This window comes from Capra hircus, chromosome 5 (assembly GCF_001704415.2).
Source record: "Capra hircus breed San Clemente chromosome 5, ASM170441v1, whole genome shotgun sequence".
Classification (NCBI taxonomy): Eukaryota; Metazoa; Chordata; class Mammalia; order Artiodactyla; family Bovidae; genus Capra; species Capra hircus.
The window spans coordinates 9,103,430-9,391,787 of NC_030812.1; the positions used below are offsets into that span (position 1 = coordinate 9,103,430).

The 288,358-nt window shown below is 38.1% G+C and overlaps 1 protein-coding gene across 5 annotated transcripts; it reads right to left on the bottom strand.

The window, feature by feature from the left end:
- On the bottom strand, nucleotides 2,992–172,813 carry PPP1R12A (protein phosphatase 1 regulatory subunit 12A). Of its 5 annotated transcripts, XM_018047598.1 has the most exons (26): nucleotides 172,376–172,813; nucleotides 109,363–109,493; nucleotides 87,082–87,200; nucleotides 77,754–77,913; nucleotides 72,935–73,079; nucleotides 71,542–71,616; nucleotides 70,426–70,514; nucleotides 70,103–70,260; nucleotides 63,412–63,539; nucleotides 56,542–56,757; nucleotides 55,233–55,327; nucleotides 52,635–52,739; nucleotides 51,599–51,766; nucleotides 51,024–51,200; nucleotides 34,353–34,443; nucleotides 33,097–33,291; nucleotides 32,687–32,855; nucleotides 30,807–30,928; nucleotides 27,702–27,767; nucleotides 20,506–20,522; nucleotides 19,148–19,283; nucleotides 16,739–16,843; nucleotides 10,964–11,011; nucleotides 8,833–8,863; nucleotides 8,043–8,093; nucleotides 2,992–5,406 (listed from the first exon to the last, which is right to left on the bottom strand). In XM_018047598.1, the coding sequence occupies exons 1-25, from the start codon at nucleotides 172,610–172,612 to the stop codon at nucleotides 8,062–8,064; spliced, it is 3,015 nt and encodes a 1,004-aa protein (XP_017903087.1). In that variant the 5' UTR covers nucleotides 172,613–172,813; the 3' UTR covers nucleotides 2,992–5,406; nucleotides 8,043–8,061. The 5 variants fall into 5 exon arrangements, with proteins under 5 accessions (XP_017903087.1, XP_017903085.1, XP_017903084.1 ...); XM_018047596.1 differs by lacking the exon at nucleotides 8,833–8,863 and having other exon boundaries at nucleotides 51,599–51,730; XM_018047595.1 differs by lacking the exon at nucleotides 8,833–8,863.

A 288,358-nucleotide genomic window follows, 5' to 3' on the forward strand; every position in this document is an offset into this window, starting at 1 on the left:
TCTACTAAGCTCAATGAACTGTTCAAGGCACTTTATACAGATATGTCATTTACCTGAAGAACGGGGCCTGAAAGGTGAATCTGACCAGTCACACAATTATAAAGTGGTGTAGCTGAGGTTTTAATCTAGATCTGACCAAATCCAAAGCTCCTTCCACAGTCAAGTTCTGCAAAAGCATTCTACAGATCCCACAAAATTTTGATTTATATCGTTTTCTAAAAATGCTTTCCTCATATTTAAAAAAACAATACACTTAGACACCGAGGGAATTGTAAAATACTGGAGAGAACTTACACACTAAGTTATATTGTCAAGTTATCTCATTTTTGTGTGGAGCTTCTTATGCTGTCTACTTGGTCTTGATTTTCTTAGCTCTGAACATATCCACATACACTAATGTATTGCTAGAACACTTTTTGCACATTTATTATAAAAGCAAGTGCAGGCAAGGTGTATCTGTTATACAGTAACCAGTTAGAGTCAGGCTGCTGCCACGCATATCTTATAGAGACCTGTTGTATGTTTTGAGTACAGGTGTCCTTCAGTGTCTGTGGGGGATTGGCTCCAGGATCACCATGGATACCAAAATCTGTGGATACTCAAGTTCCTCAAATAGTACATAGTACAGCTGGCCCTCTGAATCTTACAGATGCAGAGGGCCAACCGTACTTTCTTTCTGGGTGGGGTCATTTCTGAATTAATGTGAATACAAATTTTATCTGCTGTACATATTAGTATTCCACATTTACACTGAGGGAGAAAAATCTGCTGCTAAAACCATAGCACTACCAATGCTGCCTATCCAGAAAGATTCCAGATTTAAACTCCCATCACCAATTAAAAAATCTATTTTTTTAAGGCTACAAAAGATCTTTTGCACATATATGAAAATCTTTACAAATTTATGATGGTCTACTAGGCATAGTTAGAATTTGCACCAGGAAATCAACTAGTTGCTTAAGCACTGAAAGCATTAAACCTTTTAAGAATCTCAGTATAGAGCGAATAGTTTAGTAAAGTCCTAAGGAGAAAAAAATTTAATGGGTGTGTGATCAAGAATGTGGGATTAGAGAAAGAATGTAGAAGAAAAAAAAAACCAAGAAACACCATCTCAACATGTAAAACTATAAAACTAAGCAATACAGAGGGGAAAGTCCTAGATGAGAATTTGGGAAAAAACGGTAACCACCACTAAATTTAGGTAAGAGATTAGCTTTGTACTAGGCTTGGAATGTTGACCCAGTTAGTAATCTGTACATCTCAGCTTTCTCACCGATAGCCACCCAGCCTGTTGTTTAAAGATCAAACTAGATAGCCCATTGAAACAGACCTGTATCAAAACAAACCTATGAGAGTAATTTGAGTGTGGGGAAGGGAAGAGAAGGTAAATCTTTCTCTTTTCCACTTCCATTCTCATTAGACCTGTAAGACAAAACACAGGCCCTACAAACTGAATACTATCCAGGACACAATCTAAGACTGCTCGTTTCTTCTCACATTCCCCTTTATTTTCCTCATCAGCTTTTTAAAATTAATTAAAAGACAGTTAATGTCTGTAACCTGTATGTTTATTGAAATTTAAGCAATGACAAGCTGGGACAACCTGGCTCAAAAATGCCTATTTCTAATAAACTTTAGAAAACTTGTAATAAAGTTTTAAGTTGCAGTAGTAAGAATTATTTGTCATTTTATTATAGAATTTTAAACTTCTGGCTCCTATGTTTTTAAATTTATTACTTTGTAATCTGATCATCTGGTGGGCTTGGAACAGCAACATGACACCAGAGAAAGCACTCTGTTGTTTCACAGCACATAACCCCAGAGACCCTTTCTAAAATGAAAGTCAAGAAACTTACTTAGCTACTTAAAGATACTTAATAGGAAAATAAAGTACTTCATTCTACACCCAACCATTTTTGGACATTTCTCATACGCACTCCCTGACACAGAGACCACCCACAGTATAAAATATGGAACATCACAGAAAAGACTGCTTATCAGTCAGCTTTCATCTTTGCAACCAAAGGTTTTCTCTAGCAAGATATGACTAATGGATTGTTAAAAACTGGTCAGAGAGTTAGTTCTGTATTCTGCTTATAATGACAAAGTGGAGGACAACCTACAAGGCTGTTATTTCTTATGGGAAATACAATGTACTAGTCTGGAAACAATCTGACCTCTGGATATTTGATTCTTACACCACTCATTGAGTGCTGACACTGGGAGTCATGATTGTTTCAGATTTGCTGGGAAAGACTAAGTGGTAATAGGAGGAGAAGGGGACGACAGAGATGAGACGGTTGGATGGCATCACTGACTTGATGGACATGGGTTTGAGCAAGCTTCGGGAGTTGGTGACGGACAGGGAAGCCTGGTGTACTGCAGTCCATGGTGTCACAGAGTCGGACATGACTGAGCAACTGAGCTAATAAACCCTTAAGCAAAAGAATACAGCAGCCTACTGAATTAGTGAATTTCTACTTTACTTTTGATATGAATACTATCCTAGATAGTTCTATAGCCGTTTTGCTTTTGGTTTGACATATTTGCATGTGAAATTCTTTTCTGTATGCAGGAAAAACAACAGGAATATCTATCATTCTGTAAGCACGCACAGGGAAAATACTGGTTGTGGAAACGAGAATTCAAGTCTTGCTGTATTAATTTGTTAAACATAGGCTTTACCACTGCAAGTCTTCTACCAAAGTTCCCAGAGCAGAGATGTCTCTTATCTACTTACAGATGTATAGTTAGATTGGGGTTGAATTTAGGACAGTTCTAGTTTGGAGAATGATCTACTACTTTACATTTCACTGGAATATTATCTTTATCTGTATTCCCAAGTCTATCTCTGCAATTAAGAAAAAGCACAGGTTTAATTTAGAAGCCACAAAATACTTAGGTAAATGAAGTCTTATGCTTACAAAGCTACTATCTTGAAACTCACTTTTATCATTATTCTTTACCCACTTATAAAAAAACTAGTTCTCAGATTCTGCACACAGATAGCTTTATGTAAAATATATAAACATTTGTTCAAATTGATACACAGATTGCATAAATACGGCAATTAAGCTTAAATTTACAGATGTGCATGTACAATGTTGTGCAAGTTATCACAATATTACAATTTCAAAAATTATTCCAATGGAATCCAAGTAAAGCAGTTAGTGAAGATACCCATGCAGAATTTAAATATCAGAACAAAATTTTAAACGTCTTCAGTAAAAGTTCACACATTTAAAATAGTTTTATTCATTTTATTTGTATATGTCAAAATACATTTTTATTTCCAAAATAGTGGGTTTTGCAACTAGTTTCATGCAGAAACAAGGTCTGCTCAATACTACCAATAAAATCAATATAGCACAGTAGCTGTTCAGTTTTAGATACAAAGAATAAATAACCTAAATACAAAACACTAAAATATTAGAAACACGTATTTAATCATTCTTCACAGGCATCCAAACTTCACAAATATAATCCTTAGCATGCCTAACTGTTGTGCAACCAGAATATGTTGCAGTCACTCAAACTGATCAATTATCTGTATGTTTTACGTCCACATAAGACCATGGAAATTCTCTATATTCAGACCCACCATTCATACAGTTCAAATGTAACCAAAAATAAATTCCCACAACTATCCTTGTACCTTTAAAAATCAAGAATCCTGAGCTTGGTAGTAAGAGCATAACCTTATATCTTCATAAAACCAATCAAGAGAGGACTTAAAATCCTGCTTACCAAAACACCCTTTCCCAACCCCAACGTAATCTAAAATAGGCAGTAGAACACAATGACCTTTTAAAATGAAGGGGTACAAATTCACATTTAATATAGTATACAATACAATCAATAATACAATTAGCTACTATAAGCTTTACAATGTACAATTTATTCAAATGGCTGAACTGTTCAGTGGTTAAGGAGACAGTTATGTGCCAGAAAGATATAGTACTTTTTGCATGGTTTAATGAAAATATAAAAGCTATTTGTCCAAATAAATGCCATCTTCACTATTTACTTGGTTTTGCTTTTCTTTTTTAAAAAAGGCCACTGAAATGTATAAAATGGTCTGAACATGATGGTGGTATCAAAGTCAATGCCTCTTCACATGGCAATAACAGTGCATTTAACACGAACTCACGGGTTAAGTCTGCAAATGATTTCAGAGCATTACTTTGGCTAGCACAACAGTTTTAGACAGCACTCAGATAAATATAGGTACGTGAAATGTGAAGCAATTATCTTATGCAACTTTAATTATGGTTGAATACTATCAAATGAAAACTGCAAATAAAAGTAAAAGCATTTTACAGTAGAAAACTTTTGTAAAGATAGGGCTCCACATAATGTGTTAATTTAAGTCTTTATATCACTTTGTTAGTAAGTTTTGTTCTTAACACTATTATGGAGTAGCCTACTTTGCATTAACAGACATTTGAAATAATAGTCAAGCATGCCATGTGGTGGTCTAAAAATCAAACAATACACGTATTTATATATACAGCATCACTCAGTACCTGCTAAAATGAATGTGAAGATTACAGAACCTAACATCTTATACTACAATAATAAAAAACAAACAAAAACAAAAAAGTGACCAATGAAGGCAGAAAATAGGACTTAAAAGAATCTAATCTCAACTGACTTTAAAGCATCCATAAAAGGAATAAATGCATATTGCACAAACAGTGAAAGCAAACGTTCCACCAAGCAATTCATTTCCAGGCGGGGCAACAGCATTAGCCTAATGTATGACAATGACTGCAGAGGAGCAAGCGCTCCTTTCTGGAAGTGAGAAAGCTGTGAGACGACAGAAAGTCTGCCACATGAAGAGTTAGAAGGAAAAGATACAAACCCAAACTTAGATGTAAAGCAAAAAACAAAACAAAATAAAATAAAATTAAATATTGAAAAACTGGAAACTGTGGCACATCAAAAAAATGCTGAATAACTGTCTTCTGTGAGAGCTGAGTTTTTGTTGACACAAAAGTATTTATGTACAACTAAGGCTTACTGGTTAAATATCTGAGGCATATCTGGCCTTGAACACTTTCCTTATATGCTGGAGCTGTAAACAAGTTTTCTCAGTCATAAAAAAAATTCTTCTCAGCAGCTGCATTAACATGAAACAATGGTCTTGATACAAGAAAAAAAAAAAAACAGAAAATTAAACAAAACTCCTAGATAAGAGGGCATTTGGCAGGATATCCAAAAATGACAGTCTCCAAGGCTTCTTCCCAGGTCTCCAGTGACGGTCAATTATGGTCCACTGGGCTACTAACATGTGCAACTCCACTGCTTGCTGCTTTTTTATTTGGAAAGTTTGCTTATAACTCTGATCAAGGCCCCATTTTCATCTTTTAGCCTCTGGTTGTCCGCTTTCAGGTCTGGTAACATCTGTGAGAGGAAAAACAGAAGAAAACGTTTGAATTCAGTAAGAAGATTCAGTGTTCCTCTTTAAATGTTATGTTTGCCACAAGACACATGAACAAGCTTTGTCAGTTATAGATACTTCTAAGGACTAAAACATATATCAGGAAGAAAGAGGCCCCTCCCCACAATTTGTGAAGCTAATTAGTTTAATAAATGATGAAATGAAAGGTTTATTCTCTCGAAGTTATCAACTGAAATGTACTGAATCACTTGACATCATGACTCACAAGCATACCATATTAGAGCAGCCAAGGAAAGGAAGACTGTTTTTATGTTAGGATAGGCTCTTAAAGGGAATTCCTTTAAGAGTTTCTGTTAGCCTAAATTAAGGCCTTTTGCTTTGTTTCGTCAGACCTCAATCCACACTATTACTCCACAAGAAAACCTGATTATTTAGGGAAGTTTTGAGGGAGTCAGACTTGTTTTAAATTATTAAAATTCCTTAAATGATTTACCTTGTATTAAGTTTAAGTGTCTGGTACATAATGTTTGATCCAAGATAGGTGCTCAATTAAATGATAATAAAGCAGTTACTACTCTCATTAGACTAAAATAATTTACAAGCCAAAGTAATAAGTCTGAATTTCTTAAAATATCCAAGCATAGAAAATACTACTAGTGTTTGGAGTAAATAAAAAAACACACCCTTAGACCCTGAAAACGTATCAAATTTTTTTTATAGACAAAGTGAAGGAGGGGGTGGAAATACTGTAAGTTAATTGGGTTTTCTACTAAGAATGATTTAAATGACATGTGCTCTGCCAGATTTGATAGGAAACGGAATAGCTTATATTTTTGACATTAAAACATACTTTCCAAGATAATTAGGTATCTTTCCTCAGCTTTCAAAATGTACTAGGTTATCAATTTAGATAAAAGTAAAACTACTTGCAAAACTATCTTACGCAAAATCTTCACAAGTTTAATTTTATGTGGAACCAATCAATTCTTAACCTGTGCTCTGAATGTATGGATATAAAATATAATAAAATATATAAAAATATAATATTAGGATAAGCTTCAGATTACTATATTTTATGACACCTCTAGAATAGAGAACTGAGTAATATTAATTAGGATGGTTCTGACTGAAATGACATTATTTTGAAAAGCAGATTATACAATATAGTAATCTGAAGTTTATCTATTAGGATACCTCTAGAATAGAGAACTGAGTAATATTAATTAAGATGGTTCTGACTTAAATGACATTATTTTGAAAAGCAGATAATTTATGTTTAATCTTCAGCTTCTACATATATTAATTATATATAAAATACATGTTACATTGTTTGTGTTCCATTTTCTAGTAAAGAATTAAAGTCATATTTTTAAGTACTAAAACATTTTAAGAGCCAAAAATGTACACAAGCTTTGTAAAAGTACAGATAAGTCTTTTATCTAAATGCTGAGATCATTCCCTTAGTTTACTGCAGCTTATCAGTCACAATACACAATTAGTGACACTTTCTAACATTCTGAGAAGCCATGCACAATTAAACAGTTACATGACAAGTTCCAGACACAATGGCATTAATTTGTAAAAGTGAGCTCAAGACACGCTTACTAATACAAGAACACCTGCCTGGCTCTACTAAGAAGAAATGATGAAACTATAGATTATAGATTCACAGACTGCAGTTGCCTACAGAACCCTGAGCGCTTGGCTACCACTCTTGTCAAGGCCCTATTCTCAGTCAGCAGTCGCTCATTTAACTCTCTCAGAGTTTGAATTTGCTTTATTTGGTGCAGATTCTGCAGGAATCAGAACATAAAGAAATAGAAAATAAAAAATAAGAAAGTGGAAGAGTACAATGAAAATATAAGAATCATAGGCAACAAATATAAGAAGAAAAAATTAAGAGTCTTAAGAGAATATTCCATGAAATTTATATAAGTAAACAGCGCAGTTCTAGAATTCTTTAGCAAACGAAATACACAAACAAACAAAATCCAAAAACATTTTCTCCAAAGCTATTCAATAATGTTCCAATAAGGTGGTTTCTTATTTGGTTAATAATTCAATAGAAAAACATTTAAATCTTAAAATTCTAATTCTATGGGCATAATATCCTTTGCATTAGTTCATTAATTTATAATATTATTTTATACAAGCCAGTGTAATAAGAGCTAATCAATTAATTATATTATACTTTTCTACCTGCAAAGAATGTACCTTCCAATATTCAAAACCAGTCTATTTTCACAGGTGATGCAGAGTTCAATAAACTGTACCTCTGTCCACTACTCTAACGTCCTTCATTTTCAAAGAACATTTTTGCATGATCCCCATTTACCATCTTCCCCCCAGGGAACAGAATATTTGAAATGTAAAGAATAAATGATACATTCCAAATCTTAGTCAATATCATCTTATTTATTCTATACCTGAACATCAAAAGTGCCATAAAAACAGATTAACAAAAGAATTTGAGTTTTAAATACTTTTCTAGCTCACCTAAAACCTCACTTTAGGAAGAAATAGAAGCACAAGACATAGATAACTCACAAAGTGCATGAGCAACTCTGGGAACGATGCATGAACACAATGTCCATAGCACTGTGAAAGCTGAGTTTACATCGCAGCACTGTTTACTTACTTTCAGCTCTTCTTCCATTTCAGATATTCTTCTTTCTAGAGCTCTTCGTTCCTAGATGAATTTAAGGTATTAATGTTACTGATATAATTATTATACTCCTAAATTTTCTTCTAAATTGTGAAACAGTGACACTTTAGGATAAACAATCAAATCAGGAGCAGTGTAGAAAAAGATGTGATGCCAGTGATGTGTAAAGAGCTCTCCAAAATTTGAGAGAAATAAATATGAAGATCATTACTTTATTACTTCCTATAAGCTCTTTCTTTAAAGCTTTGACCTTCTGGTAAAATGCCACATAACATGTTCAAACTGTTTTTAGTTTACATAAAACTAGGGATAGAGTAAACTGCTACTCAAGACTGAAGATTGCACAGAAAAGGAAAAAAAAAAAAAACTCACACAGAGATGCAATTACTCTACAGTGATAAGAAGCAGAAAAAGCAAGAAGCAAACGTGACTCAAGTATGTGTATTTTAAAATTTCAGAACAGTCTAAAAGATGGTTATCCCTCCACCCACAATGTCTACTAGTCATCATTTGTCCAGTCGACTTTAGAGCTTTGTATTTAGTTTTATACTCTGTGTAGCATTAATGCAGTGAATCTAATAAAGAAGCAACTGTAGCATTTATTTTAAACCACTTCGTTTCAAAAAGTGACAGGCAAAGGCAACATACAGTATATTACTGCAGTGTGCACTTTTATCCTCCCTTAAATAGTAAGCATTCTAGGGTGTTATGCAAGAAGCAAGCAGCAGTAATTAATGTGCTTAAAACTTTGGTTAGGTCATACCGCCGAGAAGATACTGACTCTTGCCGGTCACCTTTCAGATACAAACCATTTAAATTTAGTTTAATCACATTGACACTATTTCCAAGACATTCTTTCCCAGATTAATAATCAATGCTGATACTTAGTAAAGCAGTACATTTACTGTAAATGTTAACATTTTTAGGGTATGTGATTTTAAAAAACAGATGGAATCCTATTCATAGGCTTATAAGTATCGTGTTTTTCTATTATATTAGCATGTTTAAACATTATTAGGAAGACAAAAATGTTATTTTTGATAAAAAGAACTTTCTCCTAGTTAACAGTACAGCCACAACTCATTCATAAAAACTACCGCACTTTTCAAAATACCAGGACATGTAATATTTGATCCTCATAACTTTGTGCAATATCCAGCTGCAGGGAACGCCCTCATCAGCCTTAATTTTATTATGCGTCTTCAAGATTTTAACTAATTAGTGGTAAAGCAAGACAAGAACACTATATTGAATTGTCAAACTGCCAACTGTAAAGTTGCAGGCAATTTCTTATATCTGAGAATGTTGTTACCATTTAAAAATATGGTTAAGAGAAAAAAATGCATATAAAGTGCTTAACTCAGTGCCTGCCTGGTATGTAAGACAATGCTAAATGAAAGTTAGCAGTTATTATCAGTACTATGACTACCAACGTCTGTTAAAACTGAGAGTAGACTGACTGCTTTGTAATTTATCTGCATTTGACAGGCAGAAAAAGGTCAGGTGGGAATGTCAGAATATGAACATGGGTATATTATTTAAATGCATAAGCCTAGATGAAAAATATCACTTATCTCTGCATGATAGGGAGATTTTACTTTCCTCTTTTGCTAAAATTTTCGTAATAAACACATTTTCACAAAAAATTAGATATTCTTTAAAAATGTGACTATCTCAGACACAAATAATATTTTAAGTATATGGTAATCCATGTCTTTCACCCCAACTATTAGTATGGATAAAGGAGAACTGAAAACATTTCTTCACTATTTCTACATATCTTGGATATAAAATTCCATAAGTTATACTGTGATGTATAACATTACATTTAATATAATCGATGCTAAAATTTAGCAATTACAAGTTAGATCAATAGGTTTTTAAAAAGCCTAGAACAATGATTTCTAAAACCTGATGAAATCATAATAAAACTAGTAGTTATTACACATTACAATTTAGTAAATGACATAGATAACTTTTTGTCTATGATTCTGCATTTATATCACTTTTCTCCTTTTTAGGGGGTTTAAAAAGGTAAGTTGGCTATTTTTGAAATGGAATGGAAGAAAATATACCAAGTACTCTTGACTCTCTTTGATCTAGAGATCACAGCTCCACAGTATGTAACTTCTTCTGTGGCTGAAACCTTGAAAATCTAGCCACTGCTCAGTAGTGTTACAGGTACTCTTTAAGCATTTTTCCATTTACTTTTGATCATTTATATACATCTTCAACTGTTCAGACTAAACTTGTGGAGTTATTCCTATGCCCACTGCCAGATCCCTGAGCAATAATAGTAATAATAAAGGGAGAAAAATACAAGTGAATATATCATAGCCAGACAAGAAATTGTAGAAAGACATAAAATGGTAAAAGGATTTTCTTATACTAATTTTTTGGTTTAAAAGAGCCTGCTTAAGTTAAATATCTAAACTCAAAATTAAATATTAAATTAACTTTAAAAAGAATTCAAAACTTTGGTCTCCATACCTTAAAAAACTTTAATAATGGAAGTATTTTATTTTTGCAAAGAATTAAACCAAATGTATATATGATTAATGTGTTTTAAGTATATCAACACAGACAATCAGAGAGAGATAAATGGTATTTAAAAAATATCAGATTCACTACCACAGTGTGTATGTTTCAGAATTAAGATATGTTTTTTGGTCCATTAAAAGAATAACACATTAAATTAAATTTTATTTAACAAGGTAATTTTACCCTGTAAAACTCTATAAAGAGGATAAGCTAGAAAACATTCATAGTCAAATTAATAAATATCAATTTAAACTAATTAAAACTACCGTCCATAAAAACAAAACTAAAGAAAACCTATTATTGCTTATACAAAAAATAAAGGGGGAAAATGATTCATTAAGATCAACACTTACCCTTTTTTCCATTTCTAACAGTGACCTATCAGCAAATCTTTCTTGTCTCTGTAAGGAGGTAAGAAACATAAAGAGATGTAAGTGCAATAAAGATGGGGAAGGGGAGAGGATCATAGTAACTGTGTCTCTGTGTGTGTGTGTGCATGTGTGTGTGTGCGGGTGTCTGACTCCTTATGCCCCCATGGACTGTAGCCTGCCATGCTCCTCTGCTCTTGTAATGCTATTCAGGAGGAGTAATAATACAGTGTGAGTAAAGAAAAGAGAAAACAAAATTTGTACCGAAATTAAAACAAATATTTATTAGAGGAATGCTTAGACATCCTCTATGTATCATTTTGCCTCGTCTTTACAGTTAAGCCGGGAGCAAGGATGGTTGACTACCGGGCACAAAGCCAAAAACACCCCCGTCTTCCCTCCCATGCACAAGTTCTCTGCCTACACACAGTGAAGAGAGGCTAGTCCGCAGGCTCAGATTCCAGGACCCTGACTGAAATGTAGATTGGATCAGACTGTGTGCCTTTGCACCCATGCAGTCTGACCTGTAAACTGGCCTCTTCCCCTTTCATGGCTCTCTTAGTCTTGCTAGCTCTTTCTCTAAAGTTTTCTTTTCTAATCATCCATGTTCCAAAATTGGTAAGAAGGATCATATCTCTTATAAGAAATCCCAGCTACATAGCTTTTCTTTTCCTGGCAAGCTCAGGTCTCATTTTTCTGTTTTCTGCTTCCTGTACTATACAGTCAACTACAGAGATCTCGAGATGAAAAGGACCTTTGGGGCTTTAAGCCACATGTTGCACTCAAAACCAGGGAGCTGTGCATGTGGGTACTGAGCACAGGGACAGTAAAAAAGCAAGTGCTTAGTTTTTATTTACAATGACCTCTGTTCATACATTTCCCTTGGGATTCCTGTTCAATTTACTGAAAATGAATTCATCAAAAGGTTCATTCCCCAGAAGCCAATGTATTGAATAACCAATTTTAAAAATTTACCAAGAACAGTTTTTGCTAACTACTAAACAAGAATGCTCTTTTATGGTCATTAACCACAAAACATCCTTTAAAAAACTATATATATACACACACACAAACAGTTCATCGTGATTAAGCACAACTTCATTAATTTGGCAATTCAAAAACATTTCTTGATATAATTTTCTCTTCTGTCAATCCTTTCAACATTCATATTTTTGTACCATCAGGGTTTGTAAAGCAGTTACTCTTTGATCCTTCTTGCAAGATTTCTTTTTTATAGTTATAGTATATAAATTAAGATCTAATCATGGCCATCTCCCCTTCATGGATCACAGCCTTCATGGTGAAGGGGCTTGTGTAACTCAAGCTATGAAGCTATGAACCATGCTGCGCAGTGCCATTCAAGATAGATGGGTCATAGTAAAGAGTTCTGACAAAACATGGTCCACTGGAGAAGGGAATGGCAAACCACGCCAGTATTCTTGCTGTGAGAATCTCACGAACAGTATGAAAAGAAAAAAGATGACACTGGAAGATAAGCCTCCATAGGCTGGAAGAGTGATTCCCGGGTGGCTCAGTGGTAAAGAATCCACTTGCCAGTGCAGGAGATGCTGGAGACATGGGTTTGACCCCTGGGTTGCGAAGATCTCCTGGAGAAGGAAACGGTAACCCACTCTGATATTCTTGCCTGGAGAATCACACGAACAGAGGAGCCTGGTGGGCTACAATCTGTGGGGTCGCAAAGAGTTGGACACGACTGAGCACTTACGTATGCACACAGGTCGGAAAATGTCCAATATGCTACTAGGGAAGAGCAGAGGGCAATTACTAATAGTTTAACTGACTATGTGAAAGCCTTTGACTGTGTGGATCACAAGCAGCTGTGGAAAATTCATTTAAAAAATGGGAATACCAGACTATCTTATCTGTCTCCCGAGAAACCAGAGAAGCCAGTCAAGCAACAGTTAGAACCAGACATGGAACAATGGATTGGCTGTAAATTGGGAATTTAAATGGTCACTTTGCTTATTTAACTTATATGCAGAGTACATCAAGCAAAATGCTGTGCTGGATGAGTAACAAGCTGGAATTAAGACTGCCACAAGAAATATCAACAATGTTAGATATGCAGATGATAGTACTCTAATGGCAGAAAGTGAAGAGGAACTAAAGAGCCCCTTGATGAGGGTGAAAGAAAAGAGTGAAAAAACAGCTTAAAACTCAACATTCAAAAAACTAAAACCATGGCATTTGGTCTCATCACTTCATGGCAAATAGATGAGGAAAGTTGGACAGTGACAGATTTTATTTTCTTGGGCTCCAAAATCACTGAGGGTGGTGACTGCAGCCATGAAATCAAAAGACATTTGCTCCTTGGAAGGAAAGCTAGGACAAATCTACACAGCGTATTAAAAAGCAGAGACATCACTTTGCCCACAAAGTCCATACAGTCAAAGCTACGGTTTTTATAGTGCTCACGTATGGAGTGAGACTTGGACCAGAAAGAAGGCTAAGTGCCAAAGAATTAATGCTTTTGTACTTGGTGTTGGAGAAGACTCCTCAGAGTCCCCTGGACAGCAAGATCAAACCAATCAATCATAAAGAAAACCAAGCCTGAATAATCACTGGAAGGACTGATGTTGAAGCTGAAGCTCCAACACTTTGGGCACCTGACCCCAAGAGCCAACTCACTGGTGAAGATACACACACAAGAAAGACTGAAGGCAAAGGAGAAGAGGGCAGCACAGGATGAGATAGTTAGATAGCATCACCGACTCAATGGACATGAATCTGAGCAAACTCTGGGAGAGAGGGAAGGACAGAGGAGCCTGGCGTGCTGCAGTCCATGGGGTCTAAAGGTCATGACTTAACGACTGAACAACAACAACAATCACGGTGATCCAATCTGTTGTTTTAGTTATTTTTATATATTTTAAATTTTAACTAAATAGACTTTTGGCTGCACCATGCAGCATGTGGTATTTTAGCTCTCTGACCAGGGGTTGAACCTGTGTCCACTGCAGTGGAAGAGCACAGTCCTAACCATTGGATTGACAGAGAAGTCCTCATGATTTTTAGCGGGGGAGGGACCAACACCGCCCAGCTTATGGGATCTTAAGTTCCTCAACCAGGGATCAAACGCAGGCCCTTGGTAATACAAGCGCAGAGTTCTAACCGCTGGACCTCCAGGGAATTCTTAGTTTGTTGTTTAAATGTTTTATGTTTTTTTTGTGCTTACTCTTTCTGGAAAAAGATAAGTTAGGTATTCCAGTTGCTTATTATTAAAAATCAAATTCAGAATTATAAATGAGACTGTTTCTGCCAATTCTGATATACTTATGATGTCTTTAAATTTATATTTTAATTGCTTAAATGCTAAAAAGATTGAAAAATGTTAAAAAGACATTAAACAACACTGAAAGAAATTAAAAATGGTTGGAACAATGTCAAATACATATAAATTAATAAAATGTTAAATGGAAAATTATCATTATATTTTTTTTCATATAGGGACAGTTCAGCAATTTTATGATTCATGTGCTAATTTTTTAGGTTAAAAAAAAAACACAACACTTTAGCAGGATTCAACGATTCTACAGTCCTTGGCAGAAAACTATGAAAGAGACCATCTTTTTTGGTCATGTGTGCAGCTTATAGGATCTTAGCTTCCCGACCAGTGATTGAACCTGGGCCCATAGCAGTGAAAGTGTGGAGGCTCAACCACTGGACCACTAGGGAATTTCCAATTCTGTTTTTCCCTAGCTTACTAAACATATCAGCCAATGATTGTTGAATTTTATAAAAAAAAATTTTGTCCACAATCTACTATGTCAAGATTAATTCTTAGTAAGATGACTGTTTTCCTTGGAAAAATTCCATGCAACTATCGAAACTTCCACTACTATATATATTCATAAATAGTTATCAAAGAAATGCTTAAAAAAATACACAGATTCACAGTAGACTTAAATAATCAGGGTAAATAACTCAATAAAGTCAAACAAAAAGTTAAACATTCTGTCACTTTTATTTTTACATGTACCCCTAAAGTTTTGAAATGACATTTACACAAGTTCCAACTAAGATATTAATTTTGAATATTTACTCAATATCTCATACTCTAATTCAGTGACTTATTTTTCTGACCACAGTCAATGGGAACAGAAATTGGTACTTGACCCAAAGGCAGCTTGCAAGAGTTGTCCAGTGTCCTGTGAAATGGACACAAACAGAACCATGGGCACTAACAAGACTGCTCCATGTTGATGGTAACTGGCTAATTCTATCAGTTCTCCTCTCTTGTAGAGTTTCAATGAGAAACTTATAGGAAGAATTAGGTGGCAACAGAGGAGGCAGAAAAGCAGAGAAACATACAGAGAAGGCAGTAAGCAGGGTCACCATAATGACGGAATACTACAGTAGGAACAATGGGCATTTTTATTTAGAAAATATTATGACCAGATGTCTAGAACTAAAGCTATTTTCAGGGAACTAGTTATGACATTTTGTGGCAGCTCACTAAGCTATCAATGCACCCTAGAATGATGACATTCCAGTTTACCATGAGACTTAAGTATAAGCCAGCAAGTTTAAACTTGTATGGCATTCCAAGTTTTCCTGACACCTCACTAGGAAATGTGCTCTTGTTCTGCAGTACTTCTCTGTGTATCTTCATAGTAAACCTTCATTACCTGAGTCTTTAGTCAAAGAAAGGAATGTCTCATTTATAGAGCTGAAGATGCCATTCTAGATGAGTGCTTTCAAACTAGATTCTAAAAGTTTACTGTATAAATGTGTTTATGCTAGAAAGTCTTATGTTTAACATGAAACAAGTTTACTTCCTTAAAATTTACAGGACTCCTTAGAGCCTTTAACATATAAATCAGCTCAGCTAAATCTGCAAGGTACTGGGTCACAAAGCTCTTTTCTGTTTTTGTTTTGAAGTGGAGCAGGAGAAGGAAGAGGAGGAAGAAGAGGAGACAGCACTTATTACTATTTCCCAGAACTAGTGCTTTATGGAAAAACAGCTTGGGAAACAATTCTTAGATCATACACATCCTAGACTGTATATACAACGCTAGGATGTGTATGATCTAAGGCCTAGTTCTGCTTGGCTATCCAAGTTTTCACTTCTGAAATTATCTCTGCCAGGTTGTTATCTTCTTTCAGAATTGTTATTAAATTAGTTTCTTTTTTTAACTAAACAGTAAACATTCTTAATGAATAAAAATCATTATAAAAAATTTGTATGGCCTTAAGAAGACTCTGTAGTTATTGCTGTTATTTGCTAAGTTGTGTCTGACTGTTTCTGTGATCCCATGGACTGTAGCCTGCCAGGGCTCCCCTGCCCACAGGACTTCCCAGGCAAGAATACTGGGGTGGGTTGCCATTTTCTTCTCCAGGGGATCTTCCTGACCCAGGGATTGAACCTGCTTCTCCTGCACTGACAGGTGGATTCTTTACCTCTGAGCCACCTGGGAAGCCCAAGATTCTGTATAGATGCCTTTACTGCTTTCCTACATCTGGTATGCTGGAAATAAGCATTTAAAATCCTTCATGTACTACAACATAGATATTAAAAGGCTTAAAAATACTTCAACGTTCCACCATAAAGCTATACTTCTATATTAGAAAAAATAAAAGTTACCAATAAGCTGTATTATCTTGATTCCTTATTAATAAATAAGCTATTATCAATAACCAAACTTACATCCAGAACACAAGAGAAAACTACAATGCAACTTTTAGATAGAATAAATGACAACCATTACTTTTAGAGTAACAAAGAGAAAAAATACAAACCTGGGTGGCTTTTTCCAATTGTAATTTAAGATCTGTCAGTTCCATATTTGTATCATGTAGCTGTGCTTTCAGCTTTTCATTTTCAGCTAGAATTTGTTCATAAAGCTATACAAATTAGGGGAGAAAAACAAATTACTTTTCTGCTTTCTTACTATTGTAAGATTTCCCAGTGATCACTTTGCAATATTAAAGCAGGAAGATTGATGTAACATATGAGCCATTAAATAAATACATTAAATATATTATATTTAAATGCTTTGTGGTCTCAAGGCAGGAACTTTTGGTCATGCAGGCGTGTTTGTCCCACATAAATGCTTCAAAAACTAGTTCCAGTATTTAAAACTTATGACTAAACTAAAAACCATGACTTTTCAGTTTCCATTAAAAAAAAACTCAGTTATCTGATAAACAGGACCACATATCTATGCAGCGACCACAGCTGAGGTCATAAAGAGCCGCTGTTATCTTTATTTGGGGTCTGTGAGCTTTTCTGCCTATCATTCCCTCTTTAATTTCTGACGCTGAGATAGAGCATCAGTGGCATTTATCATTATACTTGTATTATTTTTACTAAAGTTAAAAGGAAGGTGAACGATTTCTTGAATATTTTCTTAACACTTGAACCTACTAATTTTTCCTTCATCTCTAATATTATAACCACAGATGGCTACATTTATCTCTTACCTAGACATTTCCATTATTAGAATTGCTCTCTTGACCTCCCTAATACTTTATACAAAGCAGCAAGAGTTAAAATTTCAAAACAACAATCTCTACCAGCCACACCAAAAATTTAATTACTTCAACACATCATGTACCCTCCCACCATCATGCTGGTCTATGTGCTTGCAATTCCATCTGAAACATCTTTTCTCCCATTTTGCCAGTTGACTACTAATTGTCTTTCTGTTCTTGGCTGAAGTTTTACTTCTTTTGTTAAAAAAAATGTTTTTTTTTAATTGAAGGATAGTTTCTTATAGAAATGTGTTAGTTTTTACCAAATATCAACATGAATCAGCCATAGTTATAAATGTCCCCTCTCTTGAATTTCCCTCCCACATCCCTCCCCGTCCTACCCCTCTAGGTTGTCACAGAGCCCTGATTTGAGTTTCCTGAGCCACACAGCAAATTCCCGTTGGCTGTCAATTTTACATATGGTAATGTAAGCTTCCATGTTTCTCTCTCCCTGTGTCCCACCCTCTCCTTCCTGCCCCGCCACCGCCCCCCCGCCCGCTGAGTCCAGAAGTCTGTTCTCTGTGTCTGTGTCTCCATTGCTGCCCTGCAAATAATTTCATCAGTGCCATCTTTCTAGACCCCAAATATATAAATGCTTAATATGAAATAACTGTTTTTCTCTTTCTAACTTATTTCACTCTGTATAATCGGCTCTAGGTTCATCCACCTCATTAAAACAGACTCAAATGCATTCCCTTTTATGGCTGAGTAATATTCCATTATATGTATGTACCACACGAAATCTACCCTCAGACCGTCTCACTTCTTTGCTATACACTTTTATAAAATTGTCTTTACTTCAGAATTATGGTTTCAAATTTAGAAATTATCCATTGGTTTGTATGATTATATGATAAAGTTTGTCTGCCTACTCCATGGAAGGTACTCATCAGAGCAGGGACAGTATCTCCATCTCCACTGGCCGCAAGCAGAACTTCACTACTGAGTACACTTCAGCGTTCAGTTCTTTACTGAATGAATGACTGAATCTTATTCCTAACATAAACTGACCTCTATCTTCCTTCTGTTGACTTTACTTTCATGGGCAATTAAGATAGCTGCCAAGTATCACGGACAAGTACAATTACTACAAACCTTCCTTTTCTTCTAACTAACTTCATTAGGTTTATTCAAAGTTTGTAATATGAAGAATCTTGATCTTAAGAATTCTAGATTGCTTTGTTTCCAGGACTTATTTCTTAATTAGTTTCATCCTTAATAGCACTTGAACTATCCTAAGTTTTCAGTTACCTAGGAAATACTATATTCTCCTGGGAAAAGACATATTCTTTGTTTGGCTGCTTCCTGTTAACAAATAAAGAAAAGATAGCTCTCTCTCTCTCACACACACACACACACACACACACACACACACACACACACATGCACCCTATCCCCTCTACTCCAAATCTACTCAATGTCCCCTTTCAGCTCAACCACAGTACCGGCCTGAGAAACTTCAATGCTCAGGTAGTGCTGGTTACTTTCCCCTTTCCTTTAAAAAGGCAAACAAACAGATATTTATATTCTACTTACCATTAATTGCCAAAAACTGAAAAATTAAAGTCATTTAAGAAAGTGATTTAATTATGAGTTTCCAGGAATAATATCCAAACATAAAAATCTCAACAAAGAGATTATTTTTAATTAAACATAACTGAATAACCCAAGTACCTTTTTAAAGTCAGTTGAATCATCCTTTTCTAGCCTGCTACTGTAAGGTTTTCTTTCTTCTGAGTAACTGTATGATCCAGAGCGACCCAGCAAGGAATCATACCGATCACTAGCTGATGTAGAACTGACTTCATATCTTCAAAAGATGAGTTTGAGTCAAAATCTTTATTATAGGCTTTCACAACTTACATTAACATGCATCCTAGTATTTTAAGTAGATATCCCAAAATAGTAGATAATATTCTCCTTTATCGGTTATCTAATCAACTTTCATGATATGTAATAAATAAATGGGAAGTTATTTTTAATATTAACTTCCGTTGTTAGAGAAGGAAGTTCAAAAATCTCTATATCTGAAAGTCAAAACTGGTTTTACTTATTTCAACAACTGTAAATCATATATTTTTTCATATTTTAACATCTCTGAAATCAGAACAGGGCTTACAACTGATGTGTATGAAAGTTTAATTGGTAGTTCTTTTCCTGTAAGTGGCATATGAATGTATTTTAAAATTAGTAACATTGTAGATGATGAACTAACTAGAGTCTTTCCAGAGTAATAAACAGACAGTAATATACCATTTTATATAGGGGATTTGCACATCTGTGGATTCTGAAATCCATTGAGTTGGGTGGGTGGGGTAAATTCCTAGAACCAAATCCTCAGAGATACTGAGAGATAACAGAAATAGGTTTGTCCTAAAGAAGAAGAACATATCTCTTTTGAAGATGAGGATCTTAATATTATCTGGTTCTGAATTTGGTTTTTGTCTGATAAATGCTAATGCCTCCACATTTCAATTCAAAAGAATCATCAGAATATAAAAAAATGTCCTTGGTTTTACAAGGCTTTGGTTAACAATTATTGCTAAGAGAAGAGGAATAGAAATTAGATTCAAGTATTAATATATTGGTGGAGGTTCTCTGAAAAACTGAACAATTTGAGCTAGATGACACTTTTTAAAAGTGTCTTCATTGGCTTTTTCTTTTTTAATCTGAAGCAGGGATAAGGGAGAAGAGTCTGAGTCCCCGATGAAATAAATTCTGGTGGATTTCATTGGCTTCTAATGTGAATAATGAGATGGTCAATGTTGAAGTAACTTAGGAAGTTTAAGAAAACTATCACTGTTGCAAAGATTTGAAAAAAAAATCTTTCCCAGCAACTTACTGTGACAACTGAACCAGAAGTAAAGCCACTGATGAAGAAAGTTATCAACACTTATCAGGTCATCTGAATATCTATAGATTTTTTATTACTAAAATAATTCTATCAACTTAAAAAATTTATCAGTATCTAACAACATATTTTTAGAAAGGATGAAATGAGAAAAACATAAAAAAAAAAAGGTAAAACGTACCTAGAAATGGAATCCGTCTAAAAAGAGAAAAACATAAGGGTAATTAAATTTTTATGCTTTCATTTAAGTAACTCACTGATTAATCAAGAAAATTTAACTTCAATACTATTTTAATACTAATAAACTAATACATATTTAATCTATGCACTTTAACATCAATATGGTTGTTTTACAAATAAATTCTAGAACAGAGTCACCGTAAATTTCTACTTGTCCAATACTATACAATTACATTTCCCAATTTAAAGTCATATTATGTGAATTTCTACAAATGACACTATAATTAGGAGGCGAAAAAAAGAAAGACTAAGACACATACCCATTACTTACAATTCACTTAGCAGGAGAAAGTAACATATTTACATTACAAAATGCACGTTTATTATGTGACATCTCAAAGCAACTATCTTTCCCACCTTTCTGTTTTTGAGGTAATAACAGGACAGACCAACAAATGAATACTAAAGTATTTAACATACGACAGTATATACATATTTTGTTAACAATTCATTTCCTGGAAATCCAGCTATACATTCCTCCAAACTTTAGTAATGAGGGTATAAGAAATTATGATTAATTATCTCAAAGAAGTGGTATGCTATACTGATGTTCCAAAACTCTTCTTAATGTAAATGGTGAAATGATTAATAGGATAAAATAGTCTCATTGGAGTCAAAGACGTTTTTTGGGGATTAGCATCTTTAGCTCTTTCTATTGAAACATTAATCTATAATTTTCTATAAAGTAACTATTCAGAAATGGCTTGTTTAATTCCTGAATTTTAGATATTTGAATTTTCCCATTATATTTACCTTTAAATGTGCTGTGAAATCACGGGGTTCCTTTGGAACTGTTTGAACCTCATTCAGATTAAAAATGTCTCACAAAAGTCTATTTAAGTTTCCTTGGCAAAACCAATTTGGTACTGGTGCCCATATTTTATGTAATGCTTTACTTTTATAATAATTAACAGTTTTGAAGTTAAAAATCAATTTTCACAATTCAAATCCATAAGCAGCTGAAAGAACAGATTTTGAAAGTTCCTATCACAAGAAGTCAAGTGGGCCTTAGAAAGCATCACTACGAACAAAGCTAGTGGAGGTGATGGAATTCCAGTAGAGCTATTTCAAATCCAGAAAGATGATGCTTTCAAAGTGCTGCACTCAATATGCCAGCAAATTTGGAAAACTCAGCAGTGGCCACAGGACTGGAAAAGGTCAGTTTTCATTCCAATTCCAAAGAAAGGCAATGCCAAAGAATGCTCAAACTACCACACAAATGCATTCATCTCACACGCTAGTAAAGTAATGCTCAAAATTCTTCAAGCCAGGCTTCAGCAATACATGAACCGTGAACTTCCTGATGTTCAACCTGGTTTTAGAAAAGGCAGTGGAACCAGAGATCAAATTGCCAACATCTGCTGGATCATGGAAAAACCAAGAGAGTTCCAGAAAAACATCTATTTCTGCTTTATTGACTATGCCAAAGCCTTTGACTGTGTGGATCACAATAAACTGTGGAAAATTCTGAAAGAGATGGGAATACCAGACCACTCAACCTGCCTCCTGAGAAATCTGTAAGCAGGCCAGGAAGCAACAGTTAGAACTGGGCATGGAACAGCAGACTGGTTCTAAATAGGAAAAGGAGTACGTCAAGGTTGTATATTGTCACCATGCTTATTTAACTTCTATGCAGAGTACATCATGAGAAACGCTAGACTGGAAGAAACACAAGCTGGAATCAAGATTGCCAGGAGAAATATCAATAACCTCAGATATGCAGATGACCCCACCCTTATAGCAGAAAGTGAAGAGGAACTAAAAAGCCTCTTGATGAAAGTAAAAGAGGAGAGTGAAAAAGTTGGCTTAAAGCTCAACATTCAGAAAACGAAGATCATGGCATCCGGTCCCATCACTCCATGGGAAATAGATGGAGAAACAGTGGAAACAGTGTCAGACTTTATTTTGGGGGGCTCCAAAATCACTGCAGATGGTGACTGCAGCCATGAAATTAAAAGACGCTTACTCCTTGGAAGAAAAGTTATGACCAACCGAGACAGCATATTGAAAAGCAGAGACATTACTTTGCCGACTAAGGTCTGTCTAGTCAAGGTTATAGTTTCTCCAGTGGTCATGTATGGATGTGAGATTGGACTGTGAAGAAAGCTGAGCGCTGAAGAATTGATGCTTTTGAACTGTGGTGTTGGAGAAGACTCTTGAGAGTCCCTTGAACTCCAAGGAGATCCAACCAGTCCATTCTGAAGGAGATCAACCCTGGGATTTCTCTGGAAGGAATGATGCTAAAGCTGAAACTCCAGTACTTTGGCCACCTCATGCAAAGAGTTGACTCATTGGAAAAGACTCTGATGCTGGGAGGGATTGGCGGCAGGAGAAGAAGGGGACGACAGAGGATGAGATGGTTGGATGGCATCACGGACTCGATGAACACGAGTCTGAGTGAACTCTGGGAGTTGGTGATGGACAGGGAGGCTTGGCATGCTGCGATTCCATGGGGGTCGCAAAGAGTCAGACACGACTGAGCGACTGAACTGATCACACGAAGATAATTGTATCTATGTGTATATGTGTGGTAATTGATGTTTACTGTACTAAACATTTCACAATACACAAATACTGAATAATAACATGCACAATATTTTATATATCAATTATATCTCAAATAAAGAAAGCAGAAGCAAACATAAAGATACTATTTATTCAAATTCTGGAAAATATCCACATGTGAAATAAAATGTATACATATCAAACGAAAACATCACATCTCCCCTCAGTTTGAACTCTGGTTCACTGGTTTAACTTAATTTTAAGAATGAAAACTTCCAGTAGTCACAGAAATCACTCACATTCTGTTCTTTTGTCTTTAAAAGTCACGGTGCTATTACTGATTATGTTACATGTGTATCTGTTTTCGGCCATGCTGTGTGGCATGCAGGATCTGAGCTCCCCTGGCAGGGGTGGAACTCATGCCCCCTGCAGTGGCAGTTTGGAGTCCTAACCACTAGACTGCCAGGGAATTCCTGGTTGTATTTTATTTTTTTAAAATTTTAGTTAAAAGCACATAAAACAAAAAACTATCTAAGTCACTTTAAACAGTACAGTTCAGTAGCGCTAACTATATTCACACTGCTGCGTAACATAACAGCTCTCTACAACTTTTTTCATCTTGCAAAACTGTAATTTTATACCCACTAAACAAATCTCTGAAACTCCAATACTTTGGCCACCTCATGTGAAGAGCTGACTCACTGGAAAAGACCCTGATGATGGGAGGGACTGGGGGCAGGAGGAAAAGGGGACGACAGAGGATGAGATGGCTGGATGGCATCACCGACTCGATGCACATAAGTTTGGGTGAACTCCGGGAGTTGGTGATGGACAAGGAGGCCTTGCGTGCTGTGATTCATGGGGTTGCAAAGAGTCGGACATGACTGAGCGACCGAAATGAACTGAACTGAACTGAAACAAAAGTCTGTACCCTCCTACCCCCAGCTCCTGGCAACCACAATTCTACTCTGTTACACATGAGTTTGAATACTTTGGTGAGAGCACAAGCTTGACAGTTGTGCTGGACTCTTTTTGACCCCATCGGCTATAGCCCACCAGACTCTTCTGTACATGGAATTCTCCAGGCAAGAATGCTGGAGTGGGCTGCCATTCCCCTTTTCAGGGGATCTTCCCTATCCTAGGAGATCGAACCTGGTCTCCAGCATTGCAGGCAGATTCTTTACTGTCCAAGCCAACAGGGAAGCCTGTGGAATCACACCGAAGGCGCTTTTTGGTGACCTGTTTATGTCACTTAGCATAATGTCCTTGTGACTCCCTGTGTTTTAAAATTGTTTTTCTGAGGTAAAAATATCCTTTAAGTTTTTCTGATTACAATACCATAAGATCATATACCATACTATAACAAAGTTCCTCTATAATTCCCCATCTCTCAAATGCCCTAGATAACTACTGTTTATGTTTTCTGTATACATATCTATGTGAACACATAAATATCCATCCATACAAATACATTTTATTTAATCTATCCCCAACTAACAGACATTTTGAAAGTTTAATATTTTGCTTCAAAAGCCATGCTGCTATTAACACTTTAGACTTATTTTTGCATACGTAAGTCACTTCACTGGAAATAAATTTCTTGAAGTGGAATTCAAAAGCAAAGAGGCGTGAACTTTTTCTGAAGGCTTCAGATTTGTGTTGCTCAACTGATCTCTCAAGAAAATGAATTTATTATAGCCCCAAAGTGTTATATGAAAATGCCTATTTCAAAACTAATCATTCCAAACCTAAGCATTATTAACCTTTGTCAATTTCACTTTGGTATTTATTATGTCTTTGGTTCTTAGTGAAGAGTAAATGTATTTTAAGCTTATTGGCCATTTATATTTCTTCTTTTGTTATATTTATAAATTTCATGGATTCTGCTTCCAATTTTAACTGTGTCTTTTAAATAGTACAAATATTGATCTTTCAAATGCTATAAGAGGGCTACACTATTTAAAGTGAGCAAATGCGTCTCAATTTTAATAAAGATGTCTTTTTTGCAATTTTCTAACTTTTCCTGTTTAAACAATCAAATCTATTAATACTTTCTTCATAGTTTCTTGCCATGCATTCTTAAATTTTTGATTTACTACTAATGTTCTTCACATAGTAGAAGTTTTACCATCCTATTGTTTAATGAAAGCAAATCATAAAAGTCTAAGCAACAGAAGCCCCATTTATGGAATAATGAACCACACTATAATAAAGTAATTCAAGTTTTCTGGATCAAATTTTATCTTAATTTTTTAAAAATTTATATCCTGAAGTAGTTTCAAAGGCAATTCAAAAAATTTAACAACTTTCTGGTTAACTTAAAATTTACTTTTCTTTGAAGCAAAAAAGTATACGCTACAGAGTCATTTTTTTCAATTTGGTGAACTTGGATTCTATAAACTGAGTAAAAGTTTTGTTATAAAATACTTCTTAGGTAGTGATAACACTATTTCAAAAATGCACGGAATTGGGTTGATCATATTTTTTCACAGAAAAACAAGGGCTGACACTACAAATTTTCATAAGAGAGCAACTCTATTTGGTGGAAGCACTTTTCTAGTCTATTGTAGAAGACACTATAAGCTGCTGTCCTAACCTCCATTCTCCCTTTCTCTCATGGTACAGCAGTCACTAAGTTTAGGTGAGGTGGTATGCAGCCCATATTCACAGCAAAACAGCTGAACTATCTCAGTGGTGGGCCTTGTCTGGCCTAAACTAATGATTATAATTCCAGTCCTATGTTGTAAAGCAGCCTGAGGATGAAGCTGACATAGAGGGTTGTGTAATATAATTGACATACAATAAATTATCTTTGTTTAATCCAGTTCAAGCTGGGTTTGTGTTGCTTGGAACTGAAAAAATGCTAGCACAAAGCAAGATCTAAATAATGCTCTATTTGAAATGAACAAAAACTATTTAAATTGTTTGGAACTAAGAAATTATTTTCATAAAAACAATATTCTACTCAATGTATCTCATATATAATTTTAACAATAAAACTTAAATATAACATATATCAATATGCTTCAAAACCAGAAACTTGGAAGCTAGAACATCTTTCCCCTCCTACCCCAGCCTGGTGGGACCAGGGATCTGTGTGATAAGGTGGTAAGAAGAGTCAGCTGGAGATGGTTTACTAATTCCCTCACTCTTGCTTATCTGTCCACTGTTTCACCTTGAAAGATGAGAATTCATAGGTTATCACTGGGCAAGGAAGATGATGGACAAGTTTACAGAAAATAATAAACAAGAGACATAGGTGAATGGGGAAGTGCTGACAACTGATAGGCAAAGGGTTTGAAAATTACAAAACTTGGCCTGCAAAAAAATTCACCCTTGAAAGTAACTGATTCTTCAACTTGTCTGGCTACCTAAAGATAAAATAAAGGTACCTTCTGGGTCAAAATACACAAACTTGGCCCTAAGAGTAATGTCCACAGTCACCTAGCACAGGGAACCAACTTCTGGTCACTTTACATTATTGTCAATCCCGACAACTAAAAGTAATCTTAACAGCTTTATGGAGGAATGTCAAAATGAAGAAAATATGACCAGAATGCTGTTTCAGGCTGGACACTTGAATTTAAAACATTAAGACTAACTCATATTGTACAATCTACTCCTACGTAAACAAAGTTCTTCCGTGTATGTCAGCTTTGTGCAGAGGCAAACAATAGAGAACAGAAGGGGAAAAAACTAGTGGGAAGAAACTTTGGTCATTTGATAGCTACGCAATCGTGTCAATCAAACTTGCCTTAATTTCTTTAATCAGTACTGGGGTTGGAAGGCAGGGAGCCTTTTCCTGAAGATTAATGGAAAGATCAGCAGTGATAATGAATGTAAAAGTCGTTTAGAGACACGAAATTTCTAAACAAATGTAAAGAAAGTTAAAATGACCTATTGTCTTCTCCAGAATATAAATAACCCTGCCCTTTACAAAACTAAAATCTGGGTCTGGTAAGGTATGCACTACTTCTGGATAGCCTTTAGATACTTTTCTTTGGTCAAAGGTGTAACAGGTAGCCCTTGCTTAAAGGCAGAAAGTGAAACTAGCATTCAGCGTGTTTGGCAACAAGCCATTATCGAGGCAGAACACATTAAGGAGTGAGAGGGGCACCTCCAAGCTCCTTCCTGGGAACTACACTCAGTTTAAGCTGCCATAGCTTTTGACTGTGTGCACTGCAATTTATCTCAATTTACCTCATGCAACCGTTAGCAAGATGTGTCGTAAGGTAATTCCCTCTCTGCCTTATGTGGCTTACAAAAGATTACTGAACATTCTACTTTTGGATAGCAGTGGGACCTGTTTTCTCGTTTTTTTCTTTTCAACTTTGAAGGCTAACATACATATAATAAACTAGACCCACTTAGAGTATACAGTTTGATGAGTTTTGACGGTTGTGTATACCCCAAAAAACCCTCTACGATCAGGATCTAGAGCATTCCCTATGTCTCTGAAATACTCTTTGTGCCCCTTCCCCCACACCTGATTTCAGATAACCATTGATGGTCTATCCCCAGCGTGCAGGTACAGTGTACAGTAATTGTCTTACATGAATAAATACAAACAAACGTAAAAAGTAACCCTTAAAAATACAAATATTTCTAAATACAAAAAATAATGCTAATTACCTGAACTTCTTTCTTATTGGATCCCTCCTCTGTATCAGATTGTTGTTCTTGTTCATTTTCATCACTCTAAAATAGATTATCAATTTATTTTAGAAAAGTAAAGATAATTTTGAGACAGTTAATACTTAAACATATTAAGGCTTTTATAATTTAAAATAACTTGGGAAAACATAACAGGAAATGGATCAAAAAGAAAACTGGTTTTTAAGTGGGAATTTTTCTACCCCATTTACAGGAAGCCTGTTCTATCTGCACAGTACAATCTAATTAGGTTAGCATATATAGTGAAGAAAGACCATCTACCTAACATTCTGATTTAAGAAACACATTCATACTGGGAATGAGGATGCAGGAGGTTTAATGTGAAAGTATGATACTCAATTTTATATTGTGATGTTATTGCATGTACTTTAATAGTCAAAACAGATACTATTTAGCTGTTCAAATATAATGAGGCAGCAAAAATAGGAAATATTATCTTAAGTAAGAAAGGCTCTATTCTATAAGGTTGTTAAGATCTATATAACAATCCTATTATGTTTAGGTAGTTTAGCTATCTAGTAATTTCTTGGGAATTTACAGCACACCAAATAGAAAACACAAGGCTTGGCAGGCTAAAAGTCTAGACTCTCAGCCAATGGGAATATTCTATTAAAAGGCTTAAAAACTCAATAAACCTTAAACAACTGAAAGAAAAGGGAAATACACAATCAACGCATCTGGTTCAGGCTCACTAAAAAAAATACCACAGGCTTTAAGACTAAATCATCCAATTTCAGACTGGAACAGCTATTTTCAGCTCTGTGAGTTAGGGTAAATTTAATAAAGAAAATTCTGAGTCATAGTTACCTCATCCATACAGTGGGGATAAAAGCCTTACAGAATTGGCCTAAGGATTATAGAGGATCTTTATACAACCTATCATGTGGTTTCTAGCAAAAATGGTATTTGAAGTTACTAAGCAAACAGGAGCAATCCATGCTGCTACTACTAGCATTATTTATTAATATAAATGTATTAATTCTACAATATGAACTGGTTGTCTACACATTACTGTTTGACAGAAGAAAATAGGAACTGAAAATTTAAAAAATGGGGAGGCTCAGAGGTCTTGAAAAGTGGTAACTAAGACAAAAAAAAAAAAAAAAAAGGAAACCTAGTAATAACTTGCCTAACCATACACCACCCTTTCTTTGACAGAGCCAATTTTGTATACTGTTTGATAAAGGTTCAATCACGAGGCTATGGAAAGGAAAGGATATCTGTGCTGATGATTGATTAGAACACTATTCAATGCAAGGTCAAATTAAAAAGATGACTACTGCCTACACAGATTTCAGGAACAATCATTATAATGCTAGTTATGTGTATGACTAGAGTTTTGAAGGGAGAGCTGGTCCAAATAAACCTGGGGAAAAATAAATACTGTATAAAAAAGCTTTGCTTATTAAACACCTAATACATATAAGTTATTAAAAAGGTAAGAATTTTTAAGTAGTAAGAGTTACTAAGATGCTGAGATGATAGGCTTTAGTATTATTATTAAAATATTACTGAGCAATCAATTAAGATCAACCAGACATCACGTACTTCCTGATGAAGGAAAAAAACACCCTGCCAAGAGAATACTGAACCAGAATCTGATCATTTCTACACCGCAAATTACCAATTTATAGGAAACACAAAAAAACTACATGAATGTGTTAAACTATACTTCAGGAATATAACCCAGTTCATTAAAAAATAATTGTAAGAAAAAAAGAGATGGAAGGAGTAACTGATTTTTTAAAAGAGACTTGAAAGAAAAAACTAATAATTTATGGTCCTTATTTGGATGCTAATCAAATCAGCAAAAAATAAAATTACAACAGACCATTTATGGCAACAGGAGTCAAAGTGGAAGTGAAAGCGAAGTTGCTCAGTCCTGTCCGACTCTGCGACCTTGTGGACTGCAGCCCGCCAGCCTCCTCCATCCACGGGATTCTCCAGGTGAGAGTACTGGAGTGGGTTGCCATTTCCTTCTCCAGGGGATCTTCCCAACCCAGGGATCGAACCCTGAACCCCAGACTCCTTCATTGCAGGCAGATGCTTTAACCTCTGAGCCACCAGGGAAGCCTAATTGGTAAAGAATCTGTCTGCAATGAAGGAGTCTGGGGTTCAATCCCTGGGTTGGGAAGATCCCCTGGAGAAGGAAATGGCAACCCACCCCAGTATTCCTGCCTGGAGAATCCCATGAACAGAGGAGCCTGGCAGGCCACAGTCCATGGAGTCACAAGAGTTGGACACAACTTAGCGACTAAACCACCACCACAGGCCTATGTAAATGGACAGATGATATGCCCATGAGGGCAGGTGGACAATTAGGTCTTTCCAGGCAATATGGGTCAGGAGGACATTAAAACTGACTGCCTATTCGATATTAAGGATTTATTGTCAATTTATTTAAAATAAACATGATCATGGTATTATGATCACTCATTAAAAGATAATATTTATGGTTACTTTAAAAAAATAAAAATTTAATATTTTAAAAAGGAGTACTTATCTTTTGAAAATTCATACTGAAATTTTTACATATATAGTATTACTAAAATTTTCTTCAAATATAAATAATTGGGAGTTGGGAAAGTGGTAGAGATTTAACTTAACAATGAATATCTGGGGTGGGATGATATACTTCATGTTTAAACGTTTCTGCAAAAAAATAATCCCTGAAAACTAAATCAGTTTTGCCTTTCTGAGGTACATGTTGTATTGAAATAGGATAAATTTCACATTAACTGTGTTATTCCATAGTTCTTCTTTCTCCTGCAAATGAAAAGCAACATCAGGCAAATAGAGATGAAGAAGAAAAAATTAAAATTTATAAGATTGCAGCCATTATTTTTTTATTCCAATACTGAGACAGTACTCTTGCTTATAAGTAATGTCAGAAATCTGAGTAGTTGTTTATTCTTAAAAAGAAAAACTCTTTTCATTTAAATAACTAGCTCAAATAGTGGTGACCTGAAGAATACATAATCTGAGGCATATAAGAAATTATTATTGTACATTCCTAGAAAGATAAAGCATATATCAAGTAGGTATATTTTAACAGGTTCTCACATCTTGTGTCCAAAACGAAACTCCTGTAGATCTTCTCTTCTCTCTCGGTCGCCTTCGTTCTCTGATTGATTTAGGTTGGGATTTATCTTCCCCCTCTTTTTCTTCTTCTTTCTTTTCTCCCTCTGTTAAGGATTGAAATCAATCATATGGCAGCAATGCATCTTGAAAGTATTTGCAAAGTAAATATGAAAACAATTCTAAGTCAACCTCTGTGAAAGTTTCTAAAGTTCTCTAATCAGAAATAATTTTTGCCCCCTCGGTGCTCCTGTAACACCTGGTTTAAACATGTCTGTGTCTCCCACTGGATACACTCTTGAAAATCAAGAATTTTAATTACTTCATTTTTCTAGTGCTTAAAGCAAACATTTTGCTTAAAAGACACATTTAATAATATTTACTGAAGAGAAAATAAATGAATCCTATGAAGAGAATGGGGCCCTAGTTATTAGTGTCTGACAGGAAAACAGTTCTCATGCGCAAACAGTCTGTAACAGTGGAGCGGCTAGCGGCACACACACCCATCAGCTTCTACCTCTGCCATTCCCAGTCCTCATGCAGCAGCAGAGTCAATGCACCAGTCACTGCATTTTCTTTTAGTGACTCAGAGCAAACCTTTTTCCCACCTTGGGAAAAAATTATCTTTTATCAAAAACAAATCAATGTAAAGTCTTCAAATTTGTTCCCTTCCTGGGATAGTTAAAATATCCTCAGACTTACATACTAGGAGAATATTAGAACCTCTGAATATGCTTTAAAAAGCAGACATATGGAGCAAAGTAATGCTAAAAAAAAGACTCCTGTGTCATTAGAAGGCTCCTTGTCTCCTTCTGTGAAGAAAAAGCAGCAAAAGAAACTCCAAAATTCTAGTATTAAGAGGGGTTTAAGGTTTTTTAGAATTAGTTTAGTGCAAAGGCCTCAAACTCCAAAATCAACAGTAGTCATCCAGGTCATATAAGAGTTGGCGGGGCGGGGGCGGGGGGCGCGCTGCTATTTCTCAGCTCTAATCAATTGTTGATGTGAGAATTCAGATCCAGTGTTGTCATATCTTCCAACTTTTCAAAAGAAGACAGAAACTTGAACTTTTATGCAAATATCCCTAATTTAAATGTTGGCTCAAAATTTTTATAATCATTATACAGGCCCCACACTCAAGAGGTTTAAAGAACTGAAATATTTAATGAACAACAAAAGAAGAGCCAGCTTGCAGTTGAAAAAAATTTAATTTTCTGAAGCTTACTCCTATAGGACTACTGATATTATCATGATTAATACTATTTGACTTTCCTTTTAAAATATAAAATACCTACAATTGGAATACATTTAGCACCCATTTCTTAAAGTAGGAGTTAATTAGTTTATATAGGAAGTTTATATGCAATAAAAGGAAATGCTAATAGCATCAACATGCCAATATACAGCTGAAAAAGAAACCTATTTTTCAAGAAATAAGCATAGAAATAATTTTTTTGGCAAGGACTTTATATATATATGTTAAATCATTTTTGTTTAAAACAATTTCACAATAAACAGTTAAAAGATGTGACCTACATAATATGCAAGAAATGACTTGAAACATTAATAAACTGTTCTTAGAAATAATCACCCCACTAGTTTTTCTATACCAACTTTTCTATGTTGATCTACATAAAGATTTTTGAAGTCTTAGGCAATAAAGATACACGTATCAATGACAGATCACACAATTTTCTGTTTTTATTTTCGTACTTTTCTCATTCTCAACCATCATATTCTTTCTGGTTAGGCAGAATGAGTCCCAGTTTAGGATGTTGGTTCTTTTCTGTTAAACTATATTAATTAGGAAAGACCAACTCAAAGAATTATCTGAAGGAAACAAAGTGCTTTCAAATTTTCGTTCTTACCTCTTTCATTTTCCTTTGTTAATCCTCTGGAGTAAGCAGAAGTTATACCTACAAGACTGTTTGGCCTGTTTAACTGACTTGAAGCATAAAGTGAACTGCTCATTGTAGAAAGTAAAGAGGAGGGAGTGGTTGAACTTGAAGTTGATACTGGTCTGTAGCGTTGATAAGTCTGTGAAATGTGAGAATTAAGACCCATTTGAAATATTAAACACAGATAAAAACATAAAATATTTAAGTTCATTTTAAAGAAAAAGTAATGTTCTACTCATGTCAAGATAATTAAGACTTCCAGTTAAAATCCTTATGAGCAATTTGCATGTGGTTTGTTAATAAATAAACCTCTTGCATTTTGAGAATCACAAGAACTACCCATGCCACAGGACCTAGTTGTGTTGCTGGTATACTATTACCTCATCATATGTTCTGGAGTACTTTTGTTTATATTCATCTTCTCTAGATGTTTCTGATTCCTTCTTTTCTTCCTGCTTTTCTTTATCCTGTTTCTCTTTTTCCTCTTTTTCTTCATTTTCTTGTTCTCTGGTTCGGGTGGAACGACTCCTCCCTATTGTTTTTTCAGCTTCCTGAAGATCAGTCAATGTTACCCCCTGCACACGAAAAAAGATATATTAAGTATTAATTTAAAAATTAAATATATTAAATTAAATATGAATGTATTAGAAGTCAAATATGCATGTTTAGAACTGGTCTGCAAATTTAAACAGAATTTCTACTTAGCAAGTCATATTCACTCTATGAAGAATCATCATGAGCAAGCACAGTAGTATGTACTGGGAAAGAAATAAAACATATGCAAGAAATTGTCTATTAAAGAAATTAACAAAATAGCACAGGAACTGGTCTTATGAAATATTCGTAAGAAGTTGAAAGAAGGAAAAGCCAATATATACACTCTCTATATATTAAAGTTACATGTATTTATGAGTTTTTATATATGTAGATGCACAAAGAGAAGATTTCAGTAGGGTGGTAATTTTTGAAGGTTAAGTCCCCAAAAGGATAGATTGAATTTCAAGACGTAAAGGTACAAAGACAGAAAAAACATGTTAAGATCCTACAAAATACAGTTTAACTTGAAATGTAACTAATGGTAAGGATCAAATAGTTTAATCTGGACTTTGGAGCCCCTGTACTGCACAAAAGGGAAGATAGAGATATAAGAGACAGAGTCAGAACGGCAAGGAGGTAAGAAGATGATAATTAGCTGGAGTTGACATTTTTCTCATACTTGCCACATCAGCTTTTTGAAATACCTAACATAAAATGCTTATTTCCCACCCCTTCCCAATACGCAGAATTATCTAATAATTATAAGACATCATATATGACTCATTTTTAACACTAATCAAATACTCTGAATCAGACACTATATTAAGGAATAGAAACATAAATACTCAAAAGAGATATACAAAGGCATACAAAACATGCCTTAACAGTAGTAGCCATATGTAATATCAGATGAAATGTAATTAGATAAAATGTAATATTAACAGCACAGCCATATTTAAAAGGCTACAGGAGGATTACTAAAACAACTATTATACTTTAAGATTCATTCAAACTATAAACTGAGATCAAAATTTGCACAGAAATGTGAAAAGGGGAAACATAATTCTGAACTTTAATGTATTACACACATTAAATATACCTGTGTTGATCTTCTAGACTGCCTTGCTTGTCTAGATCTTGCTTTTCTTTGGGATTCAGACTCTTCATCTCTAACAGGAGTGAGGTATGATCTACAGTAATAAATAAAAATCGTCAGTTGGAAATACATTACCTATGAATGTAATCACACATGAATGTACATAAATGAAACATTTAAGTTTAGCATTTTAATGGATTTTAAGAAAGAGTTATCAGAAAATGGTTACACCCACTCTGAAATTCAACAATGCAGTTTGATAGTTTTTTAGACTGTAACTACTCATATTAACATATATATTTTAAAGGTTTTCCTATCCACAGTTTTGTTTTCTCAGACTTGTAATATTTTTCTCTTAGCCCCTTTCAACATCATCCTAGATAATATGTGAAGTTACATGGCTAAACTCTAGACTGTCAGTGTCTTTTTATGGTAACATCATTAGGACTGAATGCAGTTTGTTAGGACGGGAGATGACTAGTGAAGAAGCACGACTCCCTGCACTACTGTCATCCTGCATTGACTAAAAATATTATGGGCAGACATCACACTTTTGTTCATATTTAAAGCTCTCTAAAAATTCAAGTGTTGTCATATATGAACTCCTTTAAAATCAGCATCTTACTCTTGGGTCACTGATTTTCTGATACAGAAAATAACATTTGGTACTATCTTTAACTAGATTTTATATTTTAAATCTAAGCCTAGCAGCGGTGGCTGCGCGGTGCAGGAGTGGCTGAGAGGAGCTACCCCTCGTCCAAGGTCGAGGCGGTGGCCAAGAGGAGCTACCCCACGTCCAAGGTAAGGAGCAGCAACTGCTCTTTGCTGGAGAAGCCGTGAAGAGATACCCTGGTTCAAGGTAAGAGAAACCCAAGGAAGACAGCAGGTGCTGAGAGGACGTCAGAGGGCAGACGGACTGAAACCACAATCACAGACAACTAGCCAATCTGATCACATGGACCACAGCTTGTCTAACTCAATGAAACTAAGCCATGCGCTGTGGGGCCACCCAAGACGGACAGGTCACGGTGGAGAGTTCTGACAGAATGTGGTCCACGGGAGAAGGGAATGGCAAACCACTTTTCACTGTTCATGAGAACCCCATGAACAGTATGAAAAGGCAAAAAGATAGGACCCTGAAAGATGAACTCCCCAGGTCAGTAGGTGCCCAATATGATACTGGAGATCAGTGGAGAAATAACTCCAGAAAGAATGAAGGGATGGAGCCAAAGCAAAGACAACACCCAGTTGTGGATGTGCCTGGTGATAGAAGCAAGGTCTGATGCTGTAAAGAGCAATATTGCATGGGAACCTGGAATGTTAGGTCCATGTATCAAGGCAAATTGGAAGTGATCAAACAGGAGATGGCAAGAGTGAACATCGGCATTCTAGGAATCAGTGAACTAAGATGGACTGGAATGGGTGAATTTAACTCAGATGGCCGTTATATTTACTACTGTGGGCAGGAATGCCTTAGAAGAAATGGAGTAGCCATCATAGTCAACAAAGGAGTCTGAAATGCAGTACTTGGATGCAATCTCAAAAACGACAGAATGATCTCTGTTTGTTTCCAAGGCAAACCATTCAATATCACAGTAATCCAAGCCTATGCCCCAACCAGTAATGCTGAAGAAGCTGAAGTTGAATGGTTCTGTGAAGACCTACAAGACCTTTGAGAACTAACATCCCTAAAAGATGTCCTTTTCATATAGGGGACTGGAATACAAAAGTAGGAAGTCAAGAAACACCTGGAGTAAGTGGTAAATTTGGCCTTGGAGTACAGAATGAAGCAGGGCAAAGGCTAATAGAGTTTTGCCAAGAGAACACACCGGCCATAGCAAACACGCTCTTCCAACAACACAAGAGAAGACTCTACACATGGACATCACCAGATGGTCAACACTGAAATCAGACTGATTATATTCTTTGCAGCCAAAGATGGAGAAGCTCTTATACAGTCAGAAACAACAAGACTGGGAGCTGACTGTGGCTTAGATCATGAACACCTTATTGCCAAATTCAGACTTACAATGAAGAAAGTGGGGAAAATCATTACACCATTCTGGTATAACCTAAATCGAATCCCTTATGTTTATACAGTGGAGTCAAAAATAGACTTAAGGGGCTAGATCTGATAGACAGAGTGACTGATGAAATATGGACGGAGGTTCGTGACATTGTACAGGAGACAAGGATCAAGATCATCCCGAAGAAAAAGTAAAAAAAAAAAAAAAAGCAAAATGGCTCTGAGGAGGCTTTACACATAGCTGTGAAAAGAAGAGAAGTGAAAAGCAAAGGAGAAAAGGGAAGATATACCCATTTGAATGCAGAGTTCCAAAGAATGACAAGGAGAGATAAGAAAGCCTTCCCCAGCGATCAGTGCAAAGAAATAGAGGAAAACAACAGAATGGAAAAGACTAGAGATCTCTTCAAGAAAATGACAGCTATCAAGGGAACATGTCATGCAAAGACGGGAGCAATAAAAGACAGAAATGGTAGGGACCTAACAGAAGCAGCAGATATTAAGAAGAGGTGGCAAGAATACACAGAAAAACTATATAAAAAAGATCTTCAGGACCTAGATAATCCCGATGGTGTGATCACTCACCTAGAGCCAGACATCCTGGAATGTGAAGTCAAGTGGGCCTTAGGAAGCATCACTATGAACAAAGCTAGTGGAGGTGATGGAATTGAGCTATTTTAAATCCTGAAAGATGATGCTGTGAAAGTGTTGCACTCAATATGCTAGCAAATTTGGAAAACTCAGCAATGGCCACAGCACTGGAAAAGGACAGTTTTCATTCCAATCACAAAGGCAATGCCAAAGAATGCTCAAACTACAGCACAATTGCATTCATCTCACATGCTAGTAAAGTAATGCTCAAAATTCTCCAAGCCAGGCTTCAGCAATACATGAACAATGAACTTCCAGAAGTTCAAGCCAGTTTTAGAAAAGGCAGAGGAACCAGAGATTATACTGCCAACATCTGCTGGATCATTGAAAAAGCAAGGGAGTTCCAGAAAAACATCTAATTCTGCTTTATTGACTATGCCAAAGCCTTTGACTGTGTGGATCACAATAAACTGTGGAGAATTCTGAAAGAGATGGGAATATCAGACCAGCTGACCTGCCTTTTGAGAAATCTGTATACAGGTCAGGAAGCAACAGTTAGAACTGGACATGGAACAACAGACTGGTTCTAAATAGGAAAAAGAGCATGTCACGGTTGTATATTGTCACCCTGCTTATTTAACGTCCATGCAGAGTACATCATGAGAAACGCTGGGCTGGATGAATGAAACACAAGCTGGAATCAAGATTGCCAGGAGAAATATCAATAACCTCAGATATGCAGATGACCCCAACTTTATGGCAGAAAGTGAAGAAGAATGAAAGAGCCTCTTGATGGAAGTGAAAGAGGAGAGTGAAAAAGTTGGTTTAAAGCTGAACATAAAGAAAACGAAGATCATGGCATCTGGTCCCATCAGTTTATGGCAAATCGATGGGGAAACAGTGGAAATAGTGAGACTTTATTTTGGGGGGCTCCCAAATCACTGCAGATGGTGATTGCAGCCATGAAATTAAAAGGCGCCCACTCCTTGGAAGCAAAGTTATGACCAACCTAGATAACATATTCAAAAGTAGAGACATTACTTTGTCAACTAAGGTCCGTCTAGTCAAGGCTATGGTTTTTCCAGTGGTCATATATGGACGTGAGAGTTGACTATAAGAAAGCTGAGCACCAAAGAATTGATGCTTTTGAACTGTGGTGTTTGAGAAGACTCTTCAGAGTCTCTTGGACTGCAAGGAGATCCAACCAGTCCATTCTAAAGATCAGTCCTCGGTGTTCATTGGAAGGACTGATGTTGAAGCTGAAACGCCAATACTTTGGCCACCTGATGTGAAGCACTGACTCATTGGAGAAGCCCGTGATGCTCGGAAAGATTGAGGGCTGAAGGGGAAGGGGACGACAGAAGATGAGATGGTTGGATGGCATCACTGACTCAATGGACATGGGTTTGGGTAAACTCTGGGAGTTGGTGATGGACAGGGAGGCCTGGAGTGCTGCGGTTCTAGGGGTCACAAAGAGTCAGACACGACTAAGGGACTGGACTGAACTGAAGCCTACGTTCCATCTTGTCACAGGAACGCACAATTTCAAAAGCATGCTATCCATGCCAAAAGGTAAATAATGAACTGACGGGTTACATAAGCAAAGACAAGACAGAATCATTAAGTTTATCAATAACCTGTCATAATGCCTCTATCTCTAAAAGCTATTTTTAAAAAATCCTCCTGGGTTAACTTTAGTTTTTTTTGTCAATTTGTAATTCATTCTGGTCTTCAGCCTTCCTGACATTATTCACATATTCATGACAAACTTCAGAATTTTCTCTGTTTCAGGCCTTTAAAAAAAATCTGTTCTTTTAAAGCTCTAAGTTCAAAGAGCAGAACACATCATCAAACACCTTAATTACAATTTCTTCACAATTTTTTTTTCATACATATGAATGCATCTTTCTCACCATTCAAACTTGAATTTTTTGCAATTTGTCTCTCTAAAACTGGACTACAAGATTCATTATTCTTAGGATTCGTCTCCTTAGGTAACTAACCCTAAGATGACAAAGTCTCTTCTCACTCAACATCCTAGTTATTTCAGTTTCATCAATTAATTCTTACTTATTGTTAGTTACTTCTAGAGATCTGAATCTTTATGCTTCTACTCTAACTACAGAGAAGCTGTAGAGGGAAGTATGTCAAGCAATTTTCAAGGGGGTGTTTTACTTGAATGAGTCATCCAACTAACACAGAGAAGGATGAAAATCCCTTCTATATTTTGACCTAAATTGTTTTTCTCATCTGCTTTGAGAAAATAACACCCGTGTTCTCTATTCAGTTGAATAACTACTATACCGTATAGATATGTTTCCCCCCTCTTTAACTTCATATTTTCTATTGTATTTTACCTCTAGATTTCCAGAATATCCTGAATGATTATGTGTTTTTGCTATCATAGTAGTATACAGGACTACACTTATCAATAAGATTGTTGTTGTTCAGTCACGAAGCTGAGTCCTACTCTTTGCAACCCCATGGACTGCAGCACCTGAGGCTTCCCTGTCCTTCACTACCCCCTGGAATTTGCTCAAATTCATGTCCATTGAGTTGTTGATGCCATCCAACCATCTCATCCTTTGTTGTTCCCTTCTCCTGCCCTCAATCTTTCCCAGCAGTAGGGTCTTTTCCAACGAGTCGGCTCTTCGCATCAGGTGGCCAAAGTATTGGAGCTTCAGCTTCAGCATCAGTCCTTCCAATGAATATTCAAGGTTGATTTCCTTTAGGATTGACTGCTTTGATATCTTTGTGTCCAGGGGACTCTTGAGAGTCTTCTCCAGCACAATTCAAAAGCATCAATTCTTTGGCACTGAGCCTTCTTTATGTTCCAACCCTCACATCCGTACATGACTACTGGAAAAACCATAGCTCTGACAACATGGACCTTGGTGGGCAAAGTGATGTTTCTGCTTTTTAATATGCTGTCTAGATTTGTCATGCCTTTCCTTCTAAGGAACAAGCATCTTTTAATTTCATGGCTGCAATCACCAACCTCAGTGATGCTGGAGCCCAAGAAAATAAAATCTGCCATTGTTTCCACCTTCTCATCTATTTGCCATAAAGTGATAGGATTGAACACCATGATCTTAGGCCTTTTAATGTTGAGCTTTAAGTCAGTTTTTTCACTCTTCTTTTTCACCATCATCAAGAGGCTCTTTATTTCCTCTTCGCTTTCTGTCATATCTGAGGTTGTTGATATTTCTCCTGGAAATCCTGATTACAATGTGTGATTTATCCAGCCCAGTGTTTCTCATCATGTACTCTGCATATAAGTTAAATAAGCAGGGAGACAACATACAGCCTTGACAAACTCCTTTCTCAGTTTTGAACCAGCCCGTTGTTCCATGTCCAGTTCTAACTGTTGCTTCTTGACTGGCATACAGGTTTCTCAGGAAACAGGTATGGTGGTCTGGTATTCCCATCTTTTTTAAGAATTTTCCACAGTTTGTTGTGATCCACACAGTCAAAGGCTTTAGTGTAGTCAATGAAGCAGAAGTATACTTTTTTGGAATTCTCTTGCTTTCTCCATGATCCAGTGGATGTTGCCAATTTGATCTCTGGTTCCTCTGCCTTTTCTAAATCCAGCTTGTACATCTGTAAGTTCTTAGTTCACAAACTGCTAAAGCCTAGCTTGAAGGATTTGGAGCACTGAGCATTAGCTACCTAGCGTGTGAAATAAGCACAACTGCATGTTAGTTTGAACATTTCTTGGCATGGCCTTTCTTTGGAATTGGAATGAAAACTGACCTTTTCCAGTTCCGGGGCACTGCAGAGTTTTCCAAATTTGCTGGCATATTGAGTACAGCAATTTAATAGCATCATCTTTTAGGATCTGAAATAGCTCAGCTGGAATTCCATCACTCCCACTAGCTTTGTTTGTACTAATGCTTCCTAAGGCCCACTGGACTTTGCATTCCAGGATGTCTGGCTCTAGGTGAGTGACCACACCATCAATCGTCATGGTTATCTGGGTAATTAAGACCTGTTCTGTATAGTTCTTCTGTGTCTTTATTCTTGCCACCTCTTCTAAATCTATTCTGCTTCTTTTAAGTCCTTACTGTTTCTGTCCTTTGTGTGCACCCTTGCATGAAATGTTCTTTCGGTATCTCCAATTTTCCTGAGGAGATATCGAGTCTTTCCCATTCTATTGTTTTCCTCTATTTCTTTGCATTGTTCACATAAGGCCTTCTTATCTCCCCTGCTATTTTCTGAAGCTCTGCATTCAGTTGCATGTATCTTTCCCATCTCCTTTGCCTTTCTCTTTCTTTTCACAGTAGTTGTAAGGCCTCCTCAGCACTTGGCCTTTTTGCATTTCTTTTTCTTTGGGATGGTTTGGATCACTGCCTCCTGTACAGTTATGAACCTCCATCCGTAGTTATTCAGGTACTCTATCTATTAAGTCTAATCTCTTCAATCTATTTGTCTCCTCCACTGTATAATCATAAGGGATTTGATTTAGGTGATACCTAAATGCCTTAGTGGTTTCCCTACTTTCTTCAATTTAAGCCTGAATTTTGCAATAAGAGCTCATGATCTGAGCCACAGTCAGCTCCAGGTCTTATTTTTACTGATTGTACTAATCAATCTGATTTTGGTACTGACCATCTGGTAATGTCCACGTATAGAGTCATCTTTTGTGTTGTTGGAAGAGGGTGTTTGCTATGACCAATGCGTTTTCTTGGCAAAGCATGTTAGCCTTTGCCCTGCTTCTTTTTGTTCTGAAAGGCTAAAATTGTCAATTACTCCAGGTATCTCCTGACTTCATACTTTTGCATTTCAATCTCCTATTATGGAAGGACATCTCTATTTGGCGTTAGTCTTAGAAGGTCTTGTAGGTCTTCGTATAACTGGTCAACTTCAGCTCTTCAGCATCAGTGGTTTGGGGTATAGACTTGGATTACTGTGATGGTGAATGGTTTGCCTTGGAAATGAACTGAGACCATTTTGTTGTTTTTAAGCTACGAGCTGCTCTGATTCTTGCCCACAGTAGTAGGTATAATAGTCATTTGAGTTAAATTAGCCCATTCCTGACCATTTTATTTCAGATTCCTAAAATATTGAAGTTCACGCTTGCCATCTTCTGCTTGACCACATCCAATTTACCTTGATTCATGGACCTAACATTCCAGGTTCCTATGCAAATTTATTCTTTATAGCATCAGACTTTACTTTCACCACCAGACACATTCAAAACTATGCGCCATTTCAGCTTTGACCCAGTCCTCTTTCTGGAGCTATTTCTCTGCTCTTTCCCAGTAGCATATCAGACACCTTCTGACCTGGGGACTCATTTTCAGGTGTCATATCGTTTTGCCTTTTCATGCAGTTCATGAGGTTCTTGAAGCAAGAATATTGGAGTCATTTGCCATTTTCTTCTCCAAGGACCATGTTTTGTCCTTACCCAGGGATCGAACACAGGTCTCCTGTATTACACATATATTCTTAACTATCTGAGCCACCAGGGAAGCTCCATAAATTAGGTACAGTGCATCATATGGAAGCAATTCACTGAGGAGCTATCTTACCAAATCCAGTTTCTATGAAAATATTAGTACTGATTTAAGTTCACAGAATAAAATTTAAAAAAAAATTTTTTTAACTTAAAAAAAAAAAACTGTCCTTCTAAGAGTGGAAGGCAAGGGAATAGTCACTAAATAAAACATTTAGTTTATTACCATTTCCTTATTTAGACTTTCTCTTAGTTGAAATTTTATGTGGCTTCATCTGTACCAATGCACAAATACAGAAATGATTACAACTAGGAGACTACCTGCCCTCTCTCCCTTCTATGATGCACAAAAGCTTGATATTCCTCTTTCTCCCCCGTTTTATAATTTATATTCTGTCTTCATACTGCTTTAGAGTCTTAAGGTTTTTATTCAGTTATAACAGATACTTTTCTCATTTTTATAAAAACTCCAGTGATTTTCTGGGACAAGAATAGGATATCAAATAAATATTATTCGAGTTTAACAAATATTAATTCTGGAACATGATTTTTATATTGTTTGTTCTAGAATTGATTATATAAATGTACAAAATACTATACATGCTAACTCTTCTTTAAGAGAGGGGTAAGCAACATATTAAAAGGTCTGTAAGGTACTGGGGGAAGAAACCTATTTAACCATGTTTAATGCAGCATTACTCCAGATGATTTATACAGAAAAAACTTTTTTCTCAATTTTGAGGTGCATCTATTAAGGAGTAATGATCTGAGCCACAGTCAGCTCCCGGTCTTGTTTTGGCTGACTGTATAGAGCTTCTCCATCTTTGGCTACAAAAAATATAATCAATCTGATTTCAGTTTTGACCATCTGGTGATGTCCATGTGTAGAGTCTTCTCTTGTGTTGTTGGAAGAGGGTGTTTGCTATGGCCAGTGCATTCTCTTGGGAAAACCCTATTAGCCTTTGCCCTGCTTCATTCTGTACCTTAAAGCCAAATTTGCCTGCTACTCCAGGTGTTTCTTGACTTCCCACTCTTGCATTCCAGTCCCCTATAATGAAAAGGACATCTTTTTTGGGTATTAGTTCTAGAAGGTCTCGTAGGTTTTAACAAAACCATTAAACTTCAGCTTCTTCATTACTGTTCAGGACACAGACTTGGATTACTGTGATACTGAATGGTTTGCCGTGGAAATGAACAGAGATCATTCTGTCACTTTTGAGATAGCATCCAAGTACTGCATTTTGGATTTTTTTGTTGACTATGATGGCTACTGCATTTCTTCTACAGGATTCTTGCCCACAGTAGTAGACACAATGGTCATGTGAGTTAAATTCACCCATTCCAGTCCTTTTTAATTCACTGATTCCTAAAATGTTGTTCACTCTTGCCATCTCCTGTTTGACCACTTCCAATTTGCCTTGATTCATAGACCTAACATTCCAGGTCCCTATGCAATACTGTTCTTTACAGTATCAGATTTACTTCCATCACCAGTCACATCCACAACTGGGTATTATTTTTGCTTTGATTCTGTTTCTTCGTTCTTTCTGGAGTTATTCTCCACTGTTCTCCAGTAGCATATTGGGCACCTACTGACCTGGGGAGTTCATCTTTCAGCGTCCTATCTTTCTGCCTTTTCATACTGTTCATGGAGTTCTCAAGGCAAGAATACTTAAGTGGTTTGCCATTTCCTTCTCCAGTGGACCACGTTTAGTCAGAACTCTCCACCATGACCCGTCCATCTTGGGTGGCCCTACTGAGCATGGCTCATAATTTCATTGAGTTAGACAAGGCTGTAGTCCATGTGATCAGATTGGTGATCACCCTGGACAGAAATGATGTGGACCTAACAGAACCAGAAGATATTAAGAAGAGGTGGCAAGAATACACAGAAGAACTATACAAAAAAGATCTTCATGACCCAGATAAACACGATGGTGTGATCACCAATCTACAGCCAGACACCCTGGAATCTGAAGTCAAGTGTGCCATCACTACAAACAAAGCTAGTGGAGGTGATGGAATTCTAGTTGATCTATTTCAAATCCTAAAAGATGATGCGTGCAAGTGCTGCACTCATTATGCCAGCAAATTTGGAAAACTCAGCAATGGCTACAGGACTGGAACAGGTCAGTTTTCATTTCAATCCCACAGAAAGGCAACATCAAAGCATGCTCAAACTACTGCACAATGCCACTCATCTCACATGCTAGTAAAGTAATGCTCAAAATCTTCCAAACCAGACTTCAAAAGTACGTGAACCGTGAACTTCCAGATGTTCAATCTGGATTTAGAAAAGGCAGAGGAACCAGAGAACAAATTGCCAACATCTGGTGGATCATGGAAACAGCAAGAGAGTTCCAGAAAAACATCTACTTCTGCTTTGTTGACTACGCCAAAGCCTTTGACTTTGCACATCACAATAAACTGTGGAAAATTCTGAAAGAGATGGGAATACCAGAATACCTGACCTGCCTCTTGAGAAACCTGTATGCAGGTCAGGAAGCAACAGTTAGAACTGGACATGGAACAATAGACTGGTTCCAAATTGTACCAGCCCTGACTGGTACATCAAGGCTGTATATTGTCACCCTGCTATTTAACTTCTACGCAGAGTACATCATGAGAAATGCTGGGCTGGATGAAGCACAAGCTGGAATCAAGACTGCCAGGAGAAATATGAATAACCCCAGATTTTAAGATGACACCACCCTGATGGCGGGAAGTAAAGAAGAACTAAAGAGCCTCTTGATGAAAGAGAAAAAAGAGAGTGAAAACCGCTTAAAACTCAACATTCAGAAAACTAAGATCATGGCATCCAGTCCCATCACTTCATGGCAAATAGATGGGGAAACAGTGGAAACAGTGACAGCCTTTATTTTGGGGGGCTCAAAAAACACCACTGCAGATGGTGACTGCAGCCATGAAATTAAAAGACGCTTGCACTTTGGAAGAAAAGTTATGACCAACGTAGACAGCATATTAAAAAGCAGAGATATTATTGCTAACAAAGGGCCATCTAGTCAAAGCTATGGTTTTTCCAGTAGTCATGGATGGATGTGAGAGCTGGACTATAAAGAAAGCTGAGCATCAAAGAATTGATGCTTTTGAACTGTGGTGTTGGAGAAAACTCTCGAAAGTCCCTTGCACTGTAAGGAGATCCAACTAGCCCATCCTAAAGGAAATCAGTCCTGAATACTCATTGGAAGGACTGATGCTGAAGCTGAAACGCCATTATTTTGGCCACCTGATGTGAGGAACTGACTCACTGGAAAAGACCGTAATGCTGGGAAAGACTGAAGGCGGTAGGAGAAGGGGACAACAAAGGATGAGATGGTTGGATGGCATCGCTGACTCAAAGGACATGAGTTTGGGTAAACTCCAGGAGTTGGTGATGGACAGGGATGCCTGGTGTGCTAAAGTCCATGGGGTCACAAAGAGTCGGAAACAACTGAGTGAGTGAACTGACTGACATCTATTAAATGTATAAAAGTGCTCTATGAAATATTAGCCTATAATATATGGTTCAATGGCTATTTTTTTCATCCATTCAACTTATTCATGTACCTATTGGTCCTATGCAATTTATTGCTTTTTGTACTTCCACCAGATGAGGAGAAAAAGTAACAGAAAGAGATGAAACCTAAATGTGATAGCACATCTAGTTAAACAGAATTTACACCAGGCTAGACAGGTGTTTGTATTACTTCAGCATTTCATGAGCTGCTCTGAAAAGTCAAATGAACCTAAAAGGCTAAATTCTGATTTCTACTATATATGGTTAAAGTTTTTCATTTTTAGTTTAAAACAGGGAAATTTGCATGCCCTTTTACCCACACTGAAAACACTACTATCAACTATCACACTCTCTCACAAGAAGCCTAGATTCTTTTTCAATACTTTCAAGCTGCTGTGAAAGTTAATAAACCTATTTATCATATGCAGGTTAGGGGCATAAAAATTACTAGCTGCAAGATAGGTAAACTCTGTTCAGTTAAAATTTCCATACAAACATTTGCTCTAAATTAGCATAAAAACCTAGCCTATCAATTTGTAATGTGTAATATATTTCCTGGGCTGAGACGAGATACCCCATGCCTGAGGTCCAAATAGGAAAAGGAGTATGTCAAGGCTGTATATTGTCACCCTGTGTATTTAACTTCTATGCAGAGTACATCATGAGAAATGCTGGGCTGGAAGAAGCACAAGCTGGAATCAAAATTGCTGGGAGAAATATCAAGAACCTCAGATATGCAGATGACACCATCCTAATGGCAGAAAGTGAAGAAGAACTAAAAGGCTCTTGATGAAAGTGAAAAAGTTTGGCTTAAAGCTCAACGTTCAGAAAACTAAGATCATGGCATCTGGTCCCATCACTTCATGGCAAACAGATGGAGAAACAGTGGAAACAGTGTCAGACTATTTTTGGGGGCTCCAAAATCACTGCAGATGGTGACTGCAGCCATGAAATTAAAAGATGCTTACTCCTTGGAAGGCAAGTTATGACCAACCTAGATAGCATATTCAAAAGCAGAGACATTACTTTGCCAACAAAGGTCCGTCTAGTCAAGGCTATGTTTCTTCCAGTGGTTATGTACAGACGTGAGAGTTGGACTGTGAAGAAAGCTGAGCGCCAAAGAATTGATGCTTTTGACCTGTGGTGTTGGAGAAGACTCTTGAGAGTCCCTTGGACTGCAAGGAGATCCAAACAGTCCATTCTAAAGGAGATCAGCCCTGGGTGTTCATTGGAAGGACTGATGCTGAGGCTGAAACTCTAGTCCTTTGGCCACCTCATGTGAAGAGTTGACTCATTGGAAAAGACGCTGATGCTGGGAGGGATTGGGGGCAGGAGGAGAAGGGGACGACAGAGGATGAGATAGCTGGATGGCATCACCGAGTCGATGGAAATGAGTCTGAGTCATCTCCAGGAGTTGGTGATGGACAAGGGAGGCCTGGAGTGCTGCCATTTATGGGGTTGCGAAGAGTCAGACACAACTGAGCGACTGAACTGAACTGAATATGTTTCCTATACATCTGATAGTCCCCATCTGATGTTTAGTTCCTTTCTCCTTCCCTGAGCTGTCTATACAGAGCAGACCTCTACGAATAGAACACAGAGAAGATAGAAAGTTCATGTTTTGAGTATGTTTTTAATTCCAAAGAGCTAGTCATCAAAAAAGATGGAAGAATATACCAAATTTCATTGCTGCCTTAAACATTACTGTATCATACTGTCATACTGGATTTCTTCCTTGTAACTACATAGGGTATGTAACTTTACTTACTAGTCGTAGATTGCCTACTATTTTCTGAACAATCCAAAGGTTATTTCTAAATTAAGGACTTTCCCCCCAGTAAAGGCAATTATTCTGTATATTATTTCTTTCCCTAACATTTACTGGCTGAGACATTTGTATTTATTTACAATGGAAGATCCCCTGGAGAAGGGAATGGCTACCCATTCCAGTATTCTTGCCTGGAGAATTCCATGGACAGAAGGGTCATGGGGTTGCAGAGAGTCAGACACAACTGAGCAACTAACACTTTTTTTTTGTTTGTTTCAATAATATTTATATTTTTGTCCACCAAATTACATCTTTAAGAAGCAATACCAACCCTTGCTTCTCACTCAGCATTTTTCCTTCCAGAGGGAAGATAAATGGGAGCTGGCTGAGTCAAGGGAACATGGTAAAAATGAGTAGTTGTACGAAACCATGGGAATTCATACTACACATATGAAGTTATCGGTAAGGTAGTATTTTGCAGTTTGAAAAGGCTATGGAGAATTAGAAATACTTAAACAATGAAATAATTTTTCATCATGCCCCACCTGTCTGTCTATCTTGCTATTCCCCGAGGCTTGCGGGATCTCAGTTCCTCCATCAGAGACTGAATCCAGGCCATTAGTGAAAGTCAGGAATCCTAACCTCTAGGCCACTAGGGAACTCACCTATTTAAAGCGAGCTTCTCCTCTCTTCTCCCTGATGCCTTCCCCCTCCAATTAATCAACTGGAAATTTTATAAAAACAGAAAATTCTCACCTAAACCTGATCAATAAAACCAGGAAAACTCAAGAACACTGTGGAACTTAATAGTGTACACAGTAACTTTACATAGTATTTAAAAGTGCATATGTAAGGGTATATAAAAATGGCATAAATGTATTAACATCTTTTTAAGCCACAGAATATTCAGGGCTTCCCTGGTGGCTCAGACAAATCTGCCTGCAATGCAGAAGATTAGAGTTTAATTCCTGGTTGGGAAGATCCCCTAGAGAAGGGAATGGCAACCTCAAATCATCATATATATGATACAGGGGAAAATTTTCAACCATATACATTTTGAAATAATAATAACATTTAATTAAAACATAAAACAGAGGAATTCCCTGGAAGTCCAGTGGTGAGGACTCTGAGCTTTCACTGCTGAGGGCCCAGGGTTCAATCCCTGATCAGGGAACTAAGATCTTACAAGCTGAGTGGCCAAAAAAAAAAAAAAAAGAAGACAAACAGCAAGGTCAAAATTGCAAACAAGTATTTGACATCAAACAAAACACAAACATTAATATTACTGCAAACATCACTGAAACAAGACAAATTTTCTATAATATAGACTAGGAAAAATGTCAATAGACATTTTTTTCCTTACACTATAGGACCTGCTGTGTCTTAACAACATCACTAAATATTTAATTCTCAGTTTTTAAAATCTTAAAGGATTGGGGACTTTCCTGGTAGTCCAGTGGCTAAAACTCCCTGTTCCCAATCCGAGGGGCTGGGGTTCAAACCCTGGTCAGGGAACTAGATCCCACATGCTGCAACTGAAGATCCTGCATGCCATAACTAACACCTGGCACACTTAGATTAAAAAAAAAAATCTTACAGGATTAATTCTAAAAGGCTGAAACTCAATACTTTTCCACAACATAAAAAAAAAGGCAATCTGAGATTAAGAATCATAATTTACTAGTTCTGAAACAACTGATGATTTTGGGGAGATAGTCACTGGCTTTAATTGTCACTGGAAAAAAATTTTAAAGTATGGAATGCTAGACATAGAAAGGATTGTAGAAGTCAAAAATTGTGAATTAAAGACCTGATTTTACAGAAGAAATTCTGACCCGCAGAGAACTCTTGTTTTAGGATTAAGGCAGACAAGGAGTAAAAAAATCAAGAATTCTTAAACCTTTTCCCCTTTAACTACCTTTCAAAAAAAGCAAAGCCTTTAAATTTATTTTCACTAGAAGAGAATGAATGCCTATGATCCTCTAATTGACTAAGTGGTCTCACTGAAAACACCCCCAAACCTAAAACTTACTAATTTAGAGAAAAATCAAGCAAGCATAAAAATATGATATGACCTGTACTGGTATTCAAATCACAAAGTGCCTGTAGTGCTGTTGAAGTATCATTAAATTTCACCATAAAAACAGAATGAAATATTTTCATCTAAAAAAAATTTCAAAACATTTAATATTTTGTTACTTTCCATGTAATCACTACAAATTTACTTCAAAGATGCTACCACTTTTACAGTAAGCCATGCATTTTGCTAGGCATCAGAGACAAAAGATATATAAGACTGTCTATATATGAATACTATGTGTCAGAAATAAAACCAGATTAATCTGGTTAGTAATTTAGTTATGGAAAATATCAGTTATGTAGCTAATTCTGGAAGAATAAAATATTTAAAGAGGTTACATTAAGTTTCCTAAAATATTCTTTCCCAAGAGGTAAACCCAAATTCAAAGCTAGGGACAACGAGCAATATACCAGACAGAAAGAACCCTGCACAGATTCTCCTGTAATCTTGGGCCTAGCCTCAGCTCTCACACTAATCATATAAAAGTGGAAAAGTCACTTAATATCGTTGCGACTCAGTTTTCTTCTGTAAAGGATATTATAAAAGATAATAGTAAGTTCCTTTCCACATCTATGATTCCATACCAATTGGCTGCAACAGGAAGAAGAGAGTAGTGCTCTAAGTATGTTTTAGCACACAAAAAAAATTCACAGACTCTAAAAAACTTTACAAGTGTCTTCTATGTTCAAATACCAGAATGTATTAAACATATATAAAATCATTTGGCTTACACATATGCCTAAGAAGCCATTCTTCAACAAGGGAATTTAAAATGAAAATTTCAAATATAACAACAAAAAGGAACCTGTTAAGCATCAAATTTCTTAACAATGAAGTAGAAGGGGGAAACAATGATAAGAATAAAAACTTGTCTTTTTCATGTTATATCTATAATTTTCTATGAGTATGATTTGCTTGATATGTGTTTAGAGTACGTATTTAGATCTTCACTACAAAAATTTGAATTCTAACAACCATTAAAACAAAGATGGCTAAGTAAGATAACTGCCTGGCTCAGTGCCTTTAAACAAGAACTGTCAGAGGTGGATTATGAAGCCTAAATGCTAATAATTGCTAATTATATCAATTTACAGAGTTTTGAGCTGACATAGGTTATCTCATTGTATAAACCTACTGAAAAGATGGACATCAACTTTCCAAGATTAAAAAACAGAACAAAACAGACAATTTACATCATTGGGCAAGATATATCAGCAGTGCTATTATGACCTGTACACACCTGCGTCTCTCCCTGACCTCTGCAGTGGAGGAGACAGTGCCAGCAGTAGTTGTAGTCAGGGTTGTGGTAGAGGCTGCAGCATTAACAACAGTTGGAGCAACAGGAATGGTCACTGCCGTAGGAACACTGTCCTTTTCCTTTTCAGTACTATCCTCAGCCCACAAACGATTTGAGGTACTATAGCACCATAAGCAGCAACACAAAAAGAGAAAAGGAAAACAGCTAAACAATGAAAGCACTTTCTAGCAGCTGAAAACATGTGACTACAGGGATGGATTTTTTTTTTTAAAACACAACATGAGACATCTTTCAACCATGAACCAAAAAGTTCACCCAGAGCTGTCAAAGAGAAATTTACATTTTAAGAAGCTTAATTCAAGGAAAAGTTCTTAAGTCAGGAACTTAATTTTTTTTCCCCAGACATATAATTGCCTCTTTTGGAACCAATTTTTATTTGTAAATAATTTTAACCAGGTCATTGAAAAAATCCAGAGCCCCACAATCTTCTACACAAAAATGCATGCACATACATAAGCACACAGGAGGCCTGAACACAAAATGTATCTGTGACTCACCTGCTTTGTGTGCCTGCTGAGGAAGAACCCGTTGTAATCTTTGTAGTAGTGCTTGTGCTGGAAAGCAGGCTTTTCTGAAGCCCAGCTGCAGAGGTAACTGTTGGTGTTGATGTGGTGCTTGGAACACTAGAACTAATCAAATCATCTTGTCTTCTACCAAAGGAGCAACTAAAGGAAAGAGTCATATCTATATAGGATGTGTCTGTAGGTGTATTCTATAGTCAACGCCTATACATTATACAGATTCACAAGGCTAGGAAAAAAATCTTAAAAACTGTGTTCCTAAATACACCACCGGCTCCAGCACCAAGAGTTGCACCTACAACTTGCTAGAGTCTAGATGATTTCACTAATTTGGTAGTGTATCATTTTACTAAACCCCCACCCACCAACAAGATTTAAGGATGATCTGACGGCTTACGTTTCTGCAACTGCTCTATGGCATATGGACATGCCTGGAAAAACACTTTGGTTTACTCAGGGGAAGTTAGGACTAACATTTTTGGAAAAAAAAAAAAAAGTTTCAGCAATGGGTCACAGCCTTAGGAGTGACCCATGCCTGTATTATATCTGTTGATCTTTTAGTCTTTTTGATTGCTTTTAGCAGAAAAAAATAATGCATAGATCTTCTACTCCCTCTCCAATGATATTACCAACATTCCAATTTATGGCATTTCTACTATTCTAACACAAGTAAAAACTTTTCAAGTCACCAAATGAGATAAGTCAAGTTACTGACTATTTCAAATGCCAGCCAATTACATAACTGGCTTATATGTAATTATATAGAGTTCCTTTTCAATATAATCTAAAAGATACTTCAAAATATTTAATTTAAAAATACATATTAGGAAGGCATAAGTAGGAGCAAATTTTCAACCTGTTGTTAAATATATATTCTGTGTCTTTAAATGAAGTTTTATTTAACCAACAAAAAATATATAAAAGCACATTTTTAATATTAAATTGAGAGCTCCAAACAAACTGCCTCATATTTTAATAAAAGAATACATGAACGTTACTTAAGAATTATTACCTTTTGTGATAAGTTGATCCTTCATTAATTGAGCTATTCTTTTTAAGATCATCTTCCCATTTTCTTCTTGTATATGAACTACTTGTTCGCAAACTTGAAGAATCTCTGTGGAAAAAAAATCCTTCAGATTCTGGCAGATAATTTTAAAATAGAGTTAAAGAAGCTGCACATTAATAAACATGGTAGAAGTAGAAACTAGTAAAATCCCTTAGAAAAACACTTTGGAATATTTATTAAGAAATGAAAGTAATTCACTAAGATTCCAGTTCTAAGATTCTATACCTAAGGAATAATTCTACCTATGAGGGGAAATAGAAATGTCTATAGAAGTTTTCTTTATGATGACAAAATATTATATAATTTCAGTGTCCATAGTTTGGGCAGGGAGAATGGTGACTTTAATATCAGCAGATCTACTCTACAAATACTATGTATTGATGAAAAACAATGTTTGTTGAATTACACGCTAACATCAGTTCAGTTCAGTTGCTTAGTCGTGTCCAACTCTTGGAGACCCCACGGATTGCAGCACGCCAGGCTTCCCTATCCATCACCAACTCCTTTGCTCAAACTCATGTCCATGAATTGGTACTGTCATCCAATCTTCTCATTCTTTGTATCCCCTTCTCCTCCTGCCTTCTATCTTTCCCAGCATCAGGGTCTCTTCTAAGGAGTCAGTTCTTCACATCAGGTGGCCAAAGTATTGGAGCTTTCGCTTTAGCATCAGTCCTTCCAATGAATATTCAGGACTGACTTCCTTTAGGATTACTGACTGGATTGATCTTTGTGCAGTCCAAAGGACTCTCAAGCATCTTCTCCAGCACCACAATTTGAAAGCATCAATTTTCAGCATGCAGCCTTTTTTATTGTCCAACTCTCACAACCATAGATGACTACTGGAAAAACCATAGCTTTGACTGTATGGACCTTTATTGGCAGAGTGATGTCTCTGCTTTTTAATATGCTGTCTACGTTGGTCATAGCTTTTCTTCCAAGAAGCAAGCATCTTTTACTTTCATGGTTGTAGTCACCATCTGCAGTGATTTTGGAGCCCCAAAAATAAAGTCTGTCACTGTTTCCCCATCTATTTGCAATGAAATGATGGGACCAGATGCCATGATCTCAGTTTTTGAATGTTGAGCATTAAGCCAACTTTTTCCACTCTCCTCTTCTCTTTCACTTTCAACAAGAGGCTCTTTAGTTCCTCTTTGCTTTCGGCCATAAAGGTGGTGTCATCGGCATATCTGAGGTTATTGATATTTCTCCCAGCAATCTTGATTCCAGCTTGTGCTTCATCCAGCCTAGCGTTACAAATGATGTGCTCTGCATATAAGTTAAATAAATAAGCAGGGTGACAATACAGAGCCTTGACATACTCCTTTCCCAATCTGGAACCAGTCTGTTGTTTCATGTCTAGTTCTAACTGTTGCTTCTTGACCTGCATACAGCTTTCTCAGGAGGCAGGTCAGGTGGTTCTGGTATTCCCATCTCTTTAAGAATATCCCACAGTTTGTTGTGATCCACACAGTCTTTGGCATAGTCAATAAAGCAGAAGTAGTTGTTTTTCTGGAACTCTTGCTTTTTTGATTATCCAATGGATGCTGGCAGTTTGATCTCTGGTTCCTCTGCCTTTTCTAAATCCAGCTTGAACATCTGGAATTTCTCAGTTTACTACTATCGATGCCTGGTTTGGAGAATTCTGAGCATTTATTTGCTAACATGTGAGATGAGTGCAATTGTGCGGTAGTTTGAGCATTCTTTGGCATTGCCTTTCTTTGGGATTGGAATGAAAACTGATCTTTACAGTCCTGTAGCCACTGCTGAATTTTCCAAATTTTCTGACATAAGGAGTGCAACACTTTAACAGCATCATCTTTTAAGACTTGAAATGGCTCAGCTGGAATTCCATCACCTCTACTAGCTCTGTTCGTAGTGATGCTTCCTAAGGCCCACCTGACTTCAGACTCCAGGAGTGAACATCAACATTTTAGTAATCAGTGAACCAAAATGGACTGGAATGGGCGAATTTAATTCAGATGACCATTTTATCTACTAGTGTGGCCAAGAAACCCTTAGAAAACACGGAGTAGCCCTCATAGTCAACATGCTAACATGTAAGACTGCTTATGAGATCTCAGATGAAAGAAAAAGACACAAACTGAATACTATAACATGACTACAATCATTATTAAAAAGTTCTCATACTCTATATGTGCTGAAAAGTGAAGAAACAAACTAAAATGGTGTCAGTGATTAAGTAATGGCTTTTTCTCCCTTCCTTCTCCTTTTGCATTATGTTCCAAATATTTAGAAGCATATGCTAGTCAGTGACCTCATCTGCCACCACTGTCCTCTCCCTCTGATACAACCATAATGCCTTTATTTATACTGTTATTTCATGAACATACCAAATTCTGTGCCTCCTCAGATCCACGTACCTGGTGTTATTACTATTAGGAACACCCTCCATTTCTTCCTGAAATCTACATACCTTGTAATAACAACAACTCAACTCTCATATTTTAACTCTCATACTAGATAGTAAAGATTTCATAGTAAAAAAAAACAAACAAATAAAGCAAATGGCAATGAGCCCACCTGTTCTCTTTCTCTTCAATGTCAGATGTACTGGCGAGCCGTCTTGGTATTGTAGGCGCAACATATGCAAGCCTAGTTCCTTTACTATCTTTTTCCTACACAATGGCGAGAAAAAAAGAGAGAAAATAAATCAGTGCGATGATTACAGGTGCTGATAAAGTATGGAAAAAGTATGCAACAACGTATAATTACACAGTCATCACAGTTTATTTGATAATATTTCCATCATTCCTAGCTAAACTCTAAAACATGTCTATCAATACTCAAGGACTATAAGCACTAAATGACAGCCTGCTCAAATTAATTTTCTTTTTTCTCCCTTAATCAAGAATTAGATCATTTTAACATAAGAAAAATTCCTCCCCATTTTAATGACTGTTTCTAAAACTTCTGTAACATATTATTTACTGTAACATAGTATTATAAGACAAAACACCTTATTTCTTTCAGAGAGAAGAGTTCTCAAATATGATTCATTGTAAGTCTTAATTATTTACATTATATAAGCTATTCACTACTTTTATATTCTATGCTTTAAAAATACAACATTATACAAAACAAAAAATTATTTCAATTCTATTTATCCAAATCTAAGAGTGTAGATGCCATTTAATGGAATCTGTTATATTCTCATTATATGGTATCCGTCAAGTACTTGGAAGACAATAGGACAATAAATTTATACAAAATAAAAATCCTAAAATTACTTTATGAATAATTCATTTCTGAATTTCAATACATATAAATAAACATTCTTATACAGTACAAGAAAACTATATGGAAAAATATCTGAGTACTAAATATACAATGAAAAATAAATAATTCAATTATATAAGATAGCTTTGAATGAACTGTGGTACACTGTATTTAATGCTATTTAATAATGCCTTTCAAAATACAGCTATTAAAATTGCTCACTAGGACAAAGCTGGGATGTATCAGATGAAAAAGTAGGTAAAGAAATTGTAGATATTGGATAAATGCAACCTATGAGTATAATCATAGTCTAGAACAAATGCATTCCTAAATTTTGAAAACCTTTCTTAATAAATAAAATTAGCTTATCACTTGATAGATTTTACAGGATTCCTGTAATTGAGTAGTCTCATAATTTATGTTTTCGGTTAATACATCTGATCTCCCCAATAATTATACTTCACATATATATTGGCTGAAGGCAGGTACATTTGTATTTTCATATCATTCATTAAGTCACGTGAATTAAGTTGATATATAGGTATAATAACGATACACAGTAGAGAACCAATTGTTATAGTTCTTATAGAAACTAATTTGTGAAACAGATTACCTTTTCTTTATTATCCAAAGAGGAGGAAAGCCTGGGACTTGAAGCTGAGCGCATGACACCTGCAGTGTCTTTTTCCTTCTGAGCTTCTTTAGATGCTGTGATTTCTGCAAGTGCGCCGTAACTGCCCGTCTTTCTAAGTCCTAACCTCCAAGATGCAGGGGACTCATCTTTTCTCTCTTCTTCTTTGGGAGAAATTTTTGTAGCTGAAGTTGGAAACTGTTTTTATTTTATTTTTCAGGAAAAGGAAAAAAATTGTCAAGACCGATCAGTCCTTAAACTGGAAAGGAGAAGTTTACAGATTAAACGCTTTAAAATTACAGTTAATAGTTTCAGGAGAAACACTTACTAAGCAGGTTAATGTCTTAGTCAAAATGTAAAGATCTAAAACTGAAAAAAGAAATATTACCTGTCGAGATGTTAGGTTTAGGAACACACACTCCACACTTTGTATCACACAGAAAAATTATGATGCAAATACAGAGGAGAGAAATGAGCACACCATAATGACTTAAAACCATGCATCGTTGAAACCAATATTCACATTAAACTTGTTATGTTGTAACCTAATATAAATCCTTGCACATGGAAAAGCCTCACCATAGATTTTTCACCCTTACTGGGCACAAGAACAATGCCAGTTTTGCGCAAGCCCTGCCTCCACGATGCGGGATCTACTGATTCCACCACAGGCATGATAGGAGCAATGAAATCATACTAAAGCCAATTAAAATAAGACAAGCAAAGAGACACAGATTGAAAGTTTGAAAATATAAAAGGAAGTTATGAGCAAAACAGATTTTTCTCCCTTTTTAAAAGAATTTTATAATAAAGTAAAACCCCAATACTGGGTAACTCTCCAATCTTTAAGAGTCACTGGGAATAAGTTCCAGTTTTAGTATAAGAGCATCCGAAAAAAATCTAAACTTCTTAGGCAGTTAAAGGCACAGAGAGCTGGTAATATTCTAGTATGGATGAACTAACTACTGCACTTGAATTTTGTTTTTATTCACTTTGTACTAGGGTTAAGAAATTTTAAATACATCATCAACAAAATAATCATCAATATATATCTAATCATAATATTTAATTCATTAATATTTTAAATATCATAGCCTTAAAAGTACCATTGGATTTTTCTACCAAACATTAAACATGTCAACTAAAAACTATTTTTGTACAAATATTTATTTCATTTCAGTTTTCCAACAGCCTTAAAAATGAAACACCCATAATCTTTAAACTAGTTCACTTCATCAACTGCACTTACAGAGTTTAAATATTCAACCATAGTTAAATACAGACGGTTAACAGAGCAACTAACTAGTTACTACAAGCACAGGATATGGATAATTAAACAATTAAACAACCCAAAACAACCTTTCTTTCACATTTATAGCCCAGGTTTACCGTAACAGAAAGTTTAAAAGAACTTGTTAAAAGCACCATAATGTTGGAGGTCTACTTTCTAGACAAAAAAAAAATCTCTAGTATTTCCAGTAATTAATTCCTATCAATAGGGTTGAAAAGAGACTCAAGACATACAGCATTTCTCAATTTCCAAAATGTGCACTGAGGCATTCAAGATGCAAGAACAAAATCACAGGAGTGCTACGGAATGGTTTAAAATTTTAAGCGAAGTACAGTGACATCTGTTGGACACAGCACAAACTGCCATTACTATTTGTAGTAACTACTTAATAAATGAAATAAAGAAGTATTCCTTTGGGCCAAATGGCACTGTGAAAAAAAAATCAGTAAAACACTAAAGTCTCCCTTGGCTGAGAAAGTTCAGGAAGCTCTAATATTTTACTCAGTATGATAGGCACTGCGATGATTCCTTACTGATTTCAGAGTTTAATGTCACACTACTCGAGAACACAGGTTGGCAAACTTTTTTTCTATGAAAGGTCAAGTTGTAAACTTTAGGCTTTAACTACTCATCTATGCTGTTACAGTACAAACCCGCCATAAATAACACACAAGTGAATGAATATGGGTGTGTTACAATAAAACTTTATTTAGGGGCAGTGAAGTTAGAATCTGTGTGACAAAATACTCTTTTCCTTTTAATCTTCCCCTGCCTCTGCTAATCATTTAAAAATATTAAAAGCATTCTAATTTGCAGACGTTACAAAAAACAGGTAGTGGGCCAGGTCTGGCCCACAGACTATGGTTTGCTAATCCTTCTCTGCCCCTAGAAGCTTCCCCAAACTAGAAACAAGTGTTACTCTTCCATGATAAAATAGTAAATAATATTTGCTGAATGTTAGAACAGAAGCGAACAGTTAACAAATGTTCACTTGTGTCAGGCCTAAAAGAAGTGCTTCATATGGGTTATCTCATTTAGTCCTGCAACCACCCAATGAAATAGAACTTTACTATCATTTTAGAGTTGAGAAAAATGAGGCAGTATTATCAAGTTAGAAATTTTGTTGCACTGTTAAAACTGATATACTGCCTCTCTCTATAAATTTCAATTTAAGAACTGGTTATCTGTTTAAAGGCATCTTTCTATTTCTGGTATATAAATGAACCTCTTTGAGTAACTCAAGTATACCTATTCCCTGAGATTCTTCTTTTTGTTTTTATAACCAGGACACTATTTTGATTTTCCTATTCTTCTGACTACCCCCATTCTTGGTCTTCTTGTTGCTATTGTTGTAGCAGCTTTCCTTGTCATAGACCTGTAACATAAGCACTCCAACAGTCTGTTCTCATATATCCTATCTTCTCTTTGTATTTTCTTCTGAGTGTTGGGAGTAGGGTCTTCTTTATATCCTCATGCACTGTATTCAGCTTACTCTCAAATGTGCTATTCTGCAACTCAATCTCACTCCTAATGTCCTAGTCCTGAACTTCTATTCACCTGGAGAATGCACTGTAGATAAGGAAAACTGGAAACGGAAACAATATATAAAGTGTAACACCTTTATTTCCAAACCAACTCTTCCTTGGTTCCCTATTTCTGTTAAGGGCAGCAGTAATCTATCCAATCCCTAAAAAAAAAAAAAATTTTGGCCACATTATGCAGGCATGTGGGATCTGGGATTTTAGTTCCCTGATCAGGGTCAAATCCATGGTCCCTGCAGTGGAAGCAGGGAGTCTTAACCCCTGGACTGTGGAGGAAGCCCCAATCCCCTGCATTTGCAACTTGAAAGTCATGTTAGACCTCTTCTTTGTCATCTTCCTACAATTATAAATTAAGCGACAAGTCTCTAAACCTCCTCCTCTCCTTTATATAAGACCACTGCCCTCTTCTGATTTATATTCTTTATCATATTGGGAAACTTCAATGACTTTCTAATAAACCTTCTCTCAGTCAGTCTCTCACCTTCAAATACACCTGTACATTAGTGTCAGAATAATATTCTATAAAGAATAATTCTCTCATGGTCTTGTTCAAATATCTGTGATTCTTTATATCTATCAGATCACAAAAACGTTACCATAGGAATGAAAACATTTCAGAGTTTGGCTCTACTTTTCCTGTTTCACTTCATATATGTATCCTGTAAATTAATCAAACTTGACAACTCATTTTTCCTGAAAAAATACTCTATATTATACCTACTTTGATCACATCGTTTCTCTTCTCTTTCAACAAACTATACAAACTCTTCTCTGTTAGGCTGAAATACTACCTACACATTCTTTTAAGATCTATCACAAATGTTCTAACTCCACTATCTCAAATCAAAAATGATTTCTTCCATTTTAAAATCACTGTTTTACAATTAAACACTTTTATTGGTATACTTCATATACCCACAGCATACAGTCTTTTATTGTAGCAAGAACATGTAATCCAGAAAACTAAACTTTTACCATCTAGTAAAGACAATATAGTTTACATGTACTGGAATGTATGTGTAGACAGCAGAATAGATAATTTTTTTTAGAGATTCCAACAACATTTACTTTGACTACAGAGTTATATATATATAAACATTGTTAGTTAAACTTACTGTTAGTTAAAACATTAACTAACAATAAACTTACTGTTAAGATAAAATTTTAATATAATATAAAACATACATTATTTAACTTGTTAAGTTAAATAATGAAATAAACTTACTATTTAGTTAAATCATAAGATCAAACTAACGGTTTTACAGTTAATACATCCAAAAATTATAGGCTTGCTCTCACTGCTACAGAAATAGTTCTGCAATTTTAGCTGACAAGTTAACAACTGAAGAGAAGAACTTTAAAAGTGAATACATCTATGTTTCTCTATAGTTATCAGGAGTTATTACAGAATATAAGTGATATTTAATAGTTTTAGAGCTTTCAGGGTTGTCATGTGTATGTGTGTCTATTTATATAAGGTTTATGCACTGGTGGAAGAAGCTAGAGAACTTAAGACAACTTTGTCTAAAAACAGAAGTTGAGGAATGAGTGGCAACCTAAAAATAGAACTCTTAATTACAAAATCTTTTATGATACATTTATAAATTAAGAATTCATCTAAGGAAATTTGTTAGGTGTCTAAGTTACAGGGAAAATCTTAAAACGTTAACATTCTTTTGTACAAGGCTTTATTACTTGGAATAAAACTTGGCCATAAAACATTACGAACAAATACTGAAACAAGATAATCTTTAAAGTAATCTCTTAACTTGAGAATAAAATGCAGTTTCTAAATATACAAATTAGAGAAACAATTGTCATTAGGTCAACTTAATTAAGAATCAGAATCAATTCTGATTAATAATTGATAAGAATAAAATAAGAACTTTTATAGCAAAGAGATAATTGGCCCACTAATCTAACAGAGCTATTAAGTATCTGCTTTCAGTGAGAGCAGTTGGCATAAACTGAGAAGTAAACTGCCATAAATCTAGGGTTATGCTTGAGAAAAATATAATTGATAAGAAGCCTACTATAATTATTTGACTACAGTATGAAAGAGATTGCTTAGCTAAATACTCAAAAGACTAACAGCTGGCTTCTTGGCTAGCTATGCCAAGGGAATGGAGCTTATGGGAACGTTTTGATAAATTTGCAGTTCTAACAGATAATAAATCAAAAGAGTTAAAGTTCAGTATCCATTGAAGAAGTAAAATGGGATTCTATAATTAAATAAACCTTTAGTAAAAGCAGCTCATAGTAACTCCAGTTATGATAACTATCTTAAAAATTTTGCAGACAGACTGCTTCTAGAGAATTTCATTTTAAAGCATATATAAATTATGGCCATTTGAAGATAGTTTCTAACTGCATTTATGAAGCCCTCAGTTCTAGAATATAGAAGGTGAGATGATTTAGTCAGAGCCTCCTGATATTCTTTGCACAAGTGAAATTCATGTTATTTCTACCACTAAAAATTCACACTACCGCTTTCCTTTGGAAGAGTTTCAAGAGGATTATTAATAATAGTACGGACCTTTCTCTAGCTTATGATTTTAAAAGGCTCAAATTGTGGCCACTTGGTATCAAATCCAAAGACTAGCAAAACTGACAATATGATAGAACTACTGTGGGGATTTAAAATCAGTCCTCAAACCAATGCAAATCAAATAATGTCAGAGAAGCAACAAAACAAGTCCAAAGGCAGAGACACGATAAATGAATACAATGTGTAATTTGTGAGTGGACCCTTAATTTGAAAAATCAAAAAAATTTTGAAAAATTAAAAAAAAAAATCTGAAAAGCAAAAAAATCTAGATTTGAAAAATCTAGAAAGGTGTTACTAGGAGAACAATTGGGAAAATTCTGAGTATGGTTTGTATATTAGCATAAATAATGTTTTATATCAATGTCAAATTTTCTAAGTATATTGATTTCACTCTGGTAATGAAGGATAATGCATTTGTGCTTAAATACACACTCAAGTATTCAGGAATACTGTGTTACAGTGAAAGCAGTCAATTCTTAAAACAGTTCTGAGAAAAGAAAAAAAAAAAGGGTGAGTGCCTATGTGTGTGTGCATGCACAAACATGTGTATGTGAGAGTGTGTTACATAGAGAGGCAAATGAGGTTGCTCATAAAAGACAGGTAAGGGCTGGTAGGGAGAAGCCTTTAAAATAAGACCAGTAGATTAAAGAAACAAACAAACAAACAAAAAACCCACAGAAAAACCTTTAATCTTTAATTTGGGTTTAAAAAAGTATGGGTTCTGAAACATCAGGGAAAAGAAGTCTCGAACATCAACACACTAAGTTGGAAAGCACTGTTTGGTGGAGAAAGGAAAGTAGGAAGGGTAATAAATAAAAGGAGAATAAAATAAGGAAGAGGAAGAAATGAAACTAACATTTTGGGAGCACTTAGTCACTAGCCAAGCTCTTTCAATTACTACTTAACAATGATAACTTACTTTCTCTCTTTACTATCATTTTTGTTTTGTCCTTTTTAGGGAGAACACATAAGGAAGACAGTAACTCGCCTAGAGTCACAACAACTAACAAGAGGTGGGGTCAGCAGCTGACCTTTGGTTTGTTCAGACATACCTGGTGCTTTGAAAATGAACTAGAAAATCAAGATTCCAGTTCTCTTAGTGACCTGTGGCAGTTTTTTTCATGCTTAACTTATACACACATCAAATTACCAAAAAGTACCTTTACTCAATAGAAATAAAAGATACAAAACTCTTCTCAAAAGTCAAAGGAAATACAAAAACTACCATGCTCAGTAGTTTTTTATATGAAAAACTTTATTTTGGGGGCTCTTTATTTTTTTAACGATTAACTAATATCAACCGCAAAAAGTATTTGAAAAAAGAATGTAACAGGTTCAGCAGAAATCTCAGTAAAATAAAGAAAAAGTATTTTTATTCTAAAACCTTAAACTTAGAACTGTCTTCATGCTTTAACTCAAATGGTACTTACACAGAATACATTTATTTTTTAACAAACATAATTTTGTCTTACCTTTTTAATAGGTGATGTAGGTGTTGGCTGACCAGATGACACAGTAGGTGTTGTAACAGCTACAGGAGCTGCTTGTGTACTAGAAGTATTGGCATTAGTTACAGAAGCCATGGGTTTTGTTGTCTTATCTTTAGGAGGAAAAAAAGAAAAAGAACATTAAGAGTCATGATTCTAGATGAGCTCTGTTTCACAGGTATTGAAAATAGTATTTAATACTGCATTTTTGTTTAAGGTTTTGTTAATTTACTCTTTTCCCACTATCATCCCTTTTAACAAGAGAATTTTTCAAGCAGTTTCTAGAAATGTCTCAATATGTATGAGAGTTAAATAAGAACATGACACATAACCAGACTTTTAAGAATAAAAAGCAAAAATAAAATCTGACTTTCGTACTTCTAACACTATGGAAATTTTTTTAAAAAATTTAAATTAATTTTTAAAACCTGAACGCTTGAATACAACGTAACTTCAAAAAATTCAATATTGCTTATCTAAAACTTATAGCTCTTCTTTGTTCTAGGCATCTAAACTGGTCTTTGTTGGTGATTACATTCCTGTCAAACAGTTACATTTAAATGTCACAAAGAGCATTCCTTCTCACCCCTGAAAGGTATAAAGTTAAATGGGCACAACATCAGCTGAATTAGGTTAAATCTTTTCCCATGATGTATCAAGACAATTTCCAACTAATAATCACTTAGAAAAAGGTTTTTGAAATACTAGAAAAAAATCAATACGATGCTAGCAAAAATTGAAAGACTATTTGAACACAGAAATCAAACTAGCCTTTAGCACAAGTCACATATAAATTTAAACCTTTAAATTAACTATAATTTATAAATGAGCTAGAAAAGTTTACTTTTCAAATGGTCTAAAGTCAATTAACTGAGCTTTAAAGTATTCCTTTAGTTTCAAAATGGGATAGAACAGGTATCTTTCTATACTTTTGGGAAGAAATATACTGCTTTTAAAGCTCTATGAGATATTCATTTTTATTATACTATTTCTCTTCCTTATATTAATAGGGCTGAAAGCATAATCTCAAACTACATCAAAGGACAAGGCCAAATTGACACATTTAAAAATCACTATTACCATAGCTTTTCAAATAAACTGAATGAGCTAAACTCAGTCTAATAAGCTTTTTTTCTCATTGTTAAATCTCTTTCCATTCAACAGAAGCTAAGCCCACTCAGCATAATTAAGTACAAACCATGTATATTCTTAATTAAACCATCCTCCTGGGAAACAGTCCATCTAACTGAAGAGATTAATTCAGTGAATATTTACTAAGTGCCTAATACCTCAAGCATTGTCCTAGGCACTAGAGATTATCAGTCAATGAAAAGACAAAATAACTGCATAAAGCTTACAGTCTGGAAAGAGAAATGAAGTTCAGCATATTTTTTTGCATTTTCTTGTTTTGTCCTATTTTCTCTAGGTTTAAAATTTTGTTTTATGTTATTGAAATAAATACACCAAAGAATGTATATGCAGATATGCAAACATTTATGGCTGGTTTACGAGTAATAATGAAACCAACCCCAGGTATCCATCATTCAACTTAAGTAAACATTATCAATGTTATTGAAGCCCTTTATATTCATTTGACTTCAATGAAGAATAAAACTTCATGTCCTAAAGGAAAAAATAAAAAACAAAAAACTAAAAGCAAAACTATACTTTGCTTTCCTCATTCTCTCAACTACCTCTCAAAAATTTATAAATCATTTGGAAGGAAATTAAACTTTTTGTTGAGTCCCTATTTTCAATCTGATTTATATGAAACTGATTTAAAACTGGTTTTGTAAATATTTAACAAAAGAAAATCCAGCAAAATAGTTATTTAACATAAAATAGTTTCCCAAGGAAACAACCCTGCAAAAAGAAAAAAAGAAACAGTTTAGAAATTGTCAGGTCAAGCTGCAGCTCTACAGGGAAATGACTGCTTTCTCAAGCTTGCCAAATAAAGTATGATAAAGCCTTGTTGATATTAAAAGAGTGAGAGAGAAGGAACCACACAGCATTTACATGGGTTAATTCTTGAGACAGAGTCAAATTTTCCTGGCACAACTAGCTACTAGCAACAGGAAGAACAAAATTATCAAGTACAATACTTAAGAGAAACATTTAAAGTTAGCTTTCTGAGAAACTCAGCAGAGTGACTTAAACTTCAAATTGGAAACTAACATAATACAATTTGATAGTGAATAGTTCCATTCATATTTACAGAATAGAAGAGTTTAAAGAACTATCCAGATAACCTAGTCTAATTCTTTCCATTCTATAGACAACGAAATTTCAACCAAAAGGTCAGATTTGCTAGTTAGCAGTGCCTAATCCTCAGTTTGTATGTTGTTGCTGTTTAGTCGCATCCGACTCTGCGACCCTATGGCCTGTAGCCCGCCAGACTCCTCTGTCCCAGGGATTTTTCTGGCAATACTGGAGTGAGTTGCCATTTCCTTCTTCTGGGGATCTTCCTGACCCAGGGATTGAACCCATGTTTCCTGCTTGGCAAGTAGATTGTTATTATTATTTTTTTTTAATTCTATTTAGAAAGGCTGAACTGACTGTATGTTAATTTGAACAGGTAAGCTGTACAAGAAAATTTCATTTCATTTTTTATATCCTCCAAGCTGGATTCCATTGTATATGCTTTGTTCTTTCTTCAGACCTCTTTAACTTCAGACTGGAGTTGAGCAGAAATATGGCTTACTCCTTTCTCCTCAAATCATTCTCAGGCTTCTGACAAGGAGCTGGACCTCTGAGAAATCTTAACTGGCAGTGGTAGCTTTTAACTCTGGAGTTTCAGGACTATGTAAGACAAGGAACAAGCTGCTCCTCTCTCAGCTCTTTCCAGGAACCTGACCCCAAGCAGACTGAAAGGCACTGCAAGACAGATTAATCTACTGCCATCGAACAACGTGCATTCACCCTGGGAGGCAGGTGAATCCCTGGGGAATTGGTGCTGAATGCTGCAGCATCACCACAATCCACACCGGGATACGTCCTGTCCTGTCCTCCAGCTTGGAAGCTCCTTTGAATCAAACCACATTTTCATGACAGTTCTTTGTGACTCCTGAGCATTTGAAGTGCCTCCGAACCTGAAAGCTGTGGAAAAATGAGCTGGCAAGCGGATTCTTTACCACTGAGCTACCAGGGAAGCCCAGTGAATTGTATAGAAGGGATCAACTAAGAAAAAATTAGGTAACAAATCTTTGAGCTATCTGGACTTCCAGTTCTTGAATTCTTCTATATGAGCAAGGAGAGCTGGGTGCTAGTCTTGGTGCACATGTGCACGTAGTTTGACTGGTAATGACATATTTTACTAGAGGACAGAAGAGCCTAATATACTATACTCTATGAGGTCAAAAAGACACAGACATGACTTAGACTGAACAACAAGAAAATTTTACTAGAGACTAGGGGCCAAAGCATATCTCACAGAGAGGAGATTAACTACATAAAAATAACTTTCAGTTCAGTCCAGTCGCTCAGTCGTGTCCGACTCTTTGCGACCCCGTGAATTGTGGCACGCCAGGCCTCCCTGTCCATCACCAACTCCCGGAGTTCACTCAGACTCATGTCCATCGAGTCAGTGATGCCATCCAGCCATCTCATCCTCTGTCGTCCCCTTCTCCTCCTGCCCCCAATCCCTCCCAGCATCAGAGTCTTTTCCAATGAGTGAGCTCTTCACATGAAGTGGTCAAAGTACTGGAGTTTCAGCTTCAGCATCATTCCTTCCAAAGAAATCCCAGGGCTGATCTCCTTCAGAATGGACTGGTTGGATCTCCTTGCAATTCAAGGGACTCTCAAGAGTCTTTTCCAACACCACAGCTCAAAAGCATCAATTCTTCGGTGCTCAGCTTTCTTTACAGTCCAACTCTCACATCCATACATGACTACTGGAAGTAATGTCTCTGCTTTTGAATATGCTATCTAGGTTGGTCATAACTTTCCTTCCAAGGAGTAAGGCGTCTTTTAATTTCATGGCTGCAGTCACCATCTGCAGTGATTTTGGAGCCCAAAAGAATAAAGTCTGACAATGTTTCCACTGTTTCTCCATCTATTTGCCATGAAGTGATGGAACCAGATGCCATGATCTTCATTTTCTGAATGTTGAGCTTTAAGCCAACTTTTTCACTCTCCTCTCACTTTCATCAAGAGGCTCTTTAGTTCTTCCCTTTCTGCTACAGGGGTGTATCATCTGCATATCTGAGGTTATTGATATTTCTCCTGGCAACCTTGATTCCAGCTTGTGCTTCTTCCAGCCCACCGTTTCTCATGATATACTCTGCATAGAAGTTAAATAAGCAGGGTGACAATATACAGCCTTGACGGACTCCTTTTCCTATTTGGAACCAGTCTGTTGTTCCATGTCCAGTTCTAACTGTTGCTTCCTGGCCTGCATACAGATTTCTCAAGAGGCAGGTTAGGTGGTCTGGTATTCCCATCTCTTTCAGAACTTTCCACAGTTTATTGTGATCCACACAGTCAAAGGCTTTGGCATAGTCAAAAAAGCAGAAATAGATGTTTTTCTGGAACTTTACCTACTTGTATTTGAGTCAATTTAAATTTCAATGGTGTCTATCTTTCAAATGAACTGAACAAACTTAACTGAAGTGTTATTAGATAAACATGTACATTAATCATATTTGAGTACACTTTAATTTTACATAATATATGAAAATAAATATTTATTAGAGTAATTATTATATAATATCCATGTAAAGCAGGTATTATTACCCTGATTTCACAGAGAAATCAGATTAAATAACTTACATCCACAATTACATGCATGAATCAGTTCATGTTCTTGAACACTGTACATGCTGATTTTCATATAATTTGCTTTTATAATTAGAAATATTTTAATTAGTATGTTATACAAATAAATTTTAATATTCAATGACTACCTGTTGTTCTACTTCCAATTTTACTTACACTACTGTGTCATCAAGGCAAAACGATATGTTGACTTACCTGACCAGCAATGTGACAGCAATAAATAAATAATTATTAATAAATTCCTAGAGACTAAAATCTAGCCATTTATAGCCTCAAAAACTCTTTGTGTATTTCCAAAAAAAAATAATTTACTAGTAAGTTCAAGAAAATAAAGAAGTTCATAACAAAGCACCTGGCAACAAAGCTAGCCTGTGCCTATTTAGCAGTATCTTGCTTTTAATGGGAAACTGAGTTAACAATATGTTCCTTGACATGTTTATTTAGTAAACTTTAAATTCTCACATTTTCTTAGAGAAAATATTTTGCTGAGTGAGTAAAAATAGTCTGATTCAAAACTGCTGTTGTTGAGTCCAGAGGAAACAGGCGGAGTTCAAGGGGTTCTAGGGCGCTTTTGTGTTTACCACTTGATCAGCAAACTAGTCCTGAGATTATGATGCCAGTTTTGCATTGATAAAAATCTTAATGGAAATGAAATACTATTTCTGGTAAATATGTTAAAATGTCAAAATGCCAGGTTACACAACTCAAAGATGGCAATACTGGAATCTCAAACTCTTCAGAAGTTTTGAGTGATTAGGCAGTAAAGAATAAAAGCAATTCAGTCAACAAAATTTATAAAAATGTGAACCAGAGGAAAAAAATGCAGAAACTGTACCCTTGATAATAAAAAGGATTTAAATTGTTATAGTAAAACAATCTGGCAGCATCTGTGAAAAATGAAAATATGACTCAATGACCCAATTTTTCAGTATATCTATTAGAGAACCTCTTGGACATATACACAGGGAGATAATTATAAAATGACTGCTCCAGGACTATTTACAATAAAACATTGGGAATTAGGTTAATTTTTTATCAAAAAGGAAGTCAATGTATTTAATGAATATTATACAGCAACTGAAGGGATAGATAACATATAAAAAGATACAGATAGATAGAAACAAAACTTTTAAGTAAAAAAAACAAGCTGCATAACTATTTCTAGGGTAGAAAATAAAACACAAAGCAACCTTATAATTGCTATATATTATTTCTGAATGTAAGATAAGAGTATAACAATGGATTAGGAGATTCAGGAAAAAACTCATGATAGTGATTTGGGAAAGAAATGAAAGAGAAGTACACTAGGGTGATGATTAAAGAAGACAACAGTTTTAATTTTATTAAAAGAAAATTAGAAACAAATACAGGTAAAAGTCAATAGCTGCTTAGTTTTGGTAGTCTGAGTATGAATGTTTATTATATTTTTCTATATCTTTAAAATTTCTCAAAACAAAATAAATTTCCCCAAACGTCTACAGGAAAAATTCTAGGGACTCAGTCCGAACGTTCTATTACTCAGGAAATACTTGGGAACCAGCTTCCTGTACTTGGGTTTCAGAAAGCAGCAGGAGCATTCTTGAATTGCTGGGAACCCATCTAACCCTATCTGTACCACCCAAAGAAAGTCTTCAAGGCCTCTTCACCTTCTTCAAACTTAAAAATATAGGTCAGTGAAACACAGAGGTGATCAAGAGTATCCAGATAATTAGAGAACAATAAAATCACAACTATACCTAAAATTCTAACACTCCTGAAAGGTAATTTACAGGCTTGTTGCTGGCTTGGCAGGTATCTTAAATAGCATGTCAGTCTGAAAAGTTTCAAAATTAAAGTCTGACCTCATCTTACTTTACACTTCATCAAAATTTCACTAAAAATCCTTTTATCCTTCACATTTTACCTGTTTCAGCTTCTGATTCTGAGTCATCTTCCTCTTCTTCTTCACTAGAGCAACTAGATTCATCTTTCTTTCCTTCTTCTTCATCATCAACCTTTTCTTGTTCCAGAGATTCAATACGGGATGCATTTTTCTCAGGCTCAATAATCAATGTCTCTTTACTATAAAAGGAAAAAAAGCCTTAAAATATTTATAAAAACAAAAGGTCAAAATACAATATAAATGTATTAATTTTTCTCAGAACCACAAAATCTAATAGCCATATCTGTGGCTATAATGCCAACTCATTTAAAAAAATAACCAATCTACTTTAATATTTTACTTACTTTTTAAAGGTCTTCTGTGACTGATTATTATCCATATTAGCTGTTGATTCAATTAGTGGAGATTTCTTTTCCCGTTTTTCACTATGGAGCTTTATAAAAGTTATGCAAAGAAAAATAAGAATACTATTAAAATAATATCAATCAGCAAAATACAGAATTTAAAATAGTAACAAAGTAGCTTCCCAAACACTAAATGAAAACAAAACAGATAGAACAAAGATTTAAATTTTACCTAAAAGAAAAGGGCTTGGATAAAGAATAAAAAAGAACTAGACAGTTAACAATCTCCACAAAGGAGACTTCTCTGGTTGTCCTGTGGTTAAGATTCCACCCTTCTATACAGAAGGCACAGGTTCAATTCCTGGTCGAGGAACTAAGATATGCTACGCAGCCAAAAAAAGGGGGAGGGAGGTGCTCCAAAAGGATTGTTGGATTTTTTTTTTTAAAGATCCCTCCAATTTTAGTTTACTGAAAAAGCCAGAGTCCATTAGTCATTTAGGATGTCTGATAATACCTAAACAACTGCTTCCTAGTTATGTAACTGTTTGCTTTTCTAGGGTAAGCTATTTTTGAAATCTGAGATTTTATAGTCTCCACCTTCTAAGCAAACTTCCTTATGAAATCACAAAAACATTACTGAGAACATACACATTATAAAGGGCTTCCCTGGTGGCTCAGTAGGTAAAGAATCGACCTACAATGCAGGAGAAGGGGGTTCAATCCCTAGGTTGGAGAATTCCCCTGGAGGAGGGCATGGCAACCCACTCCAGTATTCTTGCCTGGAGAATCCCATGGACAAAGGAGCCTGGTGGGCTAAAGTCCACGGGGTCGCAGAATTGGACACAGATTAGCAACTGAGCTCACATGCACATACATTATCTAAGTATTCCTTTGGGAAGAGGAGGCTAGAGAATGGGGAAAGGGCCACACAAAAGGCTAAAAAAATACCACCACTACTCCTTTCTTCTTATTTACTGTCATTTAATTTGTTTACTGGGAATACCTTAAAACCAAACAGTACAAAATATAGTAAGAACACTTTTTCAACTGTCTGAAATTCAATGTTATAAGGGAATTCACTAATAGAGACAATTTTTAGATAGCCATCAAACGTACCAGATTTTGTTTCTTTTGTAACTCTTCTAAATATCCTAAAATGTCTTCATCTGCTACATCAAAGGCTGTCTGGCCCTACACAGAAAACAAAGGGTTGGTGATGATAAAAAGTTATCAATAAATTACGCCCTCAGTGATTCTCTATAAATCTACAGAAAGAATTAGGTAATTTTTTTTATAATAGGTACAAAACATAGTACAAATGATTTGAAGTAGATAAATAAAAAATCCATGTGAGGAAGAAGCAACTGATATACATCCCCTTACTTTTTTTGGTAACAGCTTTACTGATCTATAGTTCACATACAAGTCAACTATTTAAAGTATGCAATCCAATGGTTTTTAGTACATCCACGAGTATCACCACAACCAGTTTTAGAACATTTTCATCGTCCTCAAAATAAATGACACACCCACTGCAATCTTCTCACCATTCCTCCTTGCTCGCCCAGTCTAAGGCAACCACTAACGTACTCCCTGTTACTATAGATTCTTGTTACTATACCTATTTTGCACATTTCATATGAAAGGAATCATACAGTATATAGTCCTCTGTGACTGGCTTCCTTTACTTTACCTACTGTTTTCAAGGTTTTTCCATGTTGTAGTAAATATCTATTTCATTCTTTTTTTAATTGCTGAATATTATTTCACTGTATTGTACACCATAGTTTGATAATTTATTCACTGGCTGATGGACATCTGCATCTGCTTTTGCTTTTCTGGTATATAATGAATAACACTGCTATGGACATTTGTATATAAGTTTTTATGTGGACATCTGTTTCAATTTTTTGGGTATAATAGCTACAAGCAGAATTACTGGGTCATGTAGTAACTCCAAGTTTGCCTTTTTTGAAATCTTATTTCTATTTTACCACCATAAAAATTAATTACATTCTTACTAGAGTAATAGAATAAATATATGCATTTCAAATATACTTAAAAGTTCAGCTAGCCCCAGGTATGACTTAGTTTCAAAAATCAGTCCAGACAAACATCTGTCAGTCTGTTTTTATTCACAGTGGAAAAGACAATTTTAAAGAGCTGGTGGCAAAAAATAGTAAGGATTTTTCCTGTTGCCAGTTTAGTCCTTATAATAACCCTATTGGTACAAGTTTCCAGAACACCAGAAAGTTCACTGCTTAGAATATATTCTATCTTATACATTTGCAAAATTTTCTTAATTTATGAGTTTTTAAATATAATATCAATGGAAGAGCCTAAATCACCTCATAAGTAGCTGGAAAAGACTTAATAATAAAAATGAATAAACAATTGACAATTATGAAAAACTTAACATAATTATATAATTTATAGTCTCATAATATTTTAAAGACTAAAACTGTATTTTTAAAAGTTAAAATATTTAAGGTACATTTAAAAGGCCTACCACTTTGTTGACCATCTCCATATCACATAGATTGTCCACTAAAATCCGACATGCTTCTTCTTTACCCCAATGAGCTGCAGCATGAAGAGGTGTCCAGCCATCATAATCTTTAATATTAACATCATAGCCTGCCTGTATTAAAAGTCTAAACAAATTACAGTGAATTAGATAATCATTAAAATCTAGAAATGAGTGAACAGAATCAACAGCTCTATACCATGCACTTAAACAAAAATTTGCAATATATTTCTTTTCATATTTTGAAATTTCTCCTCCCCTCAACAAATTAACTAGGGCAAAAGAAAGTAATTCTCAGAAAACACTGGAATAGAGAATCTTGAGTTATTGCCATAATAATGAATTCAGTTTTAATCAATTCCTTATAATTATTCCTCTTAATGACGGCGTCTTATGGTTTGGTATGACACTGATTCTTACTAAGATGTTTCTAACTGAAACTTTGACAGGGAAGCTTATAATTTTTCAAAACTACTAGATCAATTTGTATGTTAAACTGATTTATTGTAGGAAATGGCTTCCATATGATATACCATCTCAGGCTAAACATGGTCTCAAAATATACTGGGATCAAACAGACATTTGTAGTGTTATCGTTGCTTTGCAGTTAAGGAACTGGTTTGTGAAAGCTTTCATGAACCTTTATGATCTACCAGTGGAAATTTTCACAGGAAAATGACAATCTGTTAGAAACAAAACAAAGCAAAACAAATACTTTGAGGGGTTGAGTCTATTTTCTGTAGCAGTAGAAAGCAGATATTCTAATCATCAACAAAGCTATAAAACAGGAATACATTTTAATACAATGCAAAAAGTTGCATAAATGTTAGTATGCCCTTCTAACTATATATTGACGTCAACTTTTATTTAGAAATTAAGCTCATAGAGATCAAAGAATGGGTCTATAAACTGCACACAGCACAGCCCCACACACAAAGGCGAACACTAAATACCTCATAACTCAAATCTGGTTAACCTTTACCTTACTTTCCAAGATGTTGACCTTGAGAAGGGCTTCTTTTTACCTACAGGAGGTGGTAGTGATAGCTAACATATAATCATTTATTTATGTTCAAGAACTGAGTTCCCTGTTTCCTAACAGTATCTAAAGAATGTGTTTATATTCTCCACCCCAGTTCCACTGAATTAATCAGTATTTTGGGAGATGGGCCCTGTCAATCTGTATTTTTAATAAGTCCTCCATATGACCTCACATCACTGCCTGTTATCTGATTGCAGATCAACATTTAAAAGCCATTGACCTAAAAAACAGGCTAGTAGATATAAGTCTGAAGCTTTAAGTTAAAAAAATATGGCCACTAGCACATACATCATCAGATAGGGAAAAATAAAAATATATTCACAATTAGGAAATATGAACTATAATAATGTTAAATACCCCGAGTGGTATTCTAAGTACTGGGGAGTCTATGTGAAGAGAAAGGTAAAAACATTCCCCCCTCCCTGCTCCCAAATATAAGGCTCTCTATATACCAGGCCATGCAAAGATACTCCAAAAATATAAGATGGTATTTATTATACTCAAGGAACTTCTAATGGAGGACAAAAGTCAAGTAAAACAACAATCAACCCTCACAGACAGGTTCTACGGTGAAGCTGCCTTAGAAGTACAGGGCTGAAAAGCCTAAGAGTCAGCTGAAAGGGGCTGTGTGTTTGCAGGGAGGGCATAAAGGGGGAGATGGTGACATCAAAAATGGATCTCTTCTATTTATTTTTGATTTCATATTTTCTTTCCTAAGTAATACACTCCCAAGTTTCAAAACTAAAAAAGAATAAATGACTATATAGGAAAGTCACTTTCCCATTGCTGACCTTTAGCCAACCAGCTTCCCCTCCCCACAGATAACCATACTACAATTTTTGATTAGATCCTTACAGAGAGATTTTAGGCATATATAAACAGATACAACTTAAATTTAAAAATAAATAAATAAACACAAATGAGGCATAGTTCTATTCTTGGGTTGACACTTAACACATCCTATTGTTCTTTTCATATATTAAGTAGTGTTTTAATCATTACAGAGTATTCTAGTGAAAGGATGTATCATAATCTAGGCAATCATTATCCTACTCCAATCATAAACAACACTGCTAGCACATACCTTATTTCCTAGGGGAGAGTAAGAATATCTGTAAAAAAAATTCCCAGAGGTAATGCTGCTAAACGAAAGGATAACTGTTACTTTGATAAAATTTGCTCAATAGTCATTTTTAGTTCTACCAATAACATAAGAGAGTGCCTTTTCCCAACTTTGCCAACACTGTGCCAAGCATTTTGATCTTTGCCGGTATGATAGATGGAAAATGATTCATTGCAGCTTTATCTGCAATTATTATGAATGAGGCTGAGCTTTTTTTCCCACAGACTGAAGAGCCTTGAACTGAGTCAAAGGATCAAAAGGAATTTACTTCCAAGTTGAAGAGCTGGTGAATGAAGGTACCTAGACAGAAGTAAGAGTATGCTTTAAGACATCATGACAGAACTTAAAGACGATATATGTAGTTGGACTCATGAATGCCTGAGGATCAGTGGTAACAGCTTAGCTTGACAGAGAAACCAATGGCCAGATGACTGATGGTCTTATGTGCTAGGTTGAAGAGTTTAAAATTCATCACAATTTCCAAGAATCTTAACGAAGGATGTTAAGAGCCTGTAAAACTGAATTACAAACACCACTTGGAAGCAGTCTAGAAATCCATTTAACAGGGCAATCTGTTACCCATATATACATTCACAGAAACAAGAATTTTAAGAAACAAAATTATCTTTACCATATCTAATACTCTGTGATATTTTAAATTCTTTTCTTTTAAATGCTGTTTGCTATTCACTAAGTGCATTTCATGACCCACACTAACGGGCCTTGAAAGTTTGGAAAAGTTTTGTACTAGAGAGAAACAGATGAGACAAGGAAACTAATTAAGAGTTAAATGTACCATTCTAGGAGAAGGCTTAAGTTCCTCAAGTGAGTAGAGACTGAAATAGGAGGAAATCTGGAATAACTGACCCACTTAAACTTCTTCACTGTTTTTACTGAAGAGATGGAATAAGGAGGACGGATTTCTATTAGAGGCCCAGGTGGAACAAACACAACATAAAGGGTGCAATAGATTTTGCTGAGGGCCAGTCTTATTAGCTTTCACATACATATAACAAAAGTTATGCAATGAATTCTTTTTTTTTCACATAGTTGCCAATACCTTTGCATTGCATAAGAAAAAGCAAAACACAAATTTATTGTGACATGAAAGAGCTTTTCCTAAGGATATTTGTTGGTCAATAAGTAAGTCCCCTATATACAAACCTTTAAGTTTCGAACTTTCAAAGATGTGAACATGTATTCACATGTCCAGTCACAGAAGCCGGTTCATGTGTCTGGGGTACACTGCCATGTGTGCGCACCCACTGCAAGCGGCTGTGCTCTTGAGTGCTTCTGCCATTCAATACTGTATACGGTACAGTAGTACAGTACCGTATTTCGAGCCGAGGATTCCAGAAGCAAGCGTGAAAGCAGCATTGAGGTACCTGGTACTGCCCAGAAGTACCAAGCAGTAACAATGGAACAAAAGCGACAGCAATTAAGAGAGCGGAGTGAGGTGAAAAGATGGAATCGGAGGCCCAGAGAAAGGATGAAGAGAGACAAGAGGAAGAAGTTAACTGAAGAACAGAAGCGATTCACGACACAGGAAACGGCAAGGGGAGTTTCTTCATCTGAGGAGGCACAGATAGCTTTTGAGTCACAGGACCCGAATGTAGAACAGGACAGGAAGGTTGCAGCAGCCTTTCAAAATGCCATCCAGGCTGCCGTGACATCTACAAGAAGAGAAAAAGAGCTACTACCCAGACCGCACTGGGTCATTTTTTCAAGAGGGCAGATAGAATTGAACCCAGCGAAGAACCAGAACCTGTGCCATCAACATCGAACACGAGTGGCACTGCAGCTTGTCCTCTGCCTCCTGTTGCTGACACCACTGGCAACTACCATCTCCCACCATCTCCCCCTCCTCCAGTCAGCAACTCTTTCTGTCTGCCCATTCAAGGCCCACACTGTATGCCAGCTACTGTGTTGTAGTACTATACTTTTCAAGGTATTGTACTATAAAATTAAACATGTTTTCTTTATTTCTTGCTCACCTTTATGTATTATTTGTGTGAAAAGTATCATGAATCTATTAAGCACAATACTATATAACCAGTTGTGTTAGTTGGGTACCTAGGCTAACTCTGTTGGACTTACAAATTGGTGTTACGAATGCACTCTTGGAACAGAACTTGTTCATATATAGGGGACTTACTGTATAGTCTAAGTTGCCTATGGTTTAATATTATGCTAATAGCTCTCTGAATTCCAGTGCTCACATAATGAAAATCTTAAAAAAAAGAAAAATCAGACAAATTACATGGAAGTAAATAATCAGTACGAATCACGGTCTCAGAATTTGACAGTATGTGTTATATACAACATTGTTCTTAGTTTCTGTATCCAGAGCTCACCTATCTGGGAACCTCAAAGTGACTCTAATAATTTACCAGACCAGAAGGTAACACATAATGGTTGTCTGATACAAATTTTACTTACCAGAAAACTGCAATGGAAAAAAACAACAGAATAATAAAAATTTGAGAATGAAAGAACTTCAGAAACAAAACAATAACATTCAACATTTAAGTCATTTTCAAAAACTGTTTCAAAATAACGTTAGCACGTATCTTAAAAAAGGAAAAATGAAACAAAGAAAATAAAGCAGAAAAACAACTGTGAGAAGCAATACTTACTTTAAAACTTCTGTATAGCCCTTGGCGGCTGCGACGTGAAGCGCTGTGCCTCCAGACTTTGCGTGCCGGACGTCACTTATATGGCCACTATTTAACCACTGTCGGGCATCTCGAAGCATTATTCGTTCCTCTTCTTTTCGAGCTGCTTCTATATCAACCCCTGATATAATAAAAATAACTTTTTATTTTTCCTCTATAGAAAATGCTTTTGTATGGAAATAAAATTACCTCAATCATTTTAAGTGAAAATTAAAAGTGATATTATATTTTTGAAAACTGGGCTGCTTAGAACATGCTGGTTAAAGAAATGCAGGAATACTGTAGATTTTTTTTTGCATTTTTAATTGACTATTTAATTTTTGTCCTTACAATTTTTTTTGGCTTTTTTTTTTTTTAACCTTTTCTGCTTATTCCTTTTGTTTTTGAATATTTGAACATTCCCCAAGGCATATCTTCCTTTGGTTTGAAAAACAGATTTTCTTAACACAATCTTATATATTTAAGTCTCAATTTTCTATCCACTTGCTTTGACTAGTTCTCTGAACTCTAGCCTAGTAGGCATAAATGTTTTTTAAAACACTTCAACTTGGAGGTCCTGTCTTCATGTAAAATTTAACAGGCCTTAAGACAGGTTATTTTCAAACCAACATGGTACACTGTTCATACTGTTAGTATCAGTTTTATAATTTTAATAATAAGTTATACAGATGTTTATTCATTTAAAAGCTTGAAGCATTGTGCTAGGTTGAGGTGATAAGAGGAGGGGAATTCAGAAGGGAACCTTCAAAGAGCTCAAATTCTAAGAAAAAAATTAAAAGAGCAAAGTTAATCCTGAAATTTTTCGGTAATCTCATGTTATCTTATGTTTTCAAATGCTGGCTATTTAAAAAACAGCACACACCACATCATTTACACGTTAGAAGATCATAAGTTTTAAGAGTTTTTAAAAAGGTGAAGATACTGCTTTTTTATCTTCTATCCCCATCATCTGGATGGGTACCTGATCTAAAGTAAAAAGGATCAGTAAATGTTTACTAAATGAATACTGTTTAGTTGGTAAGTCGTGTCCCACTCTTTTGCGACCTCAAGGACTGCAGTCTCCCAAGCTCCTCTGCCCGTGGGATCTTCCAGGCAAGAATACTGGAGTGGGTTGCCAGTTCCTTCTCCCGGGCATCTTCCTGATCCAGGTTTTGAACCGGAGTCTCCTGCACTGGCAGGAGGGTTCTTTATGCTGAGCCACCAGAAAAGCCTTAGGTTCCAACACTTGCCCAGAAACCTGGAGGTCATCCTTAATCCCTCCCTTTACCTTATCTCCAGCCCTCATCCAATAGTCGGCAGATTTTGAGTTGCCATCTCCTAGAATGTCTTTGTAATGGCTCCTTATGCTATTTTAATTCATGTCTTATGTCTCACACTTTGATGACTACACCTGGCCCTTAATTCACTCACCTCAGTCCCTTCTGAGTTATTCCCCACATGATCAGAAGACTGGTTTTTCTATATTAAAATATGATCATCTCACTTTTCTATAAAAACCTGTCAATGATTGCTAAGCTCCTATAAGACAAAGCTCAAGCTCTTAAGTGTAGCATACAAAGCCATTTATGATTTGGTCTCAAGGCATTTTTAATCTCTAGTATTTCTCCTCTATCATCACCCAGTGTTCCAACCATCTGGGATCTTCACATAGGTCAAGTACATCACTTGCCTGTGCTACTGTGCAAGCTGTTATCCTCTACCTGGAATGTATCCTTATCTTGCTTGCTTTATTTATTCAAGACACAACTGAATTGTTGAACTGAAGCTCAATCTTAAAAAAGTAGGCAAAAATGGTAAAGTATTTTTAAAATCCCAAGATTACAAAAGTACCAGCTAAAGTCATCTTGAAACTAGAGATATTACCACATATGAAAGAAACCTACAATAAGACTTTCCAAACTGACTTTATAAAACAATTATATATATAATATAGAACAAATAAAACCTATTATCTTTATTTACAAAGCATCACAATTTCTATAAAAAAGCAATTTTACATTATAAGTTTCCTATCAAAAGATAATCAGCCCATCTTATTGAAGATGTCTTCTAATGTTATTCATAAAAGAAATTATCAGGCTGCAACTGTAATACATTAAGAATAATCTTTCTACTAAAAGACTTTTCTCAGACTGATTTATTTTCTTATGCTTTTTTTTAACTATGTCTTTTAAAACATGAACCTATTTATTATCTTTATCCCTTTTCTCTTTACCATCTTGAACAGCCTGACTGTTACTATCTTTTATTATTCTAAATTTCCTCTGGACTTGAAATAAATAAAATATCTACTTCTTACTTCTGGATTTATCTAATTTCATGCTATCTTTACCTTATTACAAAGCAATTACCCTTTGTTGCCACCAAATTGTGCCTTTATATAAATTATATATAAACAAACAGCTCAAGTCTAAAATTTAAGTATATATGAAGGGAAATTTCTTATGTTTAAGTAAATTCAGTTACCAAAAAACCTAACAACACTTTTCTTCCTTTTAAAATCTTTTAAAAAATACCAATGATTACAGCAATGGACAATTACATTTTTTTAAAACCCTATCAGACAATATAAATATATATATAGAATATATATACAGAGAAATAAAATATATATAACAATATATATAGAGAGAACAATACTTGTTTTCTAATTCCAGTATTTTAACTAGGCTAGTAACCTTCAGACAGCCATAACTTCTCTCAATATTAGTATAATGAGTTAAGAACACAGATCTGAATCTACACTGCTTGGTTTCAACCCCTGATCTGCCTCTTACTAGCTCTATCATCTTGAGCAAGACACAATCCACACTAGCATTCAGTTTCTTTATTTGTAAGTTAGGAATAATCATGTTGTTCTGAGGATTAAATTAATTAATATATGTGAAGTATTTAGAAGAGGAATAAGCACTGAGGTGTAATTATCATGATCAGTTCTAAAAGTCTATGGTTCTGCTTCTCTTTTATTGCCTTATGGACTAATAGGGAAAAGAGCCTATAAAGCATTTTATTGGTCTTTAATTCACCTACTGGTCTTTAGTTTACCTATAATTGCAAAACTTTTAAACAATGAAAACAATGTATACTGAACTAAATGGGGTATGATAATAAAGTGACTAGACTATTTACCATCTGTCACTACTATTAAGAAATAGTAAATGTTAGCTTATAAGAAAATGTTAGTCAATTCTCTTAGGTAAGAAAACATAAAACTGAATTGGAATTTGGTTAGATAAGAGGTACAAAAATTGACTTGTATTCCAAGCTAAATAAAGAAAATTACTTTAAAACATAAATCAGAAATACTTCCATCTACTATTCAATTACTACTACTTTCAAAGGAAATTTACTTAAGCATGACTAGTTGTTAATCATGTACATTAGAACAAGAGCCAAAAGAATGATTAAAGAATTTAAAAATATTAAATAATAACTTTCATATCAGGATAAATAATTTGAGAAATCTTGTCATTACTAGTGATATATTTAGGAGGCTCCTTTTATAAATTGTTCAACTCTACTGATAGAGAGAGAGATGCCTCTATCTTTTTTTCTTTGGAATAAAGTTATGTTATATAAATCATGTATTCCCATTTATTATTCCCATGAACGAATGAACATTAGGAAATATTTCTAGGAGACATTCCTAATAGAATGTAGTATGGTACTGTGATGAAGAGTGTGGGGCTCAAGGTATCTGTTACACTGTTTGGGAATGAACTACATACAGCATCACTTTCTACCTGTTTGACCTTGGGCAAATCTCTGAACCTCCTTTTCTCATCTATAAAATGAAGAGACAGCACTATTAACCTTGTAGAACTGCTATAAGGATGAAATGAAATAATTTATGTAAAGTCTTCTGCTCAATAAGTAGTATTTAGATATTTAAAAGAGTTAGCTTTTATTTTTAGTATCAGTGCTTCAATTTCAGTTTCAGGGTCATATTATATATTATTTTCCAGAGTTTCTCACCTATTATTTTTCCAGATTTACATTTTCCATCCTGACCTTGCCTAGATTCCAACATGGCACTGACCAGTGCCATTCAGATGTGCTTTAGCAACCACAAATTCAATACATCTCAAAACAAACTCATGCACGTTCTAAATTTGTTCCTGCTTTGTTCCACCTTTTTGCGTGAATTCACCCAATAATCACTTCTTAAACTGGAAATCTCAGGAGGCAAATTAGCTGGCCTCAATTCTTCCTTCAACTCCATATTCAATTACTCACCAAGCTGTTTTAATTTTACCTTAATACTTTCTGAAAACAACCCTGGCTCTTTGCTCTCTTCCACCTTAAATATAATTACAATGGCCCTACTGGTCTCTCACCTGGATTAAATGAAGGGTCTTCCTCTGGGAAGGCATGCCACCATGTATTCCCCATTTGAGTTCATCCTCCAGATTACCACCAGCTTTATTACTAAACACTAAATCCAATCAGGTTAATTTCCTGCTGGGGATCTTTGTTGCATCTGTCTAATGCCTACAAAATAGATGTCCACCATCTGGCAGCTAGTCTAATCTTTTCAAGTCTCAATCTCATACTGATACCATCTTGATTTTCTTCCTCCCTTCCAATCCTAGTGAATTCTCTGCATTTGCTATGTTTCTGATCCTTTTTCTTTGCACTTGTTGATACCCCCTTCTGACATGCCTTTTTTGTCCACCATGCCTCTTCTCTGCCAAGCAAACTCCCTCTCAAATGTCCTCTTTCTCAGACCCTTCCTGACTGAGAGCAGTCAGTCAGTCTTTCCTGTTCTCCCGCATTGTTAGGGTCCCGCCTGTGTTAGCGCACAGCACTGTAAAGGTGTTTATGGAGCTGTCACTTTCACCACCCTGTGAGATCCTCAAGAGCAAAGTTTGTTCCATTTTTTGTTTAAATACCCAGCACTCAGAACAAATATGCTGGCACATTAATCAAAATCGAATGAATCATTACAACTACAATCAGTCTTGCTAACAGTTTCCTTTATATAGAAAGAAACTAAAGACAAGAAGTTTTCAGTACATCTCCGTCCCTTTCCCAGTTGCTATCTCAGTTAAGTTCAGTCGCTCAGTCGTGTCCAACTCTTTGCAACCCCATGAATCGCAGCACGCCAGGCCTCCCTGTCCATCACCAACTCCCAGAGTTCACACAAACTCACGTCCATCGAGTCAGTGATGCCATCCAGCTATCTCATCCTCGGTCGTCCCCTTCTCCTCCTGCCCCCAATCCCTCCCAGCATCAGAGTCTTTTCCAATGAGTCAACTCTTCCCATGAGGTAGCCAAAGTACTGGAGTTTCAGCTTCAGCATCATTCCTTCCAAATTCCAGGGCTGATCTCCTTCAGAATGGACTGGTTGGCTCTCCTTGCAGTCCAAGGGACTCTCAAGAGTCTTCTTCAACACCACAGTTCAAAAGCATCAATTTTTGGTGCTCAGCTTTCTTCACAGTCCAACTCTCACATCCATATATGACCACTGGAAAAACCATAGCCTTGACTAGATGGACCTTTGTTGGCAAAGTACTGTCTCTGCTTTTCAATACGCTATCTAGGTTGGTCATAACTTTTCTTCCAAGGAGTAAGCGTCTTTTAATTTCATGGCTGCAGTCACCATCTGCAGTGATTTGGGAGCCCCCCAAAATAAAGTCTGACACTGTTTCCACTGTTTCCCCATCTATTTCCCATGAAGTGATGGGACCAGATGCCATGATCTTCGTTTTCTGAATGTTGAGCTTTAATACAACTTTTTCACTCTCCTCTTTCACTTTCACCAAGAGGCTTTTTAGTTCCTCTTCATTTTCTGCCATAAGGGTGGTGTCATCTGCATATCTGAAGTTATTGATATTTCTCCTGGTTATCTTGATTCCAGCTTGTGCTTCTTCCAGCCCAGCATTTCTCATGATGAGAAACTTATCTGCATATAAGTTAAATAAGCAGGGTGACAATATACAGCCTTGACGTACTCCTTTTCCTATCTGGAACCAGTCTGTTGTTCCACGTCCAGTTCTAATTGTTGCTTCCTGACCTGCATATAGGTTTCTCAAGAGACAGGTCAGGTGCTCTGGTATTCCCATCTCTTTCAGAATTACTGAAAGAGGAACTCCCCAGGTCAGTGGGTGCCCAATATGCTACTGGAGATCAGTGGAGAAATAACTCCAGAAAGAATGAAGGGATGGAGCCAAAGCAAAAACAATACGCAGTTGTGGATGTGACTGGTGAGAGAAGCAAGGTCCGATGCTGTAAAGAGCTATATTGCATAGGAACCTGGAATGTCAGGTCCATGAATCAAAGCAAATTGGAAGTGGTCAACAGGAGACGGCAAGAGTGAACATCGACATTCTAGAAATCAGCAAACTGAAATGGACTGGAATGGGTGAATTTAACTCAGATGATCATTATATCTACTACTGTGGGCAGGAATCCCTCAGAAGACATGAAGTAGCCATCATGGTCAACAAAAGAGTCCAAAATGCAGTATTTGGATGCAATCTCAAAAATGACAGAATGATCTCTGTTCATTTCCAAGGTAAACCATTCAATATCACAGTAATCCAAGTCTACGCCCCAACCAGTAATGCTTAAGAAGCTGAAGTTGAACGGTTCTATGAAGACCTACAAGGCCTTTTAGAACTAACACCCAAAAAAGATGTCCTTTTCATTATAGGGGACTGGAATGCAAAAGTAGGAAGTCAAGAAACACCTGGAGTAACAGGCAAATTTGGCCTTGGAATACGGAATGAAGCAGGGCAAAGGCTAATAGAGTTTTGCCAAGAAAATGCACTGGTCATAGTTGCTATCTATCTGGGCACTAATCAGGACAAGATGGACAGATAGGGTACTCTTTCTTTCTAGGTTGTGGTGCTTTATATCCATTCTTCCAGTTTCTTCAAGGCTTGACTATCTCATTACTCCAAAATTGCGCGCTTAGGATAGAAGTGTTAGAAGCTCTTCTGCGGATTTCTCCAAGCTCTAGTTTATGACTACTGTTGTAACATGGAACTTGCTTCTTCTGGACTCCAGGTACCTTCAGCTACTTGTTACAATGCTTCAGCTCTATTTAAGCATTTAAATATTTCCTCAGTTTTTAGTGCCCAAGATTTGTTTTTTAAAGAGCCAGAAGTGTGTGTGTGTTGAGTCATGTTCAACTCTTTGTGACCCCATGGATGGTAGCCCACTAGGCTCCTCTGTCCATGGAATTTCCCAGGCAAGAATACTATTTCCTACTCCAGGGGATTCTCTACCACAGGACTGCACCCGAGTCTCTCATGTCCCCTGCATTGGCAGGTGGATTCTTTACCACTGCATCACCTGGGAAGCCCCAAAGCAACCAGGTAGTCCTTATGAATTTTCCCAATCCCAAGAAATAAAAATTTCTTTTCACTTAGCTTCTATTTCTTTACTTTTATTTAATGAACCACACTTCCACAAGACTCAGCCCTCTCTAAACAAATACTCCTTATCTTATACAACATAGTTCTCTTCTGATAATACTCATTCAATCACTGCCTAGACATAATACTACAGTGGAAATCACAATAATTTATATATACATTTTTAAAAACGGAAGTAAAATACACGTAATAAAATTTCCTATCTTAATAATCATTTTAAGTAGACAGTTCAACAATGTTAAGTATATTTATATTGTTGCTCAATCTTCAGAACACTTTTCATCTTGCAAAACTGAAACACTATGCCAATTAAACAGCAAATCCCCATTCCCACCTCCTCCCAACTCCTGACAACCATCATTCCACTTTCTCTATGATTTTCAGTACTTGAGGTACCTCATGTAAGTGGAATCAGACAGTAACTGTCTTTTTGTGACTGACTTATTTCGCATAGCATAATGCTCTCAAGGTTCAACCAGGCTACAGCATATGTCAGAATTTCCTTCATAATGCTGAACAGTATTTCACTGTAAGTATATATTATATATTGTTTATTCATCCACCCATTGATGAACATTTGGTTTTCTTCCATCTTTTAGTTATTGTGAATAAACATGGGTATATAAAAGTCTCTTTGAAACTTTCCTTTTAATTCTTTGGTTATGTGTCCAGAAGAGGAACTGCTTTATATTTATTGAGATATAATTCACACAATTTAAAGTAAACAATTTAGTGGTTTTTAGTAAATCTGCAGAGTTGTGTAACTATTACCACAATCAGTGTTGGAACACTCATCACTCCTAAAAGAAATTCTATCCATAAGCAATCATCTATCATCATAAATTGACATCTCCCAAATTCCTATCTCTAGCTTATACCTCTCTCTACTAACATATTCAACTGCCTGGATATCTAGCAGGCAAAACAAACTTAACAGGTCTAAAAAATGAACCCCTGAACCTTTTCCTATAAAACTTACTTCTTCCACAATATTCACATCTCTCGTAAAAACAGCACCCATCTAGTTGCTAAAACCAAAAAGCTTAGAATCCTCCCTGCCTCCTTCTTACACACCCTACTTTTAATCATGCAGTGGTCTTCTTGGTCAAATCTTCATAATGTATCTAAACCCACTCTTTTCTCCTCACTTTGTCTGCCGCCACCCACTTCTCCCCTCGCCGTTCTCCTACTGTTGCCCTTCCCTTGCACAGCAGCCCCACAGAACCTTTCTATAATAAGTCAGATCATGTCACTCCTCTAATCTCCGTCTCTCCACTGACCCCCAATCTCACTCAGATTAGAAGCTAAAATCCTTCCAATGGCCCACACGGGCTTGTGTGATGTGGTCCACTGCTCCTTCTGGGACCTCATGTCCTCCCAGCCTCTTCCACGTTCTGTCTGCTTCGGCCACACTAGGCTCGTTCACTGCTCCTCTGGAACATCAGGCACCCTCCCGTCCGCGGACTCACTGCTCTCACTGCATGCAGCGCTCTTTCCCCAGGCCTGCATGATTCACTCCACCGCCTGGAGAAGACCTTAGCTTAAATACATCCTTATCAGTGAGGACTTCTTGACCGTTCTATTTAAATTTGTCTTGTTCACCCCGTACACTTTCTGTCTTCTTTGTTTTACTTATCTCCAAAGCTTTTATTGATAGGTAACTTTATGCCTGATCTTATCACTTACAATATACTTCTTTCAACTTAAAAAATATTAAAAAGGTGTAGAGTTAATCATACATTTGTTCAAGTAGAACCTTACTCCACATATTACTAAGTAAACTGATTTTTTCAACTCAAATTATAACTGTCCTTCAATGTCAACAATTATTTATTGAAAAAGTCAAGTATCATACTTTACACAAGACAGTTTTAAACATGCTTTCCATTTAGGTTGGTTTCCATTACCTTGCCGATTAACTTCATTCTGAAGTAGCTCTTCCATTGCCTCCTCCTCAGCAATATCTAAAGGTGTGTCTCCTTCACTGTTGACAGCTCCTACATGTGCTCCCTGACCAATCAAAAACCTGCAGAATTAAAGGAAAGAGAGTTAAGCAATGATGGTATTGTTGAAATAAGACTAAATGAGTAGCTAATGAGGTAAACTTCTATGCAAGAGCAGTAATAAAAACACAAGAAAGCATAGGCATTATGTAAGCTTTAAGAAACTACCATAAAGCATGCTTTCTTTTCGTTTTACAATTTCGTATTTCCTAATTTTTCTGTAAGGAATACACTAATACAATACTAATACAAAAAACTCAGTCATGTCCAACTCTTTGTGACCCCATGGATTGCAGCCTAAGAGGCTCCTCTGTCCATGGGATTTTCCAGGCGAGAATACGGGAGTGGGTTGTCATTTCCTTCTCCAGGAGATCTTTCCGACCCGGGGATCAGACCCGGGTCTCCCACATTGTAGGCAGATGCTTTACCATCTGAGCCACCAGGGAAGTCACAATACTATATTAATACTGTACAAATACTAATACAAAAATGTCATTTAAAAATATTACAAGTATTTTAAAACAATTATGAAATCTTTCATAGGATTATTTCAGACTGTCTCCATTAAAATTTTTCATTATCTCCATATTGACTGGTTCCCTAACTGATCTTCACACTCCCAGTCTCATACCATAAGCAAAAGCTCCTAACCCAAGACTCATGGACATAATGCGCAAAGTCATTCAGCTGGTACAGATATCTTAAAATACTGTTCATGCTCATCAGTCTTTTTAATGTGTTACTGAAGAAGAATACACATACTTTGCACTATTTTATTTTATGCGTCTGAAATACAATACTAAGAAATACAATACTAAGAACAGATTCACAGGCGTCATTACACCTGCCAAAGGGATCAAGGGATCCAGATACAAAATGGTTATAAATCTCTTTCACTATACCAACTGCACATCTTCCAGAATCATCTATTTGATATGACTGGAGTCAATTCTCAATTTAAGATTCTCTGAATGGTTGTCCATGCTAGGAGAAAACACACATGACCCTTATTGATCTGGTTTTATCTTCTTTTCAGCCTCATACTCTTCTTTCCACATTTTAGATTCCAACAATATGGAACTATAGTTCCAGACTAAACCATGTTCTTTTGGCATCAGTGGTTTTACTTTTATGTAAAGAATGGTTCTTTTTTTCTCATATCCCTAAATCAATCTACTCTTATTCATTTATTTTTATAGGTTACATGACAATATATGCATTATAAAAACAGTGAATAAGAAAAAAAAGCCCACAGAGTTTTTAAAAAAGAAAAAAACTCTATACCTCTTTTATTGTCATGTTCCCTCTCAGAGATAAACACTATCAATAGCATGGCAAGAATCTTTCCAGTATCTTTGCTATAAATTTATATATTTGTATATAAACAAATATACATAGTTACTTTTGAGGTTCTTTTTGTAAAACAAAATTAATGGGATTACTTTAAATGCACTAGAATGCAACCTTTGCCTTCTAATAGCTGAAAAATATTTCATGATACGACTGGATCAATTTTTTTTAATACTATCTTGCTAATGGATGTGTTCTTAAATGGACATTTGACATTATCAATCTTTAAAATTTTTCTCAATGTGATGAGAATAAAGCACCTTATCATCATTTTATTTCCTGACTACACAGGAGGTTGAAAATATCTGGATACGTTTACTAGCATTTGTTATTTTCTCCTTTTGTGAACTTTCCATTTCCATTTACATCTTTCACTTTTATTTTTAATGTCTGCACTTATGGAATGTTATAGATTGAATGACTTTGTGTTCCTCCAAAATTCATGTTGAAACCCCAAACTACCAATGTCATGGTATTAGGAGGCAGGATTTGGGGAAGGTAATTTAGGTATAGATCAGATCATGAGGTTGGAGAATCCATGATGGGATTAATGTTTTTAAAGAAGAAAATAATAGAGCTCACTGTCTCTACATTGAGTACACAGCAAGATGGCAGCCACCTCCAAACCAGGAAAGGAGCCCTCCCAAGACACAGAATTGTGTGTCTTGAACTCTCTGGTCTCCAGAACTGTGAGAAACAAATGCCTGCTGTTCAAGCCTCCTAGTTTATAGCATTTTTCTTACAGCAGTCAAAGCTAAGACAAGTGCCTACTATGTATCGAGCAGTCTGTTACATGTGAGGAATATAGTAGCAAACAAAAACAGATGCAGAGCTTCCCCTCAATAATTTTATGATCTAGAAAGAGAGCTAGATTATTTATCTAAATTAATGTAAAACTTTGATGCCTTATGACAGAGACTTTTACCTCTATAAGCGAATTGACAGAATTTTGATTTAGTAAGGTCAGAAAAGGATTCCCTGAAGAATAAATACGTACTAGCAGCAAACGTAACGGAAGGAATGTATGTGCCAGAACCAAAACCCTGTGACAGCAAACGTGTATGACTAGACAAGTGCTTGTGTCCATGCTAAGTGGCTTCAGTAGTGTTTGACTCTACGACCCTATGGACTATGGCTAGACAAGGGCCTGGTTCATTTTCCTGGGAGTAACTGAAAAAGAATTAATCAGTCTCTACACAGTTTCTGTCATGTACACCCCGAAGTTAGTGTTTATTTCGTAAGATCCTTAAATGATCATTTATGTGTTTCAAGAAGATCACTTTGTACAGTATGGAAAACAAATAGAATGGACAAAGAACGCAGGCACACCAGCTAATGAGCTACTGCAGCAGTAGAGAAAAATTATGTTGCAAGTTGAATTTGATGGAGGAAATGGATAAATTCCAGAGATATCTAGGAGACCCTAAAGATCAGCTGGATACAAGAAGCAAGGGCGAGGAAGGTATCTACGATAAACTGAAGTTTTCAACTTGTATGGATGGCTATACTAATTTACGATTCACAAAAAACAAAGTTATTCCCTACTTCTAATAGACATGTTGTAAGCATACTGTTACTACATTACATTTACATTACATTACACTATATTTACTATATTGTCACTACATTAAAAAATATTTCTGACAGTATTCTGTTATGAGTGAAGTTTAAAGGTTATATGAAGTCAGGTCTGTCGACCTTTTGCTTTAAGGGTTTTCCCAACTAGCTATGAATATCTATGTGGAGATATAACTTTTATAAGACACACTGACAGAAAGAGAAAGACAGAAGAAGGAAATAATATACACCAAAAGCTAACAGAGGTAACATTAGGAGGGTTTTGCTTTGTTTTTTCATCCATGCCTCACGGCACCTGGGGTTCTCAGGTCCCCAACTAGGGATTGAACCTGCACCCTCCGCACTGGAAGCGTGGAGTCTTAACCAGTGGACCACCAAGGAAGTCCTGCATTAGGAGAGATTTGTATTAGTGGGATTTTTCCGGGGGTGGGGGAGGAGGGAGTGGCATTTGTTAGCCTAGTTTTCTTCAGCAAGTTCATTTTGTGTATGTATATCAGACCACAAAAGTGGCTACCATGCCATTTTGCAGCCTGGTAGTTTTAGACTTAATAATATGTTATAAGCATTTCTCCTTATACGAAGCAACGTTTCATTTTTATGATGTTCGTAGGACGTCTACAAACAGAAGTCATAGGTGAATTGCAGCAACTGTTTCTGTTCACAGTCTTTAAAGTCATAATATAAAAGTGATGAATAGCATATACATACTATCATGTGTCAACAGGTAACGAGCAGGAAGCTGCTGTGGAACACAGGGAGCGCAGCCTGGTGCTTGCGATGATCTAGAGGGGTGGGGTGGGGGGAGAGGGAGGGAGGCTTAAGAGGGAGGGGATATAAATATATGTGAAAGTGAAGTCGCTCAGTCGTGTCCAGCTCTTTGTGACCCCATGGACTGTAGCCCACGGAATTTTCCAGGCAAGTGTACTGGAGTGGGTTGCCATTTCCTTCTCCAGGGGATCTTCCTGACCCAGGGATCGAACCCGGGTATCCCGCAATACAGGCAGATTCTCTGAGCCACCAGGGAAGCCCACATATTAACATATATAAATATAATATGACTGATTCGTGTTGATGTATGGCAGAGATCACAACAATGTAAAGCAATTATCCTCCAATAAAAAAAGAAAAGTAATGAAGAATATTTATATACTATGTATGAATAAATCTGGAGGAAAAAAAAAGATATTAGTGCAACAGTAACTATTATTCTCCAGGAGAGTATGTAAGCATTCTGCTAGGCAAAATCTCAATCAAACAATCAGATATTTAAATAAAACCACTTATCTTTTGCTTGTATGCGTGTTAAGTCGCTTCAGCTGTGTCCAACTATTTGTGACCCTATGGACTATAGCCCCCCAGGCTCCTCTGTCCATGGAATTCTCCAGGCAAGAATACTGGAGTGGGTTGCCATTTCTTACTCCAGGGGATCTTCTGGACCCAGAGATCAAACCTGTGTCTCCTGTGACTCCTGCATTGCAGGTGGATTCTTTACACTTGAGCCATCTATATTTAGCCTAGGTATTAAAAATCATTCACAAGATGTAAAGACAGAATAAAAGGAAGACCTCAGTGTGGCTGCAGTGCTTGCGGCAGAGGGAAGCAGGGTCTCAAGGAGATACCAGGTCAAAGCCAAAGAAGAGTCAATCTAAAATTTATATAAGCAGGAAGGATGTTAAGAGAAACTAACAGGAGTGAAGCTCTGAAAACTGCTGGCCGGAAGTAGGCCCTGGAGCAATCCCTGAGCCAGAAGTTTACGTATAAATATGTACGCATACAATTCACAAATCTCTCTAGCACTCTCAAACTACTATTTGCAAATGTAAGTTTTAAAAGAGATATGTCAATCAATCAATACACCTCATGGCATTCTTATTTATTACCATGAATAATCTGAAAAAATCATTCAAAGATTGGTTTGGTGAGAAAAAAAAGCATAAACATTTAAATTCTGCAGACTTTGGGTATGGTTTCCACTTCAGTTTCTTGACAGCTGTGTGATATTCATTATCTTAGAATCCTAGTTTACAGATAACTTACAGGGGTGCATTATGTTTAAATGAGTTGATGTCTAAAAATAAAGTTAAAATTCTATCTTTAACCACATCATGAGAAATCATCATATTCAGAAAGCAATATTTAAGATAATGTGAAACAAAATAACGGTGATCTGGAATACCAGAAATTCACTTTGTGGGACCCTTGGAGATACTGAGAACAGACAGCTAGATTTCCTTCAGAACAAAAAAAGGCTGGGTATTATAAGCAGCTCATGGGACTCCTGATTAGGAAAACACACTATATTTATTTTAAGATTTCTTGAGGGGAGGAAAAAAACAAAAACATAAAGATTTCACACAGAAGTACCAAAGTGGAAGTCAGAATATTAGGCTGTTTCTCAGACAGGTGACTTTTTAGAATACTTCAGGGTTTATAAAAGAGAGAGGGGGCAGGCTTGCTCACTCATGTTTGACTCTGCGACCCCATGGACTGTAGCCTGCCAGGCTCCTCTGTCCATGGGGACTCTCCAGGCAAGAATACTGGAGTGGGTTGCCATTTCCTCCTCCAGGGGATCTTCCCAACCCAGGGATCGAACCCATATCTCCCACATTACTGGCGGATGCTTGACTGCCTGAGCCACAGGGAAGCCCAGGAGATGCCACCTACTGAATGATTAAAATCACTATATATTATTGGAGAGAAAAACAGTGGATTCACTGCTAGGTTTACTGAGATTTTTGATCATCTAACAGTTTTAAGTCAATTAAATAATTTTGGATAATTAATAAACCTCAAAATCAAGACATGATCCAAAGTATTTATACAAAATTACTGCTTATGTGTTAATCTAAAAATCTAATAAAAGGTGTAAAACTGTTAAGTTAATGTATGCAACTTGGATGTGGTATATTAGATGGGTAGGATTCGATCTTGGTTAGAATGATTCAGTGTCAACTGAATTTGAACGACAAATCTGATGGATTCTATTAATTATCTTGGATTCTGAGTTTTGTCAAAAGCCAAACTACAGAAGAGACTGCTTGAGAAAGAAGCTAATGAAAACACAGTGATTAGAGACAGAGATTTCATCAGCAAGAATTGAATAATGTACATTGTTATTTACTGGAGAAAAACTAGTATCAAGAGGCTGTTTTAACCAATACGTGGATTTTCCATGTACTCAATCCATGAATTTTTAAAAAATTGAAATGTCAGTGTAGCCTTAAGAAAAAAGTTCTGTTACAAAGATGAACTCAAGATCATTACAGTAAGCAAAATAGTCACAAAAAGCCAAACGCTGTATGATTCCACTCATATGAAATGTCTAAAGTTGTCAAAATCATAAAAATAGCAGAGAGGAAGGCAGTTATCAAGAAACTAGAGGAGTGAGGAGGGGAAAGTAGTGTTTACCAGGTAGAATTTTAGTACTGCAAGATGAAAAAATCTATTGCAATTTGTAGCAAAAAAAAAAAAAAAAGAAGAAGAATATACTTAACATTATTAAAATTGAATATTACGTTTCTATCACAATTTTAAAAAAAACACAAAAGTCAGAAAACGACTTAATCATTTCTTGAAAATTTAAATGAATTACTCAAAACCATCCAATGAGACAGAAATTACGAAAATTAAGCTACCTGAACTTTTCAAAGATGGTAAGTAGAACATTAACTTCAAAAATAAATGGTATTTACTTTTGAAGTCTCTGAGCAACATCATAAAATAAGTATAAATAACCTTATGCATCTTCAGTGGGAATGTACTCTGCTATCTCATATTTAAAGTTCTTTATCATAATAAAAAATAGCTGAAAATAATTGTAACAATAATTCAAACAAAAGTTATGACCTGGGACTTCTGAGAGTTTTTTTAAATTAACAGTTCTTCCCTCAGCACTTGACAAATGCTGCGCCACATCTTTCTCGTCTCCACGTTTCTGAAGACATGTCTGTTTTAGTTCAGTCCCCCCCGCCCCAATCTTACAGTAATTTCTTTCTCATTGCTTCGAATTTTTAGTCTTTAGCTTTCAGAACTGAAAGGTTTATCCTGTTTCAAATTTGCTAAATTTCCTGAATCTGTAGGTTTATACTTTTGCCAAGTTTAAGTAAGTTTTTAGCTATTATTTATTATTTCTTTAAACACTTCTCCAGCCATGCCCTCTCTCTTCTTCTGGGACTCCAAAGGCATAAATGCGAGCTCTCTGGTATAGTCCCACTGGCCCTTGAGGCTCTGTTCATTTAATTTTAGTCTAGTTTCTCTCTGTTGCCCATTTTGGTTATTTCTATTGTTCTGTTTTTTGGTTCACCAATTCTTTCTTCTATCCCCTCCATTCTGCTGTTAAGCCTATCTGTTATTTATTTCGGTTATTAGATTTTTTTCAATTCCAAAATTTCCATTTGATTTTTCATCTTATATTTCTTTGCAGACTTTTTTTGGCTGCAACTTTTTTTCATTTGTTTCAAGCATACTTTTAATTGCTTGTTGAAGCATTTTTGTGATAGATGCTCTTACAATCTTTGTCAAATAATTAAGACTAATATCTTGGTAATCTCAATGCTGGTCTCCACTGTCTCTTTCATTCAATATGAGATTTTCCTTCTTATGACAACTGATTTTCATTTAAAATCTGGACACTTTGAGCACTATGAGAGTCCAGACCATGCTTAAATCTTATATGTTTGCTGATGATGTTTTTGGCCCTGCTCTAGCAGAGAAGATGGGAAGGGGCTATCTCATTATTACAAGGTAGGGGTAGAAGTTCAGGTTCCCCACTCAGCCTCCATTGACACTAGAGATGGAGCAACTCCCTGTTACCTCTGGTTCCCCACCAAGCCTTCACTGATACCTTCCTGGCTGAGAAGGTATCCTATGTGGCTCCCACTGACACAAGGGGAGAGTTAGGCCTCTTTATTGATGGGCAATGGTGGAAGTATAACCTCTCTACCACGCCTCTTCTGACTTCACCTAAGTGGGGAGGTGGAGGCGCTCCTTTTTACTACCAGGTGGGGGTGGAAATCCAGACTTCCCACATGGTCTCCAGTGCAAATGAGGGGAGGGCTAGTTAACCATCTGATGAGGATGGAAGTCTCAGCGGGCTCTGTATCTCACCTAATCCAACGTCATGACAACAGGGGCTGCTAGGGCACCTCGTGACAGCCTGGTAATGTTGGAAGTCTTTGTTCCCTACTTGGCCTGTGCTAGTGAGAGTGTGGGTGGGAAATGGGTTTCCTTCTGCGGTGCTTGGTGGAGTAAAGACTAGGTTTTTGTTTTTTAAAGGTTTTAGGGTGTCTCTCTCCTAGTACTTGGCTAAAAGGGTTATGCTTTGTTGGGGCTCTCTTTGAGGGCAGTGTGCAGCCACCATTGTTTCTGGGTTATTGGTTTCCTCAGTTCGAAGTGTGGCACACCGAGGCAAAGAGAAAAGCCAGAAACTCACTCCTGTGTCACTCCTTGAATCCTGAGATCCCAAGCTGTTCTGACTTCTTTCCACTTTTCAGAGTCTTTGTTATCTTATATATAATATGCAGGGTTTTTAGTTGTACTTAGCAGGAAAAATAGGGAAAAGCATATATATTCTATTTTCCCATAAACAGAAATTATTTCAATCTTAAAAAAAATCAATTTGTCAAAATCCCTCAGGTGGAAGTATTTTTATATGTAAATCACATTATTAGTCCAGCAACATGGATTAATGTGGTCCTGATACCTTGCCATACACCTGGCTGAATTTCTGACATCATGGTTTCACAGTTATGCTCTAGACACAATAGCGAAGACCAGGCTAATATGTGTGAGAGAAATGAATTTATTGTGAAAGTGGGCTCTTTTCCAACTGTCTAGGCACCTGGATTGTCAAAACAAAACAAAAACAAATTCAAAATGTGTGCAAGTATTTACATTCCTCTCTTCTCTTTGCAGAGTACCTTTAAATATAGGAAATTCTAAAGGTTCTGTCTTCACTATTGATTTAATTATTTCCCAGAGCAGTGACAATACTTCTTTGATTGTGTGCTAACGCCTACTAAAGATGCATACTTGTTTATTAAAACCAATTACATGCACTGCTGTCCTACATTATTACTGCATCTCCCAATGCCCAGAGACAAAAATCCTACTTATTGTGTAATAATTCTAAGATGTAAATTCCCCCAGATTTTAATATTGCTAAAATCTACAATCAATTGAACTTACACTCATACATACAATGGATAAGGAACTCAACGTGGCTGTCTTTGTCGGTCTTTGTGTAGCCCAGTCATAGCTATTCCTGCTGTTTCCACTTCAACTGATTTATGTGCACTGATACCTTTAATACCTTATTTATTGAGCTTAATTATTAACTTTAAAAATACCTTCCTGGATGGTGTTTGACATTTTTTGTTGATACCGTGTAATAAGGTCAAGAAAGCACCACCAACAAAACCTGCAGGATACTATTTATGTCAGTGGCTTAGAAGAAAATCCCAAAGGCAACAAGAAAACATTCTTTAGCAACGCTGCATCCATGACACGGCAACTGCATAAAGAATGACACTGTTGGGGGCGGGGGGAACATCTCAAGGTGCTTAAAAACAAGAAACCACACACACTGTGTTACAGTTTGTTTGTTTGTTTTTTAACCTTTTAAGTTGGTACATAAAATAATGATACTCTGTTAAAACGACGGAATCAGATTTGATGAAATTCAGTATACGCATTATAAACATACCCCCAAAAGTCCTGGTTTCTTATTGCATCTTTTCAATTGGCATCTCAAACTAGGCCTATTTCAATCCACATTATACTATATGCTTTCCTCTGCTTCCCTCAATCAATTCTTATTTTAGTTTAATGGCGTCCTTTTACCAATTACAAAGGCCGGAAGGGCAGGCAGAACAGTGTAGTGCAGACTTGACAAGACAGTCTAGGTTTAAATCCTAGCTCTGCCAATTACTGTATGTGATTTCTCTCTCTGTTTCCTCACCCATAAAATAAGAATTACAATATGGGCCAGTCACTCATCTAAGCACGAATTTCAAAACCTGTCACATTTTGGAAAGCTACTGAGTTTTCCAAACTCACTCCTACTGAGTCTGAGTCCGTCCTCCATAACCAAACATATTGATACTTTTGCAAAAATAAATTAACGCTTAAGTGGGTGAGAAACAAAGACTATAAACAGCCTCGCCTCAGGTCTAGTCATGGTTTGCTGCCAAGTGAGCCTGCACCAATCTTGCAGCTGGTCATTTTTCAGAGTTTTGGGGTTTTAGAATTGTGCATCTGGGCCGTAGGGTAGTGGTAGCAATATATTTTCACGTAATTGTCAGAATGACCAAAATTATATACAGTTAAAAAGACTCTGAGCAGTGACTCAAAGTGCTCAGCCAATGTTAGCTATTACCAGCACTATCACTTCTGTTGATTTTTCTTCCCACCTTACTACCTAGATCCAGTCAATCACACCAAACATTTTTAATTTTATTTTCCAAATTTCTTTCAGATCTGCCCCACCTCCAAGCAAAGCACACAAATTCCTCTGTGCTACAGCCCCAGTTTCCTCTTCCTGTTTTATTAGCTACTCTCGCCATATAACACTAATGTTCCTCTCCTGAGAATACTATACAGCTCCAAAGAAGCCTGTTATCCAAGTCAATCATGACAACCACTGATTTGGTTAACCAGAAAAGATTATTAAAATAGGTAATAGTAAAATATATCACATATGTGAAAATAAATAAATGCAAGACATTTATTTCAACACAGACGATACTGGAGAATGTCTCCAATGACTTAAATCCATGTTCCCTTTCCTGCATAAATTATACTCCTAATGTACTAAGACATCAAAATGTCTTAAAGTGAAACTAACATTTGCAGTCAACACAAATGCAATCTGAGTATATAATCCTTCTAGAAATTTTTTTCTTTCAATTTTTCAGTTGTTGCACCCACATCCAATTAAAGAGCAATTATATTTTCAGGACTTTCCCTTTATTGAGGCTTTTCCAAATAGTTAAGTTAATCATTAGCAATAATTTTCTTTTTTGTACACACTGCAACAGTTTTGAGTGCTCTCATTAAATTATATTATCACGAACAAGGGAAATAGACATTGATAGGCCAGAAAACACACAACTAACTTTTGGTAGGCTTGTAATTCAACTAGTGGAAACAGAAGTGAGCTTAGTAGAAGTCGTCTACGTGTTACAATGGTCAATATTAATAACTTTATAGCAGTCATTCAATATGTTATAACAAAGAAATGGCCAATGTTAGTAATAGAGTGGATGTTAGTTAAAAGAGCTTTAACCATGTGTTATTTCCCATTTCTGAATATGACTTTTCTCAGATAGATCTCAATTCCCAGAGGCAAAAATTCTGCTACTCTAGATAGGGGGAAGCTGCCGTGTAGCACAAGGAGCTCAGCTCAGTGCCCTATGATGACCTAGAGGGGTGAAGCAGGGTGGTGTGGTAGGAGAAAGGCTCACGAGAGAGGGTATATATGTAATCTGATTCTATATACATATAGCTGATTTATGTTGTTGTACAGCAGAAACTAATTCAACACTGTAAAGCAATTATACTCCAATTAAAAAAAAAAACCCTGTCCATTGTTTAATCTAATAATGTCACCTCCCTGGAATCTTTCTCTGAATGGTCTAAAGAGAATTGATCACTTCTTCCTCAATGTTCCTTGAACATCTCTTGGTCCATCTCTTCTGCCTAGTATTGGTACTGACTTCATATGTATCTGTAAGCTTGAAGATTAGGTGCAATTGCCATCATTTTTACTTTTTAAAATCCCTAACGCTACTATGCTGCTGCTAAGTCGCTTCAGTCGTGTCCGACTCTGTGAGACCCCATAGACGGCAGCCCACCAGGCTCCCCTGACCCTGGGATTCTCCAGGCAAGAACACTGGAGTGGGTTGCCATATAGGAGACAGTAATAATGTAACAGAAAGAACATCAGAATTTGAGTCTTGAGAATGAGGGTCCAGTTCTGATTGCGAAATGGAAATAACTGAACATGTTCATAGAGTAGTTAAAAAAAACAGCAATAAGAATATATATCAGAATACTGTTGTTGCTGTTTAGTCACTAAGTCGTATCTGACTCTTTTGTGACCCCTAGACTGTAGCCTGCCAGGCTCTCTGTCTATTAGATTTCCCAGGCAAGAATATTGGAATGGATTGCCATTTCCTTCTCCAGGGGATCTTCCCAATCCAAGGACTGAACCCTGTGTCTCAAGCATTATTCTTTACTGCTAAGCCACCAGGGAAGCATACATGAAAATATTAGTTTGGGGCAAATATACCTCATAAATAAAATTTATAGTGTTTTCAAAGGCTCTTAGATTCAATTTCACCTTCTGAGACTTTTAATCAAAACACATGGTCTGTTTACACTAGCAATGTATCATTCTTAAGAAATATGTAAACTGAAATGCATGGATTTGCCAACTCTTCTTGGAGCTCAAATAAACATATATCAAAGTAAATATGACAAATGACTACTTCCCTCTCCCCTGTTCCTCTCCTTGAGCTAGGTCTGCCCTAAGGGCAAATAATCAGATCATAGTTTTATTAAATAATCCAGGAAAACCAAGAGTTTGGCTATTTTTCACTAAAAGTAGTGACCAAAAATAGTAATACAAGTAATAACTAATTCAGCTAACTGTACTGATATTAAATACTTTATTGTATTTAAACATTAAATACAGCTAAACCGTACTGATATTAAATTCAGCTAAGTGTACTGCTATTCATTGTGCCAAGTGTTTTATAAATATGATCTCATCTAATCTTCACAATAATCTTATAAAGTGGGGTAAGTACTAACTAACATTTCCACTTTACAGATGAGGAAACAGGTTCAGAGAAGTTGGTAGTCTGTCTAAAGCTAATAGCAATTACTTAGCAGTTAAAATAAAGAGTTGTCTCATTCCTGACCTTGAACTCAGGAATATTATAATGCTTCTCACAGATGTGGTGATGCAGTTCATATAGTTCTTAAATGGTAAGAATTTCTGATTCTTTCACCACAAATAACATTACTGAATTCCAGACAGGGGAACCAGCAGGTGCAGACTACGAAGCAAGATGCCTAGTTTGTTTAAAGGCTCAGCAAGAAGACCAGTTTGGCTAAAAGAGACCCTGGGGAAGAATGGAGAAAATGACATCACAGATGTAACAGGGAGCCACACCATAGCCTCATAGCAACCAGAACCCCATTTTTTGAATGCATTATAAACCCACTGAAGGATGAAGAGCTTTGAATAAAATGTGATGCTATTCCACCTACAATGTCTTACAAGGATCATTCTAGCTGCTGTGCAGAAAATAGATGGGGGGAGAAGAAGATGGTTATGGCTAGAATGATTCCAACTGCAATTAATTCCCGTGAAGAACAACAGTGTCCAGGATCAGGGAGAAAGGAAAGAGGTGATGAAATAGTTAGATACTGAATATATCTTGAAAGATAAGCCAAGAGAAGTCTTGAAGATTCCGTTGGATATTTATGAAATAAAGGTTATAATGAAGAAGAAAAGACATGATATAAATAAGCCACCACAGTATTTTAAAAAGTTCTATCCTTAAATAGTTGATTCTTTAATGATCAAATGAGAAAGCTAGTGAAACTTTTTCCAGGCTGTATATAAGACCATGAAAATGTCACTGAATGCCATCACCTATTTTATGATGATATGAAATCTTCAACAGCAATGTCTTCAAAGCTACTCCAAACATGAAGGAAAATATATTAAATGCACTAATTAACCAACATTTCATTCTATATGCTATGAAACCACATAATGCTAGCCTAACACAGGGCTAATTTTCTCTATTATTGGAAAATTTTAATGCAAACCCTAGAGCTACTTGAGATAAAAGCATTCCTTAAATATCTGTGGTGGAAGCCTAAAAAGATATAGCAATGAAATTTAAAAGATTATAATCATATCAATAACCAAGATGTTAATAAAACAAATCATTTAAGTTTTATTGTTCAACTATGAATTATTTTTCACATAAACAAAAATTCTTACAATTTGCAAGAATAAAAAAAAATAAAGACAATTATTGCCAAGGAAAAAAAATAAAGCCAAGGAAAAGGTCATAGTCATTCAAAAAAGTAACATTCGTTGGTCAATCAAGAAGGACAAGCTAAATTAACCACAATGACACTGTACAATGGAGTACGAAATACTAAATTTAAAGAGAACAATGAGAAATATCTCTATATCCCACTACACAGTAGTGTCCAGGAGAGACTGTTAAGTGAAAAGAGAAGAGTAGAGAAATAGTATATGATAATTTTTCACTTATCTACAAAGGGGGAATAATGCTCACATTAAAACACAAAGTGGGATAAAACAAAATTTAAAAATGTTAGCTATAGGAAATAGGGTGGTAATTGCCATTAGACCTGGTATTTTATGTAAACTGTCAAACAAAATTAAACAAAAAACAAACTCTAAAACAGAAGTAAACAATTAACATAATGGTATATATAGTTAGTGTCATAGCCACACAGAAAAGTACTATTCCAAGTGACTTCAACACACACAATAATTCGATGGTATACTCCAACTGGGATACCATAAAGACAAAAAGAAATGTCACCCTCCTCACTCCTGTCAAAAAACAAAACCAAAACCAAATCCCAAACTTCAAGCTGCTTTCAGTACTTATGATTACTGTTTTTTTTTTTTAATGATTACTGTTATAAGCAGTCTAATGTACGTGTAATATATAATGCAGCAAATCAGTAACTATGTATTATTTTAATTCTATAGTTCTTGGCAATGAAGAAGGGAGAAAGAAAATACAGAGAAAAAACAGAAGAGGTTAAAGAAAGATACCCTGTGGGTGCTGAATTTCAAAGAATGACCAATCCAGTATAAAAGGGACAGGTTTCTTTAGAGAAATGGCAATTCCAGAAACATAAAAGATGTGTCTGGAATATTTTCATACTACCAAACAGGAATGAAGCTTTTAAAGATCACTTTACTGGGTCATATCCCAAGGTCTTAGAAGCCAACATGAAGAGACTCTTGTTGATCAAAGATGGAACAATTTGCTAATCAGTAAGGATAATAGCTGCAATACACTGAAATACATCAAGTATGCTTAAATGCACGCACTGCTCAAGTTACTTAAACCGCACATACACACATAAAACCAATTAGTCCTTTCTGAAGGTTAAGTAAACCAACTCACTATTTTGAAAACCAGTATTATAAAGGGAAAGAATAAAGAATATATCCTGATTACGAATAAAACTTGTACTAGTGGTAACCAAATAGTAGACATGAAGTTTCCTTTACAAAAATGTTTCAGCTATAAAAAAGAACTGAGTTTTCTTCTAATTATTCTTTCATCTATTCTTTCTTTTACTCATTATTATTTATTGGTTACTTCAATGCTTTTTACATAATAACTTAAATATATAATTCAGTTATAGTTCATGGTTAGTTATAATTAACTGATCATCTTAGACTGGAATACTAAATTGAACACATTTTCTTGGACTCCGTAATCGTTCAAGTATTTACAAAAGTCATTATATTTAATTTTGCTCTTACTCTACAGTGAGAATTTTATACTGCTTGTATTAGACTGCTAGCATTACCATAACAAAATACCCACAGACAAACTGGATCAAACAACAGAAACTCATTTTCTCATAGCTCTGGAGGCTAGAAGGTCAAGATCAAGTGCTGGCAGGATTGGTCTCCTCTGAGGAGTCTCTCAGCTTACAGACGGCCACCTGCTAGCAGTGTCCTTATGCTGTCTTTTCTCTGTGCAAGCCCTTGATGCCATTTTTTGTGTGCAAATTTCCTCTCAAAAAGATACAGTAAGATTGGATTAGGGCCCACCCTAAGGGCCTCATCATCTCTTAAAAGGCTCTCTATATATAGTCACATTCCCATGTTCTGTGGTTAGGCCTTCAACATATGAATCTTATGGGGACATGATTCAGAGCATAACAGTGCGAATTCAGTTCAGTTCAGTTCAGTTCAGTTCAGTTCAGTCGCTCAGTCGTGTCCGACTCTTTGCGACCCCATGAACTGCAGCATGCCAGGCCTCCCTGTCCATCACCAACTCCCAGAGTTTGCTCAAACTCAGGTCCATTAAGTCGGTGATGCCATCCAACTACCTCATCGTCTGTCATTCCCTTCTCCTCCCTCCTTCAATCTTTCCCAGCATCAGGGTCTTTTCCAGTGAGTCAGTTCTTGGAATCAGGTGCCCAAAGTATTGGAGTTTCAGCTTCAGTATCAGTCCTTCCAATGAATATTCAGGACTGATTTTTCTTAGGATAGAGTGGTTAGATCTCCTTGCAGTCCAAGGGACTCTCAAGAGTCTTCTCCAACGCCACAGTTCAAAGGCATCAATGTCAGCCTTCTTTATAGTCAAACTCTCACATCCATACATGACTACTGGAAAAACTATAGCTTTGACTAGACAGACCTTTGTTGGAAAACTAATGTCTCTGCTTTTTAATATGCTGTCAAGGTTGGTTACAGCTTTTCTTCCAAGGAGTAAGCACCTTTTAATTTGATGGCTGCAGTCACCATCTTCAGTGATTTGGGAGCCCCCCAAAAAAAGTCTGTCACTGTTTCCACTGTTTCTCCATCTATTTGCCATGAAGTGATGGGACTGGATGCCATGATCTTAGTTTTTTGAATGTTGAGTTTTATGCCAACGTTTTCACTCTCCTCTTTCACTTTCATCAAGAGGCTCTTTAGTTCTTTTCGCTTTCTGCCATAAGGGTGGTGTCATCTGCATATCTGAGGTTATTGATATTTCTCCCGGCAGTTTTGCTTCCAGCTTGTGCTTCATCCAGCCCGGCATTTCTCATGATGTACTTACTCTGCATATAAGCTAAATAAGCAGGGTGATAATATACAGCCTTGACATACTCCTTTCCCGATTTGGAACCAGTCTGTTGTTCCATGTCTGGTTTTAACTGTTGCCTCTTGACCGGCATTCAAATTTCTCAAGAGGCAGGTCAGGTGGTCTGGTATTCCCATCTCTATAAGAATTTTCCACAGTTTACTGTGATCTGCACAGTCAAAGGCTTTGGTATAGTCTATAACGCAGAAATAGATATTTTTTCTGGAACTCTTGTTTTTTTGATGCTCGATCGGATGTTGGCAATTTGATCTCTGGTTCCTCTGCCTTTTCTAAAACCAGCTTGAACAACTGGTAGTTCACGGTTCACGCACTGTTGAAGCCTGGCTTAGAGAATTTTGAGCGTCACTTTACTAGCATGTGAAATGAGTGCAATTGTGCGGTAGTTTGAGCATTCTTTGGCATTGCCTTTCCTTGGGACTGGAATGAAAACTGACCTTTTCCAGTCCTGTGGCCACTGCTGCCGAGTTTTCCAAATTTCCTGGCATACTGAGTGCAGCATTTTCACAGCATCATCTTTTAGGATTTGAAATAGCTCAACTGGAATTCTATTACCTCCACTAGCTTTGTTTGTAGTGATGCTTCCTAAGGCCCACTTGACTTCACATTCCAGGAATAGATAAGAAAGCCTTCCTCAGTGATCAGTGCAAAGAAACAGAGGCAAACAACAGAATGGGAAAGACTAGAGATCTCTTCAAGAAAATTAGAGATATCAAGGGAACATTTCATACAAAGATGGGTTCAATAAAGGACAGAAATGGTATGGACCTAACAGAAGCAGAAGATATTAAGAAGAGGTGGCAAGAATACACAGCCAATTCAGTACCTTCCACGAAAGAATGGTGCTAATGCGTAGATTTCAATACATGACCCATGAGTATATAGTAAAACAAGCTATAATCTGGCCATTAACATTATACTCCCCAAATTCACTTCATTTATTCTTCCTCTAATCCACTCTGGAAAAGAGGCCTTATTAAACAATCTGTTTTTCGTTTCCCCTAAGATTTCCACCTCACTCAAAGCAGGGAGAAGCTGAAAGTAATTACTTTGGGGAAAAAGTGAGATGACTTACGAGTAAGAATATAAAGAGCCACCTCTCATCTACTCACTAGGTTCCTGCCAGGCTAGAGACCAGATGTGAAATTCTTAACTGTCTGGAAACTGAACCGTGACCTTCCATTCTTTGCTCTACTATCTCTAATGTATTATCATGCACAACTAGTGCCCTTTCTTTTTAGGTCAGTTTAAGTTTGATGCGATTTATTATTGTTCAGTCGCTCAGTCGTGTGCGATGATTACCTGGATCTAAAATCATCCCAACTGACACAGTGGATATTAGCCAAGCCTACAACAGGAAATTGTTCAGAAAAATTATTATCTTTTCAAACTCAGAATTAAAAAATGAAATACAAGGATTAAACATATGAAGAAAGAAATTGAGTTTTCATTTTCCCAGAAAAGATAAATAAGATAATGGTCAAAAGTTAATACATATGGAGTATTCCAGGAACTCTGCTTGGTGGGTTACATCAGTTAACCCTCACAACAAACCTAGACAATATTAATCCCTTTCTATAGAGGAGAAAATTGAAGATTATTAACACTAAGCAACTTGCCCAAGGTCATACCCTTAGAGATTGGCTGAGGAAGCCTTCATAATTCACATTAGTTGACTCCAGAGCCTACATGCCAAATATTTAAGGACAGCTGAAGATAAATACACATTAGCTATTTTTCTTCATGAAGATGAAATCCAAGCCTTTTCTTGAGCATGAAAAGAATAGAAAGGAATAAAAAACTTGAAAATCATGATTAAAATTATGAATAACCAGTACTGTTTTACAATGGCAGGGAGACTCCTTCGTTTTATACATAAAGAAATCAAAGCCCAGAAAGAGGAAACAAACTGTCAAAAGATGTTGTGCAGTCAGTATTAGAGTCAGTAATAAAATTCAAATAGCTCAGCTCTTCTAACTCCTAAAGCACTTTTCATTTCACCAAACACTACCTTTCCCTTCAACTGCTATAATGTATTTCCAATACACATGGCTGAGGGGATGGAGGGTGGGAGGATGGGCTGGGGTATACACGTGCATGAAATGAACAAAGAAAGAAAAATATGAAGAATTACTAAAAGAGACTCCCAGAGTCAGTCAGTCAGTTCACTTCAGTCGCTCAGTCACGTCCCACTCTTTGCGACCCCAAAGACTGCAGCACTCTAGGCTTCCCTGTCCATCATCACCTCCTGGAGTTTACCCAAACTCACATCCATTGAGTCACTGATGCCAACCAACCATCTCCTCCTCTGTCGTCCCCTTCTCCTCTCACCTTCAATCTTTCCCAGTATCAGGGTCTTTGCAAATGAGTCAGTTCTTCTCATCAGGTGGCCAAAGTACTGGAGTTTCAGCTTCAACATCAGTCCTTCCAGTGAACACCCAGGACTGATCTCCTTTAGGATGGACTGGTTGGATCTCCTTGCAGTCCAAGGGACTCTCAAGAGTCTTCTCCAACACCACAGTTCAAAAGCATCAATTCTTCGGCGCTCAGCTTTCTTTACAGTCCAACTCTCACATCCATACATGACTACTGGAAAAAGCAGAGATATTACTTTGCCAACAAAGGTCCGTCTAGTCAAGGAAATGGTTTTTCCAGTAGTCATGTATGGATGTGAGAGCTGGACTCTCAGAGTAGTACTATCATATTCAATACTTATTAGTTGCTAAGCTTTGATGTGAGCAGATAAGAGTCCCTTGGACTGCAAGGAGATCAAACTAGTTAATACTTTAGCCACCTAGCCACCTGATGTGAAGAAATGACTCACTGGAAAAGACCCTGATTCTGGGAAAGACTGAAGGCAGGAAAAAGGGACATCAGAAGATGAGACGGTTGGATGGCATCACCAACTTGAAGGACATGAGTTTGAGCAAGCTCCAGGAGTTGGTGATAGACAAGGAAGCCTGGTGTGCTGCAGTCCATGGGGTTGCAGAGATTAAGACACGATTTAGCGACTGAACAACAACAGCAACAACACTGGGATTATTCTGCCATATGGTAGTTTTATTCCTAGTTTTTTAAGGACTCTCCATACTGATCTCCATAGCGGCTACATCAATTACATTCCCAGCAACACTGCAAGAGTACTCCCTTTTCTCCATACCTCTCCAGGATTTACTGTTTGTCCATTTTTTGATGGTGGCCATTTTGACGGTATGAGGTGGCATCTCATTGTAGTTTTGATTTGCATTTCTCTAATAATGAGCAATGTTGAGCAACTTTTCATGTGTTTATTAGCCATCTGCATGTCTTCTTTGGAGAAATGTCTGTTTAAATCTTTTGCCCACTTTTTGATTTGATTGTTTGTTTTTCTGGTATTTAATTGTATGAGCTGCTTGTATATTCTGGAAAGTAATCTTTTGCCAGTTGTTTCATTTGCTATTATTTTTTCCCATTCTGAGGGTTGTCTTTTCACCTTGTTTGTAGTTTCCTCTGCTGTGCAAAAGCTTTTAAGTTTAATTAGGTCCCACTTGTTTATTTTTGTTTTTATTTCCATTACTCTAGGAAGTTGGTCATAGAAGATCTTGCTGTGATTTATGTCACAGACTGTTCTAAGTTTTCCTCTTAAGAGTTTTATAGTTTCTGGTCTTACATTTAGGTCTTTATTCCATCCTTATCTTTGTGTATGGCGTTCTTTTACACGTAGCTGTCCAGTTTTCCCAGCACCACTTAATGAAGAGTTTATCTTTGCCCCATTGTATATTCTTGCCTCTTTTGCCATAGCTGTGTGGGTTTATCTCTGGGCTTTCTACGTTGTTCCATTGGTCTATATTTCTGTTTTCGTGCCAGGATCAGTGTGTCTTGATGACTGTAGCTTTGTAGTATAGTCTACAATCAGAAAGGTTGATTCCACCAGCTCCATTCTTCTTTCTCAAGATTGCTTTGGCTATTTGAGGGTATTCTGTGTTTCCATATGAATTGTGAGATTTTTTTGTTCTAGTTCTGTGAAAAATGCCATTGGTAATTTGATAGGGATAACAATGAATTTGCAGACAGAATTTGATACTATAGTCATTTTCACAATATTGATTCTTCCAACACAAGAGCATGGAATATCTCTCTATCTGTTTATGTCGTCTTTGATTTCTTTCATCAGTGTCTTACAGTTTTCTGTACACAGCTCTTTTGTCTCCTTAGGCAGGTTTTTTCCTAAGTATTTTATTCTTTTTTGCTGCAATGGTAGGGGATTACAATGATTTTTTTCATTTGCGTTTGGCTCATGAGGCACCTGCTTACTGAGCTTTTTTGCCTTTCCACTTTGCTTTAAGCTGAAGCTCTAATACTCTGGCCACCTGATGTGAAGAACTGACTCATTCGAAAAGACCCTGATGCTGGGAAAGACTGAAGGCAGGAGGAGAAGAGGATGAAGGGGGATGAGATGGCTGGATGGCAGGCATCACTGACTCAATGGACATGAGTTTGAGCAAGCTCCAGGAGTTGGTGATGGACAGAGAAGCCTGGCGTGCTACAGTCCACAGGGTCGCAAAGAGTCAGACACAACTGAACGACTGAACTGAACTGAATTTGCTTCAAATGCCAAATTACTGTAGAATCATTGACGCTGAATTCTTCGGCAACTTTTTGTGTAGTTGTAAGAGGATCAGCTTTGGTGACTGCTCTCAAACTGGTTGTTGTCAGCTTCCAATGACCAGCCACTGCGTTCTTTATCTTCAAGGCTATTATTTCCTTTGCAAAACTTCTTGAACCACCACTGCATTGTACATTGGTTAGCAGTTCCAGGGCCAAATGCGTTGCTGATGCTGTGAGTTGTCTCCACTGTTTTACGATGCATTTGGAACTTAGAAAGTTCCAAAGAGAAATCGCTCAAATTTGCTTTTTGTCTAACATAATTTCCCTAGACTAAAATAAATATAAAATAAATAGCAACTAATAAGTCACTAGCAAAAAAACATATAGCAAGAAATGTGCATTAAAATGATGTATAACCACATTTATTTAAGAATGTATTCCAATATTAAAGAGCAAAATTCAACAATGCAAACCTGCAATTACTTTCGCACCAACCTAATATTAACCTTGAGTCATCTGACAATACTCTACATGTACTCAAGAGAATTACTCTTATCAGTTCAAAGTATCAAAGTCAAAGACAGGAGAGAGACAAGAAGATGACCTCACACCAAGAGACAATATCTGGATTCCCACAACCCACTTATTCTCCTTCCTGGGAAGAATAATTTTCATCAATTAAGGTAATATAACAGTTTTCTCATTTATCTATAACAATTTCCATAAAATCTCAAGTCTCTAAAACAGTGTTTGGATGAAAATGAGCACAGCACTGGCTTACTCTGCAATGTCGAGGTATCCACAAGAAGCAGCTGCATGCAGAGGTATCCAGCCTTCATTATCAGGTTGGTTAATATTCGCTCCATTTTCTACCAGAAACTTCACCATATCAACATTGTCATCAATGCAAGCCTAAAAACAGAACAGAAAGCAGGATCAGAAAAATTCTGAATCAATACTCCCAATAACACATTAACAGAATAAAATTACTATCCTGGAGCTTTCATAACAAATACTTTCTAAAAGGTAGTCTGCTGCTATCTTGATTGTATTTCTATCGAGCAGGTAAATGGTACTATAAATTTTAATAATACTTACTTAGATACACAGAACAATACTATATAAGACTAGACTTCTTATGCCAACCCCATGACAAAAACAAGTACATGCCAACATGAAAACAATCAAAACATTATAATTAAGTACTAATTATACACTCTATAGCAGTGGTTCCCAAAATGTGATCTGTTTAGGGAAGAGGGATCCTTTCAGAGAGCTGACAAGATCAAAACTATTTTTATAATAATACTAAGATGGCATTTCCTCTTTACACTATGTTGACATGTGTACTTGATGATGCAAAAGTGTCAGTTATGAACATGCTTGTGTCTAAGCACAATCCAAGGCAGCGGGAGAAAAAGAAAACACTGCACTCTACTGTCACTGTATTCACAGCTATACACTCACAGGTTTATTTTTTCCCACAAGCCATTCTTACTTATGAATGTCCTTGACAATGCAGTAAAAACTATAAATCATATTAAATTTTGACTCAACTATACATCTTTTAAATATTTTGTGAAACAAGATAGGAAGCATGCATCAAGATTTCTTTCAAGTATAATGACTGCCCTGAAGAAAAATACTTGCATAATTTGCAAGCTGATCTAGCCACTTTTTCCATAGAATACCATTTTCTAAAATAATTTTGTTGGGGTATGTTTACAATGTTGTGTTCATTTCAGGGGTACAGCAAAGTGCACCTGTTATACATACAACCACTCTTTTTCAGATTTTTTCCCCATACAGGCTACAATGGAATATGATTTTTACTTAAATGACAAATTATAGTTAGTCTAGCTTGGGCTGTGGCAGAAACTTTCTTGAAAATGAGCAAAGTAGGTCTGTCAAAACAACTAAAAGTATTTATTACTAATGATAAATTCAAGTTTTCAGGAGAAAACGAATTAGTTACTTTAAAAATGACTTTTACTAACAGAGGTAAAGCCCTGCTTTAACTCGTTTAAAATGAATTAATAAATACATAAAGTCCTCCATTTTAACCTTCCCTGGTGGCTCAGTGGTAAAGAATCTGCCTGTCAATGCAGGAGACGTGGGTTCAATCCCTGGGTTGGGAAGAGCCCCTAGAGAAAGAAAGGCAACCCACTCCAGTATTCTTGCCTGGAGAATTCCATGGACTGAGGGGCCTGGTAGGCTACAGTCCATGGGGTCACAAAAGAGTCAGACATGTCTTAGCGACTAAACAACAAATTGTAAACAGTAATATATACAAACCACAGAAACAAGTTTCTTTGAAGTCCTTCATAATGCTGTATCCCCAGCACTTTATATTGTTCTCTGCATGTGGTAAGGGCTCCATAAATGAATAAATGAACAAGAAAGCTAAGATTCAGAGACTAATTACGTAGGTTGAATAAGCCACAGAGATAGGAAATGATGGAGCTGAAATTCTATCACAGATGTTCAGATTCCCCAAAATAAGCTCCTTCCACACTTAACACCATGTTGACAGATGTTCCTGTTTCATCAACTATTTCTCATCTATTTGCAGTTTCTGAAACAGGATATCATACATTCTAGGCACTAAATAGGGCTTTCCTGGTAGCTTAGCTAGTAAAGAATCCACATGCAATCCAGGAGACCTAGGTTCGACTCCTGGGTTGGGAAGATCCCCAGGAGGAGGGCATGGTAATCCACTCCAGTATTCTTGTCTTGGAGAATCCCCATGGACAGAGGAGCCTGGTGGGCTACAGTTCATGGGCTTACACAGAGTCGGACACGACTGAGCAACTAAGCACAGCACACCACAGGCACTTAATAAGTGTTTGCTGTATAAGTAAAACAATTTTCCTTTACCTATCACAGAAACAAAGAAAAATACTTTTGGTAGCTTCTTCCTTGGGGGAAAAAGACAAAGTTAGTGTCAAGAAAAGCACGAAGGACAAAGTACTTCACACCTGAAGCAGGAAAATTCTGACAAGTGTTGGATGTAGGCTCCAGTTCTGGCTCTGCCATAAACACTGTAGCTGCGACCAAGTAATTTAATGTTTCAGGGCTTTGTCTTTCAGGTGGAGGAAAGAATTTGATGGGTTACATATCTCTAAAATTCCCTGACATATTTACATTCTTATATATTTATGATTCTTCCGTTTGGAACAAGATGGCAAGATCCCAAAGTGCCTAAATAGTACATACAGCAAATGGTAAATGAGTATATAAGGAACATTCATATGAAGTTTGAGAATACACTGCTTGGGAAAAGAATTGTGTTTTTCAAGGAGCAGTGATTAAAGGGTAGGAGGAATGTGAGGACCGCAGCTGTCTGAAAACAAGAGAAGAAACATCCAAATTTTACTGCATTAGGAAATAGTTTATAAAATGTCATTTGAGAAAGCTAATGACTCACAGTTACTTAAATAATATAGACCTATTTATAAGTTTAATCATTAATTTTCCTTGGGAAAAGATACTAAATTCTATTCTCTCTTTCAATCTCTCAATTCCTATCGGCGCCAGAACAGTCCTCTGATGTTTATCACTGCTATAAAAATATAAAACCCTACCTGATAAATGTGTTTAATACAAATATGACTGTTTTTTTAAAAATGGAGAAAATTTCAAATAAGACATTAAAGAGATATGGGAAATGCTCACAACATATAAGTTTATTAAGATGTAAAATAGTTTGCGTGATTATAATTTTACTTAAAAAGGACACAAAGGATTAGAAGAATATACAATAAAATTAATAGTCCTTATCACTGGTTGTGAGACTATGAATAATTTTTATTCTTTAAATTTTTATTTATTTTCAAAATGTGTATCATAGGCAATGCTTACATAAAAAGAAAATCTAAGCCTTGGTTCTTAAAAATATTAAATCTATTGTGTTGTAATATGGAGAAATACCAAACTGCTGGTAAAAGTGTAAAGTTCATATAACCCCTTTAGAAAGCCATTTGACAATATCTACTCAAGTTATAGTACTGTTAAATAAATGGGGTGGGATGTATGTGCATATGGGGAGATTCTACTCATGTAACAGAATCCTATACATCAATAAAAAAAGAACAAACTAATGCTACCTTCAACAACATATGTAATCCTCTCAGACATATACGTGAGTGAAAAAAGGCAGACACAAAGGATACAAACTGTGAATTTCCAGGCAAAACTAATCTCCAGTTATAAAGCTCAGAATCATAGTTAACTCTGTGGGGAAATAATGGAAGGAGCATGAGGGAGCTTTTGGGAAGACTGAAAATGTTCCCCAGCTTTCTGATTTTTATATAGACATGTACAAATGTAAAAATTCACTGAATTATATGCTGTATACTTTATTATATGTAGATTATACTTCAATTTTAAAAGCTAAAAAAATAAAAAAGAACTAGCATGTATTAAAAACCTACTGTGCATTATCTTCAGTATAAAACATTTCATTTATCTTTTCCTAAATTGCACATGCTATCAAGTTGATGTATGACAGAAAACAACAAAATTCTGTAAAGCGATTATCCTTCAATTAAAAAATTAACAAATTTTAAAAATAAATAGTACAAAAAAATAAATTGTACACATTAAAACATGTCTTCCTTTATCTATCTCCTGCCTCCTGTGGTTCCAAGTATCAAATGGAATTTCTTTTTTAACTGATAACCCTTTAAATATTATGAGTTCTCCCTGCCACCCAAATTCTCACATATTCTTTTTAAATATCTGGCTACTCTTCAAATTATATATGCTAAAAAGTACATATGCCAATGCCAAAAGAGTAGAAAAGATCACAGTATAGAATGCTAGCTTATGAACAACAATTACAAAAGAGCATAATAGCAGTGGGTAGGAAGTACTAAAATATCCTTGGGAACAAAAAGAGATCTTGTTATTAAGATGGTCCATATAGGTCTCATAAGAATATACATTTAAGCAAGATTTTGAAGATTGCATAGGAGTTGTCCAATTCAACTAGAACATCACTGAGTAAAGGCACTATGATTTTAAAAAATGCATGGAATAACAGAACAGCAAGTCATGCAAAAGGTATACAGTATCTGTAAATTATAAAACAGAATAAGGCTAGGTGCTAAAAGGTCTGAATATATTACATGTAAAAGATCTAAACATTAAGGCACAGATGACAGGATTTGACATTAGAGGTAGCTTTTGATCTGCTTTTTATTCTACTCATCAAGAAAATCTGGAATATTTATATCAGTAATAGTGGCTCAATTCAGGTAGTAGGGGCAAGTAGACGAGAACACTGTCAAGTTTCAGGAAGATGATGTTTGAAAAAGCTATTCAGAGTTTACAAGCAGAGGGTTAACATGATCAGATTAGTATTTCAGGAAGATTACTGGGAACAGTATGAAGAGGGAAGAGCCTGACCTGAGCAACAGTTATTCAGAATGAATATATATTAAAAGAGAAATTTAGGACAAAACATATAAGGCTTAATTAAAGATTGGATACGAAGGATGAGGAATAGGAGGAGGTCATTCATGAATATAAACACCACAGGTTTGAAAAACAAGTTGAAGAAAGATGATTTTAGCTTTGGATATGCTTAATTTCTAATCATGCATTTCCAGGGGCCAACTGGATATGCAAATCTAGAGCTTAAAAACAAATGTGGGATGAAAATATAATTTGGGAATTACCTGCATTAAGGTAATAATTAAAATAATGGAACTTGGAATCATTCAGGGAGAGAATGTAGAGAAGTGATTTCTATGAAAATAGTTAAAAGAAAGGTTAAGATTAAGTTATAATCATTATATTCTTCCTGGAAGACAAAGTTATTTGTGTTATTTTAATCAGTCAGTTAAAGAGCATTCTCAAGAAGCTTACCATGTAGCATGGCATTCAAATACACAAGTAAATAATAATATAAAAAGGAATATAATAAATATATGGCTGTATATTTATTATGAAAGCTAAGAAAAGGAAGAATGGTTGTCATCATGGAATATGTCCCGGAGGAGGCTCTACACACGAGTTTAACAGATGATCCAGTAACAGAGTCACATATGGGGCATATGTGTAACATAAAGGCGGGATCCAGAACAGGGTCTTATTTGCCATCTTATGAGTAACTCTGACACTGAAGATAAAAGAGTCTAGAACAAATGACTAATTTTTAAAGTTTCTCTATTTTAAGAAGGTGACTACCCTAGCTCTTTGAAAAAACATAAAAAGTTATTTCTCAATAAATGAAATGTTGCTGATTTTGATTTTAAATGTTTAAGGTCAGTATAATGTAAGAAACATCAACAAAAATACCTAAAGCTGGTAATATTAAATCTGCTTTTGCCTTTCTTTACACGTTTTTGAAATGTTTAAATATAAATTAAATGCTAAAACACTGTCATGAGACATATGTTATAAATGAATCTCAAGTTTGTGGTGGAAATTGCTCAGTGAATTCTCCTGAACATTTACAAAGCATACACAAGAAACTGGCAGGCATGCCCATGAAAATATTGTCGCTGAGAAAATCGAAAGCTACCACATGCAGCACATTAAGAGATACAGGACTTGCTGACTTTAAACAGTCGACTAAATATGGTCAGTATATTAAGTCACACATGGAAAGAAAGAGAGTGACTCAACTGTAGTTCTAAAATCTTACCTGACATGATTTATCTGAAGTTTTTCTACATATCCCAAGCTATTACCAGTAACAGATGATTGTGTGAAGACACTTTTGTCATTTAATTCCAGGTACAGGCAGCTTTGTCAACTTGAGCTACAATCGATTTCAAAAAACTAGTTCAAGCACATAAAACATCTGTTTTTATTGAAAAGAGGGCCTACTTATTTTTCTCAGCAAGTTAGCACAAGGACAACTTTGTTTCCCACTCATTTTTAGGAAAAAGTTGAAACACCTAATAAAAAAGGACTGAATTATAAATAGCTGCACAAAATTGGCTCTAAAAAGACAGAATCCATGCCTTAAAGACAGATTATGTATGGGTTAGGCATGGGAGTTGAAAATCACTGCATTTCATTTCTAGAAGAGATAAAAACAAATGTATTTAGCAACTCTGTAATGCAATCAAGTAAAATCACAATTACAAAATTAGAGGCATTTGAAATAAATTCAAACATGTTATATTCCTTTTCATGAAGGTGGTTTTGCTCAATGTACAGACTCTAGAGCCACACTGTCTGGGATTAATCCAGCTCTGCCAGTAGGCTAGTTGTTGTTGAGTCAATTATATATATAACATCCTGTATGCCACAAATTCCTCTGGAAAATGAGGACAATAACAGTACCTACTTCAAAAGTTTACTATGAGAGGTATATGAATTAATACATAAATTGCTTAGCACAGAACTTTTCAAATAGTAGGTGCTATTCTGTTTATATCAACACATAATCTGAAAGCTAAATCATCACCATTTAAAATTTTCTCTTCTTATATTCTAATCCAAAACTTACTATTTCATCCCTTATAAATTACAAAACAAAGTTAAATGATAGAGACTTGTCAAATATTCTTTGTAGTACCACTTTGGGTATAAGTCCTATCCACCAATATTTCTATGAAGATGATTAAATTTTAAAAGATTCACTAAGAAAATTTTAGGGATTTCAAACCTCCTTCCAACAAATTACATACAGTGCAGGAGGGTAAAACAAAGGAAATGATTTGGTTGTATAAATGTAATTACAACAACTTGGGTAAAAATATATAATTACAATAATTAGATGAAGTGAATACAGTTTGCATCTAATCATTAGTGACATAATTACTGATAGGCAAAAGACAAATTAACCTGAATACAGAAGTCCTCTGAAACAGTTTCCACTTCCTTGAAATAACTCTTTATGGCTCTTAGTAAGGAAAACTGAGTTCTGCTCAACTAGTGGGAACAGAAATTTGTAGATATACCAGGAAACAGTCCAAGGCCTAAGCATTCAGGGTGATATAGAAATCAGTGAGTGTTCATAAAGAGGAAGTAAACACCCAAACAAACTTTCTATTTTAAAGGAAACTGAATTTGGACATACCAAAGGAGGAATTACAGATGTAGTTTATACAAGAAAAACAATGAAGAGCTCCAAGCAGTACTCCCTTAACAATAAAAAATAAATACCTTGGTCTTGCATTGAGACTGACAACTGAGCATACACAATCTTAGGAGATCACCTGCTATATATTTTTAACTAATAAGATTAATTCTTTACTTTTTTTAATTGGTAGAAAATTGCTTTACAATGTTGTGTTGGTTTCTGCCATACAACACCAGTCATAGTTATATATATCCCCTCCTCTTGAGCCTCCCTCCCCTCACCATCCCACTCTCCAAGGTCATCACAGAGTGCTAGGCTGGGCTCCGTACATTATACAGCAACTTCCCACTATTTAAACATGATAGTGTGTATATATATGTCAACGCTATTTTCTCAACTCGTCCCACCCCCACCTTCCCCAGTCCATTCTCTACTAGGTTCATCAGTACCATTTTTCTAGACTTCACGTGTATGCATTAACAAACAATACTTGCTTTTCTCTTTCTCACTTCACTCTGTGTAACAGGCTCTAGGTTCATCTACCTCACTACAACTGACTCAAATTCATTCCTCTTCATGGCTGAGTAATTTTCCATTTGTATATATGTACCCCATCCTCTTTACCCATCCGTCAATGGACATCTAAGTTGCTTCCATGTCCTGGCTACCGTAACTACTGCTGCAATGAGCACTGGGGTAGCTCAATTATTATATTTAATTATGAAAGTAAGTTCAGCACTGCATTTTAGTTAAATGACTTTATTTTTTGGCCTTTCTTATTACATAAGCAGATAGGATATAGGTGTAAAAGTAAAGGCCTAGTCTTATCATAAATAACATTCAAATTATAAAATGAAAGAATAAATTCAAAACAGATTAGACACAATGGCTAAACAATGGGAAATTTTTCATTTGAAAAAAGAAAAATTCAGACTGATGTATATACAATATCCATAGGAGACACAATGCCTGACAAGGAGAAGATCCAATTTATATTTGTGGAGTCAATGAACTGGACAAGGCAAAGGGACTATAACAAAAATGCACAATTTTTTTTGAGACCTCTCCTCCCACAAGACAAAAAAGTTTCTAGGGCAAAAATTTGGTCACCCATTGGTATGTGTGGGAGACTGGTTCCAGAACCCCCTGCAGGTACCAAAATCTGCAGATGCTCAAGTCCTTACTATAAAATCAGGGTAGTATTTGATTATAACCTGTGCACATCCTCCAGTATACTTTAAATCATCTCTAGGCTACTTAAAATACCTAATACAATGTAAATGGTTGTAAATACAATGTAAATGCTACATAAATAGTTGAAAGCTTGTGGCAATTTCAATTTTTTGGAACTTTGTGGAATTTTTCTGTGAACTATTTTCAACCCTGATTGGTTGAATCTTTGGATGCAGAGGAGCGTTGACTATAATCCAAGCACTGCTTAAACATTCATTCATACACCCAACAAGTATTACACTAAGTACCTGAATGAGAATGCCAAAACTTGGAACCATACTTGTTTCTTAAAAACACACCTTGTATGTATTCTTATTCCATAGGTGTTATTTCCTTTATTGAGATCTATAAAGCAGTAAGTTAAACTTAGATCTTTAGATGCCAAAGACTTTCATTAGAGGACTTAATAAGGGAAAAATATCACTTCTAGAGTTTAGAATCCTTGTCTATGCTGTGCTAAATCACTTCAGTCATGTCCAGACTCTTTGTGGACCCTATGGACTGTAACCCACCACGCTCTTCTGTTCATGGGATTCTTCAGGCAAGAATACTGGAGTGGGTTGCCATGCCCTTCTCCAGGGGATTTTCCCAACCCAGGGAGTGAACCCGCATCTCTTATGTCTCCTGCATAGGCAGGTGAGTTCTTTACTACTAGTGCCACAGGGGAAGAAAGAATATAAAATGTTAAACTTTGGGATTATTCTTTGACACATAACTTTCATTGACTGCCTACTACACATAAAGCATTGAGCCATTCATTTTGATGGATACAAAGACCAGCACTAGAGAGTATATTCTTTTCGATTCCTTTACGCACACTGCCTGTCATGTAGCAAATACACAATACATGTAAAATGATTTAAAAAAATGCTAATCTCTCCTTAATGAGTAGGTGTCTATGACCTACTGTCTGTACACGTACATAAAACTGTACTAAGTACTATATGAGACATGCTGTCTTTATTACTTTCCATGTATTCTCACAATTGGATTATTATCCTTTAAAAACAGAAATTGTCTTATATACCCCACAATACTTAACAGTGCTACCTGATAAATTTTTCTTAGTGGACTAAAACAAACAATCATGGAGTACTGTTCTCAGGATGCCTATAATATACTTAGGAAAGTAAGATAAGCAGATAAGGGAAAACAGTAAGCAATTTAAAAGCAGCACAGCATTAATACAGGAAAAGTCAGCATGTGAGCAGAGATGAGTTAAAGAAAATTTTTTATAGAAAATCTTTTGCTAGGTTTCATTACTGTCTGAATGCTGGAGATAAAACACAGCTACAAGTACCTATTTTCTTTGTTGAATACCTTTATCAGACATAATCACACACTGACCTAAAGGTGTTTAATCAATGGATATATACCAGTAAGAAAATAGTTTCAGGGGAAGTAATAAAAGCTCTTACATACTATTTTATTCAATTAAATTAAAAACAACAATAGGTTACAAAGGAGTATGTATAATATGATTCAACTGTTGCAACTGATATTCAAGACTCTGGAAGAATACAGACATACCTTGTTTTATTGTGTTTCAAAGACACTAAATATTTTTACACTGCAGATACTGCATGTTTTAACAAACTGAAAGCCCGTGGCAATCCTGTGTCAAGCAAGTCTGTTACTGCTGTTTTTCTCACTCTGTGTCTCTGTGTCACGCTCCAGTAGTTCTCCCAATATTCATAATTTTTGTTCTGATAGTCTATAATCAGTTATCTTTGATGCTAATATTGCAAAAATACTATGACTCACTGAAGGCTCAAAACATTTTTGAGCAATAAATTTATTTTTTAATTAAAGTATATACAATTTTTTAAAGACACAATGCTATTCCACAGTTAACAGACTACACTATAGTGTAAACACAACCATGATGTGCATTACGAAACCCAAGAATTCATGTGACTTGCTATATGTGTATATTCATTTTACTGCAGCGGCCTGGAACCGAATCTGCAATCTCCCTGCAATATACCTCTAGATGTCAAATGTTAATCATCAGAAGTCAAAGTTATTGAGCGAATTTCCAAAAAGTCTACAGTAAGGCTGCAAAATTCTTCTGGCTTTCCAAACAAAACAAAGAATTCACACAGTTAGCTATCTCACTGTTCACTGATGGCTTTCTTCAGTACTCAGCAAAATACATGGCTAATAAATAGCCTGGACTCTTCATTAATTCAATAAATATTTATTAAGTGCCCACCATAGCCAGACACCATTCCAGCAGTTAGGAATACACTGGGGAAGGATATAAACCAGATTTTTCCATTCACTGAGCTTATAAAGTCCAGCAGGCAAGAATGGCAACTAAACAAACAATAACAATAGGTAGGGTAAACGCTATGGACTTAACTAGAGTACTGAACCTAGATTTGGAAGAAAGAGAGGAGAAATCAGAATCTCTGAGAATGCTGCTCAGGAATTTCCACTTTAAATTGGTTCCCCATCTAACTGTAAAAACACACTATATTAAGAACCACAGATATCCATGGTAACTGAAGCTAGAGAAATAAACAAGGCACCAAATAGCATATGTAAAATGTAATCAGAAAAGACTGTATCAAACCTGCAGAGCTATGAGTATTTAAGAAAGGGGAGACCAAATAAAAGGGAAGAAAAAATAAAAACTTTTAAGAAAACTACATAGGTATGCAAGTATGCAAAAATCCAGGTAGAGAGAGCAGTGTGAAAGAAAATGCAACTTGATAAAATAAAGGAAATGCCCCATATTTTGATGCTATTTACCAACACACTGGAAAAAAAAAAAGATCAAAAAGTAAGATGATAAACCCTATTTAACAATAAACCCAACCAATTAAAATAAATTCAGATATCAAGAAAAAATGGTCAAAACTCTTAAAAGTGAATCAAAAATAATGCAACTATTATAAATTCTAACCAGGTAGAAATATTAATACAATTAACAAAATAACACTGGGGAAAGAAGAGCAAACATGGATGAGTACTGAATTCCAGACCTTTCCTAATGCTAAGTACAATCTTTCTAAAACTGGAACATGGTTCAAAAAACTCCTACTGCAATGTATTATCCATAGTCAAATACTTCGTAATTACAAAGAAAATTTAGGTTAAAATTTATCTAAAATTTAACCCTAACTTCAGTACACAGGTTTTTCATTTTGACAAAAATGAAAGCAAAACTCAATTTTATCCTTTTGAATTAAAACAGTATATGCAATATGTCCTTTTAATTTAAAGTATGTCACAGGATTCACAGAGAGATTCTACAGTAAAGCTCCCTAAATGAATGATAATTACTTAATGGATAATCAACATCCATTATTACTTTTTTGGGGGGAGGGAGGTATATAGCACATTTCCAAGTCTAAAGTTAAAAAGCAGCCAACCTCTTCCGGTAATAAATTCAGTCTAATCAGAAACATATATATAAGGTAAAAATTAAAAAACCATAACCTCTCTAATCTAAAATTCTACTCATTCTACTAAACATGGATTATCTCAGTATCAGTTCAGTTCAGTTCAGTCGCTCAGTTGTGTCTGACTCTTTGCAACCCCATGAATCGCAGCACGCCAGACCTCCCTGTCCATCACCATCTCCCGGAGTTCACTCAGACTCACGTCCATCGAGTCCGTGATGCCATCCAGCCATCTCATCCTCTGTCGGCCCTTTCTCCTCCTGCCCCCAATCCCTCCCAGCATCAGAGTCTTTTCCAATGAGTCAGCTCTTCGCATGAGGTGGCCAAAGTACTAGAGCTTCAGCTTCAGCATCATTCCTTCCAAAGAAATCCCAGGGCTGATCTTCAGAATGGACTGGTTGGATCTCCTTGCAGTCCAAGGGATTCTCAAGAGTCTTCTCCAACACCACAGGTTCAAACATATCAATTCTTCGGCGCTCAGCCTTCTTCACAGTCCAACTCTCACATCTATACATGAGCATAGGAAAAACCATAGCCTTGACTAGACGGACCTTAGTCGGCAAAGTAATGTCTCTGCTTTTGAATATGCTATCTAGGTTGCTCATAACTTTTCTTCCAAGGAGTAAGCGTCTTTTAATTTCATGGCTGCAGTCACCATCTGCAGTGATTTTGGAGCACCAAAAAATAAAGTCTGACACTGTTTCTACTGTTTCCACATCTATTTCCCATGAAGTGATGGGACCAGATGCCATTTTTCTGCTTTATTGACTATGCCAAAGCCTTTGACTGTGTGGATCACAATAAACTGTGGAAAATTCTGAGAGAGATGAGATACCAGACCACCTGACCTGCCTCTTGAGAAATCTGTATGTAGGTCAGGAAGCAACAGTTAGAACTGGACATGGAACAACAGACTGGTTCCAAACAGGAAAAGGAGTAAGTCAAGGCTGTATACTGTCACCCTGCTTATTTAACTTCTATGCAGAGTACATCATGAACTGGACTGGAAGAAACACAATCTGGAATCAAGATTGCTGGGAGAAATATCAATACTCAGATATCTCAATATAGCTTTTCTAAAACCTCAAGAATTAATGTTAAATTAAAAAAATATTTTTGATACATTAGAAAAATCAAACTAAGGAAAAGGGGAGAAGATTGGAAAGAGAAAGGCAAATTAGTTGTTATACCAGGACATATATGGGTGGAAAAAAGCAGGGGAAAGACAGTCAAGCCTTGGGATCATACTTTCACATCCTTTTCAGAAACGAAAGATCTCCAAGATGGTAATGATTCCTGCTCATGGTAAATCACATCTGTGTGTAAACTCCTCCCCTTGAGTGTGGACTAGACTGTGTGACTTGCTTCTAACAAATGGAATGTGGTAGAAGTAATGGGATGTCACTTTTAAGTTAGGTTATTAAAAGACTGTAGCTTCCATCATGGCATAAACTCTCTCTCGCCCTCTGCCAAACTGCTTAAAACTTGGGAAAATTTAATTGCAGTGTCAAGAAGCAATCTTATTAAGAGGCCCATGTGGCAAAGAAGCAAAATCTCCCAATAATGAGTTCTGAAGTAGGTCCTTCTCCCACCCCACCCCAAATTAAGCCTTCAGATGACATGATCCCAGCCAATACTGTGAAGTCAAAGTACATCCAAATTCTTTAACCACAGAAAATTTGCTAATACATGTTTGGAATTTCAAGCTTAGGGGTAATCTGTGATGCAGTGATAAACAACAGTTACACTGCTGGACTTTTTGACTGTAGAAGGCATTTTTATCCATTTTCATTGCTTCAGATTGTGTGTATCCAAACTGCATGTTCCTTTGTCTACTTAATCTCTAATCTGTCTTTTCTTCTATATTTCAACTCCTCTTAAATGTGATCAGCTTGCTCTGTAAACTATTATTTAAATTTAGGCCTATCACTTTATTTCCACAAATTCAAAGATCTAATCACACTGGACCACCGCCTATTTCTTGAATATGCAAAACAATCTGAGATTACAACTTCAGAAAAATAACAATCACCTGATAATGTACCAGTACTCATGCCTGATACGCCTTCAATATTTATTTTTGATGAGGGAAGGCATATGAATAGCAAGAAGGAAAAAAAAATCAGCTTTTACACATTCCTTTTCATTGAAGGAAAATAATATGTGTAATTTTCCACTGAACAGTTGAAGGTGAAGTTGAATGGCTCTATGAAGACCTATAAGACCTTTAGAAACTAACACCCCAGAAAGATGCCATTTTCATAGTAGTGGCTGGAATGTAAAACTAGGAAGTTAAGAACCTGAGTAACAGGCAAATTTGACCTTGGGAGTACAAAATGAAGAAGGACAAAGACTAACAGAGTTTAGAAAAGCAACTGGTCACAGCAAACACCCTATTCCAACAACACAAGAGAAGACTCTACACATGGACACCACCAGATGCTCAACACCGAAATCAGACTTACATTCTTTGCAGCCAAAGATAAACTCTATACAGTCAGCAAAAACAAGCCCAGGAGCTGACTGCAGCTCAGGTCATGACTCCTTATTGCCAAATTCAGACTTAAATTGGAGAAAGTAGAGAAAACCACTAGACTATTCAGTTCAGTTGCTCAGTCGTGTCCGACTCTTTGTGACCCCATGAATCGCAGCAAGCCAGGCCTTCCTGTCCACCACCAACTTCCAGAGTTCCCCAAATTCATGTGCATCAAGCTGGTGATGCCATCCAGCCATCTCATCCTCTGTCATCCCCTTCTCCTCCTGCCCCCAATCCCTCCCATCAGGGTCTTTTCCAATGAGTCAACTCTTCACATCAGGTGGCAAAAGTACTGGAGTTTCAGCTTCAACATCAGTCCTTCCAGTGAACACCCAGGACTATCTCCTTTAGGATGGACTGGTTGGATCTCCTTGCAGTCCAAGGGACTCTCAAGAGTCTTTTCCAACACCACAGTTCAAAAGCATCAATTCTTCAGCGCTCAGCTTTCTTCATAGTCCAACTCTAACACCCATAGGTGATCACTGGAAAAACCATAGCCTTGAATAGACGGACCTTTGTTGGCAAAGTAACGTCTCTGCTTTTGAATATGCTATCTAGGTTGGTTATAACTTTCCTTCCAAGGAGTAAGCGTCTTTTAATTTCATGGTGCAATCACTATCTGCCGTGATTTTGGAGCCCAAAAAAATAAAGTCTGACACTATTTCCACTGTTTCCCCATCTATTTCCCATGAAGTGATGGGACCAGATGCCATAATCTTAGTTTTCTGAATGCTGAGCTTTAAGCCAACTTTTTCACTCTCCTCTTTCACTTTCATCAAGAGGCTTTTTAGTTCCTCTTCACTTCCTGCCATAAGGGTGGTGTCGTCTGCATATCTGATTGATATTTCTCCCGGCAATCTTGATTCCAGATTGTGTTTCTTCCAGCCCAGCGTTTCTCATGATATATTCTGCATAGATAAAATAAGCAGGGTGACAATATACAGCCTTGACGTACTCCTTTTCCTATTTGGAACCAGTCTGTTGTTCCATGCCCAGTTCTAACTGCTGCTTCCTGAGGTTTCTTAAGAGGCAGGTCAGGTGGTCTGGTATTCCCATCTCTTGAAGAATTTTCCACAGTTTATTGTGATCCACACAGTCGAAGGCTTTGGCATAGTCAATGAAGGAGAAATAGATGTTTTTCTGAACTCTCTTGCTTTTTCGATGCTCCACCGGATGTTAGCAATTTGATCTCTGGTTCCTCCGCCTTTTCTAAAACCAGCTTAAACATCTGGAAGTTCACGGTTCACGTATTGCTGAAGCCTGGCTTAAAGAATTTTGAGCATTACTTCACTAGCATGTGAGATGAGTGCAACTGTGTGGTAGTTTGAGCATTCTTTGGCACTGCCTGTCTTTGGAATTGGAATGAAAACTGACCTTTTCCAGTCCTGTGGCCACTGCTGAGTTTTCCAAATTTGCTGGCATATTGAGTGCAGCTCTTTCAAAGCATCATCTTTGAGGATTTGAAACAGCTCTACTGGAATTCCATCACCTCACTAGCTTTGTTCGTAGTGATGCTTTCTAAGGCCCACTTGACTTCACATTCCAGGATGCCTGGCTCTAGGTAAGTGATCACACCATTGTCATTATCTGGGTCATGAAGATCTTCTTGTACAGTTTTCTGTGTATTCTTGCCACCTCTTAATATCTTCTGCTTCTGTTAGGTCAATATCATTTCTGTCCTTTATCGAGCCCATCTTTGCATGAAATGTTCCCTTGGTATCTCTAATTTTTTGAAGAGATCTCTAGTCTTTCCCATTCTGTTGTTTGCCTCCATTTCTTTGCATTGATCACTGAGGAAGGCTTTCTTATCTCTCCTTGCTATTCTTTGGAACTCTGCATTCAGATGCTTATCTTTCCTTTTCTCCTTTGCTTTTTGCTTCTCTTCTTTTCACAGCTATTTCTAAGGCCTCCTCAGAGCCATTTTGCTTTTTTGCATTTCTTTTCCATAGGGATGGTCTTGATCCCTGTCTCCTGTACAATGTTACAAACCTCTCTTCACAGTTCATCAGGTACCTAGACCATTCAGGTATGACATAAATCAAATCCCTTACGATTATACAGTGGAAGTGACAAATAGATTCAAGGGATTAGATCTGATACAGTACTTGAAGAACTATGGATGGAGGTTCGAAACACTGTACAGGAGGCAGTGATCAAGATCATTCTCAAGAAAAAGAAACGCAAAAACGGAAAATGGTTGTCTGAAGAGGCCTTACAAATAGCTGAGAAAAGAGAAGTAAAAGGCAAAGGAGAAGAAGACAAATATACCCATTTAAATGCAGAGTTCCAAAGAATAGCAAGGAGAGATAAGAAAGCCTTCCTCAGTGATCAATGCAAAGAAATAGAGGAAACCAATAGAATGGGAAAGACTAGAGAGCTCTTCAAGAAAATCAGAGATACCAAGGGAACATTTCATACAAAGATGGGCTCGATAAAGGACAGAAATGGTACGGACCTAACAGAAGTAGAAGATACTAAGAAGAGGGGGCAAGACTACACAGAAGAACTATACAAAAAAGATCTTCATGATCCAGATAACCATGATGGTGTGATCACTCACCTAGAGCCAGACATTCTGGAATGAGAAGTCAATTGTGCCTTACGAATTATCACTACTAACAAAGCTAGTGGAGGTGATGGAATTCCAGTTGAACTATTTCAACTCCTAAAAGATGTTGCTTTAACAATGCTGCACTCAATATGCCAGCATATTTTGAAAACTCTGCAGTGGCCACAGGACTGGAAAAGGTCAGTTTTCATTCCAATCCCACAGAAGGCAATGCCAAAGAATGCTCAAACTACTGCACAAATGCACTCATCTCACATGCTAGAAAAATGCTCAAAATCCTCCAAGCCAGGCTTCAACAGTATGTGAATCATGAACTTCCAGATGTTCAAGCTAGATTTTGAAAAGGCAGAGGAACCAGAGATCAAATTGCCAACATCTGGTGGATCACTGAGAATGCAAGAGAGTTCCAGAAACCATCTACTTCTGCTTTATTGACTATGCCAAAAACTTTGACTGTGTGGATCACAATGAACTGTGGAAAATTCTGAAAGAGATGAACATACCAGATCTCCTGACCTGCCTCTTGAGAAATCTGTATGACAGTCAAGAAGCCATAGTTAGAATCGGACTGTTTCAACGACAACAGACTGGTTTCAAATCAGGAAAGGAGTACGACAAGGCTGTATATTGCCACCGTGCTTATTTAACTTACATGCAGAGTACATCATGAGAAACGCTGAGCTGGATGAAGCACAAGCTAGAAGTAAAACTGCCGGGAGAAATATCAATAACCTCAGATATGCAGATGACACCACCCTTATGGCAGAAAGTGAAGAGGAGCTAAAAAGCCTCTTGATGAAAGTGAAAGAGAAAAAAAAAAAAAAGAAAGTGAAAGAGGAGAGTGAAAAAGTTGGAACTCAACATTCAGAAAACTAAGATCATGGCCTTTGGTCCCATCAGTTCATAGCAAATAGATGGGGAAACAGTGGAAACAGTGACAGACTTTATTTTGGGGCTCCAAAATCACTGCAGATAGCGACTGCAGCCATGAAAAGGCACTTACTCCTTGGAAGAATAGCTGTAACCAACCTTGACAGCATATTAAAAAGCAGAGACATTAGTTTTTCCAGTTGTCATGTACGGATGTGAGAGTTGGACTGTAAAGAAGGCTGAGTGCCAAAGAATTGATGCTTTTGATCTGTGGTGTTGAAGAAGACTCTTGAGAGTTCCTTGGACTACAAGATCAAATCAGTCAGTCCTAAAGAAAATTAGTTGTGAATATTCATAGGACAGATGCCGAAGCTCTAATACTGTGGCCACCTGATGTGAAGAACTGACTAATTTGAAAAGACTCTGATGCTGGGAAACATTGAAGGCAGGAGGAGAAGGGGACGACAGAGGATGAGATGACTGGATGTCATCACTGCCTCGATAGACATGATTTTGAGTAAGCTCTGGGAGTTGGTGATGGACAGGGAGGCCTGGCGTGCTGCAGTCCATGGGGTCACAAAGAGTCAGACACAACTGAGTGAAAGTGAAAGTCAGTCAGTTGTGTCCGACTCTTTGCAATCCCATGGACTCTACAGTCCATGAAATTCTTCAGGCCAGAATACTGGACTGAGTAGCCTTTCCCTTCTCCAGGGGATCTCCCCAAACCAGGGATCGAACCCAGGTCTCCCGCAATGTAAGCAGATTCTTTACCATCTTAGCCACAAGAGAAGCCCAAGAGTACTGGGGTGGGTAGCTCATCCCTGCTCCAGCAGATCTTCCTGACCGAGGAATCAAACCAGGGTCTCATGAATTGCAGGGAGATTCTTTACCAACTGAGCTATCAGAACTATACAGCAGAACTCAATTTTCCATTGCATAATTAATTCATTTGATCACTTTCCCAAAACTGCTGCAAAAATATGTTAGTATTTTATATTTACAGATTATAGAGTTTTGACATTCCTTTACATGTACTAGTCAAAAGAGAAAGTAAAAAGGCAGAAATAAAAGCACCTAAATTTTCAATTTGCCTTCTGAAACAACAGTCACTAACACAGCCCTTCTGAAAGCAATTCATTACAAAAGTTTACTGTACTATTTTCCAAACTATTTCCATTAAACTACTAACATGAAGTGGTTTAAATGGTCTTTAGTAAAAGTGTTCTTAAAAATAGTTAAATTTAGGAAACAATGGATTAAACGGATTTCTTTACAGCAGAACTTGCCAGCAAATCTCTTTTTTCCCACTGACATCTATTTTTATCACCAAAATCTATTTTTATGTTCAAGTTAAGGCAGACAATCTAGTCTGGGAACGACTGTACCATATATACAATGTATCTGTAACATAATAAATAAGTGTACCATTGTACTGTGAATTCTAAGTCTCTCACAGATATTCCATAATGAATAAATTCACAATTTTAAACTACTTTTCACCTTTAAGGGAAAAATTTTATATGCACCAATAGCTGCATGGAATCAAGAAATTTCTGGAAGGTTTTTGGCTGTTCTTATCTAAACTAGACAATCAATAATTAACTTGGCTAACAACACATTGCAAATGAGATTTTCACCTTTTGAAGCTTTTCCAGCTACCTAAAAGACTTTGACACACATAGGCATCTCCATCAGAAAGACAGAAGCTACAAAATTCTGCTAAAGCAAAACACAGTGCTAAAAACCCTAACAAAGCACACTCTCTTGCTCCATCACAAAAAGGCAGGTTCACAGGAAAAAGGGGTTGAGCCCAGTTACCAAGAAAAGTAAACTGATAAAAATTCAGTTCTTTCAGATCTTAAGAATTAACTATGGCAGCCTGGGACTTCTCGTGAGGCAGACAAAAGGAACCCACGAGTAATGGCTGAGGCACTGCTAGGCCTTATAGTGTGCTGTGCTGTGCTTAGCTGCTCACTCGTGTCCGACTCTGAGACCCGGTGGACTGTAGCCCATCAGGCTCTTCTGTCCATGCGGATTCTCTAGGCAAGAATAGTGGAGTGGGTTGCCATTCCCTCCTTTGGGGCATCTTTCCAATCCAGGGATTGAACCCAGGTCTCCTGCATTGCAAACAGATTCTATACTGTCTGAGCCAGCAGGAAAGCCCATGAATACTGGAGTGGGTAGCCTATCCCCTCTGCAGGGGATCTTCCCAAGCCAGGAATCGAACCAGAAGTCTCCTGCACTGCAGACGGAGTCTTTACCAGCGGAATTACCAGGGAAACCTTATAGATTTCTCCTCAATTTAGCCACTTTAATCCTTTATTTCTGACTTTTCCAGCCTATGTTCATGTAGATAGAGTTAAATTATTCCCTTCTTCCATTTTCTGTAGCACTGTGAACACAAATGTCCTAATATGCTTAAAACATTGTGCTATAATTATCTACCCATTCTCCTCTGCATTCATTTTCCTCTCTTACTGCTTTCACGACTATGAGCTCTAAAAGCAAGGACCCTATTTGTATTCACAGGATAGTATCTAGACCACTTAGGCATTCAGTTTCAGTTCAATTCAGTTCAGTCGCTCAGTCATGTCCGACTCTTTGCGACCCCACAGACTATAGCCTGCCAGGCTCCTCTGTCCATGGGGTTTCCCAGGCAAGAATATTGGAGCGGGTAGCCATTCCCTTCTCCAGTAGATCTTCCTGATTCAGGGATCGAACCCAGGTCTCCTGCATTGCAGGCAGATTCTTTACCACTGAGACAGCAGGGAAGCCCACAGATGACTGTACTAAAAAAAAACAAACAAACAAAAAAAAAAACGAAAAAACAGATGACTATATCAGAAATCAGTTTTTCCATGTCATATCTGACTTACCACAGTAGATAAGTTACAAAACATTTTGCAATCTTCTTATGTTAGGGGGAATAATACTTTCTTGTTTTACTACAGGACAAATGTAACTAAGAATTTTAGTATCTATTAATCCAAAGTATTAAACTATTTTGCAGCTAAATGTACAAATGAGTGATACAGATCACTCAGAAAAGTAACATTCTTCAAACCAAAAAGATGACTGGAGCTGAGTAAGATCATACCAGGGTTAAGAGATAAGTTTTTGTTTTAGCAGCCCTCTGCTGTTATCACTGCTGCTCTTGAATGGCTACACCTTTCTCACCTTATCAGTTAGCAGGAATTCCAAGGCAGGAAAGGCTCCAAGTAATTAATCACTTCACTTAGCTAACACCCGCCTTTAGTGAGACCTGAACTTCCTAACTGTTCCATATGCAGATATGATCTCCTTCCCTCCTCTATAGTTAGAGAAAATAAACCAAAACTACTTTTCACTTTCCTTTTAGAAAAATCAAATTATATAACCAATATCATGTAATGTTTTGTTAAAAATAACATTAGCATTCTAGCCTAAAACTACTGCCACAAAAGGAATTCCTTTTTTGTGTAAGACAGAGTCCCAATGCACATAAGGTTCTTAGTAATTTAGCTACTGTGGTAATAACGGCAGCCAAGAAGAGAGCACTGAAGACAAAGTGAAGGCCAGCTAGGTTTTTTTTTTTTCTTTTTTGGAGTGGTGCCTTGCATTTCACTGAAAGTCTAAAAGCTAAGTCTTGACCATATAAGGCTTTGGGATTCCCATGGACAGAAATGCCTAAGCAACAGTCAAATCCAGTCAAAACCTTTAAATACATGAAACACAGGCACTAAACTATCGTTGACTATTTTTCTTCTACCGTTATTTTTTCTTCTAGTTTCATTTAAATATATTCTTACAGATAATCCCAAAAGTGTTCCTGTAAACCATTATGATCAAATCTACAAAGTTAAAATATATAAAAAGTATATATAAATCACAGAAAATTCCTTAAAAAACAACTTTTGATGGAAATCCTCCTAAAGTCTGTTACATGTTCCTTTCTCATTTAAAAAACATACAATGAATGAATTTCATTTTTCTCTGTTAACTCATTATGGTGTCCACTATTAAACTCTTGATGTTATATAACATTGTCCTTTTAGCCCAGTCAATAGTATATACAGCTACAATGATACCTAATGTGCTTTCTGGGAATCATTTGTTTTTAATAGGCTTTCTGCTTTCTATTTTGCTTCCATCTGTCACCTCCTGAAACTACCTGATAGTATCCTGTCTTCATCTTAATTTGTAGCTCTTAATTTGCCAAACATTAAAAAGAAAAAAAAAAACTGAGCCTAAAATAAGAGTATGTAGAAATTATGTGAGGACTTCTAAGTAAATAAAAGTACTTGTGCTTAAGCATGTAGGTTCTGTAACATCTGTTCCACTTTCATGAATCATGCTTATTTTCCAGCTATTATTTAAGTCATAAAGTTTCCAATAAGAGAAAAATGATTAGAGAAAGTACATAGAAGGCTATTCAAGTAATATAAAAACTGACATCTGATGAAAAAAGAGAAGCTAATATATGTTACTGGCCAAATTTTCTTTGCACTGCTGTTTGCTGTTTGGTTGCCAAGTCGTGTCCAACTCTTTTTCCGACCTCATGGGCTGTAGTCCATCAGGCTCCTCTGTCTGGGATCTCCCACTCAAGAATACTGGAGTGGGTTGCCGTCCCTTCCGCAGGAGCTCTTCCCTACCCAGAGACTGAACCTGCGTCTCCTGCACTGTACGTAGATTCTTTACCACTGAGCCACCAGGGAAGCCCTTTGCATATGGGGTGATTTAAAAGAACAAACATGGGATACAGCTAGTTCTGATCATGCCAGAGCTCCTGGAAAAGACAGTGGTGACCCTAAGAAACTGAGCAAAGATCCTCAGATGATAGTTACTTTTACATTTTCTATATTCTACTTACATCTGCATGCTCATGTCTTTAAATAATAAGACACCCTGATAACTTACTTTGTGATTTAATTTTCAAGAATTCAGGAAAAAAGGGAAAGTACAAGTTCAGTAAATGAAACAGTATGTAAAGCTCAGTGGAATAGTCATGTCTGAACAAATGAAATCTTTTCTGATAGCTGTTTCATGTTAATAAGAGAACAGATTACACAAATAATATATAACAGAGTATATAAATAAGGTACACCCCCCAAGTTCTGTCTTATCATAATAACACACTTCCTTTTCCAGGAAATATCTTTAAAGACCAAAAACAGCTTCTAGGCTTTAATACCCTTTACCAGCACCACTACCCCCGGTGGCTCAGACAGTAAAGCGTCTGCCTGTAATGCGGGAGACCCGGGTTTGATCCCTAGGTCGGGAAGATCCCCTGGAGGAGGAAATGGCAACCCACTCCAGTACTCTTGCCTGGAGAATTCCGTGGATTGAGGAGCCTGGGAGGCTATAGTCCGCGGGGTCGCAAAGAGTCGGACATGACTGAGCGACTTCACTTCACTTCACCACTACACAGTTCAGATCTTTTTCAATAACTAGTGAGCATATATCATTTATCCAGTACAGTATGCTGGGCATATAAAGATAAATCATAATTGATACAGATCCAAATGAAATATATAGTTTTAATTGGAAGCCAAAGAATAGTTTAAGGCAAGTACCTTACTGTGTAGGAGTTCCAAAGATAGGAATAGCCTAGGGAGGAGTCAGAGCTCCATGAGTACATGTCTTTAAAGAAAGAGTGACAGCTAAAACTATTTTCTTAAAAGTCAGGGAGCAGAATATCAGATAAAGAGCATTTGGTACTGCTAAAGGATTATAAAGAACAAGAAGGAATGATAGCGATTAGGGAGAATTAAGTAGAGATAAGAGAGGAGACTGTAGCTGACCTGGTAAACCAGGCTAAGGAGACAATTTATTCTGTACTATAGTATTTATCAAATATGAATAATATAAAGGGATCCCTCTAAAAGGGAAAAAAAAAATCCCACAATCTTTCCTAAAATTACTTTTACATCATTTAAATAGCTGCTAGCATAAACCTAGGTCTTAATACATGCCTTAGTATATAAATAAAACTAAACAAATTTACAAATTTTCTCACTACTTTTTTCTTCAGTTTGTAAAAGGGGTTTGTGATGACTGGGAAATTACAATTCCCCATCCAATCGCAAACATGACATTTTCACTAAGTCCATCTTGGTCTTTCCTCATTTGTTGCTCACAGTTAACTCTTGTTATATTTGGCACCAACACCAACACAAATGCAAATGTCTTCAACTGAAACTAAGAAGCGGTGAAGGTGAAGGTGAAGTCGCTCAGTTGTGTCCGACTCTTCGCGACCCCATGGACTGTAGCCCACCAGGCTCCTCCATCCGTGGGATTTTCCAGGCTAGAGTACTGGAGTGGGGAAAAGCAGTGTTCACTTGTAGAATAGTCATTCTATCTACCTGTGTTCCTAGCTACCCACGGTCATATAGTTTAGATTATCTTCACAATTTAGACATTCTTATTGACACAGTAAGAGAAAAAGTATCTTAAAAATGTCTCCTAGATTTCTGGCTTATGGGATTAGATGGAAGATGATGCCACCATATTCAAAATGTGTCACTTCTAAGACCTTAGAATTCTGAAACTCTCAGAGAAAAATACAGTACCCCACTGTACAGCCTTCTCTCTCTTCTGACTGAATCTCTTCTTTTTCGGTCCTCACTGTGATTATTGACTCCTTCCAGTTCTTCCCAGTTCACCATTCATAGGCTTTACTTGCCTGCTCTATTTCAATTATTCATTCACCACACCAGGATTTCCTGCCAATCTCCAGGGCTGAGTAATAGCATACATTTCCATCTTACAAAGATGCTGTCAAGCAATGCTAGAAAAATTATGAAACCGTATTAATTTGGTTTACTATAACATACTTCTCTTTTTCCTAAATTCCTATCATTGTATTTACCATTTCAAATCTCCTCCAGTCTCCTTAAGATCTCTGATATTAAATTCTACTGCTCCACAATGCCATCCAAGAGCTATAGTTTTACACTATGAAGAAAAAGGAAATGGTTCATGGCAATTTTCTACGATCTCACTCTTTTCCACATTAAAAGTTCTTTCATCCCCACATTTCCCCTTCTTCCTTCTCTCTGGTTTGGAAGCAGAAACGTCCCATCATTTCTAAACTAATTCTTAATGACTTACTACACAAATGCTTTCTACTTTTTTATATTTGTATTTCAAAAATTTTACCCTATGCGTCAGCCTAACTGAATTACTCACTAGTTCAATTCTCATCCTGGCATTTCTTCTAATGCTGCTCCCTCCTTCTATAAACTGTTGTTATTCAGTCGCTAAGTCGTGTCCGACTCTTCGCAACCCCTGGACTGCAGAACGCCAAGCTTCCCTGTCCTTCACTACCTCCCCAAGTTTGCTCAAACTCATGTCCATTGAGTGGTAATGCTCTCTGCATATCTGCCTAGACTGCGCCCACTCCCCAGCAAAACTTCTTTCCATTCTTCTACATCCTAAAAACCACATCAAACAAAAAAATGTCTTTATACTACCTTCCACATATATAGTAGTCCACTCTTTCCCTTTACATTTTATTATAAAAATGTTCAAACATATAGCAAAGTTGCAAGACACTTACTGTGATTATCTATGTATACATCAGACAAAGTATATTATTAACATGTTACTACTAGCTTGGCATATAGCTAACTACCCTTTATCCATCCATTAACTTAGCTACTTTAAAAAGCACCAAAAAAGTAAAACTGTAGCAATTAGTATAGATAATCAGTAAATTACCTCCCTAAAATATCTCAGTTATGTTCAGATGTGAGAGTTGGACCATAAAGACTGAGCGCCAAAGAATTGATGCTTTCTAACTGTGGTGCTGGAGAAGACTCCTGCAAGTTCCTTGGACAGCAAGGATATTAAGCCAGTCAATTCTCAAGGAACTCAATCCTGAATATTCATTGGAAGGACTGTTGGTAAAGCTCCAATACTTGGCCACCTGATGGGAAAACTCGACTCACTGGAAAAGACCCTGATATTGGGAAAAATTGAGGGCAGGAGAAGAAGGGCAACAGAGGATAAGATGGTTGGATGGCATCACCGACCCAATGGATATGAGTTTTCAGCAAAGTCCAAGAGATAATGAAGGACAGGGAAGCCTGGCATGCTGCAGTTCATGGGGTCACAAAGAGTCAGATGTGACTTAGCGATTAAACAACAACAAAATACTTTAGCATTTGTTTAATATTTGTTTAGTTTTCTTTTGATGCAAAATTTACATACTGTGGAATGCAAGGAATTTAAATGTACATTTACTGTTTTAACTAACGCACAAATCTGTGCAAACCAAACCTCTATCAGTATTTAGAACCTACCATGACTACAGTTCCTTCATGTCCCTTTCTAGTTAACTCCCACTCCCCCTCCACAAAAACAACCACCTGTTTTTTTTTCCGCCACCAAAAGTAAGATGTAGCTATTTTAAATTTTCACGTAAGTGGAATCCTAGAGTATATCCTTCTTATGTGAAAGCCTTCTTTAAGTAAAATGTTTTTATGATGCATTCATGTAACTAGGTACTGGTAGTTTGTCCTTTTTACTGCTGAGTGGCTACTTCCTTGTTTTGTTATATAATAATTTATCCATTCCTCTACTGCTGAACACCTAGGCTGTTTCCAGTTTTCAACTATTAAGAATAAACCTGCTATGAACATTCTGGTACAAGTCTTCTCAGAACATGTTTTCATTTCTCTTGGGCAAACACTAGGAACAAAATTTCTGGGCAGGTGTATGTTTTCTAAGAAACTGATGAACATTTTCCCAACGCTACTGTACCACTTTATATCTCTACCCATTAAGGAGAGTTTCCATTGCTCTGCATTCTCACCAACATTTGATGATCTGAATTTTACTTTTTCATTAGCCACTGATTAGTGTAACAGTCCCCTTTTTTGAAAACAGCCGTTTGCGCCTTTCTTCTTTATCCCGTGCATCAGCCATTATATGCACCTGACTTGCCCGTACTGGACTGCACACGTTTCAGGAAGTTATAAATTGTTTTCGCTTCCTTCCCCTTACAATGTTTACAGCAGAGTGATTTGCATACACTGGGACAATAAATATCAGTTTAATTTAGTTGATTATTAAAATTTATTTGTCCTTCCCATTCTGGATAAGTAATGTTGAAAAAAAAAAATCCAGAAGACACATATGTGAAATTGAGGCCACAGACAATCAAAGATTGGTAACTTTCTTCCAATTTTATCAAAATCCTGTACTAAAATATTAACAACTCTAACACCATTGATTATGCTGTTTTTTTCTACGATAGTTTCACATCTAGACACATACATGTAAAAACTTACAGAAATAGAACATAAGCTCCATGTAAACTTCACAAGCAAAGAAATCTTATTCTGCTTTGTTCACTGATGTATCCTAGTGTCTAGAATTGTGACTACCTGATAATAAGCACACAAATATTTGCTGAACAAATACATATACATCTTTCTACAAATTTGCCTTTAAATTAATGGCAGGGAACTTAAAACAACAAAGCTTCTTACAGTCACAGCTTTAACAACTTTAAACCCTAACACCTATGAATATATCCTTTTATAAATAGCTTCTGCCTAGGATTTTTAAATATTTTTCAAAGTGTATCTTCACACGATCTGGAACGGTAGTTCTCTTTAAGTATACAAGTTAGGGAAGCACACACTCTGAACTTCAGAGAAAGAAGGTGGCTCCTGAATAGCCTCCTCAGATGTACCAAATCAAGTTGACAATCAATGATACAGTATAGGACTAAAAATCTTAATTACTTAACCTGTATGTCCATGCACCAAATAAATCAGAGAGCAATTTCAAAATGTCCACTTCTATTCAAAGTCCTAAGATGAAGTCTTTGAAATGAGTCATTGTGAAGAGAATTCTTCATACCATTAAACACTGCCTGAATCTCTAGTAATCAGTATGTAATATGCTAGGTGCTCAGGCTACAAAGACAAAATTCAGGAACTTATATTTCACTGGAAGAGGCACTCAAGTAAATAAACAATTACAGAACTGTTACAGAAATATGCAAGAGTTCAAGGATGACACCCAAGAGGGCTCTAGATCAGGAGCAAGTTAGGATAAGCTTCTTGGCAGGTGACTGCCTGAGATTTCTAATCACGTAAACCAGAAAACTAGAGGTCATCTCTGAAGGAAAAACTCACTAGTTATCATTCTTATAAGTGTCATCTTTCTTTAGAGCAACTGATCCTCTTCAGGAAAAGTCTTACAGTTATTGAAGAACAACTAAAACACATTTGGATTCTGATATGACAGTTAAAGGGCATTTGATTTGTTCCCAGTTCTTAATGATTATAAATAAAGTCACTATAAAATCTGCATATGAGTTTTCATGTGACCATATGTTTTCATTTTTCTTGCAGAGGCAAAAGAGAAAGCTTGCTTTAACTCGCTGCTCACTTTTTGGAGGTGTTGCCCCAAAAAAGGACAACATAGGACAATTTGTACAGCACTCTCAAAGGTAAATATTAACAGATAGTAATAATAACATTTATTTACTATATGAATTTGTCAAAAAAAAAAAAAAGCAAGAAAGAGAAAAAGAAGCAAAGTAAAAACTGGATTCAAATCCAAATGGAAGCTACTGAATTTTAAATTTAGATCATTCAATAATTATTTACTAGGAATTCACTAGGCACTAAGATAAATGCTTCGGCTTCACTGGTGGATAAACAAACAAACAAATAAATGAATAATTACACCCTAAGTAATGTTCATGTCATGTCCAACTCTTTGTGACCCCATGGACTGCAGCAGACCAGGCCTCCCTGTCCATCACCAACTCCCAGAGTTTACCCAAACTCATGTCCATTGAGTAGGTGATGACATCCAACCATCTCATCCTCTGCTGTCCCCTTCTCCCCCTGCCTTCAATATTTCCCAGCATCAGGGTCTTTTCAAATGAGTCAGCTCTTTCCATCAGCTGGCCAAAGTACTGGAGTTTCAGCTTCAACATCAGTCCTTCCAATGAACACCCAGGACTGATCTCCTTCAGAATGGACTGGTTGGAGCTCCTTGCAGTCCAACGGACTCTCAAGAGTCTTCTCCAATACCACAGTTCAAAAGCATCAATTCTTCAGCACTCAACTTTCTTTATTGTCCAACTCTCACATCCATACATGACTACTGGAAAAACCATAGCCTTGACTAAACGGACCTTTGTTGGTAAAGTAATGTCTCTGCTTTTAAATATGCTATCTAGATTGGTCATAACTTTCCTTTTAAGGACTAAGCATCTTTTAATTTCATGGCTGCAATCACCATCTGCAGTGATTTGGGAGCCCCCAAAAATAAAGCCACTGTTTCCCCATCTATTTGCCATGAAGTGATGGGACTGGATGCCATGATCTTAGTTTTCTGAATGTTGAGCTTTAAGCCAAATTTTTCACTCTCCTCTTTCACTTTCACTTTCATCAAGAGGCTCTTTAGTCCTTCTTCACTTTCTGCCATAAGGGTGGTGTCATCTACATATCTGAGGTTATTGATACTTCTCCTGGCAATCTTGATTCCAACTTGTGCTTCATCTAGCCCAGCGTTTCTCATGATGTACTCTGAATATAAGTTAAATAACCGGAGTGATAATAAACAGCCTTGACATACTCCTTTCCTGATTTGGAACCAGTCTGTTATTCCACATCCAGTTGTAACTGTTGCTTCCTGACCTGCATACAAATTTCTCAAGAGGCAGGTCAGGTGGTCTGGTATTCCCATCTCTTTAAGAATTTTCCAATTTACTGTGATCCACACAATCAAAGGCTCTGGCATAGTCAATAAAGTAGAAATAGTCAATAAAGCAGAAATGGATATTTTCCCCTCTATCTGCCATGAAGTGAACGGACCAGATGCCATGATCTTAGTTTCCTGAATGTTGAATTTTTCACTGTCTTCTTTCACTTTCATCAAGATGCTCTTCAGTTCCTCTTCGCTTTCTGCCATAAGGGTGGTGTCATCTGCATATGTGAGGTGATTGATATTTCTCTCAGCAATCTTGATTCCAGCTTGTGGTTCATCCAGCCTGACAGTTTGCATGATGTACTCTGCATAGAAATTAAATAAGGAAGGTGACAACATACAGTCTTGATACACTCCTTTCCCAATTTGGAACCAATCTGTTGTTCCATGTCTGGTTCTAACTTTGCTTCTTGACCTACATACAGATTTCTCAAGAGGCAGGTCAGGTGGTCTGGTATTCCCATCTCTTTCAGAATTTTCCAGTTTGTTGTGATCTACACAGAAAAGGCTTTGGCATAATCAATAAAGCAGAAGAAGATGTTTTTCTGGAACTCTCTCTTACTTTTTCGATGATCCAGTGGATGCTGGCAATTGATCTCTGGTTCCTCTGCCTTTTGTAAATACAGCTTGAACATCTGGAAATTCTCAGTTCATGTACTGTTGAAGCCTAGCTTGGAGAATTTTGAGCATTACTTTGCTAGCATGTGAGATGAGTGCAATTGTATGATACTTAGAACACTCTTTGGCATTGTTCTTCTTTGGGACTGGAATGAAAACTGACCTTTTCCAGTCCTGTGGCCACTGCAGAGTTTTCCAAATTTGCTGGCATATTGACTGCAGCACTTTAATACCAACATCTTTTAGGATTTGAAATAGCTCAAATGAAAGTCCATCACCTCCACTAGCTTTGCTCATAGTGATTCTTCTTAAGGCCCCCTTGACTTCGCACGCCAGGATGTCTGGCTCTAGGTGAGTGATCACACCATCAAGGTTATTTGGGTCATGAAGATCTTTTTTTGTATAGTTCTTCTTTGTATTCTTGCCACCTCTTCTTAATTATCTTCGGCTTCTGTTACGTCCATACCATATCTGTCCTTTATTGTGCCCATCTTTGCATGTTTTGTTCCCTTGGTATCTCTAATTTTCTTGAAGAGATCTCTCATCTTTCCCATTCTATTGGTTTCCTCTATTTCTTTGATCACTGAAGAAGGCTTTCTTGTCTCTCCTTGCTATTCTTCCGAACTTTGCATTCAAATGGGTCTATCGTTCATTTTCTCCTTTGCTTTTCCCTTCTCTTCTTTTCACAGCTATTTCTAATACCTCCTCAGACAGCCATTTTGCCTTTCTTTTTCTTAGAGATGGTTTTGATCACTGACTGCCTCCTGTACAATGTCACAAACCTCCATCCATAGTTCTTCAGGCACTCTATCAGATGTAGTTTCTTGAATCTATTTGTCACTTCCACTGTATAATCATAAGGGATTTGGCTTAGGTCATACCTGAATGGTCTAGTGGTTTTCCCCACTTTCTTCAATTCAAGTCTGAATTTGGCAATAAAGAGTTCATGATCTGAGCCACAGTCAGCTCGAGGTCTATTCTGGCTGACTGTACAGAGCTTCTCCATGTTTGGCTGCAAAGAAAATAATCTGATTTCAATATTGACCATCTGGTGATCTCCGTGTGTAGATTCTTCTTGTGTTGTTGGAAGAGGGTGTTTCTATGACCAGTGTGTTCTCTTGACAAAACTCTGTTAGCCTTTGCTCTGCTTCATTTTGTACTCCAAGGCCAAATTTGCCTGTTACTCAGATGTTTCTTGACTTCCTACTTTTGCATTCCAGTCCCCTATGATGAAAATGACATCTTTTTTGGGTGTTAGTTCTAGAAGATCTTTTAAGTCTTCATAGTACCATTCAACTTCAGCTTCTTCAGCATTACTGATCTCAAGAAGCAGACTTCACTGGCTTCATATCTATCTTTTTGAAAAGCAAATAGCCTTAGGTACTTACAAGGGACAAATAAAAGTGTGTAGTAGAGATGTAAACCAGAAAGCAAGGTGAGAAAAGAACTATTATTTAATTCTTCAAGACACATGGGAGCATCTTTACTTCACTAGAAGTGACTACCAAGACCACACAAGCTTTAATACAAATACAAAAATATTTCTAAAACTTAAAATAGAAAAATTCATATCTGAAAATCCACTTTAACACCTTATGCTGTAATTCAATTCACAGATGGCTTGGTTAATCTTTCTTCCAGCTGCCATGCTATCAAAATAACCTTTCTTCACTAATTTTATTCATGTTTTACGATAGCTATTATATTCCTGCTTGCTATACTTAAAAGCCATCAAACAATTTTTACAGGTCATTTTCCAAATTTCTTTGTAAATATCTGTGTAAAAAGTAAAACTGAAAAGCCCGCTAATCTAAATACCGTACCACAAGAGCTTAATATTATCCACTATCGGTAACAACAGTTGAGTGCTGAGGGTACATAAGGAAAAACTGCTCAAATATCCTAATCTAGAATGTTTTTCTTCTTTTCATCTTCCTTTTACCTGAAGGGGAGGCATCATAGTACCTGTGTATTCCAAATCTTCTTCCTTGTCTTTCTGGAAAATCATTTTCCAAGCTTACATTATCCACATTTACAAAAGAGGAAACAAGCTCAGAGAGACTATGTAAGAACAGCTAAGAAATGGCACAGGAAAGACTTAACCCTAAGACAGTACCAGTGTACAGCTATCAACACCTTCCCTGTACTTGCAGTGAGAGATCTGACTAGCGATTTGTTACTTGGTATTATAACTATGTTTCCAATTAAACATATTTTGTTTGTACATCTGTTTAAGTTTTTGCTTCATTCCTAACTCCTGTGTGTGTATTTTTAATGATGAGTTTTGAATCAGGCATTTTCTACTGAAAAATCACTAAAATACTTATGAAAAGGATTTCATTAAATTTTTTTTAAATATATATAATTTATCTGTAATATATTTAGATGCTAAAAACTATCTGTACCACTACACTCAACTGAATGGGGCTGGTAATGTGTACAGTACAAGTGAGGCTGGAGTAAACTAATAGACTTCCATTTCAAGTGGGCTATCAGACTGGTGCAACCCTTTGGGAGCAATTTGGTTAGGCTTACAGTAAATAGTTTAAAAATATATCCCTTCATTTTGATCCAGAAGATTCAGTCCCGAGAATCTATGCTTAAGAAATCATTCCACTTTCATTGAAAAAGTTCTTTTACCTTAAGTGCTTATCAAAACATGAGTGCCAAAGCAAGCACACAATAAATACTTGCTGGCTGCATGAACGCATGAATGAATGAGTGAGCTATGAATAATGAAAACTTACGATTATAAACATCCTAAATCTATTTTTTTTTTACAACTGGAAGACTGCTATATTCTATGGTATAGTGATCTATAAGGGTTCATGGCATTTTATTTATATTTTAAAACTTTTATCTTTGTATTGGGGTATAGCCAATTAACAAACTATATCGTAAGTTTCAGATAAACAGCAAAACGACTCAGCCATATACATACATGTATTCATTCTGCCCCAAACTCCCCTCCCACTGAGGTTGCCACAGAACATTGAGCAGAATTCCATGTGCTATACAGTAGGTCCTTGCCGGTTCACCATTTACAATATAGCACTAGGGTGATGGTGGATTCCAGAAAAATAAACGACCCAATCAAAAAATGGGCCAAAGAACTAAATAGACATTTCTCCAAAGAAGACATACAGATGCCTAACAAACACTTGAAAAGATGCTCAACATCACTCATTATCAGAGAAATGCAAATCAAAATCACAGTGAGGTACCATTTCACGCCAGTCAGAATGGCTGCTATCCAGAAGTCTACAAGTAATAAATGCTGGAGAGGGTGTGGAGAAAAGGGAACCCTCTTACACTGTTGGTGGGAATGCAAACTAGTACAGCCCACTATGGAGAACAGTGTGGAGATTCCTTAAAAAACTGGAAATAGAACTGCCTTATGACCCAGCAATCCCACTGCTGGGCATACACACCAAGGAAACTGGAGTTGAAAGAGACATGTGTACCCCAGTGTTCATCGCAGCACTGTTTATAATAGCCAGGACACGGAAGCAACCTAGATGTCCATCAGCAGATGAATGGATTAAGAAAGCTGTGGTACATATATATAATGGAGTATTACTCAGCCATTAAAAAGAATAGATCTGAATCAGTTCTAATGAGGTGGATAAAACTGGAGCCTATTATACAGAGTGAAGTAAGCCAGAAAGAAAAACACCAATACAGTATACTAACGCATGTATATGGAATTTAGAAAGATGGTAACGATAACCCTGTATGCAAGACAGCAAAAGAGACACAGATGTATAGAACAGTCTTTTGGACTCTGTGGGAGAGGGAGAGGGTGGGATGATTTGGGAGAATGGCATTGAAACATGTATAATATCATATATGAAACGAACTGCCAGTCCAGGTTTGATGCATGATACTGGATGCTTGGGGCTGGTGCACCCAGGGGGATGGTACGGGGAGGGAGGAGGGAGGGGGGTTCGGGATGGGGAACACGTGTATACCCGTGGTGGATTCATGTGGATGTATGGCAAAACCAATGCAATATTGTAATTAGCCTCCAATTAAAATAAATGAATTTATATTAAAAAAAATAGCACTGTGTACATGTCCATCCCAAGCTCTCCAACTATCCCTTCATCACCCCCACACCTTGCTCCTCACAACCGTAAGCTTGTTCTCAAGGTCTGTGAGTCTGTTTGTGTTCTGTAAGTTCATTTGTATCACTTCTGTTTAGATTCCACAACACAGTATGCTTCTATAATTAAAAATTTTTTTAAGTCTGGTTCCTTAATGGCACGATTACTATGAGATTCATTCATGATTGCAGCCACAAAATTAAGAATAGCTATGACAAACCTGGACAGTGTATTAAAAAGGAGAGACATCACTTTGCCAACAAAGGTCCATAAAGTCAAAGCAGTGGTTTTTCCAGCAGTCATGGATGTGAGAGTTGGACTATAAAGAAGGCTGAGAGCTGAAGAATTGATGCTTTCCAACTGTGGTGCTGGAAAAGACTCTTGAGAATTCCCTGGACAGCAAAGTGATCAAACCAATCATAATGGAAATCAACCCTGAATATTCATTGGAAGGACTGATGCTGAAGCTCCAATACTTTGGCCACCTTATGAGAAGAGCCAACTCACTTGAAAAGACCCTGATGCCAGGAAAGATTGAGAGCAAAAGAAGGGGGCAACAGGGAATGAGATGCTTGGATGGCATCACTGACTCAATGGACATGAGTTTCAGCGAACTCTGGGAGATAGCGAAGGACAGGGAAGCCTGCTGTGCTGCAGTTCATGGGGTCACAAAGAGTCAGACATGACTGAACAACTGAACAACAACACGTTATATACATATATAAATAGTTCACTCCTTTTTACTGATAAGTATATTCTATTGTATAAATACACCACAATTGTTGCATCCATTTACCTGTTGATGGACATCTGGATGAGGCTTCACTGGTGGCAATGCAGGAGACACAAGATATTGTGGGTTCAATCCCTGGGTAGGGAACATCCCCTGGAGGAGGAAATGGCAACCCACACCAGTATTCTTGCTGGGAAAATCCCATGGACAGAGAAGCCTGGTGGGCTACAGTCCATAGGGTCACAAAGAGTCAGACACAATGGAGTACGCACGCATGGACATCTGGATTATTCCCAGTTTTGGCTATCACAAGTAAAACTGCTACGAACACTCTTGAACAAGTCTTTGTAGGGATATAGCTCTTTTCCCTTGAATAAATATCTAGGGGGAGAACAGCTGGATCAAAAGGTAGATGTAAGGAAGCTCCTTCATTTTTTAAGAAGGTATCAAACTGTTTTCCAAAGCAATGTTACCATTTCGCGTTCCAATCAGCAATGTCTGAGAGGTCTAGTTCCTCTATATCCTCACCAATACTTGGTCTTGGTGAATTTGAATTTAAGCCATTAAAGTGTGCAGTGCTGTATCACTGTGGTTTTAATTTGTATTTTCTTAATGAATAACGATATTGAGCATCTTTTATACTTCTTAGGTATTCATATATATATGTACATATACACACACACACACATATATATGCTATTAAAGAGTCTGTTTAAATCTTTTGCCCACTTAAAAAAATCAGGTTTCACATTTTTGAAGTTTGAGAGTTAAAAAAAATATTCCGGAAACAAGGCTTTTATGAGATATATGCTTTGTAAAGAATTTCCCCTGGTCTGTGGCTTGTCTTTTAACTCTCTTAATAGCGACTTTTGAAAAACATTTTCAATTATCATGAGGTTCAATTTATCAATTTGTTTTTTTATGGATTGTGCTTTTGGTGCTGTAGCTAGGAAATCTCTATCTAATTCAACATATTTTCTCCTCTGTATTATTCTAATATTTTTTTTATTAACACTCTCTTGTTGTTTATTTATTTTGGCTGCACTGGGTCTCTTGCTGTGAGCAGGCTTTCTCTAGTTGTGGAGAGTGAGCGTTACTTTCTAGCTGCGGTGCACGGGTTACTCATTGCGGGGGCCTCTCTTGTTGCAGAGCACAGGCTCTAGGGCACACTGACTTCCGTAGTTGAAGCTTGCAGGCTCCACAGCACAGGCTCAATGGTTGTGGTGCACAGGCTTATTTGCCCTGGGGAACGTGGGATCTTTCCAGATTAGGGATGGGGATTCATGGCATTTTAAATGGAATGATCTCCACCATTAACCTAAGGAGCAGTCAGACTGCTTGGTACCATAAACTTCCAAAAGAATAGAAGATATCTTTATATAAATGGGTTTCTGGGACTGGAAATGTTTAGTCAGGATACTAACTTGTAATTCATTTTTCCTATATAAAGATTTCTTTAATCAATGTTAAATCTTATAGAGTCTTGCAGAGTAAAAAGTGGAATCTTTCGTAAAATTTACTTCTATTTAAAACAGGATGATGATCCAAAGCATTGCATTTATTTCAAAACTTCAAAGGGCATAATGCTTGTGGTACTGTAAGTATCGATGATAACCGCCATACGTAAACCAGGTGCTGCTGCTGCTGCTGCTAAGTCGCATCAGTCGTGTCCAACTCTGTGCGACCCCACAGATGGCAGCCCACCAGGCTCCCCATCCCTGGGATTTTCCAGGCAAGAGCACTGGAGTGGGTTGGCATTTCCTTCTCCAATGCATGAAAGTGAAAAGTGAAAGTGAAGTCACTCAGTCGTGTCCGACTCTTCACGACCCCATGGACTGCAGCCTTCCAGGCTCCTCCGTCCATGGGATTGTCCACGCAAGAGTACTGGAGTGGGGTGCCATCGCCTTCTCTGAAACCAGGAGCTAGTTTTACTTTTATTCCAAAACAGGCAGACAACAGTTAATAATAGGAAAAAACAGATGGAGGTGAACTTTCTACTGAAACTAGTAAGTGCTTTACTTGTAGTCTTTTCGTTTTTTATCTTTCTGTCATACACAGTCCTATAAAACACAGAAGTTCTAAACTTGGAATCAGATTATCCAATGAAAACAAACAAGCTTTCAGTAATGGAAAAAATGATTTAATAGAAGAGCAGAAGCTAGCAGAAAAGCAGGTATATGATACCATGTATGTAAACTGAAAATGACATAAAAGCATTTAATAAGGCTTTCTACATGATGTCTTCTGGCAAGAGAACATCTAAAAGAACATCATGGAATGGTGAAACACTAATATAAGACTACTGACCTGTTCAGTTCAGTCGCTCAGTCATGCCCTACTCTTTGCGACCCCATGGGCTGCAGCATGCCAGGCCTCCCTGTCTATCACCAACTCCCGGAGTGTACTCAAACTCATGGCCATTGTCAGTGATGCCATCCAGCCATCTCACCCTCTGTCGTCCCCTTCTCCTAATGCCCTCAATCTTTCCCAGCATCAGGGTCTTTTCAAATGAGTCAGTTCTTCGCATCAGGTGGCCAAAGTATTGGAGTTTTAGCTTCAGCGTAAAGTCCTTCCAATGAATATTCAGGACTGACCTGTTAGCTTTGTGTTATATTTGAGTCATTATAGGAGTTAACATATTTCAGGTAAAGTATTTAGAACCAAAGACTGATTATTCAAAAACTAACCACACCCCTATTAATCAGGGTTTTACATTTCTTGTCTAATAGTATCTAAATAGCAAGCTCTAGAACAGTAGTGCATATAAGCTGCAAGAGCACACCTTAGTGTTCCCTGTCTGTATACAGGGAGCTTCTTGGAATACCCCACTGGTGCAGCTCTAGGAGATAACGCATCTACCAGACAGGCTCTAGCCTACCTACTGACCTATAACTAGCCCCAGGTAGTCTTCAGGATACCAAAAGAGGCAGAATGTAATGATTCAAGTAGCCCAGAGGCACTGTAACACTGTCAACAATGCTGAGTCAAACTACCCTACGGTTTTTCCAACAGTCATGTACAGATGTGAGAGGTGGATCACAAAGAAGGCTGACTGCTAAAGAATTGATGCTTTTGAGTTGTGGTGCTGGGGAAGGCTCTTCAAGAGTCCTTTGGATAGCAAGGAGGTCAAACCAACTGTAAAGGAAATCCACCTTGAATATTCACTGGAAGGACTGATGCTGAAACTGAAGCTCCAATACTTTGGCCACCTGATGAGAAGAGCTGACTCACTGGAAAAAATACCTTGATGCTTGGAAAGACTGAGGGTTTGAGGCAAAGGGAGCGACAGAGGATGAGATTGTTGAATGACATCATCAACTCAATGGACATGAGTTTGAACAAGCCTGGAGTGCTGCAGTCCATGGGATCACAAAGAGTTGGACACGACTTAGTGACTGAAGCCACCACCACCCAGGTTCAGAGCTACAACTGTATCTCATTTTCTTCACTGCTGCTGCTGCTGCTGCTAAGTCGCTTCAGTCATGTCCGACTCTGTGTGACCCCTTTAGACGGCAGCCCACCAGGCTCCCCCGTCCCTGGGATTCTCCAGGCAAGAACACTGGAGTGGGTTGCCATTTCCTTCTCCAATGCATGAAAGGGAAATGAAGTCGCTCAGTCATGTTCGACTCTTAGGGACCCCTGGACTGCAGCCTACCAGGCTCCTCCGTCCATGGGATTCGTCAGGCAAAAGTACTGGAGTGGGGTGCCATTGCCTTCTCCGTATTTTCTTCACTGGCGTAATACAAAAATAAGAATAAACATATTTACTTCACATGACTATTTTGAGACAATACATGTGCCTAAAAACAGTGTCTATTACCTGTGTGTGTTAGTCACTCAGTCGTATCCAACTCTTTGCAACCCCATGGACTGTCGCCCACCAAGCTCCTCTGTCCATAGAATTCTCCAGGCAAGAATACTGGAGTGGACTGCCATTTCCTTCTCCAGGGTCTCCTGCATTGCAGGTGGATGCTTTACTCTCTGAGCTAAGCCACAGTTAAACATAATTATTTGGGTTTACTATTATTCCCAGAGATAGGTCCTTGTAAAGATGGAAAGATATGAATTTTCATGCCTTTGATAAGAACCTGTTACAAACTAAAAGTTCTATGCCCTAACTATAGCTTCTACTTAATGCCATATTGCTTTCAAATAGAACGGGGTGGAATCATTTTGTAAACTGACAACAAATCATATTTATCATTTGGGTGGGACTAAAGAGAGGAGAAAGGAGTTTTTGGAGTGCGAGGAAAGGGCCTATGTGAATTAGCCCATAAGACCCAACTGAAAAAGAACTGTATGAGACAACTATGATAACAATTAAAATGAATCTTCAAAGTATATTTCAAAATATAATCTCCACTAATTACTTTGTCCTTAAAAAAACATTTTTCTGATCTTTGTAAGAACTACATAAAATTAAAATACTTCATGCTGTTCACTAAGAATTTCATTCCTAAGGAAAAAAAAAAGTTAATGCATTAATAGAACATATGAATAAAAAAACCCACAAACCTTCAATTTCATGGGTTAGTCATTATAAAAGGTGAATACTATCAGTTCAAATTATTTAAGCATTTCTCAATTTAGTATTAAGTTTATGCAACTCTATCAAAACAGAGAATGTAGCATGGCTAAGAAAGTTAGTATTACTGACTTGAAAAGGGAAAGCAGAAAAAAATGTATCAATTCCTAACTTCTTATGATATCTAATAAAAATCACTTTGTAACTTTACCACAGAATTCTGAAGATAAGAATTACAAAATACTGACCCAAAACCCAAGTCTTTCTCAGTAAATAGGAAACCTACAGTATCAAATAAAATTAAAGGGAGACTAGAAGGAATAGTTTAATCTCTGAGCTGAACTACTGAAATGGCTTCCAAGCTGCTATTTTTCATAACTATGAAATTAATTCTCCAGTAGACTTTAATTCATTAACTTCAGTATTGCAAATTTTTTACCATTTTATACACGAAGTATACACTTTTAGGCGTGCCATCATCCATTCTTGCAACCTTCTTCACAGACTATTATCCATTTCTGAAAACTGAACCTCCTTCAGACCCAAAACCCTGACTGCATTTCCATCACTTGGGTTTAGCTCCTTTCTCACTCGCCTCCTTCAGCACATTTTAAAGACAGTGAAAAATTCTAGCTTACTCATGTTTATGAATCATCTCAAACATACAAGCCATAGAATTGTTATACCCTCCCCCACTTTGTATGCCTTTAAACATGTTGTAAAAATACCAGTGTTCGACTGAAGAGCCATCTGAGAAAAGATCTCTTGTCTGAGCTACTGAAATAGCCTCTGGAATTGGTCTGCTGGTAGAACTTCCTCTTCTCTCTTCCCCCATGCAAATCTGATTACATTAAGGCAATTAAGTCTCCAATGCATTCCGAGAGCTCTCAGTATGAAAGGCACAGGCTTCCCCGGTGGCTCAGATGGTAGAGAGTCTGCCTGCAATGCAGATTTGGATTTGATCCCTGGGTAGGGAAGATCCCCTGGAGAAGGCAATGGCACCCCACTCCAGTACTCTTGCCTGGAAAACCCCATGGATGGAGGAGCCTGGTGGGCTGCAGTCCATGGGGTCACTAAGAGTTGGACATGACTGAGCAAATTCACTTTCACTTTTCATTTTCATGCACTGGAGAAGGAAATGCCAACCCACTCCAGTGCTCTTGCCTAGAGAATCCCAGGGACGGGGGAGCCTGGTGGGCTGCCATCTATGGGGTCGCAGAGTCGGATACGACTGAAGCGACTTAGCAGCAACACCAGGCTTCCCCAGTGCTCAGATGGTAAAGAATCTGCCTGCAATGTGGGAGACCTGGGTTTGATCCCTGAGTTGGGAATCCCCTGGAGGAGGGATGGCAACTCACTCCAGTATTCTTGTGGAGAATTCCCACGGATAGAGGAGCCTGGTGGGCTACAGTCCATGGGGTCGCAAAGAGTCAGACACAACTGAGTGACTAAGCACACATATATACACACACATACACATCCCTGAAGATAAGCTCTACGTCAACCCTATGTGAGACAAGTATCTTCCCATTCTGAAGCTTACTTCCCTTAATGTTATCTTTGGAGGGACAGAAATTCTTCACTGTAATGTACTCCAATTAAACAGTCTTTTCTTTTATGGTTAATGATTTCTGTGTCCAGTTTAAACATATTTCCCTACCTCAAGTTTACAAAGACATCTTAATATGTTACCTTCTTCAATATTATTACGTATTTCACATTTAGATCGACAATCTGTCTCAAATTGATCTTTGTGTATGATGTAAGGTATAGGATGTCAACCGTTTTTCCATATGGGTAGGCTGAGTGAGTTCCATTTATTTTCCATCAGAGTAAATAACTCCTTTCACCTTTTTTGTTCTTTTTTAATTTTTATTTTATATTGGAGTAAAGCTGATTAACAGTATTGTATTAGTTTCAAGTATACAGCAAAATGATTCAGTTATATATAATACATGTATCTATTTTTTTTAAATTCTTTTCCCATTTAGGTTATTACACAGTATTGAGAGAGTTCCCTGTGCTATCAAGTAGGTCCTTGTTGATTATCTATTTTAAATATAACAGCATGTACATGTCCATTCCAAACTCCCAATCTGTCCCTTCCCCCGCACCTTTCTGTTTTAAAGATTAACCAGGCTATATTTGGGCTTTTTCATTGATCAGACTGTCATTTCTCTCTCTCTCTCTCACACACACAACTAGGATTTTGGTTCAGCTTGTGTTGAATCTGTGATTGGTTTAGAATTAACTTCTTTATAAGAGTCAACCTTCCAAACCATGAACCTGGTGTATCTTTTCATTTATTTAGCTCACAGGCTCTGTGAAACCCTTACAGGAAGTCTGGCAAGGTTAACATTCTCATTCTCTCACAAATGTAATGGTGGAATTTTCCAGAAGCTATATAGGTGAAATCACAACATACAACACACAGAAATAGTTACAAGAATCCATTTATCTTCTATTAAGCAAGACATTAAAAATTGCAAAATGTAAAACAATGCCATTCTTCATTAAATTTTTTGACTTTCAAAATGCTTATTTTCCATTAACATGTTATTCACAAACTTTCTGGACAACCCAGTATATTTACATATATGAGTTATTTTAAAACAAATAAATATTTTAAAGATTTTTGAGTTTTACTTTCTAATTTGTTAAATATTGGAAGACAGTCAACATGAACAAAAAGGTCTTTGGGTTCTTCCCTATTTTTTTACATTAAAATAATAGTAGGCAAAAAATAATAGTAACCAACAAATCGGTATTATTTTATGGAGATAATTATAGATTCACAGGTAGTTGTAAGAAACAGATATTACCTGGCCCAGTTTTCCTTAATGATAAAATTCTGTGAAAGCAATATACAGTAATATACTCATGACACTGACATTGATATAATCCATCTAATTGAGATTTCCCCAGCTTAACGTACCCTGTGAGCTGCAGTCTGTTCAAATTTTAAGGGTATAAAAGGGCTTTGAAACAGAAAGGTAAGAACTGCTGATCTAAGATTTAAAATTTTTTATGCTTTTTCACTTTTATAGACTGTATATTTAAAATAATCGGTATTGGCTTCTTTATGGACTCAATTCTAGCTTTGTCTTCCTCATATTCTCATAATACATTAGTCAGAATGACAGAGTAAGTATGTTCATTCAGAGAGAATCAGCCCCACCAGCTACTGTTGATGACCTCAGATGATATATGAGTAACCTAAAAGGTGGATCAACTGATCCCTTTCCTGGGAACCCAGAATTAAAACTCAGAGGGTGATCAATCTCTCTGGATACCCTGACCAGATATAAACTCTGAAATTGTTGGTAGCCTTTTTTTTTTCCTTCTAAACTGAGAAAACAAGAAACTTAGCTTGCTATAAAAAAGAATAAATATTTGTTAGAAACAATGATGAGAAACAGAAGACTTCCTGGGTTGCATAGACTTCTTGGCTCTAATTCATTCCAGAAGCTCAGATTCTATAAGATATCTCTATAATCTTACAATGAATTACTTTATTTAGGCTAGTTCTAATGGACTTTTCCTACTTAAAGAATTCTAATATGTGCAAGAGGTCCTTCTACCATTTTCCTACTAGTGGCTCTCCTAATACCAAGGCTAAATATTGATTTGTGGTTTTGAAAACTACTCCCTTTGTTTTTTCAAGGGACTCAAAAGAAAATAGTTGAGCTGACGATTTAGGGAGGGGGAATCCAGGGTATATAAAGAATTACAGGTGTGTGTCTATAACTATGTAAAAATTTGTTAACAACTTTAGCAAGCGGACTGGAATATAGTTTTGTTTTTTTTCCTGTAGAAATAATTTTGTAATACAAAGCCATTCAACTATTGAGTAATTAAAAAAAAGCTGTCATTGGTAGGAGCTGCTGAAACAGCCTACAAATCAAAAACTATAGGACTAGACACAGTTCTACAGATGTGATTTCACAGTGTAAAGAAACAAGATTTTTTTTAAAAATCTGGACTAAATACTAATTTAGCTTTACACTGAATTAGCACATTTTAAAATGATTATACTCTGGTCAGACACTAGGCTTGCTTTTAAACTTTCAAGCAACCTTTTTCTCATGTTTGTCAAAGACGGTCTCTACCAACCTATAGTTATCAATATTTTAATGCAGAAATGTAAATACATACCCATTATCCTTTCATTTTATTTTTTAAAACCTACTATTTCACACTTTTTGGAGTTCTCTCTCAGCTTCTACAGTTTTTTCTATTTGGGGTTAGCTGAAAAGTTCACTTGAGTGTTTCCATACCATCTTAAAGAAAAACTCAAACTTTTTGGCCAACCCAATACTACTTTAGGAACTCAATGTTGAATGAGATAGGGTCAAGAACATAAGGACCACTACTTTAGTCTTCCCTGTGGATTGATGCTGAGTGATTCATCAGTAGGCTGAGTAGTAGTGACGAGTATACAGTGGTTCATCCAGCGGTTAATGCATATAATCCTGCTAATATTCATGTCAGATTTCTGTCACATTGACCACAAAGATCTACCAAGAGCCTGTCCAAGTGCGGTACTGCAAAATCAAGCTACATTTGCAAAACTTCCCTCATTTGAACTTGCTAACCTTGCCAAAAAAAGGAAGTGAAGATAGGTCAACATAAAACTTGTTTTCAGAAAACTCAAATTGGCATCCAGTGACTAACATAACCTCTTGTAAAACTATCCACTTAATAATGGTTGCTAGAATTCTGCCAGACAGAGTAGTAGACCATTTCTAACAAATGCACAGGTAAATTAAATGCTGTACCACCAGTTATTTCATTTCCTTCTTCCCAGTTTTGATCGATTTCACAACTCCTAACAGCCCTCTTTTCACTGTCTTCAAAAATGTTTTCATAAAATGCATGTAACTCTAGGCTTCAACATTCCTGATTCTATTCTTAGAGATTTGTAGCCATTTTTGCAATTCATTCTTATAAGAGATATTCATTATTAAGTGGTTTTCATATTCGTATGAAACAAGGTAAAAGAGCTCACCATATAAAAATTGCTTTTCTAGCTTTAAAAATCTCTTTGTTCTTCAAGACTATCTGCCACGGGCCCTCCCTGGTGGTCCAGTAGTTAAGGATCCGCCTTGCAAAGCAGGGGACTTGGGTTTCAATCTCTTGTTGGCGACCTAAGGTCCCGTATGCCATGGAGCAACTATGGTTGTGCCATAACTGCTCAGCACAAGCGCCACAACTACAGTCTGCGCTGCAATGAAAGATCCCTTGTGCTGCAACTAAGACCCAACACAGCCAAATAAATATTCTAAAACAAACCAAAAACTCCAACTATCTGCCTTTTTGGAAATTATGCTTATTATTTTCTCAGTAGTCTATTTGCCAAAAGCTTCAAAATACATCCAACTAAACTCCTAATTGATTTTCTTACTTGTAAAACTCTCCCTAGGTGACCATCCTAATGATAATCAGTCTTTCCTTATGAAGTAAAAGGTTCAGAGAAAAGACTGGCATAATACAGAAATACTTAACCACCAACAGCAGCTTCCTTGAGTGGCTAAAGACTAAAACACTAATATTCATTGTGTCAATGTCTCTATATTGAATCCTGAATACATTACTGGAAGCGGCCATTTAGGCATTTTCCTCCAGTCCAGATTCACCTTCATTACTTTTTTCTGTTTGTTGTAAACAACTCAAAGATGGCATAATCCAAAATATCTATAATTCCCTCTCAGAGATACCCATTAAGATTTACTTTCTATGCAAATATCTCCCCCCAAATGGAATCATATCATACATACTGTCTTGCAACTTTTTGTCACTTAATTGTATTTAAAAGGGAACAATTCACATATCATCAGTCAATCTCACACATAAAACAAACATATACATAATCTTCCTCCATCACTAAGTAAGACTGGCTTTAAATGTCAAGGGTAAGTTAAAAAGGGCAGAAAAGGGACGTCCCTGGCAGTCTCATGGCTAAGACGCCATGCTCCCACTGCATGGAGTCCAGGGTCTACCTTGGTCAGGGAGAGCCCAACCGCCTCATGACACGGCCAGGAAAAAAAAAAGAGCCGTGGGGGGAGGGGTAAATGCCACGATAATGCCTCATGGCATGGCCAGGAAAAAAAAAAAAGCTGTGTGTGTCGGGGGGTAAATGCCACGGTAATTTTGAGTTGAGGTTTAGTATATAACAACCATTCAACCATTTCCTATTTCATTTAAGCTAAAACAAATCCAATGATGCCTGCTCCAGGTCAAAATAAACCACATAATCTTTTTGTAGAACTGCTACTTTTCTCACTAACTGTGCAACTTAAAAAAAAAAAAAAAAAAACAGTTAAATACGCAAAAAAAAGTCACAAATACTCAAAGGAACTCTAGAAATATTTTGAGCAAAAAAGAAAAAATGTATCAATGTAAAAGTTTCTTGCTTAAAAACAGTATTTTACTTTTATTTTTCCAGAAAACACAACTTTGTAAATCTAAAAACTGAAAAAAGTTGAGAGACACTTTTTTCTTTTCTGGCCACTCTGCAAGGTTTGCAGCTATTTAGTTCCCCAACCAGGAATCGAATCCATGATCCCTGCAATGAAGTCTGGAGTCCAAACCACTAGATTGCCAGGGAATTCCCAGAGAATGTTGAATGATTTTTTAACTGTACAATTTTAGCAAAAACAAACATACTTTGAGAAAAAGTACTCTCATCTTTCATTTTAACCTATGACCTTATTTTCACAGTGATTATTTAAGGCAATAAAAGACTTCTGGATTGTTACTACTACCACTCCTTTATTGCTTTCCAACAGTTCTGTGCTCTAGCTCTCCCCGTACCCCTGAAAATACACACTCCACCTTCTCCTACAACATCATAAAAATAAATTTGACTTAAAGTTCTTAATTAATTCTTCTGAAGTGAAAGGCACACAAAAAACACACACAAAAAATTTCACATGTGTTTTTGGATAGTTCACCAAAACCCTAAAAAAATAGACTCTAACCACGAATCCTTATCCTGTGGTTTCCCTGCGGCTTTGTAAATTCACTTTTGTTTGTTACTCAAATACACCTAAGAAAATAGACACATCTAAGGGAACAGACTAAGACAAAAAAACTCTCGCAACGATTTTTATGTATTATTTGTAAGCAAGCCCCCTCTCAATATCCTACATATCCTTTAGCATGTATTTCACACTTGACTTTAATTTCTTGTTTACTGCCTGTCTCCCCAAAGAGCATTCACATATACTCTGCCTCTGATCTATAGAATAAGCACAAAGCAAGCATTAACTGAATGAAGACACTCTGTGAAAAGCACTCCATTCACCTAGTTGTCCAAACTGGAAACCAAGTGCACACGCATCTTTGCTTCTATTCCCTCAAGTCAAACCACTTCCAATTCCTACCAATTCTATTTCTTGAATATGTCCTGAGTCCATCTACTATTTTCCAACTAGATTGCCACTAAGCTAGTTCAACTCTCTTAGACTACTCAAGTTTCTGAACTAGTTTCCCTGCCTCAAGTCTTGTCCTCTTTTCAGCTGCATTCTCCACGCTGCAGCCAAAGTGACTCTTCTTAAAGAGAAAATCTGATTTTCTCATTTAACCTGATAAAACCCTGCAACACCTCTACATACCTCCAGCTCTTTGCACATACTAGCCCCTCTCTCTGAAATAGTTTGCTGTACTCTCTTCTCTCTTACAACTTTGCTAACTTTTACTAATCACTCAACAGCTAAAAAAAATAACTTTCTTCAGGAAGTTTTCCCTTTCCCCAAAACAAGGTGAGATGTGCCTTCATCAACTTCCATACCACTATGTACTACAACCATTATATATCATTACACGTAACTGACATTAATGTATAATTTCATTAAATGTGTAATTTCCTTGTATGAAAAGTGAAAGCATTAGTTGCTCAGTCGTGTCTGACTCTTTGTGACCCCGCGGAGTGTAGCCTGCCAGGTTCCTCTGTCCATGGAATTCTCCAGGCAAGAATACTGGGGTGGGTTGCCATTCCCTTCTTCAGGGGCTCTTCCCAACCCAAGGACTGAAACCAGGTCACTGCAGTGTAGGCAGATTCTTTACCATCTGAGGCACTAGGGAAGTCCCATAATATCCTTATATTTATCCCTATATCTAATACACTGCAAGCTGTGTTAGGGCAGGGACAATAACAATAACTGGCCATCTTCTAGGTAATCATAACCACACTGATGAATACTAAGCCTAGGCTGGGCCTGGGGAACTGGTAGAAGAGAATTACAGCCTCAATTTTTAGTGGTGAATAGTGATAAATACATAAAAAATACAATAGCTTACTATAAATTTATTCATACATTATATAACAACCCATTTCAAATGTAAGAACAAAGTTAGTGGAGGTGATGGAATTTCAGCTGAGCTATTCCAAATCCTAAAAGATGCTGCCGCTAAAGTGCTGCACTCAATATGCCAGCAAATTTGGAAAACTCAGCAGTGGCCACAGGACTGGAAAAGGTCAGTTTTCATTCCAATCCCAAAGAAGGGCAATGCCAAAGAATGTTCAAACTACCACGCAATTGTGCTCATTTCACATGCTAGCAAGGTAATACTCAAAACCCTTCAAGCTGGGCTTCAAGAATGCGTGAACTGAGAACTTCCAGATGTTCAAGCTGGATTTAGAAAAGGCAGGGGAACCAGAGATCAAATTGCCAACACCCACTGGATCACAGAAAAAGTAAGAGAATTCCAGAAAAACATCTGCTTCATTGACTACAGTAAAGCCTTTGACTCTGTTGATCACAACAGCTATGGAAAATTCCTAAAGAGATGGGAATACCAGACCACCTTACCTGCCTCCTTTGTGGCTCAGCTGGTAAAGAATCTGCCTGCTATATAGGATACCTGGGTTCGATCCCTGGGTTGGGAAGATCCCCTGGAGGAGAAGGGAAAGTCTACCCACTCCAGTATTTTGGCCTAGAGAATTCCACGGACTGTATAGTCCATGGGGTCCCAAAGAGTCGGACACGACTGAGCGACTTTCACTTTCACTTCACGGACCTGCCTCCTGAGAAATCTATATTCAGGTCAAAAAGCAACAGTCAGAACCAGACACAGAACAATGGACTAGTTCAAAATTGGGAAATTATATTGTCAGTGACAGACTTTATCTTCTTGGGCTCCAAAATCATTGCAGACGGTGACTGCAGCCATGAAATTAACTTGCTCCTTAGAAGAAAAGCTACGACAAACCTAGACAGCACACTAAAAAGCCGAGACATTAATTTGCCGACAAAGGTCCATGTAGTCAAAGCTGTGGTTTTTCCAGTAGTCATGTACAGATGTGAGAGCTGAACCATAAAGAAGGCTGAGCACCAAAGAATTGATGCTTTTGAACTGTGGTGTTAGAGAAGATTCTTGAGAATCCTCTGGACAGCAAGGTGATCAAATCAGTCAATCCTAAAGGAAATCAATCCTAAACAGTCACTGGAAGGACTGACGGTGAACCTCTAATACTCTGGACAACCTGATGAGAAGAGTCAACTCACTGAAAATGATGCTGGGAAAGACTGAGGGTAGAGGGAGAAGGCGGAGACAGAGGATGAGATGGTTGGATGGCATCACTGACTCAATGGACATGAGTTCAAGCAAACTCTGGGAGATACTGAAGGACAGGGAAGCCTGGCATGCTGCAATCCATGGGGTCACAAAGAGTTGGACACCGCTGAGCAACTGAACTAAACTGATTCCAAGTGTGTAATTGCAAGGTTTTGGTATATTCAGAGTTATGCAACCATCACCACAATTAATTTTAGAACATTTTTATCACCCTAAAAAGAAATGCTGTATCTATTAGCAGTTATATGGGAAAAAGACATATATTTCCCCATTTCCCCTCAATACCTTCAGCCTCTGGCAAACACTAATCAACCATCTGTCTCTATGTATTCACCTATACTGAACATTTCATATAGTGGAAACCTATAACGAAAGCGGTCTTTCATTAGTAGTGCCTTTTACATAGTTTAATGTCTTTAAAATCCATCTATGTTGTAGCAAGTATCAGTACTTAGTTTCTTTTTATTGACCAATAACATTCCACTGATTTCAATAACAAAACAACCACATTTTACTTATCTATTTATCGGCTGATAGACATTTTGTATTGGCTCCACTTTTTGGCTATTATCCATAAACATTAAATACACATTTTGTTCTCAGTCCTCTTGATTACATACTGTGGGGAACTGCTAGGTTACATGGCAACTGTTCTGCTGCACCATCTTCCCTCACCACCAGCAGGGTAGGAGGAGTGCAATTTCTCCATACTCCGGTCATACTTGTTATTATCTGTTGTCTTTATTATAGTAATTCTATTAGGTGTGAAGTGGTACTCATCATGGTTTTGATTTGCATGTTCCTGATGGCTAAGCAATTTCACTTTATGCTGAACTCTGTGAGGGTAGTGTTGGTATCTCTTTTGTTTAAAGTATATCCTTCCAGTTCTTAATAGTGTGAAACACGTAATAGGCCTTTAATTATGTTAACTGAATATATAAAAAGATAGGATGAGTTTAGAAGTATTTTTTTTCAGGTGTGCATGTTAAGATACTGACTGTATGTTGGAAGTGGAAGGAGAAAACACAAGACCCTGAGATTGTAGTTTAGTAAATGGAAGACAGATGATGTAAAAAATAAGATGTATATTACATAAAAAGGAAAACAGAACATATAAACAGAACAGCTGAAACTACAGAATGAATGATATGGAAAAGAAAAAATAGAGACACACAGAGAACTTCGGCGTTTCCCAGGTGGTTCAATGGTAAAAGAATTTGCCTGCCAACGCAGGGGACGAGGAGTCGATCCCTGGGTCGGGAAGATCCCCTGGAGAAGGCAATGGCAACCCATTCCAGTATTCTTGCCTGGAAAATCCCATGAACAGAGGAGCCTGGAGAGCTACAGTCCATGGGGTCTCAAAGAGCTGGACACGACTTAGCGAGTAAACAACAAAACAATGCAAGAAAACTTTGGAACATTTTTCTTCAAGAAAGAAAAAACATGGTTCACTGGTAAGAAGCCGTCTGCCAGTGCAGGGGACGTGGGTTCAAACCTTGGTCAAAGACTCCACATGCTGTGGGGCAAGTAAGCCCCTGAGCTGCCGCAACTACTGCAGCCAGTGTGTCCAGAGCCTGGGCTCCACAAGAGGAGTCACCGCGCGAAGAGGCCCACGCACCTCAACCAAGAGAGACCCCTGCGACAGAGAAAGCCCACGGGCAGCCACGAAGACCCAGCACAGCCAAAATAAACAAATAAGTACAGAAAATTTAAGAAGAAAGAAAGAGACCAGAAAAGGAAACCAAATAGGAGCATTCAGAAAACGAGGATGGAACAGGGTCAAGAAAGATTCAAGCCACTTGTTCAGTTCCTTGTAACTGAAACACAGCTTTCTCAGGGATGACTTTCCTGATATTCTAAGTTAAGTCCTCCCAGTAAAAAAATTCCTTTCACCCTAGATCTCTATTCTACATTTTTTGGCGCCTCCTCTTGATTATACACTACATGCAGAGAGGGATCTTGTGCTAGGCAGATGATAAATAATGATTCATATATTTATTTATGAATGAGTTAATCACTACATGAATAACAGCACCATTTATCAGTAAATACAAATACTGTGTAATATTTCAAACAACTTCCAAACAAACTTTATTAACACAGTAATAAAATAGATTTTCGTATAGGTACCTCAGAGAAGGAAGATGACATCATCCCATTATGAAAGCAATATGCGTGTCAGCCGGAGCACTTTCAGGGTTAGTCTTCTGTGTTAAATATACTAGAGTGAGCGTGTCAGCGCTCAGTCGCTAAGACACAGCCAACTCTTTACCACCCCAAGGACTGTAGCTAGCCAGGCACCTCTTCCATGGGATTTCCCAAACAAGAATACTACAGGGGGTTGCCATTTCCTACTCCGAGGGATCTTTCTGACCCAGGGAGTAAATCCGCGTCTCCTGCATTGGCGGGTAGATTCTTTACCACTGGGACACCTAGGAAGCCTGCATATACTAGAGATTTTACTAAAACTATCTTCTGAATAAACAAGCATTAGAACAGCATGCTATCTTGGGCAAAACATAAAATTGCAAGTAAAATCTCGAAGAAACAGTCTGAACAATATAATTTCATGAGTAAGATATAGTATAATGTCTACCATTATCATGAGAAATTGAAACCATACTATTCATCATCAGACAACTAGGAAAATAAACTTTAGGAATGTGCATGTGTATTCACACAGTGGACCTAATATTCGTTATCACAGAATTATTTCTAAAAATGTATAATTTATTATACGGTTATAAACCAGAAAATTAAATATCTCACTTTTATAAAATTATATATCGGATAGAGACAGATAAAGGGAGTCTACTGAAGTTTTCAATGGCGGCTAGCTAAGCTCCATGCCTGAAAATTCGAATAGCACTGTTCTTTTTTTATATTCTTCTATGAGTCTTTAATTACTTAAATAATTATTATTCTTCAATTTTTGTTTCAGATAAAATACATATAAAACAACAAACTTGAAAGTAAGCCATGTTTAACAACAAAAAAGAGATGGTGAAGACAAAAAGCAAGAGTAGAAGGCAGTTACTTGAGTAATTTTCATGATAATGCTTTTCTCAACCACAATGAGAAAAATCAGAAATATAAAGATTTTAGTGTTTAAAGAAAAAAAAGATGGCTGAAAGAGTTAAACAGCAATAGACATTATGAAAGGGAAAAAACTTGAATATGAGGCAAAATTTTTATGCAGATCATTTCACGCAATTAGAAAGGATATAAACTGTGGAACATACATCATCTGTTCTAATCTTTTAAGAAAAATGGTACAAATGAACATATCTTTGAGAAAAATCAATAATGAAATACAGAGTCATGATTTAGCAACAGCAGCACCAAAATCTTTTGTGGAAAACACATTCATTAAAAAAAAGACATGGTCAATTCACAAGCTATGTAAGCTACTGACTTGTTTCATGCAAAATTTAGAACAGAAACAAACAGTACACAAAGTTAATCATAAAGAAATTCTGAAGCATACTAAAGTTCAAACAATGCAATTAAGAGTTGACTAAATCCAAGATGACTCTTTATGACCATGTTCCAATTAAGAATAACCTTTTTAGAAAATACCATTCAATTACTGACAGTATTTAGTAACCATGATTACCCAGATCTACTTTAATCACCAGACATGTCTCCAATGTCTATCATTTTCAAAATTCACAAACTCTCCCCTAAAAAGTAAACACACAGGATATTCAAAAGAAGCTTCTGGAGCTAAAGCTCCAATATAAAAGTTTCAGAAATGTTCCAAGCAAAAAGCAGAAATACTAGATTAATTTTAGAACCATCTAAAATAATTCTGAAGGCTAATAAAATGTATATACTTTAGTTTGTTTACTACAAAGTAAAGGTAACTGACGTGCATTTGTTTTAACAGTTATTCCAGGAAACTATACTTTCCCATATGGTTAACTTCTAAAAAGGTATCAATTCGCTAAATTTCTCCTTTGCACTATTCAAGTATTCAAGAAAATGATATAAACTTTCTACATTAATAGCTTCTGCACAACAAAGGAAAATATAAGCAAGGTGAAAAGACAGCCTTCTGAATGGGAGAATATAATAGCAAATAAAGCAACTGACAAACAACTAATCTCAAAAATATACAAGCAACTCCTGAAGCTCAATTCCAGAAAAATAAATGACCCAATCAAAAAATGGGCCAAAGAACTAAATAGACATTTCTCCAAAGACATACAGATGGCTAACAAACACTTGAAAAGATGCTCAACATCACTCATTATCAGAGAAATGCAAATCAAGACCACAATGAGGTACCATTTCACACCAGTCAGAATGGCTGCGATCCAAAAGTCTACAAGTAATAAATGCTGGAGAGGGTGTGGAGGAAAGGGAACCCTCTTACACTATTGGTGGGAATGCAAACTAGTGCAGCCACTATGGAGAACAGTGTGGAGATTCCTTAAAAAACTGGAAATAGAACTGCCTTATGACCCAGCAATCCCACTGCTGGGCATACACACTGAGGAAACCAGAGTTGAAAGAGACATGTGTACCCCAATGTTCATCACAGCACTGTTTATAATAGCCAGGACCCGGAAGCAACCTAGATGTCCATCAGCAGACAAATGGGTAAGAAAGCTGTGGTACATATACACAATGGAGTATTACTCAGCCATTAAAAAGAATAGATCTGAATCAGTTCTAATGAGGTGGATGAAACTGGAGCTGATTAGACAGAGTGAAGTAAGCCAGAAAGATAAACACCAATACAGTATACTAATGCATATATAAGGAATTTAGAAAAATGGTAATGATAACCCTGTATGCAAGACAGCAAAAGAGACACAGATGTATAGAACAGACTTTTGGATTCTGTGGGAGAGGGAGAGGGTGGGATGATTTGGGAGAATGGCATTGAAACATGTATACTATCATGTAAGAAATGAACTGCCAGTCTAGGCTCGATAAAGGATACAGGATGCTTGGGGCTGGTGCACTGGGATGACCCAGAGAGATGATATGAGGAGGGTGGTGGGAGGGGGGTTCAGGATTGGGAACTCACGTACACCCGTGGCAGATTCATGTCAATGTATGGCAAAACAATACAATATTGTAAAGTAAAAAAACAAAGAGCGAAAACAAAACAAAAAAAAAACCACTTTCTACAATCTTATCAGATTTCTTTTGTTAGGCAACATGTTACACATGTATTTTCAGCTCGAGTTAATAATCAAGTCAAAGTAACACTTTTTAGTCAGTGACGCTCTCTCCCTGTGGAATATCTCCCTCAATGCACATAATACATTTAAATAGATTACCCAAAAGGTGACAGCTGAGAAATGCCTTCATTTCTTTCCATGGTTTCTATTGAATGTAATTTGAAAAATGCCTATATAATAACACATGACAATGTGGAATGTCTCCACCCATGAAAGAGCATTCTAGTCAAGCAAGCAAACTTAGGGCAGTAATACAGAGCTCAACTTTGTCTTTTTGCGGTTAGCCAGCAGAACAATGAAAAGATAAACAACCAAAACACTAATAAGGTCAGAAAAATCCTGACATACAGGGATCCAAAGTGAAAGTGTTGTTTAGGGGAAAAGTGTGAATAAAATCATTAGAAAATATGAATTAGCTTCTAATGACAATATGCTAGGGGTTCCATTTCTAAATCAACCCTGAGTGAGTTGTTTAAAGAAATTCATTTTTTAAAGTATGTTACATAAACTGATCAAAATTCTACTTATTGGTAATCAGAAACACATTCGTTGCAAGAAAAAAATCTAAGATCCTGCTAAGTTCTGATTGTAATAATGGTTACCTTTACACTGTAATTATAAAGTAAATCATCAGTATAAAGAATCCGCCTCAACACAGGAGACCCTGGTTCAATCCCTGGGTTGGGAAGATCGCTGGAGAAGGGATAAGCTACCCACTCCAGGATTCTTGAGCTTCCCTTGTGGCTCAGCTGGTATAGAATCTGCCTGCAATGTGGGAGACCTGGGTTCAATCCCTGAGTTGGGAAGATCCCCTAGAGAAGGGAAAGGCTACCCACTCCAGTATTCTGGCCTGGCGAATTCCATGGACTATAGAGTCTTCAGTCCATGGGGTCACAAAGAGTCGGACATGACTGAGTGACTTTCACATACTTTTTCATTAGAATATTTTTAATGTTTGCTAGCTATTAATATTTACTCACACAAATTGTCATCATTTTGTTCTCTATGAACTATGGTCTTCCCAAGATTAGCCTACTGTGTTCATTTTTTAAAAAATCAACATTTACCGTGTACTCGCTAAAATAAAATGCAGACATCAAAGGGGATTTACAGAAAAATTAATCAAAGTTCCCAACTGAAGGAATTCACTATTCTGTCTGGAGATAAGATACACTAACAATAGCAGGTAGTGTGCAAGTGCCAAACTTAGGGTTTAAACAGTAAGGGAAAAGAATTACTGTGCACCCAGTGGTCAATGCTTTGAGCTGTGCCTTAATATAAATAAGCTGGGAAATACATTCCAGAGACCGATCACACATGCAGCGACTTATGTAAATATAAATATGAAACCAGTGGTTCCTACAGAGAGCTTTCACCCATCTCCTGAATCTCTTCAGATAAATTCCTTTTTTGCTCCTTATCAAATGATCAGGAACAAGGCACCTGCATCCTGTGACACTGTATGCCACCACCTGCACTCTCTCCCGTGTCTACCAAATGGGGAACGTCAGGAACAGTTGTGAAATCTGCTCACCTTCAATTACTCTTACTTCATGAATGAGTATCAAGCACACGTGTTCTCAGTATAGCAATAATCTTACAGATTGATGTATGAGTCCCTACTGTCCTTCATTTGGATACTAATCCTTATTTTGTTAAAGTATTTCTTTTATGAAATGATGACAGTAGGTGACAAAGATGTTTGTTTTTAATGCCCTAACACAACAACAGAAAAATTAGGTTCTCCTCTGTCAGTCATAAAAACAAAAACCATTTTACTGGTCAATGAAATGTAAAATTCTGGGAACCAATGACTTGATAGGCAACAAGTAAATCATGTTTCAAATGGTGCTCTCACTCATTATCAACAAGAAAAAAGAAAATTCTACTGCCTTTTCCAAGGAAAGATCTGAAATATAATTTCACTAAATTTTGCAAAATCATTTAAGGAACAGAATATTCTTATGACTTGAATATTCCTACTAACTAAAGGCTTCTGATTAAAATCAAACATGATGAATATTTAAAAGTTTTACTAATTCAGAAGTTAATTCAGGTAACTTTACTAGCATTTCATGTAAAGTCTTAAGTCCTAATTTTAAGTACCAATAATCACTGTACAGAAAAATTTCAGAAGATTAAGCTAAATGGTGGTGACATGTCAGCGCTTGCTTGCTTGCTTTCCTTCTTTAATTATCACTGATAAACAGTTTACCTATAATTTGTATCTTTTCATTGAAAAAGTTGTATGTGTAGTATGAAACATTTACTATAAATGAGTATATAAAAATGCCTAGAGCATTAGCATAAATCGCTATTAGGACAAAGAAAAATTGAGATGTTTAAAGACTAAGTAAACTCTGTTCTTTAAAAAGAGTTCTGTGGCTGTTGTAACTTCCTTTGCACCTTCCCAAAGCACTATTATGCACATAATGGTCAGTGAAAAATAATCTTGGCAGTTCCTAAAATTTAGGATAGATTTTGAGACTAATTTAGATATAGTATTACTGCATTTCATTTACCACAGAAAGCTCTTAAAAGTTTTGACTAGCTAAAATAAAAGTAGATGAAGAAAAATTATATCTGTGTATACATGTTTCATTTGATTCTCTGCTAATTACCATAGAAAATTCCAATTACTAATCATCAACCATAATGACTGAAAGATTTAAGAATACTTTCTTCTTCAAACTTAAAGGCCATGAAGCATAGTGTTAACGCTTCCCTGATGGCTCAGTGATAAAGAACCCACTTGCCAACCAGAAGACCAGGGTTCTATCCCTGGGCTGGGAAGATCCCCTGGAGAAGGAAATGGCCACCCACCCCAGGACTATTATCTGGGAAATCCCACAGGCAGAGAAGCGTGGCGGGCTACCATCCGTGGGGCTGCAAAGAATCGGACACGACTTAGTCACTAAGCAGTCACAGCACAGTGGTAAATAAGTCTAGGCTCTTATATACCTGTGCCAGAACCAAGCTCTGCCATTTATTATCTTGGTAACCTTGAGCAAGAGAAAAAGGACTTGTGAGAATTAAGTGAGATCTTGGTTATAAAACTATCACAGTACTTCACAAGTAACAAATCCTCAGCAAATGTTCACCAGCCAATCCGCCTTCTCAACGCAACACTGAGATAATGTAACACTACACAGTCAACTGCAACTTAGAAGAAACTCAAAACGACTGATGGAGATCTTAAACTTTTCAAGGAGATATATGCCAATACTGCATTTACCAACATGGTTATGGAGCACCCCCACACCCACACCCCACCTCCAAACTTTCAAAAGAAAAGTGGAGTGAAAACTACAATTTTCAGCAGGCAGGAAGGTAAAGAAAATAGCGACTCTGGGAAATGTCAAGAAGTAACATGTTACAGAAGGAACAAAACAATGTTCTACATCTTACCTCCCGCCAAAGGCTTCTAAGGGTCTCTATTTTTTCTTAATTATCTAACTAGACAGTTTTTAAAGTACATCTCCTATGTGAACAGCACTGTAAGATGTAAGAAACAGATAATCAAAATAACTTTTCCCCTCTATTCCACCTAATGTTTCTACCTAGCTACACTAGAAATTGCTCAGTCACAGCTTGCAGTCACACTGTAGCTGAAAGCACATGAAAGATGGTCTTGGTTATGACACTGCAAAGTCAGACCACAAAACTGTTGCCAGGAAGTGCAAAAGCATCAGCTGCAGAGAAGGCATTATAGCAGCGGCGCTGTGGGCACCGGTGATCCACCAGTGTACCCCATATATGGCTAGGGTTTTCCATCTATTTGCAGGAAGTGAGGGGCCAGTTCAGGGTTAGTTTTGTTTAGGTTTTATTTTTTATGGTTAGGATGTTTTCAATAAAAGGTCTGAAGAGCTATAAGCAACTTAAGTTATGTAGAAAAAGTATACTGTACTTTTTTAAACACAGATTTTAATATTGTTTATGAGATCCAATACATTCTTCCAAGATCTTACTATCCCCTACCAAAAAAATAGTAATTAAACAATTATAAACTTAACATTCAGTTTTAAAGAGATTTCTCATATATAACAATTACACTATTCTCTAACAAGAGACTCTTTAAAATTATAATAGCATAGAACATGGATTTAATTCCACTCTGTAGTATTCTGCCATAGGACCTAGTTCAGATCTTTATAAAGGTAGCAAATTAATTGATAAAGTGAGTATTTTTCTATCTCCAGGTAAACTGGTTTAGGGTATTTTTTTAATAGGAAGAAGGTTAATATTTTAGAAAGTTTAAATCTCAAGATATTAAAAGTATCTGTGGAGAAGGTTGACAAGTTCAACCATGTGCTAGAATTATACTCTAGGTATCTGGGTGTGAGTGTTTGAATGATTCACCTTACGACACACAAATAACTATAAAACTTCCTATCTATGATATGAGGTAAAAGATAAAATTAATCATTCTTTACTGAGCACCTACTATGCGCCAGGATGTGGAAATATAAAACCGTGGAAGACTGGGTCCTTACCGTTGCCTACAGGGAAGACCAAATTTAAAACACACGTTACTCAGTAAGAAACATTTTAATAGCAGCAAAAAAGCAAGACATAAGGTAAAATGAGCATCCAAAGGAGAGTCTCTCCAGTGAAACAGTATTCTACAAACTCGAAGGACAGAAAGAGCATTTCTGGATTGCAACTCGGTCGAACCCTAAAGAATGACCACGATTTTGACTGGCAAAGAGGGAAGCAGTATAGTGGTGGAAAAGGCAAGACCGTAGATACATAAGTAACAAAAAAAGTAAAAGCTGTAACACAGTGGAGATGCTGGGGTATAAGCAAAGAATGAAACACTTTCAATCTGCACTTTTGGAGAGGAGTGGCTGGACTGAAACGGTGCTGTGAGGAGATTAATGTGGCAGCAGCATGAACGCTGGACTGGATCACCACGAGAAGAGGCAAGGGGGGCAAGGAGGCTGTTACTGTACTCTAGGCATAGAGATAATAAAGGGATGGCCTAGACTGATGATAGGAGTGGCAAGAATTGATGGAAGGCAGTTATGAATACTGATTGGGTATATGTAGGCAAGGGGATAAGTGGATAATTCAAATGTTTAAAGCTTAATCTAGAGATTAATGACATGACTGTCATCAACAGAGGCATCAATGAGAATAGGCTTGGTGAAGAAAGAAAAAATTTCATTTCAGGTTGAATATAAAGAAATTCCTGATACTGATGTAAATAAATAGTTGCTATTCTATGGCAAAGGGGGTGGACCTCTATTTACTATATTTCTACTTGAAGATATATTTCAAATATAAAATCACAATATATTGAATAATATTTTACTTAACACTGTTTCATCAGTCGAAAAATGGAAATGAAGGACTGGAGCTCTGCAGCAGTGTTTGAACTGGAAACTGACTTGGAAGTCACAGATACAGAGGAAGCAGAAATCAAAAGGCTAAACTCAAACTGTTAGAAGAAATCTCAGTGTTATATTTTATACACACCAGTATCAATAGGAGGAGGAAATAGCAACCCACTCCAGTGTTTTTGCCTGGAGAATCCCAGGGACAAGGGAGCCTGGTGGGCTGCCATCTATGGGGTCGCACAGAGTCGGACAGGACTGAGGTGACTTAGCAGCAGCAGTTATCAATAAGATTCAGCAATAGAGCATTCTACAGAAAACTATTATTACTCTCCTAAAACCTTTATAAAGCATACTGAAATATAGATACAGATCATATAGTATAAAACTCTACCAGGTAGGTCTTAAATCAAAGTTGAGTATTGCCCACTAATAAAAATGAAAATCTACTGCAGACCTCAGTTCTCAAAAATCAGAAGTTTATATTGTAACTTCAGTACTGTTTTCTAGCTACTGAAGGGCTTAGGGAAAGGGGGGCTATTCCAGAGACCAAGGTAGGAAATTTGCAGAAAACACTGTGTTTTCTGCTTTAATAAATGACCTATTTTTATACCCTCCTAAAAAGATGAAACTGATTATCTTTTGTAACTTCTAATGAGAAAGAACACTCAACCAATTAAAGAAATTTTTGAATATATGGTAGTCACATTAAGATGGAAGTAAAATACTAAATTAAGAAGTGTATTTGTGGGCTGTAAAGTTCCTAAAATTTTTCTCCTGGCAGTGAAATTTACGACAATTGATCAAAATCAAAAATGTAAATGAACAGTCCAAAAGACTAACCAATAATCCATCTAGTAAAAAACCATTCTGGCTGTTCTATGCGCTTTCAAGAGGTTAAATTAAAAAAAAAAAAATTATTCAAGGGCTATTTAACAAATCAATGGGTCAATTTTAGCTTTTACAATTAAAGTATTTAAAGCAATCAATATTCAAGAGATTTTTAAGGTTAAAATTGTCCTGTGATTATTTTTTTATTTTATTTATCACCTCTCACTATTTGTTGTTCTGAATTTGCCCAAAGCGAACTCCCCGTTCTGTCAGAAAGGCAAAAAAAGTACAAGCGTTAATAAAAGAGAAATGAGGGTGTAGAAAACATGGTAAAAATTTTAATGCTTGATATTTTAAGACTTTGGCTTCACTGAGTTAAGGAATGGGCAAATACATACATTACAAAAAGATATTATGCAAATAGTTATGCATAAACTTGGAAACTTCTGCTTAAGCCTTTGTCAGCTAAAACAAAATATCTAATAAAGACAACACCTATATAATGCCAAACTAACCACTGAATTCAGTTAATCAGGAAGACACTGGTAAGTCCGATAATTCTTGCAACATGTCCAAATTTAGAGGAGAAAATAAAAACTCTTAAGAACCCTACTAGATATATTTTCTCTACCTAAAATCAATAGTAATGTAAGTATTAAAATTTTTCCCCTTCCTCCAAGGCAATATAACTGGGTTCTTCAACATCCGCCATAACTTTATATTTCTATAGAATTTTAATAAAACATACTGTTATTAATCTTTCTGAATTAATTTCATACTAAACCATGTAAATTACACTTGAAAGAAATTTGAAAAGATTCACCTTATATAATTATCATTTCTAATACCAAAAGTTTCTTTCATTTCAACATCATGTTTTTAGAATCTAGAGTTATGCTATAGCTTAAAATAAATCAGTCAAACAAAAAGTTTGTTTTACATTAGACGCTAAATTAATGGAACAGATAAAGCTAAAGACCATGCTGTATTTTTACTGGGTGCCACATGCTAAATTCCAGATTTGTCCTGCAATTTGTCAGTCATTATAGTTCATCCAGGCAACTTGTAAACAAAGGCTATAAGCCAAGTTTGATATGAGAATTGAATTAAATAAAACTTAAAACGGTCATCATTCACTAAACAGGAAGCAGTAAAAAGGAAAAATGCCACCACACACCTCTTTTAAAAAGGCAGCAAAGTATTATGCATGAAATATCAACGCGTAAGTTTCACCCTCCCAAACAAGTTTTTGTTACAGTATTCATCGAAATAAAGCTAGGATCTTTCCACCTATCAGCAAGGCAAATTTGACTTAGTTTACAAGTCTCTTTCATTGTAAGGGGAAGCTATTGCTGTAAAGTTGTTTTCCAGTCATTCCAAGTTGCCCACTAAGAAAATGTAAAGAGTTTATGTTTTGACACCTATTACCCTCACTGAAAAATTGCTTTTTATTCAGAACTCTACGTGGTTGTGTTGCTTTTGGCCTGTTAAAGGCAAAGCAACATTATCTCTGGATTGCCAATAGTTTCTCCTTATTTGGCTAACATTGAGAGATCCCAATCAGACTACTATAAAACTTTAACATGCACAAAGCATCCATTTTGAGAAAAGTTTGTGACCAGCTTTCTTTTTTCCCAGCCCCCCTTCCAAAGAAAAACCAGAGCTTGGAAACTGGCTTTGAAAAGACTGCCTCGTTATTTATTCTTCTCTTTCTAAACCCAACACACACTCCAGGAACTGGGGCCAAAGGATCTCTGACACTGCGGCAAACTCGACTCGGAGCAAGACTCTCTTCCGTACGTTCCGGTCCCGCGGTGGACAAACCCTTTTAGAACGCTTCCTTACACTACCCACTTTCATACTCTCCCTTTCAGCCGGTGCAGATCAGCTAATTACACCGTTTCCCCCTCCCCAGTGACCAAGAGTAATAAAAGAGAAAACAGGAAACCGTCCGATCAGGGCACTCGGCTTAGGGCACTTGATTACTATTATTATCATCACCATTTGTAATCAAGTCCTAAAAACTACAACAAATCCAAAGCCCACTAACAAGCCAAAGACGTCCTTCTACCCAAGTGTCCCTAGGGCCTCTTGTTCGTCGTTATTTTCAGCATCCTCCGTCCCCCTGGCCGATCACCGACGCCGGGGACGCAGGCACAACCTCACTACACCCCTCCCCATCTCGACCCCAAACCCCAGACCCACGTCCACAAATGGCCCTGGGGCCCCAACCTGACCACAGGCCCGTTTCCCCTCGGCCCCGGAAATTGCCCGTTCCCTTACTCCACCACCAACCGGTCTGAAGGGGGCCTCAAGCCTAGAGCCCTCCCTCCACCAGCTCTTTCCCTCCCTCCTTCGCGGGAAGCCGCCCCCTCACCCCGCGGCAGGGAGTCTCCCGCCGCCCCCAGCCTCTGGAGACCAGGAGCGGAGGAGAGGCCCGGGCGGGAGGCCGACGAGGGCTCGCAGGGTCGGGAGAGCGGCGGCGGGGCGCACAGACCTGGTGCAGGGCAGTGAGTCCGTCCACATTGGCGTAATTGATGTCGGCGCCGCGGTGCAGCAGCTTGAGAACCTCGTCCGTGTCGCCGCTGGAGCAAGCAGCCAGGAAGACGGCGCCATCATCGAACTTCACCTTGGTCTTCTGGCGCTTCACCACAGGAGGCTCGAGGTCCGTCTCGGAGCCGATCCAGCGCTTCAGCTGCTCGTTCCGCTTCTGCTTCGCGTCCGCCATCTTCATCCCCTCTCCTGCCGCCGGGTCTTCTTATCGCGAGGGGGGGAAGGGGGAGGCGGAGAGGGAAGAGAGGGGAGGCACGGGGTGTGTGACTGTTTCTATGAGTGCGGCCAGAGGAGGGCTGGGAACCAGGAGGAGACGCTCGAGACTTCCAGTATCCCACAGAGCACTGGGGCGGCGCGCCCGGCCGAACGGACCTCCCTTCCTACCTCAGAAGCCCTCCCGCCCCCGGCCCGGCCACCCGTCACCGGCGGCCAAGCTAACGTAACTTCGCGAGATCCGGGCAGGGAGGCGCCCTTCGGTCAGTGCGCATGCGCTCTGGGCCTGTGCCCGCCCCAGGAAGAGAGCCCCCGCGAGCTGCGGCGGGGGCGGCCAGGCCACCGGAGGGAAGCGGGTGTGGTCCGGGCCGCCTGGTCTGCAGGGGCTGGGGCCGACCTGGAAGGGCGGAGACAGGGAAGGAAGGTTGTCCTGCCCGGCAGAGAGCTCCTGGGGTTCCAGAGGCCAACTGCCGGGCCGTAGTGCGGCCCTGCGGGACAGACCTGCTTCCTGGGCTGTCTCGGCTAGGCCGAGTCGTTTCCTCAGGGCGGAGGATTTTCCTATTGGCTGCGTTGTTTGAATGGAATGGAGGCTAGAAAGACAGGTCATGAATTAAGCACTAGTGATTTCCTTTTCCAAGGAACTCACAGGAACTTTTAAAAGCGGGGTCTGTGTGTCGAGGTCTTTGGTAGTAGCTACACCAGATCTCAGCCCAAGGTGACCGCCTGGTGACAAGGGTTGACCTGCAGTAATTGCAGTGGCTTTCTGCCAGCCTTCACTTATAGAAACATCTTTCTTCGTATGCTTGTTTTTTTCTTGCTTTGGGGTGTATGTGTGTTTCGGGGGGGGGTGTTTGTTTTATTCTCTCACACGTATTTTGGGTCTTCTTTCCCTTGAATTCTTCAATCCTGTCTCCCCCTATCTCTGAGTTTAGCGCAGCCTTGTTACTACTGGTCCTGACTTTTTAAGGGATTTCTGGTTCCTGCTCCATTGCTTTCTAATGATGGATAAAGGTCCAACTGCTAGAGTTCAAAAGGAATGTTAATATTACGCAAATGATTTAACCTGTGTTTATTGAATAGTTACTATGAGCCAGTCATTGTTCTAGGTGCTGGCGTTTTAATGACGATAACAACATACTTAAACCACCTTTTGAGGTCACGTGTTCAAAATACTTTATCATAATCATAAAAAAGGCTTTTAAACTTTATCATGTATGACACCCTCCCCCGCAACACACATCAGTTCAGTTCAGTTCATTTCAGTCACTCAGTCGTGTCCGACTCTTTGCGACCCCATGAATCAAAGCATGCCAGGCCTCCCTGTCCATCACCAACTCCCGGAGTTCACTCAAACTCATGTCCATCGAGTCGGTGATGCCATCCAGCCATCTCATCCTCTATCGTCCCCTTCTCCTGCCCCCAATCCCTGCCAGCATCAGAGTCTTTTCCAAAGTCAACTCTTCACATGAGGTGGCCAAAGTATTGGAGTTTCAGCTTTAGCATCAGTCCTTCCAATGAACACCCAGGACTGATCTCCTAAAGGATGGACTGGTTGGATCTCCTCGCGGTCCAAGGGACTCTCAAGAGTCTTCTCCAACACCGCAGTTCAAAAGCATCAATTCTTCAGCACTCAGCTTTCTTCACAGTCCAACTCTCACATCCATACATGACCACTGGAAAAACCATAGCCTTGACTAGACGAACCTTTGTTGGCAAAGTAATGTCTCTGCTTTTGAATATGCTATCTAGGTTGGTCATAACTTTCCTTCCAAGGAGTAAGTGTCTTTTAATTTCATGGCTGCAGTCACCATCTACAGTGATTTTGGAGCCCCCCAAAATAAAGTCAGCCACTGTTTCCACTGTTTCCCCATCTATTTGCCATGAAGTGATGGGACCAGATGCCATGATCTTAGTTTTCTGAATGTTATACTAGTGTGTTTTGAGCCATGTATTTGTAATCACCAACTGATAACTTTTCTAAACAATACAATGTTTTCATTATTTTCTAGAGCATTTAAACCAAAATAAAAGTCATAAAAGCTTTTCATTGGATGGAACTTGAGGGATCATCTAGACTGAGTCCTTGAAGAACTAATTGACTTACCTAATTTTCCTCAGCAGTGGGATTAGGAGTCCTTCAGCAAATATTATGTACTTGTACTGGGTTAGGCATTGTTCTAGATGCTGGAGATACGACTGTGAACAACTCTGTGTGTGTGTGTGTGTGTGTGTGTGTGTGTGTGTTAGTGCGCTCGTGCTTAGTTGCTCAGTGGTGTCCCGCTGTTTGCCACCCATGGACCAGGCTTCTCTGTCCTGTGTAGCCATTTCCTTCTCCATTGGATCCTCTCTCCCAGGGATCAAACTTGTGTCTCCGGCTTTGCAGGTGGTTTCTTTAGGGTCTGAGCCACCACTTTTAAATGAATAATTAAGCTTCTCTTATTCTCTAGTAGACTACAGTAGACTGTTCTCCAGTAGTATTTGTAGCAGTCTACAGAGTAGACTATTTATTCTGCAGTAGACTATTTGTTGTTGTTGTTTAGTTGTGGTGTCTGACTTGGGACCCCAAGGACTATAGCCTGCCAGGCTCCTCTGTCCATGGGATTTTCAGCCAGAAATACTGGAGTGGTTTGCCATTTCCTTCTCCAGAGAATCTTCTCCCAGGGATAGAATAGGCATCTCCTGTATTGGCAGGCAGATTCTTTACCACTGTGCCACCAGGGAAGCCCCTAGAAGACTACCTTACAGGTCATCATTTTCAGAAATAAAAATGAATAAACTGTGATTAGGAAACCACCTGCCTATAAGAGCAAATTTTCTGAACAGCAGTTACTAGGTAATAGTAATAGAACCCAAACAAGGATAATACTATATCCTCCAAAGGTATTGTAGAAATAGAAAGTGTAACAGACCTAAAATACACCAATGATAATATCAGACCTTTGACTAGCACTAAAATACGAAATACTATCCACTTAAAAAACTCCAGAATACAGTTCTTAGACTAAAAGAAAGGAATTTGAGGATTGCCTTGTCAGATCGTCTATCTACCTAGAAAAATTGACAGCTTATCTTTACTATTTCCCAAGAATGTTATGGTCTATTTGGTAGCTCTTGAAAGTACCCTGGAATATAGATTGGTATCTCAAGTTTTGATTTGGGCAAGAGTTTGGTGGGAAATATGTTATTTCTGATTCTGGTACTTAACTTCAAAATGTAAAATTAATAAGTAAAACCAGTTTATTAATAAACTGAATTGTTAAGTATCAGTTCCCAAAGGCTATTGGTCAAAAACAAAACAAAAAGCCACCTGGCATGAAAAGTTCCCTGAAGTTAGCTTTCCTTCTCCAGCTCTTAAGGGTCACGAAGTTCTGTATTAATCTCATTGGAAGTGCTGTCAAACTGTCACCTGTTTGCCTTTTTAGGTATTTCTTTTTTAATGTTTTGAATTAATGATAGAGTAGCTTGCTCCTTGGAAGAAAAGCTATGACCAACCGGGACAGCATATTAAAAAGCAGAGACATTACTTTGCCAACAAAGATCTGTGTAATCAAAGCTAGGGTTTTTCCGGTAGTCATTTATGTTTGTGAGAGTTGGACTATAAAGAAGCTGAGCACCAAAGAATTGATACTTTTGAAGTGATGTGCTGGAGAAGACTCTTGAGAGTCCCTTGGACTGCAAGGAGATCCAACCAGTTCATCCTAAAGGAAATCAGTCCTGAACATTCATTGGAAGGACTGATGATGAAGCTGAAACTCCGCTACTTTGGCCACCTGATGCGAAGAACTGACTCATTTGAAAAGCTCCTGATGCTTGGAAAGATTGAAGGCTGGAGGACAAGGGGATGACAGAGGATGAGATGGTTGGATGGCATCACCGACTCGATGGACATGAGTTTGAGTGAACTCCAGGAGTTGGTGATGGACAGGGAGGCCTGGTGTGCTGCAGTTCATGGGGTTGTAAAGAGTCGGACACAACTAAGCGACTAAACTGAATGAAGATCTACCACTAACTCCAGAAAAGAGAAAACTTAAAATTTTTTTTATTTATTTTTAATTGAAGGGTAATTGCTTTACAGTGTTGTATTGGTTTCTCGAATCAGTCACAACTGTATATATATATCTCCACCTTCTGGAGTTTCCCTCCTACTTCACCTCCCATCCCATGCCTCTAGGTCATCACTGAGCACCAAGCTGGGCTCCCTGTGTTATGTAACAGCTTCCTATGAGCTATTTTACACATGATAGTGTATGTATGTCAGTGCTGCTTTCTAAATTCATTCCACCCTCTCCTTTGCCCACTGTGTCCACTCTCTACATCTGTGTCTCTATTCCTGCCCTGCAAGTAGGCCCATCAGTACCTTTTTTCTAGATTCCATATATATGCGTTAATAACAATATTTGTTTTCCTATTTCTGACTTCACTGTGTATAACAAGCTCTAGGTTCATCTGCCTCAGTTCAACCGACTCACATTTGTTCCTTTTTATGGCTGAGTAGTGTTCCATTGTATTTATGTACTACAACTTCTTTACCCATTCATCTGTCAGTGGACGTCTAGATTGCTTCTGTGCCTTGGCTATTATAAACTGTGAAACCATAAACATGGGGATATGTGTATGTTTTTGAGTTATGATTTTCTCAGGGTATATGGTAGTTTTATTTCTAGTTTTTAAAGGAATAGCCGTACTGTTCTCCATACTGGCTGTATCAGTTTCTATTGCCACCAACAGTGCAAGAGGCTTCCCTTTTCTCCCCTTTTCCCTTTTCTCCAGCATTTATTGTTTGTAGATTTTTTGTAGGTCTTTCCATCTCTTGTGTTTTCTGCCCAGAGAAGTCCCTTTAGCATTTGTTGTAAAACTGGTTTGAAAAGTGAAGGTGAAAGTCGCTTCAGTTCAGTTCAGTTCAATTCAGTCCCTCAGTCCTGTCTGACTCTTTGTGACCCCATGAATTGCAGCACGCCAGGCCTCCCTGTCCATCATCAACCCCTGGAGTTCACTCAAACTCATGTCCATCAAGTCGGTGATGCCATCCAGCCATCTCATCCTCTGTCATCCCCTTCTCCTCCTGCCCCCAAAACCTCCCAGCATCAGAGTCTTTTCCAATGAGTCAACTCCTCGCATGAGGTGGCCAAGGTATTGGAGTTTCAGCTTCAGCGTCAGTCCTTCCAATGAACACCCAGGACTGATCTCCTCAAGGATGGACTGGTTGGATCTCCTTGCATTCCAAGGGACTCTCAAGAGTCATCTCTAACACCACAGTTTAAAAGCATCAATTCTTTGGCGCTCAGCTTTCTTCACAGTCCACTCTCACATCCATACATGACCACTGGAAAAACCATAGCCTTGACTAGACGGACCTTTGTTGGCAAAGTAATATATCTGTGTTTCAATATGCTATCTAGGTTGGTCATAACTTTTCCTTGAAGAAAAAGCATTGATTGCTGAGGAAGGCTTTCTTATCTCTCCTTGCTATTCTTTGGAACTCTCCATTCAGATGCTTATATCTTTCCTTTTCTCCTTTGCTTCTCTTCTTTTCACAGCTATTTGTAAGGCCTCCTCAGACAGCCATTTTGCTTTTTTGCATTTCTTTTCCATGGATGGGGATGGTCTTGATCCCTGTCTCCTGTACAATGTCACAAACCTCTGTCCATAGTTCATCAGGCATTCTATCAGATCTAGTCTCTTAAATCTATTTCTCACTTCCACTGTATAATCATAAGGGATTTGATTTAGGTCATACCTGAATGGTTTTCCCCACTAAAAGTCGCTTAATTGTGTCTAACTCTTTGCAACATCATGGACTGAATTCTCCAGTCCAGGATACTGAAGTGGGTAGCCTTTCCCTTCTCCAGGGCATCTTCCCAACCCAGGGATCAAACCCAGGTCTCCCACATTGCAGGCAGATTCTTTACCAGCTGAGCCACCAGGGAAGCCCATGATACTGAATTCTCTTAACTCTTGCTTCCTGTAAAGCATTTGATTTCTCCATCAAATCTAATCAAGAATCTTGCTGAGTAGAGCATTCTCGGTTGTAGTTTCTTCCCTTTCATCACTTGGAATATATCCTGCCATTCCCTTATGTCCTGTTGAGTTTCTGTTGAGAAATCAGCTGACAACCTTATGGGATTTTCCTTATTTGTCTTTTTTCCATGTTGCTTTTAATATTTTATCTTTGTCTTTAATTTTTGTCAGTTTGTGTGTATAGACTTTTTCATGATAACCATTCTGGCTGGTGTGAGGTAGTATCTCATTGTAGTTTTGATTTGCATTTCTCTAATAATGAGAGACGTTGAACATCTTTTCATGTGTTTATTGGCCATCTATATGTCTTTTTCAGAGAAATATCTCTTTAGGTCTTCCACTCATTTTTTTGATTGCATTGTTTATATTTCTGATATTGAGTTGTATGAGCTGCTTGTATATTTTGGAGATTAATCCTTTGTCAGTTGCATTGTTTGCAATTATTTTCTCCCATTTTGAGGGTTGTCTTTTCACCTTGTTTATAGTTTCCTTTGCTGTGCAAAAGCTTTTACATTTAATTATGCCCCATTTGTTTATTTTTGTTTTTAAGAAAAGGCAAAACTTTTTATTTAAAAAACACTGCTGCTGCTGCTAAGTCACTTCAGTTGTGTCCAACTCTGTGCAACCCCATAGACAACAGTCCACCAGGATCCCCTGGCCCTGGGATTCTCCAGGCAAGAACACTGGAGTGGGTTGCCATTTCCTTCGCCAGTGCATGAAAGTGAAAAGTGAAAGTGAAGTCGCTCAGTCATGTCAAACTCTTAGCAACCCCATGGACTGTAGCCTACCAGGCTCCTCCGTCCATGGGATTTTCCAGGCAAGAGTACTGAAGTGGGAATACAACACTAGTCACTTCAAATTATCTTAATAGCTGAATGAGCTTAATTTATCTAAGCAGAGGAAGAAATTGAAGAAATGCAAATATTTTCATTTATTAATGGCCTTTAAGTAGATTGGATTGTGAAGATACTGTTCAGCTCATTTAAAGCAAATAAGACATTAAAATAGAAGTTCAATTACACTGTATTTATTAATTGCTGAATGTTTTCCTTGGTTGCAGCAAATCATCAGTCATGTTGGAGTCTTTAGTTGTTACATGGAGGAGATTTTCAGTAGAGGATCTTTACTTATCTTTTTCAAAACGTAAGTACACTACCGATATCCCCTCAGTTCAGTTCACTCACTCACTCGTGTCTGACTCTTTGTGATGCCCTGGACTGCAGCACACCAGGCCTCCCTGTCCATCACCAACTCCCTGAGTTTACACAAACCCATGTCCTATCGCGTCAGTGATGCCATCCAACCATCTCATCCTCTGTTGTCCCCTTCTCCTCCTGCCTTCAATACCCCTCAGCATCAGGGTCTTTTCCAATGAGTCAACTCTTTACATGAGGTGGCCAAAGTATTGTAGTTTCAGCTTCATCATCAGTCCTTCCAATGAATATTCAGGACTGATTTCCTTAAGGATGGACTGGTTGAATCTCCCTGCAGTCCAAGGGACTCTCAAGAGTCTTCTCTAATACCACAGTTCAAAAGCATCAATTCTTCAGCGCTCAGCTTTCTTTATACTCCAACTCTCACATGCATACATGACTCCTGGAGAAACTATAGCTTTGACTAGATGGACTTTGGTTGGCAAAGTAACGTCTCCGCTTTTTAATATGCTGTCTAGGTATGTCATAACTTTTCTTCCAAGAAGCAAGCATCTTTTAACTTCAAGGCTGCAGTCACCATCTGTAGTGATTTTGGAGCCCCCAAAAATAAAGTCTGTCACTGTTTCCACTGTTTGCCCATCTATTTGCCATGAAGTGATGGGACCGGATGCCATGATCTTCATTTTCTGAATGTTGAGATTTAAGCCAACTTTTTCGCTCTCCTCTTTCACTTTCATCAAGAGGCTCTTTAGTTCTTCTTTGCTTTTTTTGCACTGTTGTGTCATCTGCATATCTGAGGTTGTTGATATTTCTCCCAGCAATCTTTCTTCCAGATTGTGCTTCATCCAACCCAACGTTTCTCATGATGTACTCTGCATATAAGTTAAATAAGCAGGGTGACAGTATACAGCCTTGACGTACCCCTTTCCTATTTGGAACCAGTCTGTTGTTCCATGTCCAGTTCTAACTATTGGTTCCTGACCTGCATACAGATTTCTACACAGGCAGGTCAGGTGGTCTGGTATTCCCATCTCTAAAAATTTTCCACAGTTTGTTGTGATCCACACAATCAAAGGTTTTGGCATAGTCAATAAAGCAGAAGTAGATGTTTTTCTTGAATTTACTTGTTGATTATCAACTTGAAGACATTTTAATTAAATCATAAAATTTAAATAGTTACACACATACAAACCTTAGTTTTTTGTTTTTTTTTTTTCTGTTCTCTCTCTACAACTCTCTCTGTTACATTACCTCAAGAGTCCATGGGACTTCCCTACAATGTAGTGGTTAAGACTCCTTGCCTTCAATGCAGAGGGCACAGGTTTGATCCCTGATCAGGGAACTAAGATACCACATGCTGCGAGTCATGGCCAATATATAAGTAAAGAGTCCATATAATATATTATGCTCACAATCAAGTTTTCTATTAGCAAAATAACACGAAAATGTAATAATGTAGGTTGCTCCAACATTTGGGAGGAATGTTTACATGTGTGAGCTCCATTTTGGAACACTAACATTTAGCTGAAGGATTTATTGAAATGTCCTTCAACTGAATTCTTGGGAAAATCTTCTAAATTTTCCCAGAGCCCAGAATGTAAAAAAAAGGACAGAGTAAAATTAGTGAGAAGATACATGTGCAGATAACAGATAACATCACCAGTAAAGACTCTGCTCACTTTCGGCAGGTGGGAATGATACCAGCTTCACGTGGTTATTTTAAGATTAAATGAGTAATATATAGTAGAAAGAAAAAAATTGAGATTTTGTTTTCTTGTATTTGCCTCTTTTCTGTCCCTACATTTAAGATGATAGCAACTCTGCTTCCTTGCCTCAGGGGATGTTTGTGGCAAGGAAGAAAGCAGAAGTTGCTTTCAAAACACTTTCCTTCCTAGCTTGAAGTGACCGCCCCAAATGTCTATTGAATAACATTTAGAGCCAGTAATCTGGTTTACGAATCTGGTTTAAAGTAGTCTACTAGATGGCTGGGGATTTGTTGAAACTACATCTGCATATATTATAGATCAATGCAAGTAGGAACATTTTCTAAATTAACTTTTATTCCGACTTCTAAAAAATGTTATTTCCTAATATTATGTACTTTAGTTCTATTTAGGTGGAGAAAGAGGAATCAAGCAAAGGGATTCTCCCAAACCACTTTTGGGTGCTTCTGTGGGAAACAAAGATTTCATTGAGAATAAACAGTGATACCTAAGCTAAAAGGATGAGAAAGAAGTCAGTGGGCTTCTAGAGCAATGGGATATGCTCCCTGATCCCTGAAAGTGTCCCTAGAATGTGACAAGATTTCAGAGTGAATGGCTGAACGCCACAGTCAACCTAAGCCTGGAATTCCTACTACCCAAATGTGGGCATGCCTGAGGTTTTTTCTGTGCTGCAGTCTGAATGCTTATGTCCCCTCAAAATTCTGTAGGTCATATTGTTGTTGTTGTTCAATCACTCAGTTGTGTCTGACTCTTGTGACCACATGGACTGCAGTACACCATGCTTCTCTGTCCATCACTACCTCCCAGAGCTTGCTCAAACTCACGTCCATTGAGTTGGTGATGCCATCCAACCATGTCATCCTCTGAGTGTGGTGTCATCTGCATATCTGCGGTTATTGATATTTCTCCCAGCAATCTTGATTCCAGATTGTGCTTCATCCAGCCCAGCATTTCTCATTATGTACTCTGCATATACATTAAATAAGCAGGGTAACAATATACAGCCTTGACATACCCCTTTCCCTATTTGGAACCAGTCTGTTGTTCCATGTCCAGTTCTGACTGTTACATCCTGACCTGCCTTTCTCAAGAGGCAGGTTGGGTGGTCTGGTATTCCCATCTCTTTCAGAATTTTCCACAGTTTATTGTGATCCACACAGTTAAAGGCTTTGGCATAGTCAATAAAGCAGAAGTAGATGTTCTCCTTGAACTCTCTTGCTTTTTCAGTGATCCAATGGATGTTGGCAATTTGATCTCTAGTTCTTCTGCCTTCTCTAAATCCAGCTTGAACATCTAGAAGCTCTCGGTTCATACACTCTGGAAGCCTAGCTTGGGAAATTCTGAGCATTACTTTGCTAGTGTGTGAGATGAGTGCAATTGTGTGGTAATTTGAACATTCTTTGGCATTGCCTTTCCTTGGGATTGGAATGAAAACTGACCTTTTCCAGTCCTGTGGCCCCTGCTGAGTTTTCCAAATGTGCTGGCATGTTGAGTGCAGCATTTTCACAGCATCATCTTTTAGAATTTGAAACAGCTCACCTGGAATTCCATCACCTCCACTAGCTTTGTTTCTAGTGATGCTTCCTAAGGCCCACTTGACTTCACATTCTGGGATGTCTGGCTCTAGGTTAGTGATCACACACCATCGATATTATCCAGGTCGTGAATATCTTTTTTGTACAGTTCTTCTGTGTATTCTTGCCACCTCTTCTTGATATCTTCTACTTCTGTTAGGTCCCTACCATTGCTGTCATTTATTGACCCCATCTTTGCATGAAATGTTCCCGTGGTATCTCTAATTTTCTTGAAGAGATCTCTAGTCTTTCCCATTCTATTGTTTTTCTCTATTTCTTTGCATTGTTCACTTAGGAAGCCTTTCTTATCTCTCCTTGCTATTCTTTTCTTATAGCAGCCTAGATGAAGACAGCCTGAATGCAGTTTAATAGACCAGAGGCTGATCAGTTAATATATATTGACACATTATTTGTCATCATTTTACATTCTGTGCATATAGGAAGGAAGAAAACAATATGCCTGCCTTCAGTTAACTTGCATTCTAGTAGGGAGGGGAAAAAGGAACACATTTCAGATGAATAAATCAATTTCAGTTCAGTTTAGTTCAGTCGATCAGTCGTGTCTGACTCTTTGCAACCCCATGAATCACAGCACACCAGGCCTCCCTGTCCATCACCATCTCCCGGAGTTACTCAAACTCATGTCCATCGAGTCGATGATGCCATCCATCCATTTCATCCTCTGTCGTCCCCTTTACTTCTGCTCCCAATCCCTCCCAGCATCAGGGTCTTTTCCAATGAGTCAACTCTTCACATGAGGTGGCCAAAGTATTGGAGTTTCAGCTTTAACATCAGTCCTTCCAAAGAATACCCAGGGCTGATTTCCTTTAGAATGGACTGGTTGGACCTCCTTGCAGTCCAAGGGACTCTCAAGAGTCTTCTCCAGCACCGCAGTTCAAAAGCATCAATTCTTCGGCACTCAGCTTTCTTCACAGTCCAACTCTCATATCCATACATGACCACGGGAAAAACCATAGCCTTAACTAGACAGACCTTTGTAATGTCTGTGCTTTTTAATATGCTGTCTAGGTTGGTCATAACTTTCCTTCCAAGGAGTAAGCATTTTTTAATTTCATGGCTGGAATCACCATCTACAGTGATTTTGGAGCCCAAAAAAATAAAGTCTGTCACTGTTTCCACTGTTTCCCCATCTATTTGCCATGAAGTAATGGGGCCAGATGCCATGATCTTCGTTTTCTGAATGTTGAGCTTTAAGCCAACTTCTTCACTCTGCTTTTTCACTTTCATCAAGAGTCTCTTTAGTTCTTCTTCATTTTCTGCCATAAGGGTGGTGTCATCTGCATATCTAGGTTCTTGATATTTCCCCCAGCAATCTTGATCCAGCTCGTGCTTCCTCCAGCCCAGTGTTTCTCATGATGTACTCTGCATATAAGTTAACTAAGTAGGGTGACAATATACAGCCTTGACATACTCCTTTCCCTATTTGGAATCAGTCTGTTATTCCATGTCCAGTTCTAACTGTTGCTTCCTGACCTGCATATAGGTTTCTCAAGAGGCAGGTCTGGTGGTTGGTATTCCCATCTCTTTCAGAATTTTCCAGTTTATTGTGATCCACACTGTCAAAGGCTTTGGCATGTCTTTTTGGAACTCTCTTGCTTTTTCAATGATCCAACGGATGTTGGCAATTTGATCTCTGGTTCCTCTGCCTTTTCTAAAGCCATCTTGAACATCTAGAAGTTCACAGTCACGTGTTGCTGAAGCCTGACTTGGAGAATTTTAAGCATCAGTTTACTAGTGTGTGAGATGAGTGTGATTGTGTGGTAGTTTGAGCATTCTTTGGAATTGCCTTCCTTTGGGATTGGAATGAAAACTGACCATTTCCAGTCCTGTGGCCTCTGCTGAGTTTTCCAAATTTGCTAGCATATTGAGTGCAGCCCTTTCACAGCATCATCTTTCAGGATTTGAAATAGCTCAACTGGAATTATATCACCTCCACTAGCTTTGTTCGTAGTGATGCTTCCTAAGGCCCACTTGACTTCACATCCCAGGATATCTGGCTCTAGGTGAGTGATCCCACCACCGTGATTATCTGGGTTGTGAAGCTCTTTTTTGTACAGTTCTTCTGTGTATTCTTGCTACCTCTTCTTAATATCTTCTGCTTCTGTTAGGTCCCTACCATTTCTGTCATTTATTTTGCAATGAATTGTTCCCTTGGTATCTCTAATTTTCTTGAGGAGATCTCTGCTGCTGCTAAGTTGCTTCAGTCGTGTCGACTCTGTGCGACCCCAGAGACAGCAGCCCACCAGGCTTCCCAGTCCCTGGGATTCTCCAGGCAAGAACACTGGAGTGAGTTGCCATTTCCTTCTCCAATGCATGAAAGTGAAAAGTGAAAGTGAAGTCACCAACTCTTAGCGACCCCATGGACTGCTGCCTACCAGGCTTCTCCGTCCATGGGATTTTCCAGGCAAGAGTACTGGAGTGGGTTGCTGTTGCTTTCTCCTGAAGAGATCTCTGGTCTTTCCTATTCTGTTGTTTTCCTCTATTTCTTTGCATTGATCACTGAGGAAGGCTTTCTTTTCTCTCCTTGCTATTCTTTGGAACTCTACATTCAAATGGGTGTATCTTTCCTTTTCCCCTTTGCTTTTCGCTTCCAGTCTTTTCACAGCTATTGGTAAGGCCTCCTCAGACAGCCATTTTCCATTTTTGCATTTCTTTTTCTTGGGGATGATCTTGATTCCTGTCTCCTGTACAATGTCATGAACCTCCACCTTGGAAGGGACCTATTCAAGTGAGAGGCCCTGAAGTTTAACAGTGAATCTTCCCCTAGCTGGGACTTCAGCGTCAGGAAGCCAGCTGAAGGGATCACGCAGACTCAGATAGATGTTCCCGCATTAACTTGTGTGTAACCATGGCTGTAGGACGTGTAGCACCATCTCAGAAACTTGGCACACGCCCTGCCAAGGTTAAAGGTCACCAGAAGGACTGATACAGAATTCCTTACTGGCCAGGAGTGTAGGATGAAATTAAATTATTTATAGAAATTTGGGCAAAATGCGTCTTTAAGTGAGATTCATTCCAGATACATATATAAACAGTCTTGCATGTAGCTTGACATATAGTTCATTTTCTATTGGTGCCATAAGAAATTACTGCAAACATAACAACCCCTAAGTTTACTATCTCACAGTTCTGTAAGTCAGAAGTCCAGGTGGGCTCAGCTGGGTTCTAGGCTCAGGAGACCAAAAGCCAGGCATCAGCTGGGCTGGGCTCTTAGCTGGAGGCTCTTGGGAACTCAGTCATTTTTCAGTTGCGGGACTGCTGTCCCCCCTTCCTTGCTTGTGGTAGACGGGGAACGCCTCTCAGCTCCTCGTGGCCTCTTCTGTTTCTTACACATGGCCCCTTCATCTTCAAGGCCAACAGCCAGTGTCAACTCCTCCTTGTAATTCACTTCCTCTCCTTGACTTTCCGTCTGTCGTCAACCTGAGAGAGGTGTCTGTTGGTTTCGAAGATTAGATATTCTCTCTATTTTAAGATCAACTGACCATATAATAGAACCTACTCATAATATCCTATCTACAGGTTCCAGGGATTAAAGCAGGAATATCTCTGAGGGACTATTTTAGAAATCTTGCCTGACACAGGGTCCTATAAATAATAGTTTCTTACCATCTTCCGTTTCACTGAACATTTCTTTATCGTCTGCTATAATCCAAGAACTAAGTTAAAGAAAGCGAATAAGACATTGCCCTTTAGGTTAAGGAGTTTATACCTTAGTAGAGGAAATTGATACTGAAATAGGTAATTTTAATACAATGATAAGAGCTGATACTTAGGATTTACAAAGGCCCATTCCTGTTATAAGCACTGCGTGAACGTATTACCTTACAAGGCAAAGGAAGGGTACAGATAAAGGGAAGGGATACAGATAAAGTGGTGTGTGCTATTGAAGCACAGAAGAGTGTACTTTGGATTGGGGGTGAGGAGTAAGGGGAGGAGCAAACAGGCACAGCTTGTCAAGGAAATCTGAGAAGGCAGTGATACCTGAACTCAAGTTAAGGAAGAGTAGGAATTGGTCAGGCACAAACAGATGTGTGTGTGTGAAGGGGAGGGGGAGGGAGCAAAGGGAGTGGGAATTTTGTATGTACAAAGGCAAAAAGAGGGACAGTTACATAGTATCAGAGCAAAAAACATCATTAAAGTCATAGCAGGATACAAATTGGAGAAACAATTTTATCACAGAAAGTCTTACCTACAAAGAAGGAGGGGCGTATCTATCATTAAAATGTGGGGATTTTTTAAAGGGTCACATAGTTATTCAGAGTAGCTCAAATAGGCCCAGATAAAATGTGAAGAAAGCTTATCTTTGGAACTTTTCTCTCCTCCCCAAGCATTTATCCTGTGACTCATTCTTGCTATTAGAGGTGTGATCAATCATTGGCATAAACTGAGAATTAAGATCTTAGCTAATAAGGCTTTAAAATGTGACCTATCTATTGCATTTTAAAAGAAAATTCTCAAATCCTGGAAAGGCATCAGGGCAATGAAGCCACCAAAGCCCTCAGATATCTAGACCAGACTGGGCAAAGCCTTTTCTTTCTATTTGAAATCTTAATTTGAATGGCAGCTGGACTTATAAAGGGAAGCTAATGGGATAATGAGGACTGTGTGTCCTGCTATTTTCTTCCTCTGCTCATTTGTCCATTCTGATTGCATCTTGGAGCACTAGGCATATCCTACTGGGTTGTCCTCAGTTATGCTTTAGTCAAAAGTGTTTGGCTAGACTAAATGACCTCACAGTTCCTTGGAATTTACAGAGAAGATTTATTTCTACTGTACCATCATAACTTAAATATAAAAAATGAATGAAGACTTGGAATACCACTGTTAAGATGATGGAGACTTGTGGTTAAAAATTAATACTAAAATTGGGGGAAACTAGATATAAAAGAATATATAGATAACTAGTTAACTTCTAAGTTAAATGTATGTGTATATATATATACACACATGCACCCTCAGTATAGTGAACAGCTCTTTTTTAATTTCACCTGTCTGGCATACCTTTCTCCTTCTATTAATAGTGATGCATAGGTTTTCTTGGAAGAGACGATTGTTTATTTCATGGGACAGTCTTGGAATCTTTCCTTGTCCAAGAGCAGACATGTGAACCAGTCAGGACTCTTGGTTACAAACAAGATACTTCCTATTTGTATTCAGTTTTTATTGCTCTGCAACAAATTACAACAAATTCAGTGGCTTAATACAACACAGATTTTAAAATCATAGTTTCTGTGGGTCAGAAGTTGGAACATTTTTGTTCCGGGATTTTTGAGGCTGAAATTGAGTCGTTGCTATTTGTACCCTCAACTGAGGCTTGGGGTCCTCTTCCAAGCTTGCTACTCATTGGCAGCATTCAGTTCCTTTAGTTGTAGAATGGAGGGCCTTATTTTCTTGCTTGCTGACAGCCAGAAACTGCTCTCAGCAACCAGAGGCTACCCTCAGGTCCTTGCCATGTGGCCCCTTCATAAACAGCTCACAACATGGTGTCCAGGCCACAGGAGAACCTCCCTCTAGGGAGGGCCCAGTCCCTCTCTGTAAAAGAGCTTTCCCTATTAATTCAAGCCCACTCAGGGTCATCTCCTTTATTTAAAAAAAATATTTTTTCATATTTTAAAATTTTAAATTAAAACATGTTTTGTGGACTTCCCTGGTGGCACAGTGGATAGGAACGCACCTGTTCATGCGGGGCACGTGGGTTTGGTATCTGGTCTGGGAAGTTTCCATGTGCCACGAAGCCTGAGCGCCACAACTACTGAGCCCACGCATTGCAGCTACTGAAGGCCACGTGCCAGAGGCTGTGCTCCACATCAGGAGAAGCCACAGCAATGAGAAGCCCACGCGTGGCAGAAAGAGTAAAGCCCTCGCAAAACAACGAAGACCCAGGGCAGCCAAAATAAATAAATAAATAGAAATTAAAAAAAAAATTCTTTGGGTTAAAATATATAGACTGTGAAATTTACTGTTCGAACCGTTTTCCAAGCATACAGTTTGTAGCACTAAGTGGTCCTCACTGCGGTGCAGCCACCACCATCATCCATCCACAGTCTTTCATTCTGAAAAACTGAAATTCTATACACATTACACGGTAACTCTAGCCACCCCACCCCCAAGCCCCAGGAAACCGCTTTTCTACTTTCCATCTTTATGAATTTTACCACTCTAAGTATCTCATCTGAGAGGAATCATGCAGTTTTTGTCTTTTTGTGCCTGACTTATTTCACTTCAGTATCTTCATGGTTTATCCACGTTGTAGCATGTATCGAGCCCTTCTTTTTAAGGCTGAATGAGATTTCATATATTTTGTTTATTCATCTGTGGACACTTGGGATGCTTCTACCTTCTGGCTATTGTGAATAATATTGCTGAAATCATAGATATACACATGCACCTGCTTTAAATTCCTTGAGTATATAGTCAGAAGTGGAATTGCTAGATGATAAGGTAAATCTATTTTGAAATTTTTCAGCAACCATCATATTGTTCTCCATAGCATCTGTACCATTTTACATTCCCACCAAAAGGATAATCTGCTTTTGATTAACTCAGAATTAACTGATTTGGGTCATTAATTATACCTGCAAAATTCCTTCACCTTTTTCACATAACAATCACAAGAGTGACATCCACTGTATTCACAGTTCTTCTCAATACTCAAGATGAAGGGATTACACATGGTTAATGGTTTATATCAGAGACATATTAGAATTTTGGGGGGCATTTTAGAATTTTGCCCACCACAATTCCATGAGCAGAAAGGACATTTATGGAAAAGATATTGAATGGTTCCAGAATTAGTAAGAAGGCTGGAGAATGAACCCATAAAATGAGGAAGAAAATGTAAGCCAGGCAATAATAACAAATGTAGTCAAGATCACATTATAGGAAAACTCTCATAGAATGACATTGCTGGTGCCACCATCAGATAGTAATTGTTATGACAACTGTGGTAAACAACCTCCAAGGCGGGGCCCAGTGATCCTCTCCTTGTGGTATTCACACCTTCTATGGTGTTCTCACATCCCTGTGTTGCTCTGACTGCCCAACAGCATTCAGCACAAGTAATGATCTGTCACTCTTAAGATTAGATAATAGAAGACGCTGTGGTTTCAGTCTTGGTTGCTTGATTACTCGCTAGAACCACTCATTCTGTGGGACTTGGGCGATCGTGTAAATACACTTGGGCAGCATTTTGGAGAGGTCCACTTGGTGAGGAACTGAAGCCTCCAGCCAAATGAATGAGCCTCCTTGTAAGCAGATCCCCTGGCCCCAGTCAAGCCGGCACATAAATGACTGCAACTCTGGCTGCCAGCAACCTAAGAAGGACCTTTACATCTTTGAGGGTTTTAAGCCAACAAAGACAAATATGGGGAAGAGATTACATGCAGACGCAATATCTAAACTATTTACCATCTAGCCCTCTACAGATAAGGTCTGCTGATCCTCCTACCACCATTACTGAAGACAAACTTACCAACATTTTCTCCAAATTCAAAGTCCTTGGTTCGAATGCTCAGTTAAACCTAGATCAGGTGCCCAAGACTTAACTGCTGAAGAACTGGAAGAGAGAATGTCTAGCCCCATGTAGCTTCTCTAGTTGGTGGCATGGTCCTTTCTCTCAACAAGACTCACAAAATGGGAATTGTCCCCAATTAAAAGGTGCTCAGATTCTAGGTAACCAATAGAAAAATGATTTAACTCCATCTAAACCAATCAGATGAGCTCTCCTAGCACTTAGCAAAGTTGATGTGTCCAGATGATTATGCCCCAAAGCGACTGTCCGGTATTCTTGTCATCACCTACATCAGTTCCTGTACTATTTGCTTTCTTAGCATTCTTTTTTTAATTTTGTGAACCATCCCATATCCTAACAAATTGATTTTTTTTCATAAAACTAGAGTCAGTTTCTGTGCTGGAATAAAGAACTCTGCCTGATAATAACATTATAGCTATTGTGTGAAGATCATCAAAGAAGAATTTCAAAGTTGTTAATAATATTTCACTTCTCCAGGACTTTCGTTCCACCAAGAGATATCTTTTCCCCATAGGACATAGTTCAATATTTCAAACATTCACTTCTCATAAGCAAATGATATCAGAATATGTGTTTCTGAACACTGGCATAATGATAATAATGAGTAGACTATTATATTCTCACTGTGAAGTAAGATTTTAAACTATGAAGAATACTCAATAATTTCTTTCCTCAATTAGATCTATAACTAGCTATTCTAGAATTTGTATATCAGAACTCAAATACCTCTTGTTTGTTAGCTGTCACTTATAATCAATTTATAAAGAAATCAGTTTATATCATTCATTTATTCAGTTGTTCAATGTAAAACATATATCCCCTTAAATCAACAACAATCAATAACTCAATTCTGTGATCGAATGTGGCACCATAAATAATAGAACGGTCTTCACGATCAGCCCTTCTATTATCTATGGTATATCTTTGCCAAAAAGGAATAGCTTGAGTCTAATCAAGCATTTAAAATCAGATATCATTTTATATAAAAAAAAAGGTGGCAATAAGAACATATTAAATTAAGCATAAAAATTTAATCAGAAAAACCCAAATGTAGAATAGTCTATGGGAAAATTGGCTTGGTCTCTTAAAAAAAAAAATTAATGTGAAAAATTTTAGATTAAAAGAGACTGAAAAGTGTAAAAACCAAATTAAGCATGTAAAATTTGACTAGTTTCTAATCTGGAAAAAAAAAGTTGAAGTTGATTGTTGGGAAAATTTGAATATGGATTGGGTTTTAGATTGATATTGATAATTTTTTAATTTGTGTTCTAAGATGTGTGGTAATAATGTGATTACAAAATCTGTCCTTAATTTAAGGAAATGCATGTATAAAATGTCATGATGTTGACAACTTCCTTTCAAGTGGTTTGGCAAAATAAAAAAATAAATACAAGATGGTAACAATTTTTGAATCTAGCTAATGGGTGTGTAAGTGTTTATTTTACTATTCTTTCAACTTTTTGTTAGAAATTTCTCATCCTAAAATGTTGAGAAAAAAAATTGTTGAGAGAAAAAGAGCCTTTTGTGGGGAGACTGTGCTGGGATTCCCTAATGGGGCCAATATCACTGTCCCAGAGGCATCTGGAAATGCAGTGAGGATATTTTTGGTTATCAAAATATCTGGGGAGCATTGTGATTCGGTGGGGAGGAAGGTGGCAGGGATGCTAAATAACTTGCAATGTGAGGGAATTTTTCACTCAACAATTACACTTCTCAAAATGCCATTATCTCTCCTGTTGAGAAGTACTAAAAATAAACCAATCAGTAGCTCTTCATCCAAAAGTCTCCCATATACAATTCTAGTGGATCTTCTTCAATCTGCAACAAAACAAAAATAAAAACAAAAACATGATAGAGTAATATTTATTTATGGTTTCAACTTTCTCGTTTTCTTTTCGTTGGTTAATTCACTTTTTTTTTTTGGTTTCACAATCGCCATTCCTTAAAAGCTGATCCTCTCAGAATGACCACTGATGTCATTGCCAAATCCAGTGAACGTTTTGCAGTATTTGACCGTGATGAATATTTCTTCCTTCTTGAAAATTTCCCCTCATCTTTCATTACACAGTTCACCTCTGGTTTTCTTCTTAATTCTCTTACTACTTTGAAGACTCCTTTCATACACTCCTTTTTCTCTGCCTACATTTAATTTCACAGGATTTCATCCGTAGCCCTCTTTTGTTTCATCTGACTAAGCTCTTTCCTCAGATCCCCACCTCAAGGCCAGATATGCATTTAAGTTCTATACCTATTTATACAATTGCTTATTGTTGTTTTAGTTGCTAAGTCATATCCTGGATTGTAGCCCCACACGGTCCTCTGTCCACGAGACTTCCCAGGCAAGAATTCTGGTGTGAGTTGCCAGTTCCTTCTCCAGGGGCAACCCACGGATCAAACCTGCCTCTCCTGCGTTGGCAGGTGGCTTCTTTACCACTGAGCCGCCAAGGAAGCCCATACAATTGCTTACTGATGTGAAATACCTGGGCCTAACAATTATAATGGCAGCCCACTCCAGTACTCTTGCCTGGAAAATCCTATGGACGGAGGAGCCTGGTGGGCTGCAGTCCATGGGGTCGCTAAGAGTCGGACACGACTGAGCGACTTCACTTTCACTTTTCACTTTCATGCATTGGAGAAGGAAATGGCAACCCACTCCAGTGTTCTTGCCTGGAGAATCCCAGGGACGGGGGAGCCTGGTGGGCTGCCATCTATGGGGTCACACAGAGTCAGACACGACTGAAGCAACTTAGCAACAATTATGAAATGAAATCTAACAGTTTCCCACATAGACTTGGATCTACTTCATGCTTTGGGAACCTACTGTAAAGACATCTATCCTAGGTGGTAAGGGAAGGAAGGGATAGCGTAGGGATGGCTTCTAGAAGGAGATGTCACTTCACTGTCGCAATTAATCAAGGAGGAATTGAATGAAGTATTTGAGGGGGAGATGCAGTGAGTTAGGGAGCAGACTCCAAAAGAACAGAAACAGAAAACGCACAAAGGCAAATAAAACGACACTTCTCCTGGAAGTGAATGTAATTCACAACTGGTGAAGCTTACATGCTTTTTTGGCAGGAAGAATTGGTAGAGTTGTAAAGGGAGGAAGGAAATAGATCATCAAGAGTCATAGATGCCATATTAAGGAGTTTGGATTTTGTCCTATCAGGTCGGAGTTGGCAGATTGATTGCCCACAGACTATACAAGGGATGGCTCCTACCCTGTTTTTAAAAAGTGCAATTAGCTGTCAACATTTAAAAATGGAGAAGCTTCACATCTGAACCTGGACTTCTAGCATGTTCTGAAGATTTGGGAATTCTGGCCACATTTCCTTGAATTTGACAGGCTCTGCTGTCAGTACTCTGCAATAGTCCCTATTGATCTGCTTTATTCAAATGTCACTTATGTTACCTGCCTGGCCCCCGTGGCCGCTGACAATTGCTACTTTTGCTTCAGGTGCTGGGCAGCCACTGAAGAAATGTTAGCAGGGGGTAGTATCATCAAATATTGGGTCAGAAAGATCATTCTGGAAGAAAAATAGAAGTTTGATTCTGGAGCATAGGAAAAGGAGCTGTCAAGAAATGAATCTATACATTCTAGAGCAGAGGTGGGTAACAGATTCATTACCTTGCCCAGAAACTGTTCACCCTCCGAAACACCTGGGTAGGTCAGAGGAGGCAAGAGCTTTTCAGGCCTGGACTGACATTGGAGACAGCCTCCTCCAGGGCTGAGACAGTACAATGGAGAGGAGGGACCAGAAATAAACTTAACCATTGTCTGGGAGGTATAAAACATGGGAAGAGTGTAGGAGATTTTCTGAATAGGTAATGAATGATAGTCTAATTTTGCTTAAAAGTTTTCATCACACTTCCTAGGAAAAGATAAGTTCTCTTGCATTATTAAATAGATTTGCTTTTCAGAGTGATCAGTTCACTGGATGTATTTTCACGTATCCCTAGTAACTATACATCAGTAAATTACACCATCTCTGAGTAATAGTCTAGAAAAGCAAATTGAACATGAAGTGAGTGAACAATTAAAGTTTCTTGAAAAATGAGCCATGTTCAATTAAGCTCATCAGTTTATTTGTCTGTGTGTTTGTTTGCTTTAAGAATGTGGGACTTCCCTGCTGGTCTAGTGGTTAAGACTCCAAGGTTCTTATGCAGGGGGCCTGGGTTTGTTCCCTGGTCCAGGAACTAGATCTCACATGCTGCAACTGAAGGTTCACAGGCTGCATCAAAGACTGAATATCCTTCATGTCACAACTAAGACCTGGTACAGCCAAATAAGTAAATATTTTTTAAAAATTTGGAGCTAGGTCAGAACAATGTAGAGAGACTGAGAGATACAAAGTTTTTCTGAGATGCCTTGCCTTGACAGGTACGTGATAGACACTGGATTTCTTAGCCTGACAATTTCTCCAATCAGCTTTCCATTTTCTTTTAGTATATTCCACATTATCCCTAGTCTCTATTTTTCCATTTTTTTCCTGTTCGGTTTGGTTTGTTGTGATCAACATAGTGACTTATTTTTTCTTCTTGTGTCTTTTGAGTTTTAGATATTTCTAGATTTCCCAAATGATATGACTTATACTTAAATCTCCAGGGTTATTACACTCTTTGTACATATGTTTAACCTCTGATTCATAAACTTTCATACATACATACACATACACTAATATATGTATATCATATATATGAGTTATATATAATTTCTCTTATTTTTAAAATTATTTTATTTCATTTTAATTTAATTCTATTTCACATTAATCCTTATAAATTTTATCTCCTTATATCTTATTTTTAACTTTTATAGACATAATTGTAAAACATGTTCTTCATACCAATTTAATACTTATTACATGATTGGGCTTCCCTGTCATCTCAGACAGTAGAGAATCTGCCTGCAATGTGAGAGACCTGGGTTAAGTCCCTAGGTTGGGAAGATCCCCTGGAGAAAGGAGTGGCTATGCACTCCAGTATTCTTGCCTGGAGAATACCATGGACAGAGGAGCCTGGTCGCCTATCATCCATGGGGTTGCAAAGAGTTGGACACTGCTAACCAACTAATACACACACAGGGTTATCTGAGTAGCTAAAGCAGCTTATATGTGTTCTATTCACACTTAATGGTTGTAAAAGAAAATATGAAATATATACTGAAAGGGGTGAGGGTTATAGTTGCCAGATATATACACACACACACATATATACATATGTAGGTAGATAGATACATAAGATATAAATACATGAAATTACAAATGAGAATATCTACTTTTAATTAAATCCAAATAGGCAATATGCTAAGGTTTTTCTATATGGGAAGGTGGCTGATTTTCTCTTTTCTTTATCATAGGTTAAAGAGAAACCCTGGAATGGATAATAAAGGTAATTAATAAGGAATAACGATTCCTCTGCTATTTGCATAAAAGTCATTGCAATGTTCTAATCCTTCAGGTATAAGAAATACGGGTACACCATCAGATGAGTTGAGATATGAGACGAAAGCTTGAAAACTGGTTCCTCTAGCATTGGTGTTGTACATGTATAACCACTCAGTGTTTCTGCTGTGGCACTCTCTTTGGCTTGCTTTGTCTCTACCACTTCTGTCATAATTCAACCCTATGTAACTCATTTCTAGAGATAAAAGTATAGTTTATTGTAAAGATTTCTGGTATGTTATTGACTTAATTCTGAAGACAAACATTTCTTCTTGCCTAGGTAAAGGAAGAGAATCCCTTACTTACTAAAGGCAAAATATGTCAACTCAGATTTTTAAAAGTACAGGTTCACTTACAATGATTTTTTTTCACTGTGTTTTTAATATAAGCTGGGTAAAGAAAAATGTGGGGAAAATAACCTTTTCTCTGAGATAAATTAGTTAATTTAAAACTTAACATTGAGGGACTTCCCTGGCAGTGCAGTGATTGACACTCCATGCTTCCAAAGAAAGGGTGCCAGTTCCATCCTTGGTCGGGCACTAAGATACCACACGCTGCACGCCAAAAAACAAAACCAAACAAAAACTGCAAAACCTTAACACTGAAAGTAATATTAAGCAATGTACTAGAAACCCTGGGGAACTTCAATCTAATTTAAGGAATAAATATTAAGCTCATATTATGAATCCAGCATTGTTTTAGGAACACAAAGATTAATTTAATGTGGATGTTAATGTTGAGAAGTAATTTGGAGATAATTTAATACAAATCTCTCAACAGACAGGAGGAAATTAAGGCCTCTGAGAGATTAAATAGCTTTCTCATAGTCAATAGGTAAGTAGTAGAGCCAATATGAGAATGTTTCAAGTTTGGTATTCCTTGCATAGCCTCATGATCCCTCCCTCAAGGTTTTACAAAAGATACTTGGTACAGTTTTTACATCAACTAGAGCTCTTATGGCTGAGATATCCCAACAAAGTGGATCAGGAAAATTTCCATGATAGTCAGCATTTCAAAATAGCAGGAGGTCAGTGCAGCTTTGTTCCTAATTCTGCAAGAACAAAAGAAATTCTAATTATACAACTGGCACTGGACAAATAGTCCCTCTCAACAAACATTTGATTGCTTGCTATGTGCCTCATTCTGTGTTATATCCTAGGAATATAAAGTAGACTGAAAACAGTCTTTTTTTTTTCTGAAAGAAACTAGTATTTATATTAAACTACAGAGGAATTGATGCTTTTGAATTTTGGTGTTGGAGAAGACTCTTGAGAGTCCCTTGGGCTGCAAGGAGATCCAACCAGTCCATCCTAAAGGAGATCAGTCCTGGGTGTTCATTGGAAGGACTGCTGTTGAAGCTGAAACTAATACTTTGGCCACCTGATGCGAAGAGCTGACTCATTTGAAAAGACCCTTATGCTGGGAAAGATTGAGGGCAGGAAGAGAAGGGGACGACAGAGGCTGAGATGGTTGGATGGCATCACTGACACAATGCACAGGAGTTTGAGTGAACTCTGGCAGTTGGTGATGGACAGTGAGGCCTGGCGTGCTGTGGTTCATGGAGTCGCAAAAAATCAAGACACAACTGACCGACTGAAGTGAACTGAAACTACAGAGGAAATAAACCTATAAGGAAAGAATTTCAGGGACATTACACAGCCAAACCAATGCCTAGGAAAATGCATTCCAATATTTAGAAATTATTATTTTTAAAAATTTTGTTAATTTTAAGGTAGTTTGGCCAGGGCACAATTACCCCAATCCTACTCAGTTCAGTTCAGTTCAGTCGCTCAGTTGTGTCCGATTCTTTGCGACCCCATGAGCTGCAGCACGCCAGGCCTCCCTGTCCATCACCAACTCCCGGAGTTTACCCAAAACTCATGTCCATTGAGTTGGTAATGCCATCCAGCCAGCTCATCGTCTGGCATCCCCTTCTCCTCCTGCCCCCAATCCCTCCCAGCATCAGAGTCTTTTCCAATGAGTCAACTCTTTGCATGAGGTGGCCAAAGTATTGGAGTTTCAGCTTTAGCATCATTCCTTCCAAAGAACACCCAGGACTGATCTCCTTCAGAGTGGACTGGTTGGATCTCCTTGCAGTCCAAGGGACTCTGGAGAATCTTCTCCACACAGTTCAAAAGCATCAATTTTTCGGCTCTCAGCTTTCTTCTCAGTCCAACTCTCACATCCATACATGACCACTGGAAAAACCATAGCCTTGACTAGACGGACATTTGTTGGCAAAATAATGTCTCTGCTTTTGAATATGCTATCTAAGTTGGTCATAACTTTCCTTCCAAGGAGTAAGCATCTTTTAATTTCATGGCTGCAATCACCATCTGCAGTGATTTTGGAGCCCCAAAAATAAAGTCTGACACTGTTTCCACTGTTTCCCCATCTATTTGCCATGAAGTGATGGGATCAGATGCCATGATCTTCGTTTTCTGAATGTTGAGCTTTAAGTCAACTTTTTGACTCTCCTCTTTTACTTTCATCAAGAGGCTTTTTAGTTCCTCTTCACTTTCTGCCATAAGGGTGGTGTCATCTGCATATCTGAGGTTATTGATATTTCTCCGGTCAATCTTGATTCCAGCTTGTGCTTCTTCCAGCCCAGCATTTCTCATAGTGTACTCTGCATATAAGTTAAATCTGCATATAAGTTAAATCCTACTCAACACCCTCCAAAAACTTCCTGTGGCAGAAATAGGTAAAAGAAACCAAGGCTAGGTAAAAGAAACCAAGGCAAGATAAACAGAGTCAGCACTGTGACTCCTAACCTCAATGCAGAGGAATATGATATTCTGACCGATTATTTTAGGGGAGCAACCACTTTCCTAATCTAGTTAGATTTAAATGGCCTTAGGCCAAAGTACCATCCAACACTTACACCCACATTTGTTCTGGTCACATGTAACAAAAGTGTGAGATTGAAGGTAATCTAGCTGTTTAGGTCTCTGACATGCTAAACCAGCTGCAGTTTAATACAATGATAGCTCTGGAACGGAGAGCATCATAGAGGGCCCTACCTATTTTTTTTCCTGTGGTGGTGGTGGTTGTATATGTGATTTTTTCCTGGACTAGAGATTGAACCTTCTGCCTTCCTGCAGTGGAAGCATGCAATCTTAATCTCTGGATCACCAGGGAAGTCCCTGAACAGTGACTTTAAATCAAATTGATCCTTCCTCTTTACTTGGACAATTTGGTGCCCTTGCATAGGTATTATTTTCTCCCCAAGTGTTCTTTTCCCTTCTTCCTATCAGATAATCTCCTCAAAAACTTAATTTGAATTTTATTTACAAAACTTAAAAAAAAAAGTCTTCAGATTTGGATCAATCCGTTTCATTAGATCCTATCTCCTATTATGTTTATAAACACCTAAGGTACTTAGTTTACTCTCCTGAATTAACAGAAGAGTGGAAAATTTTGACAGAGGAGCTGACCATCCATATAAGAGCTTTAAATAGTTTTAGATGGGTCATGGGAAGTGGCACCAACATTTTGAATGATTACAGCACTTCAGTTCTGCTGCAACCCCATTTTTATTTTTGAAACTCATTCGCTGAGTTAACGGTGACATTGCACAAGAAAGGGACAGTGTGACAGAATCTGATGATTATCTCATGAGGAAGTATAGAGCTACATACGACAAAAAGCAACCACATAGCAACTCTGGTCCAGAAACCTTTGCTTTTAATCTCATTTTTCCATAAACATGCTCAAAGCAATCCATAATACAAGGGTATTTGCTTTTTTGTTTATCCCTTTTTTAAAAAACCCAAATAAATCTCCTAATGCGTTTATTTTAAAATGCTGGGGTTGACGGGAACGGGGGTCGGGTGAGTGATATTTGAGTTTCCCTCTGGGGGGAAAAAAAATGTTGGGTGTTTCATTTCCTCTGCCACATCCACTAGCAAAATAAAACCTTTTGCGAGGGCACTTGGGTTCCTCCGAAATCTTGAAATAGATATGGAAAGAAATGGTCGAGGGTTCATACTTAGTGAAGGCGCGCAGGGGGCTCCAGACTCCTTGCAGGTGGAGCATCTCGGGCCTGGAGAGTCTCCTGAGGGGTCGTGAGGAGACTGCCAGGCTTGCAGGCATGTGGGTCCTCAGGCTGGACACGGGTGCTGTGCCCAGAACTGCCCAGGCAGAGGGACGCGGGGAGGCCACCTACAATCCGGCCCGGGAATTGTGCGGGCTGGAAAGCCTTCCTTCTGGCCTTTGTGCTTGCGCGTGTCCCCCACGACCTGGCTTGGGCTCCCGGTGTGGTCGCAGGGGTGGGCGGGCACGGTCCGAAGGTGCTAGAAAGGAGGAGGCCCGGCCGCGCGTGTGCGGCCCTCAGGTCGGCGACGAAGTCACAGGCTTGTTGACGGGCCCTCGCGACGAACATGGAGGCTCCCGCCGCCTGGGGCCCCGCTAAGAGGTGGCCCAGCTCGCGGCGCAGGGCCTCGTGGTCGCCAGCAAGCCCCGGTGGTAAACGCCGGAGGTCCGCCGGCAGACGGCCCGCACGGGCGGGGCTGGCGGCCCGCGGGCGGCGTGGAGGCCGCGGCGACGCTCGGGACGGGCGAGCGGCTTCAGCACGCACGTCGCCGCCGCGCGCCGCCGCCGGGGGCCCCCTGCAGGCCGTCAGCCCCGCTGTCCCCGGCTCCAGCAGGTAGAGAGCGCCCCTGCAGACGTGTGAGGGGAGACGCCCTCGGCGCGGGCCCCAACCACCGCAACCTTCGGGCCTCGGCCACGGCCCACTCGTACCGCCCGGCCCGGTAGAGGTCTGCGACCTGAGCTCCCCGCGGCAGACCCCTCTCCCTTGTCGAAGTCCTTGGCCAAGCGGTGGGGGGAAGGGCTGCGCCTCCACGTGTGCTCGTTGTGTTTGTTGGGGTCCTTGGAGAGGCCGAACGAAGATTACCCGTTGGGAATTACATCGGTCTCATAAATTGTTGTGTGTCAAACCTCAGTGGTTCCCCCCAGACCACACTTTTATACTCCCGTGGAAGCAAGGGTTTTTCTTTAGCTTGCTTTTCAGCTTACGATATGTAGGCGTTAATCACTCGATTTAGGTGTTCAATTGAACACACATTGTGCCCGCTACGTGGCAGGCCATGTGCCGGGAATACACAGTGATGTGTAAGGGTAGATAGTGCGTATGCTGTCTCATCCAACTCTTCTTGGCCCCATGGACTCTAGCCCGCCAGGCTCCTCTGTCCGTGGAACTTTTCAGGCAAGAATACTGGAGTGGGTTGCCATTTCCTCCTCCAGGGGATGTTGCCCATCCAGGGATCCAACTCAGCGCCCACATCTGCCTTCATTGGTAGGCAGATTCTTTATCACTAGCGCCACCTGGTAGATAGACCAGACAATTATAATAATAAAATATTGATAAATGCTATTGGAGCACAGTCCTCAAAGAAGGCAGGACATGGAGGCATAATTCTTCTGGATGAAAAGGAGAGCAGTGCTAGAGAAAAGTAACTTTTGGGATCGTTCCTACTACAATAAGGCATCCAGTTTGAGCTTCTCCCACAGTATTTCTTGACATTCTGACTTTAGACCTTATCCGGCAGCTTCTTCCATTCTTTTCGCTGATTATTCCAGCATTCAAAATCCTTTATGTAATTCAGCCCTTTTCTTGTGTTTCATCTTCCTTTACTCCTTGCCCTCTTCCTTTCCAAAAAACCACCAGCCTTCCTTGTTCACTGAGTAAATATTAATGATTTCTCTCACATAAACTCCCTCAACTTCCTACTCTCATTTCCATTTTCCCCAGCCTTGGTATTTCAAACGACACTTTGTTGTTGTTGTTGAGTGAATGCATGAATAAATAAACATATTAGGCACTATTTGTGCTAGATGCTGGCGATTCATGTCAGTAAGGTCGGTTTCCCTCTGTCCTCAAGCCAGTCACAGTGCATGGAGTCATATCTGCTGCTCTGGACTGTAATGGACTCTTGAGTTACTAGACTCATATATTCATTGCTTTTATGATATTCACATCTGTTTGTCCTCCATGTTCCTCAGATGTAACATATACCATACTGTATCGCCTTACTGCAGGGTTTACTCTTCCTCCTGTTTCCTGACTCAGTGAGTAACTGCATCATCTGTCTAATGGATCAAGCCAGAAATGTGGGGTTCTAATTAATCACCAATAGCTATTTATACAATCCTGGTCATTTCTCTCATTCCCTCTTTCCCCCCACTTTCTCAGCCTATGTCTTAGGATCCTTATTCATTATCTCTTTCTTGAATCTTTGAAATTGCCAGCCTGCTGTCTATTACTTTTAATTCTTTCATCTTATTCCTTGGATATCAAGCTTTATATAATAATAAGCTTGTACACGGGAGAAGGCAATGGCAACCCACTCCAGTACTCTTGCCTGGAAAATCCCATGGAAGGAGGAGCCTGGTAGGCTGCAGTCCATGGGGTTGCTAGGAGTTGGACATGACTGAGCGACTTCACTTTCACTTTCACTTTCATGCATTGGAGAAGGAAATGGCAACCCACTCCAGTGTTCTTGCCTGGAGAATCCCAGGGACGGGGGAGCCTGGTGGGCTGCCATCTCTGGGGTCGCACAGAGTCGGACACGACTGAAGCGACTTGGCAGCAGTAGCAGCAAGCTTGTATAGCTACTTCCAGATTTTTCAGATTTAGGCTTTATTTATATACTAGTCATTTTAAAAGATGAAGATTTAATTTCTTTTTTTATCTTCTTCATACTTAGTACACACAGGACTTCCTTCTGAATACTGAGTCTAGCAATATCCTTACACTTTTATTCTAATTAAGTCACTATTCGTTGTTTACATTATTATGACGATGAAAATGTTAGTCATAACTGAGGTTTGTAAAATATCTAGTATTACATTTCCTTTCTGCACAAGCTTTTCCTCTGAAGATACTTTTTGATCCCTTTGCTTTCTACTAAGCTGAAGTATATGAAATTGCCACTTTTATTAAATATTGGCATTGTGTCATTCAAGCTAGAATGTTTTTTTCATGAATTCAATTTCAGTTCTCTAACAGTTATCCAAATAACTCAGTACTTTTAGATAAATGAAATATTCTGTAATTTTCAGCTTCTTGATACCTTCTGATGGATTAAGTGTCCTTTTCATTTCTGTGCTCCTGACGTAATCTCTCCTGGAGTCTTCTGACTTGCCCTAATCTGGACTTGTTAGCTCTACCAGGAAGACAACTATCATTCTAGGGCTTTTCTTCACTGGAATCTTGAATCTGTTCTTAACGTGCTGTGGCTTTCTGTTTCTTGGTTTATCCCCAAGAAACTGTCTTAGAGTATAATTATTTCTCCATATCATTAGGGAATGAAAACTCATATTAAAAAGTTACAGAACATGTTTTGAGAACAATAAACCTTGCAGCCGACCAACAATCTTTATTAGAAATGCTGAGATAGAAATAATTACTAAGTTTGCATCCAAATCTTCCTCATTTTGGAGGATCACATCTTCTGATAGCTCCTTGAGAAAGAGTGCGCAAAAGATAAAGTTTTCATATCTTGCCTATTTAAATATCTGTATTCTGCCCTCTCAACTAATTAGTTTGGTATGCTATATCATTCTTCATTGAAAATAATTTTTTAAAAGAATTTTGAAGGTGTTGCCCCAACATCTTGTAGTGTCTAGGTTAGCATTTGTTGTTGTTTACTCACTGAATCATGTCTGACTCTTTGCAACCCCATGGACTGTAGCCCTGCAGGTTCCTCTGTCCAGGGATTTCATAGCCAAGAATACTGGAGTGGGTTGCTATTTCCTCCTCCAGGGGATCTTCCCAACTCAGAGATCAAACCCGTGTCTCATTCATTGGCAGGAAAATTCTTTACTGCTGAGTGACCACGTTAGCTGAGAAGAAGTCCAAAGTCATTCTATTTCTTGATCCTTTGTTTTTGACCAGATATTTCCTCCCAGAACCTTTTTCCTAATTTTCTGAAATTTTATAGTGTTTTTCCTAGGGGGCATCTGTTTTCATCCATTGGACTTAAAACTTAGTGGACACTTGAATCCCATTGGCCTAGCTTGGGTTCCATGTTCACCTCTAAATAGTTCATGATGGACAGGAGGATGATGTACACTGATGGATCAGTTCTGTGGCATTTTTCCTTCCTTAGAACTGAGAGCTGTGACTGGGGGTACATGTACTGACCATACAGGAAGGGTGGCTTTCCAGGGAAAGTCAGGGTATTGTTACTAAAAGACACACAAAATATTGGACTGATAAAACTAGAGATGTCCACTCTATAATGTAAACAAACTCTGTATGTGTAACTTGAAAAAAAATTGTTCCACAGTTTTCTTTTCTTTTTTCTTTCTTGCCACCCCACATGGCTTTCAGGATCTTAGTTCCCTGACCAGGGATTGAATCAGGGCCCATGACAGTGAAAACTCGAAGTTCTAACCACTGGACTACCATGGGATTCCCTGTCGTATGACTCGATGGAAGCCTAACTTGTAACTGGAATACTGAGTTTTGAGTGACTGAATTTGCTGTGGTCCAAATGATCTGAATGGCTTTTAGTGACTTACATTCAGCATACTAAGAATGTAAGTCATGGTAGGGTGAAGTGGTATCTTGTATTTTATAGAGTGTGCATTAACTTTTGTTTTTTTTTCATAAAATATTTTAAAATGTCTACTTGATTCTGCAGACACAGCTATAAGTTTATCTCTTTTCTAAAAGCCTGAGAATCCATGATCATGTACATTATACTTGTTTACAGAGTAGCCAGGAGCCAAATCATGTGAAAGAATTAAAATTATGTTCCCATATTAGGTGATGATCATGTTTGCCACTGTCTCTTGCCAGGCCTTATTCTTGCAAAGCTCTCATACAGCTAGAGCTTTGATGCCCTGTTTCCGATTCTGTTCCCCAGTGTGTCTTAGAGTACAACTATTTCTCCATATCATTAGGGAATGAAAACCCACATTAAAAAGTTACAGAACATGTTCTGAGAACAATAAACCTCACAGCTGACCAACAAGCTTTATTAGAAATACTGAGCTAGAAATAACTACCAAGTTTGCATATAAATCTTCCATAAATAAAAAAAATTACTCAGGTATTTATTACCTCTATTTTATAGCATATTTGGCTTTGTTTAGATAGTACCTAAATCCAAGAGGAAAGCCCGGTGATTATCACTGTAAAAGGCATTTATTGAAACTTCCTGTGGTAGATAATTGAAACAATAGTGAACATGCATAAATGGCTTAAGTTAGTAAATGTTAAGGGGAAGCAAAGGTAAAGTGCCTTTCATGTTAGGGTTACCAAATAAAACACAAGAGACTTCATTAAATTTGAATTTTCAATACAAATAAGTGAATGCTTTGGCATCAGCATGTCTCTAGCATTTCATTTGAAACAGTCCTAGCAAAAATTTTGTTATCTATTTGACAATCTAATGAAACTGGACATTCTGTATTTTTACTTGCTAAATCTGGAAAATCAGCCATCATATAATAGTGATTTAATTTCATTTAAGAAAACAAAGATTATGAGAACTTCTGTGCTGTGGAAGCTGCAGCTAGAAGGGATTTTTCAATTGGTTAGGCCGTGTTCCCTGTAAATTCAGTTCACTTTAAGCAACATGTGCAGACATCTCCTATCCCCAGATGGAGACTTTGGGGCTGGATAATGTAGAGATGAATAAATTGTTTCCTGAAGATTTTCAGAGCCCAGGTGAAGATGATTTCAGTCCTATAGGGGCAGGTGCCCCAGAGATAGTGTGTGAAGAGGAAAAAGCAGTAACATGACCTTTGAGCAAACAAAGATTTGAGCAAATGTGACTGTTAGGCAATAGTTGGGTGGATAAATGGTGTAAAAGATGATGGGCAAGTAGAAACATCACTTTGAAAATATATAGCAGCAGATATTAATAATATCCTACCTGAGAACTCCAGGTGGTTTTGTCCATGATTTTTGGTCTATATTTAGAAAAGAACCTCTCAGTAATTTATTTACATAGCATTGAGCCTAACAGTTTCTCACAGAAATGTGAGAATTTCTTCACATCACGGTCATAGTCTAAGAACTTTTTGCCTAAATTATCAGTTTTGAGATTTCAATATGCTTATAACCTGACTCCAGTAATACTGGATAGCATCTATGAGGCAGTTTCTAAGTCCTTTCATGAATTAAAATATTTATTTCTCACAACTGTATGGGGTAAGTGCAGTTGTTATTTCCATTTTATAGTTGAGGCAAGTCCAGAGTAGAAAACTGAAGTGTCGGTCAGATTTTGTAGGGAACATAATGAAGGGGGCAGACGGAGAGTAAGGCAGTGAATGCAGGTGACAGCCTCAGAGCTGGGATTTAACAGGGAGACTGTGGTGAGCTGGGAGCAGGGAACCTATCTCACGCACTTGCTGCATGGCTCAGACTTTCCACATCATCTGTTTGTCCCTTGAGAAGCTGGAAATCCAAAATTTAAATGACATTTTCTATTTTTTGAATGTCAGAAACTAGTTTAAGTTTAAAGCACTCAACTGATCAAACTAGAATTAGCTTCTGAGCAAATTTTGTCAACAGTTTTTCATTTCTGCTTTAGATATATTTTGTTTTTATAAGCTAAAAAGAGTAAATTGTTTTGTCAAAATTGAAAATCAATGAACAAATCCTATTATGTAATACCAGTCCCATATTTTTAGACCATAAGACTAGGTTGTGGCAGTGTGTGATGATCAATATTAAACATGAAAATTGAGCAGCTCGTATTCAGAGAAAACAGGTGTTCCTTTTCTGTTGAGTCGTGTTTCTCTATTTTTAAAAATTACAGTTCACCTAAGAATATTAATTTTACATGTACTCTTACAAACGTGTGTGCTTACATATAAAACGTTTGCAAGAAACAGTATTCATTCTTACTACCTTTCATACATTCTGATACTTTCTATTCTATTCTATTTCGTATTGTTTACTACATGCTGAATTGATTTCATAGCCCACTAATAGGTCATTTCCAAGTTAAAAAATCTCTGCAACAGAGAACAGCTTTTCCTTCATAAGAATAATACAACTCTTAGCACTGAGTGAAGTCAAATGCAAAAACTGTCAAGTACTGTGTATCTAATTTCTATTGTGAAAATTCTGGCAGTGAGAGATACCACTGAGAGAGGTATGATCTAAATGCTCCCCTTGCATGTTAATTTTGTCTCTGTAAGGGGATTAGAGCAGGACAGCTACTTTTTAAAAACTTATTGAAGGCAAGAGAATACTACTTTTTGTGTTCTCCCATAATGCTCAGCTCAGAGTTGTGTCTCAAGTTAAAACTTGTTGCTTTGATTGAAATGGCTATTGATATGTAGATTATTGGTTCCTAATTGATTCTTAGAGTTTTCTGGAAAACTTAAAAAAAAAAAAATACAGAATCTTACTCATAAAAATTATATTTGTATTTGTCTTTTGACCCAGAAATTATCTTTCTAGGAATCAACACCTGTGACTAGTTGGTTAATAAATTAGTGGTGATATCACCATTTTACTTATTATACAGCTTTAAAAAAAGAATGAGAAAGAGATCTGTGATATATAGTTAAGGGAAAAAATCAACATGCATATATTTTGTTTATTTTTGCAAAACAAAACACAGGTAATATAAACAAAGAACTATGATAGTTGTTTTTCATAGCGTGATTCTGAAATGGAATGAAGGGGAAAAGGAGAGATGAGACTTAGAAATCTAAGTATGCTTTTCAATTTAACTTAGCTTTTAAATCATATACATATTTTATATAGTAGAAACAATTAATTTAAAAAGAAAAATTCTAAAATTGGAAACAGAAACAAATAAACCTTGACTGTATCAAATTGCTAACATAATTACACAGAGAATAAAAACTTACTTCCAGTGAATTATTTGCAAAGAGTGAAAACCTTATCTTTGCAATGGAGACCCCTGATCACCTGTTAACCTATTAACATAGCTATCACCTATTAACACAGCTGTCAAACCTAGTGTCACTGACAGATAAGCGGAATTACATGGTTCCAGGTGTGGTCACAGGATTGTAGTGTTAAGTATCATGAAGTGTTTGCGTCAAAAGTGATCTATATTAAGTTTTTAGATACAATTTCCATTTTACAGGAGAAAGGAGGATTAAAAAAAGAACAAATCTAATGACACCAGAAGGCAGGTCAAATTAGGAAAAGGCCATTTTTTAATGTGTAGCTACCAAAGGGTTTGATTAGAGAAGCCTGAAAGACCTTTTAGTCTTGAAGACAGATTAAGCAGGGATGGCTTCCCTCAGATTTTATTGAAAACCCTTTTCCTTTATATGCATAACTTGCTGAAGCTGCTGGTCTAGGCATTTTATCCAATATAAATGAAAATTTAAAAATGTTATACATAGGAACAATTCCAATTTCTTACATGAGACAGCAATTCTAATTTGAGAAACATTGAGCTCTACCTAGAATTGGAGACCTTTTTCTAAATAAAAGAAGACACTGTTTCTGTCTAAATACGGGCATTTTGATTGCTCACTTCCACTGAGCCCTTTTTGCTGCTTGCTACATTAAGTTCTCATTGAATGTGCACTTGCCTTCTTTGCAATGAAAGCAGATTAATCCCCAACACGATTTTTCAAATGTTCTTTAGACCTCTAACTGGGTCCTTTTTCGTTGATGCTGTTACACTATGGCATTTTGGGCTCAGTGAATGGCACTGAAAATCAACTTCTCTTAAATTTATTAAAGCTTAGACGAAATAGTAAAGAAGAATATGATTTCTTTCTTCCCCACAGAATGGAGAGAGCTTAGGCTAAGGACCTTCCTTGGTTCAGAGCACAGAGAATTGGGGAGATGGCAGAGCAGCTCCATCTGTTTTTGGGTGAGGAGAAACTTCAGGCTCACCCTTTTAAAGCTGCCAGGCAGCATAGCTTCTGAGCAGAACTGCCCTGTATTTGCCACTGGCAGCTCCACCCTGGCTGTTTGTTCCCAGAAACACCCTCCAGTTTCCCCTCTTTTCAAACTGTGCCACTCCCCAACTCCCCCCAGCCCCCACCCCACCACTGACTGGCACACATCATCACAACTGTAAGATAACAATTTTTCTTGTGTGATTTGGAGAAATCAGTTTATTTTATAGTCTTGGCACATGTGTGTTAAGTCCTAGGTAGCATTTGTATCATAGTGAGAACAAGAACTAGGCTAGTAGTGGAAAAGGATTAATGCGTACCGGAATGGAGCACCCTGGAGTCTAGTAGTCATACATCCTCGTGATCTAAGGTAATAGTTCTCACTGTGTAATGTGGAGACTTGCAGCAGGAACATCACCTGGGGACTGGGTAAAATGACAGATTTGGGGGCCCCGCGCAGACTTCCTGAGTCAGAAATTCTTAGGATCGAGCCTAAGAATCTGTGTTTTAGCAACACCCTCCATTGCCCCACTCCCCGACTCCACCAGGTGACTTCTTAGGCATACTAAAATTTAGGAACCACTCTAAGGCATGAAATTCCCTATTTTCTTTTATTAAGTCAGCAAATCTGTTTAAAGACCTTCTGCGTACTATGATCCACAAAAAATAATATAACAATCTTTGCTCAGAGGGTGGTAATGCGGAACATAGGACAGAGTTTATGCAAAAAGCTCTAACAGACATTTATTATTACCTGTCTTTCCAGCTTCTGGGTGTTCCCACGTTTGGGTCTGTGGGTATGAGTGGGTGAACCATGTTAACAAAAGGTGAAGAGGTTGAAATGGCATATGTATTTGTAGCGAAGGGCAGACAGCTCCTGATGTGATTGAAGACAGAGTTTTCAGACTCAGAGTATAAAAAGAAGATCCTGTCCTATTTTATACTCAGAAAAAATTACTAGTAAAAACATTGTGGAATGGTGGAAGAGATGGCAGGACTGGGATGATCTGGTTTGAAGGGAAAGTTTAAATTCTATACTATCCGGATAAGCAGTTTTATCTAGCCTTAGCCTGTGGACTCAGCTGGGTAGAGTTCTGTCACAGATTCAGTTCCCTACAGAGCCTGCTAAATTATTCTTGTTCTTGCTACAGTCAACATCCTACTCACAATTTAAGTCATCAAGTACAGGTGGCATGGGGCGTTGGGAGGATTGTAAATCATCACACATTCCTATTCCTGGGCGAACAGCTAAAGGCTGCTCAACGTTTGTGGTAGAACCGTCTTTGTAAGAGGTAGTAGACAATGAATGGTAAATTTCTCAAACTCTTTCCCAAAGCTTTAATTGGTACGAAGAGTTTTTTTTCTTTTCTTTTCACACAAATTTACCTTTGTGGAGAAAGAACATAATAACGTCTCAAGGTAGGTTGGTAATGTTTTACTTAATGCTATTATAATTTTTATATTAATTTCTAAAATGCCTCATTTGGTGAAATAACTTTATTAAAATATTTGTATCACCATGTAAACATGTAGCTCTCTTTCTATGCACATTAAATAGATCTTGAAGCTATTTTAAAAAATTTAGATGTTTATCTCCTGCATCCTTATAAGGAGACAAAAATTGCCTAATTTTTAAATATAGCAGGCTACATCCACCAACACTAGCTAAGGATGCCTCAGTGTTTCCATAGCAGAACTTGTTTCTAACTCAGCCTTAGGAAAATGCCTTAAGGTAAAACTTGAATACTGTGTCTGTCTTTCAGTAGACTGTTTTATAAAGTTTCTGAGTTTAAAGTTACCGCAAATATGGACAGTGTGTAAAATGTTCTTATGATTGGTTTTCCCCTGCATCTGGTGTTTAAACAAATAGGAATTTTATAGTGGACATAATAATAATACTGGATGTCAGCAGCAAAAATATTTTCTTTATGTTTTCCCATCATCATTCAATACTGAGAATTTCTCCTACATGCTTTAAGAAAAAAACCCAAAAGTTTGCTTTTATTTTTTAAATCATGTTTAATAATATAAAAGGCAGAATATATGAATACACCTAGATACTCCCGCAAGCTGGTGGCTGGGTGCTTTGATTTTGGGCTACCTTCATGGAAATATGCTACACTTTGTATATGAAGATAACATTGTCAACTATTGTTAAGAACTGCTTTTTCTAGTAAAGCGGTAAATTATTATATGGACATCTGAACTTATATGTTTTAAAAATATGATAACCCTATTTCTATTTATATATGATTAAATAGAAATACTTGACTGGTTGGTTGAAAAATAACCAATGAAAAGGATTTTGTTTTGTTTCTGTTTACAGTGTTGTAAGACACTTACAAAGGATCATTTTGAAATCTAATAAACAGAATAGTTAAGGTATCAATACCCTCCACTATGGGCTTCCCAGGTGGCTCAGTGGGTAAAGAATGTGTCTCTAATACAGGAGACACAGGAGACATGGGTTTGATGCCTGGGTGGGGAAGATCCCCTAGAGGAGGGCATGAACACCCATTCCAGTATTCTTGGCTGGAGGAACCCATAGGGGGAAGGAAATAGAGAAGATAAATTTTGGATTAAGCAATTTACCAAAATAAATTAGACTCTCCCTGGAAACCAAAGATTGCAGCCTCACATGTCTCCAGAAGCCAGGCAGGGCTATGTGGATGAAGCGGGCTATGGATAGCATGGAGATAACCTTGAACTGAAGCGTCAAGCAGCACTTAGCTCAAGCCAGGTAATAGTGAGTATCCAGTATTTCCAGAGCTTTTGTTTGTTGAGACGAACTTCTAATGTAGATTTTTTTTTTACAAAACCTCCAAATTACTTAATACTGGGAGTTTTAAAAATAATAGAGTTTGTTAAACAAATCTATCTGCTGGATAGATTTTCCCTGTGAGACCCCAGTTTGTGACCCTTTACCCTCAATTGTGGTATTCTCAGCTTTCTCTGCTGCATAAAACATTTAATGCCAGATGTAGATGATTACATATTATTGTACAAATAATGAAAAGACTCACAACTATTTAATATTTGTTAAATATTGTTTAGGAAAACTAATATAATTTGTATATTTCGACGAAGGCTTCACCAGGTATCAACACACACACACACACACGCATTGGCGTGTGAACTTGTTTCCACTCAATGGGTGAGATAGTAATGTTAATTTTACTGACCCAACACCACTGATTCACTGGGGAAAAAACTGCCTTCTGTCTCTCTCTTTCTCATTACATGCACACGTATGCTTACACACCCAGAGGCACTGTGTAACGTATATACCTTGGTGGAAGTCACTATGCAATTGAAAATCTGAAAGGTCAGGGTCCATATCTCTACAGATAAAGCTGTAATAATCAGTCTAGTATATCAGTGCTGGTGTCCAGTAAGCATTGAATGACTAGAGTTTGCAGAACTTATTAGATCAAGCCATTTGACAGTGACAGAAATCTTGACTTTACAGTTATTATTTCCATTTAACTTTTAATACATGCTCAGGTCAGTTCAGTTCAGTCACTCAGTCGTGTCCGACTCTGCGACCCCATGAATTGCAGCACGCCAGGCCTCCCTGTCCATCACCAAGTCCCAGAGTTTACCCAAACTCATGTCCATCGAGTCGGTGATGCCATCCAACCATCTCATCCTCTGTGTCCCCTTTTCCTCCTGCCCCCAATCCCTCCCAGCATCATAGTCTTTTCCAATGAGTCAACTCTTCACATCCGGTGGCAAAAGTACTGGAGTTTCAGCTTCAACATCCGTCATTCCAATGAACACCCAGGACTGATCTCCTTTAGGATGGACTGGTTGGCTCTCCTTGCTGACCAAGGGACTCTCAAGAGTCTTCTCCAACACCACAGTTCAAAAGCATCAATTCTTCAGCGCTCAGCTTTCTTCATAGTCCAACTCTAACACCCATAGGTGATCACTGGAAAAACCATAGCCTTGACTAGACGGACCTTTGTTGGCAAAGTAATGTCTCTGCTTTTGAATATGCTATCTAGGTTGGTCATAACTTTCCTTCCAAGGAGTAAGTGTCTTTTAATTTCATGGCTGCAATCACCATCTGCAGTGATTATGGAGCCCAGAAAAATAAAGTCTGACACTGTTTCCAAAGTGTCCCCATCTATTTGCCATGAACTGATGGGACCAGATGCCATGATCTTAGTTTTCTGAAAGTTGAGCTTTAAGCCAACTTTTTCACTCTCCTCTTTCACTTACATTAAGAGGCTTTTTAGTTCCTCTTCACTTTCTGCCATAAAGGTGGTGTCATCTGCATGACTGAGGTTAATTGATATTTCTCCTGGCAATCTTGATTCCAGCTTATGCTTCTTCCAGCCCAGCGTTTCTCATGATGTACTCTGCATAGAAGTTAAATAAGCAGGGTGACAATATACAGCCTTGACGTACTCCTTTTCCTATTTGGAACCAGTCTGTTGTTCCATGTCCAGTTCTAACTGTTGCTTCCTGACCTGCATATAGGTTTCTCAGAGGCAGGTCAGGTGGTCTGGTATTCCCATCTCTTTCAGAATTTTCCACGGTTTATTGTGATCCACACAGTCAAAGGCTTTGTCATAGTCAATAAAGCAAAAATGGATATTTTTCTGGAACTCTCTTGCTTTTCTGATGCTCGAACGAAGGCCCACTTGACTTCGCATTCCAGGATGTGGGGCTCTAGGTGAGTGATCACACCATCATGATTATCTGAGTCATGAAGATCTTTTTTGTACAATTCTTCTGTGTATTCTTGCCACCTCTTCTAATATCTTCTGCTTCTGTTATGTCCATAGCACTTCTGTCCTTCATCGAGCCCATCTTTGCATGAAATGTTCCCTTGGTATCTCTAATATTCTTGAAGAGATCTCTAATCTTTCCCATTTTGTTGTTTTCCTCTATTTCTTTGAATTGATCGCTGAGGAAGGTTTTCTTATCTCTCCTTGCTATTCTTGGGAATTTTGCATTCAGATGCTTATATCTTTCCTTTTCTCCTTTGCTTTTCACTTCTTTTCTTTTCACAGCTATTTGTAAGGCCTCCTCAGACAGCCATTTTGCTTTTTTGCACTTCTTTTGCATGGGTATGGTCTTGATCCCTGTCTCCTGTACAATGTCATGAACCTCTGTCCATAGCTCATCAGGTACTCTGTCTATCAGATCTAGTCCCTTAAATCTATTTCTCACTTTCTCTGTCTAATCATAAGGGATTTGATTTGGGTCATACCTGAATGGCTAGCACATTATAAATCATTAGTAGAAACAGGCAGTCCTTGCCATGAATTAAGAGCTGCATGTTGAGAAAAAGATAAAATAACAGTGAGATTTTTTTTTTGTATTGATAGTTTAGAATTGGTCATATCAGGTGTCTATTATATGTGTTCAGTTCAGTTCAGTCACTCAGTCATGCCTGACTCTTTGTGACCCCATGGACTGGAGCACACCAGGCCTCCCTGTCCATCACCAACTCCCAGAGCTTGCTCAAACTCATGTCCATCGAGTCGGTGATGCCATCTCATCCTCTGTCGTCCCCTTCTCCCCCTGTCTTCAATCTTTCCCAGCATCAGGGTCTTTTCCAGTGAGTCAGCTCTTTGCATCGAGTGGCCAAAATATTGGAGTTTCAGCTTCAGTGTCAGTCCTTCCAATGAATATTCAGGACTGATTTCCTTTAGGATGGACTGGTTTGATCTCCTTGCTGTCCAAGTGGACTTGCTCAAACACAATTATATGTGTTAGAGGGTGTGAAATTATTGTCAGCTTTTTAAATTAAAGTATAATGTATACATACAGAAGAATACAAAAATCATTAAATAGCTTAATGTATTATTTTCAAAGAACGAAGCTCTAAACCTTTTGGAATGGTTTGACAGTTCATTTTGCATATTTGGCCAGTTCTTAAATAAACCAGTATGCTTCTGAACATAACATTATCCCTAACTTGTGCCTCTTTTTTGCCCTTGAGCTTTTGGTTAAACTTTAGATCACTTGTTTCTGTAAAGCATCCATTACCTATGGTCTTTTCATCATACAGCACTAAGGCTATGTCTTGAGCAGATTCATCAGTATCACTTCTGGATTATACATTGGAATTACAAGATAAATATTCTCTAAAATGATACATTAAAAAAAAAAGAAAGACAAAAATAGTCCTTAAAAAGAGGTTTTGGTTATATTTTAAAATGTAACCATTTTAATATAACCATTTGGTTACATTATAAAAATGTAAGAAATCAACAGGCAATTTTACCTTTTTAAAATGATAACTTTTTCCCCCGAAATGAAGGTTTTTGCAAAGAAGAGTAAGAAGAAGGCACATTAAATAAAAATTCTAGGTATTAGAATCAGAGCCTATTATAGATTCATCTAAGCAATTTTACTGTAAACACATACTTATAAACATAATGTCTCTTGACTGAATAGTTAAAGCAGGTCATATATCATAATCCAAACAAAGATAAACATATGTGGTAACCTAGAAACATGATTAAAAATTTTATTATCTTACATAATCAAAGCACCATTTAAGTAGGTGAGCCAAAATTATTACATATAACCAAGTCTGTCAATCCATAAATTCAGAAGAAAGTTCATTGTTTTCTCATGGCAAGAATTTTGTGTCACTGTTTACCCAGAGCTTTTCATTGATTAAGCAATGAATATAACACAAAGTTACACTATTATGATAGAGTTTTCAAATTGATGGAGAGATATTCTGGGCCTTCTTCAGAATGACAGTGTAAAGTAGGCTATCTGTAATTATAATTATGGGAGACAGCCCAAGTTTGGAATGTTTTTTTTTCCACTGTCACATGTATAATCTGCATGTAGTGAACCTCAGGCCTCTGGATCTGCAAATCTCTGATTAAAGTAAATCATGTAGCCTAATGAGAAGATTCCAGTAAAATAGAATTTTGTTCACTAATTCAGAAACATGTGCTGTGCTTAGTCATGTCCAACTCTTTGCAACCCCATGGTCTATAGCCCGCCAGGCTCCTCTGTCCCTGGGGATTCTTCAGGCAAGAATACTGGAGTGGGTTGCCATGCCCTCCTCCAGGGGATCTTCCCAACCCAGGGATCAAACCCAGGTCTCCTGCATTGCAGGCAGATTCTTTACTGTCTGAGCCACCAGGGAAGCCCAAGAATACTGGCATTGGTAGCCTATCCCTTTTCCAGGGGAACTTCCCAACCCAGGAAGTGAACCGGGGTCTCCTGCATTGCAGGTGGACTTTTTACCAGCTGAGCTGCCAGGGAAGCCCCCATACAAGAATACTGGAGTGGAAATACCCCACATACTCTAATTCATCAATGAATGCTACCACCTTTCCAACTTTACCAAAGCCAACCATATTCTCATTCAAGGGGAGCATTTGAGAGCTTGACGCCAAATCCCACTTCAGCTACACCTGCAGTCTTGCCTTTCCCGCTCGTTTTAGTAATGGCTCTCAGTCAGGCTGGCTCCCGACTGAGTCGCACGTCTGTGGCTAACCTAAGTCTCACTGCAAGACCTCCAGCACTGCCTTACTCCAGTCTGTGCTCCCGGAGACTGCAGCCTGTTCTAGACCTCTCTCTTGGGTCCCTGCTGCAGAACTGCCCTGACTCAAGGTGGCACCCTCATGCCTGGTCCCACTGCCTCAATGCTACATATGTTGTTTATGGAGCCCAGATTCATTCACGCTGATTCTCTGCAATAGCCATAACCAGATTTCCCTTTGGTGAATCCTACCTGCTAATCTTTTCTGTCAGCACAGGTGGTTACTGTGAATACTGTATGCTATCCTCTAAGAGGCTTCAGACAATCAGTGCTTTGCATTTCCTTAACTCGAGTGCTCCAGTGAATGGCTCAAAAATGGTATATGTCCCAAGCAGAGGCAATGCAACATGCCCCACCCTCCTTCTGAGCCTCAGACCCTTCCAGCATGCTCCTGCCACATAGCTCAGTTGGTAAATCATCTGCCTGCAATGCAGGACACCCAGGTTCGATTCCTGAGTCAGGAAGATCCCCTGAAGAAGGAAATGGCAACCCACTCCAGTATTCTTGCCTGGAGAATCCCATGAACAGAGAAGCCTGACAGGCTACAGTCCATGGGATCGCAAGAGTCGGACATGACTTAGTGACTAAATCACCACCGCTGCTGCCTACGAAGTTTGTCCCTTAGCTTTCTGTATCCCCTGCCCACCCCATTCATATATGTGAATTTTCCTGATGCATGTCTACAAAACATGTAGCCCTAGGAAGTGTTGATAGTTTGAGAATGAAGTCATTCAAAGGAAATAATGAAGAAGCTACAACCTGATGTTAATGTTTGGGCCCTGCTTCTGTAGTCAGACCTAAAGCTGGCTTGCTTAGTTATATTATTATTATTTTTTTGTTTAAGAAGTTAGAGCAGTTGCCTTCAATTGAAAAATAATCTTAATTGATTCATAATTTATTTACTCCATAAATGATCTTTGAGGATGCACAATACCCAATAATTGGTTAGGTGGTGTGGATATGGAAGAGAAAGTCCCTGACCTCGTGGAACTCACATTTAGCTGGAGGACCACTGTTAAGATTTCTATGATGCTGATTTCATGCCTATCTGGACTTCTTCCCTTTACCTATTGACAGATACCTGTGATTCTGAGCTTTGCTTGCTTGCCTGCCACAGAGTCTCTAATGTAGAACCTGCAAAGAATTCATTCTCTTGTCTGGAGACCTTTATAGCTATGGGTTATCAGCTATGTGGACCATCTCAGTTTAGCAGACTCTGGGTCTCAACTATTGCCTGTCTAACCTATACCACTGCTATTTGAGCTTCAGTATGTTATTTCTCATGTTTTACTTTATTTGTTTATTTTCATATGTCATTGGGAATAAGGATTGAATAGCCTTTAGAAATCAGATGGTGAGAAGGAAGATGAGGACATCTTGTCCATTAGGAAAAGTTAGGTTTGTATTCATTTACCATGCATGTCTTCTTTCAGAGAAACATTTTAGAGCTACTTTGGTAGAAGAAATTGAATAACAATAATCATAATTTAAATTGATTACATAATCGTTCTTTCTCCTTCCTTCATCTGTATTTCCCTCTCCTTCCCTCCCTCTCCTTTTTCCTTCCTTCAAAGTGGGATATTCTTTAAACTACGTCCTGGTGGTGTTCTGGGTGATAAAGAACAGCTTTATACCTACGAAGTATTTGTTGTTATGAAAGTTGAGTTCTAAATTAATAAGGCATTGAGTTCAGAACTTTTACATGTAATTCCATTTTAATAATACAATGACTTATTTTTACCAGTAGGGAAATGGATTCCAAGTTATATGGTTATGTAATTTGTCTAAGATCAGAGCAAAGGCAGAGACAGGGTTCTGACTTAAGTGCATGTGACCCGGAAGCCTGTTTTTGTAGCAGAAGATATCAAACTAAGCACTTAAGTGCTGTGAAGAAAAATAGAGCAAGGTATATGGGATCCAGAGTGATGGGCCCCAGAAAGTTCTAGATTCAGAGGTAGAGATCTGAATCAGGCCGTGCAGAACGCTAAGGGAGCAGCATGTGTGGCAGGAGGATGCTGGAAGGGTCTGAGGCTCACAGGAAGGGCAGTGCAAGGGAGGAGAGGAGGCCACAAGGACAGGCAGACGCCTGATGGTGGAGCACGTTATGGACCATAGCAAGAACTTGGGATTTAGATGATACTCGTCACTCTGCTCTAGTCCTAAAATGCAGTTCTTTCTGTTCAGGGTTCAGAGGGTTGAGAAGGAATGAATCAGAGATAGGAGAGCACAGGGAGTGGATAAAACAGATGAGATAACAATGCTCAGGCTCTGGCCAAAGGCACATCCCACAAGTGTAACCACACCCTGCTTGGATTTCTTTTCTGTCTTTGAACTGGAGTTGAGCAGAATGGGAGTGTAAGAACTGTGTTCTGATCTCTTTCCCGTCTGCGCCTGGGCAGAGAAAAAGGAAGATCGGCGCAAGTAGGTGTGAGCTCAGAAAAGAATTATGCAGCTGATACTCTGTTTAAAAGGAATTCCAGTGTTCACCCCCACTCCAAAATATCAATGGGCATTTGTGCCAACACACAGGCTGACATTGCAGTGTTATACTGATTGGCTTTCTATTTTATCAGGAAACATTTGTATAGCTTGCATAACTCAAAGGTACAAGTCAAAAGAGAAGACCCCATATAATGTAATCTGTAAACTTGTTCTTATCTTACAGTTTAAAGTAAATCTCTCTGAAAGAATTGCATAATTTATGCTGCTTAGAAAAATGTTCAACATTTGTTTCAAATGTTAAGCCTCAGAATGATTTTTTTTCTTCCACATTTTCTTTGTTGAATGAAAATTCATTCTTTAGGGAAAAAGAAACTTCTTTGAAGTAAGAAAGTCATCATACTTATTTTGTATGAAAAATGTTGAATATTACTATTGGAGGAAAGTGAATGACAATACTCAGATTTGGGATTGGCAGAACAGAAGAATAGAATAGAATCAAGTATTCTGAGATCTTAGACATTCTTTAAATCATCTCCATTTTTTTTTAACATGAGAAAATTAAGTTTGGAGAAGTTCAGCTTAAGTTTGAAGTTTGTCTTCAAAACTAAGTGACTTGTTCTTTGTTTTAAATTTTAACTTTTAGTTATCCCTGGCCTTGTCAAAGGTAGTCATTTTTTATTATAATTGTATTTTTGTAGATACTCATGAATATTATGGTGGAGAATGCCTTCCATGGGATTGATGGTGGTATTTTGGGTGACTTTGCCAGCTATATCTTTTACATAGCTATATATATTTATATCCCTGTCTAGTCTATGTCTGTATTTTAAAAAATGTAATCCATAGAAAAAAATGCATTTGTGTAGGGACCCAGCACACACACATGCACACACATAACTAAAACATATGTTTTCTTTTTTGTCTTTACTTGTCTTCTCCATGCTTCAGCTCTGTTTTCTTTTCTGCTTAATTAAAAATCTAGTCCCAATGCACTGAAAGGATTTTACAAACCCACTTAAGGGTCTAAACTCACAGTAAAGGTATGATTTTGGAAAAAATACCATTGGCTTATGATGAAAATCCCTATCTGCTGTAAAAGGAAGCTGAGGATGGTTTTGGTATCAGTTCCTAGGCTTTGGTGGTCGCTGTCATAGAATCAACCCATTCTCTGCTCCTGAGCTAGATGGACAATGGCCATGAATTTGACCTCAAATAACACTTATCTCTTTATCTTCTAGAATTTCTTGATGTCACTAATTAGCTGTATTGACCCTGCAGTGCTAGAAAGAATGGTTGCAAGTTCTTGAAGCACATTCTGTATGTATACTCTCAGCTATAAGTATATATTTAATAGCGTTAGGATTTTAGATTTCAGTAGCTAGAGAAGGCAGGGGAGGGAGAGAGAAAGAAACCAAGAGAGCAAAGTTCATTACTGTATTCAGCATGAGACTCAATCATCAGTTCAAAGTGCACTTAGAACTTTCAACATACTGAAAGGTTTAATTCTGTCCAATACTTAAAATCTTACATGAATAATTGTATCATTTTCCTGTTTTTTATTCATTAGACAACAGCACTGTGTTAAACCTCACAGCAGAGGACAGTTTTCGTTTTTGCCAACTTGATATCCGTGAACTTCCTCCATGAACAGTAACTCACATTTCTTGTTGGAGACCATTTCCCCTGCTCCTCTCTCAGTTCTTACAGTGAAAGTCATAACATCAGGGACCAATTCTCAGCCTTGTTTGTTGGATTCTGAGGTGCTTTCCTCCCCCCCTGCTGATTGCACTTGAACCCCCAAGTCTATTCAGCCTCATCCTGAACTTCAGGACCAATATTGAGGAGAGGGAACAGTAACCTAAACTGTCCTGTGATACATCATCATGATTTTCCTCCTAAACTGGTTTCTGACCTTGTGCCTCAGTTCTGTTAATAGGCCATCCCCTTGCTATGTGGGGCCTGTGCCACTGTATGTAACTTGTCCCTGAAAATCTGATGCTTTGCCTTATTCTGGCTTGGATCTAGAAATACAGATTATGAATACGTTAATTGACCTCACGGGTACTGCTGACATGACTTACTTGCCTTTCTGGGAACTCCTGGAGGACCGCCCTCCAGTCGTTTGGCACCTCATGGTAAGAAGCACTCCTATGTCCCTGTAAAGGCCACCTGAGGGACGCTTTCCTGGGCTACCCCTTATTGTCTGCTGCAGTGTTGCAGATACCGAGTGGTGTTCTCTCACTGGATCTCGTCCCAGCATCTGCGGCGGAGTCGGTTCCAAATGCCTGTCCCTCTCCCAAGGATGAGTCTATCGCCAGATCTGCGCCTCGCCTTCATTACTCTGCTGTTAATCGGACCACATCTGGTAGATTCTCAAGATACATGAAACTTTTTTTTTTTTCTTTCTCTATGTTCAGTACAGTATTTTGCTCAGGAAATAGTTGTTAAACAAGCATGCCCATTTGAAAATTTGCACTGCTTGTCACAGTTGTCATTTTGTTTGAGGAGTCACAAAAGGAAAACTTGTACCTTGATAACTGTTTTAAGTGAGAAAAATTTGGAAAGAATGAATCTGCTTTTTTAAGACTTATTATGAAATAAAATGTCAAAGGATGTTTATTAACTGCAAAATCCAGACTGTTTCATTTTGGTGCTACAGCTTTTGAGTGTGTTCCATGTAACCTCAAATAGCTTTAAAATATATTTTTTTATCAGGATAAAAGTAAAGTGTTTTGATGTTAAACTGTTTCATGACACAACAAAGTAAGAAAGAAAGAGAAAAACTGAGGGCGGGAGAAAGAGGGGAGTGGGAGAAAAGAGGGAGGGAGGAAGCGAGGAAAGATGGAAGGAAGGAAGAAAACACTGGATTCCACTGCAGTCCGCGGATGAATGGCACTAAGCTCTTGCACTCTGTTGGTTCATTTGGAAATGTTATTCTGAAGAAAAACTGCAAATTCAGTGTAACTAATATTGTTAGGTATCAAGTTACAGTTGACAAAAACAGCACCCTGTTAATAGAGAAAAAATAGATTGTTATGCCTCCTAAGGAAATGTGTTAAATTTGGGGTATAATGACTGAGAGTACATTATGTTGATAAGTTATATATAAATTAACTAATAAAAGTGTACTAGATGAATATATTAGATACTCTTCCCTGAAAATGCCCATGAGATTGAAAAGTTCCGTAAAATGTCTTTGTGGGCTTGCACATTCAATAATTTTAAAATACAATTGAAATATTTATTTGGCCCTTCTTACAGATAAGCTTGTCAACCTTGCATAGACAGATTTGTCTCCTGGGTCTGGGTCTGAGAAGAGCAAAAGGAAAGATTCAGCTGGGAAGGGATGGCTGCAGGAAGGAAAATCAATGTAGTAAGAGAGACTGCAGGACAAAATACAGCTATAATTGCTTTAAATGCAGATCATGGACTGTTTGACTTTTGCCAGTTCTGCTTAAGCAACAGCATATATTAAATTTAGCTTTCAAGGAGCTCCTTGTCTCAGTATATAGGCAGATGTGCAGACAAATAATTGGGGTAGAATGTAATGGCAGAGCAGTGGAAAGAGCAGCAAACTGTCTGGTTAAGTGAGCCATGAAGGTTTCACAGTCTAGTTCTCCAAGGAAGCTAAGAGTTTGTTGGATGAAGAGGAAGAGAAAGGCTTTGCGGGGAAGAGAATAGCTAGAGCAAAGGTGTCAAGCAAGAGGCACGTTGAGGGAAAGCGTAAATGGTCTGGTGTGGCTCTAGGAACAGTATATACTGGGGAAGGGGTTTCTGGCATGAAGTGATGAGAAAGGCAGATTGGAACCAAATGATGAAGGGCGTTTAAGAAGGAAATGGCAACCCACTCCAGTGTTCTTGCCTGGAGAATCCCAGGGACGGGGGAGCCTGGTGGGCTGCCATCCATGGGGTTGCACAGAGTCGGACACGACTGAAGCGACTTAGCAGCAGCAGCAGCAGCAGCAGCAGCAGAGGATTTTGGACCCGACCTTAGCAATTTAGGGGCTTCCCTGGTGGCTCAGGTGCTAAAGAATCCGCCTGTAACACAGGAGACCTGGGTTTGACCCCTGGGTTGGGAAGATCCCCTGGGGAAGGAAATAGTTACCCACTCCAGGATTCTGGCCTGGAGAACTCCAGGGACAGAGGAGCCTAACAGGCTGTAGTCCATGAGGTCACAAGAGTCGGACACTGAGCGACAGACACAACACTTGGAGATGGGACATTTGGAAGCGATCAGTTCTTCTGCTGAATACAGCCATGATTTATACTTCTGAGGATTCTATTAATAAGAGGATAATACAGTTTAGTTGCATTGTTATTCCCTTTCCAATAGTGTTCTCTTGCCCCAGATGTGATCTTCACACACTCCTTGGGCACATCTGCTGCTGTTTAATTTTAATGATAACTTCTTGTCCTTGTATTTTTTCAACTTGGGTTGGTAAGCCTTGCTTGTGCTGTCTACTCAAGGTGCTTAGAGCTGCCTTGGAATGTTTATCTCCTCCACCACACTCTTGTGGTATCATCAGAGGTTTATAAAGAGGAAAAGGACAAGGAGCTAGTCAGTAGTCTTCCTTCTAGGCAGTCTACCTGGAACACTTAAGTCGAGAGCCTTGTTAGAGGACACTGCTGCCGTCTGGGTCACTGCCACCACTCACTCATGCTCTCCAATCTCAGCTAAGTGATGTAGCCATCACACACCACTTTTAGTTTCCCAGGTGGCTCAGTGGTAAAGAATCTGCCTGCCAGCGCAGGAGACGCAGGTTTGATCCCTTGGTTGGGAAAACTCCCTGTAGTAGGAAATGGCAACCCACCCCAGTATTCTTGCCTGAAAGATGTCATGGACAGTGGAGCCTGGTGGCCTACAGTCCATGGGGTCACAGAGAGTCAGACACGACTAGCTCACATGCACCATGCTTCCCAAACTTTCACAGCTTCCTTAAAGCCCTGCCAAGTGTCCACACCCTGTTTCTTTCTTTTCTCAAGGAACTGGTGATTGTCTTTGCTTCCCAGACTGTATTTGATCCCTGGCGTATCTGAGGGTTTTATCTGTTTATCCGTGGTTAACCAAAGTCACCTAACATTCTTAACCATTGTCAGCCATGGCATGGATAGCCCTGGACATACGACATCTATGTCAGTTCAAGCAAGGCTTGCACCTGCTTCGTAAAGTAGGCTATTCATCTGTTTGATGTATAATTATTGAGTACCTATTATGTAAGGGATGTTTTAGACACTGAAGAGAACAAGGAGAGTAAAACAAATGAGCCATCTGTTCCCTGGAAGTTCATGGCTGCGACAGGGGTGGGCAGACTGTCTGGCCCATCTTTTTTGTTTTGGACGTAAAACTTTGGAAACGCAGTCACATTGCTTATGTCCTACCTATGGATACTGTAACTCCAAAGCTGTGCAATTGTAACAGAGACGGATAGGCCTGAAAAGCCCACGTTTACCGTTTCACTCTTTATAGGAAAAGTTTGCTGATCCCTGGTCCAGAACAGTGCTTCTTGAACTGTCTATAATCAAAGACCAGTTTTACTATAGATTGTATTTTGTTTGTAGTAAGAGATCACTTAACATAAGATCTACCCTTTTAACCGGTTTCTAAGTGCGTATTATTGTTGACTGCAGGTGCAGTGTTGAACAGCAGATCTCTAGAGCTTTTTTATCGTTCTTGACTGGAATTGATTAGTAATTCCCCATTTCCCCCTCTCTCTAGCCCCTGACAACCACCATTCCACTCTTTGATTCTATGAATTTGATTATTTTAGATACCTTATATTAGTGGAAGTATTCAATATTCACCTTTCTGTGCACGGCTTATTTTTCTTAGTATAATGTCTTCAAGGCTCATTTATGCTATTGCATATTGCGTAACTTCCTTTTTTTAAGGTCAAAGAATATTCTATCATGCATATATACCATGTTTTCTTTATCCATTCTTCTGCTGGTTGATATTTGTGTTATCTCCACATTTTGGCTATTTTGAATATTGCTGTAATACACATAAAAGCACTAGTATCGTTCAGAGGTCCCAGTTTAAATTCTTTTGAATTAATACCTACAAGTGGAACTGCTGGGTTATTTGGTAGTTCTATTTTTAAATTTTAGGGAAATATTCCTTATTGTTTTCCATAGCAGTGGCACCAGTTTGCGTTCCCACCAGCAACATACAAGGGTTCCAATTTCTCTGTATTCTAACCAATACTTCTTATCTTTGTGTGTGTGTGTGTGTGTGTTTTATGATGGTCAACTTGCCAAGTGTGAGGTGATATCTCATTGTGGTTTTGATTTGAATTTCTCTGATGATTAGTGATGTTGAACATTTTTTCATATACCATTGGCCTTTTGTATGTGTTCTTTACAGAAATGTTTATTCAAGTCTTTAGTTCATTTAAAAATATATTATTTATTTGTTTTTGCTATATGTGGGTTTTCCTCTAGTTTGGGGAGCAGGGGCTTTTCTCCAGTTGTGGAGAGCAGGAGCCACGCTCTAGCTGTGGTGTGAGGGCTTCTCATTGAGGTGGCCCCTCCTGTTGTGGGGCAGGGTCTCTGGGGCAGCTGGGCTTCAGCACTGGGCTGCTGGGTTCTAGAGCCCAGGCTCAGTAGTTGTGGCACATGGCTTGGTTGCTCTGCATCAGGGATCTGACCTGTGTCTCCCACATCGGCAGGTGAATTCTTGACCACTGAGCCACCAGGGAAGCCCTTTAGTGCATTTTCAAATTGGGTTATTAGTTAGTTTGTTTTTTTAACTATTGAGTTGTAGGAGTTCCTCATGTTATTTTAAAGAATAACCACTTTTCAGATATGTGATTTGCTAATATTTTCTCCCATTCCATAGGTTGCCTGTTAATTATTGCCTTTGTGAAGTGAAAGTGAAGTGAAGTGAAAGTTGCTCAGTCGTGTCCAACTCTTTGCAACCTTATGGGCTATACAGTCTGTGGAATTCTCCAGGCCAGAATTCTGGAGTGGGTAGCCTTTCCCTTCTCCAGGGGATCTTCTGGACCCAGGGATGGAACCCAGGTCTCCCGCATTGCAGGTGGGTTCTTTACCAGCTGAGCTTCAAGGGAAGCCCAAGAATACTGGAGTGGGTAGCCTATCCCTTCTCCAAGGGAACTTCCCAACCAAGGAATTGAACTGGGGTCCCCTGCATTGCAGGTGGACTCTTTACCAACTGAGCTGCCATATCAGGGAAGGCAAAGAAATTATGTCCTTTACTGTGTAGAAACTTCTTGGTTTGATGTAGCATCACTTGTTTATTTTTGCTTTTGTTGCTTGTGCTTTTGGCGTCACATCTATGAAGTCATTTCCAAGGCCAGTGTCGGGAGGCTTTCCCCCTCTGTTTCCTTCTAGGCGTTTTACAGTTTGGGGTGTTATGTTTAAACCTTTAATCCATTTTGAGTTGCTATTTGTGTATGTAAAGTACGGATCCAGTTTCATTCTTTTGAATGTGGATATCTAGTTTCCCTACACTTTCTGTTGAAGAAACTGTCTTTTTCCCATTGTGTATTCCTTGTCAAATATTAACTGACCACATATTCATAGATATATTTCTGGGCTTTCTACTCTGTTTTGATTTTATGTTTTAATTAAAATGATACTGTGCCAATTATTTTGATTATTCTAGTTTTGTAATATGTTTTGAAATTAGGAACTGTGATTCTGCAACTTTGTTCTTCTTTGTCAGTATTGGTTTGCCTATTCACTGTCTCTTGTGGTTTCATATAAATTTCAGGATTACTTTTTCTATTTCTGTAAAAAATGCCTCTGGTATATTGATAGTACCTTGAATCTCTAGATTATTTTAGGTAGTATGGACATTTTAACAATATTAATTCTTCCAGTCAATGAATACATAATATTTTCCATTTGTTTGTATCTTATTAATTTCTTTCATCAGTGATTTGTATTGATAATTTTCAGTATACAGGTCTTTCACCTCTTCAGTTAAGGTTATTCTTTTTCTTGCTATTATAAATAGGATTGTTTTCCTATATTCCTTTTCAGATAGTTCATTGTTAGTCTATAGAAATGTGACTGATTTTTGTATACTGATTTTGCAACTTGCAACTTTATTGAACTTATTTGTTCTAATAGCTTTTTTCCTTCTAACCTTTTTTAAAATTTATTTTTAATTGGAGCAATAAATAATTGCTTTACAATATTATGACGGCTTCTGACCTACAGCATGAATCAACCATAAGTATAGATATGTCTCTTTCTAATAATTTTTTTTAAATGGAATCTCTAGGGTTTTCTGTACATGAGATTTGTCTTCCCACATGGCGCTAGTAGTAAAGAACCAGCCTGCCAGTGCAGGAGATGCAGGAGACATGGGTTTGGTACTTGGGTCACGAAGATCCCCTGGAGGAGGGCATAGCAACCCACGGCAGTATTCTTGACTGGAGAATCCCATGGAAAGAGGAGCCTGGCAGGCTATAGTGCATAGGGTTACAAAGAACTGGACATGACTGAAGCGACTTAGAATGCATACATGCACATACATGGTCATATTTTCTGCAAACACGAACACATTTATATCTTTTCTAATTAGAATGGCTTTCATTTCCATTTCTTGGCTAATTTCTCTGGCTAAGGCTTCTGATACTGTGTTAAGTAAAAGGCAGAGAGTGGACATCCTTATCTTGTTTGTTATCTTAAAGAATAAGCTTTCAGCTTTTCATCATTGAGTATGTTGGTGTGGGCTTGTCATAATGATAAGGTACATTTTTTTCTACACCTAGTTTATTAAGAGTTTTTATCATAATAGTTGTTGGATTTTTTTCAGATGCTTTTTCTGCATCTATTGAGATGATCATATGATTTTCATTCTTTATTCTATTAATGTTGTGTATCCCATCAATTGGTCTTTGTATATTGAAACATCCTTGTGCCCCAGGGATAAACCTCACTTTGTCATGCTTTATAATCATTTCACTATGCTATTGAATTTGGTTTGTTAGAAGTCTGCTGCGGGTTTTTGCACCTGTACACATCAGGGCTATTGACATGTAGTTTTCTTGGGGAGTTTTTGTCTGGCTTACGTATCAGAGTAATGCTGGCCTCTTAAAATGAGTTTGGAAGTGTTCCCTCCTTTTCAGCTTTTTGAAAGAGGAGAATTGGTGTTAATTTTGTCTTTAAATGTTTGGTAGAATTCTTTAGCGAAGCCATCTGGTCCTGGACTTTTGTTTTTTGAGAAGTTTTTGGATTATTGATTCAGTCTCTTTATTGGTTAGAGGTTTATTCATGCCTTCTATTTCTTCATGATTTTTTATAGTATGTGTTTAGGAATTTACCCATTTCTTCTAGGTTATCCCATTTGTTGGCATACAGTTGTGCATCATAGTCTCTTATGATCCTTTGTTTCTGTGGCATCAGCTGCAGTGTCTCTTCTTTTATTCCTTAAGAAAATTTAAAAAGGATATTTTGGCTGAGTCTTTGTGGTGGCACACAGAGGCTTCCCCAGTGGAGCACAGACTCGAGAACGTGCAGCCCGAGTAGCTGCAGTGCATTCTGTCCCCCTCCACTGGAAGGTGGGTCCTCAACCACTGGACCACCAGGGAAGTCCCTGTTCTTTCATTTCTGATTTGAATTTTTAGAACTTCTTTTTTTTCTTAGACTGGCCAAATGCTGCTAACTTTATTTTTGTCAAAAAGACAACTCTTAGCTTCACTCATTTTTTCCTGTTGTTTTTCTTTTTTATTTAAAAAAACTTTTTATTTTACATTGGTGCATAGCTACTTAACAATGTGATAGTTTCAGGTGTACAGCAAAATGGCTCAGCCATACAAATATGTGTCTCCATTCTTCCCTAAACTCCCCTCCCATCCAGACTGCCACATAACATTGAGCAGAGTTCCCTGTATTATACAGCAGGTCCTTGTTGGTTACCCATTTTAAATGTACTTGCTATTGCTTTTTTATTTTCTATTTCATTTATTTTTGCTCTTACCTTTGTTGTGTCCTTCCTTCTGCTAGTTAGCTTGTTCCTCCTTTTTCTAGTTCCTTGACATGTCAAGGTAGATTGTTTATTTGAAATATTTTGTGGTGTGATTTCAATCTTCAGTTTGTTAAGGCTTGCTTTTTGATCTAACATATGAGCTATCCAGGAGAAAGATCTGTGTGTGCTTGAGGAGAACATACATTCTACTCTTGCAGGTAGAATGTTCTACATATATCTGTTAGCATATGGTTGCTCTGTAGTGTTCTTCAGGCCTTCCCTTTCTTTCTTCTTAAAAAATGGCTTATTTATTTTCAGTTGTGCTGGGTCTTTGTTGCTGTGTGTGGGCTTTCTCTGGTTTGCAGTGAGTGGGGACTCCTCTTTGTTGCATTGCATGGGCTTCCCATTGCGGTCACTTCTCGTTGCAGAGCGTGGGCTCCGGGCGCGAGGGCTTCCGTAGCTGTGGCTTGCAGGCAAGAACTCAGGCTCCGTAGTCATGGTACATGGGCTCAGTTGCTCCATGACACATGGAATCTTCCTGGACCAGGGATCAAACCCATGTCCCTTGCATTGCCAGGTGATTGTTATCCACTGTATCACCAGGGAAGCCCCAGGCCCTCTATTCTTTACTGATCTTCTGTTCAGATGTTCTCCTCCATTACTGAAGGTAGGAAATTGAAGTCTTCTACTTTTGTTGTACTAATGTTTATTTCTTCTTCAGTTATGTAGACATTTGTACGTATTGTTCAGGTGCTGTGACCTTGGATGCGTATATATTTCTTTTTTTTAATATAAATTTATTTATTTTAATTGGAGGTTAATTACTTTACAGTATTGTATTGATTTTGCCATACATCAATATGAGTCCGCCACAGGTATACACGTGTTCCCCATCCTGAACCCCTCTCCCTCCTCCCTCCCCGTACCATCCATTTAAAAATGATAACCAAAAGAGTCACAAGTGACAAAGGATATTATATACTGATAAAAGGATTGATCCACCAGGAAGATATAAGAATTATATATGCATTCCCATATCTTCCTGGTGGATCAATCCTTTTATCATTATATAATATCCTTTGTCACTTGTGACTCTTTTGGCTATCATTTTTAAATGGAATATCTTTTTCAATCTGTGTTCTCTTTTGGTTACCATTTCCATGGAATATCGTTTTCCATCTTTTCATTTTCAGCTTATGTGTATCCTTAAATCTAAAGTGAATTTCTTATAGATAACATGTAGTTGGGCCTTGTTTTTTTATTCATTCCTCCATGCTATATCTTTTGATTAGAGAATCTAATCTATTTGCATTTAAAGTAATTATTGCTATGGAAACTTTTACTGTTACCATTTTATTAGTTGTTTCTGCTAAGATGACTTTAAAAATTTAAAAAGTCAATCGTGGACAGATGCTTTTGTACATTATAATAAAAATGAATTACTAGAAAGACAAAAAGTCAAATATGAAAAATACAAGCCACAATTATCCATCATATTGCTATAAAAGTTTCTAATGCTTAATTTTAGTTTCTATTTCTATCTCCTGGAGGATAAGTAGTAAATAATTTGCAGATCAGCACTGACCAGTAGACCATACTTTGAGTAGTGCTACTCTGGAAATTAGAATTTACAGAAGGAAATCAGTCAAATAATAATTCAAATAATTATCCTAGATTAAATTTCAGTAACAGCTATGATTAAAAATCATCAAATTATATGTGACCTAGTTGCAGAGGAGATCAAAGCAGGAATTTCTGAAGATAAGAGATCTGAGCTGAGGTTATTGCATGAATGTGAATTAATCATACAGAGTATACTTTTACCAGAATCTGATTTCAATAAGACAGGATCTATGGAAACAGAATTACTTGTGCAAAAACCTTGTAGTGGGAAGGAAATTAATACATGTTTGTAACCGTGTTAAGCACATTATGTGTGTTGTTCAGTCACTTGGTCGTGTCTGACTCTCTGCGACTGCATGGACCGCAGCAAGCCAGGTTTCCCTGTCCTTCACTTTCTCCCAGATGTTGCTCAAACTCATGTCCATTGAGTCGATGATGCCATCCAACCATCCTATCCTTTATCACCCTCTTCTCCACTTGCCTTCAATCTTTCCCAGCATCAGGGCCTTTTCTAATGAGCTGGCTCTTTCTATCAGGTGGCCAAAGTGTTGGAGCTTCAGCTTCAGTGTTAGTCCTTTCAGTGAATATTCATGGTTGATTTTCTTTAGGATTGACTGGTTTGATCTCCGTGCTGTCCAAGAGACTCTCAAGAGCCTTCTCCAGCATCACAGATCAAAAGCATTACTTCCTTGGCTCTTAGTCTTCTTTATGGTCCAACCCTCACATTCATACATGACTGCTGGAAAAATCACAGCTTTGACTATATGGGCCTTTGTCAGCAAAGTGATATCTTTGCTTTTGAATATGCTGTCTCGGTTTGTCATAGCTTTTCTTCCAAGGAGCAAGCATCTTTTAATTTCATGGCTGTAGTCAACATCTGCAGTGATTTCGGAGCCCAAGAAAGTAAAGTCTGTCACTGTTTCCACTTTTCCCCCATCTATTTGCCACAAAGTGATGGCACCGGATGTCATGATCTTTGTATTTTGAATGTTGGATTTAGACCAGCTTTTTCACTCGCCTCTTTCACCTTCATCAACAGGCTCTTTAGTTCCTCTTCACTTTCTGCCATTAGGGTGGTATCATCTGCCTGTCTAAGGTTATTGATATTTCTCCCAGCAATCTTGATTCCAGCTTGAGCTTCATCCAGCCCTTTATTTCACATGATGTACTCTATATATAAGTTAAATAAGCAGGGTGACAATATACAGACTTGATGTACTCGTTTCCCAGTTTTGAACCAGTCCGTTGTGCCATGTCCAGTTCTAACTGTTGTTTCTTGATCTGTATACAGGTTTCTCAGGAGACAGGTAAGGTGGTCAGCTATTCCCATCTCTTAAAGAATTTTCCACAGTTTGTTGTGATCCACACAGTTAAAAGCTTTGGCATAGTCAATGAAGCAGAAGCAGATGTTTTTCTGGAACTCTCTTGCTTTTTCGATGATCCATCGGATGTTGGCAATTTGATCTCTGGTTCCTCTGCCTTTTCTAAATCCAGCTTGTACATCTGAAAGTTCTTGGTTCACATACTGTTGAAGCCTAGCTTGAAGGATTTTGAGCATTAACTTGCTAGCATGTGAAATGAGTGCAATTGTGTAGTAGTTTGAATGTTCTTTGGCACTGCCCTTCTTTGGTATTGGAATGAAAACTGACCTTTTCCAGTCCTGTGGCCATGCTGAACTTTTCACTTATTCCCCTTAACAAACCGGTGTATTTTTCACTTATTCCCTTTAACAATCCTGTAAGTTCATTATCTTCTTACTCATGCTCTCTGTCCTCAGTTAAGCAATACATTAACAAACCTCTTTTTATCATTGAATTAATAGATAATAATTATTACTTATTAATTATTACTGAGGAGTAGAGACGTGAAATAACTTATTCAAAGTCACTTAGCTGTCTAGTAGGGGGTGAAATTGGATTCCAAGACCATTCGATGCCACAGTCTGTTCTTTTATTCACCATACTGTGCTACTATCGTATTTGACCTGAATAACCCGATTTCAGCCGTGAGACATTTGCCTCCAGTTCCCAGCAATCTTAAAATACTGCCTTATTTTTCCTCTCTTTCTTGATAAAGCTGGAATCTATAATTAGATTGACCATACTTCCAATTGTTTCCACTGAGAAAATCGATGGAGAAGCAGAATATTCCATGAAGGCTAGTATTAGGCACCACAGCCATTTATTATATCTTTCTAAAGGAGAGGTATGTAGCTCATATCAGAATTAGGTTCATCTGTGAGTAGTAAGAACTCCAAAAAGAATAGTTGCTTCAAGATTGAAAGTTGTTTCTCTTTCATGTAAAAATCCAGAGACAGATAGCTCAGACTCTATTGTATGAAATCATCAAGACTCTAGGCTTGTTTCCTGCCATTGCGTGACCCAAGATGACTGGTTAAGTGCTGTATTCATTTCCTAGGGCTGCTGTAACAAAGGCCACGACCTAGGTGTCTTACAATTACGGAAGTTCGTTGTCTAACATTTCTGGAAGCTGAAAATGTGAAATTAAGGGGTATGGCTATGCTCTTTCCAAAGCACGTGGTGAAGAATCCTTCTTTGCCTCTTCTTGCTTCTGCTGCTTGTGGGCAGTCTCTGGTTTTCCTCGGCTTGCAGGTGTGTTAGTCTGATCTCTGCCTCTGTTGTCACTGGGCTGTCTTCCTGCTGTGCCTGTCACGGTGTCTTTGCATGGTGTTATTCCTTTATGTCTGTGTTCAGAGTTTCCTCTTACTGGTTGTATTAGATTAAGGCTTGCTCTAACAACCTTATTTTAGCTTGTTTACATCTGCAAATACCTTATTTCCAAATAAAGTATCCACAGGGACTGAGGGTTAGGAATTCACTGTATCTTATTTTTCAGAAGGAGGTACGACAGGTTCCAACATTCTATTTACCTTCCATCCTGCAAAAGTAATAAGGAAAGAAGCTATGATTCTTTCCTCAAAAGACGCATTCTATATGGTAGATAAAAAGTTTTGCTTACACTGGTCATAGTTGGGTGCAAAGAATGTTGACCAACTTTGTGACCAGCCAAACTGGAGATTCTGTTACTAAGGGAGAAGAAATGAATTCATATTGAGTGACAGCAAGCAATCTCTGCCATGTGGTCTAAAATTGCTCTTTATTATTTTAATTTTTAGAAGTCTGACTTTTAATTATGGCAGAAAGTGAAGAGGAGCTAAAAAGCCTCTTGATGAAAGTGAAAGAGGAGAGTGAAAAAGTTGGCTTAAAGCTCAACATTCAGAAAACGAAGATCATGGCCTCTGGCCCCATCACTTCATGGGAAATAGATGGGGAAACAGTGTCAGACTTTATTTTTCTGGGCTCCAAAATCACTGCAGATGGTGATTGCAGCCATGAAATTAAAAGACGCTTACTCCTTGGAAGGAAAGTTATGACCAACTTAGACAGCATATTAAAAAGCAGAGACATTACTTTGCCAACAAATGTCCGTCTACTCAAGGCTATGGTTTTTCCAGTGGTCATGTATGGATGTGATACCTGGACTGTGAAGAAAGCTGAGAGCCAAAAAATTGATGCTTTTGAGCTGTGGTGTTGGAGAAGACTCTTGAGAGTCCATTGGACTGCAAGGAGATCCAGCCTGTCCATCCTAAAGGAGATCAGGCCTGGGTGTTCATTGGAAAGACTGATCCTGAAGCTGAAACTCCAGTACTTCGGCCACCTCATGCGAAGAATTGACTCATTGGAAAAGACTCTGATGCTGGGAGGGATTGGGGGCAGGAGGAGAAGGGGACGACAGAGGATGAGATGGCTGGATGGCATCACCAACTCGATGGATGTGAGTTTGGGGAACTCTGGGACTTGGTGATGGACAGGGAGGCCTGGCGGGCTGTGATTCATGGGGTTGCAAAGAGTCGGACACGACTGAGCGACTGAAGTGAACTGACTGAAGCAAATAGCTGTACAGAAATATGCTTATTGCATTTTACCATGGAAGCATAGCAACAAGTTTACAAAAAACTATAAACATGTATATTATCAATGCATTTGAGCAGTTCCTCGTATAATATTATAGACTTAAAAGAAATATAAGGAATGGGCTGTGCTCTCAGACATCATAAAATCTAGTTGAATGGGTTTGAATCTTTTGAATTTCATAAACCAATAACTTTTATGGAGAATAAAAAATGGGAGGGACAGATAAGAGAGAAACGTCAACTTTTTCTTTTTATTTATTTTTGGCTGCACTGGGTTTTCTTTGCTACACGTGGATTTTCTCTAGTTGTGGTGCAAGGACTTCTCATTGCTGTGGGTTCTCCTGTGGAGCACGGGCTCTAGAGAGCACAGGCTCAGTAGTTGTGGTGCCCAGGCTTAGTTATCCCATGGCATGTGGAAGTTTTCCTGGACCAGAGACCAAATCCATTTTCCCTGTATTGGCAGGTGGGTTCTTATCCACTGGACCACCAGTGAAGTCCTAAAATTGCTCTTCAAATCAGTTTCTCTGATCTAGTGATTGGGTATTCCTATGCAAGCTGGTTTTAGACAGGCAAAGGAACCAGAGATCAAATTGCCAAAATCCATGGCATTATCGAAAAAGCAAGAGAGTTCCAGAAAAACATATATTTCTGCTTTATTGACTATTCCAAAGCCTTTGACTGTGTGGATCACAACAAACTGGAAAATTCTTAAAGGGATGGGAATATCAGACCACCTGACCTGCCTCTTAAGAAACCTGTATGCAGATCAGGAAGCAACAGTTAGAATTGAACATGGAACAACAGACTGGTTCCAAATAGGGAAAGGAGTACATCAAGGCTGTATATGGTCACCCTGTTTATTTAACTTATATGCAGAGTACATCATGAGAAACGCTGGGCTGGATGAAGCGCAAACTGGAATCAAGATTGCTGAGAGAAATATCAATAACCTCAGATATGCAGATGACACTACCCTTATGGCAGAAAGTGAAGAGGAATTAAAGAGCCTCTTGATGAAGGTGAAAGAGGAGAGTGAAAAAGTTGGCTTAAAGCTCAACATTCAGAAAACGAAGATCATGGCATCTGGTCCCATCACTTCATGGGAAATAGATGGGGAAAAAGTGGAAACAGTGGCTGACTTTATTTTTTCAGTCTCCAAAATCACTGCAGATGGCGACTGCAGCCATGAAATTAAAAGACACTTACTCCTTGAAAGAAAAGTTTTGACCAACCTAGACAGCATATTAAAAAGCAGAGATGTTACTTCGCCAACAAAGGTCAATCTAGTCAAGGCTATGGTTTTTCCAATAGTCATGTATGGATTCTAGAGTTGGCCTATAAAGAAAGCTGAGTGCTGAAGAACTGATGCTTTTGAACTGTGGTGTTGGAGAAGACTCTTGAGAGTCCCTTGGACTGCGAGGAGATCCAACCAGTCCATTCTAAAGGTAATCACTCCTGAATATTCATTGGAAAGACTGATGTTGAAGTAGAAACTCCAATACTTTGTCCAGCTGATGTGAAGAGCTGACCCATTGGAAAAGACCCGGATGCTGGGAAAGATTGAAGTTGGTAGGAGAAGGGGACGACAGAGGATGAGATGGTTGGATGGCATCACTGACTCAATGGACATGAGTTTGAGTAAACTCTGGGAGCTGGTGATGGACAGGGAGGCCTGGAGTGCTGCGGTTCATGGGGTCGCAAAGAGTCAGACATGACTGAGTAACTGAACTGACTGACGACTGATGGGATTGCAGTGTTTGATACTCTCACTGAAAGCTACATAGTAGATCACCTGTTTTAGGCTGGGGCAGAGATATATGGCTTCCTGGAAGTTTCTAACAAGCCCGTACCATAGTGTGATTGTGATTTAGTGATGTGATCTTGAGCTAGGTAGTCAATTTCTCTGAGTCTCAATTTCCTCATTTTTATATTAAGGATAATATCTATTTCATGTAATTGATATATAGCTTAAGTATGTGAAAATTCCTGGCATAAATAAGTACTCTATATCTGATTATTTTAATATGAATCCAGGAAGGAGAAAAACAGAAAAAGAAGCAGGAAGGGAAAGAAAAATTGCTTTCTGTATATAACATTCTAATGAAAAGAAAACCTTATGTAAAGAAAATCTGTATTTTCTTCGGTGTCTTTTTAAGCAAGTCGTGTTTCTTCTGAGAAAACATCAATCTACTTGCTCTCAGCAGTTTCTTTGATGAGATATAAAGCCATCCTACACATTTTGAATTTTATCTGATGGTACTTCTTAACTTCCCTCGTGGCTCTGCTGTATCTGAGCTGGTAATCCGCCTACAATGCGGGAGACCTGGGTTCGATCGATTCCTGGGTTGGGAAGATCCCCCGGAAAAAGGAAAGGCTACCCACTCCAGTATTCTGGCCTAGAGAATTCCATGGACTGTATGGTCCATTGGGTCGCAAAGAGTCAGACACGACTAGTGACTTTTACTCACTCAGCAGATAATCTTTCATGTCCTGATCACAAGGCAAGTACTGCTATTATTACAACTGAGAGGAATTGTCCACATGACTCCTCAGGCATTGCATAGGTACTATGCTTAGCTTTTCCAGTAAGTATTATAGCAGAGTCTTCTTGTTCCCAATATCCAGTCCCCTCTCTTTTTCTGTGTGGTTGAATGTTTAGCTTGAGTACGTGGCCACCTCATCCAATGATTGCATTTCTCAGCCTTTCTTGCCACTAGGTGTGGCCATATGATCTGGTCAATGTGTTTAACCTTAAGTAATACAGTTTCTGGGGTCATGTCACTAATCTTTCCCTGCATTTCTAGTCTCCTCCTGCTCTCTGTGATGTGAATGTGATCTGTGATTTCTTTGATGACTGCAGCTATTTAGGACAGGAGGAAAACAAGATAACTTAAGCCCTAAGTTCCTAATACCATGGAGCTGCCGTATCAGCCAGTTCTGCTTAAACTTGGATTGTTATATGAAAATAAACTATTTTGTTTAAATCACTGCTATTCTGGGTTTTATTACAGTCATTGAACCTGTATCTTAAAAAGTACAGAATTTGGTACCTAAAATGATCAGGTAGTAGCGGTACCGGAACACAGTTGTTGCAGTCTGGAATGTTGACTATATTATTATACAATTGAATGAGATTTCAAAAACTGTCATCTGCAATAACTTGGATAGTGAACCAAACACTCATGGAGACCATGGCTCTAAGAGAAAAGGTAAAAACAAGAAACAAACAAACAAAAAAGTCAGGATATTGGCATCTATTGACCGCTCTTTAATTCTTTCAACAAAATTTTCAAGGCAAATATAGATTCAGACTGGATAGAGTCAATTGCAAGCAGAGATGGAAAGAAATGCAACTTTCCAAAAAGAAGTTCTTTCTACCTAGGCCAGAAATCTAAGTTTACTAAGCATTGAATAATTGAGGAAGAGTTGAAAGAACAGGCTGATTCTGCAGACCAAACTAGCAATGATAAAGCTGTTTGTTAATGGTAGGAGGGGCAAGAAGATGGTTTTGGTTCCTTGTTAGTCTCCACCAACTGCTTCTCAAAGCAAGTCCAAATTAAAAAATAATGCATTTCAAATGGATTTTCCTCAGTGTTTTGCAAGAGCATCGTTGCAAACTTTAATGGTTTATTGATTGGCACAGTTCAGTTCAGTTCAGTCGCTCAGTCGTGTCCGACTCTTTGCGACCCCATGAATCGCAGCACGCCAGGCCTCCCTGTCCATCACCAACTCCCGGAGTTCACTCAGACTCATGTCCATTGAGTCAGTGATGCCATCCAGCCATCTCATCCTCTGTCGTCCCCTTCTCCTCCTGCCCCCAATCCCTCCCAGCATCAGAGTCTTTTCCAATGAGTCAACTCTTCGCATGGGGTGGCCAAAGTACTGGAGTTTCAGCTTTAGCATCATTCAAAAGAAATCTCATATAAACTTATCTAGCTCAAAAATCTTCAAAGCAAAATATTTAATCCTTGGGTTAAAAGGAGATATTCCAGTGGGTACTTGGACACATATAAGTTTAAGAGGATCCACTTATCAGCCTACCAGGCTCCTCCGTCCATGGGATTTTCCAGGCAAGAGTACTCCGATAGATATTAAACTTTCATGCTATTCCTTCCAAAATTGATCTACCTAAGAATTTTTCCCATTATATTTCTCTTTTACTGCCTTTTAAAATTGTCCTCCCACTTGACTAAAAAAGGTCTGCTATTTCCTCATCTGCATTCTAGCGTACTGCAAATGTGCACTCCTTTATGATGTTTGCAGTGATTGATGACTAATAGTAATGATGAGGAGCTTCCCTGGTGGATCAGCAGTAAAGGTCCCCTTTCCTGGTGGACCTTCGTTGGCAAGTCCGTCTGCCAGTGCAGGAGGTGTGAGTTTGATCCCTTGGTCTGAAAGATCCCTTAGAGAAGAAAATGGCAACCCACTCCAGTATTCTTGCCTGGGAAATCCCATGGGCAGAGAAGCCTCGTGGGCTATAGTCCATAGGGCTGTGAAAGGGTCGGATACAACTTAGCGACTAAACAACAATAGTACTAATGCTAACCAGAAGACTTTTAATGAAACATTTTGGCCATTGTTGTTTTAGGGGAAAAGCCACTTAATTTCAACTTGTATGCATAGTTTTATTGCAAAGAAATATTATGGAGATGATTCATGTAAGACAGAAAACACAAAATATATTACATCATGTAATTCTGTGAGGGAAGTTAAAAGGAAATAAAAATTCAAGGAACAAAAGGACCTGTTAAAGAAGAACTAGTTTACATGTTTTTAAAATGAATGATGGTGGTATCAAATCACTATATTATTATTTGCATTCTTTTTGACACATTTAAAGGATTTGTTTTTCTTGTTCAGTTGTGTCTGACTCTTTGTGACTACATGGACTCCAGGACTCCAGGTTTCCCTGTCCTTCACAATCTCCTGGAGTTTGCTCACACTCATATCCATTGAGTTGACAATGCCATCCAACCATCTCATCCTCTGTCATGCTGTTCTCCTCTTGCCCTCAGTCTTTCCCAGAATTAGGGTCTTTTCTGATGAGTTGGCTTTTCACATCAGGTGTCACAGTATTGGAGCTTCAGATTTAGCATCAGTCCTTCCAGTGAATATTTAAGACTGATTTCCTTTAGGATGGACTGGTTTGATCTCCTTGCTGTCCAAGGGACTCTCAAGAGTCTTCCCCAGCACCATAATTTGAAAGCATCAGTTCTTTTGTGCTCAGCCTTCTTTATGGTTCAACTCTCACATCCATACATGACTACTGGAAAAACCGTAGCTTTGACTACAGGGACCTTTGTTGGGAAACTGATGTCTCTGCTTTTTAATATGCTGTCTAGGTTTGTCATAGCTTTTCTTCCAAGGAGCAAGCGTGTTTATTTTCATGGCTGCAGTCACCATTTGCAGTGATTTTGGATCCCAAGAAAATAAAGTGTCACTGTTTCCATTGTTTCCCCATCATGAAGTGGTGGGAGCAGATGCCATGATCTGAGTTTTTTGAATGTTGAGTTATTTTGTTTAAATTTTTATGTATTATTTATTTACTTGACTGCACTGGGTCTTAGTTGAGGCATGTGAGATAGAGTTGCCTGACCAGGGTTTGAACTCAGGCCCATTACACTGCGCGCGTGGAGCCTTAGTTGCTGGACCACCAGGGAAGTCCTGAACGTTGAGTTTTAAGCCAACCTCTTTCACTCTCATCAAGAGGCTCTTTAGTCTTCTCAGCTTTCTGCCATTAGGGTGGTGTCATCTGCATCTCTGAGGTTATTGATATTTCTCCCTGCAATCTTGATTCCAGCTTGAGCTTCATCCAGCCTGGCATTTCGCATGATGTTGTTATAATAACCACTTTATTAAAAAATGTCACTATGTACAATATGTCTGAATTTCACCTTTTTCTACTATTTAAACATAAGGTAGAGGTTATATATTTAGGTTTTAAAATGTTGGTGGGGCTTCGTAGTATTTAAGGATTCTTAAATTGTATACTCAAGCAAAAATATTTGAAGACCCCATTTCTGTTACCTATTGTAACTGGATTACTCCCCATAAGCTCTTCCTATGTAGAAGTATGGACCCACTGTTGCTCAGAGCAAATAATGCTTTTGTTTATAATTGCTGATAATTTCCAGATGGTTCATATTGTCTATGAGAGCCAAATGAAATCAGTAGAAGTTTTGTCTGCATAAAGTGTAGAAAAAGTTAAGCTTCAGACTTGGGTAGAATGGATGAGCCTCTCAGTTTAAGTCTAAACAGTGATATTAGGTTATTTGAAGTGAAGAAACTTATATGGAAACACTAACAATGTATGCTTGTCTTTTCTTCCTTCTTTTGGTGAGGTTTCCGTTTTTTCTTTTTCCCAGAAAAAGTTGAAAGTATATTTTCTCATTCCTTCCATACTTGATACTGTTACATGGAGATAATCTTGCTGAAACAATGTTATTGTACATGCTTTTCTTGTATCCAAAGCAAATACTAGTTTCCAGTCTTTTATATTTTTTCAAATAGACCTGTTAAGAATTCCCAATTATGAACTGTATTAATCCTGCTCTAGCTAGAAGGCTTGGCAAGTATGTTTTAATGAAACATTGTATACCTTATTAGGTTTGTTGCTTTTCTTTTTTAAAAAAAAAAAAACAAATCAGATTGGAAAGAATAAGTCAATGGAATGTTTTTAAAAAAACACTTAAGCTTAATTTTCTAATAAGGAAAAAAGTATCAGACTTGTGTTAATCAGATCACCTTTTAAAAATACTGTATAAGAATGGGGATTGAACCTCACTTTAACAAAACTTCACTTTCTCTGAACATAAATTTCCTTTCCACCCTAGTTCATATTAGTTGTTCCTATTAAAGTCAACACACAAGTTGTTCCTATTAAAGTAACAAATCATGGTATAATTTGTCTTGTCACTGAAATATGTTGATTTTCCATATTTTCTACCCATTTGAAATAAGAGGAATAAAATTTGCATTTATCTTATAAATGGAATTTATTTGTTTTATAAATGTATTTATTTTATAAAAGGAATAAAATATACATTTGTTTTATCTGTGGAGTTGAATACTCGGTGGGGAATTTACTCAGCCACATTTCTCTGGGAACTGCTTATTCTGCCACAGGATAGATAGATGTACAACATAGTGAATCACAATTTTTAAAGTTTATACTCCATTATATTGAAGCTGAAGGTCCAATACGTTGGCCGTCTGATCCCAACTCATTGAGAAAGACTCTGATGCTGGGAAAGGTGAAGGCAAGAGGAGACGGGAATGACGGAGGATGAGACAGTTGGATGGCATCACTGATTCCATCTCTTATGTCTCCTGCATTGGCAGGTGGGTTCTTTACCACTACCACCACCCGGGAAGCCATAAGTGATATCATACATATTTGTCTCTCTCTGTCGACTTATTCACCTAGCATAATATTCTCCAAGTCCATGCATGTGGTTGCAAATTGCAAGATTTTATTCTTTTTTATGGCTTTCCATGTGGTGCAGTGGTAAAGAATCTGCCTGCCAATGCCTGAGTTGTGGGTTCAGTCTCTGGGTTTGGGATGATTCCCTGGACTCGGAAATGGCAACCCACTCCAGTATTCTTGCCTGGGAAGTTTCCATGGACAGAGGAGCCTAGTGGGCTGCAGTCCAGAGGGTCGCACAGAGTCGGACACGACTGAAGCGATTGAGCAGCAGCAGCCGCATGGCAGTTCTATCTTTGGTTCTTTGAGAACTCGCCGTGCTGTTTACCATCCTCGCTGTGCACGTTTGCATTCCCCCAACAGTGTCTGAGCGTTTCCTTTGCTGTACATCCTCACCAACATCTGTCACTTGTATTCTTTTTGATGATTACCATTCAGAGAGGTATGAGATGGTGCTCGTTGTGGTTTTTATTTGCATTTCCCTGATGTTTAGTGATGTTGAGCATCTTTTCATGTGTCTGTTGGTCACTTGCATGTCTTCTTTGGAGAAACGTCTGTTTAGGTCTTCGGCCCATCTGTTGATCAGGTTGCATATTTTTTGATGTTGAGTTGTATGACCTGTTTGTATATGTTGGATGAAAATCCCTTATTGATCATATCATTTGCAAATATTTTCTCCCATTCAGTGTAGATTGTAGTTTCATTTTGTCATTGGCTTCTTTTGCTGTACAAAATCTCTTAAGTTTAATCAGGCCCCATTTGTTTATTTTTGCTCTTATTTCCTTTGCTCTAGGAGACTGATCCAAAAAAATATTTCTATGGTTTGTGTCAAAGAATGTTCTGCCTGTGTTTTCTTTTAGGAGTTTTGTAGTTTCCAGTCATACATTTAGGCCTTTAATCCGTTTTGAGTTTATGTTTGTATATGGTGTTAGAGAATTATCTAATTTCACCCTTTTACATGCAGCTGCCCAGTTTTCCCAGCACCACTTATTGAAGAGACTATATTTTCTCCACTGTATATTCTTGCCTCTTTTATCAAAGACTAATTGATCATAACTGCATAGGTTTATTTCTGGGTTCTCTACTCTGTTCTGTTGGTCTGTGAAGACACTATGGCATTCTTATAAAACATTTCTCCATTTTTCTTAAGCTAGTCTTATGTGGTTTGCATTACTTGTAATCAGTGAGATCTAAGAATACTATGATACCCAACTAGGAGACTTTGAGTTGCCAATGCAATTAAAATTTCATTACTTGAATTTCATTATCTGAATTTACTTGAGTTTATATTGTACTTACTTTCAAAATGATGTCACACTCATTTCATAATCCTTAGCATATCTTGTGAAGACTCACTATTTCCATTTTGCATATATAGAAATGGGAGCTCAGCTAACTTGCCCAAACTTCCAAATAAGATTTCCTTCTGGGAAATAAGATTTCCTTCTGGGAAATCTTGCTGGAAAGAGATGGGACTTGGGTATCTCTCAGACCTTGGTATGCATGAGAAAGTATATCAGCAAATGATAACGGTGACGTCTGGCAGACAACTCTTCCCACAGAAAAGTTTAGAAACGAGGTAACAATTGGTCAGAACATCCTTTGTATTCATTTTTAAAACAAGGATGATCATTTTGAAATTCCCCCTGAGAAAGTGCAAATGACAAGAATGGGAGACTTCAGTCCTCAATGTCCTCTTCTTTAGTGGCTCACACTAGGTGCTGAGCCAAAGGTGCACTTTCTGTGTGTGAGTGTGCAAGATGTGAGCCCAGGAATACCGCTCCATAAACTCAGTGGGAAGTTGGGATGGGAGAGGGAAGCAGGTGTTAAATGTCTCACTGAGGAGTACAGAGATTCCTCAGAGTTTTAGGCATCCACAGGTGTCTGGTACTATTTCTGGTCAGAGCATGAAAGGAAGGTGTGGAGTGTGGGCAGGGAACTTTCCTGTGGTTTTGACAATCTGCCTCCCTGAAAATGGAGCTGGGGCAGGTGCCCAGAGAATAAATTTGCTGGAGGTTAACAGCCCCTTTAAAAGTAGCACAATTAATGGGGGATGTGTTTTGTGTATCTCAAGTCAACTAATGTACAAAGATTGTTATGGAAAAATAGAGACCCTATAGAATAACCATCCAAAAAAGTCTTAAATAAAATACATTTATACAATACAATGTGATGGGATAGGCATTATTTTTCTCAATTTATGGGTGAGGAAACAGGCTCCAAAAGGAGGTAACTGGACCAAGATTATATAGTTAGTAATAATTAATTGCTAGACTTCTTTTTAAACTGTGAGGTCAACTCCGAATTCCCAGCGTAACACAGTCCAAGTATCGCATATAAACGTGTTTGATGTTTGTAGAGCTGCTACATCGAAGCTGAGTATCTTAGGGTCATTTTCCCCTGCCCCTGCGTTGCTTTTGTTCAGTATTTTCCTGCCCTTCTGTTGCCCTGGGCCGGTGTTGCTCCCACCATCTCGCACTGCGTGGCCTGCTCCTGTGGTTCTTCTGTTCTCTCCTCCCCACTTGTAGCAGATGTTTAGAGTCTACCACAGATCTACGAATCTGAACCTCTAGGTATCAGCTGGGGATTTGCATCTTATCACACCGTTCCAAATAAATCTCAGGTACGCTGAACATTGAGAAACATCAGGTAGATATTTTTGGGGAGTGAGAGTTAGGAATAGGTACGAAAAGGTGAAGAGGGGAGCTGCATTACATGTTGAATGAATGAAATGTACGTATCGCATCACATATTTGATCTGCATATTTACATATGTAAGCATGCTTAATTTCTCATGTTCATTTTAGTTATTTGGAACCCAACTTCAACTCCAAACTGAGTTAGAAATCCCTAATTCCTTGGAAGAAAAGTTATGACCAACCTAGATAGCGTATTCAAAAGCAGAGACATTACTTTGCCAACAAAGGTCTGTCTAGTCAAAGCTATGCTTTTTCCTGTGGGCATGTATGGATGTGAGAGTTGGACTGTGAAGAAGGCTGAGCGCAGAAGAATTGATGCTTTTGAACTGTGGTGTTGGAGAAGACTCTTGAGAGTCCCTTGGACTGCAAGGGAGATCCAACCGGTCCATTCTGAAGGAGATCAGCCCTGGGTGTTCTTTGGAAAGTTGATGCTAAAGCTGAAACTCCAGTACTTTTGCCACCTCATGTGAAGAGTTGACTCATTGGAAAAGACTCTGATGCTGGGAGGGATTGGGGGCAGGAGGAGAAGGGGACGACTGAGGATGAGATGGCTGGATGGCATCACTGACTCGATGGACGTGAGTCTGAGTGAACTCCGGGAGTTGGTGATGGACAGGGAGGCCTGGTGTGCTGTGATTCATGGGGTCGCAAAGAGTCGGACACGAGTGAGCGACTGAACTGAACTGAACTGAACAACAAACAAACCACACAGATTTTCCCTAATTGAGTGGAAATGTAACAATAGAGAGCCCACACACCTAATTTGATTAATTGATTAATTTTAATTGGAGGATAATTGCTTTATAATATTGTGATGGTTTTTGCCATACATCAACATGAATCGGCCTTAGGTATACACGTGTCCCTCCCATTCTGAACCCCCTCCCATCTCCTTCCCCAACCCATCCCTCTAGGTTTTCCCAGAGCACCAGCTTTGGGTGCCCTGCTTCATGCATCGAACTCACACTGGTCATCTATTTTACATATGGTAATGTGTATGTTTCAATGCTGTTTTCTTAAGTCATCCCACCCCTGCCTTTTCCCGTTGAGCCTAAAAGTCTGTTCTTTACATCTGTGTCTCCTTTGCTGCCCTATATGTAGGATCATTGGTGCCATCTTTGTAGATTCCATATATATGCATTAATACACAGTATTTGTCTTTCTCTTTCTGACTTACTTCGCTCTGTATAATAGGCTTCAGGTTCATCCACCTCATTGAACTGACTCAAATGTGTTCCTTTTTATAGCTGAGTAATATTCCATTGTGTATATGTACCACAATTTCCTTATCCATTCATCTGCTGATGGATATCTAGGTTGCTTCCATGCCCTAGCTGTTGTAAATAGTGTTGCATTGAACACTGTGCTGGGAAAGATTGAGGGCAGGAGGAGAAGGGGACAACAGAGGATGAGATGGCTGGATGGCATCACCAACAATAGACATGAGTCTGAGTGAACTCTGGGAATTGGTGATGGACAGGGAGGCCTGGCGTGCTTGCGGTTCATGGGGTCGAAAAGAGTCAGACACGACTGAGCGACTAAACTGAACTGAACTGAACACTGGAGTACATGTGTCTTTCAGTTCTGGTTTCCTTGGGGTATATGCCCAGCACTGGGATTGCTGGGGCGTATGGCAGTTCTATTCCCTGTTTTTAAGGAATCTCCGCACTGTTCTCCATAGTCGCTGTTCCAGTTTGCATTCACACACCAACAGTATAAGAGAGTTCCCTTTTCTCTACACCTTCTCCAGCATTTATTGTTTGTAGACGTTTTGATGGCCATTCTGACTGGTGTGAGATGATACCACTGTAGTTTTGATTTGCATTTCTCTAATAATGAGTGATGATGAGCATCTTTTCATGTGTTTGTTAGCCATCTGTATATCTTCTTTGGAGAACTGTTTAGGCCTTTTGTCCACTTTTTGGTTGTGTTGTTTGTTTTCTGGTATTTATTTGTATGAGCTGCTTATATGGCCATATGGCCTCAGTGATGAAGACCACATCTTAAAATCTCTTTCTAGAAAGATAACAATTGCCAAGAAATGTTGTCAGTTGTAGAGAAAGTTAGAACTAAATGGAGGCTCCTAATGTAAGCAAATAGTGATCTATTTGTAATCTTACCATTACATATGTCCTTTAAAAGTGTCATAGTTTTATCTTCCACCCGTAACTTTTTAAATAGCTTGTTTCCTTTATTCACTTACTATTTTTAGTTGCTCGGGTCTTCACTGCTGGGCACAGTCTTCCTCTTGTTTCGGTGAAAGGGGCTGCTCTCTGTTGTGGTGCAGAGACTCACTGCGGTGGCCTGTCTCACGGCAGCACACAGGCTCGAGGGGCACAGGCTTCAGTAGCTGCAGCAGGAGAGCTCAGTCGTTTCGGCCTGCGGCTCAGTAGATGCTGCTCACAGGCTCTGGAGCACAGTCTTAGGAGTTGTGACACATGGGCTTAGTTGCTCCACACCATGTGGAGTCTTCCCAAACCAGGGATTGAACCCATGTCTCCTGCTTTGGTAGGTGGATTCCTATCCACTGTCCCACCAGGGAAGTCCCACCTTTAAAATTTTAATCCACTGGCGTTTGGTTTGACTTTGTGTGTAACTGGGCTTCCCTGGTGGCTCAGACCATAAAGAATCTGCCTGCAATAAAACAGACCCAGATTCGATCCCCGGATGGGAAGATCCCCTGGAGAAGGGAATGGCAGCCCACTCCAGTATTCCCACCTGGATAATCCCATGGCCGGAGGAGCCTGGTGGGCTGCAGTCTATGGGTCACAGCATCAGCCACGACTGAGCGGCTGTCACTATCACATGTGTTACTAGAGTCTCAGTTTTCCTAGTGGCATTTATTGAACGGTTTTCCTTTCACACCCTTCTTTTAAGTCTGCTCTTGCAAAAATTCATTTTTATGTGTATGCCAATGACAGTTCACTGTCTTTATTACTACATCACAATAAATCTCTAAATTTGGTAGGCAGATCTCTCTGATCTTATTCTTCTTTAGAAATGTCTTAGTTCTGTGTGACCCTATGAGCTTCCATATAAATTTCAGAATGATTTTATAAAATATTATCAAGAATCCATTTGGGATTTTGATCATAACAGGTTTGACTTTATAAACCAGTTTGCATAGGTTGGCACTTTTATGATATTAGGTCTTCTGTTTTCTCTTAAAATTTTTATTATGAAAAATTATCCATCACTTAACTTTAACAAATATAAACATTTTGACATACTGGTTTCATCTATCCTCCAATTATTTTTACTGAAGTATTTCAAAGCAAATCTCGGAATCATGTCTTTTCAATCCTTTGAAATGACATATACATCTTAGTATGCATATCAGAATGCATTTCAAAAGCGGGGGAGATATTTTCTTCATTACCACATCAGCATTATCACATCTTGTGTGATTTAAAATGCTTTTTGTTCAGTTGTTGGTCACTCACTCAGTCATGTCCAACTCTTTGCGACCCCATGGACCACAGCATGCCAAGCTTCCCTGTCTTTCACTATTTCCCGGAGTCTGTGCAAACTCATGTCCACTGAATCAATGATGCCATCCAACCATCTTATCCTCTGTCACCCTGTTCTCCTGCCGGAAATCTTTCCCAGCATCAGAGTCTTTTTCAGTGAGTCGACTCTTCAGATCAGGTGGCCAAAGTATTGGCGCTTCAACTTCAGCATCAGTCCTCCAATGAATATTCAAGGTTGATTTCCTTTATAATTGATGAGTTTGATTACCTTGCTGTCCAGGTGACTCTCAAGAGTCTTCCCCAGCACCACAGTTTGAAGACATCAGTTCTTCAGTGCTCAGCCTTCTTTATGGTCTAACTCTCACATCCATAGATGACTACTAGAAAAACCATAGTTTTGACTACACGGACGTTTGTTGGCAAAGTAATGTCTCTCCTTTTTATTATGCTGTCTAGGCTCGTCATATCTTTTCTTCCAAGGAGCAAACGTCTATAATTTCCTGCCTGTAATAACTGTCCTCAGTGACTTTGGAGTCCAGGAAAATAAAATCTGTCACTGTTTCCATTTTTCCCCATCTGTTTGCCATGAAGTGAAGGCCTGTGTGCTATGACCTTAGTGTTTTGAATGCTGAGTTTTAAGCCAGCCTGCTCCCCTTTTACCTTCAGCAGGAGCCTCTTTAGTTCCTCTTCATTTTCTGCCATTAGGCTGGTTTCATCTGCATACCTGAGGTTATTGATATTACTCCTGGCCATCTTGATTTCAGCTTGAGTTTCATCCAGCCTGACATTTCGCATGATGTACTTTGCATGTAAGTTAAATAAGCAAGGTGACCATTTACAGCCTTGACGTGCTCCTTTCCCAATTTTGAACCAGTTCATTGTTCCATGTCTGATTCTAACTGTTGCTTCTTGACCTGCATACAGGTTTCTCAGGAGGCAGATAAGGTGGTCTGGTATTCCCATCTCTTGAAGAATTTTTCACAGTTTGTTGTAATCCACACAGTCAAAGACTGGTATAGTCAATGAAACAGAAGTAGGTGTTTTTCTGGCATTGTCTTGCTTTTTCTACGATCCAGTGAATGTTGGTAATTTGATCACTGGTTCCTCTGCCTTTTCTAAATCCAGCTTGTACATCTGGAAATTCTTGGTTCATGTGCTGCTGAAGCCTAGCTTGAAGGATTTGGAATATTACCTTGTTAGCATGTGACATGAGTGCAGTTGTGCAGTAATTTGAACTTTCTTTGGCATTGCCCTTCTTTTAAAGTGCAGCACTTTAACAGCATCATCTTTTAGGATTTGAAATAGCTCAGCTGGAATTCCATCACCTCCTCTAGCTTTGGGTGTAGTAATGCTTCCTAAGGCCCACTTGACTTCACCCTCCAGGATGTCTGGCTCTAGGTGAGTGATCACACCATCATAGTTATCTGGGTCATCAAGTCCTTTTTTTGTACAGTTCTTCTGTGTATACTTGCCATCTCTTCTTAATATCTTCTGCTTCTGTTAGATACATACCATTTCTGTCCTTTATTGTGCGTGTCTTTGGATGAAATTTTCAAGTTTTCAGTTCACATTCAGATTTCCCCAATTATCTAAAAATGTCTTTTTGGAGGAAATTTGATTTAGGACCCAAGCAAAAGAGTCTCACTAGATTGGGATAGTATGCCTTTTTCTGTGTTACTTCTAAAACAGAACGGTCCTTTTGGTTTTTCATTCTATTGACTTGTTGAAGAAACTGGATCAGGTGTCCTGAGAAATTCTGAATTTGGCACGTTTCTTCCTATAATGTCATTTAGCTTGTTTCTCTGTCTGTAATACTTCCTATAGACTGGAATTAGATGTAGAAAGTTAGGTTCAAATTATTTTGGCAAGAATATATCTTGGATAATCCTGTGTATTTTTCATATGTATTATTTCCTGTTCCATCAGATAACATATAATGCAGGGTTATTTCAAATCCTAAAGATGATGCTGTGAAAGTGTTGCACTCAACATGCCAGCAAATTTGGAAAACTCAGCAGTAGCCACAGGACTGGAAAAGGTCAGTTTTCATTTCAATCCCAAAGAAAGGCAGTGCCAAAGAATGTTCAAACTCCCGCATAATTGCACTCATCTCACATGCTAGCAAAGTAATGCTCAAAATTCTCCAAGCTAGGCTTCAACAGTATGTGAACTGAGAATTTCTAAATGTTCAAACTGGATTTAGAAAAGGCAGAGGAACCAGAGATCATATTGCCAACATCTGTTGGATCATTGAAAAAGCAAGAGAATTCCAGAAAAACATCTACTTCTGCTTCATTGACTATGCTAAAGCTTTTGACTGTGAATCACAACAAACTGTGGAAAATCCTGAAAGAGATGGGAATACCAGACCACCTGACCTGCCTCCTGAGAAACCTGAATGCAGGTCAAGAAGCAACAGTTAGAATGGGGTGTGGAACAATGAACAGGTTCAAAATTGGGAAAGGAGTATATCAAGGCTGTAAATGGTCATCTTGCTTATTTAACTTATATGCAGAGTACATCATGCAAAATGCCAGGCTGGATGAAGCACAAGCTGGAATCAAGATTGCTGGGAGAAATATCAATAACCTCAGGTAGGCAAATGACACTATCCTTATGGCAGAAAGAGAAGAGCAACTAAAGAGTCTATTGATGAAGGTGAAAGAGGAGAGTGAAAAAGCTGGCTTAAAACTCAACACTCTAAAAACAAGGATCATGCCATCCAGTGCTATCAATTCATGGCAAATAAATGGGGGAAAAATGGAAACAGTGAGAGACTTTATTTTCTTGGGCTCCAAAATCTCTGCAGATGGTGACTGCAGCCATGAAATTAAAAGATGCTTGCTCCGTGGAAGAAAAACTATGACAAATCTAAACAGCATTATTGAAAAGCAGAGACATTACTTTGCCAACAAAGGCCCATATAGTCAAAGATATGGTTTTTTCAGTAATCATGTATGTATGTGAGACTTGGACCATAAAGACAGCTGAAAAGTGAAGTTGCTCAGTCGTGTCCAACTCTTTGTGACCCCATGGACTGTAGCCTACCAGGCTCCTCTGTCCATGGGATTTTCCAGGCAATAGTACTGGAGTGGATTGCGATTTCCCTCTCCAGGGGATCTTCCCAACCCAGGGATCAAACCTGGGTCTCCCGCATTGTAGACAGACGCTTTACTGTCTGAAGCACCATGGAAGTCAGCTGAGCACCAAAGAATTGGTGCTTTTGAACTGTGATGTTGGCAAAGACTCTTGAGAATCTCTTGGACTGCAAAGAAGTCAAACCAGTCAATCCTACAGAAAATCAATCCTGAATATTTATTGGATGCTAATGTTGAAGTTCCAATACTTTGGCCACCTGTTGTGAAGAGCCAACTCACTAGAAAAGACTCTGATGCTGGCAAAGATTGAAGGCAGGAGGAGAAGGGGATGACAGAGGGCAATTGACTGGATGGCATCACCAATTCAATGGACATGAGTTTGAACAGGCTCCAAGAGATGGTGAAGGACAGGGAGCCCTGGCATGCTGTAGTCCATGGGGTTGCAAAGAGTGGGACATGACTGAGCAACTGAACAACAGTCTCACTTTAATGTTGTTTAGATTGCCCCATCAGTACAAGTAGGAATAGTCTGATCCCTTCATTTCATGGTTTCCCATCATCCATTAATCTAATGGTATTCCCGTCCTTTGAGGAGCATCAGCTCAGTTCAGTTCAGTCGCTCAGTCGTATCCGACTCTTTGCGACCCCATGAATCATAGCACGCCAGGCCTCCCTGTCCATCACCAGCTCCATAGGCTGAATCAGTTATTTCATTAGGATTTGCAAATGGCAAGTTTCTAATATGTCATTTTATCTGCACTTATTAGCTGATATTTTTGATGAATGGAGCTACCTGTTCTCATCTACCAAAGATACTTGAAAGATAGTTTTCTCTCTCTGAAATTTAGAGTGACAGGATAACTGTTTAATTTTTTTGCTTTTATTGTAAATTTACAGAGTGGTGATTTGTCACGCACGGAAGTTTCCATGGTATCTAACGAGTTTTGTTTTGCCGTCCTCTCACTTTTAAAGCATCCTTCTGAACTCATTATTAAGTTGTATATATGTTCACATGCGTTACTAAGTTGCAATCTTTATTCCTCTCAATGCTTAAGTTGTCCCTCTTTGGTTAGTGGGAGACTCTTCAAGCATGTTCCTATGTCCCTAGGACATGGCCACATCACTTTTTGATAACTTTTTTGCTTTCTGTGATGACAGGATTTCTCAGACCCATATTTCCCATTTCCTGTCACAGACATGAAATCAACCGTTTCATAAAGAAGTTCCCGTTCCTTTTTGTGGTGAGTAGTGTGTGAAAACCAAGTACAGGAATGATTTTCCTTCTAGGCCTTTTCATTTTAAAATGAAAAATTTTTGCATAGGTGATACATAATTTGCATAATCAATTCTGTTTTCTTTAGAAAGGCTGCTTCTGCACTTCTCATTTTCTCTCATGCATTTATTGCACTCAGAGCAAGATCTTTCGTCAGGAATTTCAGTCTCTACAGCTGACACAGGCAATATTTAATGAGCCTGTTCTTATGACCATAATTGGGTCAATAATTCCTTTTTCCATCATATCCACAGAAGAGTTTTGTGTGAGATTATTTTATTTCATTATTATTTATTTGTAGAATTCACTTGTGAAGCCTTATGGGTTTGGGGATTTCTTTGTGGGAAGAAAAGTATTTCTTTGTTGAAAATGAATTTAACTTATTCAATAGATATATGGCTATACAGATTTATTATTTCATCTGTGTCAGTTTTATTAACATGTATTTTTAAAGAGGTTTGCCTATTTCATTTAAGTTGCTTTAATTTATGGCATAAACTAGCTCATAGTATTTCTTATTATTCTTTTAATATCCATAGGATTTGTAGTGATTTTACTTTCTGGATGTTTATAATTTATAGTTCTTTCTTTGTACTTACTGATCAGTTTTAACTATGGGTTTATCAATTTTGTTGACCTTTTTTCTTTTGGCTTTGTTAACTTTTTCTATTATTCCTTTCTGTATTATTTTCTTCTACTTTCTCTGGGTGTTCTTTGCTTTTGTTTTTCTATACTTTCCTAGAGCTATTTTATGTCTGTCTTTTTTGAAAAATGAGCATTTAAAGCTATACATTTTCTTCTGGGAACAAATTTTACTCTGTTGTACTTTCCTTGATAGTTAGTTTGAAATCCCACAAAATTTGAAATATATTTTCATTGTCATTGTCCTGTGTTATTAATTGTCCATATTTTCAATATGGTCATTACTTTGTAAATATTTTCTAATTTCCCTTGTGATTCCTCCATCAACATCCTTTAAAGTGTGTTATAATTTCTAAGTATTTTAGATACTTCCGAGTTTTTTGATTTTGAAAATTTTTTGATTTCTAAATTATATACTTTATGCTCAGGAACAAACTCTGTTTAGGATTTCAATCCCTTAAAGTTACTTAGAATTCATTAAGACTTGTTTTAGTAAGTGTGTGTTTTGGTAAATGTTCCATGTGCAATTGAAAGAATATGTTTTCTGCTCTCATCAGTTATAGATTATATAAATTTATTTAGGTCAAGCAGGTTGATACTATTGTTTATTTTTCTGTATTTTTGTTGAGTTTGTCTGATTGTTCTATCAGTTTCTGAGAGAGGGTGTTAAAATCTCAGTGGTGGCTTTGTTTATATTTCTACTTAATTTTGTCACTTTGGTTTTATGATTTTGGAAGTGTATTCCTGGTGATTATTGAGTGTTTAATTGTTATAAAATGTCTCTATCTCTGGTAATGACCTTTGTCTTGAAGTGTATTTGAACAGATATTGATACATCTCTTTTGCCTTCTTATGCCTACTATTTGTACGATAAATCTTTTCCATCCAATTACTTTCACCCACTCTGTGTGTTTATATTCAATGTTGTCTTTTGTAGGTAGCATAGAGTTCCTTTTTTGTCCATTCTAAAAATCATTTTCTTATTTTGCAATCCCTATTTTTTTTTTTTTTTTGCCTTATTTTGTTAGTAGGACCTCACGTACTATATTGAATAGTAGCAGCGATAACACTATTCCTTATCTTGTTCTGGATCCTGAGGAAATATATCTAAATTTTCACCATTAGCTGTAAAGTTTGCTTTAGTTATTTTTGTAGATATTCTTTATAAAATTAGTATAGTTCTAGTGTTCTTAGCTTTTCCTGCATATATGTGTTAAATCCATAAAATGCTTTTTAAAAATCTACTTAAATTATTATTTTTGGTATTCTTTTAAAATTTTTATTTGGAATAATAAAACAAGTTAGTCTAGAAAAATTTTTGGAATAATTTGTATATGGAATAGATTACTTCTTACATGAAATTTTGGGAGCATATGCCTATAAAATTATTTGCACATGGGGTTTCTTGGGGTGTTTTCTGAGAAGGTCTTTGATTAATATTTCAGCTTATTTAATGAATATTAATTTATTCAAGTTTTCTATTTGCATTTTAGCTTAAAGTTAAATTTATTAATTTCATCTAGTTTTATATTTATTGACATATTGTTATTTATAGTATTTTTTAACCTCCATTGTATTTGCATTGTTTGTATGTATTTTTCTTCTTTCGTCTAATTTTAAAAGGCCTAGGTTATACTCCTCTCCGTGGGGGAGGAGAGATGATCGCAGATTGGAGAGCCTCTGGGCTGGACCTCTTTCTATCATGTGGTCCTTTCATCCTGACCATATCCCATTTAGTGACTCTTTCCTGGGCTTATAGATCCTTTTAGAAGCTGTCTTCCACAGCTGTAACTATAAAATTTGACAAATGGTGACAAAGGGTAGGAAAAAGAGTGAAGAAATGAGGGAAGGGAATGCTGAGGATGGGCTAGCCTGCCTGTTCTTGTAGCTTTTTATTCTAACTCCAGCCGAACTCCTGTGCTATCCTGATGCTCTTGTTGGCTCTGGCTTGGAGAGGGGCAATGACGTTTTAGGGTGATGTGTTAGAAATGGCCACTATGAGAAAGCCCTTTGCCAGCCTTTCTCCTCTTGTTGCATCTCAGTCTTCTGTACTTGGTTGCTGTCTTACCCTCATTCCTCTGCTCCCAGTTGCAGCAGGCCTTAACCTCTATCCCTAAGAGATACTTTTTGTACAATATTCTGAGATTCCTCAACCTCCATCTCACTTCTTTGGCATCTTCAGAGTTTGATTTCTAGAGAGAGAGCCAGAAGCTCATGTTAATTTTCCATATTTTTTACGACGATCAATAGATTATTTGTAAACTAGAGAATCTATTTAACCTGTATGTAATTCTAATTTATTTTTTATTAATTGTGATAGTTATCAATGCTGGTCATCAAAATATTTTTGCTTTCTCCTAGGCATAGAGTAGGTTTGGAGTTCCTTACCCCTTTGTTAAAATTTGGTGTGCCCATGTGATTTGTTTTAGACAGTGAAAGATGAGCCTAAGTCTGTGTTTTACCTCTGGTGGAATCCTTAAGAGTCATTGCCTGATTTGCCATTCTTTCCTATATTCTCTGTCATGCCCTAGTTCAAGAGTTGGCAGCATTTTTCCATCAAGGACCAGATAATAAATATTTTAGACCTGTGGGCCACATGGTGTTAGTTGCAGCTACTCAGCTCTGTCGTAGTGGCAATACATAAATGAAAGAACATAGCTATATCCCAATAATACTTTACTTATGGATATTGAAATAGAAATTTCATATAGTTTTAATATGTTATAAAATATTATTCTTTCCAAAATTATTTCAACTCTTAAAGAATGTAAAAATTTTTCTTAGTTCCTGGGTCAAAGAAAATCAGGCAGGAGGCCAGATTTAGTCTGCGGGCCATAGTTTGTTGGCTCCTGTTCTAGATGAAAGCTACTCAATAGACCTGATTCTTAAGGGAAGGGAAACAGAGCCAAGCCTTGAGCTGATCCAGGAAGGATATCCTCTGGGGTGGCGGGGCGGGGGCGGGCAGGGGAGGAACTTGTCATCTTCAGCCACTAAGATTCTTTCAAATTACAGCATTAGCTAGTCCAATCCATTACACTAATTCTGTGTTTAAATGATAAGACAGCAACTTTGAGTAACTAGACGAGAAACATCAGTGGAAAGATAAAGAGAGAAAGGCAGCTGAGAAAGGACCAGGAGGAGTCCGGGTTGAAAGTTAAAGAGCTCATTAAAATTCTGACAGATTATTCATTCTTTTCTTCTGAATCTAATTTCTTTAAATCCCGATCATCTGCCTATTTGTACATTTCATACTGTATCTTCTACTCTTTCTGGGACACTGGTATGTTTACTGTTTCAAATAATTAAAAAAAAAAAAAAGAAGGTCATGGAAGTACTTAAAGTAGATCTGAAAACTTCGTCAAAAAGTCAGGAAGGCCAAAATAAGGAGCTCTGTTAAGAGACATTCCATCAACCAAAATATCTTTTCTCTTCTCTGCCATGGCAACTCCAAAATAGTACAGAATATGTAATATGCAGTATCCTTATTTGAACCAAGATGCTGAGAATTGTGCAGCTAACAAATGTCTATTTTGGTGGCAAAAAGCAGCAGTCTCAAAAGCAATTGTATTGAGACTAGTTCTGTAGTATTTTTTGAGATTTCCCAATTGTTAGAGGCAGATTCCAGAGACACTCAAGATATCCCCTTTCCAATGGCTTAAAACTGTATATTTACCTTGTGTGTCTTTGTAATTGCAGGAGCCCTGATTCTGACACAGTTGGTGTGTGTTAGATAATCTTTTTGAATGTGCCAGAACAGGAAAGAGAAGAGATGTTTGTGGTAATAAAGGTTGCTCTTGTAGGCCTCTTGCCCTAGAAATGTTGGTGGGGAAACAGTCCTTATTTGATCATTTTTGGGGTGAGGGAAATGAAAATAAGTTGTGTGTAGAGGTTCTAACTCCCTGAGGGCAGCTGAGTGGGAGAGAGTCTCTTTGGAAAATCTACAGTTTCTTCTTACAAAACAATGTAGCCTCTAAGAAGTTGAAAACATTTGGAGAAAGTGCAGCAATGAAAAGCATTATTGTGTGAAGTACAAAATCTCAAGGAAAAAAAAAAAGAGGTTCTATAAAAGATTTACTTTTTTTTCTTGGAAATCCTCTGGCCTACAGTAATATGATTTGTTTAAAATATGGCACTTAAATATTTAAATGTAGCAGGCCCTATGTGTTTAATTTCTTTGTTTAACTGATGCATAGTTTCCCAACTATGTAGTGACTGGTGTAAAATGTGAGGCTGTTCTATATTTATGTGGTTCAGCTTTCCAGAATATTTGGATACTGACTTTAAATATGTACAGTATCATTCCTTTGCAGCAGTGTTGACAATGTCTGAATCTATTAATATTAGACACCCTCCCCCGTCATCCACTTTTCTGAAGTATGGTTAACAATGAGAAAAGTAGATTAAATTTATCAAGTGGTTTATCAGAAATGCAGGGTCTGCAGAGAGTTACAAAGTTAAATTTCCATTCACTATATGGAAGATCTGATGCCTGATAAACTTTTATTTATATTTTAAACAATTCTGGCTTTAGTGTATGGATTGATTGTTTCTGCACTATCTGTGTGTATTCTGATGGAATTACAAATATTTAATAGTATGAAACACAGAGCAAGGCATTAAGCATTTAAAAAATAATTAGCCACTTCACTGTAAAAAGCAATGGGAAAAAAGTTTCGAAGGAAAACAGGAGTGAAATGTTAAGATCCAGTTAATGGCTTTACACAGAATGAATCTGTCTTCTAACAGAGGTTTGACTATTCTGGTGCCCTGCAGCACCAATACATTGTTTTAAAGGATAAAAGAGTGAGTGCGGATGGTCATGACCTCTCTGGATACAGGGAACCTCTCCCTGGGGCTGACGTTCACTGGAGGAAGGTCAGTGACAAGAATTTGGCCTCGAAGGAATCATAAGTGGATGAACAAGCAGAGAATATGAGAGAGTACATTTTTTATCAATCAACCTTTATGAGTCCCTAGGAAGAGTGTATATGTTTTAGAAAAAGAAGTCCCCACTCCTGGGAACTGGGGCCCAGGGCAAAAATGAATGAAAGAAGATGAACACATCACTCATAATTAGAGAAATGCAAATCAAAACCACAATGAGGTACCACTTCACACCAGTCAGAATGGCTGCAATCCAAAAATCTGCAAGCAATAAATGCTGGAGAGGGTGTGGAGAAAAGGGAACCCTCCTACACTGTTGGTGGGAATGCAAACTAGTACAGCCACTATGGAGAACAGTGTGGAGATTCCTTAAAAAATTGCAAATAGAACTACCTTATGACCCAGCAATCCCATTGCTGGGCATACACACTGAGGAAACCAGAATTGAAAGAGACACATGTACCCCAATGTTCATCGCAGCACTGTTTATAATAGCCAGGACATGGAAACAACCTAGATGTCCATCAGCAGATGAATGGATAAGAAAGCTGTGGTACATATACACAATGGAGTATTACTCAGCCGTTAAAAAGAATTCATTTGAATCAGTTCTGATGAGATGGATGAAACTGGAGCCAATTATACAGAGTGAAGTAAGCCAGAAAGAAAAACACCAATACAGTATACTAACACATATATATGGAATTTAGGAAGATGGCAATGATGACCCTGTAGGCAAGACAGGAAAAAAAGACACAGATGTGTATAACGGACTTTTGGACTCAGAGGGAGAGGGAGAGGGTGGGATGATTTGGAAGAATGGGAATTCTGACATGTATACTGTCATGTAAGAATTGAATCGCCAGTCCATGTCTGACGTAGGGTGCAGCATGCTTGGGGCTGGTGCATGGGGATGACCCAGAGAGATGTTGTGGGGAGGGAGGTGGGAGGGGGGTTCATGTTTGGGAACGCAGGTAAGAATTAAAGATTTTAAAATTTAAAAAATAAAAAAAATAAAAAATAAAAAAAAAATTAAAAAAAAAAAAAGAAGATGAACACAGGTTAAGAGACAAAAGAAAGCTAAGGGGAATTTATATTATAATGCGTGTACTGAATTTCATAATGTACAGTGTTCAAAGTAAACATGATTTTAAATAAAGCAGATAGTCCCAAGATATAAGCATTTTGTGACTTTAAGAGTTCTTAAGCAGATGCACAGATGTTTGTAGATCAAAGAATGTGATAAAATGTTTCTATGTATTCTTTTTTTTTTTCTGTGTATTCTTTAAGAGACCAGAAATCTGAGAGATTTGTTACAGCATCCTAAAACAGTTTATCCACATTAGGAAAAATCTATTTCTTAAAAGACTATTTTTTAATTTTGTTTTTGCTAGTCTAATTTTATTTTGTTTCTTTGAAATGTTTATTGATATATATGTATGGAGAAGCACACAAATAGCACATATATATTGATAGTTCAAGGTATTTTTTACAAAGTGAATACATCCTGGTAATTAGATGTACTCAGTCCAGGAAACAGAATATTATTAGAAAACCTCTGTCTTCTCCTTCCCAAAATGTAACCATTATTCCTGTCTCTTAACTCTGTGTATCGGTTTTTCCTGGGTTTTTGTTATTGTCATTTTTTTTTAATTTTGTTGAAACAGAATCTATTAGTAGGTATTCCCTTGTATTAGGCTTCCTTTGCTCAACATTCTGTTGTAAAATTCATGTTGTTTCATTCAGTTCCGTTCAGTTCAGTCGCTCAGTCGTGTCCAACTCTTTGCGACCCCATGAATCGGAGCACGCCAGGCTTCCCTGTCCATCACCAACTCCCGGAGTTCACTCAGACTCACATCCATCGAGTCAGTGATGCCATCCAGCCATCTCATCCTCTGTCGTCCCCTTCTCCTCCTGCCCCCAGTCCCTCCCAGCATCAGAGTCTTTTCCAATGAGTCAACTTTGTTTCATTAGCAATAGTTTATTCTAATTGTATGTTATTCCATCATTTGAATGTGTCACAATTTATTTATTGCTCTAATGTTGATAGAAATTTGAGTCACTTCCACTTTCTGGCTATTACAAATAATGCTGCTATAAATACAGTCATACATGTTTTTGTGCAAACATACATATTTAACTATATTGGAAATAAAATTACTAATTATAGGATATGAAGCAATTCACCTGAAATAAATGCCACCAAATAGTTTTTTAAATGGTTGTAAAAATTACCCTATCTTTTGCGTTGGCTATTCCTATGAGACTGGCATTCACAGACACAATATAAATCCTAGACAACATGCAAGTATCAATTACTGGAAGGCATTGATAAATGAATTAAGTTAGGCAGATTCTGGAGGGGAGTAAATCCGTAGGGGAAGGAAATGGAAAAGAGTGAGCTCACACTGTATTTCTTTTAGTCTAAAGACTGACTGAAACTGGTTCTGCATGGGCTGTCTGTTGGTGTGTGTTGGCATTCGCCCTGCCACAGAGCCTGTAGACTCCAAAACTGGGTAACCTCAGGCCAAACAGCTGACAGGGAGGGAGCACAGCTCTACCCATCAGCAACTGGATTAAAGAGCAGACTCAGAGCCCAGCAGAGCAAGACCCAGTTTTCCCTATAGCTAGTCCCTCCCATCAGGAAGCTCACGCAAGCCTCTCATCCTCATCCATCAGAGGGCAGACAGAAGAAGCAAGAAATACAGTCCAAAGGCACTGTCACAGAAAGCTAGCAAAGTGAAAAAAGCTGTGAGCCGTACCATGCAGGGCCAGTGGTGGGTCAGGGTGGAGAGTTCTGACAACATGTGGTCCAGTGGAGAAGGGAATGGCAAGCTACTCCAGTATTCTTGCCGCGAGAACAGTATGAAAAGGCAAAAAGATATGACACCGGAAGATGAGCCCTCCCCCACCGCAGGTTGGTAGATGTCCAATATGCTACTGCAAAGGGTAGAGAAATTGCTCCAGAAAGAATGAAGAGACTGGACTAAAGCAGAAACAGTGCTCAGTTGTGGATGTGTCTGTTGGTGAAAGTAAAGTCTGATGCTGTAAAGAACAATATTGCATAGGAACCTGGAATGTTAGGTCCATGAATCAAGGTAAATTGGATGTGACTGCAGTCATGAAATTAAAAGACACTTGCTTCTTGAAAGGAAAGCTATGATAAACCTAGATAGCATATTAAAAAGCAGAGACATGACTTTGCCAACAAAGGTCCATACAGTCAAAGCTATGGTTTTTCCAGTAGACATATACAAGTGTGAGAGCTGGACCATAAAGAAGGTTGGGCGCCAAAGAACTGATGCTTTCAAATTGTGGTGCTGGAGAAGATTCTTGAGAGTTCTTTGGACTGCAACGAGATCAGACTGGTCAATCCTAAAGGAAATCAACCCTGAATATTCATTGGAAGGACTGATGCTGAAGCCGAAGCTCCAATACTTTGGCCACCTGATGCAAAGAGCCAACTCACTGGAAAAGCCCCTGATGCTGGGAAAGACTGAAGGTAAAAGGGGAAGGGAGCGGCAGAGGATAAGATAGTTAGATAGCATGACTGATTCAATGGACGTGAATTTGCACAAACTCTAAGAGATAGTGAAGGACAAGGGGGCCTGGCATCCTGCAGTCCATGGGATCACAAAGAGCTGGTCTCAACTTAGTGACTGAACAGCTCTATGTGTGTGTGTGTGTTCAGTCATGTCCGACTCTGTGACCCCATGGACTGTAGCCTGCCAGGTTCCTCTGTCCATGGGATTCTCCAGGCAAGAATACTAGAGTAGGTTGCCATTTCTTTCTCCAGAGTATCTTCCTGATCCAGAGATCGAACTGGGGTCTCCTATGTCTCCTGGATTGACAAGTGGATTCTTTACTACTGAGCCACATCTTTTATGTCCATTTACCTGTCGATAGACAGGTTGCTTTCATGTCTTATCTGTTGTAAATAGTGCTGCTATGAACATTGAGGTACGTCTACCTTTTTGAATTAGAGTTTTCTCCAGATATGTGCCCAGGAGTGGTACTGCTGGATCTTGTGGTAACTCTGTTTCTAGTTTTTTTTGGAACCTCCATACTGTTTTCCATAGTGGCTGTGACACTTTCCATTCCCACCAATAGGGTGGGAGGGTTCCTTTTTATCCACACCCTCTCCAGCATTTGCAATTTTTACACTTTTTAATGATGGCCATTCTGACTGGTGTGATGTAGTACCTTATTGTAGTTTTGAGTGTTCATCTGATTTTAGATAAGAGAAATGTTCTGGGCTGAATTGTGTCCTTCCCTCAACCACCAAATTCAAATGTGGAAGCTCTAACACCCAGTAGTTCAGAATGTGACTGCATTTGCAGATGGGACCTTTATAAACAGGACTGAGTTAAAATGAGGTCTTTAGAGTGGGCCCTAATCCAGTCTGATGATTCCTTTCTCAACTCCCAGCTCTGTCAACTTGTTTTATTATAGGAGAAGACTATTGGTCCCTAGACTGCTTGTGGATTAGAAGCATGGATTTGGTGTGTGTGTTTGATCTTAATTCCAATTTTAGACAATCCACTGACTTTTAGTAATCCAGCCTATCCTTGTAGCTTTGAACAAGGCCATCCTAATCCCCCCAGGCTTGTTCTAAGCATGCCTCAAGCTCTGTCTCCACCTTATTTGTTAGGAGTTAACCTTTTTTGGAATGCTGCCTTAATTGACCTTTCTTTTGTTGGGTTATACCACACATCCACAAAATTAGATCTTATAAAAAGCAAAAATCTTCATCTTGTTGAAAGTTTGACCTTTGTCACCACAGAAAACTATCTACTTCTGTGTGTCTTCCTTCTTATACCTTTAAATGCAAATGACAGTTATAGCTCCAGGATGCAGAAATATGCAAATATTTTTGATGTTTTGCAGTTCAATAAAAGCTCATTTCTCTCTCTCTTTTTCTTTAGAACACATTCGTAATATTAACTTTAATATAGGATAAGTGACCTCTTTTGGATACCGGATTATTAAGAACACTCAAAGAATTAAGACTAAAAGTATTGATTGGGTTCTCTGGGAATTGTGGATGCTTGTTAAAACCAGAATTTGGTGAAAGGAATAGTGCCCCAAAGTAATCACAATAAAGGGATGAAATGAAAAGCTGAGTTATAGCAGGGTAATGGTATCAGCTCACAAACACGTGTGTAAGAAAAGTAAATTGTATAATTTTTCTGTAATGGAAATTAATATTCATTTTGAAAATTGTTACATGGAGTGGCTGAAACATCACCTCAGTCAGTTCAGGATTTCACCACCACTACCTTTCCCTAAGCTTGTGGCTGGTTTGCAACACCATTTACAGAATATCAACACAGCAGTGAGGAGCTTTTACATCTTCCCTGGGTTATTTTATCCAATTCATGTGGGAATGTGCTGAGATGGACATTGTCTGGCCCTGTTCATCAGTACTTGCAGGTTGATGCTGAACTGTCCTTCGCTTATGGTCTAGTGGGAAGGAGAAATCTTTGTTTGCTAGTTGTGCCCTCTATGAGCTATAGGATTCCTGTGAGTGGTCTTAGCCTCCTTCTGCCTGCACTTTCCCTTCAGCCAGTACTACTACACTGGTCCTGTGCTTTACTAAACGCTAGAATCTCAGAGTTTCCCTAGTTTCTTGAGTATCTTCTGAGAAAGGGAACTCAAGCCTCTGTCATTGTCCATCTTCCCTCTTCCCTCGCCCAAATCCTAGACTTGGTGGTGGGAAAAGTCGGGGCTGTATACTGTCACCCTGCTTATTTAACTTATATGCAGAGTATATCATGTGAAATGCTGGGCTAGACAAAGTACAGGCTGGAATCAAGATTGCTGGGAGGAATAGCAATAACCTCAGATAGGCAGATGACATCACCCTTATAGCAAAAAGCGAAGAGGAGCTAAAGAGCCTCTTGGTGAAAGTGAAAGAGGAGAGTAAAAATGCTGGCTTAAAACTAACATTCAAAAAACCAAGATTATGGCCTCCGGTCCCATCACTTCATGGCAAATAGATGGGAAAACAGTGGAAACAGTGACAAACTTTATATTTGTGGGCTCCAAAATCACTGCAGATGTTGACTACAGCCATGAAATTAAAAGATGCTTGCTCCTTGGAAGGAAAGATATGACAAACCTAGATAGCATATTAAAAAGCAGAGACATTGCCGACAAAGGTCCATCTAGTCAAAGCTGTGGTTTTCTCAGTCGTCATGTATGGATGTGAGAGTTGGATGATAAAGAAAGCTGAGCACTGAAGAATTGATGCTTTTGAACTGTAATGTTGGAGAAGACTCTTGAGAGTCCCTTGGACTGCAAGGAGAGCCAACCAGTCCATCCTAAAGGAGATCAGCCCTGAATATTCACTGGAAGGACTGATGCTGAAGCTGAAGCTCCAGTACTTTGGCCACCTGATGTGAAGCACTGACTCATTTGAAAAGACCCTGATGCTGAGAAAGATTGAAGGTGAGAGGAGAAGCGGACGACAGAGGATAAGGTGGTTGGATGGAATCACCGACTCAATGGACATGAGTTTCAGCAAGCTCCGGGAGTTGGTGATGGACCAGGAGGCCTGGCATGCTGCAGTCCGTGGGGTTGCAAAGAGTTGGACATAACCGAGCGACTGAACTGAACTGAAAGTCAGAACACAGGACTCCTGTAGAGACCCAGAGTCCATATTCTTTTCTTGCATTCTCTGCTTTGTCAGACCTGATTTCCAAAGAGAGTCATAAATATTGCCTCTAAATGATAATATGATTGCACAAAGATATTATTTACAGCATATGTGTATGTCCTGAGCTCTTTATTTAGCTACTTTTGAAGTTGTATAGGTCAAGTCCTAACCACTCAAAAGTTTTAAATGTTGACATTTATTTGTTTTAAACTGCCTCAACTTTCACCTAATGGGATAATGGGTCATATGTGAACAGGAAGTGTGGAAAAATGAAATCAAATCAAATTAACCAGAAAACACAAAGTTAGTGATTATAACAAAGCTGGAAGAATGCATAGAATTGAAACGTAACTACTAATTCAAATCCATGAGCCAAAAATTTCAGTTGTCAAGGCTAAGAAGATAATCCAAACACTAGACAGGTGTTAATCTGTCTTTTAAAATCCATGAATCTAGAAAGATTTAAACAGGAATGAATTAAAAATGAGGTATAGTAATCAGTAGCAATGAGAGATGCCCAGAAGATGGCCTAGAATAATTTTAAAGTTCTTTATAAAGGCAGTGACTTCTTGCCTTAGACTTCTGTTCAGGTCCTGGGGATCATGGATGAGAGGCAAGTTCTTTTTTTTTTTTTTTTTTAACATAGACCTGTTTTTCTCCCCAATTTTACTGAGTTGTAATTTGACATACAGCACTGTATGTGTGTAAGATGTACAACACAGAGATTTGACTTCATGAAATGATTATCATAATAAGTTTAGTGAATAGCCATCATCTCAAATAGATAAACAATACAAGACAAAGAAAAAAATGTATTTCGCTTGATGAGGGGCAAGTTTTGAGTGGTTAGAGGCAGAAGGTGGATTGATATTCCAGCTACTGTATTAGTCTACAAATGTCCAGTGGAGCTGACTTGGATCCAGATATGATCTATAACTGCCTGAAAGGGTTTCGTTCTTTTAAACTCAGAACTTTATAATGACAGTACAATGGACTGAGAATGGCAAGCCGCACTGAAGAATATACTACATACAGTTTGCATTGATTATAAACTGTGACCCAGTGGTTATGAAAATGGACCTTACTGTTCCAAATGGCTTGGACTAGAATCTTGGTTTTATTACTTACAAACTTTTTCATCTTAAGGAAATTACTTTGCTCTTTGAATTTATGTTTCTTTATTTGCAAAAATGGTAATAGTAATAGTAGCTGCCTAATGGAGTTGTTGTCAGGATTCAAAGTTCAAATGAATGAGTTCATTTAAAATGCTTTTGTAAGTCTTCAATAAAATTTAGCTATATTTTTATTATATGTGATCCTTATCATTATTGTGTGATATGTATTCACAGCATTAACTTCCAACCCTTCGCACTAGAATGGCAAAATTCTCATAGAGATTTCATTAGGAGAACTCTGTTGATTTTTTTTCTGTCTTCTTTTCTAAGTTAATCCCCCTGATTCTCTGTCAGTCACTGTTTCTCTCCAGTGCTAGTTCTTCCTCCACTCTTGTTTGTGTCCAAATGGTTACTCTGCATTGCTGGGAACATCCCACTCCCCTCCAGCTTACAAAGGATTATCTCAGGTTTTCTATCGGCACTTGTTTGGATTTCGTCCTTTCAGTTGTCCTCAACATTAACTGTACTTCTGCACTTTTCTTCCCACTTTGGGCTGTCTGCATCGGTGCAGTTGCTGAAACTTAGAGAAGTTGGAGCTCATTCACGCAATAGGAGTTACTGAGCTCCTGATATGTGCCAGGCACTGTGCTATGTGCTCAGCACAGCATTCCTGCCCGCTTGAAGCCTTCAGAACACAGTAGGCTCTTATAAAATGCCTCTATAAAATGCCTTCAACCACTGCTCCTTCTTCCGGGGATGTCCGAGCATCCTTGGCCAGCCTCCTTGTTCTGCACATTCTCTGATATGCCCTTAAGATGGGACGGATTTTTTTATTCTGCTTTGGCACTGAGGTGGGAGCAAAGAAATGTCCATTTTCTCGTAGCTGTGCTTTTTTCTGCACGGAACTCATTCATTCCATAATCTGGTGCTGCAGCATTGGTTCTTTGGCTCCAATAGTGCTTAAGACACCTTGCTTTCATCATTTCATATTCACTTTTTTGTGAGGACTGTAGTGGGGATTATGATTTTTTAAGTCTGTGTATTGTATTGAAGAACAAGGTATTTACTATAGTATAGGATTTATTGGTAGTTCAATAAACTGGGATTATAGCTCTGATTCTTCAGCTTTTAAGCCATGTATTTTGGGGTAGCACTGTTAATATCACACTCCTTTTTTCTCATCTGTAAAAGAGACTAATAACTCTTACCTTGAATGGTGCTTTAAGAAAAGAGTTGTATATAGTATCTGATACAGTGCCTCAAAGTTATGCTGTGAAAGGAAGGTTATATTGAATTGTACAGTATGTTCCATCATCCTCTCATTTGTGTTCTTGATGCTATAAAAATCTACCAGTATTTACTGACTATTTGCCATGTAATTTCTGGGCATGATTCAGAGATTAAGAGAAAATATCCAGATGGCATTATCCTTTGGGTCAGGAAAACTGAGGAAGAAAAGAGGGGGGTGGGGGACTAGAAGAGTAAGGGAGATCATAATCAGGGACTTTTTTTTTTTTTTGCTTATAGGACTTAAAAGCCAAGTCAAGTAGCTTAAAGCAATGTTAGTTTATTATAAGAATTCTGGGATATTTTAAAGCATTCAGTGTAAGAAAATACACTTGTTGCTTTATGAAGAAATGGAAAGATATCAGTAATTAAGAAAGATTTGTTCTCTCTTTTATTCCTGGTCTTATTTTTGCTTTCTCTTGTCACATGGCCTTATGCCTCTGCCTGTTTCTGAATCTGTTATCTTGCTTTCTTCTCTCTGAAATCTGGTTCATTCTGCTTCCTTATTAGCACAGTTATACCCAAATGGCCACCCTTGTTCCAGTACAATGTCTTTCTAGCTCTAGTTGACTCCCACTTACTGGGTTTTTAGCTCTGAGTTCTCAAGTGAGAGGGCCTGATAGGACCAGAACAAGGGTCAGATGTCCACTCTAATCCAATCAGCTCTTGGTTGCAGAGAAATGAGGTTGTGTGATATAAGCAGACTGATGAGGCAGCTCTCAGAAGAGGGAGTGAGCTGGGCAAACGCAAGTGTGTTCATGACGAGCAGTGAGCTGAGTACCCAGGACAGGTTTAATTCAGAGTGTGGTTGCTGAGAAACCATTTGGAAAAACAGCTTATGGCAGAGGTTCCAAACGGTGTGTGTGTGAGAGAGAGGAAAAGAGAGAGAGAATACAGAATTCCCATTATAGAAACCAGTCCTAAATGGAAAAGAAACTAATCTTCCAGATACCAAAAATGGGTGAAAGAATAGTAGGTTATCCTTGGGCTGGATGATGGAAATTGTTTAGACTGTCTAGAAAACTGGAAACCGGAGGAGGACGGTACTTAGAGGAAAAGCCCTCTGAAGGGGTGTGTGTGTGAGAGAGAGAGACAGAGACAGAGGGCAGAGACAGAGGCTCTTAATAATTTCTTAGTGCAGTTTTAACTTATACATGTGCCTAGAGTGGGTTTCCTGAACCTCTAAGGGGCTTAGATCATGCCAGCCCTCCAGCCTTCTCATAATAACACTTTTGTGTGAAATATTGTCTAAATGAGAGTGAGTATGAGAATAAATAATAAAAACAGAAGGAAGTTAGTAGAAATGAAGGAATGATGGGGGAAGGGGAGATGGAGAGAGAGAAAGAAAGGGGGAAGAGAGGAGGAGACAGGAGGGAAGCTGGGAGAAATTGTTTGGTACTTTAACCTTAGACTACACTAAGTACTGGAAAACTGCTTTAGAAACATTAGCCTTTTAAAAACATACACCTAGAAATTCTCATCCAATAATGGTTAGTTGGTTGAGTCCTTGGACTGAGTGTGCATGTTGTTCAGAAATGGAAGAAAGGTGCTATGAGAGAAGAGTCAGAAGAGAAGAGTTTAGGTCCAGGGCTATAGTTTTCTCCTAGAAAAATGTTGCTTCTTTTTTTTTTTTTCTTAAAGTTTTGGTTAAACGTTAACACTGTGTTGAAACTCTAACAATAGATGAATTTGGGGTCAAACTCTAAAGTGCCTGTTCCCAAGCACAATTTAAAAACATATATATTCACAAGAAAGTGTTAGCAGTGATTATTCCTGGGGAGTAGGATTGAACTGGAGAAGGCAACGGCAACCCACTCCAGTACTCTTGCCTGGAAAATCCCATGGGCGGAGGAGCCTGGTGGGCTGCAGTCCATGGGGTCGCACAGTGTCGGGCACGACTGAGTGACTTCACTTTCACTTTTCTCTTTCATGCATTGGAGAAGGAAATGGCAACCCACTCCAGTGTTCTTGCCTGGAGAATCCCAGGGATGGGGGAGCCTGGTGGGCTGCCGTCTATGGGGTCGCACAGAGTCGGATGCGACTGAAGCGACTTAGCAGCAGCAGCAGCAGCAGCAGGATTGAACTTGAGGAGGAGATAGGAAGAGGGATGTCAGTTTTTATTTTTTACTCCTCTGTAATGTCTGACTTCAAAAAATAATTTAAAGTTTTATTATAGCTAGAAGAAAACAAAAAATATTATCTATGTTAAAAACTCCATCAATTCAGTTCTGTTCAGTCACTCAGTCCTGTCCGACTCTGCGACCCCACGAATCGCAGCACGCCAGGCCTCCCTGTCCATCACCAACTCCTGGAGTTCACTCAGACTCACGTCCATCGAGTCAGTGATGCCATCCAGCCATCTCATCCTCTGTCGTCCCCTTCTCCTTCTGCCCCCAATCCCTCCCAGCATGGAAACACATTAATTGGAACAGCTGTTTATTTCCAACTTCATTGGGGTATTAGGTTTTTGTATAAGTGGGTTTTGTTGTTCCTTTTTAAATTGCTGAAGTTTATCCTTCTTCAGTAGCAACACTTGTTATTTTGAATGAAAATCAAAGTTACATCCTGCCCCCTTGCCTTAAAAAAGAATATTTGATGATACAGGGATATGATGATTAGGGTAGAAATTCAGACAAAAGTTTACAAAGTCCAGTAACTTGAATTTTAAGTGAATTTCTGATTTAAAATAGAAAGACAGCCCAATGCACAGTTGGAATGTAAGTTGTTCTTTCAAGAGTACCGTATGTGGTTCTAGGATTCTAAAATAAGGACGTGGAAAACAAAGAAAGAAAATCTGTTAAGTAATAATAACTTCTAAAGCCAACTGTTCTTAAGTATTTTAATATTAAACTGAGAAAAAGTTGATGCTATTTATTATTATAATCATGGCACTGTTATTTAAAATGGAAACCGAATCAAACCCAACATGTTGCCTAGCAACCACGAGAAACAAACATTTTACTTTGTTTCTTAAGTAACCGACATTAAAATGCTACCAAAGATTCCTAAAAATACCTGCCTCTGAGTTCAGTTCTCGGTTAATCTTTTTAGTTCTCAAACACACTTTTTTTCCCATTAGACCATGTGACATTGAAATTCCTAAGCTGCAGTTTAGTAGTTATACCAGTAATTTATCAACTTCTTTTCTTTTTAGATCTTCAAATCATTTTAAATTGCTTTCAATGTTAGTGCTCTAAGATAACAAATCAAATATTTACAAACATGGATTACTTAGGAAAACTTTTCTTTTGGCTTAGAACTTAATGGTAAGGGAGATGGCATCCAGCTGAAAAGTTTTGGTGCTTGAGATGTGTGTTGAACAAATTAGTTTGCAGTTGTTTTTTACAAATGAATTTCCACTAACTGAATCCTCCTTCTACAGACACATGTTTCATGCAGGAGGGGGTAGTTACTCCATCACTTGTGCTGAGTTATCAGAGCAGGATTATAAGATGTTATGTCTTTGAGATCAGGGCCTTGTCTAAATAGGAAATCTAGAAATCACCTAAACAAAGAGACAGCTCTGTGACTCAGAGAAGAGTGAGTTTATACTTCTGCTATGAGAAATATCTGCAAGTCATTGCATTTTGAAAATATATTTAAAAAATATTGAATATTTAACAAGTTATCTTTTGTCTCATTTGCTTAGAGATAAATGGAGATAAATCAGGTGGAGAACACATATTATAACATGGTTAGAAAGATAACTACTGTTTAAATTTGGATAAAGAAAAATAATTTATTAAGTTTATTTATTATGTGATGAACACTCGATGAATACCCTATATTTAATCCTCATAACTACACATGAAGTAGGTAGCTAGTTACTCATTTTAAATATGTAGAATGAATGGATAGGAAATTTAGGTATTTTGCCCAAGGCCACACATGAAAAGTGGCAGAACCAGTTTCATACCTAAGCCTGTCTTGGTTCCAAAGGTCTAGTTCATGACCATGAGGGCACATTTAAGTCCTCTTTTATTGTTCAGTATTAGCCAATTTGTCTATACTAGTAGGTTTGCATTCTGTTTTGAAATTTTTTGAAGATTGTCAGATAGTCAACAGATTAATAAATTACTGAAAACTAGACCATTTGTTTTTGCTTTATTTAATTGAGTTAAAGCTTTACTCAGTAAATCTTATAATAAAGCAAAGAGTTCTTATGTGTATGGGCTATATACCAGCTTACCTTAATTTCCTGCTGTGTTTTATATAATTTTATTTTCCTAGAACTTAGCTCAGAGCCTTAAATATAAGTGCCCAGTGAAAAACTGTTGAACAAGAGAATCTAGTTTATATTTAGATCTCAAGTGTGATTTTTTTTTTATAGCTGTTGTCTTGTGTGTGTTGACTATGGCAAACTATGAATCACAATAATAGTAACACATCTGTTTTGCTTGGTAGGTGTAAGATGATGTTAAGTGCTACAAATATGTTAACTCATCTAATCTTTGCAATAATCTTATGAGATTACTAGTACCCTATTTTACAGATGAGGAAACTGAGGCAGAGAGCAATTAAGAAATTTGCCAACATCGTATAGCTTGTCAGTAGTGAAACCAGGCTTTGGACTCAGGTTGTCTGGCTCCAGAGACTTATGGTCTCAATAGCAGTAAGAGAAAAATTGAGTAGTACCAGCTTAACTGTAATCAAAGGTATGGTTTTTCCAGTAGTCATGTACAGATGTGAAGTTGGACCATAAAGAAGGCTGAATGCTGAAGAATTGATACTTTCAAATTGTGGTGCTGGAGAAGACTCTTGAGAGACCCAGAGAGGACTGCAAGATCAAACTGGTTAATCACAAAGAAAATCAACCCTGAATATTCATTGGAAGGACTGATGCTGAAACTCCAATACTTGGGCCACCTGATGTGAAGAGCCACCTCATTGGAAAAGACCCTGATGCTGGGAAAGATTCAAGGCCAAATGAGAAGGGGGTGGCAGAGGATGTGAAGGTTAGATAGCAGCACTGACTCAATGGATGAATTTGAGCAATCTCTGAGAGAGAGTGGAGAACAGAGGAGCCTGGCATCCTGCAGTCCCTGGGGTCACAGATTAGACAAGACTTCGCAACTGAACCACAAAGCTTACCTGGAGAACATAAAATTGCCTTTTCCTTCTTTTTCCCTTCATCTACCCTCATATTGTGCCACAACTCATCCACTTCTTTCGCTCTCACCCCACTCCTTTTGGTCACTCCCCCAAATTACACTTAGGATGGACAAATAATTTATCATTATAGACAAGAATACTCTTGAGAGTACAGTTCAATTCAGTTCAGTTGCTCAGTCCTGTCCGACTCTTTGTGACCCTATGGACTGCATCACACCAGGCCTCCCTGTCCATCACCAACTCCTGGAGTTCACTCAAACTCATGACCATTGAGTGGGTGATGCCATCCAACCATCTCATCCCCTGTCATCCCCTTTTCCTGACTTCAGTCTTTCCCAACATCAGGGTCTTTTCCAATGAGTCATTTCTTTGCATCAGGTGGCCAAAGTTTTGGAGCTTCAGCTTTAGCATCAGTGCTTCCAATGAATATTCAGGACTGACTTCTTTTAGGATGGACTGGTTGGATCTCCTTGCAGTCCAAGGGACTCTCAAGAGTCTTCTCCAATACCACAGTTCAAAAGCATCAATACTTTGGCACTCAGCTTTCTTTATAGTCCAACTCTCACATCTATATTTGACTGCTGGAAAAACCATAGCTATGACTCGGTTCAGTTCAGTCACTCAGTCGTGTCCGACTCTTTGTGACCCCATGAATTGCAGCACGCCAGGTCTCCCTGTCCATCACCAACTCCTGGAGTTCACTCAGACTCACGTCCATCAAGTCAGTGATGCCATCCAGCCATCTCATCCTCAGTTGTCCCCTTCTCCTCCTGCCCCCAATCCCTCCCAGCATCAGAGTCTTTTCCAATGAGTCAACTCTTCGCATGAGGTGGCCAAAGTACTGGAGTTTCAGCTTTAGCATCATTCCTTCCAAAGAAATCCCAGAGCTGATCTCCTTCAGAATGGACTGGTTGGATCTCCTTGCAGTCCAAGGGACTCTCAAGAGTCTTTTCCAACACCACAGTTCAAAAGCATCAATTCTTCAGTGCTCAGCTTTCTTTACAGTCCAAGTCTCACATCCATATGTGACCACAGGAAAAACCATAGCCTTGACTAGATGGACCTTAGTCGGCAAAGTAATGTTTCTGCTTTTCAATAGGCTATCTGGGTTGGTCATAAGTTTTCTTCCAAGGAGTAAGAGTCTTTTAATTTCATGGCTGCAGTCACCATCTGCAGTGATTTTGGAGCCCCCCAAAAATAAAGTCTGACACTGTTTCACTGTTTCCCTATCTATTTCCCATGAAGTGATGGGACGAGATGCCATGATCTTCATTTTTAGAGATGGACCTCTGTTGGCAAAGTAATGTCTTTGCTTTTTAATATGTTGTCTAGGTTGGTCATAACTTTTCTTTCGAGGAGCAAGCATCTTTTAATTTCATGGCTGCAGTTGCCATCTGCAGTGATTTTGGAGCCCCCAAATATAAAGTCTGTCACTGCTTCCATTATTTCCCCATCTATTTGCCATGAACTGATGTGACCAGATGCCATGATCTTAGTTTTCTAAATGTTCAGATGTAAGCCAATTTTTTCACTCTCCTCTTTCACTTTCATCAAGAGGCTCTTTAGTTCTTCTTTGCTTTCTGCCTATAAGGGTGGTGTCATCTGCATATCTGAGGTTATTGATATTTCTCCTGGCAATCTTAATTCCAGCTTATGCTTCACCCAGTCCAGCATTTCTCATGAGGTACTCTGTATATAAGTTAAATAAGCAGGGTGACAATATACAGCCTTGACTTAATCCTTTCCCGATTTGAAACCAGTCTGTTGTTCCAAGTCTGGTTCTTACTGTTGCTTCTTGACCTCCATACAGATTTCTCAGGAGGCAGGTCAGGTGGTCTGATATTCCCATCTCTTTAAGAATTTCCCACAGTTTCTGGTGATCCACACAGTCAAAGGCTTTGGCATATTCAATAAAGCAGAAATAGATGTTTTTCTGGAACTCACTTGCTTTTTTGATGTTCCAGCAGATGTTGGCAATTTGATCTCTGGTTCCTCTACTTTTTCTAAATCCATCTTGAATATCTGTAAGTTCACAGTTCATGTACTGTTGAAGCTTGGAGAATTTTGAGGATTACTTTACTAGCATGTGAGCTGAGTGCAGTTGTGCAGTAGTCTGAGCATTCTTTGCCATTGCCTTTCTTTGGAATTGGAATGAAACCTGAAATTTTCTGGTCCTGTAACCATAGCCGAGTTTCCCAAATTTGCTGGCATATTGAGTGCATCACTTTCACAGCGTCATCTTTCAGAATTTGAAATAGCTCAGCTGGGATTCCATCACCTCCACTAGCTTTGATTGTAGTGGAGGCCCACTTGACTTGGCATTCCAGGATTTCTGGCTCTGGGTGAGTGATCACACCATCATGATTATCTGGGTCATGAAGATTTTTTTTGCATAGTTCTGTGTATTCTTGCAACCTCTTTTTAATATCTTCTGCTTCTATTAGGTCCATACCATTTCTGTCCTTTATTGAGCCCATCTTTGCATGAAAAGTTCTCTCGATAGCTCTAAGTTTCTTGAAGAGATCTCTAGTCTTTCCCATTCTATTGTTTTCCTCTGTTTCTTTGCACTGATCACTGAGGAAGTCTTTCTTATCCCTCCTTGCTGTTCTTCAGAACTCTGCATTCAAATGGGTATCTTTCCTTTTCTCCTTTCTCTTTGCTTCTCTTCTTTTCATAGTTGTTTGTAAGGCATCCTCAGACAACCATTTAGCCCCTTTGCATTTCTTTTTCTTGGGGATGGTCTTCATCACTGCCTCCTGTACAGCATATGGACTTACATCCATGGTTCTTCAGGCACTGTCTATCAGACCTAATCCCTTGAATCTATTTGTCACTTCTGTTCTATAGTCGTAAGGGATTTGATTTAGGGCATACCTGAATGGTCTTGTAGTTTTCCCTACTTTCTTCAATTTAAGTCTGAATTTGGCAATAAGGCATTCAGGATCTGAGCCACAGTCAACCCCCATTCTTGTTTTTGCTGACTCTATAGAGCTTCTCCATCTTTGGCAGCAAAGAATATAATCAATCTGATTTTCGTGTTGACCATCTGGTGATGTTCATGTGTAGAGTCTTCTCTTGTGTTGTTGGAAGAGGGTGTTTGCTATGACCAGTGCATTCTCTTGGCAAAACTCTATTAGCTTTTGCCCTGCTTCATTCTGTACTCCAAAGCCAAATTTGCCTGTTACTCCAGGTGTTTCTTGACTTCCTACTTTTGCATTCCAGTCCCCTATAATGAAAAGGACATCTTTTGGGGGTATTAGTTCTAAAAGGTCTTGTAGGTCTTCATAGAACTATTCAACTCCAGCTTCTTCAGCATTACTGGTCGGGGCATAGACTTGGATTACCATGATATTGAATGGTTTGCCTTGGAAATGAACAGAGATCATTCTGTCGTTTTTGAGATTGCATCCAAGTATTGCATTTTGGACTCTTTTGTTGACCATGATGGCTACTCCATTTCTTCTAAGGGATTCCTGCCCGCAGTAGTTAAATTTGAGTTAAATTCACCCATTCCAGTCCATTTTAGTTCGCTGATTCCTAAAATGTGGATATTCACTCTTGCCATCTCCTGTTTGACCACTTCCAATTTACCTTAATTCTTTGACCTAACATTCCAGGTTCCTATGCAATATTGCTCTTTACAGCATCAGACTTTACTTTCATCACCAGTCAGATCCACAATTGGGTGTTGCTTTTGCTTTGGCTCCATCTCTTCATTCTTTGAGGAGTTAGTTCTCCACTGATCTCCAGTAGTATATTGGACACCTACCAACCTGGGGAGTTCATCTTCAGTGTCCTTTTTGTCTTTTCATGCTGTTCATGGGGTTCTCAAGGCAAGAATACCGAAGTGGTTTGCCATTCCCTTCTCCAGTGGACCATGCTTTGTCAGAACTCTCCACCATGACCTGTTCGTCTTGGGTGGCCCTACACGGCATGGCTCATAGTTTCATTGAGTTAGACAAGGCTAGCACCCCACTCCAGTACTCTTGCCTGGAAAATCCCATGGACAGAGGAGCCTGGTGGGCTGCAGTCCATGGGGTCACAAAGATTCGGACATGACTGAGTGACTTCACTTTCACTTTTCACTTTCATGCATTGGAGAAGGAAATGGCAACCCACTCCAGTGTTCTTGCCTGGAGAATCCCAGGGATGGGGGAGCCTAGTGGGCTGCCGTTTGTCTATGGGGTTGCACAGAGTCGGACACGACTGAAGTGACTTAGCAGCAACGCTGGAGCAGCGGTTGTGCTGCACTGGAGCAACTGTGAGGAGATACCCCACGTCCAATGGCAGAGAAGCCCCAGCAAAATGGTAGGAGGGGTGAAATTGTGTTTAGAATCAAACGCCATATGCGCCAGAGATGCTCAGAGAGCTCAAACATACCTTGTGCATACCAGAACCCAGAGACCCCACAGAGACTAAGACAGAACTGTGTTTGGGTGTCTCCTGAGAAGGTATGAGTCAGCAGTGGACTGCTGCGGGGCAGGGGCTCTGGGTGCAGCATGCCTAGGTATGGCATAAGCCCTCTTGGAGGAGGTCGCCATTAACCCCACCATAGAGCCGCCAGAACTTACACAGGACTGGGGAAACAGACTCTTGGAGGGCACAAACAGAACCTTGTGCACCAGGACCCAGGAGAAAGGAGTAGTGACCCCACAAGAGACTGACCCAGACTTGCCCAGGAGTGTCCAGAGTCTCCGGTAGAGGGGTGGGTTGACGGTGGCCTGCAGCAGGGCTGGGGGCACTGAGTGCAGCAGTGCCTGCAGTGGGACCTTTGGAAGGAGGTCGCCATTATCTTCATCACCATAGTTTGGCCTCAGGTCAAACAACAGGGAGGGAACACAGCCCCACCCATCAAACAGAAAATTGGATTAAAGATTTACTGAGCAAGGCCCCGCCAATCAGAACAAGACCCAGTTTCCCCCTCAGTCAGTCTCTCCCATCAGGAAGCTTCCATAAGCCTCTTATCCTTCTTTGAGAATAAAAGGTGGTCCTAATTGGATGGAATGCCAGGACAAAAAGCATAAGCACAGACTACCCTGGAAACCAGGATTTGGGGTCTCCCTGTTGTTGTTTGGCGTTTCCTGAAGTAAGCACAGTGAAATAGATGTACAAACTTTGCCAGCCCATATTACAGGATATTAAGCTGTTTCCAATAATTTACTTTTTTTTTTTTAAAGCTACAGTGTATAATATTATGCTTTCATGTTTCAAATCTATGTGTGAGTAAATCTATAGGATAATCTTTGCTGGGCTAAAGATTATATATACTTGTAGCTTGATAGACATTGCTGTAATTCACTCCAAAAAGGTTTTACCAATACATATTTCTATGAACATGTGTGAAAGTGCCAGATTCCAAATACTTGCCAACAGACTATGCATAAAACTAGAGCTTTGCCTATGTGATAGGTGAAAAATGACATTTCAGTGTGAAATATATTTGCATTTCTCATTTTTATTTCCTTTTTATAAACTATTTGTACTCTTTTCCTATTTTACTTTTTCTGTTGGGTGGATGGCTTTGCTATTTGACTTGTGTGAGCTCTTAGTAACATTGGTTGAAATGTATTTTCCAAGTCCATTATTTGTGTTTTCATTGTGCTCATGATAATTTTTGCTATGCTGAAAATTTTTCTTTCTTATAATTGTATTTATTTGTATTACGTGTTTAGGTTTTTATTCAGACTTAGGAAGTCTCTTAAAATCTCAGTTTGTATTTAAAAAAACAAAAAAACCAACATGGTTTCTTTAACTTTTATAGTTATTTGTTACATTTCTATAATTTATCCACCTGAACTTTATTTTGTGTAAAGGGGCTAACAAATAGAATAAACTTAATTTTCAGAAGACTACCTAGTTTTCCAACACTATTTGTTAATCCATCTTTGCCCACAACTTGTAATGCTTCTTGTTGTTGTTCAGTCCCTCAGTCGTCTCTGACTCTTTGTGACTCCATAGACTGCAGCACACCAGGCTTCCCTGTCATTCACCATTTCCTGGAGCTTGCTGAAACTCATGTCCATTGAGTTGGTGATGCCATCCAACCATCTCATCCTCTGTTGTCCACTTCTTCTCCTGCCTTCAGTCTTTCCCAGCATCAGGGTCTTTTCCAATGAGTTGGCTCTTCATATCAGGTGGGCAAAGTATTGGAGTTTCAGCTTTAACATCAGTCCTTCCAAAGAATATTCAGGGTTGATTTCCTTTAGGATGGACTGGTTTGATCTCCTTGCTGTCCAAGGGACCCTCAAGAGACTTCTCCAGCATCACCGTTCAAAGGCATCAGTTCTTCAGCACTCAGCCTTTTTTATTGTTCCTCTCCACATCTGTACGTGACTACTGGAAAAACCATAGCTTTGACTGTATGAACCTTTATCAATTAATGTCTTTTCTTTTTAACACGTTCTTTAGGTTTGTCATTGCTTTTCTTCCAAGGAGCAAGCATCTTTTAATTTCATGGCTGCAGTCACCATCTGCAGTGATTTTGGAATCCAAGAAAATAGTCTGTCACTGTTTCCATTGTTTCCCCATCTATTTGCCATGAAGTGATGGGACTGGATATCATCATCTTCGTTTTTTGAATGTTGAGTTTTAAGCCAGCTTTTCACTGTCCTCTTTCACCTTATCAGGAGACTCTTTAATTCCTCTTTCCTTTCTGCTATAAAAGTCATGTCATCTGCATATCTGAGATAGTTGATATTTCTTCTGGCAGTCTTGATTCCAGCTTTTACACTAAATTCTAGTGTGTATTTGACCCTAATCCTGGATTTTTTTGTAGTGTTTCATTGATCTCTCTGTTTACTTTTATGTAGGTAAAGGTTGTTTTAATTATCATAGCTTTATTATATATTTTAAATATCTAATAAGGCTATTTCCTCCACTTTATATATATATTTTGCAGAATTATCCTGTTCTTTTATGTCTTCTTTATATATAGACTTTGGAATTAGCTTGTCTAGTTGTGTGGATACATAAAATTTTTCTCCTATTGAACGGTTTACAAATACGCACGCAGACATACCAAACCCAAACTCACACATAAAACAAATAAGTTCTCTCCTACCAAAAAACATAGTTACTGTTACAGTTCTTAGAGTATATATGTTTATACACATCATACACACATGTTATTTTATGAACTCAACCATACAGATAAACAAGAGTATATAAGAACTCAGTATCAAAACATCACACATATGTTACTATTTGCACATTTCTTTAAGCAATCGCAGGGCTTTTCTTCCATTATAGTTAGGCTGTGAATTTTCTCCAGTTTTCTAAGAAGAACAGTTTTTCAGCCAGTGGGTGAAGTCAAGAGAATGTCAATTTAAATTTATTTTCCTGTCTTTTCTATCTTCTCTCCTTCAGCGCTGTCAAGATTTGTCAGTGGCATCAACTGGTACATTCCAACTTTTTTTTAGAAAACTGGAGAAGTGGGGGAAACACAATTACCCAAAAATGCATTGTCCATACTCTTTGGTCCTTTTAATCCCAGAGAAAAATTTAGAGAAGTATTTCTTTCTGTAGTATAATTCTATTGGATTCACTCAATTTACTCACATTTACTTAAGTATTCATTCATATTTGCTCCATTTATTTTATGACTTTTAAAAGAGAAAGAAATGTTTTTGCTTTTAGTAACTACTGTATTTATCTCACATGATTCCATAGTCATCATTGTGGAATACAAACAGAGCTCTGTGTTAGACCTCACGGCTCCCTTCTAACCCATAGCTATCCTGCTTACTAACACCGTGTGGCCATTCTCTTCAGTCATCCCTGCTTGGATTCACATGGCTCATTTAAGATTGTTTTTGCTTTTGCTTTTCTTGGTAACCGTACCAGCGTGACTTCCAGAAGGAGAGGTGTTGACACATAAGTGATGTGGCTAACAGCTAGTAGTCTTTTTTTCTCCTTGATTGGCTTTGTTTGATTTCTCCCCTAAATGAGGTTTTTAGAATATATGAAGAAAATCTCTTTGGTAAGAAAAAACAAAATTTCAGAAAAGTTTTTCTCATCACTATCCAACATCTTTGTGATGATTTTGTTCCTGAAGATAACTCTAGAAGGTCATCTCTGGACCATGAGAACACAGATTTGTCCTGATTCTTGACAGCCCTCAGTATTCTAGATGAGGACTTCTCTAAACAAGTAGCTTAATGTGATGATTATGAATGTTTGGGAATTCCATGCTGGATGTGTGAGGAGAAAAGTGTCACTGTTTTAGGAGGTGAATGTTACTACTTAGACTGAATGTTCACTGATGTCTTACAAAAGAAGCATTAACTGTGCAATAGCTAGGGAAGCAATTAAGGGGGGTGTGTGTGTGTCTGTGTGTGTGTGTGTGTGTGTGTGTGTTTAGCCAAATACTGCTAGGGTATTAAGGTAGGCTTGGAAGACAGACAGACTTGGATGGGAACTCTGGCTATACAACATATAAGGGTCATGAGCTTGGGCATACTGCTTAATCTCTCTAGACCTCAGCATCTTCAATCATTTTAATGGGGTGTGTGTGTGTGTGTGTGTGTGTAAATGCTAACTTTGTTGAATTTGCTAAGATATATAAAAATACCAAACCAAGTGGTTAAAAAATAATAGATATTATTTTAAGTTTAAAAACTGCCTCTAGTAAGAGTGTAATATAAATATTAAAAAGCCAGAGTCACTTATATGTGGAATCTAAACAAACTGAACTTGTAAAGACAGAGAGTAGAATGGAGGTCAGCAGGGGCTAGGGGTTGGGGAAATGGGGGTATGTTGTTTAAGGGTATAAACTTGCAACTAGTCGATAAATAAGTTCTGGAAATCTAGTGTGCAACACAGTGATAATAATCAATACTGTATTATAAAAGTCAAAGTTGCTAAGAGACTAGATCTTAATTGTTTTTAATGCAAAAAAGAAATGATAATTAAGTGACATGATAACGATGTTAGCTAACACTACAGTAGCGATTGTACTGCAATAATCAAATGTACCAAACAACAAAAAAAAGGTTAGTTGATAAGAACTAAAATAAGTCTACAAACTGAAATCTATATAACTGACTATATAGTCTCACTCTTTTTGTAATTAGCAGAGTACTCCTGGTTTCACTTCTTACTGGCTTTATTGCCTCGTGTTAGTCCCTCAGTCACGTCTGACTCTTTGTGACCCACGAAATATAGACCATCAGTCTCCTCTGTCCATGGAATCAGCCATTCCCTATAGTGAGTGCTATACGGGTTAATATTGTAATTACCTTATTCAGCTGTAAAGGGAATGAAATAGAATTTGTATCATAATGCCTTCTCCACAATACTTGCTAAGTCACTTCAGTCGTGTCTGACTCTTCGCGACCGTGTGGACTGTAGCCCACCAGGCCCTCTGTCCATGGAATCCTCCAGGCAAGAATACTGGAGTGGGTTGCCTGCCCTTCTCCAGGGCCTCTTCCCAACCCAGGGATTGAACCCATGTCTCTTATGTCTTCTGCACTGGCGGGCGGGTTCTTCACCACTAAGTGCCACCTGGGAAGTCTTCTTCTCAATGAATAGTCAGTAAATATTAATTGCTGTGGCTGTCACTGCTTGGGTCTAGTTCCAGCTCTACATTAGTCCTTGGCATACCACAGTCAGATTAATTTTGTGCAAGTAACACTTTTGTCATGTTTTACTCACACTAAACTCTCTCAGTGACTGCCTTCCCTTGTAATAGTGGTCCTCCTTAGACTACCTCTAACCTACTCCTCTTAATTTATTCCCCAGGAATGCATCATATGATCACTTCACCTAGCTAAAAGACTTTCTCCTCATTCATTGTTCGTCAAGAACTGTGGCTAGTCTGAAATTTTACCTTACTTAGAAGCTAACAAATCAGCCTGCCACAGTTTCAGGGAAGAAGACTTGAAATTCCTGGGTCATTACTCACAGCACAGCAATCAGCTTGAGCCTCTTGTTTGCATCCATTATTCTTACTCCCTGAATCCCAGTGGGGAGGGAGAGCGGAGGAGGGGAAGGCAGAGAAGCCCGGTCCCAGCTCTTCTTGCAGTGAGCTTGCGCCATAGCTGAGGAAGTGCAAGCTCTGTATGCCTGATATGCTTTGGAACTCAGTAAATAGTAGTTTCAGAGAGCTTAGTTGCGATGTAGAATCTGAAACAGTATTTGTTACTGTATTGTATTAAAATTATCTCCATCTTTGAGCAAATGTTTTACCCATGTATAATTGTGTGACATATTGATCTTTTGAAAAATATTGGTTTTCTAGGTTACATCAGTCTCCTAATACTGACACATTTCCATATACAGAATAAAAGATTACATTTGTTCATGTCATTTTTAACAGTAACAGAAAAAAAAATCTTTAAATATTGGGAAACAGTGAGGCTCACGGAATCAGATGTAAGATTTCCAAAATTTCATTTTTCCTAATATCCTAATTAAGATGACTTATATGATTTCTAATCTTCATGAAAAAAGCGTTTTAGATATTCAACTTGAAACTCAAGGATTCACATAATTGCTTTTCTTTGAGACAAGCGTTGTTTCAATATGTCAGAAGTGCTTTATATGTACTTTTAAGTTAATCCCACAGCATATTTGCTGCTGCTGCTGCGTCACTTCAGTCGTGTCCGACTCTGTGTGACCCCATAGACAGCAGCCCACCAGGCTCTGCCATCTCTGGGATTTTCCAGGCAAGAACACTGGAGTGGGTTGCCATTTCCTTCTCCAATGCGTGAAAGTAAAAAGTGAAAGTGAAGTCACTCAATCGTGTCCGACTCTTCGCGACCCCAAGGACTGCAGCCCACCAGGCTTCTCCATCCACGGGAGTTTCCAGGCAAGAGTACTGGAGTGGGTTGCCATTACAGCATATTTAAGAGTTAAGATTTTGAAAAATCAGTACCTTTTGATGGAGCAATAATGCAGTAACATTCTAGTAGAGCTGCTGCCACTGACTTACTCGTGTTTTCAGCAGTTGTATCACTGTTGTTTTTTGCACCGTTGGTACGAATGTCAACACAGTGAAAATAGCAAATAACATCTTAGTATTTTTATGAATATAATTTTGACCTTGTGGACACCTGGAAAGGGTTTCCGCACTCCCCAATGATCTTGGATCATTTGTGAGAAGTGTTGAGGTAGGGAGACCTGTTAGGAGGCTGTGACATCGTGAACTTTAACAGAGTTGAACACAGAATGTAAAGCATGAAAGAAAGGTGATCTGAGAAATGGAGCACACTGATTCTAAGTCGTCTGTGAAAAGTCCAGGTAGAGATTTCTGGTAGCCTTTAGCAAACATGGGTCTGAACAGAAAGTCTGGTTTAATGATCTGTAAAATGGAGATGTCCACACATAGACTGAAGTCATGGGGCTGTGACTATCATAGTGGTTTAAGGTATAGGCTGCTTTATTTTAAATTCTAGTTCTGCCACTTTCTTTTTTTAACTTATTTTTATTATAGTTGAATTGCAGTGTTGTGTTAATTAAATAGCAAAGTGACTCAGTTATACACATGCATTTATGCATATCCATTCTTTTTCATATGCTTTTCCATTATGGTTTATCACAAGATATTTAATATAGTTCCCTGTGCTATATGGTAGGACCTTATTGTCTATCCACTCTATGTATATCAGTTTGCATCTGTTAATCCTAAACAGATTAACCACTTCTACCCTCTCCCAGGCTTCCCTGATAGCTCAGTTAATAAAGAATCCACCTGCAATGCGGGAGACCTGGGTTCCATCCCTGGGTTGGAAAGATCCCCTGGAGAAGGGAAAGGCTGCCCACTCCAGTATTCTGACCTGGAGAATTCCATGGACTGTAGAGTGCATGGGGTCACAAAGAGCTGGACACGTCTGAGCGACTTTCACTTTCACCTTTCCTACCCTCTCCGGCCCCGCTTTCCCTTTGGCAACCATCAGTCTATTCTCCATTTCCCCAATTTTTGTTTCTGTTTCATATGTAGGTTCACTTGTGACATATTTTAGATTCCATACATAAGTGGTATCATGAGCTATTTGTCTTTCAGACTTACTCAGTATGATAATCTCTAGGTGAATCCATGTTGCTGCAGATGCTATTATTTTGTTCTTTTTATGGCTAATTAGTATTCCATTGTATGTATGTATGACGTCTTTATCCGTTCATCTGTCGATAGTTATATAGGTTGTTTCCATATCTTGGCTACTGTGAGTAGTGCTACTATAATCATAGGGGTGCATGTATCATTTTTAAAATATTTTTTGATGTGAACCATTTTGAAAGTCTTTATTGAATCTGTTACAAAATTGCTTCTGTTTTATGTTTTGATGTTTGGCTGTGAGACATGTAGGACCTTAGCTCTTCAACCAGGGATTGAACCCCCAACCCCCTGCCTTGAAAGGTGAAGTTTTAACCATTGGAACATCAGGGAAGTCCCTATCTTTTTGAATTATAATTTTATTTGGATATATGCCCAAGAGTGGGATTGCTGGGTCATGTGGTAATTCTATTTTTAGTTTTCTGAGGAACCTCCATACTGTTTTCCACAGTGGCTGTGCCAACTTACATTCCCACCAACAGTGGAGGAGGGTTCCCTTTTTTCCATACCTTCTCCAGCATTAAAAAAAATATATATATATTTTATTTAGTTTTTAATTGGAGGCTAATTAGTTTACAATGTTGTAGTGGTTTTTGCCGTACATTGACATGAATTAGCCGTAGGTGTACATGTGTCCCCCATCCTGGACCCCCCTCCTACCTCCTTCCCCATCCCTTCCCTCAGGGTCATCCCAGCGCGCCAGCTTTGAGTGCCGTGTTTCACACCATTTGTTATTTGCAGACTCTTTAACGATGGCCATTCCAACGTCAGCCACTTTCTTAATCTGTCTGTTGGCGTCCTCATCTAGAAAATGGATAATGTAATGGTATTTACTTCAAGTGGTTGTTATGAGGATTACATATGTTAACATTTGCAAAATGCTTAGAACAGTTTGGCATATAGTAATACACACATGTATATTAATTTATATGTGAAATCCATATGCATATGATTTTAAGAATAAATGAAATTTAAAAATGAGAGTATATGAGATTATCCTGGGAGAATATTGGGGAAGAAGAAGGCTGAGGAATGAAGGGAACTGATATTAAGAGAAAAGAAGGAAAACAAGAAGCCAATTAAAGAGACAGGGATGAGAGATGAGAGGCAGGGGGAAGCTCTGGAGAGTGGTTTCTTGGAAGCCCAGGAGGCGTGTGCAGCAGTGTGGATGCAGGAAGGAATGTAAACCCTGAGATGGCAGGTGCTGCATCTGCTCTGTTCTTGGCTGATTTCCCGGACTTAGCGTTGTGCCTGATGGAGAGCAGGTGCCCAGTAATTATTTGGTGAATGAATATTGTTATGGAGAAGTCAGAAAAGATAAGGCCCTGAATATATTCACTTCTGATTAGCAAATATAGGTCAGCTGGGGACTTAGACCCTCTATAGTGCCAAACTAACACCAGAATCAGATGTGAAAATGTTCTTACCCTGTTTGTTTAACCCTTAGAGTCATTGTCTTTTATTGATTTATCTGGCTGTGCCAGGTCTTGGTTGCAGCCTGCAAGATCTTCGTTGTGTTTTGTGGGATCTAGTTCCCTGACCAGGGATCAAACCTGGGCCCCCTGCATCAAGGGCACAGAGTCTTAGCCACCAGAGCACTGGTGAAGTCCTGAGTTATTGTCTTTTATTACCATGGTTCCGTTACAATTTTATGAAACCAGTGTGAAGTCTCAGTTTTTTAAATAAGTAGATTCTGCCCGTGTTCACAGTGATATTTTTAGTCTTTTTTCCTAAATGCCAAAATCAGTCATTAGATAGAAGACCTGATCATTAACCAGGCCACTGGATGACTCAAGATTCTGTTATTTGACCTCATATTGAAAATATGAGGGCCAAGCAGAGTTTGTCTGACAAGCAGCACTGGCAGCGGTCTTTCCTGCTTTTCAGTTTTACTGCACAGGAAAAATATAGTCAGATCTAAAGTACCGCTTTTCCTTTTATTTGGGCCAGTGGCAGTATATCGCTCTTCACTGAGGTTGATCTGGCTGTAAAACTCTGCGCATGAGAAGGTAGTTACAGCTGAATACCAGCACCACATTTTCTGGGCTGCTTAGATCAGTGGATTCCGTTTAACTTGTGTCAGATTAAATTTCCCTAATTATTACGTTAATTTTGCCACTTCCTTGCTCAGAAATGTTCTATGCAGCGTACACTGAAGCCTATTTAATCTGCCTAAGTTCCCTTTGGAACTCGCCCCTGAAGAAAGGCTGTACTATGGTCACACTAGGCTACATTCTTTTCTCAAACACTTCGTTTTGCTACTTGTTTAACTTTTGTTAGATCTATTCTTAGAAATCTTATAGTATTTATTTTGAATGGAATAGTATATATTATCTAATAGGTTATTACTGGTACTTAGGAACATGTCATCAATTTTTGTACGTTGCTTTTTTATTCGTAAACCTGGTGGCTTTTAAAAATGGTCATGCCTGAATATAGGGGCTGTTGAATTTTCTGTGGAAACAACCATATTTTCCACAAATAAAGACATGTCTCTTTCTTTCCAAATATTTTGCCAAAAGGTTTTATTGACTTGTATGTTTTAGAACTTACACTACAGTGTTCAGTAGAAGCAGTGATAAATGGCAGCCCTGTCTTTTTGCTGACATTTAAAAGAATGCTTGTCAAATTTCATCATTATGCTACGTGATGAGTAACTGTACATGTGAGTCAGCATTCCAGATGTTTGTGAGATAGGGCTCTTGACCAGTCTGCCTGGGTTTTGTTCTAGCTCTGTCACTTATGGCAGTGTTCAGTTCAGTCGGTCAGTCGTGTCTGACTCTCTGTGACCCCATGGACTGCAGCACACCAGGCCTCGCTGTCTATCACCAACTCGCGGAGCTTGCTCAAACTCACGTCCATTGAGGCGGTGATGCCATCCAACCATCTCATCTTCTGTCATCCCCTTCTCCCACCTTCAATCTTTCCCAGCATCAGGGTCTTTTCAAATGAGTCAGTTCTTTGCATCAGGTGGCCAAAGTATTGGAGCTTCAGCTTCAGCATCAGTCCTTCCAATGAACACCCAGGACTGATCTCCTTTAGGATGGACTGGTTGGATCTCCTTGCAGTCCAAGGGATTCTCAAGAGTCTTCTCCAACATCACAGTTCAGAAGCATCAGTTCTTCAGCACTCAGCTTTCTTTATAGTCCAACTCTCACATCCATACATGACTACTGGAAAAACCATAGCTTTCACTAGACAGACCTTTGTTGGCAAAGTAATGTCTCTGCTTTTTAATATGCCATCTAGGTTGGTCACAGCTTTTCTTCCAAGGAGCAAGCATCTTTTAATTTCCTGGCTGCAGTCACCATCCGCAGTGATTTTGGAGCCCCCCAAAATAAAGTCTCTCACTGTTTCCATTGTTTCCCCATTTATTTGCTATGAATGATGGGACCGGATGCCATTGTCTTAGTTTTCTGAATGCTGAGTTTTAAGCCAGTTTTTTAACTCTCCTCTTTCACTTTCAACAAGAGTTTCTTTAGTTCTTTGCTTTCTGCCATAACCTCAGATATCAATGTCTAATTGATGTTTCTCCTGGCAATCTTAGTTCCAGCTTGTGCTTTATCCAGCCCGGCATTTTGCGTGATATATTCTGCATATAAGTTAAATAAGCAGGGTGACAATATACAGCCTTAATATGCTCCTTTCCCAATCTGGAACCAGTCTGTTGTTCCACGTTTGGTTCTAACTCTTGCTTCTTGACCTGCATAGATTTCTCAGGAGGCAGGTAAGGTGGTCTGGTATTCCCATCTCTTTAAGAATTTTCTACAGTTTGTTGTGATCCACACAGTCAAAGGCTTTGGCATATTCAATAAAGGAGAAATAGATGTTTTTCTGGGACTCTCTTGCTTTTTCTGTGAAAAAACAGATGTTGGCAATTTGATCTCTGGTTCCTCTGCCTTTTCTAAATCTAGGTTAACATCTGAAAGCTCACAGTTCACGTACTGTTGAAGGCTAGCTTGGAGGATTTTGAGCATTACTTTGCTAGCATGTGAGGTGAGTACAATTGTGTGTTAGTTTGAACATTCTTTGGCATTGTCTTTCTTTGGGATTGGATTGGAATGGAAACTGATCTTTTCTAGTTCTGTGGCCACTGCCAAGTTTTCCAAACTTGCTGGCATATTGAGTGCAGCACTTTTGCAGCATCAACTTTTAGGATTTGAAATAGCTCAACTGGAATTCCATCACCTCCACTAGCTTTGTTTGTAGTGATGCTTTCTAA

Bases quoted from the DNA above. Each gene is read 5' to 3' on its own strand.
- PPP1R12A (XM_018047595.1), bottom strand. From the start codon at position 172,612: ATGAAGATGGCGGACGCGAAGCAGAAGCGGAACGAGCAGCTGAAGCGC. The intron at 70,261-70,425 runs GTAAGTAAAATA...TTCCTTTTATAG, and splicing joins TCACAGAAGACCTTTAAAAA to TAAAGAGACATTGATTATTG. The intron at 16,844-19,147 runs GTACTTGGGTTA...TAATTTGTATAG, and splicing joins ATTCAACTGACTTTAAAAAG to CTTTATGAACAAATTCTAGC.